Raw genomic sequence first — 252,872 nt, 5'->3', positions numbered from 1 at the left:
CAATTTACAAAAGAAGGAGGTCTCTTGGACTTACAGTTCCACGTGGCTGGGGAGGCCTCACAATCACGGCAGAAGGTTAAAGGCGAGTCTCACATGGTGGCAGACCAGAGAGGAGTGTTTGTGCAGGGAAACTCCCCTTTTTAAAACCATCAGATCTTGATAGTGGGATTTATCAACTATGAAGAGAATAGCACAGGAAAGACCTGCCCCCATTATTCAATTACCTCCTACAGGGTCCCTCCCACAACAGGTGGGAGCTCAAGGTGAGAATTGGGTGGGGACACAGCCAAACCATATCACATGTTCACCCTGCACAGCCGCCGTGGCTTAGCACTGTTGCCCCACATCTCTTTCATTCAGAGACCTGGCTGGCCAAGCCTCCCCCCTCTGGAACTTCCTTCATGCCCCCTGCAGGGGGAAGGGAACAGGGGACAGTGACGTGTCCCCAAAGGCACAAAGTGACCTGGGCTACTTTTTGCTCACGTTTCAGTTGTCAGAGTGGACACATGGCCGTACCTAACTTCAAGGGTGTGGGGAACTGTAGTCCCACCACGTACCTAGAAGAGGAACCAGACCCAGAGGTGACCAAGGCTCATGACTTCCACCTTGGTGAGGCAGCCACACGCAGTGAGTGCCCTGAAGGGCTTTGTTGGAAGGGGCAGCTGCGTATAGACTCTCCTGATGCATGAAGGAGCCGGGGTCAGTCTCCAGTGGTGGGGGGCGGTGTAGGAAAGGATTCACAGAGAAGCTAACACGGCTTGAGCCTGGAAAGAGCAGCGGCTGCTCACCCGCATGGTGGAGCTGGGGCGGGGGCGGGCACTGGGCAGAGGAGCCAGCCAGAGAAAAGGCATGGAGCCCTGCAGCTGCGCCAGGACCTGCGCCTGTGGGGAAGGGGTGTGTGTGGCTTTGAGTGACGCAATAGGTGGTGGCGAATCTGGAAAAATGGTCTGGGTGCAGGTCTTGGAGGGTCCCATGTGGACTTGATTCTTCATAGGTAACAGGGACAGTGTAGCTTGCAAAGTAGGGGAGGGATGTGCTCAGAATTGTGCTTCAGAAATGAGAATCTGGAGGCAGATGGGGTGATCGAGGGCAGGTGAAATCAAGGGCCTGTAGACGGTTGGGAAACTATCCACAGTCATCCAGGTGAGACATGAGGACTGACAGAGGCAGAAGCAGCAGGGATTTCACAAAGGAGTCGAAGACCACAGATGCTGGAGAAGGGCGGTGGGGAGGCCATGGCTGTTGGTTGGACAGGGGCTGGGGGAGGGGAATGAAGTATCCGCCGGGCTTGCTGAGCTGGGCATGGGTGAGTTGGGGGGCAGAGGACGCATCCAATGTGGATGTCCAGGTGGACGCTCAGGCCTGTGAGTACCCCAGGAGCGCAGCTGTGTGTGTCTCCTGTCCCACAGACAACCATGAAGGGGTGCTGGTGTACATGTCAGCCCAAGGTAGGAGGAAGGGCTGGGTGGGGCAGGGAGAGAAGGCCCCAGACCGTTCTACCAAAGCCTCTTTCCCCAGAGGAGCACAGGCTGGGCTCTCGTTCCTGTCCTCCCTGTCGTTCCTGACTCTGGGTAACCTTGGTGGACCCTGGTGACTGTCTGGCTTTAGGATTCCTCTCCTGCACAAGAGTGATGCTGCCTCGTGAGCTTGTGGGGACTCTCACATGCTGAGCTTTTTACCTAAAAAAATAGCACATGACTGCATGAGTAGATTCTCTTTTTTCTTTTTAGTTTTTTTTTTTAATTTTTTTTTTAATTTTTTGAGTTGGAGTGTCGCTCTGCCGCCCAGGCTCCAGTGCAGTGGCACAATCTCGGCTCACTGCAAGCTCTGCCTCCCGGCTTCAGGCCATTCTCCTGCCTCAGCTTCCCCAGTAGCTGGGATCACAGGCGCCCGCCACCACGCCCGGCTAACTGTTTTGTATTTTTAGTAGAGATGGACTTTCACCATGTTAGCCAGGACGATCTCAATCTCCTGACCTCCTGATTCGCCTGCCTCGGCCTCCCAAAGTGCTGGGATCACAGGCGTGAACCACCGCGCCCGGCAACTGCATGAGTTTATTCTCATTGCAAAAAATCAAAACACGGAAAAGGAAAAGTCCAAGTTTCTGTTCTCCAAACCTCCTTGCCTGCCCCGCCCCCCGCCTGCCCAATTCCTTCCCTTCCCTTTCTGCGTATCCATATAGACAGTTTCCTTCGCATTCACTTACAGACACAGACATATATGACAAATAGTTTTGTTTTTGGTGTTTCCCTCTTAACATTTTGTCCAGAAAAATGTACAGAAAAGTTGAAAGAATTACAGAATGAACACCCTTATAACCACCTAGGCTTTAGAGTAAACACTTTGCTATACCGCGTTATCAAGCCCCTCCTCACTTACCCGTGCTTCCTTTCCTCCATCCATCCTTTCACGCTTTCACTTTAGCATGCAGTGAGTTGCACCAATCTGGAGTCAACATTGCGTAAGGGTTTTTTTGTTTTGTTTTTGTTGTTGTTTTTTGAGATAGGGTCTTGCTCTGTCTCCCAGGATAGAGTGCACTGGCACGTATGATCTTGGCTCACTGCAACCCCTGCCTCCTGGGCTCAAGCGATCCTCCCGCCTCAGCCTTCTAAGTAGCTAGGACTACAGGTGCACACCACCACGCTTGGCTAATTGTTTTATTGTTTGTAGCGGTGGGGTTTTGCCATGTGGCCCAGGCTGGTCTTGAACTCCGGAGCTCAAGCTATCTGCCCACCCAGGCCTCCCACAGTGCTGGGATTACAGGTGTGAGCCACTGGACCTGGCCTATTTCTTTACTTCAAAACCTCAGAAGATAACTTATCTCAAATAAAAAATTACTAAAATTAAGGATTTCTCATTGGCTGATTCTTTTTGTTTTTAATTTGTGGTAAGAACATTTAACATGGGATCTACCCTCTTCACAAATTAATTGTACAATGCAGTATTATGAACTCCAGGCACAACGTTGTGCAGCAGATCTCTGGAACATGTTCATCTTGCATAGCTGAAACTTTCAACCCACTGAACAGCAACTCCCTACCTCCTCCTCCCCTCAGCCCCTGGAAGCCACCATTGTACTGTCTGCTTCTGTGAGTTTGACTGTTTTATTTTAATTAATTAATTAATTAATTTTTTTAGACAGAGTCTCGCTTCGTCGCCCAGGCTGGAGGGCAATGGCTTGATCTTGGCTCACTGCAACCTCCGCCTCCCAGGTTCAAGCGATTCTCCTGCCTCAGCCTCCAAGTAGGTGGGATTACAGGCACCTGCCGCCATGCCCAGCTAGTTTTCACAATATTTTTAGTAGAGACGGGGTTTCACTATGTTGGCCAGGCTGGTTTTGAACTTCTGACGTCAAGTGATCTGCCCACCTCGGCCTCCCAAAGTGCTGGGGTTACAGGCATGAGCCACCACACCCAGCTGGTTTCTTTTTTTCTTTTTTTTTTTTGAGAGAGTCTCACTCTGTCCCCCAGATTGGAGTGCAGTGGCATGATCTCAGCTCACTGCAACCTCTGCCTCCCAGGTTCAAGTGATTCTCCTGCCTCATCTCTTGAATAGCTGAGATTATAGGCATGCGGCACCACGCCCAGCTAATTTTTGTATTTTTAGTAGCAAGAGACTGGGTTTCACTATATTGGCCAGGCTGATCTCGAACTTCTGACCTCCGCCTCTGCCTCCCAAAGTGCTGGGATTAGAGTCATGAGCCACTGTACCCAGCCAGCGGTTTCTTTCTAGGTAGATGGTGATATCATCTTCAAATGATGGCAATTTATTCTCACCTTCCAATCCTTACATCTTTTCTTTCCTTTTCTTTCCCTAGAGCATTGACTAGGACAATGTATTTCTGTGTTAAACCATAGGAGATTACTGAGTATTTTTGTGCTAATTAATCATGACCTTAAAAGATTAGTTAATTAAGGATCTTTGCAATTTTCTTTACCAAGTAAAATTTTGATGTAAGGTTTTGGTATATGAAATTTACTAGTTGTGAAAGTTTCTTCCAGTCTTAATTGGCTAAGAGGGAAAAAATCATAAGTAGGTTTTGAATCCTATCAAATTTCTTTCTGAACAGACTGAGATAATTATATGATTTTTTTCTTTTTAATGTGGTAGCTCACGTTAATAGATTTTTTTGATGTTGAAAAATTCTTCCCAGGACTTTGAGAGTCTGAAGCAGGAGGATCACTTGAGTTCGGGAGTTGGAGACCAGCCTGGGTAACATAGTGAGATCTCATTCCTATTAAAATAAAATAAAATATACGTGTGTATATACATATATACGGGCGGGTCACGAGATCAGGAGATCGAGACCATCCTGGCTAACACGGTGAAACCCCATCTCTACTAAAAATACAAAAAATTAGCCGGGCGTGGTGGCGGCGCCTGTAGTCCCAGCTACTCGGGAGGCTGAGGCAGGAGAATGGCGTAAACCCGGGAGGCGGAGCTTGCAGTGAGCCGAGATCGCGCCACTGACTCCAGCCTGGGCCACAGAGCGAGACTCCGTCTCAAATAAATAAATAAATAAATATGTGAAATGAATTTTAATATATTTAATTCAGTATGTCCAAAGTAGTGTCATTTCAACATGTTATCAACATAAACACGAATGAAATATTTCACCTTCTATTTTTGCACTACTTTTTTTTTTTTTTTTTTTTTTTTTTTTTGAGACGGAGTCTCGCTCTGTCGCCCAGGCTGGAGTGCAGTGGCCGGATCTCAGCTCACTGCAAGCTCCGCCTCCCGGGTTTACACCATTCTCCTGCCTCAGCCTCCCGGGTAGCTGGGACTACAGGTGCCGCCACCTCGCCCGGCTAATTTTTTGTATTTTTTAGTAGAGACGGGGTTTCACCGTGTTAGCCAGGATGGTCTCGATCTCCCGACCTCGTGATCCGCCCGTCTCGGCCTCCCAAAGTGCTGGGATGACAGGCTTGAGCCACCGCGCCCGGCCTGCACTACGTTTTTGAAATCTGATATTTTGTATTGATAGCACTTCCTAATTCAGACAGGAAATTTTCATAATAAATACATGATTTGTATTTAGGTTTCATACAATTTACAATTCAAAAAGTAGATTCACATACGCGAATCGTTTCAAACATACCTCTGGGCCCAGCTCCTCGCCCGGCCTCGCCCGGTGAAGTCAGCCCGGACTGCAGCTGCGGAGCGCCCGCCCGTGGTCCCCGGAGAGGGCGCCTCGGACGCCAGCGCAGAGCCCCGGGGAGGGGCGGGAAGCCGGAGGAGGGCGAGGGGGCCGCGGACGGCGATGGGGGCGAGGAGGGGCGAGGAGGGGCGAGGCGGGGCGAGGCGGGGCGAGCGGGGACTCGGGGCCGAGGGGGGCGAGCGCCGGGCCGCCGCAGCCGGAGAGAGCCGCCCCTCCTGAAGGCCGCGGGCAGGTGGAATGAGACCAGCGCGGACAAAGGGTGGGACGCGGAAGACTCCTCAGGAGCGACTTGGGAGCCGAGACCACCCTGGGGAAGCTCCGCCTCGGATCCGCGTCCACAGACCCGGCGGCCTCAGACCGGGCGCCCGGGGAAGAGGCAGCGGCTGTGAGCACCGCGGTGAGGAAACCAGGCTCCTGCCATCCCCAGGCCTTAGGCCGCGACCCCAGGGCATTCGGGAGCGGGTCTGCGTCCGGGACCAGCACACTCTGGACGGGAGCGCTGCCTTTCTGGGGTCCTCCAGCTGAAGGATGCGATTTGCAAGAAACCGGCTCTGTGGACCTCGACAGCGGCGGGGGGCCCCAGGCACTTGGCGGGGTGCGGGGACTTTGATGTGGCTCCCGCGCACCCACCCGGCACCGCGTGGATTGCAGGGCGCGGGACGAGCTTGAGTGGACGCTGGGTTCGCTGAGCCCCCCAGAGGCTCCTCGCCGTGGGTCCCCTGTGCCGCCTTGGACCCCCCAGAGAAACCTTCCCCCTGTCAGGGGAGGCCAGGCCAGGCGCCAGGCCTGAGTGTGCCCTGGACGGGGATTTCTCTGTGAACAGCCCATCATCCCGTCATATCCATGTTATCTTAGCCTCGTGTTCTGAAGAAACACGAATGTCATGCACAAGCGTGGATTTTAGCGCGTTTTAAATTGTAATAGGACTAACTCCAAGGAAGCTGGAACTTGAAGCAGGCTCCAAGCAAACTTACTGCGTCACGCCCCACCATCCTCCAGGGTAAACTGAGGAGCATAGTTAATTGGTTTTCCACAGGTATTTGGCTGTTCCGGATGTAACCACGTAATTCCTGGAACCCAGTGAGAGTCAGCTTCCTTTATGGGCGTCTGGCAAGATGTGCTCAGAGTCAAACACCTTGAAGATCTTCATGGAAACAACTTTTGGTGCTTTATCAAGATGTCATTCAGGGCTCTGAACAGTCGAATACGTTGAAGTGGGCTGTTAGGTGGATGGGTTTGATGTAGTTATACAGTGTGCATTTGGTACTTGTCAATAGTGCAAGTAATGATATTGCGAAAATAAAGAAAACCTTCTTTGAAAAAGAAAAGCAGCCCGGCACGATGGCTCATGCCTGTAAACCCCGTCTCTACTACAAATACAAAAATTAGCCAGGCGTAGTGGCCCGCGCCCAGGCAGGCTGTTCTGGAAGGGGATGCTTGGCTCTCCAATGCAGTGTGGCCATTTGGCTATGATATCACACTGCACAGTTTAATGACTGAAATCAGACCTCTTGTTGTTAGAGATGACTGGAGGATTTTTTTTTCTTTTTTCTTTTTTTTTTCCTGAACGTAAGTAGGTAAGCCATGAAGATCCCAGATTTCATTCAGGGACTCGGAACCAGCAGCAAGGAGCAGGCTGCAGGGAGAAAACAGTTGGCTCTGAAGTACCCCAGACATCCAGCTTGTTCAAAGTAAGCGGCAATGGCTTTGAGATCACAAAAACAGCCCTTTAACATCCAAGTCAGTTAGTAGAAACCCCTAAATACCATGTGGCAAAAAAGATTTGAAATTTATTTTAATATTCAGTTTATTTTCTCAGATGGGACTTTTTTTTTTTTTTTTTTTTTTTTTAGACAGAGTGTCTGTTGCCCAGGCTGGAGTGCAGTGGCGCCATCTTGGCTCACTGCAACCTCTGCCTCCCAGTTCAAGCAATTTTCCTGCCTCAGCCTCCTGAGTAGCTGGGACTACAGGCACGAGCCACCACACCTGGCTATTGTTTGTATTTTTAGTAGAAACGGTTTCACCATGTTGGCCAGGCTGGTCTCAAACTCCTGATCTCAAGTGATCTGCCCGCCTCAGCCTCCCGAAGGGCTGGGATTATAGGCGTGAGCCACCGTGCCCCGCTGGAACTCAATTTTTAACACTAGCTTTTGTGCTAATAAATTAAATTGATTAATTCTTTAAGAAAACCCCAATTGTGTGTACTGTAACAAGTAAAACTAAGTTGGTTATAATGTGACAAAAATACAAGCAATAATAATAGCAAAATGATCCAATAGGAACCATGCAAAGAGTTTATATTATAACTCATGTCCCCTTTCCTGCAATGTTCTTAACTTCCATCCCCATTTTCCATATCAAGGAAATTAAGTTTGGAGACACTGAGTGAGTTACCTAAGTCACAGATCTGGTAGGTGGAGAGTTTCTCTCACTTCAGGGACCACAATCTACAGAATAAACTTGCACATTCTGCAAAATATTTGTTACCATTGGAAGTAGGTAGGCAAAGTGTTACTAGCATCAAATTATGGCAGGACTAAAAAGGAAGGGTGGTGGGCTGGTCTTGCTTCTACAGTTTAAGGGGGATCCGTGCACCGAGATGTCTGGCTAAGTGGTCATTGTAACAAATGGCAGAGATCGTGAAAACATCAGGGAGCAGGTGGTGGCCGTTCCAGTTTCTGATCTCAGGAGGAGGGAAGAACTGCCGATGTCTTTACTGTGAATGAGGGAGAGAAACGCTAAAGCGCAGAAATGCTCAGAACCAAAGAGCTGGATCACTCATACTTCTAGAAAAGACATTAGCATCTTCTCATTGCTCATCTACTGTGCCTGGCACAGCCTTATTTTCTAGCTTTCTGAATGTGAGTTCCATCCATATCCTTTGCATAAGGGTGGTACCGGGCTGTGGAGAGCTTGGAATGTGTGTCCATGGGCAGATGGACTGTTCTGGTTATTATAAAACGGCCAAGGGAGGGCGCCATGGCACACCTCTGAGTAACCCAGGACACTCCTGTTCGGAAAATGCAAACCATCCATATGGCAGGGTCACAATTATAAAGCTTGATCCTGTCACGGGAATGGTTTCAAATCTGACCAAGCTCATGGCACACATGGGGAAGCAATTTTGAAACCCCTTCGTTCTCTGGCTCTGGACACGCTGTACTGCGACAGTGGTTTGCAGGTGACAGAAAACGTAGCTGTGTCTACTGGGAAAGACGGGGGAGATTTCTTCCCATGGAGTTCTTTATAAAGCAAGAATGCGTGAAACTGTCAGTAATATTGTAGTCTATAAAAGGAAATTGCTCTTAGAGGCTAATATGGCACAATGACTACTTTTTTTGCTTATTTGGAAAAGATCTTTATCGCTTGTGAGTATTAAGAAGTCAACATATAATTGCCACCCTAAACATTGTGTTCTGGAATGCCTGATTTATTGAAATCAGTGTGAAACCTTTTTTTTTTTTTCCCAGATGAAGTCTCGCTCTGTCGCCCAGGCTGGAGTACGGTGCGGCCATCTTAGCTCACTGCAATCTCTGCCTCCCGGGTTCACGCCATTCTCCTGCCTCAGCCTCCTGAGTAGCTGGGACTACAGGTGCTTGCCACCATGCCCGACTAATTTTTTGTATTTTTAGTAGAGAAGGGGTTTCACCGTGTTAGCCAGGATGGTCTTGATCTCCTGACCTCGTGATCCTTCCGCCTCGGCCTCTCAAAGTGCTGGGATTATAGTCATGAGCCACTGCACCCGGCCAGTGTGAAACCTATTTTAAATAAAAATCTAGTTCAAAACCAAGGCCAGACATGGTGGCTCATGCCTGTAATCCCACACTCTGGGAGGCTGAGGTGGGAGGATCACTTGAGGCCGGGAGTTCAAGACCAGCCTTGGCAATACAATCTTCACCAAAAAAAAAAAAAAAAAAAAGGCAGCAATTAGCCAGGCCTGGCGGCACAGACCTGTCTGTCCCAGCTACTCCGGGGACTGAGGCGGGAGGATCGTTTGAGCCCGGGAGGTCAAGGCTACAATAAGCGGTGCTGCACCACTGCACTCCAGCCTTCGTGTGAGACTGTGTCTCCAAAAAAAAAGAAGTCTGGAAATATTGATAAAGGCATAAATTTACACCCTGGAAGTTGGACACATAAATCATCTGCAGCCATGTATGGTGGACACAGGTGCAGCAGATGATGGGAACGTTGCTTTAGTGCACACCGTGCACTGCAGTTTTGCACAACCTATTGAACTAAGAATTCCTAGTGAGGGACAGCGCATTAAACATGTCATAACAGCTGGCCGGGCGCGGTGGCTCAAGCCTGTAATCCCAGCACTTTGGGAGGCCGAGACGGGTGGATCACGAGGTCAGGAGATCGAGACCATCCTGGCTAACACGGTGAAACCCCGTCTCTACTAAAAGAATACAAAAAAAACTAGCGGGGCATGGTGGTAGGCGCCTGTAGTCCCAGCTACTCGGGAGGCTAAGGCAGGAGAATGGTGCAAACCCAGGAGGTGGAGCTTGCAGTGAGCTGAGATCCAGCCCCTGCACTCCAGCCTGGGTGACACAGCGAGACTCCGTCTCAAAAAAAAACAAAAACAAAACAAAACAAAACAAAAAAAACATGTCATAACAATAAGCTATTTATTATGGACAGTTGTCTGTTTTCAGACATTGTGGCTACCCCAAACCACATTAAGTGAAAAGACATGATCATTTAGTTTAACCCTGTTTAAAAGGGTACACTGCTCTGTAATGTATTTTCTGTGGAAATCTTTCCTAGTTGGTCCATTGTTCTGATGATTAAACATCTGTTGCACTAGAAACAGAATATAAGCCGACAGTGCACTAGAGGATACTCATGACCATATTTCATCATTTTGTGATTCAATGACATTAAAGGGAGTAAAGTAAAAAATATAATAGGTATAAATGTGTAATTATAAGGACGAGGAGGGAAGTTCTTGTTGGAATAAATTGGCTTCCAGGGCCTTCGTGTCGACTTCGCTCCTTGTGAGGAAAGTCGTGTGATGCTTTCACCCTGAGGGATGATCTGAGAGACTTCACCAGGGACACGTGCTTGACAGATGCTCTGAAAGCAGACTTTAACCAGCCAACGACAGCAGCGAGAAATACACAGTCTCAACAAAGTGCACCCTTTAGAAAGTGCTGGGCATATAAGTAGTGAGGGCTTTCGTTATTCTAATACACATGTTGACTAAATGGGCACTGTCTTCAATTCAGATGACAAGACACCTCTTTCCAGCAGTTTCAATGGGCCGTGTATCTATCTCAAGCATACATTCAGTGAGAAATTCTGTAAGATTCCAAGATATTTCAAGAATCACATCCTTTTTTAACCCTTTACTGAAGATAAAATGAAGCCTGACCTCCTGAGTCTTGGAAAACGTGCATTTCTTAGAACTATTTTAAAAATGAATCCTACGGCTGGGCATGGTGGCTCACACCTGCAATCCCAGAACTTTCGGAGGCCAAGCGGGGAGGATCACTTGAGGTCAGGAGTTCAAGATCAGCCTGGCCAACATGGTAAAACCCCGTCTCTACTAAAAATACAAAAATTAGCCAGGCATGGTGGTGGGCGCCTGTAGTCCCAGCTACTTGGGAGGCTGAGGCAGGAGAATTGCTTGAACCCAGGAGGCAGAGGTTGCAGTGAGCCGAGATCGCATCACTGCACTCCAGTTCGGGTGACAGAGCGAGGCTCAGTCTCACAAAAAAAAAAAAAAGGAATCCTTCTAAGTAATTCATCAGCTTAAGCCATGTTGGCTGAACATTAAGACTTTGTCAAATCCTAAGGAACAAAATAATATCAAAATTACGACGAATTATTTTGCCATAGAATAAAATAGAAATATTACCATACATTTGACTCATTTGTTTGAAAATCTTTATATGATTGTTGCTTCATTTTAAAAACCAGACCTCACAAACCTGACCCAAGTTATGTGCAAAATAACGTGTCAGTTGCACAGCCCCTGGAGGCGAGTGAGCCCACATGCCTCTGCTGGTGTAATTTCTAGAGTCTGTTTGCTGTGGGCCTTTATCGTGTTTCCAAAATAAGGAAGTCGCCCAATGACATTTTAAAATATAACATTGATACCGTTTGACTAGAAAATAACTAAAATTGGGCAAAGAGGATATTTCACTCTCATTGGAGGATGCAGCATTTTATTCAGGTTTAAAATGTGTGATTCATCCAGGTGTGGTGGCTCAAGCCTATGATCCCAGCACTTTGAGAGGCCGAGGTGGGCAGATATCTCAAGGTCAGGAGTTCAAGGCAAGCCTGGCCAACGTGGTGACACCCTCTCTAGGCTAAAATTACAAAAATTAGCTGGTGCATTGACACGCGCCTGTAATCCCAGCTACTCAGGAGGCTGAGGCAGGAGAATGGCTTGAGTCTGGGAGGCAGAGATTATGATGAGCCAAGATGGTGCCACCGCACTCCAGCCTGAGCAACAGAGTGAGATCCCATCTAAAAAAGAAAAAAGAATTGTGATTCTCTAAACTGTGGGTCAGGGAACTGCAGAGAACATGGAATCTGCAGTGCTGTTAGGAAAGAATGGCATTGCGAAAGAGCAACAATTCCTGAGCCTCTTCCCTGGCAGAGTCCATTTTAGCGACAATGTTGACAATGACCCAAAGTCTCTGGGTTTTCTGGCGGAGGGCACAGCTGATGTCATCCCTCCTGTGCTGGCAGTTTTCTAAGTGAGTTCAGATCCTCTAGGAAGGAAGAATGGACACTCTGAGATCTCTGCGGGAGGTCTTTGCTTTGCAGTGGCAGGTCTCTACGTGCAGCGCTGTGGAGAAGTCTCTGTGGGGGCCAAGCCTCCCAGGGAGATTTACTGGCTCCAGGGACTGGAGGTTTGGACCCTATCTCTGCCTCTCCCAATCCATTAAAACACGTGTTTCTAGCATCTGTGGAGTGCCTGAATGAGGGGACATGCCTCCAAGTTGTCCTCAGGAGATTCCGAATTGTTCGTGGATGTCGGATGTGCGGTGTCCATGGGAGTGTCTGGGATTTTGGTGTCTTGTGCGTCCAGCAGCGTTGGCACCTCCAAGCTGAGGGAAGTGGGGTCCCTGCCTCCACCTGCCCGCATGTGGGGTCTCCCTAGAAGGAAGCCTTTGGTAGGTGGGTGGGAAGATTAAGGTGCTCGAATGCGTACTGCGAGGAGGTGCAGAGGCACCAGGCTCTAGCAGCCTCCTGCCTCCAGGAGAGGCCCAGGTCGAGATCACTGCGGCGACCAACGCCTCGGATCACTCGAGGACTAGAAGGCACCCACCAGCTGTGTCGACAGGAGTGCGCAGGGGCCTTGCACATTGGGCATATTGTGGCGTCAGTTTCGGAATCAGCCTGCGTGGAGTCGGTCCAGGACACCCAGCCAGGATTCCGTCGTCGGGGAAAGGAACGCCCACGTGGCTTGGATGAAGGACACGCCAGGGGATGCAAAGGCTCTGGTTGCTGGGAGGAGCTGAGGGATGACAGATACCCCAAGGATTCTGCGGAGGTGGTCGTGTTTGGTGATAGGGTGCTCGCAGGTGGCTCCTGTGAAGGCTGCTTCAGGGGACACAAAGGCTCTGGTGACTTGGAGGAGCTCAGGGATGACAGAGACTCAAAGGACCCTACAGAGGTCTTCGGGACTGATGACGGTGCGGAGGCCAGAGGAGCCAGGGGAGCCCGTGGGGACACATGGAAGCTGGTGGGAGAAGCTTTCCCATGCCCCCCACGTGGCCGGTGGTTCCTCACAGATGTTCGTTTGTACACTGACCCCGAGCGGGCTTGGCGTGGAACGTGCTGGGAGCTGCCCTCAACAAGGAGCTTCCTCAGGCACCTGCAGCAGACGGGAGGCACAGGCTGCAGCTGGGAGCACTGGGCACCTGAGGCCCACGCCCCTCCAGGGCCCCCCATGCTGACTTCACAAAGCTCTGCCTACCCCTGCCCCAGGGCTTTAGTGACATCCTGGCTGTGATCTCCCCTTCCACATCAGCCCCAGGCCCTGGGCTGGCATCCTAGGTCCTGGTAGGAAGGAGGACACGGGAGAGAAGGGGAAAGAGACTCACTTTTTCGACAGGAAAGTGTAGAACTCAAGGTTCTCCAATTCTTTCAAGAGACTTCTGCAAGCTGGAAAGCAGGAGATGGGTTATGGTGGTGAGGGAGGAAACTGGGACTTACAGGAGGCTGAGTGCATGTGCCCTTAGGGGAGACCCCGGGATCGGGGATCAGACCCTGGAGCCCCAGCATCCCTGTCGAAGGCCACAGGGCCCCAAGAGTGAGAGCCAGGTGCCCGGGGGCCAGCACTTTGTCATTTACAAAGTGCTTCCCGACATGCCACCTCCTGGGGAGAGAGGACTCAGCCATGTTAAACAGCTGCCCACATAGACCTGCATCCCCTCCAGCATGTCCAGGTGGTCACTGGTCCCCTCCCCCACACAGTCCCCTCCTGGGCAACACCCGCTCCCTGGACCCCAAGGCTTCATCCCAGCAGGGAACGGGAGACATATCCCAGGTTCCAATCGCCTTACCAGGAGCTTCCCCACCAGGCCTCTGCAAATGACTTCCTAGGAGACTTGGTGCTTATTCCTAGGGACAGGTGAAGCTGTCATCTCGGGCTTCTGGGACCCTCAGAGCCTTACCTTTCCAGGTGATGTATTTATTTCCGATCCTGAGCCATTCCCCCACTTCAGCTTTATCCTGAGAGACAAGACAGAGTGAGGGCGCAGGCCGGGTCTCAGTCTCCTGTCCCCACAGCTGCAGACCCACAGTGCTCAGACCCAAGTGAATGACACACTTTCTCCGCCCAGCTCACGGAGCCCTGTGTGCTTCTCTTTCCTTTCACTCGATTCTAAAGTGCATAATAACCTGTTCTGGTTTCCTCCTTCGAAAAGCACGGAGGGGTTTTCTTTTCTTTTTTTTTTTTTTTTTTTTTTTTTTTTGAGACGGAGTCTCGCTCTGTCGCCCAGGCTGGAGTGCAGTGGCGCTATCTCGGCTCACTGCAAGCTCCGCCTCCCGGGTTTACGCCATTCTCCTGCCTCAGCCTCCCGAGTAGCTGGGACTACAGGCGCCGCCACCTCGCCTGGCTAATTTTTTTGTATTTTTAGTAGAGACGGGGTTTCATTGTGTTAGCCAGGATGGTCTCGATCTCCTGACCTCATGATCCGCCCGTCTCGGCCTCCCAAAGTGCTGGGATTACAGGCTTGAGCCACCGCGCCCGGCCATGCACGGAGGGGTTTTCTATGTGAGGCCCACCCTGGGCGTCCTCAGTGCCTGTTACCCTGCTTGGGAACCACACACACTTGCGTCCGCAGGAGCCTCTTAGCTGGCAGGGGAGGATTCGGCTTCCGAGGAGGCCAGAGGCGAGTCCAGGCTCAGGTGGGGGCTCTCAGGGGCTCAGCACAGCCGCCAGAGCACCCCACACAGAGGCTGGGCCCCGAGGCACCTGCCCGGGAAGGCGGCTGATGAGCCCGGGCTCAGGGCCTGTCCTCCCACAGAGACCTCACCCCTCTCAGGACCGGGTCCTCGCCGCTGAGTCCCGGGGTTTGTTTTTGCTCTGACGCCTCCCGTGCACCCCACAGATGGTCTGGGAGCTGGGGATGGAAATCCTATGCCCACTCCAACCCCTGCCTGCCCTGCTGTCCCTAGAGGGATGATGAGACTTCCCATCACAGGAGCGCCTCTGCTTGATTTGGAAAAGTGGAAAAGAGAGCAGGAAAAATAGAATTATTCTCTGCTAGGTGTGGGCTGAGGGATCCTTACATTCTCGCTGTTCTCGTCTCTGGGAGGCACTGAGGACGGCTCCCTGGGAAAGTAGGGGCTTAAGATGATGAGGAACACCAGGCTAAACCCAACGAAGAGGATGAGATGGATGATCTGGGGAACGGGGCTGGGGCACAGCTCTGTATCAATAACACTCAGAGGAAAGAGAATATCCATGTCAGCTGCACTGCTGTCCTCCGGCTACTGAGCCCTGGGCATCCCCTCTGGGAGTATTTATTGGGGCCCAGGCCCACATCACAGAGCTGGGGCCTCCCCCTCACAAAGGGCTCCTAAGGGTGGGTGGGCAGTGGCAGGAGGAGGCTAAATCCCAGCCCTGCCCACCACCACCCACCCCTGCAGTTCCCCTCACCCTCCTGGCCTTCCAGATCCCTCCTTCCCACTCCATCTGCTCAACCTGTCAGAGACAGACCTGGTCCGTTTTCTGTCCTCTCACCCTGGCATACAGATGGTATCTGGCTCCTTGGAGATCTCTGCTCAGGCTCCCTCAATTTCACAGTTTTTGAGGATCTGGATTTGTCCCTTAAATTTCCGTTTTTCCAGGAATTATTGTTCTAGGGTCTCCTCTGACTGCTCACTGCAACCTCCAACTCCCAGGGTGTTTTTGAGACGGAGTCTCACTCTGTCGCCCAGGCTGGAGTGCAGTGGCCGGATCTCAGCTCACTGCAAGCTTCATCTCCCAGGTTCACACCATTCTCCTGCCTCAGCCTCCAGAGTGGCTGGGACTACAGGTGCCTGCCACCACGCCCGGCTAATTTTTTTGTATTTTTAGTAGAGACGGGGTTTCACCGTGTTAGCCAGGATGGTCTCCATCCTCTGACGTCGTGATCTGCCCGACTTGGCCTCCCAAAGTGCCAGGATTACAGGCGTGAGCCACCGCGTCTGGCCTTAAAAAAGTTTTTCTAGGGCTGGCCGGGCGCGGTGGCTCAAGCCTGTAATCCCGGCACTTTGGGAGGCCGAGACGGGCGGATCACGAGGTCAGGAGATCGAGACCATCCTGGCTAACACGGGAAACCCCGTCTCTACTAAAAATACAAAAAACTAGCCGGGCGCGGTGGCGGGGGCCTGTAGTCCCAGCTACTCGGGAGGCTGAGGCAGGAGAATGGCGTAAACCCGGGAGGCGGAGCTTGCAGTGAGCTGAGATCCGGCCACTGCACTCCAGCCTGGGTGACAGAGCAAGACTCCGTCTCAAAAAAAAAAAAAAAAAAAAAAAAAAAAAAAAAAAAAAAAAAAACTAGCCGGGCGAGGTGGCGGGCGCCTGTAGTCCCAGCTACTTGGGAGGCTGAGGCCGGAGAATGGCGTGAACCCGGGAGGCGGAGCTTGCAGTGAGCTGAGATCCGGCCACTGCACTCCAGCCTGGGTGACAGAGCGAGACTCCGTCTCAAAAAAAAAAAAAAAAAAAAAAAAAAGTTTTTCTAGGGCTTTGGCTAAATATATGAACATAAGTGATGCCCAATTCAGGTTTTGCCAAATAACACAACTCTTTTCAGAAACTACAAATTCCAGTGGCTCCGGCAGAATGAGTATCCACCTAGGGAATTAATATCAACCTAGGGAGTGAGTGTCAACCTAGAGAATGAGGATCAACATCAACCTAGGGAATAAGGATCAACCTAGGGAATGAGGATCAACCTACGTCAGCTCTCCATAACAAGAACCCACAAATTTGAGAGTCCACTTCACATCTCAACTGTTAGATAACAGCAGGCAAGATGCATGTTCCTGACGGGCACAGGTTGTTTATATGGTGATTCTTTGAGTTGTTGGTGTTTTCTCCCTTTCTTCCCTCTCTCCCTCCCTCCTTTCCTCCCCTCCCCTCCACATAATAGAGGGCCCGAGTCTCCACAGGGTGCTCACCTCTAACTGCCTCCACCATTAGAAAAGGAAGTCAGGGCCAGGGGTGGTGGCTCACGCCTGTAATCCCAGCATTTTGGAAAGCCAAGGAGGGAGGATCACAAGGTCAGGAGATCGAGACCATCCTGGCTAACACGGTGAAACCCCGTCTCTACTAAAAATACAAAAAATCAGCCGGGTGTGGTGGTGGGTGCCTGTAGTCCTAGTAACTGAGGAGGCTGAGGCAGGAGAATGGCATGAACCCGGGAGGTGGAGCTTGCAGTGAGCCGAGATCGCGCCACTGCACTCCAGCCTGGGCGACGACTCCGTCTCAAAAATAAATAAATAAATAAGTCAGAAAGCTAAGCAAGGCCTGGATCAGGAGAGCTCCTTATTCTGATGATGAGAAACTACCACAGGTCTCTGGGAAGGGAAGTGGCATGGTCTGATTTACCTATTTTTAAAAATCCATGTAAAGATTATGGGGAGAGCTGCTGGGCACAGTGGCTCACGCCTGTAATCCCAGCACTTTGGAAGGCCGAGGCGGGCGGATCACGAGGTCAGGAGATCGAAAACCATCTTGGCGAACACGGTGAAACCCCGTCTCTACTAAAAATACAGAAAAATTAGCCAGGCGTGGTGGCGGACGCCTGTAGTCCCAGCTTCTTGGGAGGCTGAGGCAGGAGAATCACGTGAACCTGGGAGGCGATGGAGCTTGCAGTGAGCGGAGATCGTGCCACTGCACTCCAGCCTGGGCGACAAAGCAAGACTCAGTCTCAAAAATAAAAAAAAAAAAATTAAAAAAAGATTGGGGGGGGAGCAGGGGCAAGAGTGGAAGCAGAGATGCCAGGTAGGAAGCAGTTAGAAGAATCCAGATAGGAATGGTTGCGGGTTGCTTGGACTGGGGTGATAATACTGTAGACAGGTTCGGGATGTATTCTGAAGATGAAACCAGCTGGTCTTGCTCATGTGAACACTGAGAGAAACTGGGGCCGCAGAAACAGGTAAATTACGGGATAGGTGGGGAAGGGCGGGAAGGATGCTACTTTGAGATGGAAAACACGGGGGGAGGATCTGGATGTGAGTTGTGTGGTGGCTTCAGAAACCTTTTGACCTTAAATGTCAGATGGCATCAGACATACCAGTGGCACTAGAAGCTGCGGAAGCACGGGTACAATCTAGAAATCGGCCGAGAGTTTTGGCTAGAGATGTAATGTAGGAATCATCAATTTATAGGTGTCATTGGTGTATTTAAAACCATGGACCAAGGGCCAGGCACCGCGGCTCACGCCTGGAATCCCAGCACTGTGGGAGGCCAAGGTGGGCAGATCACTTGAAGCCAGGAGTTCAAGACCAGCCTGGCCAACATGGTGAAACCCCATCTCTTCTGAAGATACAAAAATTAGCTGAGTGTGGTGGTGAGTGCCTATAGTCCCAGCTACTCAGGAGGCTGAGGCAGGAGAATCACTTGAACCCGGGAGGCCGAGGTTGCAGGGCACTGAGATCATGCCACTACACTCCAGCCTGGGCAACAGAGACTCTGTCTCAAAAAAGAAAAAAAAAAAAATGTGACTGGGGACTCAAAAAGCGTGGAGAGCAGGAGCAGGGGAAGGGCTGGAAAACCACCTGTTGGGTACTGTGTTCACTATTTGAGTGACAGGTTCACTAGAAGCCCAAACCTCAGCACCACACAGTTTATCCACGTAACAAGCCTGCACATGTACCCACTGAATCTTACAATTTTTAAAAAGTGATGAGCCATGTTAATAGCAGATACCCTTGGTGTGATGTGATGAGAATGACATTTTCCCTCTGGGCTTCCTTCCCATGGCACAGGGGCCACCCCAGTCATGTTTACAGCCCCGGCCCCGGACAGTATTGAGTCCCTGAGCCCCCAGCACGTGTGTGTACAGCTCCCGTCCCCCTGCCCCACCTCACCCGGCCGGCTCTGCCTTATTTTGACGTCACAGCTGAGCACCGTGGTGGGAGGTGGCCACGGTACAGCCTGTAAGTAGGGCTGTAAGCAGTCACAGTGGGCTGTAAATAGCCCAGCCCCATTACCACATGCTCCAAGCCAGCTGGCTACAGGTCAGTTGTTTCTAGAACCAGAGTTTATACGATGAGAAAAATAGAAGGGACAGAACAGTGTGTTCCCAGAACACACCTGCAGCTCCCCCAGGCTGGGGCGGGGGTCTGGGGCCGGCTCTGCTGGCTCAGTCCCTTTGCGTCTCCTCAAGTTCCCTCTGTGGGACTGGGCGCTGTTTCCACCAAACCGTCTGCTCTCCAGTCCCACAGGGGGTTGCTGTCAGTCATCCTACGGCCTCTCCGCCTAGGCTTTGAAACTGATTCATTGCTCTTTTGCTGTATTTTTCTTTGTAGGTTTCAGAATTCTCTATTTATTTGTGATAATCTTTTGGAAGGATCCTGTGAGAGTGAAAATAAATGAAGTGCTCAATCAGCCAAGTTTCACCGGAGGCTCCACTGATCCTTCCACCATGCTCGAATGCCTGCAGGAAATCTGAGGAATCATCTTTCCCACCCTAAGATCTTGTGTGATACCCTACCTTGTTTTAACCTGATTAACTCTCTCTTAGCTGAGAGATCCAGACAGACTCCATTTTGGTTTCTTCACTTGCAGCCCCTTGTCCCCCTCCTTTAAGGACATAACTGGTGCAAGCTGACTCCAGGCACACCCAGGAGTGCGCTTACTGATAAGATACTGCGGCAAGCTGTGCCAGCGGCTCCTGGGAACGCGCTCGGTTAGTGGTACCCAAAGGCTCTGTGTTTATCACTTTGTGATAATTGAAGCCCCTGCACCTGGAACTGTTTATTTTCCTGTAACTGTTTCTGTAACCATTTATCTTTTAACTTTTTGCCTGTTCTGCTTCTGTAAGAAAAAAAAAAAAAAAATTGCTCCAGCTGGACTCCCCTTCCCCTATTTAAACCAAAGTTATAAAAAGAAATCTGCCCCTTCCTCGGGGCCAAGAGAATAAGGCTCCTGAATTAGTCTCAGAGTGTGGTGTTATCTCTACAACTCGCTGGGTTACGACACCTGGGACTCAGCACTGGCCCTGAGGCCCCTGACAGCAAACGTGCAGGAAAAATGCGGAGCTGCAAGATCAAAGTCAGATTCCCACTCTCCCTAAAGGCCGGGCTTCCCCTGGAAACCCACGTCGCCACTGCCTGGAAGGAGGGGTGAGGACCCAAGGGAGTGGCTCGGGGCATCAACTGGTCCAGGCAGGAGGCGGTTCCCCATCTCCCATCTTTCCAGCGCCCAAGGGAGCCTCTCAGAGGACTCTCATTGCCTCCCCCCACCATCACAAAGCAGCCTGCTCCTGGCCTGTATCCAAACACCCCTGGGGACGGCTGCCCTGGGCATGCTCCCCTTGCCCTGATGGCCCCTAGAACTCCATAAGGAAAGGCTCGCCAGGGCCACCCAGACAGTCTCTGACCCCACATTGTCCCAACACACAAGGCTTCACCCTGGAGGAAATAGGAAAAGGGAGTGAATCCCACGGGCTCCCCTCACAAAAGGAAAGCTACATGCTGTCACTTGGATGCTAGGTGGGCTCTGAGGCTGGAGAAAAGCTCCCAGGGACGATGCCTCCTGGAGTTTTTTGTTTTTTGTTTTTTGTTTTGAGATGGAGTCTTGCTCTGTTGCCCAGGCTGGAGTGCAGTGGTGCAATCTCAGCTCACTGCAACCTCCACCTCCCTGGTTCAAGCCATTCTCCAGCATCAGCCTCCGGAGTAGCTGGGATTATAAGCGCTCGCCACCACGTCCAGCTAATTTTTTTGTATTTTTAGTAGAGATGAGGTTTTACCATGTTGGCCAGGCTGCCCTTGAACTCCCAATCTCAGGTGATCTGCCTGCCCTGGCCTCCAAAGTGCTGGGATTACAGGCATGAGCCACCACATCTGGCCACCTCCTGAAGTCTTTGCTGCACAGGACTCCGTCCTTTTGTGGAGCCAGGAGGGTGGGATTCTGCCCTCGTCTGCTGGCCAGTGCTCCCACCTCATTTCAACAGGGACTGCCCGGCCAGGGAATGTTAGCCTGGGATGCACCCACCACTCGGGGGCCTGTGGGAGGTAGTCACCCCCTCCTGGCCAGACTGAGCGTCTTTGCTTTGCAGTCCACGGATTCAAGTGTTAATCCCTCCCTCACCACCATAACCCATCTCCTGCTTTCCAGCTTGGAGAAGTCTCTTGAAAGAATTGGAGAACACTAACGACCACACTCTCCTGCTAGAAAAGTGAGGCTCTTTCCTCTTCTTTCCCGTGTTCTCCCTCCTACCAGGACCTAGGATGCCAGCCCAGGGCCTGGGGCTGATGTGGGAGGGGAGATCACAGTCGTGATGTCACTAAAGCCCTGGGGCAGGAGTAGGCAGAGCTTTGTGAAGTCAGCATGGGGGGCCCTGGAGAGGCGTGGGCCGCAGGGGCCCAGTGCTCCTGGCTGCAGCCTGTGCCTCCTGTCTCCTGCAGGTGCCTGAGGAAGCTCCTTGTTGAGGGCAGCTCCCATCACCTTCCACGCCAAGACCGCCCAGGGCCAGTGTACGAACGAGCCCCTGCAAGGAACCACCGGCCACGTGGGGGGTGTGGGAAAGCTTCTCCCACCAGCTTCCATGTGTCCCCACAGGCTCCCCCGGCTCCTCTGGCCTCCATGCCGTCATCAGTCCCGAAGACTTCTGTAGAATCCTTGGGGTCTCTGTCATCGCTGAGCTCCTCCAAGCCACCAGAACCTTTGTGTCCCCCGAAGCACCTTTCACACCAGCCACCTGCGAGCACCCTATCACCAAACCCAGAATGAATCCTCTCCTACCCGGCTTTTGTGTTCTGTTCAGGTCTTTGATGGATTGTAGGGGCCACCCACACTGGGGAGGGCCATCTGCTTTGCATTCCACTGGTTCAAGTGTTAATCTCACCTAGAACTCCCTCACACACACCCAGAATAATGTTTGGCCAAATGCCTCCCCTCTGTGGGCCAGTCAGGCAGACCCATGAAATTAACTGACACAGGCTCTGAGACTCCAGGCCCAAGAGGCCCATGTCCTCCAGCTTCTGCTGATGTGGCCCGGGGGTCCCTGGGGACAGGCTGTGGCTGGGAGGCTGAAGCTGTGGCCTGGACAGGGATGGGGCCACTCAGCAGCATGTACCCTGGTCACGTCCTTCACACCTGAGCCTCCCTCCTCCTCCGTAAGTGGGCTGTACTGTTGTGCTGCCCGTAACTGATGACCCATATGGTGTGCTTTGACAACCTCCCCCAGTGATAGACGTGACACCAAGACCCCGCCTGGGCGTGTCCCTGTTGGCTGCTACCAGATGAGGGCACTGGGGCTGGAAGGGGTCAGCTGACTGCTTGGGGTTCCATGGCCGGTCAGAAGCATGGCTGGGATCTGAGCCCAGGCAGTCTGGCTACAGAGGCCACATTCCCACCCCTGACCACCCCTCTGCCTGCCCCTCATGGGGGTGGTGTGGCTTCCCCCACTCTCGCTGGCTCATGGCTGCTTCTGAAGGTGGTGAAGGAGCCCACCAGCCCAGGTCCTGGGGCCAGTCCAGGCTTTGTAGCAGGAAGCTGAGGCAGAGTGGGGGCCTCAGGGTGGGGAAGATGACCCTCTGCCGTCAGGAGAGGACCTCGTCCTTTGCTGGGACCCAACCCGGGCTGACCTCAGTTGGGCAATGCCCAGGGCATGAAGTTGGAGGGAGCTGAATGGCCTCAAAGGAGGAAGGCTCCCCACACTCGGGTGAGAGAAACCCCCACACGGAGACCCGAGACTTAGTGTAAGATCCCAGAGAGAATGGCCTTCACATACGGTCGATACAGGCTCTTAAAATACTGAAATAGTTCTAGTGAGTGCTGAGATGTGTTGGAAAGTGTTTAAAATCCTGGACTGTGTGCATGTGTGCGTGCACGCTCATCTGTGTGTGTGTGTGTGCGCGTGTGTGTGTGTGTGCGCGCGCGCGTGCATGCTCGTGTGTGTGTGTGTGTGTGCATGGTGAGAGTGCTGGTGAGCTTGGAGAGGCTCTAGTGTTAAAAAGGAGTCTGGCCTCGAGAAGCTCTCCAAGTGTAAACAAAGGACAGCCTGCATGGTCCTGGAGGGTGGGTCTTTAATTCCTGCTTCCTCAACAGGGTCCCTGAGGGCTCAGGATGGAGGGATGGAGGCTGCTAGGGGGTAAAAACAGCACGTCCCTGGCAGGGAAAGGCCCGGCCTGTGAAGGCTCAGACGAAACCTGGCTCCACACGCAGTTAATGCTGCCTGGGCCTCAGGGACCAGCCCATCCACCTCCTGTCCTCCAGTTGGGGCCACAGGGCTCCCAGAGAAAGAAGCAGGGTCCCCTCAAGCCCCCGACACCAAGGACCAGCCAGGCTCCAGTCTCCACCCCTCCTTGTGCATTTCTGCCCTCCCCAGGCTTCTCTGTGGCTTTGCTGCCATCTCCTGGAAACCAGCCTAGCGCTGACCCAGCCTTGTCCTCAGCAACCATGGCCTTCACATCGCATCCCATGTGCCTGAAATTCCCCTCTGGACACACAGGCTCCGTGAAGACGGTTTAGGCAGTTCCCAACTTCATGATCACAACAGGGCCCTCTGGCCGTCACTGCACGGTCCCTAGTCTGGGCCAGGGTCACCCCACCCATGGGAGGATGGGTCAGAGCTGTCCTCCCATAGCCAGGCTGGAATGGGCCCCACAGCCTTCAGGGAAGTGCCTTTTCCTCTACAAAGCTGGTCACCTGCTCTCACTCACCCTTATAGGCTCTGTACCTGGGAGTCTCCATTCCCAGGGACCCTGTGTATTTAAGTCTAGGTTGGGTATTGACCCGGTCACCCCGGCTTTCTTCCCATCCGCACTCACACTGCATACTATTCCACACCCTCTTGCCTTCTACCTTTCTACACTTCACTGTGACCTTTGTAAGCAACATCTGGCTAGATTTTGTTTTGTGTCCAATCGGAGAGGCTCTGTTCTATACATTTATGGATCTTATTTTTATTGATCTATGAGAATTATTTCCACCACTTAATTTTTTGTCCTGGCTTTTCTAAACTTCCATTTTCTCTCTTTTCCTAATTTCTAGTAGAGAGACTCAGTTTTCTGTATTCGCCTTCCTCTTTCGAATGACTTGGAGGTTATGGTAGGCAGATCATGGCTCCCGCAGATACACCCATGTCTAAGCCCTGCAGCCCCTGAGCATCACCTTGTGTGGTGATAGACGTGATTAGGGGAGGGACCCTGAGAAGAGGAGCATATCCTGAGTCTTCCAGGCCAGCCCTAAACGCCTTATAAGAAAGAAGCAAAGGGAGCTTCCACCCAGACCCGCCGCACAGGCAACAAGGCCCTGTGAAGGATGGAGTAGGTCTTGGGACACAGCCACAGCGCAGGAACGCCACGGCAGCCGCTGGAGGCCGGAAGAGGCCAGGAATGCTCCTTCCCGACAGCCTCAGGAGGGAGCCTGGCCCTGCCTTCTCCAGGCCTTGATTTCTGTCTTCTGGCCTCCAGGACTGTGAGGGGGTAAGTTTCTGTTGCTGTGAACCCCCAGGCCTGTAGGAGCTTGTTATAGCAGCCACAGGAAACACAGAGGACGTATTTTCTCTTTTACTGTAATAAACTGCCTTTAACACTTTATCGTGTGTACCCAGACACGCCTGCTCTCGGCCTAGACACAGCCAGCGTCTCTGCAGGTTCCTCTCCTAACCCATTAGAACACACATTTCCCCATCTGCGGGGTGCCCCGATCAGGGAGGGGACGCAGCTCCACGTTGCCCTCAGGATATTCCTAATTGTTGTGGATGTTGGATGTGCGGTGTCCATGGGAGTGTCTGAGATTTTCGTGTCTTCTGCATCCAGCAGCTTTGCCACATCCAGGCCAAGGGAAGTGGGGCTCCTGCCTCCACCTGCCTGCTTCTGGGATCTCCCTAGAGGGAAGCGTTTGGTAGGTGGGTGGTAAGACTAGGGTGCTCGAATGGGTGAGGAGGTGCAGAGGCACTGGGCTCTAGCAGCCTCCTGCCTCTAGGACAGGCGCAGGTTGGGATCACTGTAGCGACCAATGCCTTGGATCACTCGAGGGCTAAAAGGCACCCACTAGCTACACAGCTCAGGGGCGTCGCACATTAGGTATATTGTGGCGTCAGTTTCGGAATCAGCCTGGGTGGAGTCAGACCAGGACACCCAGCCAGGATTCCGTGGTGGGGAGAACGCCCACGTGGCTTGTGTGAAGGATGCTCCAGGGAATGCAAAATCTCTGGTCACTGGGAGGAGCTGAGGGATGACAGCGACCCCAAAGGTTTTATAGAGGTGCCCAGGTTTGCTGATACGGTGCTTGCAAACGGCTCATATAAAGGGTGCGTCACAGCGGGTCTGGAATTGGTGGGTTCTTGGCCTCGGTGACTTCAAGAATGAAGCCACCGACCCTTGCGGTGAGTGTTACACTTCTTAAAGATGGCGTGTCTAGAGTTTCTTCCTTCTGGCGGGCTCAAGCCGCAGACCTTCCCACTGAGCGTTACAGCTCTTAACCCCAGCACATCCGGAGTTGGTCCTTGTCTGGCCAGCTTCAGGAGTGAAGCTGCAGATTTCTGAGGTGACTGTTACAGCTCATAAAGGCAGCGCCAACCCAGAGGGCACATAAAACTAAACAACAAAGATTCCACGATGCAGAAAAGGACCCAAATGGATTGCAGCGGCTGGCTGGGGCCAGCTGCTTTTATTCCCTTATCTGGCTCCACACACATCCTGCTGATTGGTCCATTTTACAGAGCGCTGACTGGGCCGTTTTACAGAGAGCTGATTGGTCCGTTTTCACAGAGTGCTGATTGGTCCGTTTTGACAGAGTGCTGATTGGTCCATTTTGACAGAGTGCTGATTGGTGCATTTACAAACCTTTAGCTAGACACAGAGGGCTGATTGGTGCGTTTACAATCCTTTAGCTGGACAGAAAAGTTCTCCAAGTAACCACCGGTTCCGGAAGCCCAGCGGGCTTCACCGCTCGCTGGTGCTGGTGCGTGGGAGTTTGCGGCGTCTAGCCAGGGCGCTCCCGCAGCCCAGAGAGCGCTGCCCTTGCTGGAGTCCAGCAGGCACCCCTCCGGCTGCTCTGAGGAGGGCCCGCCGAGCCCGCGCTCACCCGGAACCGCTCCTGCCCGCCAGCGCCCCAGCTCCCGCCCACGCCTCCCCCCAACACCTCCGGGCCAGCAGAGGGAGCGGACTCCGGCCTCGGCCAGCCCCAGCGAAGGGCCCCCGCAGCGCAGAGGCGGGCTGAAGGGCTCCTTGAGCGCGGCCAGAGCGGACACCAAGACTGAGGAGGCGCCGAGAACCAGCAAGGGCTGCTAGTACGTTGTCACCCCTCAAGAGGACATGAAGACGCTGGTAGCTTGGAGGAACACAGGCATGACAGAGACCCAGAGGACCGTATGGAGGTCTTTGGGACTAATGATGGCGTGGAGGCCAGATGAGACAGGGGAGCCCAGAGACAATCTGGTGGGAGAAGCTTTCCCATACTGCCCCCAACCTGGCCAGTGAACCTTCCAAGGGCCTCGTTCAAACAACTTCCTCAAGCGGTGTCGGCTTAGAAGACAATGGAAGCTGACCTCACCAGGGAGCTTCCTCAGCAGCCTGCAGGGCACAGGAGGCACAGGCTGCAGCCAGGAGCACTGGGCACCTGCGGCCCACGCCCCTCCAGGGCCCCCCATGCTGACTTCACAAAGCTCTGCCTACCTCTGCTCCAGGGCTTTAGTGACATCACGGCTGTAATCTCCTCTCCCACATCAGCCCCAGGCCCTGGGCTGGCATCCTGGGTCCAGGTAGGAAGGACACGGGAGAGAAGGAGAAACAGCCTCACTTTTCTGGCAGGAGAGTGTGGTCCTTAACGTTCTCCAGTTTTTTCAAGAGACTTCTCCAAGCTGGAAAGCAGGAGATGGGTTATGGTGGTGAGGGAAGAAACTGGGACTTACAGGAGGCTAAGTGCATGTGCCCTTAGGGGAGACCCCGGGATCGGGGATCAGACCCTGGAGCCCCAGCATCCCTGTGGAAGGCCACAGGGCCCCAAGAGTGAGAGCCAGGTGCCCGGGGGCCAGCACTTTGTCATTTACAAAGTGCTTCCCGACATGCCACCTCCTGGGGAAAGAGGACGGGGCACTCTCAAAGAGGACTCAGCCATGTTAAACAGCTGCCCACATAGACCTGCATCCCCTCCAGCATGTCCAGGTGGTCACTGGTCCCCTCCCCCACACAGTCCCCTCCTGGGCAACACCCGCTCCCTGGACCCCAAGGCTTCATCCCAGCAGGGAACGGGAGACATATCCCAGGTTCCAATCGCCTTACCAGGAGCTTCCCCACCAGGCCTCTGCAAATGACTTCCTAGGAGACTTGGTGCTTATTCCTAGGGACAGGTGAAGCTGTCATCTCTGGGGCTTCTGGGACCCTCAGAGCCTTACCTTTCCAGGTGATGTATTTATTTCCGATCCTGAGCCATTCCCCCACTTCAGCTTTATCCTGAGAGACAAGACAGAGTGAGGGCGCAGGCCGGGTCTCAGTCTCCTGTCCCCACAGCTGCAGACCCACAGTGCTCGTGAATGACACACTTTCTCCGCCCAGCTCACGGAGCCCTGTGTGCTTCTCTTTCCTTTCACTCGATTCTAAAGTGCATAATAACCTGTTCTGGTTTCCTTCTTCGAAAAGCACGGAGGGGTTTTCTTTTTTTTTTTTTGAGACGGAGTCTCGCTCTGTCGCCCAGGCTGGAGTGCAGTGGCGCTATCTCGGCTCACTGCAAGCTCCGCCTCCCGGGTTTACGCCATTCTCCTGCCTCAGCCTCCCGAGTAGCTGGGACTACAGGCGCCGCCACCTCGCCCGGCTAATTTTTTTGTATTTTTAGTGGAGACGGGGTTTCATTGTGTTAGCCAGGATGGTCTCGATCTCCTGACCTCGTGATCCGCCCGTCTCGGTCTCCCAAAGTGCTGGGATTACAGGCTTGAGCCGCTGCGCCCGGCCATGCACGGAGGGGTTTTCTATGTGAGGCCCGCCCTGGGCGTCCTCAGTGCCTGTTCCCCTGCTTGGGAACCACGCACGCTTGCGTCCGCAGGAGCCTCTGAGCTGGCAGGGGAGGATTCGGCTTCCGAGGAGGCCAGAGGCGAGTCCAGGCTCAGGTGGGGGCTCTCAGGGGCTCAGCACAGCCGCCAGAGCACCCCACACAGAGGCTGGGCCCCGAGGCACCTGCCCGGGAAGGCGGCTGATGAGCCCGGGCTCAGGGCCTGTCCTCCCACAGAGACCTCACCCCTCTCAGGACCGGGTCCTCGCCGCTGAGTCCCGGGGTTTGTTTTTGCTCTGACGCCTCCCGTGCACCCCACAGATGGTCTGGGAGCTGGGGATGGAAATCCTATGCCCACTCCAACCCCTGCCTGCCCTGCCGTCCCTAGAGGGATGATGAGACTTCCCATCACAGGAGCGCCTCTGCTGGATTTGGAAAAGTGGAAAAGAGAGCAGGAAAATAGAATCATTCTCTGCTGGGTGTGGGCTGAGGGCTCCTTACATTCTCGCTGTTCTCGTCTCTGGGAGGCACTGAGGACGGCTCCCTGGGAAAGTAGGGGCTTAAGATGATGAGGAACACCAGGCTAAACCCAACGAAGAGGATGAGATGGATGATCTGGGGAACGGGGCTGGGGCACAGCTCTGTATCAATAACACTCAGAGGAAAGAGAATATCCACGTCAGCTGCACTGCTGTCCTCCGGCTACTGAGCCCTGGGCATTCCCTCTGAGAGTATTTATTGGGGCCCAGGCCCACATCACAGAGCTGGGGCCTCCCCCTCACAAAGGGCTCCTAAGGGTGGGTGGGCAGTGGGAGGAGGAGGCTAAATCCCAGCCCTGCCCACCACCACCCACCCCTGCAGTTCCCTTCACCCTCCTGGCCTTCTCAATGTTTCTCAGGGTTTCTCAATGTTGGTCAGGCTGGTCTTGAACTCCTGACCACAAGTGATCCGCCCGCCTCGGCCTCCCAAAGTGCTGGGATTACAGGCATGAGCCACCATGCCTGGCCATTTTTTTAGTTCTTTTAACATACAGTAACTGCTTTGAAGTCTTTGTTTGCTAAGTGTGACATCTAGGGACATGAAGACAGTTTCTATTGACTGGTTCCCTCCACACTTTCCTGTTTCTTTTTGTCTTGTAACTTATCATTGAACACTGGATGCTTTAGGTTATAGACTGTTCTACGCTGGATTCTGATTCTTTTCTCCTGAGAATTGTTGTTACTGTTTTGTTCATTTGTTTGTAACCTGCCTGTACTAAATTTGTAAATTCGGTCAGCAGTGTGTAGCCACAGCCGCCTCTGCTCATTTTTTGTTTGTTTCTGTTCTTATGCATGGCTTCCCAGGAACCGCTCCTTTATCTGCATGCATGGTATTCCGCCAACAGTTGTGTGAATTTGTGCACTAACACCTTGAGTCGGTGAGGCTTCCATTGCTGCTGATGGATCTCCCCGTGGACTGGGGCGTGCACACAGAGCTCAGGCCATCTGCTTTCCACAGGCATCTCCCCTCGCCATGTCTTCTCTTCACATGCGCTCAGGCACCGTCATCAGTCAGGGATGCTGGGTGGTTTGGGCAGGTTCTGGTCTCTGGGGAGACGAGCAGAGCTACTGGTCCTTCCTGTTTGTTTGCATCAATATCCCTGTTTGAAAATTCTCCAAATCATGTGAGGCCCTCTGGTGGTGACAGCAAAGCTGCTGGTTTCGTGGCGTTCAACAAATGTGTTTTACATTTAGGTCTATGAGCCCGGAGTGGTGGCTCAGGCCTGTGATCCCAGCACTTTGGGAGACTGAGGTGGGTGGATCACCTGAGGTCAGGAGTTCAAGACCAGCCTGGCCAGCATGGTGAAGCCCCATCTCTACTAAAAATACAAAAATTAGCTGGGTGTGGTGGCGCATGTCTGTAATCCTAGCTACTCGGGGGGCTGAGGCAGGTGAGTCACTTGAACCCGGGAGGTGGAAGTTGCAGTGAGCTGAGATTATACACAATAAATTAACAATTTAATGCCCATATAATGGAGTGCTGTGAAGCTCTTAAAAAGAATGCCATGAGGATGATCAACAAATACTGTTCTGGATGAGGTTTATTACCATCAGCTCCATTTTTCAGATGAGAAAACCGAAACTTAGAGAGGTTACATAATTTTCCGAAGGTCACTCCCTACCGAATGTAGGAGCGGGGATCTGACAGCCACCTGATCACACCCAAGAACAGCATTCTCTCCTCTGCTCTCCTCCATGGCCCCCTGTGACACCCAGGAGACCTCCCCAGCTCTGCAGTCCCCAGGGCCCTGGTGTCCATAACCCGAGGAAGGGGAAGGGCCATGAGATCTTGGGCTTTCTCACTCTCCGAAAATGAGCAAGTGAGAATGAGACTTTGCTTAGAAGTATAAATAAATGCGACATTTATTGCCTATCAGATATGAGAAGCAGTTTCTCTGTTTAACACATGTGTTAGTATCAGTGTCCCTTGTTATTCAAACTCTCCCTATTGAGCTCGAGAATCAAAGTCAGATAACTTTGTTGATAAATCCCTTCCTCTCTGCACCCTTGCTACTCACTGTCTCAAGACCCAAACTCACTGGGACAGGGCGCTGGCCTCCTGATTCTAGCCTGGTGTCTGCCTCTCACTACGCACATCGGGAGCCAGAGAGCAGAGGAGGGGCGGCTGTGAGTGCACAGAGCACACACGTGGGATTGCCCCCACCCCACCCCCATTATCTCTATGGGTGTGATGAGAAACTTTCACCTTTCCAGTGAGCTACTGTGCTGCTTGGACTTTCACAGGCGTGTTTACGTGATGGATTTTCGTACATACAGCTGTCAGTGGAGGCCTCTTGTCCCCATCTCGGGAACCCTAACCCAGATTCCCAAAGGGGAGCTTGCCCTCATGGATGGAAACTGAGGCCCTCAGAGATGCCATCGGCCTTGATCCCTTGCTGCTATTCAAAGATCTCGACGTTACCGGAGATTCCTTGGGGCAGCCGGACATGCCTGCGTTGAGGAAGCGTCCACTCACACGCCGTGGGAACGTTGTAGATTTTACTGTGATGCAAACACTCCCTGTGAGGCCCCCGGTGCCCAGGGCCCATTGTTGGGTGCTTTTGAGGGTGGGAGGTGGAGGCGTTTCCGTTTTGCTTGGGGGATCAGCATCACCCTTTCTTTCTCCTTTTCCTCTGGGCTGCTGCTCAGATGGTGAGAGCACAGTGCTGATGAGGTGGGCCCTGGGGTGGAACCCACGGCCCCCTCTGACTCCCAGGAGACCTGGCCAGCTGCAGCGGCCCCCGTGGACCAGCAGAGAGACAAGAGAGGAGCTGACGTGGAGGAGCCGAGGCCCACTGGGGGCTCCGGGAGAGTCCGTCCGCCTGTGGACAGCAGCTCAGGGCTTCAGCTGCTTCCGGAGAGGAAACACCGCTCCCTAGACTGAGGCATCGTTTTGGTTAAAAAAAAAAAAAAAAAAAAAAAAAAAGTTGTTTTCATCTTTGTGTAAATTTTTGTTTGTAACAATATGTTAGTTGTGACAGTTACCACTATTTGTTTTTTTTTTTTTTGAAATTATTTTTAGAGATGGGCTTTCGCTATGTTGCCCAGGCTGGTCTCAGACTCCTGGCCTCAGTGGTCCTCCCACCTTGGCCTCCCAAAGTGCTGGGACTACAGGTGTGAGCCTTGGCAGCTGGCCTGTTTTTGTTTATTACTACAGATATTATATGGAGCCTTAAAGCCTCCTGGAGTGAGAGCTAGTTCATAACCACACTGTTTGGAGAGAAGAGAACTAGCTGGAATTCTTGTTCTCCAAAGATGTGGAATTATCATCCCAACAACAGCCGTCCCTCACTCTATCCTGAGGACCCTCAGGTGTGGCCCATCCATCCTCTCAGTGTTTTCCTCTGTCCTGGGGACCCTCAGGTGTGGCCCATCCACCCCCTCAGTGTTTCCCTCTGTCCTTGGTACGCCCAGATGTGGCCCATCCACCCCCTCAGTGTTTCCCACTGTCCTGGGGCTGCTCAGGTGTGGTCCATCCCCTCAGTGTTTCCCTCTGTCCTGGGGCCGCTCAGGTGTGGCCCATCCATCCTCTCAGTGTTTTCCTCTGTCCTGGGGACCCTCAGGTGTGGCCCATCCACCCCTCAGTGTTTCCCTCTGTCCTGAGGACCCTCAGGTGTGGCCCATCCACCCCCTCAGTGTTTTCCTCTGTCCTGGGGACCCTCAGGTGTGGCACATCCACCCCCTCAGTGTTTTCCTCTGTCCCGGGAACTCTCAGGTGTGGTTCATCCATCCCTTTAGCGTTTCCCTCCAACCTTGGTAAGCTCAGGTGTGACCCGTCCACCCCCTCAGTGTTTCCCTCTGTCCTGGGGACCCTCAGGTGTGGCCCATCCACCCCCTCAGTGTTTCCCTCTGTCCTGAGGACCCTCAGGTGTGGCCCATCCACCCCCTCAGTGTTTTCCTCTGTCCCGGGAACTCTCAGGTGTGGTTCATCCATCCCTCTAGCGTTTCCCTCCAACCTTGGTAAGCTCAGGTGTGACCCTTCCACCCCCTCAGTGTTTTCCTCTGTCCTGGGGACCCTCAGGTGTGGCCCATCCACCCCCTCAGTGTTTTCCTCTGTCCTGGGGACCCTCAGGTGTGGCCCATCCACCCCCTCAGTGTTTCCCTCTGTCCTGGGGACCCTCAGGTGTGGCCCATCCACCCCCTCAGTGTTTCCCTCTATCCTGGGGACCCTCAGGTGTGGCCCATCCATCCCCTCAGTGTTTTTCCTCCCACGTTCTCTATGTTTTGTTTCCAATCTTCCCACACAGGTGGAGAGAGGAGGGGATCCCATTGCCTGTGAGGAGGACACGGCTCCTGGGTGGGCCCTGCAGATTGTGAAGTTCAAGTCACAGCTCCTGGGAAGGTCTCTGTGTGTCAAGATCGTGGGGGTGAGACAGATGCAGGGACCACACTGTGCCCTGCTCTGTACCTCTGAGTGTTGATCCAGCTGCTTTGTGACCAGGACACTTAGAAGAACCATAGATCCTGCAAGAGGGCAGGTTTGGAGAGCGAGATGAGCACGCCTGAGGGATTAAAGTGTAACTTGAACCACTGCCTTGCAAACTGCGTGAGGGTGTGCAGGTGTGTGTGTGCTGGGAGGATGTTTAGCAGCCTCATGGAGGGGTAACTGACATACAAGAGAACAAGGCTGGGCGAGGTGGCTCATGCCTGTAATTCCAGCACTTTGGGAGGCCGAGGTGGGTGGATCACCTAAGGTCAGGAGTTTGAGACCAGCCTGACCAACATGGTGAAACCCCGTCTCTATTAAAACTACAAAAAATTAGCCAGGCATTGTGGTGGGTGCCTGTAATCCCAGCTATTCTGGAAGGGTTCCAGATGCCAGGAGCCATGGAAATTATCCTCATCCCGATCATCTGGCTTGGCAAATGATGATGAAGGTAGTTTTCCCACAAGATAGGCATAGCCTTTGGGACAGTGCCTTGTTTATTTTCTAGCACAAAATAGGCATTAGAACAGTGGGACTTTGTAGGCATATGGAGATTTTTAAGGTTCCTTAGGAGTCAGGTAAAAATTTCTTCAATAAGACAGACAAAACACTATCCCCAAAGAAAATGATTGATACATTGGGTGATAGTAAAATTAAGAATTTTTCGTCAATAAGAGAGCAAAAAGATGGGACTGGGTGTAGTGGCTCATGCTGTAATGCCGGCACTTTGGGAAGCCAAGGTGAGAGGATCTCTTGAGGTCAGGAGTTAGAGAACGGCCCGAGCAACTTAGCAAGACCTTGTATCTAGCAAAAACGAAAAATTAGCTGGGCGTGGTGGTGCATGCCTGTGGTCCCAGATACCTGGGAGGCCGAGGCAGGAGGATCACTTGAGCCTGGGAGGTTGAGGCTGCAGTGAACCATGACTGTGCCACTGCACTCCAGCCGGGGTGACAGGGTGAGACTCTCTCTTAAAAAAAAGAGGCGGGAATGGAGGAGGGTGAATCACAGGTAGAGTATAAAGAGAATTCCTGTACATTAATAAGAAAAATGCATGCAGGGCTTAATACCTAGGTGACGGGTTGACAAGTGCAGCAAACCACCATGGCACGTGTTTACCTGTGCAACAAACCTGCACGTTCTGTACATGTGTCCCAGGGCACATGTTTACCTGTGCAACAAACCTGCACGTTCTGTACATGTGTCCCAGAACTTAAAAGTAAAATAAATTTTTTTTAAAAATTAAGAAAAAAGCTGGCAGGCCAATAGGTGAAAGAAATGAAGAGGGACAAAAAAGGGAAGGAGGAGGGAGGAAGGGAGAGGAAAGAACAAATGAACATCCCAGTGGCCAAAAAGCATATAAAACATGCTCAACCTCGTAAGCCATCAAATTTAAACCACAGTGAGAAGCCAATATTACACCTACTCGAATGGCTAAAATTAAAAACACTGTTGATACCAAGTTTGGGCAAGAATGTGGAGTAACTGAAACTTCATATACTACTTTTGGAAATGTAAAATAGCACAACTACTTTGGAAAACCCTTGGGTAATACCTACTAAAGGAGACCACATCTGTGATCCCCACATTCCACTCCTATGCATAGACCCAAAAGAACTGTGCACTGGGCCGGGCGCGGTGGCTCAAGCCTGTAATCCCAGCACTTTGGGAGGCCGAGACGGGCGGATCACGAGGTCAGGAGATCGAGACCATCCTGGCTAACACAGTGAAACCCTGTCTCTACTAAAAAACACAGAAAACTAGCCGGGCGAGGTGGCGGGCGCCTGTAGTCCCAGCTACTTGGGAGGCTGAGGCAGGAGAATGGCGTGAACCTGGGAGGTTCAGTAAGCTGAGATCCAGCCACTGCACTCCAGCCTGGGCAACAGAGCGAGTCTCCATCTCAAAAAAAAACAAACAAAAAACTGTGCACTGTACATGTGTTCACCAAATGATGTGCACTAGAGTGTTTTATCAGCACAATTCACAGTAGCCCCAGCTTCCAACAGGAGAATGGATAAGTACCTATCAGTATATTTATAGAGTAAAATTCTTTTTTTTTTTTTTTTTTTTTTTTTTTTTGAGACGGAGTCTCGCTCTGCCACCCAGGCTGGAGTGCAGTGGCCGGATCTCAGCTCTCTGCAAGCTCCGCCTCCCGGGTTCACGCCATTCTCCTGCCTCAGCCTCCCGAGTAGTTGGGACTACAGGCACCCGCCACTTCGCCCGGCTAGTTTTCTGTATTTTTTAGTAGAGACGGGGTTTCACCGTGTTAGCCAGGATGGTCTCGATCTCCTGACCTCGTGATCCGCCCGTCTCGGCCTCCCAAAGTGCTGGGATTACAGGCTTGAGCCACCGCGCCCGGCCTATAGAGTAAAATTCTTATAGCACTGAAAATGGATTAACAGCTACCATGCACAGTTGGTGAATCTCAGCAACATAATGCTGAGCAGAAGAAGCCAGACACAAATGAATGCGTACTGCACAATTCTGTTTCTGTGAAGCTCTAAAACAAGCAAAAGAAACATCTGGTGAGAAGTCAGGATAGCAATTATCTTAGTGCTCTGGGGGAGGTAATATTCTATTTCTTGATCTGAGGGCTGGTGTCCAGATATATTCACTCTACAATAATTTACCAAGCTGCCCACTGGGGATTGGTGGCTTCTCTGTATGTATATTATACTTCAATTAAAAAAAAAAGTCAACAACAAAAACCTAACAATCAAGAAATGAGCAAGGCCAGGTGCAGTGGCTCACACCTGTAATCCCAGCACTTTGGGAGGCTGAGGCGGGCAGATCACCTGAGGTCAGGAGTTTGAGACCAGCCTGGCTAGCATGGCAAAACCCTGTCTCTACTAAAAATACAAAAAAATTAGCTGGGCGTGGTGGTGGGAACCTGTAATCCAAGCTGCTTGGGAGGCTGAGGCAGGAAAATCATTTGAAAGAAAGTGGAGGTTGCAGTGAGCACAGATTGCACCATTGCACTCCAGCCTGGGCAACAAAAGTGATACTCTGTCTCAACAGAAAACAAACAACAAAAAAAATTAGCCAGGTGTGGGGGCACATGCCTGTAATCCTAGGTACTCAAGAGGCTGAGGCAGGAGAACCACTTGAAGCCAGGAGGCAGAGTTTGCAGTGAGCAGAGATCACGCAACTGCACTCCAACCTAGGTGACAGAGGGAGACTCCCGTCTCAAAAAAAAAAAAAAAATTCTAGTTTGTTGCTTAGTGTGTGTGTATACATATATGCACATGTGCGCGCACACACACATATAAAAGTGTGTTAAATTATTTCATATGAATGCAAGAAAATCATAATTTTCTTTCTTTTTTTTTTTTTGAGACACAGTTGTGCTCTGTCGCGCAGGCCAGAGTGCAGTGGTGCGATCTTGGCTCACTGCAAACTCCGCCTCCCAGGTTCACGCCATTCTCCTGCCGCAGTCTCCTGAGTAGCTGGGACTACAGGCGCCTGCCACCACGCCTGTCTAATTTTTTGTGTGTGTTTTTAGTAGAGACAGAGTTTCACTGTGTTAGCCAGGATGGTCTCGATCTCCTGACCTTGTGATCCACCTGCCTCGGCCTCCCAAAGTGCTGCGATTATAGGCGTGAGTCACTGCACCCGGCCAGGAAAATCATAATTGTTTTGGTAAATTGATCACTTTGCAAAGCATGTGAATTCAGACCATTACAGGAAGGTATTAACATAAATTAAGAGGGTAACGGTTAACTCTGTTTTTGTAAATGTGATTTTAGGCTTGCCACAGAATTCTGAAGGAATGCTACTCACTAAATTCATTTTTCCTCTACTTCAAATAGTGCTATTAATATCCATGTGGAAATTAGAGTGTGAAGGGGATAACCGAATCGAGAATGGTAATATTCTGTACTCCCGAGTAATTGATATCATCAGTCCTTTAGAGCTATATTCTTAGCCCAAGAAACTCGCAAATTACGCTTTGAAATGGCAGTGGGATAATTAAGGAATCAGAGAGACCGAGGGGTTGAGGAGGAATTATTTAATTATTTAGGTGCACCCACCCAGTCGGATTAACATCCAAAGGACTGAGCCCCGAACAAAGAGTCGAGTTATCTTTTAAGCATTTCGTGGGGCGGGGGGAGATCTGTGCAGGGGGAAGCACGTTACAGAAGCGAGAAACAAAGACAGTTATTCAGTTGAGACATGCATTACATCATTTTTTACTTTTCAAGGAACAACATGTTTTACGACTTATCGGTCTAGTGCCCTTGCAGCTGCACAGCTGGAGAAACGGTCTTCACAATGCCTGGGATAGGGAGAGATAAGGCTCAGTAGCCACAGACAGAAAAACAGGCAGTTAATTTTTAGAGGACTCCACCTCTCTCTCTTCCTCAGGGGGAATTGGGTTTTCTTACATAAACTGAGTTTTTGTTTACACGTTCTTTAATTTCTTTTCATTCCTGTTTCATTTCCCCCCTTTGGTGCTTTGTATAACAAAGGTGTTAATAGAAAGCACCAGTATTTGCCACCTCTTGGTGGAGCTGAGCTGCTGCTTTTACTGGCAGTGGCTGATATTTGGTTAATGCCATCCACGGCGTGGTAGTGTGTTGGGTTACTGCTGCCTCTGTAGTTGACTGAATACTCCTAATACACAGGGGTGAAAGGCAAGGGAGGATGAGGCAGATGCCAAGAATAAGCAAAAACCTACCAATGAGGGTTTTGAATCCTCCAAAGGTTGAGAACCATCCTCCAAACAAGGAATCCGGGGACCATCCGGACCAAGTCTAAACTGGAGCTTGGGCCAACTTGCGTATTCTAGCTGTGATTATGCTTCTAGTTTTTTTATTTTTATCATAAATTGGATACCCTAAGAGTTCCCCTTGGTTTAGAGGAAGTAAAAAGAAGGATGGCTTGATTGTTTCTAACACACATCCTTGTCCATTTAGCCGGCAGTTGCCGATATGCCCGTGCTCCACATGTCCAATATCGGCCAGAGGGTGCTTTCCAAGCATCTGGAGCCTCTAGCTGATGCCAAGAGTGGCTTAGAGTAGAGAATCGAGAGAAAGGGTTTGGAGCTGGTAAGTAGGAGTGGTTCTGGGCGTTTCTCCGTTGAGTTTTGTTTTCGGCTTGTTGTAATACGTTGCCCTGGGCAGGTGGTTTCTCCTACTGCCTCTGTGAAAGTCTTTCCTTAACGGGAGATACAGTATTTTCCAATTATGGAGGTTTTTAACAACCAAACACTGGCTGAGGCTGTAGGTTCACTGGCAGGGTTAGGCGAAGTGAAGTTATCTTGTGGCATTAATTTCTTTGCTTCTCCTGGCCACTGGTTCCCCATATCAGTTCCTCCACATACGAGGGATGAGGAAATTCCTAAGCTGCCAGCTATGTTTTCAGCTGGTTGAGTAAGTTTTTGGTTGATGGGAAAACTCAGGCACTGACTGATCAAAATGCTTATTGAATGACTTATGGACCTGAAATTGTGGGGTTGGACATACTTGAGTCTTTTTAGTCTATTTGACCATTAGTAGTGGAACTTTTTTTTTTTGTTTTTTTTTTTTTTTTGTTTTTGTTTTTGTTTTTGAGACAGAGTTTCGCTCTTTTTGCCCAGGCTGGAGTGCAATGGCGCGATCTCGGCTCACCGCAACCTCCGCCTCCCGGGTTCAAGCGATTCTCCTGCCTCAGCCTCCCGAGTAGCTGGGATTACAGGCATGTGCCACCACCCCAGCTAATTTTGTATTTTTAGTAGAGACGGGGTTTCTCCATGTTGGTCAGGCTGGTCTTGAACTCCCCACCTCAGGTGATCCACCTGCCTCAGCCTCCCAAAGTGCTGGGATTACAAGCGTGAGCCACCGCGCCCAGCATTAGTAGTGGAACTTTAAGGCCTGCTTCTTGTCTATTAACTCGTAATAGTGCCATCTGTCCTGTAGACCAAAAAGGTAGCTCTGGCTTTAAGATAGTAAATTTTTTTTTTTTTTTTTTTTTTTTTTGAGACGGAGTCTCGCTATGTCGCCCAGGCTGGAGTGCAGTGGCCGGATCTCAGTTCACTGCAAGCTCCGCCTCCCGGGTTCCCGCCATTCTCCTGCCTCAGCCTCCCGAGTAGCTGGGACTACAGGCGCCCGCCACCGCGCCCGGCTAAGTTTTTTTTGTATTTTTTAGTAGAGACGGGGTTTCACCGTGTCAGCCAGGATGGTCTCGATCTCCTGACCTCGTGATCCGCCCGTCTCGGCCTCCCAAAGTGCTGGGATTACAGGCTTGAGCCACCGCGCCCGGCCAAGATAGTAAATTTTAAAGGATTGCATGTTCTTGTCTTACAATTTGGTTTGATTGACATACTACTTAGCAGAGCAGTCCTTCCTGAATATAAGTGTTGGAGCTGTGGTAGCATAGACCACTGAATGTTACAGTCTAGGCATCCGATTTGTGGTTCTCTGTACAGATACTTAGGGCTGCTCCTGCTAAGCCTCCCTTGTGTTAAACCATTGCAGACTGTTTCTGGTTGTATGTGTAGGTTTGTAACTTGGTTCTTGTACATTTATAGTAGATATGATACAGTAGAGTTTTAACTGTCGTATGTTTTTACTCAGTTAGTGTGTACACAGTGTGGGCATCCTTCTAAAGGTTTCTCCTCTTCTAGTATAGGCGGAAATGGTAACAACATCAGTGTATGTAATAGAAACATGCTAACACTACACATGGGCATAGCAAACCTTCTTCTGGGCATAGACACTTGCAGCATTTGCAGTAATAACATGACAACAGAACAATCAGTACTGATAGAATTATAACTAGGCTTATAAATGGTATCCACATTCACTTATCTGGAGATGGTCCTCTTAGCTTCAGCTGTGCATAAACTAGTCAGCTTCCGGGATGTGACTAGAGCAGAGCTTGCAGGATTCTCAAGCTTCAGCCGTGCGTAGACTGACCAGCCTCCAGTGTGGTCAGAGCAGGGCAGTCGTCCTTCTTACCGGTAGGCGTAGGACTATTCGGGTGGGGAGATCTGGGTCTTGTTGGTTAATCCACTGGTCATCGTCAGGAGTCACTGCTGCCGCTGGTTTCAGCCCGCTAGGATGAATCCAAGGTGTGACACCTGCAACTTTCACAGCAGTGGAAGTAGACATGATTACAATATGAGGTCTATCCTATATGGGTCCTAGATTGGTTGGATTCCATTTTTTTTTAGCTTAAACAAAATCCTTAGGTTTAAAGGGTGTACTGGGTCTGTTAGACTTACAGTCATTTTTCTATACCTAGCCATGCATTTTTACATGGCCATACCTAAAGTCTGCATTTGCCTTCTTAAAGTTAGTTGTTCTCGTTTATAGAAATTACCTTTAATCTGACTTATGATGGGGGTGGGGGTGGCCGGCCGAACAAAATCTCACAGGGCGAATACCCAGTTTGTTTGGTGGAGGTGCACCCGACTCGGAGGAGGACCACGGGCAAGACCTGATCCTACCTCTGATGAGTTTCTTGACACAATTTCTTCAGTAGTTGTTTGAATGTCCGGTTCATGCGTTCCACCTTCCCTGAACTCTGTGGTCAGTAGGCTGTGTGCAGTTTCTATTTGATCTTTAAAAGTTGAGTCAGCTGTTGCACAACTTGTGCCACAAATGCAGGACCATTGTCTGATCCTAGGGTTAGAGGCGACCCAAACCTTGGTATGGTATCTTTCAGTAGCACCTTTGTCACCCCTCATGCCTTTTCAGTTCTGGTGGGGAAGGCCTCAACCCACCCCGAGTAGGTGCAAACAAACACTAGTATATACTGGTAACCTCTTGCTCAAGGCAACTCGGTAAAGTCTACAAGCAGGTTCTCACAGGGCACAGCTCCCACTTCCTGAATTCCTGGAGGTCGAGTAGGTCCTTGTTTTGGATTATTCCGGGCACAGGATAGACATTGTTCACAAACAGCACGGGTGATGGCAGAGAGCCGTGGCACACAGAAATGCCGACCTATTAAAGTCTCTAGGGCCGTCCTTCCAATGTGTGTTCCTTGATGGATCTTTTTCACAAACCTTGGGGTTACTGTTTCTGGGATGGCTAGCCTCCCATCAGAGAACAGCCACCATCCACCTTTAATATATTTTCCTGTTTCCTGACCAAACCAAGCTTTTTCACTTGAGAGTAATTGGGCACCTCCGGTAAAGGGGGCTCTGTAAGGAGAGGCATTGCTAGAGTTCTTTCTTCAGGTGAAGCCTTGCTCCTTGCTGCCTGCCGAGCCTCCTGATCTGCCTTTCTGTTGCCTTGTGCCTCATAGCTTTTCCTGATTTGGTGTCCTTTGCAATGAATGACAGCCACCTTCTTTGGAGCTTATATGGCTTCTAATAATTGCAACATTTCCTCTTTATTTTTTTTTAATTTCTTTTCCTTCAGTAGTCAAAAGTCCTCCCTCTTTGCATGTTGCCTCTTGGGCTTGCAGGGTTGCAAAAGCATATCGTGAATCAGTATATATGTTTACTTTCTTCCCCTTGGCCAGTAACAGTGCTCTGGTTAATGCTAATAATTCAGCCTTCTGAGCAGAAGTCCCAGAAGGTAAGGCTTGAGCCTCGACTACCTAGTGTGGGTCACTACTGCATGCCCTGCATATCGCACCCCATCTGTTAGGAAACTGCTACCATCAGTGAAGTATTTAGCATCTGGGCTTTCCAAGGGGGTATCTCTGAGATCTTCCCGGCTCGAGAACACTTGGTCCACCATATTTATGCAACAGTGGGGAAGCTCCTACCAGCAGTGAGGCAACCCATGGTCCTTCCAATTGGGTTCCTCCACAGGCAGCAGGGTAGCTGGGTTCAAGGTATTTACAGTCTCCAGTGTTACCTGGGGATTTTCACACAGAAGACTTTGATACTTTAGCATTCTACAGTTGGACAGCCAACGATGTCCTCCTTGCTCCATTAAGGTGACTACATCATGTGGCACCTGGACTGTTACCTTCTGACCTAGGGCCAGCTTGTTGGCATCTTCTATGAGGACTGCAGTAGCTGCCAACGCCTTGAGGCAGTGGGGCCAACCTAAAGCCACCAAGTCTAGTCTTTTGTATAAGTATGTTACTGGCCAGTGCCAAGAGCCTAACAACTGAGTTAAGACTTCGACTGCCACCACTTTCGTTTATCCACATACAAAAAGAAGGGCTTTTTTAAAATCTGGCAACCTTAGCGCGGGGGCTTGAATGAGAGCTTCCTTTATACCTTTGAAGGCCTTTTTTTGTTCCTTTTCCCATAGAAGGGGCTCTCTTTCTTTTCCTTTGGTAGCGCCATATAAGGGCCTTGCTATAAGGGAGAAGTTTGGAATCCAGGTTCGGCAGAATCCCACCACACTGATCTGCCGCCTTGTAACTGGGGTGGGCAACGCACATCCAGCCTCCTTGCGTGCACTTCCAAGCCTGCACTGGCCTTGGGATACTGTGAATCCTAGATATCCAACCTCCTGAAAACAGACTTTTGCCTTGTCCTTGGACACCTTGTAAACTGGCCGGTATTCACCATTTGGCTTGCACACAGGCAGCAGAGGAGTATTCCAGGAGGACTTGCATTTGACTATAATCCCATGTTTATAGGGCCGATTTAAATGGTTTGTTATGCCATCAGTTGCCTCTCTGGGTAGGGAGTATTGACGGACTCATACTGGGGCAGCATGAGGGTTAAGCTCTACTACCACCGGGGGGGCTGTTTGCAGCAAGTCCAGGGGGTTGTCCTCAGCACATACACCTGGTACCTTGAAAAGCATTCCCCACATACTGTGTAGGTCCGGCTGTGGTAGCCTGCTGGCACACAGTTCATAGAGCCGCCATTCCTCAGTTCTCCAGACAGAGTCAATACCATTGCCTTAGTCTTTTCAAACTCCAGCGTCATATTCCCTTTAGATGTAAAGGAAATTTGTGCCTGCAGTTTCTGGAGTAAGTCTCTTCCCAACAAGGGCACTGGACAGTTTGGCATGTGTAGAAACTCATGCTGCGCTGCTTGTCCCCCAATAACACATCTCCTGGATTTGCAAAAACGTCTCTTTTCTTTGGCCCCAGTAGCCCCTACAATAGTAGCACGGTTCTTTGTTGAGGGGCTAACTGGGTGAGTTACCACAGAGAAATCAGCACCAGTATCGACCAAAAAATCCATTAATCGGCCCTCTACTTCCATAGAGACCATAGGCTCCCCAGGGCCTAAAAGGAGGGAGCCCAGTCTGTCTCAGTCCTCTAAATTCTCGGCCCCTGCTAAGCCAATCAGATCAGGATCTGCCTTACAATTGCTGATCCACATGCGCTGATGAACCCTCACAAAGTCTTTCTTCAAACTCATTGGTGCTTTTATCTGCACCCCAGAGCACCTCTGAGATTTTTTATATTGGTTGCCTTTTTCTTTTACCATCCTTTAGACTTTGCAGAAGTGCTTCTCAGCACTTTTGTAGGTGCTGAAGCTGGACTGCATCATCTGGGTCCGAGTGGGGGTCCTTTTGTCCTCTTAAGAGGCATACGCATAATTTGGCATGGCCAGACCTGAGACAGCATGCCTGACTTTTCCAGCCTTTCACTTTTCCAGCCTTTCACGGGCTTTTCCAGCCTTTCACGGGCGCGGTGGCTCAAGCCTGTAATCCCAGCACTTTGGGAGGCCGAGACGGGCGGATCACGAGGTCAGGAGATCGAGACCATCCTGGCTAACACGGTGAAACCCCGTCTCTACTAAAAAATACAAAAAACTAGCCGGGCGAGGTGGCGGGCGCTTGTAGTCCCGGCTACTCGGGAGGCTGAGGCAGGAGAATGGCGTAAACCCGGGAGGCGGAGCTTGCAGTGAGATGAGGTCCGGCCACTGCACTCCAGCCTGGGTGACAGAGCGAGACTCCGTCTCAAAATAAATAAATAAATAAATAAATAAATAAATAAATAAACTTCCCGGAGCTCTGATTTCTGCTTCTTGGGTGATACTGGGAGCTTGTATCTCTTAACCCCTTAGGGGCAGTTAGCCTTGGTAACAGGGGGAAGATTGGAATGTAGGGAGGAGGGGTCTCCATTCCCTCCTCTGGTTCTTGCAAAACCGGTTTTCTCTTTCCTGAGACTTTTCTTTTGTTTCCATAGCTGCCTGGGCAGCTGATTTTTACTTCCACTCTTGGTTTTTACTTTTCGCTTTTTACTGTTGGAGTTACAAGCCTCTGTGACTTTCCCTTTAACTCTGTAGCTGCCAGCGCAGCTGGTTCATCTTGGCATGAGCTGCGAGCATTCTACAGTAAACTGCTAGGCAAGGCTGCATTTATTTAGCCATGAATCAATATAAAGACTAGGTCGTGTCCTCGACCCCAATCACCACCTTAAAACACATGGCCAATTTCTCTACATTGCCTTCGGCCAGCCATCCAACACTAAAAGAGGGCTGTTCTAATTCATAGTATGTCCTTAAGTTTTGAGCATCCAGTTTCATCCCACAATCACCTCTAAATCCTTTTTAAAAACTTTTTTTTAACATGCACTCCAAAGGAGTTGGTTGTGACGCTTTCCCTCCCATTTCCTTCCTTGTGGCACACTTTCAGTCTCGGGTCTACCAGACCAGGTCCTATTATGAGAGTTTCGGATGCTGCTTAGCCAGGAATGTGCCTTCCCATCTCACAGCCTGCTGCAGCCGTGGAGCTGGTCCTATCAGCCGTATGCAGTGCCCTAGGTCTGATTTCCCCTGCACTCACCTCGGAGCACACAGCCTACACTAAGGGATCTGTGCCTCCCCACGTCACTCCCTGCGTTGGCCTCTCCCATACCATCTCTTTCACACACTTTCACACACCTCCTCTGCCCCAGGACTCCTCATCAGATGAAACGGGCCTCTCCTGTGTCCCGGGTGAACCTAGTTAGGCTCCCACGTTCACACACATACATACATACACCACTGCTACCCCAGGGCTCCTCATTGGACGAAATGAGCCCCTGTCATGTCCCCAGTAGGTTCATACGCACCCACACACTCCCAGTTCACATGCACCCACACACTCCCATTTGGGGTGGCAAACCACTCTTGCCACCCTGCCAGCAAGCTCTTTCTTGCTGCACTTGCTACTCTGTTGGCCTGTTTTCTCCCTTCCACCTTATTAGTGGGGACATGAGGTTCATCCAAATTGGCAAATTGGCAGGCCACTCCTGCCACCCCCAGCCACTCTGGGTTGGATTAGTGGTCGGTCCCCGGGAGGTGATCAGGCTCCCCTTTGTCCCTATGGGACGTGTTTCCTGCCTTGGACCTTTCTCCTTACAGCAGTTCCTGAAGTGCTGCTATCGTCCCGCAGCCCTGTCTCTGGTTCCACTGCACTGTGGGGCAGGGCACCAGGACACAGGCAGAGCCGGTCTCCATCCGGTATTTTTAGTAGAGACGGGGTTCACTGTGTTAGCCAGGATGGTCTCGATCTCCTGATGTTGTGATCCGCCCACCTCAGTCTCCCAAAATGCTGGGATTACAGGTGTGAGCCACTGCGCCTGGCCTGGCCTCCTGCTTTTTAATTTAACATGGTGCGGATGACAATGTTCACTAAAAGCTGTGATCCGTCATGACTACTGACTCATGAATATATAACAACTACAAAAAGAACCCAAACAAATAAGAAAGAGGCTTGACTTACAGGGCTAGAGCCAAGGAGCCCTGTAGGAGGAATGAGGAGGCTGTTATCAGAGCCCTGTGGAATGACCCACAGCCCCAGAGTCCACTCTGACCTGCAGCCTCACAAGGCCATGATGTAGATGAGCACAACACGGAGCAAGGGCTGGTCCTGAGTAGCTGTGACCGTGGCCCTCCAGCTCAGAGTGGGAGCTCCCACACCTTCAGCTCAGTGTGAACGTGAGGTGTGCCAACCTTGATTTGAGCATACTTTCACTTGCCATCCAGCATCCAAGAAAGGAACTCTGGATTCTCAGGGCTCAGAGTTTCCAGGGAAATAATCTGCCTGCCTGTCTGTTTGCTAGTTCGCCTGTACTGTTTTGTTTCTGAAAGGATTTAGGATGTGTTAGTCAGGATGGGCCTGGTTTGCTGCAATAACAACCCCAAATCTCAGTGGCTTCACATGACAAGGTTTATTTCTCACAGCTCATACTACAGGAGGGGAATGACGCCTCCGCCATCTGGATTCATCACTATGGCTCTTAAAGGCTTTTGCCCAGAAGTGACACACATTCCTTCTGCCAACATTTCATTAGTCGTATAAGTCACATGGCCAAACCTTTCCTCAAGATGCCAGGAATGAAAAACCTTCCATAGGCCTAGAAGGAAAAGAACCAGAAATATCAGTGAACTATGGGAAAGACCAGCCTTGGCAGTGTGTCTGTGTTTATATTATATACACATTGAAAAAATATATATATTTATACACATTGAAGACGAAATGCCTCTTGCACTAAAACTAGAGCACCTTCTTGGTACCACAGCTAAATTTCATTTAGCCTTTGAACCGTTTACCTTGGTCAATCCTCACCTAATGAATCAGTCAGGAGGTGATGGCAGTATACCAGAGAGCTGGGCCTCCTCAGTGACACCCAAATACACCAAAGCCCTTGCCCTTCCACACCTTTCCTCCAGGGTTTCCCCCACTCACCGCTGTGTCTGTTGACTGACAAGACCTAGACTTTTGGTCCTGAAATTTGACAGATAACTATTTTATTTTAATTATTATTATTATTTTTTTTTTTTTTTGAGGTGGAGTTTTGCTCTTGTTGCCCAGGCTGGAGTGCAATGGCACGATCTCGGCTCACCGCAACCTCCGCCTCCCAGGTTCAAGCAATTCTCCTGCCTCAGCCTCCCTAGTAGCTGGGATTATAGGCATGTGCCACCAGGCCCAGCTAATTTTTGTATTTTTAGTAGAGACAGGGTTTCTCCATGTTGGTCAGGCTGGTCTCGAACTCCCGACCTCAGGCGATCCACCGGCCTCAGCCTCCCAAAGTGCTGGGATTACAGGCGTGAGCCACTGCGCCCGGCTTTTAATTATTTTTTAGAAATGGGATCTTGCTGTGTCACCCAGGCTGGAGTCCAGTGGCACAATCATAGTTCACTGGAGCCTCCAACTCCTGGGCCCAAGCTCTCCTCCCGTCTCAACTTCCCAACAGGCTGGGACCACAAGCAGGTGCCACCACACCCAAGTAATTATTTTTTAATTTTTTATGGAGATGAAGACTCGTTTTGTTTTCTGGGCTGGTTTTTTTTTTTTTTTTTTTTTTGAGATGGAGTCTTGCTCTGTCACCAGGCTGGAGTCAGTGGCATGATTTTGGCTCACTGCAATCTCCGCCTCCTGGGTTCAGGCAATTCTCCTACCTCAGCCTCTTGAGTAGTTGGGACTACAGGTGCACACCATCATGCCCAGCTAATTTTTGTATTTTTAGTAGAGACGGGGTTCCCCCCATATTGGCCAGGATGGTCTCTATCTCTTGACCTCGTGGTCCACCCGCCTAGGCCTCCCAAAGTGCTGTGATTACAGGTGTGAGCCACGGCACCCTGCCCCTGTTGGGATTACAGGCGTGAGCCACTGCACCGGTCTCAAATAATTATTTTAGAGTTGACTTTTTACTGAATCTGATGAGTTTGACTAATGCAAGACTTCCTTTTGGCCCTGGGCAAGTATAAAAGCCCGGGGGCTGTGGCTCAGGCCTGTAATCCCAGCACTTTGGGAGGCTGATGCAGGCGGATCCCAGGAGTTCGAGACCAGCCTGATCAACATGGAGAAACCCTGTCTCTACTAAAACTACAAAATTAGCCGGGCATAGTGGTACATGCCTGTAATCCCAGCTACTCAGGAGGCGGAGGCAGGAGAATCAATCGCTTGAACCCGGGAGGCAGAGGTTGCTGTCAGCCGAAAGTGCGCCATTGCATTCCAGCCTAGGCAACAAAAGAGAAACTCCGTCTCAAAAAAAAAAAAAAAAAAATTAAAGTTAAAATTAGAAAAATAAAAACGAAAGGTAAAGCGAAGCCCATGTGTCAGGAGCAAGCACAGGACAAAACCACACAGAGCGGTGAAAGAGGGAGACTGGGAGGGCAGCCACAGCTGTGTGGGGTGGTCTGGAGAGGACATAGGGCAGCCACAGGTGGGTGCGGGGGCAGGGGCTGGGGAGGAGAGGAGGAATGTGCAAGCTCAGCTATGCAAGTTGCGGTCAATGGCTACATCAGAAGTAGGCCCCATTGCTGGTAGCTTCACCGTCTTGCTCTCATGGGGCCTCCCAGCTATCCCAAGCCTCCAAGAAACAAGCTCGGAGACCTGCGCAGTCAGAGGTCCAGCGAGGGGGAGCGCGGAAGTGAGCTCCAGGCCACGTGCAAGTGCAGTCCCGGTCCCCCGCCATCAGCACAACCTGTGTGACAGTACAGGGTATCGGGGCAGAAGGAAAACTAGGGGAGCCTCATCCAGCGCTGGAGATGGAGAAGCTTTGGGCTCCTCGACGGCGAGGCACCCGGGGAACGGGGAGTCACTTGGAGCCTCAAAGCAGCCTCTGGCGGGAACCAGCAAAGCAATTCCAAGCTTAGCAGGGCACCGAGGGCGCGAAACCCGCCCCGCGCTCCGGCCGGCCGGCAGGGGGCGCGCGCTCCCCGAGCTCCCGCGCACCGCGGGGAAGGCGGCCCCGGCGCGGGGAAGCAGGGTGAGGACCTTCCATTTCCAACCCTGCGCTTAAGTACGAAACATACCGTCTGGCGCATGTGCAAACGTGTATTATTTTGATCCAGTGCACGTGCCGTAGGTGACTTGGCTTGGCTTCCCGTGAAAGCGGCGGCGGTGGGGAGTTGATCGGGAAGTGAAGGGCCCTGGGCGACCCGGCGAGTGGAGCCAACACCAGCGCTGCTCCTGAGCGAAGGGTCTCCCCGCGCGGTGGCTGTCCGGCCCCCAGGACAGGAGGGATGTGTGCACTGGCTCCTGGCGCCGTCCTCCGGCACTGCTCTGAAGGGAGCCTGTGCAGTGGCACCCGTGCGAAGCTGGCCAAAGCCTGCCCAGGCTGCCCTGTGCAGGATGCAATAAAAGGTGAGCCCAGGGGGTCTGATAAAATGACCTCAGTAGCCACCTGTGGGAAGGGGCCCGGAGGAAAGCACACACAGTGACTACCAAGCGCCTTATCTCAGGGCTGTTTGTGACGGGGGATGCGTGTTTGAGATCCATTCTGTGAAGTGGAACTGCCTGGTCAGAGGGTGAAGGCACACGCGGTTTTGCTCCCCGTTGTCAAATCTCCTTACGTAGGCATTTTTCCATTGTACATTCTCTTCAGCAGTTTTATGTGAGTGCCCGCCCACAGCCTTGCTGGCAGTGGATGTTGCAAACTCTTGGGTTTTTGCTAATCCCTCAGGTGAGCAGAGATTTTTATTTTTATTGAGGGGGAGTCTCCTCTCCCAGGCTGAAGTGCAGTGGCTCCATGTCGGCTCACTGCAACCTCTGCCTCCCGGGTTCAAGCAACTCTCCTATCTCAGCCTCCTGAGAAGCTGGGTATTACAGGCATGCGCATCACCTGGTCAATTTTTGTATTTTTAGTAGAGACGGGATTTCACCATGTTGACCAGGCTGGTCTCGAACTCCTGACATCAGGTGATCCACCCACCTCGGCCTCCCAAAGTACTGGGATTACAGGCATGAGCCATCGCCCCCGGCCTCTTTGTTTCTGAGACAGGGTCTTGCTCTGTCGTCCAGGCAGGAGTGCAGTGGCTCAATCTCGGCTCACTGCAACCTCCACCTCCTGGGTTCAAGTGATTCTCCTGCCTCAGCCTCCCGAGTAGTTGGGACTACAAGTGCCCACCACCATGCCTGGCTAATTTTTTGTGTTTTTAGTAGAGACAGGTTTCACCATTTTGGCCAGGATAGTCTCAATCTCTTGACCTCACGATCCACCCACCTTGGCCTCCCAAAGTGCTGGGATTACAGGCCTGAGCCACAGTGCATGGCCCTAATTTTTGTATTTTTAACAGAGATTTAGTAGTGATGGGGTTTCACCATGTTGGCCGGGATGGCTCTTAGTTTCTTTTTAATTTTTATTTTGCATTTCTGTGATTAGGAGGAAGACTGAGCACCCTGCCTTATACTCAAGACTTTTCATTACAGTTTTGTTTTGTTTTGTTTTTAGACGGGGTTTCCCTCTTGTTGCCCAGGCTGGAGTACAATGGCGCGATCTCAGCTCACCACAACCTCCACCTCCCTGGTTCAAGGGATTCTCATGCCTCAGGCTCCCGAGTAGCTGGGATTGCAGGCATGTGCTACCACGCCCGGCTAATTTTATATTTTTAGTAGAGATGGGGTTTCTTGATGTTGGTCAGGCTGGTCTCGAACTCCTGACCTCAGGTGATCTGACTTCAGGTGATTCGCCCGCCTCTGCCTCCGAAGTGAGCCACCACGCGAGCTACCTCATTGCAGTATTAATTGTATTGATGAAAGACGGGAAACACAAAACCACAGTGGGGTACCACCTCACACCCATCAGGATGGCTAGTATTAAAGCAACAGAAAATAACAAGTGTTGGCTAGGCGTGGTGGCTCACATCTGTAATCCCGGCACTTTGGATGGCCAAGGCGGGCGGATCACCTGAGGTCAGGAGTTCAAGACCAGCCTGGCCAACATGGTGAAACCCCCACTGTCTCTACTAAGAAAATACAGAAATCAGCTGGGCGTGGTGGCAGGCGCCTGTAGTCTCCGCTACTCAGGAGGCTGAGGCAGGAGAATCACTTAAACCCGGGAGACGGAGGTTGCAGTGAGCCAAGATCGTGCCACTCCACTCCAGCCTGGGCGACAAGAGCGAAATTCCATCTCAAAAAAAAAAAGAAAAAAAAGGAAAATAAGTGTTGTAAGGATGCGGAGAAATTGGAACCCTTGTGCACTGTTGGTGGAATGGAAAAAGATACAGCTGCTGTGGAAAATGGTATGGAGGTTCCTCAAAATATTTAACATAGAATTATATGACCTAGTAATCCTGCTTCTGTGTATATACCCAAAAGAACTCAAAGTAGTTTTTTTTGTTTTGTTTTTGTTTTTTTTTTGAGACAGTGTCTCACTCTGTCACCTAGACTGGAGTGCAATGGTACAATCATGGCTCACTGCAGCCTGGCTTGGGACTCCTGGGCTCAAGCTATCCTCCTGCCTCAGCTTCCCCAGTAGCTAGGACTATAGACATATACCACTGCATCTGGCTATTTTATTTATTTATTTATTTAGAGACGGAATCTCGCTCTGTTGCCCAGGCTGGAGTTCAGTGATGCAATCTTGGCTCACTGAAACCTCCACCTCCTGGGTTCCAGGGATTCTCCTGCCTCAGCTTCCCAAGTAGCTGGAACTACAGGCACCCACCACCATGCCTGCTCAGCTGATTTTTTGTGTTTTTAGTAGAGACGGAGTTTCACCGTGTTAGCCAGGATGGTCTTGGTCTCCTGACGTTGTGATCTGCCCTCCTTGGCTTCCCAAAGTGCTGGGATTACAGGTGTGAGTCACTGCGCCCAGCCATTTTTTTTTTTTTTTTTTTTTTCTTTTTGAGAAGTCTCATTCTGTAGCCCAGGCTGGAGTGCAGTGGTGCAATCTCGGCTCACTGCAGCCTCCGCTTTCCCGGGTTCAAGTGATTCTTCTGCCTCAGCCTCCTGAGTAGCTGGGATTACAGGTGCACAACACTGCACATGGCTGGTTTTTCACATTTTTAGTGGAGACGGGGTTTCACAATGTTGGCCAGGCTGGTCTTGAACTCCCAACCTCAGTAATCTGCCCGCATCAGCCTCCCAAAGTGCTAAGATTACAGGTGTGAACCACCGCGCCCATGCGTCTGGCTATTTTTTTTTTTTTTTTTTTTTTTTTTTTAGAGAGACAGGGTCTCAATTAGTTACCCAGGCTGGTCTCAAACTCCTGGGCTCAAATGATTCTGCTGCTTCAGGCTCTCAAAGTGCTGCAATTATAGGCATGAGACAGCTTTATTTATAATAGCCAAACCTGGGAACAACATAAATAATTTCCATCAATAGGTGAATGGATAAACAAATTGTAGTATTTATTTATTTGAGACAGAGGCTTCCTCTGTCGCTCAAGCTGGAGTGCAGTGGCACGATCTCGGCTCACTGCAACCTCCGCCTCCTGGGTTCAAGCAACTCGTGCCCCAGCCTCCCAAGTAGCGCATGCCATCACACCTTACTTTTGTGTTTTTACTAGAGGTGGGTTTTCACCAAGTTGCCCAGGCTGGTCTCGAACTCCTGGCCTCACATGATCCACCGGCCTTGGCCTCCCAAAATGCTGGGATTACAGGCGTGAGCCATTATGCCCAGCCTTTTGTTGTTATTGTTGTTTTTTGAGATAGGATCTCACTCTCTCACCCAGGTTGGAGTGTACTGGCAGGATCACAGCTCATTGCAGCCTCGACCTTCTGGACCCAAGGGATCCTCCCACCTCAGCCTCCCGAGTAGCTGGGAGTACAGTCGTGTGCCACCCTGCCTGGCTGATTTTTTGTTGTTAGTAGAATCAGGGTCTCATCATGTTGCCCAGGCTGGTCTCAAACTCCTGACTTCAAGTGATTCACCCGCCTTGGCCTCCCACAGTGCTGGGATTACAGGCATGAGCCACCGCACCTGGCCTCAAATGATTTTTCTGTATCTGTTGAGATCGTATGACTTTTCTCTTGTTTTTCTTTTCTTTCTTTTTTTTTTTTTTTTTTTTTTTTTTTGAGACGGAGTCTCACTCTGTCACCCAGGCTGGAGTGCAGTGGCGCAATCTCAGCTCACTGCAAGCTCCGCCTCCCGGGTTCACGCCATTCTCCCGCCTCAGCCTCCCAAGTAGCTGAGACTACAGGCGCCCGCCACCACGCCCGGCTAGTTTTTTGTATTTTTAGTAGAGACGGGGTTTCACCATGTTAGCCAGGATAGTCTCGATCTCCTGACCTCGTGATCCACCCGCCTCAGCCTCCCAAAGTGCTGGGATTACAGGCTTGAGCCACCGCGCCCGGCCTCCTTTTTTTTTTTTTTTGTTTTGTTTTGTTTGTTTGTTTTGAGACAGGGTCTTGATTTGTTTCCCAGGCTGAAGTGCAGTGGTTCAATCATAGCTCACTGCAGCCTCGACCTCCTGTGCCCAACTGATTCTTCCACATCAACCTCCCGGGTAGATGGGGCTACAGGTAGATGGGACTACAGGCACATGCCACCATGCCAGGCTAATTTTTTGTATTTTTTTGTAGAGATGGGATTTTGCCATGTTGCCCAGGCTGGTCTCAAACTCCTGGACCCAAGTGATCTGCCCACCTCAGCCTCTCAAAATGCTGGGATTACAGGTGTGAGCCTCTGTGCCCTGCCTGCTTTTTCTCTTTTAATCTGTTTATGTATATATTTATATTTATAGATTTTTTTCCTAACTTTAGTCACCATTGTATTCCTAGGATAAACTCAGCTTGCTTATGACAAATTGCCACTTCAATACATTGTTGAATTTGGTTTGCTAATGATTTGTAGAGTTTTCTGCATTTGGCTTTCTGGTTGCCGACTTCGAATTAAATTGCTTCTATCTTTCTAAGGGAACTGAGGGTAATTTTCTTTTTTTCTTTCTTTTTTGAGACAGAGTCTTGCTCTGTCACCCAGACTGGAGTGCAATGGCACAATCTCAGCTCACTGCAACCTCTGCCTCCCGGGTTCAAGTGATTCTCCTGCCTCAGCCTCCTGAGCAGCTGGGACTACAGGCACAGACCACCATGCCCAGTTAATTTTTGTATTTTTAGTAGAGATGGGGTTTCACCATGTTGGTCAGGCTAGTCTTGAACTTCTGACCTCAGGTGATCTGCCTGCCTCAGCCTCCCAAAGTGCTTGGATTATAGGCATGAGCAACCACGCCCAGCCAATGAAAAAAAATTTTTTTTTTTTGAGATGGAGTTTCGCTCTTGTTGCCCAGGCTGGAGTGCAATGGCACGTTCTCGGCTCACCACAACCTCCACCTCCCAGGTTTAAGTGATTCTTCTACCTCAGCCTCCCAAGTAGCTGGGATTACAGGTATGCGCCACCATGCCTGACTAATTTTGTAGTTTTAGTAGAGACAGGGTTTCTCTATGTTGGTCAGGCTGGTCTCAAACTCCCGACTTCAGGTGATCTGCCTGCCTCGGCCTCCCAAGGTTTTGGGATTACAGGCGTGAGCCACTGCCCCCGGCCTGAAAAAAATTTTATTATGGAAAATATCCAACCATAAACAAAATTAGTGAGAACAGTATTATAAACCCTCATGTACTCATCACCCAGTTCCTTTTTTAGTTTTTTTTGAGATGGAGTCTCGCTCTGTCACGAGAGTGCAGTGGTGCTATCTTGGCTCACTGCAACCATAGGCTTCCTTGTTTCCACTGTTCCTGGAGACCCAGCAGGCTGTCATGGGCCTTTGGTCCCTGCACAGTCCACTCCGGTGGCCACCAGGCTTCTGTGGCCATTATTTCCCATATGCACATGGGAAAGAACTCACCTGGCTTCTAAGTTATCTAGACCTTCTTTTCTTTTTTTTTGAAGACACAGTCTCACTCTGTCGCACAGGCTGGAGTGCAGGTGGTGTGGTCTCGGCTCACTGCAACCTCTGCCTCCTGGGTTTAAGTGATTCTCTGCCTCAGCCTTCCAAGAAGCTGGGATTACAGGTGCACACCAACATGCCCAGCTAATTTTTTTTTTTTTTTTTTTTTTTGAGATGGAGTCTCACTGTCACCCAGGCTGGAGTGCAGTGGTGCAATCTCGGCTCACTGCAACCTCTGCCTCCCAGGTTCACGCCATTCTCCTGCCTCAGCCTCCCGAGTAGCTGGGATTACAGGCATGAGCCACCGTGCCCAGCCTAATTTTTGTATTTTTAATAGAGACGGGCTTTCACCACGTTGGCCAGGCTGGTCTTGAACTCCTGACCTCAAGTGATCCGCCCACCTCAGCCTCCCAAGGTGTTCGGGTTACAGGTGTGAGCCACCATGCCTGGCCTGGACTCTCTTTTTGACATGTGTGAGCATAGGCAGCAAGCAAGGTCCTGTGCAGAGAAGGGGTGCTTCCAGACTGACCAGGCCAGGGGCATCATTAAGGATGGGAATGTGTCAGGAGTGTCATAGGAGAGTTGAGACCAACACGCAAGTGTCGGAATTGACGGCTGAGGCAGGAGCAAGGTTTTTTGGGGGTTTTTAAGATGGGGTCTTGCTTGTAGCTCATAGCATAGCTTACTGCAGCCTCGAACTGCTGGGCTCAAGTGGTCCTCCCAACTCAGCCTTCGGAGTGACTAAGACTACGAGGACTACAGGTGGGCCCCACTGCACTGGGCTAGGGTTAATTATTACCATAGGTTTTATGCTTTGTACTGGGTTTGCATAGGCCATTTCCCCTCTGTCTGCAGGGTACTGATGTCCCCATCTCTCTGCATAGCTGCAGATGGGACCAGGGAAGCATTACTGTGGCAACAGCCATGGCAGGGTCAAGGAGTTCCTTGTGTGACTTTCATACTTCTGACGGGCTGAGATCCAGGCCCCAGACCTGTGGTAATGCTGCCCATCTAGCCACCACCTGGGCTGAGGAGCAGAAACAAGTTCCCCAGGCCAGAGCAGAGACCTGCCAGAGCAACCTCCATCATCAGCCCTGATGTGGGGCCACCCTCTCATGTCCCTCATCCTCCTGCCCAGTGAAGCAGTGGCTGCTCCAGCTGGAACTCCAGGAGATAGGGCTACGCTATGCCTTGAACCAGAACCTGGGTGATGGAAGGGCCCCAAAGTGGGACCAGCCTGACTGTCCCCATCCACCAGGCAGAGAGGAAAAGCATGGCACTCCCCTGCTGGGAAATACCCGTGCAGTCACAAGTCACAAGATGAACTGGCTAGATGTGTGGACACTGCTAGGTCTTTTTTTTTTTTTTTTTTTTTTAATTAGAGATGGGGTCTCACTCAGTTGCCCAGGCTGGAGTGCAGGGGCACAATCATGACTCACTGCAGCCTCGAACTCCTGGGCTCAAACCATCCTCCCACCTGAGGCTCCCAAGTAGCTGGGACCACAGCTATGTGCCACCATGTCCGGCAGGAGCAAGATTAAAGTGCACAGTGGGAAGCCATTCGGAGCTGAGCAAGATGCAGGCAGGAAAAATAGAGAAGTGGGGACTGTGGGAGGGGCGTGGTGGCTCACGCCTGTAGTCCCAGCACTTTGGGAGGCCGAGGCGGGCGGATCACGAGGTCAGGAGATCGAGACCATCCTAGCTAACACGGTGAAACCCCGTTTCTACTAAAAATATTAAAAATTAGCCGGGCGTGGTGGCAGGCGCCTGTGGTCCCAGGTACTCGGGAAGCTGAGGCAGGAGAATGGCACGAACCCGGGAGGCGGAGCTTGCAGTGAGCCGAGATTGCGCCACTGCACTCCAGCCTGGGCGACAGAGCGAGACTCCGTCTCAAAAAAAAAAAAAAGAAGTGGGGACTGTGGTTGTGAACACCGTGCTCCTGGCCAGACATGGGGCAGGCAGGTGGTTTTTTTTTTTTTTTTTTTTTTTTTTTTTTTGAGACGGAGTCTCGCTCTGTCGCCCAGCCCAGGCTGGAGTGCAGTGGCGCGATCTCGGCTCACTGCAAGCTCCGCCTCCCGGGTTCACGCCATTCTCCTGCCTCAGCCTCCCGAGTAGCTGGGACTACAGGCGCCCACAACCGCGCCCGGCTAATTTTTTTGTAATTTTTAGTAGAGACGGGGTTTCACCGTGGTCTCGATCTCCTGACCTTGTGATCCGCCCGCCTCGGCCTCCCAAAGTGCTGGGATTACAGGCGTGAGCCACCGCGCCCGGCCAGGCAGGTGGTTTTCCGGAGAACACCTGCCAGCTGTAATCAGACACCCTGGGACCCCTACGGAAAGGAGGGCACAGCCCCATCCTGGCCAACACAAGGCCAATGCGTGGGTCTTCCATGGGACCTATGGCTGTGGCACAGTCGCATATGTTTTTCATCCTTTTTACCCTCCCCACGCTCTCTCAAGCACCTTTTATATTTACTTTTTATTTTTTTGAGACAGGGTCCTGCTCTTTTGCCCAGGCTGGAGTGCAGTAGTGTGATCATAGCTCACTGCAGCCTCAATCTCCCAGGTTCAAGCGATTTTCCTGCCTCAGCCTCCAGAGTAGCTGGGACCACAGGTGCATGCCACTATATCTGGCTAATTAAAAAAAAATTTTTTTGTAAAGATGGAGTCTGGCCATGTTGTTCAGGCTGTTTTTCTTTGTTGTTGTTGTTGTTTTTTGAGGTGGAGTCTCACACTGTCGCCCAGGCTGGAGTGCAGTGGCGCAATCTTGGCTTACTGAAACCTCCACCTCCCAGGTTCAAGCGATTCTCCTGCCTCAGCCTCCCAAGTAGCTGGGACTACAGGTGGACGCCACAACACCTGGCTAACATTTGTATTTTTAGTAGAGACAGGGTTTCATCATGTTGGCCACGCTGGTCTTGAACTCCTGACCTCAGGTGATCTGCCCGCCTCAGCCTCCCAAAGTGCTGGGATTACAGGCGTGAGCCACTGCACCCAGCCTCAAGGACTTCTGTCCTGGGCTTTGCAATGTCAGTTTTTCCTCTTAAGAGGTGTGCTTCTTGTGCTTTTCTGGCTAATATTCCATTCTGGACAACCATCCCTGCACAATCGCCACTGACAATTTTTTTTTTTTTTTTTTTTTTTTTTTGAGACCGAGTCTCATTCTGTTGCCCAGGCTGGGGTGCAGTGGTGTGATCTCGTCTTTTTTTTTTTTTTTTTTTTTTTTTTGAGACGGAGTCTCGCCTTGTCGCCCAGGCTGGAGTGCAGTGGCCGGATCTTAGCTCACTGCAAGCTCCGCCTCCCGGGTTTACGCCATTCTCCTGCCTCAGCCTCCCGAGTAGCTGGGACTACAGGCGCCCACCACCTTGCCCGGCTAGTTTTTTGTATTTTTAGTAGAGACGGGGTTTCACCATATTAGCCAGGATGGTCTCGATCTCCTGACCTCGTGATCCGCCCGTCTCGGCCTCCCAAAGTGCTGGGATTACAGGCTTGAGCCACCACGCCCGGCCAATCTCGTCTTACTGCAACCTCCGCTTCCCGGGTTCAAGCAATTCTCCTACCTCAGCCTAAAAGAGTTGCTGGGACTACAGGTGTGTGCCACCACGCCCGGCTAGTTTTTGTATTTTTAGTAGAGATGGGGCTTCACCAAGTTGCCCAGGCTGGTCTTGAACTCCTGACCTCAAGTGATCCGTCCGCCTCCGTCTCCCAAAGTGCTGGGATTACAGACTTGAGCTGCCACCCCAGCCGCCACTGACAGTTTTTACTGCCACTTGTTACAGTCCCAGATTGTATTAGGGGCTTCAGAGTGCTTAGCTGCAGGTTGCCACCTGCCACCTGCATTAGGGGCTTCAGAGTGCTTAGCTGCAGGTTGAGGTCCTGGTCTCATCCTGGGCTCGCTGAGCCTGCTTCCGACGCACACATCACATTTACTTCCCCGCAGGCCATTCCTTAGCATCTCCTACTGCCTGGCCTCCTCCTTAGTCCATGTGGCTGGCACAGCTCTCACTCCACATTCTCAAATGGTTTTAAAATGTTTTTCTTTTGGCTGGATGCGGTGGCTCACGCCTGTAATCGCAGCACTTTGGGAGGCTGAGGTGGGTGGATCATGAGATCAGGAGATCGAGATCATCCTGGCCAACACAGTGAAATGCTACTAAAAACACAAAAAATTAGCCGGGCGTGGTGGCGGGCACCTGTAATCCCAGCTACTTGGGAGGCTGAGGCAGGAGAATCACTTGAATCTGGGAGGCAGAGGTTGCAGTGAGCTGAGATCGCACCACTGCACTCCAGCCTGGGCGACAGAGCGAGACTCTCTCAAAAACAAAACAAAACAAATTTCTTTTTATCTGATTTTCTTTTAGAGATGGGGGTCTCATTATACTGCCCAAGCTGGTCTTGAACTTCTTGCTTCAAGCAATCTTCCTGCCTTAAGCTCCCAAAGGGTTGGGATTACAGGCGTGACCCACTGCACCTGGCCTAAAATATCTTTGTATAATTCAATCTGTAGGTCAAACCTGCCACTCCACTGTAGTGGTACAAACTGAATTTCAGTTAATTGAGAGGTTTTCCTGTCTTTCCCAAAGGGCTGTGGCACCGTCAGAGGAAGACGGTCAGATCTCTGCAGCATGACCCTCGTCCTTGTTCCCAAACTTTCCAGTCAGTCACCGTCTGCCTCCCTTTCTTTGGTTGGCTGCCCATCAATGACCTGTTATTGTCACTGCCATAGAGCCCTGAGCAGCACGTCCCTTCCCACAGTTGCCATTCCAATCTTGCTGCACAGTATGATAAGAATGCCCTCTTGGCTTCTGAGGGTTAAATGTTGCCATCCAGAACGGTTAAATGCCATTCCAGAATTGTGTCATCCCCAAGACACTGAGGAGCCAAGTTCCATGGCAGCATCTCCTAGCCACAAAGCACAGCCAACACCAGCTTTCTGACACCGGTGCCCCCTCACGTCCACATTCTGCATTGCCTTAGTGAAGGGCAGCTCCATGCAACACTTTCTGGTCTCATGTAATAAATCCATTCTGACATTCCCACTTCCCTGAGCCTTCATCTTTTTTTTTTTTTTTTTTTTTTTTTTTTTTTTTTTTGAGACAGAGTCTGGCTCTGTTGCCCAGGCTGGAATGCAATAGTGCAATCTCAGCTCACTGCAACCTCCGCCTCCCGGGTTCAGGTCATTCTCCTGCCTCAGCCTCCCGAGTAGCTGGGACTACAGGCGCCCATCACCATGCCAGGCTAATTTTTTGTATTTTTTAGTAGAGACGGGGTTTCACCGTGTTAGCCAGGATGGTCTCGATCTCCTGACCTCGTGATCCGCCCGCCTCAGCCTCCCAAAGTGCTGGGATTACAAGCATGAGCCGCCGCACCTGGCCTGTGGATGCCCCTTTCTAAACAGGGCGTGCACTGGGCTGTAAGGCTCCCTGCCTGCTGCAGGTTTGGTGGGGCAGATACCTTTCTCCACCCTAGGACTGTATTTGTTTTCAAGTACTCTGGCCAAAGCAATATTCCCTAAACTTTAGGCATTCTTGGATCCCTTTATGAGTTTTGCTATTTTTGGCATGCTACATATAAGTTTTGCTTCATGTTTTTATGTAAAGCATCTTCCTCCTTTTACTGCTTTTATTGTGATAAAATTCACATAAAATTCACCGTTTTGAAGTGTACCATTCAGTGACTTTTATTACAATGTTGCAAAACTATCACCACTATAGTGCTAATTTCTCACCACCCCAAAAGGAAGCCCCCTTGTGTTCACACACACACACACACACACACACACACACACACTCACACACTCTCTCTCTCTCTGTCCTCCTATCCCTTGGTAACCTAATCTGCCTGGTTTTTTTTTGAGACAGAGTCTCACTTTGTCATCCAGGCTGGAGTGAAGTGGCTCACTGCAACCTCCACCTCTCCGGTTCAAGTGAGTTTCCTGCTTCAGCCTCCCAAGTAGCTGGGATTACAGGTGTCTGCCATCATGCCTGGCTAATTTTTGTATTTTTAGTAGAAATAGTGTTTCACCATGTTGGCCAGGTTGGTGTCGAACTCCTGACCTCAGGTGACCCACCCACCTTGGCGTCCCAAAGTGCTGGGATTACAGGTGTGAGCCACCGTGCCCGGCTGGATTTTTAAATTTTATTTTTTTGAGACAGAGTCTGGATTTCGAGTGCAGTGGCATGATGGTGGCTCACTGCATCCTCTGCCTCCCCGATTCATGCGATTCTCCTGTCTCAGCCTCAGCAGTAACTGGGACTGTAGGCGCATGCCACCAAGCCCAGCTAATTTTGTTTTGTTTTGAGACAAGAGTCTCACTCTGTCTCCCAGATTGGAGTGCAGTGGCATGATCTCGGCTCACTGTAACCTCCACCTCCCAGGTTCAAGTGATTCTCCCGCCTTAGCCTCCAGGGTAGCTGAGACTACAGGCATGCGCCACCACACCCGGCTAATTTTTTTGTATTTTGGTAGAGATGGGGTTTCACCATGTTGTCCAGGTTGGTCTCAAACTCCTGAGCTCAGGCAATCAGCCCACCTCAGCCTCCCAAAGTGCTAGGCTTACAGGCACCCGACACCGCGCCCGGCCGATTTTTGGTATTTTTAGAACAGACGTGGTTTCGCCTTGTTGGTCAGGCTGGCCTTGAACTCCTGACCTCAAGTGATCAGCCCGCCTCGACCTCTCAAAGTGCTGGGATTACAAGCATGAGCCACCATGCCTGGCCCCAGGAAATCTGGATTTTTAGTGTGGTATCTCCAAATTCTGAAACTGGCAACTAATGCAATTTTTAAAAGATTGTGAGCCAGGCAGACTGCATTCTATGGAGGTAGAAAAGGAGGCCTGAGGACGGGCGCGGTGGCTCACGCCTGTAATCCCAGCACTTTGGGAGGCAGAGGCGGGCAGATCACGAGATTACGAGTTCGAGACCAGCCTGGCCAATATGGTGAAACCCCATCTCTACTGAAAATATAAAAATCAGCCGGGCGTGGTGGCGCGCGCCTGTAGTCCCAGCTACTCAGGAGGCTGAGGCAGGAGAATCGTTTGTACCCGCGAGGCGAGCTTGCAGTGAGCCGAGATCGCAGCACTGCACTCCAGCCTGGGTGGCAGAGTGAGACTCTCAAAAACAAACAAAAAAATTAGCCGGGCGTGGTGGCGCATGCCTGTAATCCAGCTACTTGGGAGGCTGAGGTAAGAGAATCGCTTGAACCCAGGAGGCGGAGGTTGAGCCGAGATCGCGCCATTGCACTCCAGCCTGGGCAACAAGAGCCAAAGTCCGTCTCAAAGAAAAGGTAAAAGAAAGAAAAGAAAGGAGGCTTGAGCCCGGCGCAGAGGCTCACGCCTGTAATCCCACGTTTAGGAGGCTAAGCTGGGAGGATTGCTTAAGCCCGGAAGCTGGAGGTTGCAGTGAGCCATGATCGTGCCACTGCGCTCCAGCCTGGGTGATAGACCGAGACCCCGTGTTTAAAAAAAAACGGGGGGCCTGTAACACAGACGCCACTCCCCAAAATGCCGCACAGGCAAGTGGGGGCCGCACAGCCCATGGTTTCCAGAAAGCTTCTCTTGGGAATGTAAAGTAACACTTACCCTGGGACTCCTAGTTTCTAGACCTCCTGAGCCTAGAGGCCCTGAGGACGGACTAAGTGCAAAGTCCCCGACCCCCCGCTCGCTCCGCACCGCACCCTTCATTCCCCGAGCACCGCGGTTCCTCCGTCTCCGGGACTTCGCCCTCCATTACCTGGATGGCCTACAAGGCCATTACTCGCCACTCCGCCCTAGCTGGGTTATGTCGGCGGCAAGCCTTGCTTCCACTCTGCACTCCCGGAGAGCCACGCGCAGACCCTCCTCCACGGCCCCATCGCACCCTCCCAAAACAGGCAGCTTAGGCTTGCGTCCCCCGCCGACAGCCAGCACCGAAGGGCAGTCCCGGAGGCCACGCAGACCTCCCCCACCCACGCGCAGAGCCCGGCCCAGGGATCCGCGGGGGCCAGTCTAGCGCGGAGGCAGTGGCAGACGCGAGGCGCGAGGCGCGCATGCGTAGCGCGGCCTTTATTTCGTCACTGCGAGTCCAGAACGCACGGCTGGATCATGAGCACGCCCCCGCTGGCGCCTGCGCGCTTGCGCATCTTCCTCTGCCAGGCGCGCGCCGCAGCCGTCGGGGTCACCTCGGGGTTGAGCTTCTTCTCCAGCAAGTGCATGCGCGCCATGGCCTCAGTCATCATGTCCATGAGCAGTTCCTGCTGCAGCTTCAGGTAGTTGTTCTCCTCCAGCAACACCTGGCTCTTGGTCTGCTGCACCTGCGCCTTCCAGCTCGAGGCGGTCCGCGAGAGCAGCGGCGACCGCGGCCGCGCCAGCGGGCCCTCAGTGGTCCACCGCCCGCCGCGGAACACGAAGGCCTGGTTGCTGAGGCGCATGCGCGGGGCGCCGTAGGCGAGGCCCAGCTCTGCCTGGCGCGTGTTGTGGTCCAGCAGGTAGAAGGTGGACAGGGAAGACATGCGGCGCAGCGGCGGCCGCCGTGGCGAGAAGGGCCGCGAGATGTGATCGGCCCAGAACTGCTGCAGCTGCTCCCACAGGCGGCTGGCATGGCTTGTAGCCAGGCACTCGAAGGTTGCCAGGGCGTGGACCTTGTAGGGCACGCAGGAGCTCGGAGGGGAGCCTCGGGAGCGCTGGCGACTCTTGCTGCGCGCTTGTCGCGGGAGCCCGGATGTCCAGAATGATGAAGGCGAGCCAGGGGGCGCTGCTAGGAGACAAGAGTCCGGGTGAGCAGCGTGCTTGGTACAGGCCGCCTCTCAAACCGCGAGGCCGGTGGACATGTCTTAGCCCTGCACCTAGTGCTGCGGCTGTGGCTAACCGGCTGCTGGCCACCGAGGAGCCCCTCCTTCCACGCTGCACAGGCAACAGTCTCACCTAAACCACCTTCCCCAAAGACCACTGAGGGTTCAGGCCCTGGGATAGATATGCAGATGGAGGACGGGAGGAGGGCCCTGTTCTCTGAGTTGCAGCTGGAAGGGTGAGGAGTAGGGAATGATAGCAAGACAAGTAAGTAGATATTTAAAGGAGGAGTAGGACTGTGCCAGGTGGGTTGAGGATGGAAAATGGAGAGCTAGGCAGAGGGAAGAGCCGAGCAGGGCTTTTTCTTTTTTTCTTTTTTTTTTTTTTTGAGACAGAGTCTCGCTCTGTCGCCCAGGCTGGAGTGCAGTGGCGCAATCTCGGCTCACTGCAAGCTCCGCCTCCCGGGTTCACGCCATTCTCCTGCCTCAGCCTCCTGAGTAGCTGGGACTACAGGCGCCCGCCACCGCCCCCGGCTAATTTTTTGTATTTTTAGTAGAAACGGGGTTTCACCGTGGTCTCGATCTCCTGACCTTGTGATCCGCCCGCCTCGGCCTCCCAAAGTGCTGGGATTACAGGCGTGAGCCACCGCGCCCGGCCTTTTTCTTTTTTTTGAGACGGAGTCTCGCTGTTGTTGCCCGAGCTGGAGTGCAGTGGCACAATCTTGGCTCACTGCAACCTCCGCCTCCAGGGTTTCAGCAATTCTCCTGTCTCAGCCTCTTGAGTAGCTGAGATTACAGGCGCCTGCCATCACCCCCAGCTAATTTTTGTATTTTTAGTGAAGACGGGGTTTCACCATGTTGGCCAGGCTGGTCTCGAACTCCTGACCTCAGGTGATCTGCCTGCCTCGGCCTCCCAAAGTGCTGGGATTACAGGCATGAGCCACTGTATCCGGCAGGGCAGGACTTTCGTATTTCAGATGTGAACACGAGCTTGGATAGGATTGGTGCTGGGAAGAGCAGAAGAGGAACCTGGGAAGGTGGACCAGTGCACTACGTGAAGGTGCTGTACAGGCAGGCTCAGAAGCTTAGACTTCCTTTTGTGGGTAAGAGGGAACTGCGGAAGGATTACAAAGCCAGGGTTAGATCTGGATTCTGAAAACAATCTGGGAGTATGTCTAGCATAGCCAACAGCATTATTGCCCTCATCATTCAGTCATTTGATGGACTTGAACTAGCATCCGCTCTGTGCCAGGCTCTTGTCTTGGGAAGGGGACCCGGAACAGCCTCTACCTGCCCTCAAGATGGTCCTAATCCAGCTTGGAAGACAGATGTGTATACAGACCACAGTCCAGTGTGTTCACTGACATCCTGGGGTATGTGCCATAGGCTAGACCTATGCATAGGGCTCAAAGTAACAGGGATTGTGCACACTAAACATGACATTTGTCCCAAACAAACTATGCCCTCAGGGAGTCCAAAGTCCAGAAAACAGACAAGTCCCATTTTGCTCACTTCTCCCTGCACCCACCCACCCCCCAGCCCAGTAAGTACTGATTCTGTTATGTGAAAAAGGGAGTTATGTGTTGTTTCTAATTCCTCTTCTGCCCATGGACAGTGAGAAGAGAAAGAACTGGAGCAGGGTTCCCCCTCTGTTATGTCTTCGTTAATTCATAAGACACTTATCCCTCACATATAGGTGGACAGAGGCTGGATGGTACATACCATCCCCAAGATCTGGTTCAGGGAGATGGTCTCTGGAAGCCCACATCCAGGCCCACCCTTGAGATTGTATCTTCTCAGAGGATCCTTCCCCGTTAATCCTCACTGTATGTTGTGCCTCACCTGGAAGATGTGGTGGAGTTGCGGAGCTGCTGTCCCAGGGCTAGTCCTATCTCTGACCCACTCAGCTCCTGTCCACCTGCTGTGACTCACAATGCCTCCAGGCCAGGCCACCCCCGGACAAGAAGGGGTGCTGACTACTGAGCTGTCAAATAGACTCTGGGCTCTCCCCTGCATGCATTCAGTGCATCATTGAGCACCTACTGTGTTCTAGGAACAGTTCTAGGGAAGTGAAGAAGATACTCCCTCATTAAGCTGTCATTCTTGGCAGGGGAATGAGGGGAGTGGTCATAAGCAGAGTCCAAGACAGGAATTTGTTCTAGGGGAACTAACAAGATAGTCTCTCAGGAAGCTAACAGAGGGTGTCATGAGTCAGGTTCCCCAGCAGAGCCTAAGATGCGCATTCTTGTTCAAGTGAATTATTGGGGAAGTGCTCTCAGGAGAAGGGGGTGAGGGAAGCAAGACAGGGCAGAGAAAACAGGCTAAGGCTGAGCCAGAGTGTGGTCTCACGTGGAGCCTAGCTTCTGCTTGTTCTCATGGGGAACTCGGAGCACAAATGGCACCACAGTTAGGCCTCCTTAAGGCAAGAGAGCCAGCCTTTTGTACCCTCCTTTTACATGTCAGTCAGTTATTGGCCGGGGCAGCTGAGAGTTATCAACCAGCACCTTTGGATGCACCCAGGGATCTGGCTTCTCAGTAGGGTGCCAACTGAGGAGGGAGGAAGATAATAGAATAGATGATAAAAATGAAAGGGTAGACTAGCCAACATGGCAAGACCCCATCTCTACAAAAACAAAGTAGCTGGGTGTGGTGGCATGCGACTGTAGTCCCAGCTACTCAAGAGGCTGAGGTGGGAGGATCACCTGAGCCCAGGAGGTGAAAGCTGCAGTGAGCAGTGATTGTGCCACTGCACTCCAGCATGGGCGATAGAGACCTTGTGTTAAAAAAAAAAAAAAAAAAGAGGGCCAGGCATGGTGTTTCACGCCTGTAAATCCCAGCACTTTGGGAGGGGAAGGTGGGTGGATCACCTGAAGTCAGAAGCTCGAGAACAGCCTGACCAACATGGTGAAACTCCATGTTTACTAAAAATAGAAAAAAATTAGCCAGGCGTGGTGGCAGGTGCCTGTAATCCCAGCTACTCAGGAGGCTGAGGCAGGATAATTGCTTGAACTCAGGAGGCAGAGGTTACAGTGAGCGAAGATTTTGCCACTGCACTCCAACCTGGGCAACAAGAGCGAAACTCCATCTCAAAAAAAAAAAAAAAGGAATGACTAAATCAATAAGAATATTCAGGCCAGGTGCGGTGGCTCACACCTGTAATCCCAGCACCTTGGGAGGCCGAGGCAGGTGGATCACCTGAGGTCAGGAGTTCGAGACCAGCCTGACCAACAAGGAGAAACCCCATCTCTTCTCAAAATACAAAACTAGCCAGGCATGGTGGTGCATGCCTGTAACCCCCACTGCTTGGGAGGCTGAGGCAGGAGAATCACTTGAACCCAGGAGGCAGTGGTTGCAGTTGGCCGAGATCGCACCACTGCACTCCAGCCTGGGCAACAGAGCGAGACTCCGTCTCAAAGAAAATCAAAGAAGAAATAAAAAGAATGTCTAATTCTGATACGTACAGTGAAGAAAACAAACCAGGGAAATACAGAAAGTGATTTTGGGACAGGGTGAGGAGTAGGAACTAATTTAGATGTGGTGCTCAGTGCAGGCCCTTGACATTCGTGCTAAAACCTGAACAATAAGGAGACTCTAATCCCTTGAAGACCTGGGGGTAGAGGAAGGAAGTGGCTGGGCATGTTTGAAGGACAAGTGCCATGTGTGCGGACAGTGGAAGGAAATGAAGTCAGTCCTAACTGCTAAGCCCACCCACCTGACTACAAGGGACAGACCCAGAATCTCAGGAGCTCACAAGCTGGAGCAGAGCCCGCTGGTAGTGCCACCTCCTAGAAAGCTTCTGTAATCATTTTATTGAGGTATAACTGACATAATCAACTACATTTATTTATTTATTTATTTTTATTTTTATTTTTTGAGGTGGAGTCTTGCTCTGTCGCCCAGGCTGGAGTGCAGTGGTGCGATCTCAGCTCACTGCAAGCTCCGCCTCCCGGGTTCGACATTCTCCTGCTTCAGCCTCCCAAGTAGCTGGGACTACAGGCGCCTGCCACTATGCCCGGCTAATTTTTTGTATTTCTTTTTTTTTAGTAGAGACATGGTTTCATGGTATTGGCCAGGATGGTCTCAATCTCCTGACCTTGTGATCCGCCCACCTCAGCCTCCCAAAGGGCCAGGATTATAGGCGTGAGCCACCACACCGGGCCAACTACATATATTTATAACGTATAATGTGAAGTATTTCAATAATTTGTTACGTGAAATCATTCCCAAAATCAAGATAATGAATGTATCCATCTGGTGGTATCCATTACCTTTTTTTCTTTTTTTTGAGAGGAGTCTCACTTTGTTGCCCAGGCTGGAGTGCAGTGGTGCGATCTCAGCTCACTGCAACCTCTGCCACCCAGGTTCAAGTGATTCTCCTGTCTCAGCCTTCCAAGTAGCTGGGATTACAGGCGCACACCACCACACCCAGCTAACTTTTATATTTTTAGTAGAGATGGGGTTTCACCATGTTCACCAGGCTGGTCTCAAACTCCTGGCCTTCAGTGATCCGCCCGCCTCGGCTGCCCAAACTGCTGGAATTACAGGCATGAGTCACCGTGCCTGGCCTCAGTATAGATTTTTTTGGCATTGGCTTCTCACCACATAATTATTTTAAGATTTATCCATGTTGTTGCATTTATTAACAATGCATTACTTTTTATTGCTGAGTAGTATTTCATTGTATGGAAACACCACACAATTTGTTTTTCCATTCAGCTGTTGATGCACATTTGGGTTGTTTCCAGTTTGGGGGCTACTGCAAATAAAACTGAACATTTTTGTTCATCTTTATATGGATATATGCTTTCATTTCTCTTAAGTAAATCCCCAGGAATGGAATGGCTGGGTCATATGGCAGGTGCATGTTTACCTTTTTATTTTTATTTTTATTTTTATTATTTTTTTTTGAGACGGAGTCTCGCTCTGTCACCCAGGCTGGAGTGCAGTGGCCGGATCTCAGCTCACTGCAAGCTCCTCCTCTCGGGTTCACGCCATTCTCCTGCCTCAGCCTCCCGAGTAGCTGGGACTACAGGCACCCGCCACTTCGCCCGGCTAGTTTTTTGTATTTTTTAGTAGAGACGGGGTTTCACCGTATTAGCCAGGATGGTCTCGATCTCCTGACCTCATGATCCGCCCGTCTCGGCCTCCCAGAGTGCTGGGATTACAGGCTTGAGCCACCGCGCCCGGCTACCTTTTTATTAAGCCACTAACAGTCAGTGAAAGTTTCTGTTTCTGTGTAGCCTGGCCGACACTTAGTTTGGTAAACCTTCATTTTTAAAAAATTTGCTTAATTAAAGGTGGTAATGGTGTTTTGTGAGACAGGGTGTCACCATGGTGCCTAGGCTGGTCTCAAACTCCTGGGCTCAAGGGATCCTTCCACCTGGGCTTCTGGGCCTCCCAAAGTGCTAGGATTACAGGCAGGAGCCACGGGACCCAGCTAGTAAGCCCTTTTTTTTGAGATGGAGTCTCGCTCTGTCGCCCAGGCTGCAGTGCAGTGGCGCGATCTCTGCTTACTGCAAGCTCCACCTCCTGGGTTCACACCATTCTCCTGCCTCAGCCTCCTAAGTAGGTGGGACTACAGGTGCCTGCCACCACACCTGGCTAATTTTTTTTGTATTTTTAGTAGAGACGGGGTTTCACCATGTTAGCCAGGATGGGCTCGATCTCCTGACCTCGTGATCCACCTGCCTCGGCCTCCCAAAGTGCTGGGATTACAGGCTTGAGCCACCCTGCCCGGCCAAGCCTTTTTAATTTTAGCCATAGTGATAGCGTATCTAAATTGTGGGGTTTTTGCTGTTTTGTTGTTGTTTTAAATTTTTAACAAGCTCATCCTTAATTAATTAATTTTATTTATTTGTCTATCTATTTATTTTTTGAGATGGAGTTTCGCTTTTGTTGCCGAGGCTGGAGTGCAGTGGTGTGATCTCAACTCACTGCAACCTGCACCTCCTGGGTTCAAGCGATTCTCCTGCCTCAGCCTCCCAAGTAAGTGGGATTACAGGCGTGTGCCACCACACCTGGTTAATTTTTTTTTTTTTTTTTTTTAACTAGAGACGGGGTTTCACCATGTTGGTCAGGCCAGTCTTTTTTTTTTTTTTTTTTTTTTTTTTTTTTTTTTTTTTTTTTTTTTGAGACGGAGTCTCACTCTGTAGCCCAGGCTGGAGTGCAGTGGCACGAACTCGGCTCACTGCAAGCTCTGCCTCCCGGGTTCATGCCATTCTCCTGCCTTAGCCTCCCAAGTAGCTGGGACTACAGGTACGCACCACCATGCCTGGCTAATTTTTGTATTTTTAGTGGAGACAGGGTTTCACCATGTTGGCCAGGCTGGTCTAGAACTCCTGACCTCAAGTGATCTGCCCGTCTCGGTCTCCCAAAGTGCTGGGATTACAGGCATGAGCCACTCTGTCCAGCCATCTCTGTTCCTTATAACCAAAAAGAGCCCCCAGTTTAAAAGCTCTTAAAGGTCTGTGCGCAGTGGCTTACATCTGTAATCCCAGCACTTTAAGAGGCCAATGTAGGAGGGTCACTTGAAGCAGCCCCTGGGCAACAAAGAGCCCCTGTCTCTACTTATTTGATTTTCTAGAGACAGGGTCTTGCTCTGTTGCCCAGGCTAGTGGAGTGCAGTGGCATGATCACGGCTCACTGCAGCCTCAACCTCCTGGGCTGGATCTGTCCACCTACCTCAGCCTCCTGAGTAGCTGGCACTCAGGCACATGCCACTGATTTTTTATTTTCTGTACAGATAGGGTTTTGCCATGTTGCCCAGGCTGGTCTCAAACTCCTGGGCTCAAGTGATCTGCCTGCCTCGGCCTCCCAAATTGCTGACATTACAGGCAAGAGCCACTGCACGTGCACATAGTACCTAATGATTCCTTACAAACCAGTATGAAAAAGACAAACCCTATAGTGGAAAAATGGACAAACGACATGAATAGAGAATTCACAAAGGAAGAAATATACGTATGGTTAATGAACATGAAAAATGTTGGCCAGGTGCTGTGGTTCATGCCTGTAATCCCAGCAATTTGGGAGGCCGAGGCAAGTGGATCACCTGAGGTCAGAAGTTTGAGACCAGCCTGGCCAACATGGCGAAACCCCATCTCTACTAAAAATACAGAAATTAGCCGGGTGAAATGGCACATGCCTGTAGTCCCAGCTACTCTGGAGGCTGAGGCATGAGAATCGCTTAAACTCAGGAGATAGAGGTTGCAGTGAGCCAAGATTGTGCACTGTACTCTAGCCTGGGCAACAGAGTGAGAATCTGTCTCAAAAAAATAAAATAAAAATAAAAATTAGCCACGCATGGTGGTGCATGCCTGTAGTCCTAGTGACTTGGGAGGCTAAGGCAAGAAGATTCCTTGAGCCCAGAAGTTTGAGGCTGCAGTGAGCCATGATTGTGCCACTGTACTCTAGCCTGGCCGGGAACTTGTCTTAAAAAAAAAAAAAAGGTTTAATTTCACTGTAATAAAATAAACTTCAATTAACGTAGTTACATATCTCTTTCTTTGTCCATCATTCTGACAATGCCAGATTAGCATGAGTATAGAGAAACTATAGAGAAATGACCATTACCAGCCTAACTATTAAGAAAGTAATGGACTGGGCGTGGTGGCTCACGCCTGTAATCCCAGCTACTCAGGAGGCTGAGGCAGGAGATTCGCTTGAACTCCGGAGGCCAAGGTTGCCGTGAGCCGAGCTCGTGCCATTGCACTCCAGCCTGGGCAACAAGAGAGAAACTCCGTCTCAAAAAAAAAAGTAATGAGAGTGAACAATATAGTCAGGATGGCTAAAGGTGACCCCGAGAAACCAAAGGGCAAGATGTCTGCTTATGTCTTCTTTGTGCAGACGTGCAGAGAAGAACGTAAAAAGAAACCATCAATTTTGCAGAATTTTCCAAGAAGTGCTCTGAGAGGTGGAAGACAATGTCTGGGAAAGAGAAGTCGAAGTCTGATGAAATGGCAAAGGCGGATAAAGTACGCTGTGATCAGGAAATGAAGGGTTATGGACCAGCTAAGGGAGGCAAGAAGAAGAAGGATTCTAATGCCCCCAAAAGGCCACCGTCTGGATTCTTCCTGTTTTCTTCGGAATTCTGCCCCAAGATGAAATCCACAAACCCCGGCATCTCTATTGGAGACATGGTCAAAAAGCTAGGTGAGATGTGGAAGAACTTAAATGACAGTGAAAAGCAGCCTTACATCACTAAGGCGGCAAAGCTGAAGGAGAAGTATGAGAAGGATGTTGCTGACTGTAAGTCGAAAGGAAAGTTTGATGGCGCAAAGGGTCCTGCTACAGTTGCCCGGAAAAAGGTGGAAGAGGAAGAGGAACAGGGAGATAAGGAGGAGCAGAGGAGGATGAATAAACAAACTGTTTATCTGTCAAAAAAAAAAAAAAAAAAAAGAAAGTAATGGATAAAAATGTGAGTGCGCCCTCTCTCTGTGTGCCCACTTTCTCCTTCAAGCAAAAGCTGGGCATGAGCAAGGATGAGGGTGGCTTTGCGGGAAGGGTGGAGAGACAAGTTAAGCTATGAGAAGAAGCTGGATACAAAGGACAAATGGATCAACAATTTTGCTTACTGTTTGAAATATACTGCCTATTTTGAAAAAAGCACAAAAGCTAAAGCTAAAATTTCTTTTTATTTTTTTAAAATTTTTATTTAGTTTATTCATTTTTTTTGAGACAGAATCTCCCTCTGTCTCCCAGGCTGGAGTGCAGTGGCGCGATCTCAGCTCACTGCAAGCTCCACCACCCAGGTTCACGCCATGCTCCTGCCTCATCCTCCCCAGCAGCTGGGACTCCAGGCGCCCGCCACCATGCCTGGCTAATTTTTTTTTTTTGTATTTTTTTTTTTTTAGTAGAGATGGGGTTTCACTGTGTTAGCCAGGATGGTCTCGATCTCTTGACCTCATGATCCACCCACCTCGGCCTCCCAAAGTGCTGAGATTACAGGCGTGAGCCACTGCGCCAGTCCTAATTTTTATTTATTTATTTATTTATTTTTTGAGACGGAGTTTCACTCTTGTTGCCCATTCTGGAGTGCAATGGCGCAATCTCGGCTCACTGCAACCTCCGCTTCCCAGGTTCAAGCGATTCTCCTGCCTCAGCCTCCCAAGTAGCTGGGATTACAGGCATGTACCACCATGCCTGGCTAATTTTGTATTTTTAGTAGAGACGGGGCTTCTCCGTGTTGGTCAGTCTGGTCTCCAACTCCCGACCTCAGGTGATCCACCCGCCTTGGCCTCCCAAAGTGCTGGGACTACAAGCGTGAGCCACCACACCCGACCTATTTTTATTTTTTTAGACAGGGTGTTACTCTGGTACAGTGGCCTGATCTTGGCTCACTGCAGCCTCGACCTCTTGGCCTTAGACAATCCTCTCACCTCAGCCTCCCGAGTAGCTGGGACTACAGGCTCAAGCCACTATGCCCAGCTAATTTTTGTATATTTTGTAGAGATGGGGTCTTGTCATGTTTCCCAGGCTGGTCTTGAATCCTGGGTTCAAGTGATCCACCCACCTTGGCCTCCCAAAAGTGCTGGATTACAGGCATGATCTACCTCACCTGGCCTGATTCTTTGTTGAAAAAATCATATGCATGTTTAAAGAAAGTGTCATTTTTTTTTTTTTTTTTTTGAGACAGTCTGGCTCTGTCACCCAAGCTGGAGTGCAGTGGCACAATCTTGGCTCACTGCAACCTTCGCCTCCCGGGTTCAAGCGATTCTCCTGCCTCAGCCTCCCAAGTAGCTGGGACTATAGGTGTACACCAGTATGCCCGGCTAATTTTTGTATTAGTAGAGACAGGGTTTCACCATGTTGGCCATACTGGTCTTGAACTCCTGACCTCAGGTGATCCGCCCGCCTCCCAAAGTGCTGGCATTACAGGCGTAAGCCACTGTGCCTGGCCAAGAAAGTATTTCTGCTTCTAGAGTTACAGGTCCCCTCTCCAGCATTAACCTCTCCTAGCAGTTTCTTGTATATCCTTCTAGTAAGCTTGTTTGGCCAAGCGTACATGTATGAGAATACATCTCCCTTTCCACTGTGAAAGGAAACACACCTTTCTCTGTGCTTTTTCACATAACACTAAATCTTGACTGTTGCTCCATGTCAGAATGTAAACAGGCTGTAAACCTCTTGTTACTGCACTCCCTTTATTGCTTTTCACGGATACTGTGTTTTTTTACAAATTGAATGTGGCAACCCTGCATCAAGCAAGTCTATAAGCACCATTTTTCCAACAGCACGTGCTCACTTCTGGTCTCTGTGTCACATTTTGGGAATTCGTACAATATGTTTTCATTATTATTATATCTGTTATGGTAATCCAGGTTGATGTTACTATTGTAATTGTTTTGGACCACACAAATGGTGCCCATGTAAAACATCTATTTGTTTTTATTATTTATTTATTTAGAGACGGGTTCTCAGTCTGTTGCCCAGGCTGGATGGAGTGCAGTGGCCCGATCTTGGCTCACTGCAGCCTCCTCAACCAAGAAGGAGTCAAGGATACTCCTGCTTCAGTCTTCCTAGTATCTGGGTCTACAGGTGTGCACCATGCCAGGCTAATTTTTTTTTTTTTTTAGATGGAGTCTCGCTCTGTCGCCCAGGCTGGAGTGCAGTGGCGTGATCTCGGCTCACTGCAACCTCTGCCTCCCGGGTTCACGCCATTCTCCTGCCTCAGCCTCCCGAGTAGCTGGGACTACCGGCGCCTGCCACCACACCCGGCTAATTTTTTGTATTTTTAGTAGAGATGGGGTTTCACCATGTTGGCCAGGATGGTCTCGATCTCCTGACCTCGTGATCTGCCCCCGCCTCGGCCTCCTAAAGTGCTGGGATTACAGGCGTGAGCCACGGCGCCCGGCCATGCCAGGCTAATTTTTTTATTTTTATTTTTGTAGAGACAGGGGTCTCACTATGTTGCCCAGGCTAGTCTTGAACTCCTGGGCTCAAATGATCCTCCTGCGTCAGCTTCCCAAAGTGCTCAGATTACAGGGAGAGCCACCGCACCCAGCCAGTTCTAACCTCTTTGCTGGTCCATTCTGGATGGAAGCAGTTCCTCCCCCTCGGAATCCCACTGAATTCTCCATAGTACCACAGTCTTTTGGCACTTACCTTTGCAGGAGTAGCTCTTTTGCTCACAAATGTGGTTCCTGTAACCACATTTTTTTTTTTTTTTTTGAGACGGAGTCTTGCTCTGTCGCCTAGGCTGGAGTGCAGTGGCCGGATCTCAGCTCACTGCAAGCTCCGCCTCCCGGGTTTACGCCATTCTCCTGCCTCAGCCTCCCGAGTAGCTGGGACTACAGGCGCCCGCCACTCGCCCGGCTAGTTTTTTGTATTTTTTAGTAGAGACGGGGTTTCACCATGTTCGCCAGGATGGTCTCGATCTCCTGACCTCGTGATCCTCCCGTCTCAGCCTCCCAAAGTGCTGGGATTACAGGCTTGAGCCACCGTGCCTGGCCCCTGTAACTACATTTTAAGCTCATTATTTGGATCATGTACCATCCAGAATTTTATTCTGCTTTGAATAGCTGCTTCCCCAGGTAGACAGGAAACCAAAATTCTCCTACACAAGTTTTGGGGCTGAGGGCAGGGCGCCTGGCTCATACCTGTAATCCCAGCACTTTGGGAGGGGCGAAACAGGTTAATCACCTGAGGCCAGCCTGGCCAACATGGTGAAACCCATCTCTACTAAAAATACAAAAATTAGCCGGGCGTGGTGGCAGGCGTGTGTAATCCAAGCGACTCGGAAGGCTGAGGGATAATCGCTTGAACCCGGGAGGCGGAGGTTGTAGTGAGCTAAGATCGCACCACTGCACTCCAGCCTGAGCGACAGAGCAAGACTTCGTCTCAAAAAAATAAAAATAAAAATAAAAATAAAAAATTGGGGAGCTGAGGGTTGGATGATACTAACTCATGCAAACACCAAACCCTGCCTTTCTTCCCCTTCCAGGTGGCAAGAGGGCTTTGAGATCAGTGATACATCCGCTGATTCTAGTGTTTTCCACCCAAGTTTTCAAGCCTTTGGGTGTCCAAACAGAGGACAAGAAATCAAGATCTCTAAAGGTCTAGAAAAACCCAGGGCCACTTCCATTTTGTGAGGTTCTCAGCATACTGAAAACTGAAGACGTGCTAAGAGTGGGTTACTAAAATGGTGGCGTATCTGAAATCTTTCCACGGCACCATGCCTTCTCTCATCCTGTCATCCCTGTATCTCAGGGCTCATCCTCTGCCCTGACCCCTAATCTCACTTCAGGAAACATAAATTGAAAGTTCAGATAACCTCGGATTGTGTTACTCTGGACTGTGTGTTATGCTGGGCGACGAGGCTGCGCAGGCTCCTGCGCCGAGCCATGACTCTGCAGGAACTGCGGCGCCGGCTCACACGGCGCGGAGCGGGGCACGGCTGGCCGGCCAGGCGCCCGCGCTGCGTTCTGCTCACGCCCATAGGGGCCCGCGTTCGCTGCAACCGGCCCTCCTTGATGGCTGATCGTCGCACTCCCACCCCTCCCGCCTGCTGCCGTTTGCCCCGTCAGCTAAGGGCGCGCGATGCGTCGCAAGTCTCGGCTCCAGCAACCAGACGGGTGAGGGCCGCTGGGGGTTGGGTTGGAACGCCCCCGAAGGCACCACGGCAACCGAGCGCGGGAACGCCTGTTAAGCCAGCCCCGCCCCGGGACGCGCGCGCCCGGCGCTCTCGATCCAGCGTGACCCGCCCCTCACCTCCCGCCCAACCAACAGCCACTTCCTGCCTCACTCCCGACCAATCGTCACACTCCACGAAGAATAGCCGTAGGGGGCGTATGGGACGGTGCGTAGAGCGATGCCCACGCCGGCCAACCGGATGTCGGGGCTTGCGCGGGTGGGCGGGACTTGGCGCCGGCTGTGGCTACTGAGGGGCCAGGGGCGGGCGCAGGGCCGGGCTTAGTGCGGTGGGGCTCGCTCGCGCGGCAGCGGTGTCCGAGGCCTGTTGGTTCTGCGGCACGTGACGGTCGGGCCGCCTCCGCCTCTGTCTTTACTGCGGCGCGGGGCCAGGTGTGCGGGCGGGAAGGGGCACGGGCAGCCCCGCGGTCCCCGGGAGGCTAGAGGTGAGACGGGAGACCTGAGTGCGTCCTCGGGCCTGTGAGGACCCCGGGGGCTGGGAGCGCCTCTGCGGCTGAGGGGTCGGGCGTGGCCGGGGACTGAGGGGTCGGGCTGGCTCTTGAGGGCCCAGGCCCTGTCCGACGCGCCCGCCGTGAGCGGGGAGGCCCGAATTCGGGCCTCTTTGGTTGGGGAGCGGGCCCAGGCCGCGCGGCCGGGGTCGGGAGGCGTGGCAGGTGGCCCTACAGCCTTCCTTGACCTCTGGGAAAGCTGACTTATTCCTATGGCTTTGCTTCTAGGGCTTTCTTAGGCCTCTTTGCCTGCTGCCTGGCAGCCGCGAGGTGGGCTGGAGTAACTGGGTAAAAGTGTGGAGTGGAATCGGGCCTGCTGGGTACCCCCAGCAGTAGGGAAGGATGGTGTTAGACCGAGGGGGAATGTTTAGGATTAGCGTTACAGTTTAGTATTTGAAAATCCAAAGAGTAGACTGGACCCTAGCTCCCTGAAGAGAAAGGGGAATGTACTAGAAGGAGAACACGCAGTGGTTGAGAAACTTGACAGTTACAGCACCTATTCTGGAGGAGAGTCATCCAGTTGGAGATGGACAGGGCGTTAAAAGCAGGAAAGCACCCGAAAACTCATCTAATGCATCTGTTTTTACAGGGGAGGCCTAGAGGTATGAAATGACTGGCCCAAGGTCATGCGATTAGTTTAATGATGGTGCTGGGATTATAGTTCAGGGATAGGCAGTGCAGTGGTTAACGTTAAGGCCCTGGCTCAAGTCTTTCATTGGTCATTTGTTGCTCTGTGAACTTCGGCAGTTTTCTTACCCTTTGTGCCCCCGTTCTTGTCAAGTGATGGATATAATAATACCTGATGGATCTGTGAGGATTACATTCAGATATGTATACAATAAGGGAAGTCTGACATTTAGTAACTGCCCTATAATTACTGCAATACATTATTATAATCTGAATGCCTTTGGACCAATACACTGCCATCCTAGTGAACTGGTTCAGTCCTGTTTCCCAGGACCTGAAGTCACAGTTATGGTGATGGAAGAAACTGGGCATTGTGTATTAACTGTTAGGTATGACACAAGTGATTGCTGGTTGAGGGAAGTTAAACTGAGCTTAATATTAAAAGATTGAGAGGACAAGATGAACTATAGTTAAGTCTTTTTACCTCTGATTTAGGAAATGGAATATTTTGCTTAATTTTTTAATTAGATTTTTTTAAGGGGGAAGAATTTTATTGATCTTTAAAATCATTCTGTATCTCAGTCTTTTCCCAATATTGTTTGAGGGTCATGAATAGAATCAACTGCCATGTTAATCAACTGTTGTACATTTGGTGTAATTATACTTAGAGCAGAGGTAAAGGACTATGTGGGAGTTCTTTGTATCAACCAGGGTGCACAAACAAGCCAGGTAACTGGGTCATGAGAATGCCCGAGTGAACTGTGTGTGGGGTCAGTGTTGCACAACAGAAATTTTCTGACTTGGCTGCAAGTGGGTGTCAGCATTCCCCCACACCTTACTATCTTGACTCCACAGTTCATTTAGCGCATTATCTTCTCAGGGCCACAAGGGGTAAATGTTTTGACAAAAGTCGTTGCTGCCGTTTTGGCAATCACACTATTGCATCCTTGTAGTTAGAGTTCTCTTTGCCCTGGAAGACAGCTTAAGGGGATGAAGTGGCAGTTGGTGAGCATGAATTGCAGGCTCATGAAACTTGAATTGTGGGCCCAGTATGGTAGCTTTTTTTTTCTTTTTGAGGCGGAGTCTCGCTCTGTCACCCAGGCTGGAGTGCAGTGGCACGATCTTGGCTCACCGCAAGCTCTGCCTCCTGGGTTCACGCCATTCTCCTGCCTCACCCTACCGAGTAGCTGAGACTACAGGCACCCACCACCACACCCGGCTAATTTTTTTGTATTTTTCAGTAGAGACGGAGTTTCACCGTGTTAGCCATGATGGTCACGATCTCCTGACCTCGTGAACCACCCGCCTCAGCCTCCCAGAGTGCTGGGATTACAGGCGTGAGCCACCACCGGTAGCTTTTGTCCTACTTTTGTTTCCGTAACTTTAGGAATACGAAGTCTGCTGGGTTCTTCACCTTTAGGGGGCAATTGGGAGGGGCAGATAAAACGGTGAACATGGAACTACTTTAAAAAGTGTAATGAATTGGCTGGGCACGGTGGCTCTCACGCCTGTAGTTCGAGCACTTTGGGAGGCTAAGGTGGGCAGATTACTTGAGGCCAGGAGTTGGTGACCAGCCTCGCCAACATGGTGAAACCCTGTCTCTACTAAAAATACAGAAAAAAATTAACCTCTAGCTACTCTGGAGGCTGAGGCAGGAGAATCACTGAACCTGAAAGGCGGAGGTTGCAGTGAGTGGAGATGGTGCCATTGCACTCCAGCCTGGGTGACAGAGTGAGACTCCATCTCAGAAAAAAAAAAAAAAAGTGTAATGAACTGTGGAAATAGAATACATAGTTCATAATAACTCCTAGGAAATAATGAAAGTACCTAAACACAGTTATAGCCTATATAGCTTATGGTGAAACTTGTCAGGAAAGTCCTGGTTGAATTCTTTGTTACTGCAACAGATGTACTTTTTTTTTTTTTTTTTTTTTTTTTTTGAGACTGAGTCTCCCTCTGTCACCCATGCTGGAGTGCAGTGGTGTGATCTTGGCTCACTGCAACCGCCCCTTCCCGGGTTCAAGCAATTCTCCTGCTTCAGCCTCCCAAGTAGCTGGTACTACAGGCACATGCCGCCACGCCCGGCCCATTTTTTTGTATTTTAGTAGAGATGGGGTTTCACTGGGTTGTCCAGGCCGGTTGCGAACTCCTGAGCTCAGGCAGTCCGCCTACGTCGGCCCCCCAAAGTGCTGGGATTACAGGTGTGAGCCACTGCGCCCGGCCCTACTTTTTTTTTTTAGAGACAGGGTCTTGCTCTGTCATCAGGCTGGAGTGCAGTGGTGTGATTATTGCTCACTGCAGTCTTAAACTCCTGCGCTTATTGATTCAAGTGATCTTCCTGCCTCAGCCTCCTGAGTAGCTGGAACTACAGGCGGATGACACTACTCTTAGCTAATTTTTTTTTTTTTTTTAATTTTTCATAGATACTTCACTTTGTTGCCCAGGCTGGTCAAGCGATCATCCTGCTTCCTCCGACTCCCAGAGTTCTGGGATTACAGGTGCGAGCCCCCATGCCAACCAGGAGACCAGAAATTAAGCTCAGCTTTCTCTCCCTTCTTCTCTCCCTCCCTCCCTTTCTTTCTTCCTTCTTTTTTAAAACTTTGTGGTATCTGTTTGTGAATTGCTTATTTTACTTAGCATATTGTCTTCAAGGGTTCATCCATGTTATAGCCGGTGATGGGATTTCCTTCCTTTTTGAGGTTGAATAGTATTCCGTTGTATACCTGTACCACATTTGGTTTACTCATTCATCCATTGATGGACATTTGGGTTGCTTCTGACTCTTGGCTGTTGTGAGTAGTACTGCTATAAACACGGGTCTGCAAATATCTCTAAAACTCTGCTTTCTTTTTCTGTTTATTTGTTTGTTTGAGACAGTCTTACTCTGTTGCCCCGGCTTGAATGCAGTGGTGCCATCACAGCTGACTTTTTTATTTTTTTGAGACAGTCTCACTCTGTCGCCCAGGCCCAGTGCAGTGGCATGATCTCAACTCACACTGCAAACTCCACTTCGTGGGTTAAAGCAATTCTCCTGCCTCAGCCTCCTGAGTAGCTGGCCACCACGTCCGCCTAATTTTGTATTTTTAGTAGAGTCAGGGTTTCTCCATGTTGGTCAGGCTGGTCTTGAACTCCCGACCTCAGGTGATCCACCTGCCTCGGCCTCCCAAAGTGCTGTGATTACAGGTGTGAGCCACCACGCCCAGCCTGCCCAGCTAATTTTTGTATTTTAGTAGAGATAGGGTTTTGCCATGTTGGCCAGGCTGGTCTTGAATTCCTGACCTCAGGTGATCAGCCTGCCTTCGTCTCCCAAAGTGCTGGGATTATTGGCGTGAGCCACTGCGCCTGGCGTATTTCTTATTTTTATTTTTATTTTTTGAGGAGGTGGAGTCTCTCTCTGTGGCCCAGGCTGGAGTGCAGTGGCGCCATCTCGGGTCACTGCAACCTCCGCCTCCCAGGTTCAAGCGATTCTCCTCTCTCAGCCTCCTGAGCAGCTGCGGCTACAGATGTGCACCACCACGCTTGGCTAATTTTTTGTATTTTAGTAGAAAGGGACTTTCACCATGTTTCCCTAGCTGGTCTCAAACTCCTGAGCTCAGGCAGTCTACCAGCCTCCCAAAGTGCTAGGATTACAAGCATGAGCCACCCCACCCTGCCCAACTGCTCACTTTAGCTTCAACCTCTCAGGCTCAAGCTTCTCCTACTTTAGCCTCCTGAGTAGCTGAGACAACAGGTGTGTGTGCTACCATGTCTGGGTGAAGTTTTCTTTTTTTGATTTTTTGTAGAGACAGGATCGTGGTTTTTGTTTTGTTTTGTTTTGTTTTGGTAGAGACGGGGTCAGGCTGTGTTTATGTTGGCCAGGCTGGGAAATAAGGTCTTAATCGAGGGAGTTGAAGATTCTTGGGGGAATGGCACGTAGAGCAGCTGTGGAGGGAGAGGGTGCTGATTGCTAGCTAAAGACTTAGACATTTTTGCAGACATGGACTCATGATAGTTTTTGGGTGATGAGTCTGTCTTGTTGTAGGATAGCTTGAAAGAGGAGGAAGAAACTAGAGGCCATAGTAATATAAGGTAACATTTAAGTATCCTGATGTCAGTAATGGAGAAGAATGAAAGAGTAGGATTGATCGGGTGACTGTGTGGGCAGAGGATGTGAGGAGAAAAGGACATCTTGTGTGTGTGTGTGTGCACATTTCTAGTTGTATATCTTCTACTTGTTTTCTCCCCCACCTTTTAGCTGTGCTTTCTCAGGGCCAAAAATGAAAATTTCCCTGTTACCAACCACATCATCTTGTGCATCTGTGTAGCTCAGTTTTTATTTCTTTAGATCTGTGGTCCTTGGAAAGAGAGCCCACTACCACCCAAGACACGTCTAATATAATACACAGGTCACTTACGTGGTTAGAAAATAAGAGATAAAAGTAGCTTGTTGGCCAGGCACAGTGGCTCACTCCTGTAATCCTAGCACTTTGGGAGGCCGAAGCGGGCAGATCACGAGGTCAAGAGATTGAGACCATCCTGGCCAACATGGTGAAAACCCGTCTATACTAAAAATACAAAAATTAGCTGAGTGTGGTGGCACACACCTGTACACCTGTAATCCCAGCTACTTGGGAGGCTGAGGTAGGAGAATCACTTGAACCCAGGAGATGGAGGTTGCAGTGAGCCGAGATAGCGCCAATGTACTCTAGCCTGGTGATAGAGTAAGACTCCATCTCAAAAAAAAAAAAAAGTAGCTTGTTTTGTCTAGGTGCAGTGGCTCACGCCTGTAATCCTAGCCATTTGGGAGGCTGAGGCAGGCAGATCACCTGAGGTCAGGAGTTTGAGACCAGCCTGGCCAACATGGCGAAACCCCGTCTCTACTAAAAGGACAAAAATTAGCCAGGCGTGGTGGCGGGTGCCTGTAATCCCAGCTACTCAGGAGGCTGAGGTGGGAGAATTGCTTGAACCTGGGAGGCGGAGGTTGCAGTGAGCTGAGATGGTGCCACTGCACTCCAGCCTGGGCGACGGAGGGAGAATCCATCACAAAATAAATAAATAAAGTAAATATATGAATTTTAAAAGTAGCTTGTTCTTAGTTTAATATTCTTGTTGAGTTCTAAAACACTAATTTGAAAACATGTCTATTGATGGTATTTGAGCAACAGTATCCATATTAAACCTTTAATGTGAGAGGAATTATTTTCTGTGTTATTTATTTATTTTTTTTGAGACGGAGTCTTGTTCTGTCACCCAGGCTAGAGTATAGTGGCGCGATCTTGGCTCACTGCAGGCTCTGCCTCCTGGGTTCAAGCAATTCTCCTGCCTTAACCTCCCAAGTAGCTGAGACTACAGGCACCCACCATCGCGCCCAGCTAATTTTTGTATTTTTAGTAGAGACAGAGTTTCGCCATGTTGGCCAGGCTGGTCTTGAACTCCTGACCTAGTGATCCACCTGCCTTGGCCTCCCAAAGTGCTGGGATTACAGGTGTGGGCCACGGCGCCCAGCCATCTCTGTTATTTCATTGTAATGTTTTAACAGGTACCCATTGTAAATTAGTGTAGGAAAGGGCTTTTGTCTGTTGTAAAACACTTTACAAATGCAAAAGTTTGTTGGAAATTGTATTTGAATGCCTCACATCTGTGTAACCAATCCTCTCTATATGAGGATGGTTGTGTATGTTTCAGTTTTATTTTGAAATTTTCTAGAAATGGAATCTTCTGCCGGGCGCGGTGGCTCACGCCTGTAATCCCAGCACTTTGGGAGGCCGAGGCGGGCGGATCACAAGGTCAGGAGATCGAGACCACGGTGAAACCCCGTCTCTACTAAAAATACAAAAAATTAGCCGGGCGCGGTTGTGGGCGCCTGTAGTCCCAGCTACTCGGGAGGCTGAGGCAGGAGAATGGCGTGAACCCGGGAGGCGGAGCTTGCAGTGAGCCGAGATCGCGCCACTGCACTCCAGCCTGGGCGACAGAGCGAGACTCCGTCTCAAAAAAAAAAAAAGAAATGGAATCTTCTAACTGATTTTAGGGAAACCCTTTATCCTCTCTAGGCTGTCTTTCCTTATCTATAGATAAGGAAATAATAAGTTCTTTTTAGCTCTGTGATTTGAAAGCTTTAATTTTATTTTATTTTTTTTATTTATTTATTTTTTTTTTTTGAGACGGAGTCTCGCTCTGTAGCCCAGGCTGGAGTGCAGTGGCCGGATCTCAGCTCACTGCAAGCTCCGCCTCCCGGGTTCACGCCATTCTCCGGCCTCAGCCTCCCGAGTAGCTGGGACTACAGGCGCTGCCACCTCGCCCGGCTATTTTTTGTATTTCTTAGTAGAGACGGGGTTTCACCGTGTTAGCCAGGATGGTCTCGATCTCCTGACCTCGTGATCCGCCCATCTTGGCCTCCCAAAGTGCTGGGATTACAGGCTTGAGCCACCGCGCCCGGCCGAAAGCTTTAATTTTAAATGAGAGAGAGGTAGTGGTCTTTATGAAGTTTGATAAGTGGCAATACATTTAACTGATTTTGCTCTTTTTATGTGTAGATCATGGAAGGGAAGTGGTTGCTGTGTATGTTACTGGTACTTGGAACTGTTATTGTTGAGGCTCATGATGGACATGATGATGATGTGATTGATATTGAGGATGACCTTGACGATGTCATTGAAGAGGTAGAAGACTCAAAACCAGATACCACTGCTCCTCCTTCATCTCCCAAGGTTTGAAATGGTGTTTGAATCTATTCCTTTTACCTCTTGAGATGATAAAATTTTGAAGATAGCCAGGTGCAGAGACATGTAGTCTCAACTACTCAGGAGGCCTAGGACAGGAGTGTGAGTCCAGCCAGAGCAACACAGGGAGATACCATATCTAATAAAATATAAAAGAAAAACATCGTGAAGATAAATTTGGAACATTTTCAAAGGCAAAGCAAAATTTGCTAAAATACTTACTGATCTCTCTGGCAGCCTTTGTTATATCTTGCTAGAGGCCAATTATATGGGTTGAATTTGAAGGCTAGCTATGAAATTTTTATGACAGTTGAAAGCAGACCAGGATAAATGATTCTAGGTAAAAAGGCATGTTGCTGAAAATTTAAATTTTTAGTTCATTTATATATTTAACACAGGTCACCTACAAAGCTCCAGTTCCAACAGGGGAAGTATATTTTGCTGATTCTTTTGACAGAGGAACTCTGTCAGGGTAAGTGTTTTCCAGAGAAATATATCTTAGAGGCAAACATTATGTAAATAAGATGGGATAGTGGATTCCTTTTTGGATAGCATCTTATATAGTGAAATGTCTAACTTTATTTTATTTTATTTATTTATTTTTTGAGATGGAATTTCGCTCTTTTGCCCGGGCTGGGGTGCAATGGCGTGATCTCAGCTCACCACAACCTCCACCTCCTGGGTTCAAGTGATTCTCCTGCCTCAGCCTCCGAGGTAGCTGGGAGTATAGGCATGTGCCACCATGCTAGCTAATTTTTGTGTTTTTTTTTTTTTTTTTTTTTTTTTTTTTTTTTTTTAGTAGAGATGGGGTTTTAACATGTTGGCCAGGCTGGTCTTGAACTCCTGATCGCAGGTGATCCACCTGCCTCAGCCTCCCAAATTGTTGGGATTACAGGCGGGAGCCACCGCACCTGGCTTGAAATTTCTAACTTTAATATCTTCAGTGTTAACATCCATGTAGGAAAATAGTCCTTTGGAATTTGTGGTTTTTACTTCCACTCCTTTTCCTCCCCCACTCTACCCTATATTTTGTTCTTTGATTGAGGAAAAAAAAATCTTCTCTTGATCTTGAAACATCAGTGGAATTATCTCTTAGGTTTGGTACTTTTTCATATAGGTTTGTGAGTTGAAGATAATATATTATCATTAGTTGTGTGACAGATTTAAAGGTTGGAAGTAGAGTGGTTAAATAGGCTAAGAGCAGAATAAGTCTTATTTTTATGAGTATTTACATAATTTTCCCTCGCAAGACAACTGTCATTTTTAAGACTGATTTTGGGATTTGTGTTACTTACAGGTGGATTTTATCCAAAGCCAAGAAAGATGATACCGATGATGAAATTGCCAAATATGATGGTGAGAATTCCATTTGGTTTAGATATAATAGCAGATAGAGGTTTGACATGTTGTCTCCATGGCATTTCCTAAGACTAGTTTAAAAGGAAATCGTAAGCTTTAAGATTTTTCCGGCCGGGCGCAGTGGCTCACGTCTGTAATCCCAGCACTTTGGGAAGCCAAGGCAGGTGGATCACGAGATCAGGAGATCGAGACCATCCTGGCTGACACAGTGAAACCCCGTCTCTACTAAAAATACAAAAAATAAGCCGGGTGTGGTGGCGTGTGCCTGTAGTGCTAGCTGCTGGGGAGGCTGAGGCAGGAGAATGGTGTGAACCTGGGCGGCAGAGCTTGCAGTGAGCCAAGATCACACCACTGCACTCCAACCTGGGCGACAGAGAGACTCCATCTCAAAAAAAAAAAAAAAAGAGGCTGGGCATGGTGGTTCATGCCTGTAATCCCAGCACTTTGGGAGGCCGAGGCGGGCGGATCAGGAGGTCAGGAAATCGAGACCATCCTGGCTAACATGGTGAAACCCCGTCTTTACTAAAAATGCAAAAATATTAGCCAGGCGTGTTGGCGGGCGCCTGTAGTCCCACCAACTTGGGAGGCTGAGGCAGGAGAATGGTGTGAACCCAGGAGGCAGAGCTTGCAGTGAGCAGAGATCGAGCCATTGCACTCCAGCCTGGACAACAGAGCGAGATTCCGTCTCAAAAAAAAAAAAAAAAAAAAAAAAAGATTTTTCCATGAAAGTTTTGCCACCTTTGTGCGTTGCCTAATGTTTCTTTTCTTTTATTTTATTTAAGGTTCAGGGGTGCATGTGTAGCCTTATATTTAATAGGATTAGATCTGTTTAATCACCCGTGCTGCTGAATGTTGGAAATAAGTTATTTCAAGACAGTATAATATACTACAGTTTTATAAAACCATATCCTAATAATATTTGCCAAATAAAGTATGTTTATTTATTTATTTACTTTCTTGAGACGGAGTCTCACTCTTGCTGCCCAGGCTGCTGGAATAGAGTGGCGCGATCTTGGCTCACTGCAACCTCTGTTTCTTGGATTCAAGCGATTCTCCTGCCTCAGCCTACTGAGTAGCTGGGATTACAGGTGCCCATCACCAAGCCCGGCTAATTTTTGTGTTTTTATTAGCAATGGGGTTTCACCATGTTGGCCAGGCTGGTCTTGAAGTCCTGACCTCGAGTGATCCGCCTGCCCTCAGCCTCCCTAAGTGCTGGGATTACAGGTGTGAGCCACCATGGCTGCCCCAGTATAATATATTTATGCAAATAGGAGTTTTGTTTTGTTTTTTTTTTTTTGGTGTTTGTAGGACCTTCAGAGGTAGAGTTAAGGAATAGAACTTTTTTGTTTTGTCTTGTAGGAAAGTGGGAGGTAGATGAAATGAAGGAATCAAAGCTTCCAGGTGATAAAGGACTTGTATTGATGTCTCGGGCCAAGCATCATGCCATCTCCGCTAAACTGAACAAGCCCTTCCTATTTGACACCAAGCCTCTCATTGTTCAGTAAGTGAAATGCTTGTTGGATAAAAGCTTTCTACAAAGGGTAATCTTAGAAGACATTATACAACTTTTATTCTATGTTAAAAAATTATGAGATTATATAACTTGTGGTAGGGATTTTTGGGTGAATTTAAACACCTTGTAATAGTTTTTCTTGCCTCATAAATTACTTTGAAATAAACTGGTTACTCATTTTCCTGACTGTAAATAACTTGTAGATTTTGCAGAACAAACTTACTGGAAATCTGCATTAATGTTCAATTTAATTTTATTTATTTTTGTGGGATTTGATAGCTATTCAAAAACAATAGAAGATGGAATCCTTTGTAAAGGGAAACATTTGACCTGTGATAAAACATGACCAACATGAGGGAGAGAGGAAATACATTAAGAGAGTTTTGATCTTTCAAAATGCCATACGGTTTTCTGCCTTTCTCTCTGATATTAGGTACGAGGTTAATTTCCAAAATGGAATAGAATGTGGTGGTGCTTATGTGAAACTGCTTTCTAAAACACCAGAGCTCAACCTGGTATGTAATTCCCATTTCTGGAATGTAGCTGGACACCCACTATTACCTTGTAAGAATTTTGTAATTTGCGCCAGGTGCAGTGGCTCACACCTGTAATCCCAGCACTTTGGGAAGCCGAGGCAGGCGGGTCACGAGGTCAGGAGATTGAGACCATCCTGGCTAACATAGTGAAACCCCGTCTCTACTAAAAATACAAAAAATTAGCCAGGCGTGGTGGCGGCACCTGTAGTCCCAGCCACTCGGGAGGCTGAGGCAGGAGAATGCCGTGAACCCAGGAGGTGGAGCTTGCAGTGAGCCTAGATTGCACCACTGCACTCTAGCCTGGGCAACAGAGTGAGACTCCATCTCAAAAGAAAAGAATTTTGTAATACTTGTGAAAATAAAGGCTTCCTCCTGCTGTTTAACTCTTTGATAAGTTGGGAATATTGACTTTGACACTAACGTGCTTTTTATTAGAAGTGTAAATTACAAAGTTGTTACCAACTGTTTTTATCTGAATTTCTGGTTTTGCTTCTGTGTAAGTTTTAGTTTTAGCAAGCTTATTTCTTTGTTTTACGAGGAAGCAGTAACTGTCTAGATGCGTGCATTACTTTTCTTAGGCACTTAAATGTTATTTTAAATTTACTGATGATTGCTTGTTATTCCTTTTCACTAAACAAACTTGTAGTTAGCTTTTCCTGTAACTGTCATTAATGTATTTGGAATTTTATAAGAGGAATTACCATACACTTTTGAAATGTTGCTTTTGAACACTTTGACTACAGTGACTTCAAATACTCCTTTTTTGTTTCTGAAGGATCAGTTCCACGACAAGACCCCGTATACGATTATGTTTGGTCCAGATAAATGTGGAGAGGACTATAAACTGCACTTCATCTTCCGACACAAAAACCCCAAAACGGGTATTTATGAAGAAAAACATGCTAAGAGGCCAGATGCAGATCTGAAGACTTATTTTACTGATAAGAAAACACATCTTTACACACTAAGTAAGAAAAACCATTAGTTTGGGGGCTTAAGGTATTACATATTTATCATCCATTTACTTTAAAGATTGTATATCTGGCTGGGCACTGTGGCTCACACCTGTAATCCCAGCACTTCGGCAGGCTGAGACAGGCAGATCACCTGAGATCAGGAATTTGAGAACAGTCTGGCCAAACTGTTGAAACTCCATCTCTGCTAAAAATACAAATATTAGCCAGGCGTGGTGGCACACGCCTGTAACTCCAGCTACTTGGGAGGCTGAGGCAAGAGAATTGCTTGAACCTGGGAGGGAGCCAAGATCATTGTGCCACAGCACTCCAGCCTAGGCAACAGTGAGACACCATCTCAAAAAAAAAAAAGATTGTAAATCTTACCCCAGCCTCCAAATAAGAACAATCTCAGCCTGGTATGGTTGCTCATGCCTGTAATACTAGCACTTTGGGAGGCTGAGGCGGGCGGATCACTTGAGGTCAGGCATTCGAGACCAGCGTAGCCAACATGGTAAAACCCCGTTTCTACTAAAACTACCAAAATTAGCTGGGCGTGGTGTCAAGTATCTGTTGTAATCCTAGCTACTCAGGAGGCTGAGGCAGCAGAATTACATTAACCCAGGAGGCAGAGGTTGCAGTGAGTCGAGATCGTATCACTGCCCTCCAGCCTGGGAGGCAGAGGAAGATTCTGTCACCCTTCACTAAAGAAAATAATCTCTTTAATATCTTAGTTGGGAAATGACCTTAATTTGTCAGCATTAAAAGAAGCTTCTTGGCCAGGTATGGTGGCCCACACCTGTAATCCTAACACTTCGGGGGCTGAGTCGGATGGATTGCTTGAGTCCAGGAGTTTCAAACCAGCCTGGCAACATAGAGAGACCTTGTCTCTACAAAATATTAAGAAATTAAATGAGTACAGTAGCATGTGCCTGTAGTTTCAGCTACTCAGGAGGCTGAGGTAGGAGGATTGCTTGAGTCCAGGAAGTCAAGACCGTAGTGAGCCATAATCTTGCCACAGCACCGTAGCCTGGGTGAGAGATGCTGTCTCAAACAAAAAAACACACACAAAAAAACTTCTTTTCCGCAAGAATTGAGGTTCGAGATAATTTTAAGAATAGGTATTTTTGGCCGGGCACGGTGGCTCATGGCTATAATCCCAGCACTGTGGGCATCCAAGGTAGGCAGATCACCTGAGGTCAGGAGTTTGAGACCAGCCTGGCCGACATGGTGAAGCCCTTTCTCTATGAAAAATACAAAAATTAGCCGGGCGTGGTGGAGGGTGCCTATAATCCAGCTACTCAGGTGGCTGAGGCAGGAGAATGGCTTGAACCCTGGAAATGGAGGTTTCAGTGAGCCGAGATTGCGACAGCGCACTCCAGCCTGGGCGACAGTAAGACTCTGTCTCAAAAAAAAAAAAAATTGGTGTTTTTTGCTGGACATGGTGGCTCACGCCTGTAATCCCAGCACGTTGGGAGACGGAAGCGAGCAGAGTATTCAAGACCAGCCTGGCCAATATGGTGAAACCTTGTTTCTACTGAAAATACAAAAACTAGCCAGGTGGAGTGGAGGGTGCCTATAATCCCAGCTACTCGGGAGGCTGAGGCAGGAGAATCACTTGAACCCGGGAGGCAGAGGTGGTGGTGAGCCAAGGTCATGCCGTTGCACTCCAGCCTGGGCGACACAGTGAGACTCCGTCCCCCACCCACCCCCCAAAAACAAGGTATTTTTTTTTTGTATCCTATAAAGAGCTTTTCTGATCTACCTAATTTCTTCCTTTTTTGTTGGTGGTGGTGTTGAGAGATGTTGAATAATAGAATAAGTTATACATATAATTATACATAAATCCAATGAAAACAGGTTTTCAGAAGTAACTTATAGTTGAACTTCTTTGGATGCTCTAATACCTGGACAATTGACAATTGAGTTGAATCATTTTGATACAGGTTTATTTTGGTTTGGTTATTGAAGCTTTTCCTGCTAGTTTGAGATCATAAATAGGCATGCCTCTTTCTGAAGAATATAATAACCTTTTTTCCTTTCTTTTTTTTTTTTTTTTTTGAGATAGAGTTTCACTCTTGTTGCCCAGGCTGGAGTGCAATTGCGTGATCTCGGCTCACCACAACCTCTGCCTCTTGTGTTCAAGCGATTCTCTTGACTCAGTCTCCCAAGTGGCTGGGATTACAGGCATGTGCCACCACGCCTGGCTAATTATTTATTTTTTTTTAGTAGAGATGGGTTTTCTCCATGTTAGTCAGGCTGGTCTCAAACTCCTGACCTCAGGTGATCGCCCGCCTCAGCCTCCCAAAGTGCTGGGTTACAGGCATGAGCCACTGCACCCAGACTACCTTTTTAATTTTTTTGAGGCGGAGTGTTGCTCTGTCACCCAGGCTGGAGCGCGGTGGCGTGATCTTGGCCTACTGCAACCTCTGCCTCCCAGGTTCCAGTGATTCTCATGCCTCAGCCTCCTGAGTAGCTGGGATTACAAGCTTGTGCCACTATGCCCAGCTAATTTTTCTATTTTTAGTAGAGACCGGGTTTCACCATGTTGGCCAGGCTGGTCTTGGACTCCTGACCTCAAGTGATCTGCCCGCCTCAGCCCCCGAAAGTGCTGGGATTACAGGTGTGAGTGACTGTACCCAGCCTAGAATATAATAACCTTTTTTCTTTTTTTTTTTTTTGTGACAGAGTCTTGCTTTGTTGCCCAGGCTGTAGTGCAGTGACGCCATCTTGGCTCACTGCAGCCTCTGCCTCCTGGGTTCCAGCGATTCTCTCATCTCAGCCTCCCTGGTAGCTGCGATTACAGGCACACACCATCATGCCCAACTCATTTTTGTATTTTTAGTAGACAGGGTTTCAGGGTTTCACGTCGTTGGCCAGGCTGGTCTTGAACTCTTGATCTCAGTTGATCCGCCCACCTCGACCTCCCAAAGTGCTAGGATTACAGGTGTGAGCCACTGTGCCCGGCCTAACCTTTTTTTGTTATTTCCAAAAGTAATACATATTTAAGGTATAGAAATTGAGAAGCCATAAATAAGCAAGAAGAAAACACTTCAAGCAAGGGAGAGGGTTGAAGACAAGTTGGTTAATTGGTACAGAAATACAATGAGGTAGAAGGAATAAATTCTAATATTTGATAGTACATTAGGGAAATTATAGTTAGAACAATTTATGGTATATTTCAGAATAGCTGGAAGAGAATTGTAATGTTCCCAATACAAAGAAAAAGTAAATGGAGTCAGGTGCAGTGGTTCAAGCCTATAATCCCTGCGCTTTTGGGAGGCTGAGGTGGGAGGATCACTTGAGGCCAGGCGTTCTAGACTAGCCTGGGCAGCATAGTAAGACCCTGTTCCTACAAAAAAACAATTATTCAGGCTTGGTGGCATGTACCTGTAGTCCCAGATGTTTGGGAGGCTGTGGTGTGGAAGGATCCCTTGAGTTCAGGATTTCGAGATTGCAGTGAGCTGTGATTGGGCCACTGCACTCCAGCTTCAGTGACAGAGTGAGACTCTGTCTCTATAAAATAAAAAGAAAGAAAAGGTAAATGTTTAAGGTTACAGATATTTCAATTACTGTGATTTGGTTTTTTGTTTGTTTGTTTGTTTTTTGAGATGGGAGTCTTGCTCTGTTGCCCAGGCTGGAGTGCAGTGGCCTGATCTCAGCTCACTGCAACTTCCGCCTCCTGGGTTCAAGCGATTCTCCTGCCTCTGCCTCCCGAGTAGTTGGGACTACAGGCGTGCGCCACCATGCCTGGCTAATTTTTTTGTATGTTTAGTAGAGTTGAGGTTTCACCGTTTTGGTAAGCCTGGTCTCAGACTCCCAACCTCAAATGATCCGTCTGCCTCAGCCTCCCAGAGTGCTGGTATTATAGGCATGAGCCACCAGGCCCATCCAATTACTGTGATTTGGTCATTACACGTTATATGCACCTGCCAAAATATCACACGTACCCCAAAAATATGTACAAGTATGATATGTCAGTAAAAACATAACACAATGGGCTGGGTGCAGTGGCACATGCCTGTAATGCCAGCACTTTGGGAGGCCGAGGCGGGCGGATCATGAGGTCAGGAGATTGAGACCACCGTGAAACCCCATCTCTCCTAAAAATACAAAAAATTAGCTGGGTGCATTGGCGGGTGCCTGTAGTCCCAGCTACTCGGGAGGCTGAGGCAGAAGAATGGCGTGAACTCAGGAGGCGAAGCTTGTGAGCCGAGATCGCACCACTGCACTCCAGCCTGGGCGACAGAGCGAGACTCCGTCTCAAAAAAACAAAAAACATACACGAAGAGGTCACTTAAAATTATCTTAAACATCAACATTGTGATATATATTTGTCCATATGTGTATGTACATATATACAACTTTACGTGCTGTATCTAACTTTTTTTTTTTTTTTGAGACAGAGTCTCACTCTGTCTCCCAGGCTGGAGTGCAGTGGTATGATCTTCGCTCACTGCAAGCTCCGCCTCCCGGGTTCACGCCATTCTCCTGCCTCAGCCTCCCGAGTAGCTGGGATTACTGGTGCCCGCCACCGCGCCCAGCTAATTTTTTGTATTTTTAGTGGAGACGGGGTTTCACCATGTTAGCCAGGATGGTCTTGATCTCCTGACCTCATGATCTGTCCGCCTCAGCCTCCCAAAGTGCTGAGATAACAGGCATGAACCACCACGCCTGACCCTAATTTTTTTTTTTTTTGAGACAGAAACACTGCAATCTCCACCTCCCAGGTTCAAGCGATACTCGTGCCTTAGCCTCCCAAGTAGCTGGGTTTACAGGTGTGCACCAACGTGCCCACCTAGTTTTTGTATTTTCAGTGGAGACAGGGTTTCACTATGTTGGCCAGGCTGGTCTCGAACTCATGGCCTCAAGTGATCCACCTGCCTTAGCCTCCCAAAGTGCTGGGATTACAGGCATGAGCCACCACACCCAGCCCTGACTTTCTTAACAACAAAAGAGTGTGAAGTTCTTCCTCACAAAAATATTCGTTTTCATTATCACTGATACAGCAGCATAGGATTTCTTGTCAAGATGTGCTATAACTCAATCACCCACGTGTTAGATATCTAGGTGTGGAATCTGGCCTTTAATATACGTCACACTTAAGATGCTTTTATGGGGCCCATGTGGCTGGGCATGGTGGCTCACCCCTATAATCTTAACAGTTTGGGAGGCTGAGGTTAGGCGGATTGACCAGCCTGGGCAACATGGCAAAACTCCATCTCTACTTAAAATACAAAAAATTAGCTGGGCATGGTGGCATGGGGCCATCTGTAGTTCCAGCTACTCCGGAGGCTGAGGCAGGAGAATCACTTGAACCTGGGAGGCAGGAGTTGCAGTGAGCCAAGATCACACCACTGCACTCCAGCCTGGGAGACAGAGCGAGACTCTTTGTCTCAAAAAAAATAAAATTAAATTATAAAAAAAGCTTTTATGGATTTAAACTTGTTTTTTCATTCTCCATGGGAGTTAAAAAGGAGAACCATGAGTGGACATGCGTTTTAATAAATTAGAGGTTTGTGTAATTTCAGTGACGTGGTAATAATACCAGCTCTATTAGAAATAAAGAAATGGACCTTTTGTACTGGGAAGTAGTTATAAGTCCACTAATTTGTCTGCTCACTGTTATATATGTGTAAGCCCAATAATCGTGTTAGTTTATTAAGGTTTCTTGATTTATTATTATTTTTTTTAGTGTCTATAAGTAAAATCTTTAGTGTTAAAGATTTTAACTATCATTTGCTGTAATTCTTAGAAACCTGAGGAACTAAGCATTCATGTTTTCTGCATAAGGAAATGGGCACTAACTTGCCCAAGACCCCAAGAACCAGGCATTGTTCTTACTCCAAAGCCTCAGGTCATACTTCTGTTCTGCTGCTTCATGTTAGAAGTCATGATCTTTTGTATTATGGTAAAGGGAGCTTGGGAAATTAAGTACTTTTAATTCCATTTAATGTTTTTTTCAGTCTTGAATCCAGACAATAGTTTTGAAATACTAGTTGACCAATCTGTGGTGAATAGTGGAAATCTGCTCAATGACATGACTCCTCCTGTAAATCCTTCACGTGAAATTGAGGACCCAGAAGACCGGAAGCCCGAGGATTGGGATGAAAGACCAAAAATCCCAGATCCAGAAGCTGTCAAGCCAGATGACTGGTGAGTCTTGGGGACCTGTCTTCAAGTATAAGGAAGCATTTCACATATTCCGTGTGGCTGGAACAGCCAAATGTTGGTTGAGTGAGCTCTGATAATTTCAGTAATCCATGATGCAGTCCAATCTGTAGGGAAACTATTAGAGTAGCTGGAAAGGGGTGAGAGTCAAGGAGTTGGTGAATACGGGAAGGGGTGTTTCTGATTGAAGAATGTCATATGCAGAGGTAGAGGAGCAGCAATAAGCTTGACATGCAAGGGAGAAATTACTTGGCCTTTTATGTAGGGTGCACATTGAAGAGTGAGGAGAAATTAAGATAGCTGGGGCTGGATTCTTGTATATGGCTATCTTTGAGCTTCCAGCTTCTATACAGTGACTCCAGAAATGTCAGAAACTGAAGAAATTCTTACCCTTTGTAAAAGTATCTTCCTATGCCCAGCAATTAAATTCTAGATGATCTTTTTCCTCCTTGAAAGGTAAGATACATATAACTGAACTTTTATAATGTACTAGTATAAATGCCAAGTTTATTTGTATATTTGGTGCATATGAGATTTGGACTTAGCCTTGTTCAGTATTATATACCTTAACTAGCTTTATCACCTAAGAAGACCCCTGTACCCATTAAGCAGTCACTCCCTGTTTCCTCCCCGCAGCTCCCGGCAACCACTAACCTACTTTCTGCCTCTCTGCAGTTGTCCACTTTGTACATTTCATATAAATGGAATCATACAGTATGTGGCTTTCTCTGTCCAGTTGCTTTCATTTAGCACAGTGTTTTCCAGGTGTATCTGTGTTGAAGCATGTATCAGTACTGCATTCCTTTTTATGATTGAATAAATTCTACTGGTTTGATAATGCTACATTTTATTTATCCTGCCTTGGTGGACATTTAGGTTGTTTGCTCCTTTTTGTCTGTGATTATGAATGATGCTGCTATGAATGTTCATGTACTGGTTTTTATATAAATATGTTTTTTCTTTTCTTGCTTTTTTTTTTTTTTTTGAGATGGAGTCTCACTCTGTCGCCCAGGCTGGAGTGCAGTGGCCGGATCTCAGCTCACTGCAAGCTCCGCCTCCCGGGTTTACGCCATTCTCCTGCCTCAGCCTCCCAAGTAGCTGGGACTACAGGCGCCCGCCACCTCGCCCGACTACTTTTTTGTATTTTTTTTAGTAGAGACGGGGTTTCACCGTGTTAGCCAGGATGGTCTCGATCTCCTGACCTCGTGATCTGCCCGTCTCGGCCTCCCAAAGTGCTGGGATTACAGGCTTGAGCCACCGCGCCTGGCCCTTTTTTTTTTTTTTTTTTTTTGAGATGGAGTCTGGCTCTGTTGCCCAGGCTGGAGTACAGTGGCGTGATCATGGCTCACTGCAACCTCTGTCTCCCAAGTTCAAGTGATTCTCCCGCCTCAGCTTCCCAAATGGCTGGGATCACAAGTGCGTGCCACCACGCCCAGCTAATTTTTGTATTTTTAGTAGAGACGGGGTTTTACCATGTTGGCCAGGCTGGTCTCGAACTCCAGACCTCAGGTGATCCTCCCGCCTCAGCCTCCCAAAGTGCTGGGTTACAGGCGTGAGCCACCACGCCTGACCTCTTTTCTTTAGACATGGTCTCTTTGTGTTGCCCAGGTGGGAGTGCAGTGGTAAGGTCACGGCTCACTGCAACCTCCACCTCATCGGGTCAAGCGATCATCTCCCGCCTTAGCTTCCCAAGTAGCTGGGACTGTCGGTATGCACACCTGGCTAATTTTTGTGGGTTTTTTGTTTGTTTGTTGAGACAGAGTCTCGTTTTGTCGCCCAAACAGGCTGTAGTGGAGTGGCACGATCTCGGCTCACTGCAACCTCTGCCTCCCGGGTTCAAACGATTCTCGTGCCTCAGCCTCCCAAGTAGCTGGGACTAAAAGCGTGCACCACTGTGCTCATGCCTCAGCCTCCAAGTAACTGGGACGACAAGCGGGCACCACTACAAAAAATACTTGTATTTTTAGTAAAGATGGGATTTCACCATGTTGGCCAGACTGGTCTCAAAATTCTGATTTCAAGTGATCTACCAGCCTCAGCCTCCCAGAGGGCTGGGATTACAGGCATGTGCCACCGTGCCTGGCTATGTATGTTTTTTCTTTTTTGTTTTGAGATGGAGTTTCGCTCTTGTTGCCCAGGCTGGAGTGCAATGGTGCGATCTCAGCTCACCGCAACCTCTGCCTCCCAGTTTCCAGTGATTCTCCTGCCTCAGCCTCCTGAGTAGCTGGGATTACAGGCATGTGCCACCACACCTGGCTAGTTTTGTATTTTTAGTAGAGATGGGGTTTCTCCATGTTGGTCAGGCTGGTCTCAAACTCTGGACCTCAGGTGATCTGCCCACCTTGGCCTCCCAAAGTGCTGGGATTACAGGCATGAGCCACTGCACCTGACCTAATTTTTGTGTTTTTTAGTAGAGACAGGGTTTCATCATATTGTTCAGGCTGGTCTCGAACTCCTGTCCTCAGGTGATCCGCCCGCCTTGGCCTCCCAAAGTGCTGGGATTACGGGTGTGAGCCACCACACCTGGCCTTGTGTATTTTTTTACTAGAGACTGTGTTTCACCTTGTTGCCCAGGTTGGTGTGGCCTCAAGTGATCCTCCTGCCTTGGCCTCCCAAAGTGCTGAGATTACAGGCATGAGCTACTCTGCCTTGCTATAGATATATATTTTCATTTCTCTTGGGTAGATGTACCTAAAAGTGGAATTGCTGGGTCATGTGGTAACTATTTAACTTTTTGAGAAACTGCCAAACTGTTTTCCAAGTCAGCGGTACCATTTTACTTTCCCAACAGCAGTGTATGAGGGTTTCAGTTTCTCTACATTCTCTCCAACATTTGTTTTCATGAGTCTTTTTTATTATAGCCATCTTGGTACTAAGTGGTATCGTGGTTTTGATTTGCATTTCCCTGATGGCTAATGATGTTAAGCATCTTTTCATATGCTTATTATATGTTTGTATTGTATATTTATACATTCGTATGTCTTCTTTGGAGAAATGTCTATTAAAATCATTTGCCTATTTTTAAATTGGGTTGTCTTCATATTATTGAGTTGTAAAGAGTTATTTTACAGACCCTTAGCAGACATGATTTACAAGAATTTTCTAAGAAGAAGAATTTAAAATTTTGCGATTAAAACCAAAATATTTTTAGAATACTCTGTTCTGATCCACAAAGTGGTACTGTACTGTGACCAGCATTGGCATAATTTTTCTTTTATGTTTAAGGGATGAAGATGCCCCTGCTAAGGTTCCAGATGAAGAGGCCACAAAACCTGAAGGCTGGTTAGATGATGAGCCCGAGTATGTACCTGATCCAGACGCAGAGAAACCTGAGGATTGGTAAGAACTTCAGTTAACTTTTTTAATTACGTAGGTTGTTTTGTTTGTTTTTTTGAGATGGAGTCTCACTCTATCTCCCAGGCTGGAGTTCAGTGGCAGTTTCAGCTCATTGCAACCTTCATCTCCTGGGTTCAAGCGATTCTCCTGTATCAGCCTTGCGAGTAGCTGGGATTACAGGTGTGTGTCACCACACCTGGCAAATTTTTGTATTTTTTGTATTTTTAGTAGAGGCGGGCTTTAACCATGTTGGCCAGGCTGATCTTAAAAAGTCCTGACCTCAAGTGATCTGCCTGCCTTGGCCTCCCAAAGTGCTGGGATTACAGGCGTGAGCCACCACACCCAGCATAAGTTACCTGTTTTTATGGAAGTCAAACTTAATACTTAAATATAGCCAAGTTCCCCAATTTCAGGGTAGAATTTGACAATTTTAATTATATTTTCTTCTTTTTTAAAAAATATATTTTTCCTGAAAAAACTGTTATTACTGGAAAAACAGAAACAGGAGAAGCTGGTCTGATACTGTGAAAACATTTCAGCAGGATCTTGACAGCCCTGGGCCAGCCAGCTGTTCACAGTCCTGCATCACAGAACCTGTTTATAATTTGTTGTTTGTACCTCCATAGGGATGAAGACATGGATGGAGAATGGGAGGCTCCTCAGATTGCCAACCCTAAATGCGAGTCAGCCCCTGGATGTGGTGTCTGGCAGCGACCTATGATTGACAACCCCAATTATAAAGGCAAATGGAAGCCTCCTATGATCGACAATCCCAGTTACCAGGTTTGTGCCTCTTGATGGTTGAGTTGCTTTCATTGATCTGTTTGTATTCAGATAGAAGTTTTATCTAGAGTCAGGCTGCCAGGTTGGTCATTATGGTTGTTCATTATATTCAAGCTATTGAATTAAAAGCAGAAGGTAGACATCCTAAGTTGAAAGAGAGCTTATTGGGTGAGGTGTTGCAAAGATAAACCTAGAAACTGGAGTGAATAACTTTATGTAACTTTTTTTTTTTCTTTTTTTTTGAGACGGAATTTCGCTCTTCTACCCAGGCTGGAGGGCAGTGGCGTGATCTCGGCTCACTGTAACCTCTGCTTTCCAGTTTCAAGCAGTTCTCTTGCCTCAGACTCCCTAGTAGCTGAGATTCCAGGCGCCTGCCACCACGCCTAGCTAATTTTTGTATTTTTAGTAGAGACGGGGTTTCACCATGTTGGCCAGGCTGGTCTCAAACTCCTGACCTCGCGATCCCCCACCTCAGCCTCCTAAAATGCTGAGATTACAGGCATGAGCCACCGTACCCGGTCAACTTCCTTTTCTTTGAGACTGAGTCTCACTCTAGCGCCCAGGCTAGAGTGCAATGGTGCAATCTCGGCACACTGCCACCTCCACCTTGGGTTCAAGCGATTCTCCTGCCTCAGCCTCCTGAGTAGCTGGGAGCACAGGCGTGCACCACCTCACCTGGCTAATTTTTTGTATTTTCAGTCAAGACAGGGTTTCGCCATGCTGGCCAGGCTGGTCTTGAACTCCCGACCTCAGGTGATCCACCTGCCTCGGCCCTTCAAAGTCCTGGGATTACAGGCGGGAGCCACCGTGCCCAGCCAAGTATAACTTTCATAATTCCTCTGTAACTATATTTAAAAACAGAAGGAAAAGAAAAATGGAAAACAGTTGATTTGGGTACCCTGCTCTTGGGTGCCAGGGTTGCTTCAGCCATAAGATCCACAGCTGAGTCTGGACGGTCTGTGACGTGGTGGGTAGAGGACTGTGGTATGAGTCGGCATCTTGACTACAAGTCAGCTCACTGCTTGGCCTCAATGCTTGCAACTATAAAGAGATTGAGGCCCAAAGGGGAGATGGTAAGGATACAAGTAGTAAGGTTGTGAAGCTTTGGGCCTCATGCAGAAATGTACACCCTCAGACCTTTGTTCCTTTTATCTTTCTAGCCAAGTAAAATTATTTATAATCTCTACAAAGAGTGGCAATTAAAATTATTTATAATCATTAATTTCTACTTTGTCTATATACATATGCTAATATACGTACATAGATATACAGAAACGGGGAAGCTGCTCTGATACTGTGAAAACGTTGCAGCAGGATCTTTGCATAGTTATGTACATATACATATAGTAATACATGTTTTTCTGTTTGTAAATTTTTTTTTCCTCATAGTCTTTAAAGATGTTATGTGAATGTATTTTTTTTTTTTTTTTTTTTTTTGAGGCGGAGTCTCGCTCTGTCGCCCAGGCTGGAGTGCAGTGGCGCGATCTCGGCTCACTGCAAGCTCCGCCTCCCGGGTTCCCACCATTCTCCTGCCTCAGCCTCCCGAGTAGCTGGGACTACAGGCGCCGCCACCACGCCCGGCTAATTTTTTTGTATTTTTAGTGGAGACGGGGTTTCATTGTGTTAGCCAGGATGGTCTCGATCTCCTGACCTCGTGATCCACCCGTCTCGGCCTCCCAAAGTGCTGGGATTACAGGCTTGAGCCACCGCGCCCGGCCTGTGAATGTATTTTTAATTGTGTAGTCAAGCAATAAGATAAAATAAAAATTTTACTTTAAAAAAGTTGCCCTTTAGGCCGGGCGTAGTGGCTCAATGCCAGTAATCCCAGCACTTGAGAGTCCGAGGTGGGTGGATCACCTGAGGTCAGGAGTTCGACACCAGCCTGGCCAACACCATCTCTACTAAAAGCACAAACATTGGCTGGGTATGGTGGCACACACCTGTAGTCCCAGCTGCTCAGTCACGAGGCTGAGGCACAAGGATCACTTGAACACAGGAGGCAGAGGTTGCAGTGAAAAAGAAGTTGCCCTTTAGTTGTTCTCCTGTTGGTGGCCATTTAGGTGGATTGTCACTTTTGCTTTCAGAGTCACTGCTGCTGTAATAATCCTTGTACATATGTGGGTGTATGTTGTAAGTATTTCTCTAGGTAGTTATCTAGAAGTGAATAGCTGGTTGATGATCATGTATGTTTTATTTTAAATCACCACTGAAGAAGTATGTACTGACTTACACTCCCATTCTCATTAGCAGCTGATAAGAGTGGAGGCTGTTGAATGGGCCAGGAACTTGAGGGACTGGTTTGGACCAAGGTCATGGGTGATAGTAGAAATTGGAAGTAGTTGGAGTCCTGCAATCTTAGAGGCAGAGTGTGTAAAATAATCGGTAGCATTTATTATTTATTTTCCTGTTGCTTATTTCAAGTTTCATGAAGTTGGCATTTCTCTCCATTGTTCATGCAAAATTTCTCTTACAGTAGATTCACCACAAACTTTTGTTGATCATTATCTGAAATCATTTTCTAAAACATTTTTTTCTAGGGAATCTGGAAACCCAGGAAAATACCAAATCCAGATTTCTTTGAAGACCTGGAGCCTTTCAGAATGACTCCCTTTAGTGCTGTTGGTTTGGAGCTGTGGTCCATGACCTCTGACATTTTTTTTGACAACTTTATCATTTGTGCTGATCGAAGAGTAGTCGATGATTGGGCCAATGATGGATGGGGCCTGAAGAAAGCTGCTGATGGGGCTGCTGAGGTTCGTGTTTGCTGCTGGTGCATTTGTATGTTATTGTAAGGAGCTGTTATTTTGTGAAAGTCTGTGTTAAGGTTTATCTTTTTCTTCATTTGGCAATATTGGCATAAAAAGTACAACCATATATATGCCGGTAGAAGACACAACATTGGGTTTGGGGCATGATTTCATTAGTCTAATGTAGTGGCTTTAGAGTCTATTTGTGTTTTGTTCAGGGTTTTTTTTTTTTTTTTTAATCTGGGTATATCAAAATTTGTCATTTAGGCTATATTTTAATGCACTCTTATATGTTGAATCTCGGTTTACACTACATACAGAATTTTCAAACAACTGGTCATGTGGCCAACCTAAGAATTGGAGAGCCAGGGATACTGAGATAAGAAATAAACTGGACCCTGAGGTTGGGGAGCCTTTTGCAGGTGATGTAGAAGCCAGCTTTTGCACCTGTGAGAGTGAAATCACCTTGATTATAAGGAGAGCAAGAGGATGGAGGCTTTCTCTAATTTCTTTTTTACATTTAATGAACATTTTCTCTGAAAAAGAAGGTCCTGTGTAGTGCCGTGCCATAACTAAGCTGTGGAAAAACAACGCGGTCTATGTTTGGTGTCAAAAGCCGGAACTTTCAGCCAGTCCTGTCTTGTTTTCCAGCCAGGCGTTGTGGGGCAGATGATCGAGGCAGCTGAAGAGCGCCCGTGGCTGTGGGTGGTCTATATTCTAACTGTAGCCCTGCCCGTGTTCCTGGTTATCCTCTTCTGCTGTTCTGGAAAGGTAGGAAGTTTGGTTTTTTTAGAATCACTTTTAGAGACATCACTCTGGTGATTATTAAAAATAACTAAGAAATGTTGCCTGAGGTTTTCTTTGTAGTGGCTCAGTAATGACTGAGCCGTGTTTGGTGATGACTTCAGAAACCTTACTTACTGTTCCTCAGTGGCCATTTATTCTGCCCAGATGGGAACAGGATTTATAGCCCCTTGGTTGCTTTTATTATTTATCCTAATCTATTACTCTCCATAATGTTCGGCAGCAGCTTTCTAAAAAAAAAACAATAAAGTTCAATATAAAACTAGTCACTTGGCCAATAATCAGCTTTTCCTGCTGGCATACCTATTTCTATTATTTGAAATTCAGTCTTTGATTCCTCATTATCCATTTTGCCTTCACCTTCCCCACTCTGAAAACAGTATGTTGGGGTACCACAGCCTTATTGTTAGTTTTTCTTGTCTAGCCTTTTTTGCATGTGCTATCATAAAAAAAGGAAGTCTTATTTTGGCCCTCTACTTCTACTAAATGAGGATTATGCTTCATCTGGCATTCATAGCACTTTGTAACTGGATCCCAAGTTCCTTTTCCAGCCTTATCCTCTGACACTATTCTTTGTATCTGTGCCGCAGTCACCTTTTTTGACCCGTATTTTCCTGTCTGGCCCTTTTGTTTTTATTCTACCTTGAAACACGCATGCGCACACATGCTCTTCAGGGTAGGAATTACATCTTATTCGTTTCTATATATCTATCCCTGTATACAGCCTGGAACAGAACTTTGCCTGTAGGCATTCAGGAATTATATAACATAATACCTGAACATGTAAACAAAATTGTACTTTGGGGAACATTTCAGAAACAGACCAGTGCTATGGAGTATAAGAAAACTGATGCACCTCAGCCGGATGTGAAGGAAGAGGAAGAAGAGAAGGAAGAGGAAAAGGACAAGGGAGATGAGGAGGAGGAAGGAGAAGAGAAACTTGGTAAGAAATAGAGTCCAGAAAATCTGCTTTAAGCCAAGACCCTACGATGTCGTTAAACCTTTACAGTCAAGTTAAAGATTGTTTTTAGCCAGGCATGGTGGCTCAAGCCTGTAATCCTAGCACTTTGGGAGGTTGCAGCAGGAAAATCGCTTGAGCCCAGGAGTTTAAGGCTGTAGTCAGCCAGGATAGTGCCACTGTACTCCAGCTGAGCAACAGAGTGAGGTCCTCTCTCTCTCTTTTTTATGTTTATTTTGTATGTATGTATGTATTTATTTATTTTGAGATGAAGTCTCGCTCTGTTGCCCAGGCTGGAGTGCAGTGGTGCGATCTCGGCTCACTGCACGCTCCGCCTCCTGGGTTGACACCATTCTCCTGCCTCAGCCTCCCGAGTAGCTGGGACTACAGGCGCCCGCCACTATGCCTGGCTAACTTTTTTGTATTTTTAGTAAAGACAGTGTTTCGCCGCATTATCCAGGATGGTCTCGATCTCCTGACCTCATGATCCACCCACCTCGGCCTCCCAAAGTGCCAGGATTACAGACGTGAGCCACTGCGGCCAGCCTCTGTTTTTATTTTTTAAGACATGGTCCCACTCTGTCACTCAGGTTGGAATGCAATGGCACAATCACAGTTCACCACAGCCTCGAACTTATAGGCTCAAGTGATCCTCCTACCTCAGCCTCCCCCGTCCCCAAGTAGCTGGGACCACATGCCCAGCTGATTTATTATTTATTTATTTATTTGATGTGGTCTGGCCCTGTTGCCTAGGCTGGAGTGCAGTGGTGTGATCTTGGTTCACTGCAGCCTTTGCCTCCCGGATTCAAGCGATTCTCCCACCTGGGCCTCCCAAAGTGTTGGGATTACAGACGTGAGCCACCACACCCGTCGAGATCCTGTCTCTTAAAAAAAAAATTGTTGACCAGGCACGGTGGTTCACACCTGTAATTCCAGTACTTTGGGAGGCTGAGGCGAGTGGATCATGAGGTCAGGAGATCAAAACCATCCTGGCTAACACGGTAAAACCCCGACTCTTCTAAAAATACAAAAATTTAGCCGGGCGTGGTGGCGGGTGCCTGTAGCCCCAGCTCCTTGGGAGGCTGAGGCAGGAGAACCGCTTGAACCTGGAGGCAGAGGTTGCAGTGAGCTGAGATCGCGCCACTGCACTCCAGCCTGGGTTGACAGAGCGAAACTCCGTCTCAAGAAAAAAAAAAGTGTTGTAGATCTAGAGATTTGTTCTAATGCTAATGTGTAATCACCAAAAATAGTCAGGTTTTGCTCAGTTGTTTAACTTTTGTCTCAGAAGAGAAACAGAAAAGTGATGCTGAAGAAGATGGTGGCACTGTCAGTCAAGAGGAGGAAGACAGAAAACCTAAAGCAGAGGTAAAGGAAAGGGGTCACACATTCTGTTTTTCCAAGTTTAAGGTACATTTATTTAAAGGGAATATTTTAATAGGGTAGTTTACAGTGGCTTATGGCAGTAAAAATTCTGTTAAAACCAATTTTGTTGAAGTGGAATTCTTTGTGATACCGGTCAGTGTTTTGTTTGATAATCTGAAGCTACATCTGCCTCTCCAAAGTATCTTTTTAGCTGAAAATGATTTTCTGGAATAAGCAGAAGGTTGTAGGGGGATAATAAAATGCTTGCTAAGAAGGAAACTTCGGGTCATTAACAGTCTATTTGCCTCTCCTCACAGTGCCCTGAAAAGTATTTCTTATACAAATCACTGTGTTCTAAACTTTTTGTCCCCGTTATCCATAGATTGGTTCATTCATTCATTTACCTGATGTGTGTTGAGTGCCCATTTTGTTGCAGGCATTGTCAGTGAATAAGACAGACAAAGATACCCTGCCTTTAGGGAGCTGATATTCTACTTGGGGGAAACAGGCAGTGAGCAGTAAACATTGTAAGGAAGTAAACAACACAGCATATTAGGAAGTGAGAAACTATGAAAAATTAAAACAAGAAAAAGTATTAAAAGTGCTAGAGGTAGGGCGGGTCACCATGTTAAAAACCTTACTCGAAAGATGACACTGGACCAAAGACTTGAAAGAGATAGAGAACTTTTCCATGGGGATGTAAGTGGGAAGAGCATTCCAGGCAGAGAGAACAGCCAGTATTGAGAGCCTAAAGTGGTCTACAAAGCCAGTATGGTGAGTGGACAGACAGAGTGGAGAAGAGAAGGGTGGAGAAAAGAAGGGTGGAGAAGGCTCCGGGTTAGACAGGCTGTTGTGTGGACTTGGCTTTCCCTCCTAGTGAAGCAGGCAACCATCACAGGCTACTGGACACAGTTGTCACAGGATGATGACTATCTGCTGTGTTTCCTATATGCCAGTGAGAATCAGGGAGACCAGTTAGGAGGTTCCTGTAATCATCTAGGAAAGATATGGTGGCCCCAAAAAGGGTGACAGGAGAGGAACAGAGGGTATGAGAACTAGTTGGGGTTCTGGATCTTGGTTTTGTGGTGGATTGGATAGATATATAGAGTATGAGAGAAAGGGAACAGTCATTGTACCATTGCCCACTAAAGTCCTTCCCCCAGCACCTCTGTGTCTCAGTCTGGTCTCTCCTGGAAAGCTCTTCTCAGGTTTTACTTCCAGCTACAATTCTGCCTTCCTATTAATAAAGGTCATTGCTATCTGTATCTTTTGTATATTTTCAATGGATATGTTCTGTCTTAACTAGAATGCAGTTCTTAAAAGTAGAGACCATGTTTCCCCCAAACTCCCTCACATGTTAAAAAGTTGCTGGCGCATTTAAAAAAAAAAAGGAATATTTTCATAGGGTAATTTACAATCTTAGCAACTTGTGATAGAGTACAAAGAGCAGCAGCCTTGGAGTCAGTCTACTTGGATAGTCTTCCATCTTCATGAATCCTTGGTTTCTTACCCTCAGACTGGGGCGAGTGTGCCATAGGCCAGTAGATTGTTTGGGATTAAGCAAGATTAAGAAATCACTTAAGCAAGATGAAGAAACCACAGTGTCTGATCCCTTTTTAAGAATATGTTTATGGGTTAGATTGAGAAAAGTGTATGCTTGTAAAAAACAATGAAGACTAAACTGAAGTAGGAATAATTCCACCACCTCTGAGACAACCATTCTTCTTGGTGCATTTTCTTCTAATCATTTTTCTCATTTTTTCCTCAAATAAGTTACCCTCAGCCTGGCTGATCTTGAAAATATGGTGAACTTTTATTATGTTTTAAATGTGCTAATTATAGTGAATTTCTTTTCTTTTCAATCAATAGGAGGATGAAATTTTGAACAGATCACCAAGAAACAGAAAGCCACGAAGAGAGTGAAACAATCTTAAGAGCTTGATCTGTGATTTCCTCTCCCTACCCCCTGCAAGAGTGGTCCTAGGAGAGGACCTGGCACACCTTAGATTGAAATTCAGAAAACTTCAAGACATCACCATCAGCAGGCTCCAGTTGAACACTAGTCTGTGTAACTTTAAACATCTAGCAGTAAATACTTGCAGTTGTGATATAAAGGACCCTGTTTCTGTAGAAAAGAAAACATTTAACATAATGGTTGTGAAATGTAACATGAAGCAAACTAACTTCTTTTTTTTTTTTTTTTTTTTAACATCTTTGTTTTTTAAAATAGAATGATAGAACTTTGCCAGTCTTTAAGATCTTGGCTTAATTTAATGTATTAATCTGTTTGTGCAAACATAATACCACCATTTAAAAATGTTAGGGAGATGAGTTGCAGTTTTTATAATAGATTTTTTTTAAAGTTTGGTATTGTAAAACATTCACATCTCTGTCCCTCAAAATTGATAATCACGTTTAAAGTGCAGTCATTTGTGGTTATAATCTTGTTTTGTTTGCTTCCATTACTCAGTTCCTCCTAAGGAAATTGAGGAGAGGAACTGAATAGAAGCCCAAATTTATATAAAAGTTGCGTTTAAGTTGTATTGAAAATAGATACATAAGAAAAAAAATCTTTCACTTGATGTTGGTTAGACCAGAAAGCGCGTGTGTTCTGTAGCTCAGTTCCCAGACAGCTTTGCAGGTAGTGGAGGAGGTGGCTTCATGTGGCACTTGGGCATTCATACTCCACTTGGGAGGGTCAGGCTGTGGCCTTCTGGAGCAGGTGGCTTGGTAAGGAACGCTAGCAGGGCGTGGCACGTGAGCTCCGGAGTAGATGTCTTCATCACTTCTTCCACTGTGTTGACACTGTTTTCCTTACCCATTTCCTCAAATCCCCAGCTTTCTCCTCTGCTATGCATTTTCTTCACAGTGCAGCTTGCAGTCCGTTGCTGAAAATGATTATAAGCCCTGCATAATGTTAAGCTTTATTGTGATTACGTGTATGTTTCTTCTTTCTTTTAAGCAGACCCATACCTTTCCAGGGTCAAAGTACAGAATAGAATACAATCTTTGATTTTTATCCATTTCTTTTACTCTGTGTAAAGACTTTAGAAGTCTAATTCACAGGCGAGCCAATACAGAATTGACTGCAGTTGAACAGACTAGAAGTATTTGTGGGAGGAGTGACATGAAGCATGAGTTATCTGATTTTTTTTTGTAGCTGCTAAATATTTTAAGCCTTCATTTGCAATTCATGTAACAGTTGTGTCATAAATTACACAATAAAGCAGTCCTGTTCAAATTTTTTTTTAAATGTGGCTTGTAGAATTTTTTAAAAAGTGATCTTAGGTTTTTTCATGCGGAATGCAGATGGGTGCTATCAGAGCCTCTCCCACACCACTATAGTGTAATAATGTTATTATTACTCTACACTGAAACGTATTCAGAGTTAGATGTTATTTTAGCTTTAGTTGTTCTTTAGAGGCTTTCAAATGTACCGATGATACTGTTTCTTGCACTGATTATATAAACACTCCACAGTGTTTATATTGGGAAGATATTGGGAAGGAAATATATTTGTAAAAGATGAAGGCTGTATGTATTTTTTTTTTCTTTTTAAACTGGTTCACTTAAATTCTTTAGAGGATGGGATGTATTTTTCTTGCTGAATGTTCAGTGCTTTTTCCTTTTCTTTTGTTGTTCTGTGGTCACACTATGACCTTAGCTACATAGCAGACTTTCCCAGATGTATTGATTACAAATAAACAGTTGTTACTTAGCAAGACCTGAAAATATGTCTGCAGGTTTCTCCTTGAAGCAAATGTGTGGGATCATTGCATTTCCAGAAATCTGTCTCCTTCACCCTCCGTTGACAGTATATGTCATGCCTCACTTTCTTCTAGCTGAGCTTTAAATCATTAGAGCTTAAATTGTCAGATCGTTCATTGCCTTTCCAGGGTTATTTAGTAAAGTTTGTTCAAAACAAAAATGCCTTTTCTGGGTTCTTTTTTCAGTTTTATTTTGAAGGTCCAGCTTCCTGATTAAATGTCTGACCTATTAATGAATGACCAGCAGCAGCTTTCAGCTCTTAAAAAGACACTTATATTATGATTTTACATGCTGGTTACCTGTTCCATTGTTGTCAGATGCCCACTCTCCATCAGATGTGTTCCTCTATTTTCTTGTCCACAAAGTACTCCTCACTTTTCAATTTGTCACGTTACTAAATGGTGTTACATTAAAGCCCTGTGTTAAGTGTCTGCTTTTGACTGAATTTCTTGATAGTAACCTTCAATGTGTGTGTGTTACTATGTTCAAGTGGGTTGATCTTCCTTTAATTGGCCACTATGTGAAAGTTCACTAATATGCAGAAACTATTATGGACAGTGAAATAATGATTTTGTCTCACCACATGAGTTTGATGCAGTCTTTTATGTTTAGCCCTTTCCTCTTCCTGCCCACATGATTGCAGTGCAGTAGTTTCTGTTGCATAATAGTGTGGACAGCAGCTCAGAAAAGGAAGGAATGCTACTGGTAATTTGTAGATAATATTCTTTAAGACTTAGGGGAACCATTGAACTTTGAAATGTTTATTAGAAAATTCTTTGTTCAGAATCAGACTCCATATTTTACGTATACTTAAATACTTCAGGGATATTGTTGAAAGCCCAGTTTTTTTATGTGCTATTAAATTTTTAGGTTACATACTGAAGAAAAGTATGTACACAGAATGTAGTGCTCCTAGTTACTATTTTTTCTATTAATGAAATAGTTTAGTTCTGGTGTAAAAGTTCTATGTTTGAATGCTAAAAAAAAAAAAAAGCTGGACTGCATTATGGCACTTTTGCCTTGGTGGCCCACCTTCTCCATTTGAAACATTAGTATTTGTATTTTTCTGCTGCGTTTGTATGAAGACATACTTGACTGTTCTCTTGATTTTAAAATAAAACCTCATGGGCTAAAAAGCTAGAGTAACAAATGTTTGAGCTACTGATGGTGTGTCTCAGTGTGCAGCCTCCTGCCACCTCCTGCTTAACCTTTTAGCAATTAGAGTGCCAATATCTAGAGTTCCTGATATCCTTTGGCATCACACTACCTAGTTTTAGTACTAACACTGTTTCATTGCTCCAGTCCCTCTATTCCCCTTTGCCTATTAGTTTTAATTATGGGGCATAATTTGTCTTGGTTTGGTTTTGTTGAGTAACTCAGTTTTATCTAAAGGACCGTATTTGGCCGGGCGCGGTGGCTCATACCTGTAATCGCAGGACTTTGGGAGGGCGAGGTAGGCAGATCACCTGAGGTTGGGAGTTGGAGACCAGCCTGACCAACATGGAGAAACCCCGTCTCTACTGAAAATACAAAAATTGCCGGGCGTGGTGGCTCATGCCTGTAATCCCAGCTACTCGGGAGGCTGAGGCAGGAGAATCGCTTGAACCGGAAGGCGGAGGTTGCAGTGAAACGTCATCCTTTGCATTTCCAGTTCCCTCTAATGGAGCTGGACTCCTGCATGCTTTTGCTCACATCTTCTGGACTTTTTTAAAAAGTAGTGAGTAATACTGCACTTTTGAAACTTGCTCGGGCTTTTATAAATAGGTGGAAACTGACTACCAGTGATTCGGGATGGTGCAAGAGGAAACTACCAGCTCACTAGACGATTCTGACCAATTATGGGGCTGGATACAAGGAATAAGGTCAAAGTAAAACGGCTGAAGTTAAAATAGCATGGTTACTTAGAGTTCATCAAAGTCGAAATTTGAAAGATAAAAAGAAAGCTCTCTGTACCGCCAGGTGGGCGACGGGGACCGGCCAGCTGCGCCGCACCCGCCTGCCGGATTCCCGTTTCCTCGGGGGAGCCGGAAGGACCTGCCTTCAGCGGGCTACGTGCAGGAAACCAATAGCCGCCTCTTGGACGGACTCCTGTCAGTCACGCTTAGCTCCGCCCCCAGCACTAAGGCCCGCCCAGGGGCTTCCCTCCGCCCTTCGCTTGAGAGTTCCTTTTAAATACAGCTCTGGAGCCCGAGCGCGCCTCTTGCGTGCTCGTCCCCACGCCCTCGGGCGGCCGGTCCTTCCTTCTCTGATTGGCCGGGGCCCCTGCTCATCAGCCGTGACGCACTAGGTCTCTTACCGAGCCCCGCCTTCTTCCGAGAGGCCCGAAAACAATTTTAAGATGGCGGCCGCGGAGGTACCGCGGAAAACAATGGGGCCGGGGCGGTGGGGACAGGCCGAGGCTTGAGGTGGGCAGCAAGCGCCGGCTGGGGGTCGGGCCGAGCGGGGCAGGAGGAAAACCCGCCGCCGCGCGCGAGCCCGCTCCGCTACCCTCGGGGGCATGGCGCGGCCGTGAGGCGTACAGAGGTAGCCGCGGGGAGCGAAGCCCGCAGTGCCAGCCGGCCCCGAGAGGCCCGGCCCCGGGCCCGGCCCGTGCAGCCCGCGGCCCATGGTGCTGCCCACCTGCCCCATGGCGGAGTTCGCGCTGCCGCGGCACAGCGCGGTCATGGAGCGCCTTCGCCGGCGCATCGAGCTGTGCCGGCGCCACCACAGCACCTGCGAGGCCCGCTACGAGGCCGTGTCGCCCGAGCGCCTGGAGCTGGAGCGCCAGCACACCTTCGCCCTGCATCAGCGCTGCATCCAGGCCAAGGCCAAGCGCGCCGGCAAGCACAGGCAGCCGCCCGCAGCCCCGGCCCCGCCGCCCGCCGCCCCGGCCCCGGCGCCCGCCGCCGCCGCCGCCGCCCCGCGCCTGGACGCCGCTGACGGCCCCGAGCACGGCCGCCCGGCCACGGTGAGTAGGGCGCGGGAAGGCGCTTGTCGGGGCGGCAGCCCCCTCTCCCGAAAACGCTTCCTCTGACGAGGATCGGGCCGCTGGGAGACTTCCCCAGGCATCCGCGACTCCTGGATCTGGCTGGAGGGAGGGGAACATGGCAGGGAGCTGAGAGGTTGTCATCTTCGGGAAGTAGCACGGTGGCGTTACTTTGGGAAAACAGCATCGTGAGGGCCTTGCAGGAGGCCCGACCTGGGAAGGCTGGCGAACGCTAACCGGAGGGTTTTTCTTCCAGACTTGATTTCAGGATGTTGAGATCTTTATTCGAAATAGACTAGCATTCGAGTTGCCTGTGATAGAGGGAGTTCCTGCACCGTAGGCCTGGCCTCATTTATTCTGCAAATGTTTATTGGGTCCTTGCCCTTTACAAGATCCTGTGCTGTAAGCAGGGTCAGGGCTTTCTTATGGAAATAAGTCGGCCTTCGGTTGACCAACTCAAACTTCTCTGAATGGAAAATCAAGAAATCTGTGGAAAACTTAGTAAAACGTTCAGTGAGTTGCATATAAGTATTCCTTGTTTAGGTAGCCTGAACTTTGTGAACTTGAGATTCCTGCAATATTATTGACAATTCTAGTTTTAATTTATCAGGCCTGTTTAAAATCTCTAATGATGTTAGATTGTTGGTCAATTCTTACTCCCTTTGGGCTCTCAGTAAATGTTCCTGAAATTTGTTGGTTAGAGGTTTTTCTCCCTGAAACAGATTCACAAAAGAGACAAGATTTTTCAACGGTTGTCTTGGGGATTTTAGTTTAAAACAAATGTTAAAATCTAATTTGTTCTGTGTATTTTTAAATTCATACCTTTATTATCTCTCACTTGGGCTATTGCAGTGCCCGTCCCTAGCTAACTAACGAGTCTTTAGGCATCTAGTTTCTTTCTCTCTTCCTCTCGAAATGCTAGAAATCCTTCTATTGCTTGAAGGGATGAAGTTCAGAGTCTTTGGTTTGGCAATTGGGACCAGTCCTAACCTATCTTTTAATGTCTCTCACAGGTCCTCTGCTCTGGTTGAATTATATTTCTCATTCTCTTCCCCACTAGCCTTGATTGCTGGGCTAGAAGGGAAAAAACCACTCAGATTTCCTTGCTTATTGTATCAACTGGTCAAGGCTTCTCATCTTCGCTTTTGTCATCTATAAACTAGGGGCGTGTTGGGCTTATTATCTCCCAGTGTTCTTTCCCCGCCCTCCTCTCACTCTGTTGCCCGGGCTGGAGTGCAGAGGCACAGTCATGTCTCACTGCAGCCTCAACCTCCCTGGCTCAGGACTCCTCAGTCCTTCCGCCTCAGCCTCCTGAGTAACTGGGACCACAGTTGCACACCACCACGCCTGGCTAAATAAAAAAAGTTTTCTTTCTGTTAGATATGGGGGTCTCATTATATTGCCTAGGCTGGTCTTGAACTCCTGGGCTCAAGTGATCCTTTCTTCCAGCTTGGCCTCTCAAAGTACTGAGGTTATAGGCATGAGCCACCTCACCCTGCCACCCCCAGGGTTCTTTTAAAAATAAAAAGAAAGGAGTGTGGACTTGAAAATACAGTATTTCGTAGATTTAAAGACTGCCTGTGGGACCCTCCTTCATGCCTTTCAGAATCCTGCCACCCTGCCAGTCCCAGCTTATCTCTTTCTTCTGCCTTAAAGCTAGTTCCTGAGCACCCTAACTCACAGCAGTAAGAATCTCCTTTGTCAAAACATTTAGGAAACGTATTGTCTATGCTATTTATTTTATTTATGTGTTTGTTTATTTTGAGATGGCGTCTTGCCCTGTCGCCCAGGCTGGAGTGCAATGGCGCGATCTTGGCTCACTGCAACCTCCGCCTCCCGGGTTCAAGCGATTCTCCTGCCTCAGCCTCCCTACTAGCTGGGACTACAGGTGCTGGCCACCACGCCCAGCTAATAATTTGTATATTTTTAGTAGAGATGGGGTTTCACCATGTTGGCCAGGCTGGTCTCAAACCCCTGACCTCAGATAATCCACCCGCCTCAGCCTCCCAAAGTGCTGGGATTACAGGCGTGAGCCACCGCGCCTGACCTATTTATGTTTTTTGAGACAGAGTCTTGCCTTGTCGCCCAGGCTGGAGTGCAGTGGTGATCTCTGCTCACTGCAACCTCTGCCTCAGCAATTCTCCTGCCTCAGCTTCCTGAGTAGCTGGGATTACAGGCACACACCACCACACTCGGATAATTTTTGTATTTTTAGTAGAGACGTGGTTTCTCTGTGTTGGCCAGGCTGGTCTCGAACTCCTGACCTTGTGATCCACCCACCTTGGCCTCCGAAAGTGCTGGGATTACAGGTGTGAGCCACTGTGCCCAGCCTGTGCTATTTATTTTTAGCACATGGTCACTTATTACTTTAGGTCGAATCTTTCCAACTAGACTGTCAGCTCTTGGAGGCAGGGAGGGCTTGGGCTTATAGTTGGGTAGTGCACATCTTAGGTGTATCTTAAGTGCCTGTTTGTTGAGTTATTGATATAAACTTGGTAGTGCTTTACTCAGTAATCTCTCCTCCTATACACTGACCTCAAGCAAGATGATGTAACTTCATGAGCCTCCTTTCATGGCTCAAGAGTAACAACTCTTGTAAGGCCTTTTTTTTTTTTTAAAGGAGTCTTGCTTTGTCACTAGACTGGAGTGCAGTGGCGCCATCTCAGCTCACTGCAACCTCCACCTCCCAGGTTCAAGCAGTTCCCCTGCCTCAGCCCCCCAAGTAGCTGGGATTACAGACATGAGCCACCACGCTCGGCCTGTGTTAGGAAGGACTTTTAAGAGTAGTTTGTGGCCATTGCAATTGAAGGAAATAATGAAAGCTCATAAAAATCATAGTTTTATACACAAATAGTTGCCTTGAACCCTCCTTAGAAAGTATATTAGTGGGGGCTGGGCGCAGTGGTTCACTCCTGTAAATCCCAGCACTTTGGGAGGCAGAGGCGGGCGGATCACCTGAGGTCAGGAGTTCCAGACCAGCCTGGCCAACATGGTGAAACCCCGTCTCTACTAAAAATACAAAAATTAGCCGGGCGTGTGATGTGCGCCTGTGGTCCCAGCCACACAGGAGGCTGAGGCAGGAGAATCACTTGAACCTGGGAGGTGGAGGTTACAGTGAGCCGAGATCGTGCCACTGCACTCCAGCCTGGGCAACGGAGGGAGACTCTGTCTCAAATAAAAATAAAAAATAAAAATTAAAATTAAAAAAAAAACGTATATTAGTAATGGTTCAATTTTGGTTTAAAGTTATTCTAAGAATTTAGACCCTGTTTGATTTTTTTTTTAGTCCTGAGTCAGTGGAGGAAACTGGGCATGCTGTTTGAAGAGAAATTAATTCTGAGTGTGTTAGAATTTGAATCTAATTTGTCAGTCATTCCTTTTAATGTCAGAGCTTAATCAGATGTGCCATGTTAAGGTGATGTCTTTTTATCACATTAAACCTTGATCTATGGATTTCTTGAGTTTAAACTCTACAGTTGGATGTGCTTTTCTGTGTCTCTGCTAGGAAGAGGGACCCTTTCCACTTGGACTCCGAGTTACTCTAGCTGATCTCTTTGGTCTTGGAATGGGGTCGTAGGAGTAGAAGATGAGTGTCATTAAGAAAACAGTGGCTCCTTCAGTTCGGGGGGAAGAGAGCCCTTGAGTGTGTAGGATTTTGGCTTGGAGAAAACAGCTTTGCGCACACAGATGGAAAGAAGGCACCTCTTAGTCATTGTTATTTTTGACAACTCCATGTATTTGGTCTCATTAATATTTCTTACATAAGGAATATTATAAGTTCTTAATTTTTTTCCAAGTGAACTGTATACTTTTTGGCAGTCATTTCAAAGTTACTTCACCAGCAGCCCATTTGTACAACTGAGAAGAGATCAGATTTACTGCTAGAGTTTACTTCACTTCAGGTTATTGTTTTCTCAGGATATCCCACCACAGCAAATTCTTAGCTACTATCAGCTTAGTCTGTTAGAGATGAATCAGAAACACTGTTTCAGGCTTTTTCTCTATTCTAATTTTCTTTTTTTCTTTTTCTTTTTCTTTTTTTTTGAGATGGAGTCTCGCTCTGTCACCCAGGCTGGAGTGCAGTGGCGTGATCTCAGCTCACTGCAAGCTCCGCCTCCCGGGTTCACGCCATTCTCCTGCCTCAGCCTCCTGAGTAGCTGGGACTACAGGTGCTTGCCACCACACCCGGCTAATTTTTTGTATGTTTTTAGTAAAGACGGGGTTTCACCATGTTAGCCAGGATGGTCTCCATCTCCTGACCTGGTGATCTGCCCGCCTCGGCCTCCCAAAGTGCTGGGATTACAGGCGTGAGCCACCATGCCTGGCTTCTAATTTTCAAGGAATGAGTCTATTAGGTTTTCATTTTTTTTCCCTTTTTCTTGAAACAGGGTCTGGCTCTGTCACCCAGTGGCGCCATAGTGGGGCACTGCAGCCTTGAACTCCTGGGCTCCAGGGGTCCTCCCACCTCAGCCTCCTGAGTAGCTGGGACTACAGGTGTGCATCACCATGCCCGGCTAGGTTTTAAAGTTTTGTGTAGAGATGGGTGTGAGCCACCTTGCCTGGCCGGAAGTTGCTTTTCTTACTTAGTTTTAGGTGTGTGAAGTTTGTCTCTTTTTTAACCTTTTATTTGTAAATAATGTCAAACTTAGAGAAAAGCTCTAAGCTTGGTACAAAGAACATCTGGATACGCACTACCTAGATTTACCTGTTGTCACTGTTGTGCCCCATTTGCCTTATCATTTGCACGTTCTCTCTCTCCCACTCTCTGCCTCTTTCTCTCTCTCTCAAACTTTTATTCTCTGAACCATCTGAGAGTGTGCTGCACACCTCATAGCTCTCTGCTCCCAAACACCCCATGTGTACCTTTTAAGAGTTAAGAAAGCTGTTAATTTTGTAGACCAAAAGCATGCAAGAATTACAAAATAACAAATTATTTCCAGGAAGTAGATATTTCTGAATATAAAACAGATACTGTACTGTAATCATATGGGGTAGGTTTTTTTTGTTTTTTTTTTTTGAGACGGAGTCTCGTGCTGTCGCCCAGGCTGGAGTGCAGTGGCGTGATCTCGGCTCACTGCAACCTCCGCCTCCAGGGTTCACGCCATTCTCCTGCCTCAGCCTCCCAAGTAGCTGGGACTACAGGCGCCCGCCACCGCGCCCGGCTAATTTTTTGCATTTTTAGTAGAGATGGGGTTTCACCGGGTTAACCAGGATGGTCTCAATCTCCTGACCTCGTGATCCGCCCGCCTCGGCCTCCCAAAGTGCTGGGATGACAGGCGTGAGCCACCGTGCCCGGCCCGGGTAGTTTTTGTTAAAAAGTTCATCAGTGTGGCTTTAGGATCTCATTTCTTCCTGTAATGCCTGAGACCTTGTCTAGAACGCTCTTTCCTTTTTTGTCTTCCGTATCTCCCTTCCCAACTGAGTCTTTCCCTTCAGCTTGAAATTATGAACAAATATTCTCCACACTGACAAGTCCTGTGTTTTCTCACTGTCGAAATAGTTCCATATTCTTCCTTCCCTTTGCCCTTCCCACTTGAACTTCTCATTTACTCATTGGCCTATGGTAATATGCCTTCCACCTCTTCTATTCCTCTGAAGTTGCCTCCATGAAGGACACCAAGGATGGATTTGCCAAATTCATTGGCATCTTTTTTTTTTTTTTTTGAGACAGGGTCTCACTCTGTTGCCTAGGCTGGAGTGCAATGGCACCATTATGGCTTATTACAGACTCAACCTCCCAGGCTCAAGTGATCCTCCCACCACAGCCTACAGGCATGAGCCACCACACCCAGCCTCATTGGTATCTTAGTCATCATTCTTCATGACTTCTTCCTTTTCTTAGCTTCTCTCTTCTGATTTCCTTTTCAGCTTTCTGACTTTTTTTCTCTGTCTCCTTCCTATTTTCGCTTATTAATTCATACAGCAAATATGTGAGTGCCTGCTGTAGGCCAGAGTGCAATCAGCCCTCCATATCTGTGCATTCTGCATCTGCGGATTCAACCAATTGTAGATAGAAAATATTTTTTAGGAAAAAACAGTTAAAAAATAACAATACAGCAATTAACACAAATTTTAAAATGCAGCTGGGCATGTTGGCTTATGCCTGTAATCTCAGAACTTTTGGGAGGCTGCAGTGGAAGGGTAGCTTGAACTCAGGAGTTTTAGGCCAGCCTGAGCAATATAACAAGACTTCATCTCTAGAAGAGAAGAGAAGAGAATGGATAAAAATAAAAATATAGCTGGGTATGGTGGCTCACACCTGTAATTCCAGCACTTGGGGAGGCCAAAGCTGGTGGATTTCTTGAGCCCAGGAATTCGAGACCAGCCTGAGCAGCCTAGTGAGATGTCATCTCTATAAAGGTGCAGTGGCATGCACCTATGTTCTCAGCTCCTTGGGAGACCGAGATAGTAGGATCGTGTGGGACTGGGAGGTAAAGGCTGCAGCGAGCTATGATTGTACCACTGCACTTTAGCCCCTGGGTGACATCAAGACCCTGCCTCAAAAATAAATTAAGAAATAAAAATATGACAACATTTACATAGCATTTCTGTCATACGAAGTATTATAAGTAATCTAGAGGTGATTTAAAGTATACAGGAGGATGTGTATATATTATTTGCAAATACTAGGCCATTTTATATAAGGGACTTGAGCATCCTTGGATTTTGGTATCCTGGTGGAGCTGGGCAAGGGTCTTAGAACCAATTCCCCATGGATACCAAGGGAACTACTGTATACAGTAGTGAATAGAACAAATTAAAATTCTTCTCTCATGGGGAAAGAGGAGATCAATAATTTTAAGTTAATTTTGTTATAATAAGTGCTAAGCAAAAATTAAAGGCAGAGTAATGTGATACTAAATGACAGTAGTAGCTTAAGATGTCTTGATTTGAGCTTGATAATTGAGAGGCTGTCAGTCAGCTGAAAGTCTTAGAACATTCCAGTTAGAGAGAACCACCAGTACAAAGTGTCTGGGGCTGGACCCTTCTGCGCTGGCATGAAGAACAGAAAGGAGGCCAGTGTGTCTGGAGTAGCGTGGCACGGAGGGCCAGATCAAGTGTGGTGGGAAGCAGTAGCAGGATGGGGAGCAGAAACATGATGTGATCCAACTTAGGTTTTTTTTTTCCTTTTTTGAGGCAGAGTCTCGCTCTGCTGCCCAGGCTGGAGTGCAGTGGCGCCATCTCAGCTCACTGCAAGCTCTGCCTCCCGGGTTCACGCCATTCTCCTGCCTCAGCCTCCCAAGTAGCTGGGACTACAGGTGCCCGCCACCACGCCCAGCTAATTTTTTTGTATTTTTTTTTTTTTTTAGTAGAGACAGGTTTCATGTGTTAGCCAGGATGGTCTCCATCTCCTGACCTCGTGACCCGCCCACCTTAGCCTCCCAAAGTGCTGGGATTACAGGCGTGAGCCACTGTTCCCGGCCGATCCAACTTAGGTTTTTAAAGATTGTTCTGGTGCTAGGTGAAGGATGCCTGGGATTGGATGGACAGGAGTGGATGCATATAAAGCTTTTGCAGCTCTCTAGATGCCAGGGCTGGGGCGGGTAGTAGGCAGCAGTGGAGCTGGAGAAGAGGAGATGGGTTTTGGACAGTTTCTGAGGGCAGAGGTGGCAGGACTGGGTTGCTGGACTAGATGGCTTTGTTTTGGGGGCAAGAGTGGGGAGTATTCAAGAGAAATTCCTAGTTTTATGGCTTGAGAAACTTTCTTTGTGCTTTAAAAATATTGGTGTTCCCTAGGCAACTATATCCCTGACCATTTTCACTCTTTTTTCCCTGAGTAATGTTATTGATTTTTTCATAGCTTCATTTGTCACCTGTAATAAGATTCTCCAAATCCCCAGTCCAGATCTGTCTTCCAGATTTCAAATCCACATTTCCAGCTGTCTACTGGACATTTTCATCTTTCCAGGATATATTGCCCACATATCCAAAATGGACTTTCCCTTTTTCCTACCAAATCATATGCTCCTTCTAAGTATTTTCCCTAACCCAGTCATCCAAAGTAAAAACCTGAGAATTTTCCACTCTTTTTCCACAATTCCCAGCGTTTAGTTGGTGGTTCTTTCAACCAGCGTTGAAGTCCTGCTGGAGCCAGGAATCGTGGTAGATGCTGAACCTGTACTGCGGAGCCTAAGTAGGAGCAGATGATACATAGGTCATTGCAAAGCCAAGTTCAGGGCTAAAGCCTGTGAGAATATTGAGGAAGGGGGATGCCTTTTTGTTGAAGTTTGGAAGGCTTTAAAGAACTGACTCTGGGCCGGTTGTGGTGGCTCACGCCGGTATTCCCAGCACTTTGAGAGGCTGAGGTGGGCGGATCACTTGAGGTCAGGAGTTCAAGACCAGCCTGGCCAAAATGGTGAAACCCGTCTCTACTAAAACATACAAAAATTAGCTCGGCGCGGTAGCATACACCTGTAATCCCAGTTACTTGGGAGGCAGAGTTAGGAGAATAACTTGAACCCAGGAGGTGGAGGTTGTAGTGAGCTGAGATTGTGACATTGTACTACAGCCTGGGTGGCAGAGCGAGACTGTGTCTCAAAAAAAGAAAAAGAGACAGAACTTACTTTTAAGATGGATCTTAAGCTTTAGCCAGATGCTTTCCCCAAAGGTGTTCCATGGAACACTAATTTCATGGGCTATTGAAAGTTACAGTGGAATACATTTGAGGAACACTGGCCTAAACAGTTCTTTTTTCCCCCTGAGCATTTGTACATGTTGGCTAAACAAATTTATTTTATTTTATTTATTTATTTTATTGATTTATTCTTTGAGACGGAGTCTCCCTCTGTCACCAGACTGGAGTGCAGTGGAGTGATCTCGGCTCACTGCAGCCTCCACCTCCTGGGTTCAAGCAATTCTCCCACCTCAGCCTCCCAAGTATCTGGGACTACAGGCATGCACCACCACGTCTGGCTAAGTTTTTGGCCAACAAATTTAATTTGCTTTATTAAGAACATTTTTGGGCCGGGCGCGGTGGCTCACGCCTGTAATCCCAGCACTTTGGGAGGCCGAGGCGGGCGGATCACAAGGTCAGGAGATCGAGACCACGGTGAAACCCCGTCTCTACTAAAAATACAAAAAATTAGCCGGGCGCGGTTGTGGGCGCCTGTAGTCCCAGCTACTCGGGAGGCTGAGGCAGGAGAATGGCGTGAACCCGGGAGGCAGAGCTTGCAGTGAGCCGAGATCGCGCCACTGCACTCCAGCCTGGGCGACAGAGCGAGACTCCGTCTCAAAAAAAAAAAAAAAAAAAAAAAAAAAAAAAAGAACATTTTTGGCCAGGCGTGGTGGCTCAAGCCTGTAATCCTAACACTTTGGGAGGCCGAGGCGGGTGGATCACCTGAAGTCAGGAGTTCAAGACCAGTCTGGCCAACATGGCGAAACCTCGTCTCTACTAAAAATACAAAAATTAGCTGGGTGTGGTGGTGCGTGCCTGTAATCCCAGCTACTCGGGAGGCTGAGGCAGGGGAATCCCTAGAACCTAGGCACCGGAGGTTGCAGTGAGCCGAGATCCTGTGTCCAGCCCAGGCGACAGTGAGATTTCATCTCAAAAAAAAAAATTTTTTTTGCCACATTCAGTGTCTCACACCTTGTAATTCCAGCATTTTGGGAGGCTGAGGTGGGTGGATCATTTGAGATCAAGAGTTCGAGACCGGTCTGGCCAACATGGTGAAACCCTGTCGCTACTAAAAAAATTAAAAATTAGCTGGGTGTTATGGCACACACCTCTAATCCCAGCTACTTGGGAGGCTGAGGTAGGAGAATCACTTGAACCCAGAAGGCAGAGGTTGCAGTGAGCTGAACTCGTGTCCCTGCACTCCAGCCCAGGTGATAGAGAAAGATTCCATCTGTAAAAGAAAGAACATTTCAAATCTTTAATATGTGGCTATGCATGAAGACATGAGCTCTTATCAAGAAGCATTCAGTAGGACTTTGATTTCCTTTAGGGCACTAAGCAAAAGCACTAAATTATGATAGTGAGTAGTTCTTTGAATTTGGGACTTAAAGGCTGAAAGGTGAGTTAGGTCATGAAAAGCCTTATAGTTGAGACGGGGTGTTTGGACAAAATAATTTTGAAATACTGTGAACTCCTTGACGCTTTTTTTTTTTTTTTTTTTTTTTTTTGAGACGGGGTTTCGCTCTTGTTGCCCAGGCTGGAGTGCAATGGCGCCATCTTGGCTCACAGCAACCTCTGCCTCCCGGGTTCAAGTGATTGTCCTGCCTCAGCCTCCCGAGTAGCTGGGATTACAGGCATGAGCCACCACGCCCAGCTAATTTTGTATTTTTAGTAGAGACGGGGTTTTTCCATGTTGGTCAGCCTGGTCTTGAACTCCCGACCTCAGGTGATCCGCCCGCCTGGCTTCCCAAAGTGCTGGGATTACAGGCATGAGCCACCACGCCCAACCCCCCTCACACTTTTGTTGTTGTTGTTGTTGTTGTTGTTGTTGTTGTTGTTGTTTTTAAGACAGAGTCTTGCTCTGTCACCCAGGCTGGAGGGCAGTGGTGTGATCTCAGCTCACTGCAAGTTCCACCTCCCGGGTTCATGCCATTCTCCTGCCTCAGCCTCCCGAGTAGCTGGGACTACAGGTGCCCGCCACCACGCCTGGCTAATTTTTTTTTTTTTTTTTTTGTATTTTTGGTAGAGACGGGGTTTCACCTTGTTAGCCAGGATGGCCTCAATCTCCTGACCTTGTGATCTGCCTGCCTCAGCCTCCCAAAGTGCTGGGATTACAGGCGTGAGCCACCACGCCCAGCCTCCGCTCACACATTTTTAAGTTGACACCTAGCACTTTTCATCTTAAGTTTTTAAGCTTATGAAAAGTTATAATGCATTTTTTTGTTTATCAATTATAAACTAAGTTACCATAATTCAGTTTTATTAAATGAAATGTATGAAATAATACATTTAGGTAACACAGCCTTATAAATGCTACATATACTTAATTTGAATCAACTATTTTAAAAGAAGAAAGGGTCAAAAAAGTGCTGCTTGTAGTTACAGGGCATATAACTTCCAGAGAATTATAAATATTAACATTTAAAAATAAAATGGTTACATCAGTTTTTAAAATGTAGCCAGTGGAATCTGAATATCTTAGCGATATGCTATCTTTCATCAACTGTTTAAAGAATGCTTTAACAGAAATTTTAAATTCCTTTTTCTCCTGGAACTTGCATTCTTTTTACACTTAGCCCACATAATATGTTTTATTTTAACATAATATATGTTTGGAAGCCTTTTATTTATCATTCTAGCACATTTCTTTGTAACAAAAATAGGTATAAAAAATTAAAATAAAAATTTTTTTTTTCTTCACAATGGAGTCTTGCTCTGTTGCCCAGGCTGGAGTGCAGTGGCATGATCTTGGCTCACCGCAACCTCCACTCCCCCGGGTTTAAGCAGTTCTCCTGCCTCAGCCTCCGGAGTAATGGGATTACAGGCACCTGCCACCACACCTGGCTAATTTTTGTATTTTTAGTAGAGATGGGGTTTCACAATGTTGGCCAGGCTGGTCTTGAACTCGACCTCACGATCCATCTTCCTGGGCCTCCTAAAGTGCTGAGATCATAGGTGTGAGCTGCCACACCCAGCCAAAATAAAAATTGTAAATTAATTTACTTTCACCATTAAGCTGGATCCTTTGCAGGTTTTTTTTTTTTTTTTTTTGGAGACGGAGTCTCACTCTGTCTCCCAGACTGGAGTGTGGTGGCACGATCTTGGCTCACTGCAACCTCCGCCTCCCGGGTTCAAGCAGTTCTGCTGCAGCCTCCCAAGTAGCTACCATGCCCAGCTAATTTTTGTATTTTTAGTCGAGATGGGATTTCACCATATTGCCTAAGCTGGTCTCGAACTCTTGACCTCAGGTAAACCACCGCACCCAGCTGCTTTTGCTCTTTTTAAAGTTGATTCATGCAAAATAATATATGTAGCATTTATAAGATTCTGGTACATCTATTTCTTATTTCAACCAGTTGAGTTATAGTAGTTTAGTACAAAACAATGCATGAATTATAAATTTTTATAAGTAATTATTATGCAAAAAAGTACAAGTTTATTAGAAACGCCCTCCTTAATGAGATAGACAGGGCTCCCTTACCTGCCTTGATTTATTCATGTCATTATGGAGGAATATTACTTGTAGCCAAAGTAAGAGTTCTCAGTTCAGTTCTTGTTTTTGTTTTTGTAAATTTAAGTCCCAAAAATTCTTGCTCACATAAATAAACTATAAAGGAAAGTAATAATGGCTGGGCGTGGTGGCTTGCACCTGTAATCCCAGCACTTTGGGAGGCTGAGGCGGGCGGATCACCTGAGGTCGGTAGTTTAAGACCAGCCTAGCCAACATGGCAAAACCCCCCATCTCTACTAAAAATATAAAAAGTAGCCGGGCGTGGTGGCATGTGCCTTTAATCCCAGTACTCAGGAGGCTGAGGCAGGAGAATCACTTGAACTGGGGAGGCAGAGGTTACGATGAGCTGAGATAGCGCCATTCCATTCCAGCCTGGGCAACAGAGCAAAACTCTGCCTCAACAAAAAAAACGGTTAGGCACGGTGGCTCACACCTGTAATCCCAGCACTCTGGGAGGCTGAGGCGGGTGCAGATCACCTGAGGTCAGGAGTTGGAGACCAGTCTGGCCAACATGGCAAAACCCCGTCACTGCTAAAAATGCAAAAATTAGCCGGGCATGGTGGCTGTCACCTGTAATCCCAGCAACTTGGGAGGCTGAGGCAGGAGAATCACTTGAACCCAGGAGGCAGAGGTTGCAGTGAGCGGAGATCATGCCACTGCACTCCAGCCTAGGGACAGAGCGAGGCTCAGTCTCAAAAAAAAAAAAAGGGTGGAGGGGGATGAATAAGGTTAGTCAAAGGAATGTTTTGTTTTTTTGAGACGGAGTTTCGCTCTTGTTGCCCAGGCTGGAGTACAATGGCGCGATCTTGGCTCACCGCAACCTCTGCCTCCCGGGGTTCAAGCAATTCTCCTGCCTCGGCCTCCCGAGTAGCTGGGATTACAGGCGTACGCCACCACGCCCGGCTAATTTTGTGTTTTTAGTAGAGACAGGGTTTCTCCATATTGGTCATGCTGGTCTCAAACTCCCGACCTCAGGTGATTCGTCCACCTCAGCCTCCCAAAGTGCTGGGATTATAGGTGTGAGCCAGCACGCCTGGCCAGCAATGTTACGCAATATTTTGAAGCCTGAATTGTGTGCCAAAGAATCAGTTACATATCATCAAAAATTAACTTATCAGTTGACAGCTTGGTTAGTCTTTTAATTTCGTTGAAAACTAAGAATTAGAAACCATGCGACTTGCAAAAGGATTTATCTAGTCATTAGTCTTCACTGTCAGTGAGAAATATAACAAAAAGGCTTTAGCAAGTCTTGTAAATTGGTTATTGATTATGCATGTTGTTCTTTCGGTTAGAGGTACCTTGTTTCTTTCTTTCTTTGTCATTTCCCAGTCCCCGACCCCTGAAACAGAGTCTCAGGCTGGGTTTATTTTTTATTTTTTGTAGAGAGTAAGTCTTGCTCTGTCTCCCCTCCTGGAGTGCAGTGGCTATTAGGTGCTATCATGGTGCACTACAGCCTTCAACTCCTGGGCTTAGCTCCCTAGTAACTGGGACTACAGATGTGTGCCAATGCACCTGACTTTCACACTTTTAATTAGTGTGTTTTTGCTGTTCTATATTAGACTATGAGCAACTTAAGAGCAAGACCAAGAGTTTGGCATTATACCTGCTGTATTTGGCAGTCATCAAGCATCTGTTGAACGTGTGTTAGTGGTATTATAGAAGGACCTCTGAAGTGAGAGTCAGAAGCTGTATGATTTTGGGCTAGAACCAGTTTGGAAGTGGAGTTGGTAGAGATAAGGCAGTAGGCCCTGATTTGCACACCCATGTTTAGGGCATCATTGATCACACTAGGAGGGAGCAACCTAAATGTCCATCACAGATGAATGGATAAAGAAAACGTGGCATATCCATACAACAGAATATTATTCAGCCTTAAGAATGAAGGAAATATTGTCATATGCCAAAACATGATCTTTGAAGACATTATGCTAAGTGAAATAAGACAGTCACAAAAAATAAATATTGCATGATTCTACTTTATTTGAGATGTCTAAAATAATCAAACTCATAGAAACAAAGTAGAATGGTAGTTGTCATGGGCTGGGGGAAGAGAGAGGGGAGATTTTCATGGGTATAACTAGATGAGTAAGTTCTAGTTACGCAACAATGTGCATTTGGTTAACACTATCATATACTTTAGTTATTTTTTTTTTTTGAGGTGGAGCCTCACTCTGTCGCCCAGGCTGGAGTGCAGTGGTGAGATCTCAGCTCACTGTAGCCTCCACCTCTCGGGTTCAAGCGATCCTTCTACCTCAGCCTCCTGAGTAGCTGGGACTACAGGTGCCCGCCACCAAGCCTGGCTAACTTTTGTATTTTTAGTAGAGACGGGATTTTGCCATGTTGGCCAGGCTGGTCTCGAACTCCTGACCTCAAGTGATCCACCCACCTCGGCCTCTCAAAGTGCTGGGATTACAGCCACGAGCCACTGTACCCAGCCGACTACTGTATAGTTTAAAAAGTTAAGATGGTAAATTTTATGTTCTGTGCCTTTGACCACAGTTTTTGAAAAATGAGACAGAAACTGATTTTATAGACCACATGCCCTAAAAATGTTCAAAGAGTTGTTTAATAAAGGCATATCAATAAAATTTAAGGACCAGTGTAAGTGGTCCAACATCTGAATAATAAGAATTACAGGAAGAGAGAAAACAAGGTGGGAAGTGACTTGTAAAATAGTTGATAACTGAAGCACATGAGCCAACAGATTAAAACTGTATACTTGTGCCTAGCACTAGGGAAGAAAATAGACCTGCACCAGGCATGAAATTTCCGAACACTGAGTTTATAGAAAAGATTTACAGGCTTCTGGATAGTATCAAGAATCAGAATGTCTTTAGACTTCATGGCAGCAGCATAGGAAGCAAAAAGAGAATTAGAACAATGTCTTCAAAATTCTGAAGGAAAGTGATTACTAACCTAGACTCCTATACCCAGCCAAATGATACAACAAGAATAAGTGTAGAAAAGGGTGTTTTTTTGTTTTTTTGAGATGGAGTCTCACTGTCGCCCGGGCTGGAGTGCAGTGGCATAATCTTGACTAACTGCGACCTCCACCTCTTGGGTTTGAGCAATTCCCCTGCCTATGACTCCTGAGTAGCTGGGATTACAGGTGCCTGCCACCACGCCTGGCTGATTGTTGTTGTTGTTGTTGTTGTTGTTTGAGATGGATTTTCGCTCTTGTTGCCCAGGCTGGAGTGCAGTGGCGTGATCTCGGTTCACTGCACCCTCCGCCTCCAGGTTCAAGCGATTCTCCTGCCTCAGCCTCCCGAGTAGCTGGGATTACAGGCATGCGCCACCACGCCCGGCTAATTTTGTGTTTTTAATAGAGACGGGATTTCTCCGTGTTGGTCAGGCTGGTCTTGAACTCCCGACCTAAAGTGATCCGCCCGCCTCGGCCTCCCAAAGTACTGGGATTACAGACGTGAGCCACCACACCCGGCCAATTTTTGTATTTTTAGTAGAGAAGGGGTTTCACCGTGTTGACCAGGCTGGTCTTGAACTCCTGACATCAAGTGATCGACCCACCTCGGCTTCCCAAAGTGCTGGGATTACGGGCGTGAGCCACTGTGCCTGGCCGAAAAAGGTTTAAAAAATTTAAACGTCACATACTCCTCAAGATGCTACTGGAAGATGTGCTCCACCAAATTGAAAGACTAAATCAAGAAAGAGTAAGACACAGGTACAGCAAACAGGAGCCTAACACAGAAGACATGGCCTGGGAGGCCCATGAGGATGGCGAGAAGGATCCTGGGGTGGCAGCTCTGCGCCAGACGTGGAGGGTGACAGAGCCATGCTGCAGCAGTGCGACCCACTGAGAGCTGAAGGCAGGCCAGGGTGAGCTCAGAAGCAGGAAGTACAGGGCAGCCCCCTCCCTCTGACTGTATTTCCACTGTAGGTCCAGTGCCTGGTCCCCACCTTCGCCCTCGCAGGTGCCTGACTGTGCTGAGCCCTGTGTTTCCCAAAACTCCAAGACCTTGCTCACGACTTCCTCAAGAGGGGCCTTGTCAGCTCCCGGAGAAGCGGAAGTCAGATCACAACCTGGAAACTGATCTGCTTGCTCCTGGAGCCTCCGTCCCGCAGGGGCAGTGCTGCTCTCTCCTTGCACTGCCAGTGTGCGCCTGCTGTCCGCTTTAATACTAATCATCTTTGATATTCATTTATATGTAGTTATAATAGTTGCGGAAATAGTGAAATAGTAAATAAAATTACCAAATGATCTTCTGTGCTTGTGGCCATGTGCTCTTATCTCCTGCGGATTCTTGCTCAGACTTCACGTGCTTACTCCGTGAGCCCTTTCCTGAGCACCTTATTTGGAATCATAAGTCCCACCAACTCTCTTTCAGTGGTTTATTTTCTCGGGAGTACGTCTCAGCTAGAATATAGGCTCTAGGAGAGCCTGTGGTTTTGTTTGTTTGTTTTCTCTGCTGTATCCCCAGGGCCCAGAGAATGGCTGGCTCAGTCAGCTCTCAATAGAATTTTTTTTTTTTTTTAAGGCAGGGTCTCTCTGACTCCCAGGCAGGAGTGCAGTGGCCCGATCTAGGCTCACTGCAACCTCCACTTCCCAGGCTCAAGCTATTCTCCTGCTTCAGTGTCCTGAGTAGCTGGGATTACAGGCATGAGCCACCATGTCCGGCTAGTTGTGTTTTTTGTAGAGATGGGGTCTTGCCATGTTGCCCAGGCTGGTCTCGAACTCTTGAGTGCAAAGCAATCCACTTGCCTGGGCCTCCCAGAGTGCTGGGATTACAGGCCTGACGGCTCTCAATAGATTCTTATTGGATAAGTTGAATGAGATGAGGAGGAGGAGTTTGCTAGAAAGAGAAAGGTGGGCAAGGATGACGATTTCCAGCAAGGAGGCAGCTGGCATGGAGGCACAAAGTGCCTGCTGTATTGAGCCCTGTGTGCAGTAAGGAGCCTGCTGCTAGACCCAGGCGGCAGGTCCTGGGGGCTTCCATTATCTTCAGTGCCATCCTGAAAACTTAGTTTTTCAAGGCTACTTTCCTTTTTTTTTTTTTTGAGTCAGAATCTCGCTCTGTTGCCCAGGCTGGAGTGCAGTGGCATGATTTTGGCTCACTGCAACCTCTGCCTCCTGGGTTCAAGCAGTTCTCCTGTCTCAGCTTCCCTAGTAGCTGGGACTATAGGCACACACCACAATGCCTAGCTAATTTTTTATTTTTAGTAGAGTTGGAGTTTCACCACATTGGTCAGGCTGGTCTCAAACTCCTGACCTCAGGTGATCCACCCACCTCAGCTTCCCAGAGTGCTGGGATTACAGGTGTGAGCCACTGTGCCTGGCTGGCTACTTTCTATAGTTACACTGTTCATGAAGGTAGCCACCAGCCAGACCAGGTTCTTAAGCACGTGGAATGTACCTTATTCAGATTGACTTGTGCTAAAAGTGTAAAATACACACTGGATTTTGAAAATTAGTACCAAAAATATTTTTGGTACACTCACTTCGGTGGCTGTCACCTGTAATCCCAACACTTTGTGGGGCCAAGGCGGGCGGATTATGAGGTCGAGTTCGAGACCACCCTGGCCAGCATGGTGAAAGCCTGTCTCTACTAAAAATACAAAAATTAGCTGGGTGTGGTGGCACATGGTGCACACCTGTAATCCCAGCTACTTGGGAGGCTGAGGCAGGAGAATCACTTGAACCCAGGAGGCAGAGGGTGCAGTGAGCCAAGATTGTGCCACTGCACTCCAACCTGGGCGACAGAGTGAGACTATGTCTCAAAAAAAGAAAAAATACTGATTATGGCCAGGCACAGTAGGTCATGCCTGTAATCCCAGCACTTTGGGAGATTGAACTGGGCAGATCACTTGAGCCCAGGAGTTCAAGGCCAGCCTGGGCAGCATGGCAAAACCCCACCTCTACAAAAAATTAGCAAGGCTTGGTAGTGTACACCTGTAGTCCCAGCTACTAGGGAGGCTGAGGTGAGAGAGTCTCTTGAGCCTGGGAGGTCAAGGCTTGCCAAGAACTGTGATTGCACCGTGCACTCCATCCTGGGTGATAGAGTGAGACCTTGTCTCAAAGAAAAAAACATACTGATTACATGTTAAAAAGATAATATAGGCCCGGCGTGGTGGCTCACACCTGTAATCCCAGCACTTTGGGAGGCCGGGGTGGGCGGATCACGAGGTCAAGAGATCAAGACCATCCTGGCCAACATAGTGAAACCCCGTCTCTACTAAAAATACAGAAGTCAGCTGGGTGTGGTGGCATGTGCCTGTAGCACCAGCTACTCAGGAGGCTGAAGCAGAAGAATCGCTTGAACCTGGGAGGCAGAGGTTGCAGTGAGCCAAGATCGTACCACTGCACTCTATCCTGGTGACAGAGCTAGACTCTGTCTCAAAAGAAAAAAAAAAGAGAATATATATGGGGTTAATAACATATTATTAAAGATATTATTAAAATTGTTTTCTTAAAGAATACTGATACATGTTAAAAAGGTCATATATATTGGCTTAAATATATTAAAATTAGCACCATCTGTTTCTTTTTATGTGCTACTAGCAAATTTAAAGTTGCATATTTTGCCCACGCTTGTGGCTGGCATATTTCTATTAAAGTTGTTGAGTAATGAGTACATTTGTACTGTGTTGAGTTTAACACTTTATTAGAGACTCTTTTTTTTTTTTTTTTTTTGAAACGGAGTCTTGCTCTGTTACCGAGGCTAGAGTACAGTCGTGATCTCGGCTCACTGCAAGCTCCGCCTCCCGGGTTCACGCCATTCTCCTGCCTCAGCCTCCCGATATTAGATACTCTTTATGTTCTCTTTCATCTGTGGAACTCGTTTATTTTATTTTATTTTATTTTATTTTGAGACAGAGTCTCAGTCAGCCACCCAGGCTGGAGTGCAGTGGCGCAATCTCAGCTCACCGCAACCACCATCTCCCCAGTTCAAGTGATTCTCCCATCTCAGCCTCCCGAGTAGCTGGGATTACAGGCACCCGCCATCATGCCCAGCTAATTTTTGTATTTTAGTAGAGACAGGGTTTCACCATGTTGGCCAGGCTGGTCTTGAACTCCTGACCTTAGGTGATCCACCCGTCTTGGCCTCCCAAAGTGCTAGGATTATAGGCGTGAACCACTGCGCCCAGCCCATCTGTGGAACTCTTATCTCACTGTCACTTCATAATCACTGGAACAGGAAAGACTGTATTTATAATTATTGATTTCAGTTTGCTCACCCAAATCCTAGATGCTATTTGTGTGTGTGTGTGGTGGAGTGAAGGAGTCCTGAATTCACATTGTCTTTGGCCTCTGGCAATCTGCCTTCTGATTTCACTACTCAATTAAACTAGTCTATCTCGACATCTTTAATGCGTTTTTACTTTTATTACCCTCCGTGCTGCGTTTGATAATATTTCAAATTTTTCTCCTTAAGATGAAATTGCTGCACTTAACTCCAGATCCATTTGGACAAGTAGTTTAAACTCTTAGAGTTTCAGCTGTTTTATTTGTAGAGGGAATAAGGGTGCCTAGCTTGGTCAGAGGAGTTTGAGTAATGCATGTTCTGGACTTAAGCACCAAGTGATTGATGCCTCGAAGAAAGCAAATGGCAAAAGGTGAAGACAGGAGTGGATGAGATGAATCATGGGAGGAGAAGTGTTTCTGTTTGGGTTGTTTTATCTCTCTCTCTCTCTTTTTTTTCTTCTTTTTTTTTTCTTTTTTTTTTGAGACAGGGTTTCGCCCTTGTTGCCTAGGCTAGAGTGCAATGGTGCACGATCTTGGCTTACTGCAACCTCCGCCTCCCGGGTTCAAGTGATTCTCCTGCTTCAGCCTCCCAAGTAGCTAGCTGGGACTACAGGTGTACACCATGGCGTCTGGCCAATTTTTTATTTTTAGTAGAGATGGGGGTTTCACCATGTTGGTCAAGCTGGTCTCAAACTCCTGACCTCAAGTAATCCACCCACCTCGGCCTCCCAGAGTGCTGGGATTACAGGCGTGAGCCACTGTGCCTGGCCCTTTTTTGTTTGTTTTGTTTTAATTGAGACGGAGTCTCACTCTGCCGCCCAGGCTGGATGGCACGACCTCGGCTCACTGCAATCTCCATTTCCTGGGTTCAAGCAATTCTCCTGTGTCAGCCTCCCAAGTAGCTGGGATTACAGGCATGCACCACCACATCCGGCTAATTTTTTTGTATCTTTAGTAGAGACAGGGTTTCACCATGTTGGCCAGGCTGGTCTCGAACTCCAGACCTCAAGTGATCCACCTGCCTCGGCCTCCCAAAGTGCTGGGGATTACAGGTGTGAGCCACCGTGCCTGGCCTTGTTTGGGTTGTTTTAGAATGTAAAATTGGGCTGGGCACAGTGGCTCACGCCTGTAATCTCAGCACTTTGGGAGGTCAAAGTGGGTGGATCCCTTGAGCCCAGGGGTTTGAGACCAGCCCCATCTCTAAAAAATTGCGAAAATTAACTGGGTGTGGTGGCTGCATCTGTAGTCTCAGATACTCAAGAGGCTAAGATGGGAGGATCGCTTGAGCCTAGGAGGTGGAGACTGCAGTTAGCTGAGATTGTGCCACTGCACTACAACCCAGGTGACAGAGAAAGACTCTGTCTCAAGAAAAAGAAATAAATGAATATAAAATTGAAGGCAGCCATGGTGGTTCACGCCTGCAATCCTAGCTGTTTGGTAGGACGAGTCAGGAGGATTGCTTGAGGCCAGTAGTTCCAGATCAGCTTGGGAAATATAATGAGACCCCATCTATTTGAACAATAAAAAATTAGCTGAGTATGGTGGCGCATGCCTGTAGTCCTAGCTACTGGGGAGACTGAAGTGGGAAGATTGAGCTCAGGAGCTGGAGGCTGCAGTAAGCTAGGATCACCCCACTGCACTCCAGCCTGAGTGACAGAGCAAGACCCTGTCTCAAAAAGAAAAAAATAAATAAATGTGAAATTGAGCATATATTTGAAAGAAGCCACTACCACAGTGGTTCTCAAACTTGGCATGTGTCAAAATCACCTGAAGGGCTGACTAAAACCACTTTCTGTGCCGCACCCTTAGAGTTTCTGCCTCAGTGAGTATGGGGCAGTGCCTGGGAATTTGCACTTCTAATAGATTCCCAGGTGATGCTGATGCTACTGGCCTGGGATCACACTTTGAGAACCACTGCTCTAGAACAAAACAAATTCAAGTTATTTTTGAAGGGCAGAAAGTCTCAGATGAGGCAGGTCCAGAGGGATAAGAAGGTGCAGCTGAAGGGAGTTAATCTTTGCAAGGAGAAGTGTTTCCCTTTATAGAAGAGAGAAAGAAAAGAGTTGATAAGACACTAAAATGTTTTGAGGTGAAAGAGAGGCATGTTTAAGGGAGTCACCTAAGTTGGACTTTGAGACACAGCTTTAAATCAAATACATCTGTGTCCAAATCCTGGTTCAGCACTCACACTCACATTCCGAGTTGTGTAACTTCTCTAAGCCTTAGTGCCTTTATCTTGAAATCCAGGATAACCAAACAGTACTTAACCTTGTAGGTTGTTGTGGAGATTGAGTGATGAGCTAGTACTGCTTCCTGTTAGTGAGCAGAGAGCGAGCCTGTGAAACAGAGTGCCCTTGACGGTAGCAGTGGGGGAGGTGGGAAAGTTAATTCTGTGAACCTTCACTGGATCCCTGTAACTTGCTGAGCATTAGACTTGGCCCTGGGGATGAAAAGGGCAAGGCTTTGGTCTTCAGGGGTGGAAAGAGATGCAGAGAAAGTGAACATGTACAGTACGACACAAGTGTTTTACCACAAACATGAAATGTAGTATGGTACAAAATACAGTTAGAGCTTTAGGGACAGAATAAAGAACTTGACCAGCAGTAGGGTAAGTGGTTGGAGAGAAGACACTACAGAGTTGATGTTTGAGCTAAATGAAGCTTGTCCAGCCTGCGGCCGAGATGGCTTTGAATGCAGCCCAACACAGATTCATAAACTTTCTTAAAACACTATGAGATTTATGCATGGACCTTTTTTTTAGCTCATCAGCTACTATTACTGTTAGCTTATTTTATTTGTGGCCCAAGACAGTTTTTCTTCTTCTTTTTTTTCTTTTAGACAGAGTCTTATTCTGTCACCCAGGCTCAAATGCAATGGCACGATCTTGGCTCACTGCAATCTCCATCTCCCAGGTTGAAGCAGTTCTCCTGCTTCAGCCTCCCGAGTAGCTGAGATTACAGGTGCCCGCCACCGCGCCCAGCTAATTTTTTGTATTTTTAGTAGAGACAGGGTTTCACCATGTTGGCCAGGCTAGTCTTGAACTCCTGACCTCGTGATCCACCTGCCTTAGCTTCCCAAAGTGCTGGGATTACAGGCGTGGCCACCGTGCCCAGCAGTTTTTCTTCTCTCAGTGTGGCCCAGGGAAGCCAAAAGATTGGACACCCTGAGCTAAATCTTAAAAGATTAGTAGGAGGTGGCCGGTCGCAGTGGCTCATGCCTGTAATCCCAGCACTTTGGGAAGCTGAGACAGGCAGATTACGAGGTCAGGAGATCGAGACCATCCTGGCTAACACGGTGAAACCCCGTCTCTACTAAAAATACTAAAATAAAATTGGCTGGGTGTGGTGGCGGGCTCCTGTGGTCCCAGCTGCTCGGGAGGCTGAGGTGGAGGAGTGGTGTGAACCTGGGAGGCGGAGCTTGCAGTGAGCAGAGATCTTGCTACTGCACTCTGACCTGGGCGACAGACAGAGCGAGACTCTGTCTCAAAAATAAAAATAAATAAATAAATAAATAAATAAAAAGATTAGTAGGCCATCACCAGGCTGGAGGCATATTCTCAGTCCTGAAAGACATTCAGTTTAAGTTGGGGCCCCAAGGGAATGCCAGGGGATTCAACAGAGAAGTTAATTGGGATCAGATCAAACAGGCCTTTATGTGCCAGGTTAAGGAGTTTGAACTTTATCTGTAAGTAATGGGGAAATAAGACACTTAAAATGGTGCAGATATGTGTTCTATAGTGGTCACACTGATAACATCATAAAGGGTGTGTTAGATCAGAGAGAGAATAGAAAGAGAAGTCAGCATGAAGTTATTTTTGTCATCTAGGATAAAAAATGAGGACTTGAACTAACATGGGGGTGGTATGGAGGTATCTCACTGGAGAGAGATTTAGAAGGGAGAATCAGAACTCAATGCCTGGTCATCAGAGAGGACAAGGATTGACCCATGTACTGAGACAGGGTGCATGAGAGCAAAGTGTGGGTTTGGGGAGGAAGGCAAAGAACCCAGCTCAGACTAGCAGGTATATCCTACCTGCCATTCACATGGAGAGTTCCAGTCTACAGCTGAATATGTGGGTCTAGAGCCCAGGAGAGAAGGCTGGGCAGGAAAGGTAAGGATCCCAGAAATGTTCCCTTGATAAATATTTGAGTGCCTGCTCTGTGCCAGGTTGTCAGGCTGTAGCTGAGACCCTGAGTGTGATGGAGTTGCCTGGGGAGGTGACTTCACTGAAAAGGAATGAAGGCCCTGGAGGCATCATCAGTTAGGTAGCAGCCTGTAGAGTGGCCTCAGAGGCAGGAGCAGGTCCAGAGTGGTCGTGTGGGGCTTAAGGGAGGAAGGTGTCTGGAGAAGGGAGGAGTGCTCATCAGTGCCCAGTGCCTCGGGGAGGTCAAGCCGGGGTACACACTGAAGGAGGGCCCTTGGATTTAAGGATGAGGAGGTTGCCTTGGTGAGTATGACAAAGTGGAGACCACTCTTCTTTGAAGAAGCTCTGAAGGGAAGGAAGAGGACTAGCTGGACAGCGAGAGTGCTACCAGGTGCTCGGTAAGTGGCAGTGAAGTGCCTCACAGCCACCCAGTAAGTGGCTGTGACTCACCCCTCACCCGCCCGCTTTTTTAGATGAGGAACCAAAGCTGCTTAAGATGTTCAGTAATTTACTTGTGAGCACACAGCAGCTAAGTCCAGAGGGGGGATTCTAACCTGGTCTAGCTGCTCTTGATGCTGCTAAATGATACATGGAGTAGGACAAGGGTAAAAAGATGGGAGGTATTGTGAACCCTGGCCGGTGCACAGGGGAGGGAAGAACCAGGAACAAGGGAGATGAGTGGAAAACAGAAAAGTGTGGGGATTGAATGAGGGCCTTGAGAAGCCTGGCAGGGGATGGCAGAGAGAGCCCAGGCAGAGAGTGGCTGTGGACAGGAAGGGCGCCACTCCCACATGCACAGAGCCCCTCACTCAAATCAGAATTTCCCCATAAGTGGGAAGATTGTGGTATGTACACTTTCAGGAGTTGTCATGATACATCTTTTCAGATAGAAGAGCCTGATTGTGTTCATAGGAAAACAGAGTTCTAGAGGATTTTAGAGAAGTCTAGTCTAATCAACAAATAATCATCTGCTATTCTCTAAGCTAGCTCAAGTCTGTTACTCCAGAGTAACCCTCTGATCCTCTCTGGTTACTAACCAGTCTCTCTCCTCTACTTTTCTTAAATAACAGCTTTCTTTCTTTCTTTCGTTTTTTATTTCAATAGTTTTTGGGGTGTAGGTGGTTTTTGGTTACATGGATACATTCTTTAGTGGTGATTTCTGGGATTTTGGTGCACCTGTCACCCAGGCAGTGTACACTGTACCCTATATGTAGTCTTTTATTCTTTTATCCCTCACTCCCCTACGGCCATCCCAAAGTTCATTATGTAGTTCTTATGCTGTTGCATCCTCATGCCCTACCTCCCACTTATAAGTCATACTATACTTAAATAACATCTTTATTGAGATATAATTTACTTGCCATACAATTTATGCTTTTTTTTTTTTTTTTTTGGTAGAGACAGGGTTTGTCATGTTCCCTAGGCTGGTCTTGAACTCCTGGCCTCAAGTGATCCACCCACCTCAGTCTCTCAAAGTGCTGGGATTACAGGCATGACCCATTGCGTCCGGCCACAATTTATGCATTTAAGGTGCATACTTCAGTGTTTTTTAGTATATTTACAGAGTCGTGCAACCATCAGCACAATCAGTTATAGGACATTTTTATCACCCCAGAAGAAACCATCACCATCAGTTCCCCCACTGCCCTCCAGCCCTAGGCAACCACTAATATATTTTATCTCTTTATCTCCCTTTTAAAACTAAACTTGGGGAAGAACAGCCCATACTGTTTCTACTACTCAACTTGCAGTTACTTCTCAAGTCAAGTGTTTTTACTCCCCTTCTCCTCTGAAACTGCTCAGGCAGTGTCATCCGTGACCCTCTAACTACCAGTCCCAGTGGACATGTTGAGCGTTGACCTTTGACGCATTTAGCCTGTCAGTTCTGCCTTGTGCTCTGTCTTCGGCATGGGATCTTCATCTGCCCCTTGGCTGGATTCTCACTCTTCCCGAATGATTGAATCTGTTCGTATGTTCAGCTGCATGCCATGCTGATGACTGTCTTTTCACAGAACTCATAGTCAGTATAATTCATTGCCTTTTGGCTGTTACCTGGATGTCTTATAATCATGGCTAAAACTGAACTCAGCCTTCTACACCAAGGAAAACTCTGCTTTGCTTTTTTTTCTACTTACCCATGTGCTCAAATTAGAAACATCTTTCTCCCTCCTAATATAAATTGGTCTCCAGTACCTGCTGTATTTTCTTCCACCCTAACTCTAAAATCATCTCTTTCTCATACCCACAATCAGGTCCTCATCTCCTTCTCATGGATTATTTCGGCAGTTTCCTGCTTGGTCACTGGCTGTATAGCCTCTCCTCCTGAGATCAATTCCTCACATAATCATTATAGAGCACTTGTAAATATGCAATTGTGACCTCATCTGCTAAGCCTATTAAAATGATACTCAGCACTACCACACCAATAAGCATTTATGCCCCCCCACCCTCCCTCTGAACCTCCAGCCCTGTCCAGCCCAGCCCCAAATCTGAATCTGATCTAGCTTCTGACTGCCAGTTCACAGGAAATACAAGGGATAAAAGAACTTGTAAAGGAACCATGGGGATACAAACAGCTAACTATGGAAGTGGGAAATTCTACAGAAGCATTGAAACTTTGTAGACAAATAATTGTCAAAGGAAAAAAAAGAGGGAGAGAGAATTGTTGAGTCTTAAGAGTTTGTTACCCAAATGCATTGTGTTGGATGCTGGATCTTGATTTGAATAAACCCACTGTTAAAACAGTTTTTGTTTGTTTGTTTGTTTTGAGACAGAGTCTCGCTCTGGGATTACAGGCGTGAGCCACCACACCCAGCTAAAATCAAAGTTTTTAAAATTAACTTTTACCATTAAGCTGGATCCTTTTGCCCTTTTTTTTTTTTTTTGAAATGGAGTCTCCCAGACTGGAATGTGGTGGCACGATCTCGCTCACTGCAACCTCTGCCTCCCGGGTTCAAGAGATTCTTGTGCCTCAGCCTCCCAAGTAGCTGGGATTACAGGCGCACTCCACCTGGCTAATTTTTGTATTTTTAGTAGAGACAGGGTTTCACTATGTTGGCCAGGCTGATCTCGAACTCCTGACCTCAAGTAATCTACCCGCCTTGGCCTCCCAAAGTGCTGGGATTACAGGCATGACACACCGCTCCTGGCCCAGTTTGATTTTTTTAACATCCAATAATGATGTGGTTACTTTTCAAAGAGCTTTTGTATTTCAGAGATAAAAGTTGAAGTATGGGTATGGTGGCTCACGCCTGCAATTCCAGCACTGTGGGAGCTAGAGACAGGCAGATCACTTGATGTCAGGAGTTTGAGACCAGCCTAGCCAACATGGTGAAACTCCATCTCTACTAAAAATACAAAAATTAGCTGGGTGTGGTGGCACACAGCTGTAATCCCAGCTACTCGGGAGGCTGAGGCTTAAGAATTACTCGAGCCTGGGAGCTGGAGGGTGCAGTGAGCCAAGATCGCACCACTGTACTCCAGCCTGGGCGACAGAGTGAGAAACTGTCTCCAAAAAAAAAAAAAAAAAAAAAAAAAAAGTTGAAGTATTTAAGGAGAAATGTGATTCCCAGGTTAGCACAAGGAGTGGGTGGGTATAAATGAGACAAGATTGGCCATGTGTTTCAACTGGGCAGTGGGTTTGTGGGGAGGCTCATTATACTTTTCTGTCTACTTTTGGTGTGTTTGAAATCTCCCATAATAAAGAAGAAAGGAGTTAGTTTGTCTTAAAAAGATACTGATGAGATAGGAAAATTTGAGCGCTGATGGGATGTGAGATAATAATTATTTTTAAAAACTGTGTTTTGGCTGGCCACAGTGGCTCACGCCTGTAATCCCAGCACTTTGGGAGGCTGAGGCGAGTGGATCACCTGAGGTCAGGAGTTTGAGACCAGCCTGGCCAACGTGGTGGAACCCTGTCTCCACTAAAAATACAAAAATTAACCGGGTGTGGTGGTGGGTGCCTGTAATCCCAGCTACTTGGAAGGCTGAGACAGGAGAATCACTTGAACCTGGTAGACAGAGGTTTCAGTGAGCCATGATGGCGCCACTGCACCCCAGCCTGGGTGACAAGAGTGAGACTCAGTCTGAAAAAAAAAATTTTTTTTTATTACAGTAAAATACATATAACAAAATTTACCATCTTAACCGTATATAGATGTATACAGTACAGTGGCATTGAGTACATTCACGTTGTTTTTTTATTCGTTTGTTTTTGAGACAGTCTTGCTCTGTCACTCAGGCTGGAGTGCAGTGGTGCAATCTTGGCTCACTGCAACCTCTCGAACCTGCAACCAGGTTCAAGTGTTTACCCTGCCTCAGCCTCCCAAGTACCTGGGATTACAGTCATATGCCACCTTGCCGGGCTAATTTTTGTATTTTTAGTAGAGACAAGTTTCACCATGTTGCCCAGGCTGGTCTCAAACTCTTGATCTCAGGTGATCCACCCGCCTCAGCCTCCCAAAGTGCTGGGATTACAGGCACGAGCCACTGCGCCTGGCCTTTTACTTTCTATTTCTATGAATTGACTATTTATACCAGGTGCCTCGTATAAGTGGAATCAATATAGTATTTATTTTTTTGTAACCAGTTTGTCTTACTTGATGTGATGCCCGTAAGTTTCATCCATGTAAATATGTGTGACAATGTTGTCCTTCCTTTCAAAGGCTAAATACTATTCCACTGTATGTACATATCACTTTTTTTTGTTGGGGGGGGGACAGGGTCTCACTCTTGTCACCCAGGTTGGAGTGCAGTGACTCCATCTCAACACACTGCAACCTCCACCTCACCTGGCTAATTTTTTGTGTGTGTTTGTTTTTTTTTTTTCTAGAGACAGTTTTGCCATATTGGCCATGCTGGTCTTGAACTCCTGAGCTCAGGTGATCCACCCATCTTGGCCTCCCAGGGTGCTGGGATTATAGGCTTGAGACACCACGCCTGGCCTATATCACATGTTTTAATCCAGTCAAGTATTTATGGGCACTTGGATTGCTTCTCTTTTTTGGCTGTTATGAGTAGTGCCGCTGCACACAAAGGGTTACAGATCCCTCTCTGCATTCTTGCTGTCAGTTCTTTTGGGGGGATACTCAGAGGTAGAATTCCTGGCTAGTATATGATAATTCTGTTTTTCAGTTTTTGAGGAACAGCCACGCTTTTCCACAGCAGCTGCCCCATTTTACATTCCCACTAACTGCACCAAAGTTCAGTTTCTCCACATCTTCGCCAGTACTTGTTATTTTCAGGTTCTTGTTGTTGTTGTTTTATTGTAGCCATCCTAATGGGTGTGAGGTAGTGATGAAAAAGAATTGTTAATGTTTTAGGTATAATAATGGTATCATGATGTCGTATACACTTTTTTTTTTTTTTTTTTGGAGACGGAGTCTCGCTCTGTGGCCCAGGCTGGAGAGCAGTGGCGCCATCTGGGCTCACTGCAAGCTCTGCCTCCCGGGTTCACGCCATTCTCCTGCCTCAGCCTCCCGAGTAGCTGGGACCACAGGCGCCCGCCACCACCCCTGGCTAATTTTTTGTATTTTTTAGTAGAGACGGGGTTTCACCGTGTTAGCCAGGATGGTCTCGATCTCCTGACCTCGTGATCCGCCTGCTTCAGCCTCCCAAAGTGGTGGGATCACAGGCGTGAGCCACCGCACCCGGCCAAAAAGAACTCTTAAATGTGGCCGGGCGCAATGGCTCAAGCCTGTAATCCCAGCACTTTGGGAGGCCGAGACGGGCGGATCACGAGGTCAGGAGATCGAGACCATGGTGAAACCCCGTCTGTAATAAAAAATACAAAAAATTAGCCAGGTGAGGTGGCGGGCACCTGTGGTCCCAGCTACGCGGGAGGCTGAGGCAGGAGAATGGCGTGAACTCGGGAGGCGGAGCTTGCAGTGAGCCGAGATCGCGCCACTGCACTGCAGCCTGAGCGATGGAAGGAGACTCTGCCTCAAAAAAAAAAACAAAACACGAAACAGTTCTTTTTGTTTATTTATTTATTTATTTTGAGACAGAGCCTCTGTTGGCAAGGCTGGAGTACAGTGGCATGGTCTTAGCTCACTGCAACCTCCACCTCCCAGGTTCAAGCAATTCTCCTGCCTCAGCCTCCTCGGTAGCTGGGACTACAGGCATACATCACCACGCCCAGCTAATTTTTTGTATTTTTAGTGGAGACGGGGTTTCACCATGTTGGCCAGGCTGGTCTCGAACTCTTGACCTTGTGATCTGCCGGCCTTGGCCTCCCAAAGCGCTGGGATTACAGGCAGGAGTCAATGCGCCCAGCCAAGAGTTTTTTGGTTTTTTTCCAGACGAAGTCTCTCTGTCGCCCAGACTGGAGTGGCTGATCTCAGCTCACCGCAACCTCTGCCTCCCGGGTTCAAGCAGTTCTCTGCTTCAGCCTCCCAAGTAGCTGGGATTACAGGCGCCTGCCACCACGCCCGGCTAACTTTGTATTTTTAGTAGAGACAGGGTTTCACCATCTTGGCCAGGCTGGTCTTGAACTCCTGACCTTGTGATCCACCCCCCTCGGCCTCCCAAAGTGCTGGGATTACAGGCTTGAACCATCACACCCAGCTAAGGGTTCTTTTTAGAGATACATAGTGAGAAATATGTATTTCTAAATGGTATCATCTCTGGGATTTGTTTTTTATTTTATTTATTTATTTATTTTTGAGACGGAGTCTTGCTCTGTTGCCAAGGCTGGAGTGCTGGAGTGCAGGGGCACGATCTCGGCTCACTGCAAGCTCCGCCTCCCGGGTTCACGCCATTTTCCTGCCTCAGCCTCCCTAGTAGCTGGGACTACAGGCGCCCACCACTATGCCCGGCTAATTTTTTGTATTTTTTTAGTAGAGACAGGGTTTCACCGTGTTAGCCAGGATGGTCTCGATCTCCTGACCTCGTGATCCGCCTGCCTCCGCCTCCCAGACTGCTAGGATTACAGGCACGAGCCACCGCGCCCGGCCGTATTTGTTTTTTAAATAATCCAGTTGTCCAGTGGAGGGAGGTAGGAATGAAACCAAATTGGCCAAATCCTAATATTGTTTCAGTTGCATGATGTTTGCATGGGGGTTCATCATACTGTTCACTCTAGATTGCATATTTTGAAATCTTCCTTTAAATGACATTTTGGGGCCATAGTGATCATTCCCAGCCTCTCTCGCAGCACACTCCCGGTTGTGCTCTACATGTCAGCAACGGAAACTACTGCTGCTTTTCTGCTTGCCGCCTCCGCCCGTTCCCACACAGTGCTCATTTGTGCATCTTTGCCTTTGCCTCTTAGCCTGGAATGCCTTCCTCCCCTCCGGAGGACTCTTCTGTTTCCCTGAAGAAGAACCCTAACTCAGGGAAGTCTTCCTGCCATCCCTCCACTGTCCTGCCCTCCCTTCTACTTCCTTCCCTGAGACTCCACCTCTGTCGCTCCTCTATCACATCCCAGAGGAGGAGGCAGATCAGCATGTCTTCATCTTCTTATCCCTGGGCTTAGTTACCCTGCCTAGAATATAGTAAAAGCCTAGTGAATTTGGGGGGCTTTTTGTTTGTTTTTTGTTTTGTTTCATTTTGTTTTGTTTGAGACAGGGCCAGGCCGGAGTGCAGTGGCATGATCTTGGCTCACTGCAGCCTCTGCTTCTTGGACTGAAGCCATTCTCCTACCTCAGCCTCCTGAGTGGTTGGGACTACCGGTGCGTGCCACCACGCCTGGCTAATTTTTGTATTTTTTCTTTTTTTTTTTTTTTTTTTTTTTTTTTTTAGACAGAGTCTCACACTCTTACCCAGGCTGGAGTGCGGTGGCGCAATCTGCACTCCCTGCCACCTGTACCTCCCAGATTGAAGCAATTCTCCTGTCTCAGCCTCCCAAGTAGCTGGTATTACAGGCACACGCCACCACGCTCAGCTAATTTTTGTATTTTTAGTAGAGACGGAGTTTCACCATATTGGCCAGGCTGGTCTTGAATTCCTGATCTTGTGATGCGCCTGCCTTGGCCTCCCAAGGTGCTGGGATTACGTGCATGAGCCACCGCGCCCGGCCATTTTTGTATTTGTTTCTAGAGACCGGGTTTTGCCATGTTGCCCAAGCTGGTCTTGAACTCCTGGGCTCAAGCAAACCACCCACCCACAGCCTCTTAAAGTGCTGGGATTACAGGCGTGAGCCACTGTGCCCGGCTGTGAAGTTTGAATAATAACTTGCACTCTATTTACTGTTAATTTATACACAGCCTGCACTGAGCAGTATCTGCTGTATAGGAGGACTTTGGTGAGTAAGTGCTCTATGGGCCCCAGAGAGCATCTCCTTGTTCAGAGTAAAAATTGATATTAGAAGGATAGCAATGTGGGCCAGGTGTGGTGGCTCACACCTGTAATCCCAGCACTTTTGGAGGCCGAGACAGGCAGATTGCTTGAGGTGAGGAGTTGAAGACCAGCCTGGCCAACATGGTGAAACCCCGTCTTTACTAAAAATGCAAAAATTAGCCAGGCATGGTGGCGTGTGCCTGTAGTCCTAGCTACTTGGAAGGCTGAGGCAGGAGAATCACTTGAACCTTGGAGGCAGAGGTTGCAGTGAGCCGGAATGGTGCCACTGGACTCCAGCCTGGGTGACAGAGCAAGACTCCTCTCAAAAAAAAAAAAAAAAAAAAAAAAGTGTAGCAATGTGGACTTTTAAAGCCAGTGGAACTCTAGATCATCTAACCCAGCCATCTTCAGATTCTAAATGGATTGTGTCTTAACATCACACATCTAGTTGGCAATTGCCTGCATTGTTTTCATGTCCACCAAGCAACCTTCTGAGCCTCATTGGTTTCCCAAATTAGTTTTTCTGTAGTGAAGAGAATGTACTGACTGACTGCCAAGCAGGAGAATCAATCTATTTAACAATTTTGTTTCTCAGTGATTCTAACTTTGATTATTCTGCAGAAAGAGATTGTATTGTTAAATGCTTACATAGCTTTGCTTTTTTAAAAAACTCTTTAAAAACTTTCTATTAAAAAAGGGTGATGGTTATATGCACATAGAACTATACCCGTGCATTATACCATATCAAATTCCTGGGTTTGATATTGTGCTGTAATTACATAAAATACAATCATTGGGGGAAACTGGGTGAAGGGTGCACAGGACCTCGCTGTACTATCTTTGCCACTTCCTGTGAATGTATAATTATTTCGAAAATGTTTAAATTTAAAAAGATGATGTGAAAATGTTTAGGCACCAAACTATAGAGTTTTCTGGAAAATGCCAGAACTGGAACTTACCTTCTCTGTGTCCTCGACAAGTGGATTCAGTGACAGAAATGGAGCTTATAGAGATTTTTAGTTCTCATCATGGTGAGTTGTTTGTATTCTAAATCAGTGACTATTCCAAACTGGTAAGACAAATAATGTCTTTAAAAGTGGGAATTTTACTAGCAGGAATTTTAGAACTTATAGACAGTTCTTTGATTTTCTTTCTTTTTTTTTTTTTTTTTTTTTTTTTTTAATGAACAGGGTCTTCCTCTGTCCCCCAAGCTGGAGTGCAGTGGCACAATCATGGCTCACTGCAACCTCCCTCCTGGGCTCAAGTGTTCCTCTTACCTCAGCCTCCCGAATAGCTGGGACTACAGATATACACCACTGTGCCTGGCTAATTATTTTTCTTTTTAGAGATGGGGTCTCACTATGTTGCCCAGGCTGGTCTTGAACTCCTGGGTTCAAGTGATCCTCCTGCCTTATCCTCCCAAAGTGTTGGGATTATAGGCGTGAGCCACCACACCCGACCATTTCTTTTTTTTCTTTTTAAAAAATATTTTACTGGCCCAGCGCGGTGGCTCACACCTATAATCCCAGCACTTTGGGAGACCAAGGTGGGCGGATCACTTGAGGTCAGGAATTAAAGACCAGCCTGGCCAACATGGTGAAACCCCGTCTCTACTCAAAATACAAAAATCAGCCAGGCATGGTGGCGCATGCCTGTAGTCCCAGCTACCTGGGAGGCTGAGGCAGAAGAATAGCTTGAACCTGCAGAGGTTGCAGCGAGCCAAGATCGTGCCACTGCACTCCAACCAGGGTGACAGAGCAAGACTCCATCTCAAAAAAAAAAAAAAATTACAAAGATGGTTTGTGGCACTAGTGTGTGGTATTTCATCATAGCACAGTTCATTTTTCTGGTAATGACACCTTGCTGGGTATCTGTGCTTCACTTAGGGGAAGGTGCTCCTTTTTGTACAGTTTGAAACTGACTCACTCCGTCCTGCTGCTGGTGTTTGATGTGCAAGCTTCTCTTTTGGCATCACTCTCGGAAGTGTAATTCACCAGTTCTCTTCTGACAAATGGGGTCTGTCGACAGCAGACCCCCAACATTCAGAAGGGATCCTTCTTGAGACATCAAACCTTGGGAAATCTTGTGTAATTTTCTCAGTTACACTGGCAATAAAACAGGAACAATGATGCTCATCCTCTAGGGTAGTTTTTAAGGTTGAGTGAGATCCTGAATTAACTGGGAATAATAGGTTAATAATAATTAACTGGGAATACATCATAAGTAACTGGAAATGAGAGGTCAGCAAGCACATGACTTAAGTCAGGACTTGTTCCTACAGCAGTTGGTTCAGATGTGTGCTTTATCAAAGTAACAAGTTGCTACCTGACATGTATTTCCCTTCCTCAAGTCATTGAAAACTTGAGTGTTGCATGAAATGGACCTACTTTACCTGAAGAGAGGGTCAGGGCTCCTGACTGTCCTGTGGACATACAGGGTGCTGGGAGAGAAATGTTGACCATGGGATTGGGTTGGAATTGCCAATAGTTAACAATTATTGCCTTAAAAACTTCTGATGTTTTAAGTCCTGCCCTCTGGTGGAGTCCCAGTGGCCATGCTGGTGGAGTCCCTCTGACTCTGATGAGGAACACAGGTTGGGAGGGCGGGGTCTCAACACATGGTTCAAATAATTCAAGTGAGAGAAATGGGTGTTAACGAATGGAGAGAAGTGGGTAGGTTCAAGAAATGTTAAGGAGGTAGACTCCATAGGACTTGCGTACCAACTGTATGCAGGGTCTGAGGAGGAACGGAAAGGAGGCTGTCTGGTTTCTGGTTTATGTGACAGGGCGGCTGGTAGTGAAAGTCTTATGTAGGAACAGAGGAAAGGGGAGAAAACAGGGCTGGAGAGAGGCTGGCCTCAGCTTTGGACAGATGTCATCTGAGTCATCACTCAAGTAGAGAGGGGCTCAGTAGGTCTTTGGATAGACAGGAGTAAGAGCTCTGCAGAGGTGGGGTATGAGATGGCACATTTTTTCACAGACACCTTTCAAGTGCTGGACACTGTCTAAGGCACCGGGGTCTCTGCTTGGCATTCTAGTGTCGGGCTAGGCCCTGACACTAGATGAGTGCACCCTGGTGAGGGGATCAACAAGAAAGTACTGTGGTGTGGGTGGTAGGTGATGTGGTTGATGGAGGAGATAAGCCACCTGAATTAGAAGCTGAGTCATCCCCAGAAAGGTTAGAGGGAAGAGGTGCTCTGGGCAAAGAGAAGAGCAGGTGCAGAGGCCCCGATCAACACTGAGGAGGCACGTTTGAGAAGCTCTAAGCTGAAAGCCAGCCGCATGACCCCAGCATGGTGCACAGCAGGGAGGGCTGTGAGTTTATTGGAGTGTGATGTTCAGTCATGGGAATTTGAAGGCATGGGAATGTGTGAAGTCTCTCAGAGTATGTAGAGTAAAAGGGGGAGAGGACTGGACTATTTGATAGAAGGGCAGAAGGGGAGACTTCTTAAAGGATACTAGAAACAACCAACCATGGAAGCAGAAGAGAATGCAAGAAAAGTGGTAAAGAAAAAGGGAACTTTAAAGATGGAAGCAGGCCGGGCGCGGTGGCTCATGCCTGTGATCCCAGCACTGTGGGAGGCCGAGGCGGGCAGATCATGAGGTCAGGAGATCAAGACCATCCTGGCTAACACGGTGAAACCTCGTCTCTACTAAAAATACAAAAAGTCAGCCGGGCGTGTTGGGGGGCACCTGTAGTCCCAGCTACTCGGGAGGCTGAGGCAGGAGAATGGCGTAAACCCGGAAGAAGGAACTTGCAGTGAGCCGAGATCATGCCACTGCACTCCAGCCTGGGAGACAGAGCGGGTCTCCGTCTCAAAAAAAAAAAAAAAGATGGAAGGAGGCCAGGTGCAGTGACTCACACCTGTAATCCCAGCACTTTAGGAGGCTGAGGCAGGAGGGTCGCTTCAGCCCAGGAATTTGAGACTAGCCTGGACAACATAGTGAGACTCCTGTCTCCACAAAAGCAAAAATATTAGCCGGGCATGGTGGTTCATGCCTGTGGTCCCAGCTACTCAGGATGCTGAGGCAGGAGGATCACTTGAGCCCTTAAAAAAAATTGATAAAGGGCCAGGTGAGGTGCCTCACACCTGTAATCCCAGCACTTTGAGAGGCCAAGGCGGGCGGATCACCTGAGGTCAGGAGTTTGAGACCAGCCTGGTCAACATGGTGAAACCCCATCTCTACTAAAAATACAAAATTAGCTGGACGTGGTGGCACATGCCTGTAATCCCAGCTGCTTGTGAGGCTGAGGCAGGAGAATCACTTGAACCCGGGAGGCAGAGGTTGCAGTGAGCTGGGATTGCACTCCAACCTGGGCGACAAGAGCGAAACTCCATCTCAGTAATAATAATAAAGATGGAATTAATAAGAGATGATAAGAGGGAGAGGAAGGGAGTGCAGGGAGAGAGGGAAAGGAAGGACTGAAAATATGGCCTGTGTATAGCAGTAGGAAGATCATTGCTGGCCTTGGAGAAAGCAGTTCTCAACTCCTCCCTTCCTTTTCCCCACATCCCATCGATTTCCACATTAGCCAGGAAAGTAATCCATATTGCCATAGATCAAGGTGCTGGCTCTAAGGGGTGGGAACTGGTGGAGTTTTGCTGACAGGAGGATGACGAGGTAAAAGAGGAGGCAGGAGGAAAAGCAAGTTTCCTGATGAGTAGGGCTAGACAGTGGCATTGGCTGCCAGTGCGTAAGGACCACTGATGAGAGAACCACGCGTGTCTTCAGCAGCTGTGTCTGTCAGCTCAGAGTGGAAGCATGTAGGTGTTGTCGTTTTTTGGTGAGTTTGGCCACAAAGCATTCTGGGATTGTAGTGGTGGGTGGTTGAAGAAGGAGGAAGTGGAGACTAGACGAAGGATTATGCTTCCTATAAGGCCAGTGCATGGTGGGTGAGAGACTGACAGGTTGCTGCTTAGGAGTCCAAAAGGTGTGGCCAGCTCCAGCTTGATTCAGAGCAGTGGTGGTATCCTGGAGCTCCTCTCCCAGAGCAGAGGATGGCAGGTGGCCCCTGGAGAGTGTGGCCTCCCAGGGAGGGAGCTGGCACAGGCTAGGATGGGAGTTAGCAGGGTGTCTTGGTGGAAGGCTGAGCACACGTGGTTCTCCAGCTGACCACCAGCATCTGGTCATATTATCTCCCAGGACTGGGTCCTCCTGGAACCCTGTACACTACAGAAACTCTTCAGTAGTTACAACAGGAACCTTTGAGCTGAGCACCCAGAAGTATCAGATGCGCTGGAGCAGGCTGCTGTATTTATACATGGCAGCCAGTTAGTATTGCTTTACAGCACCTTCTGTGTTTGTTCTTACATAACTTTTAATCTGTTCAGGCTGTTTTCCTATCTCTATTGTAATTCTTGGAGTTCAGGCTCCAAGGCTTACTCATCTTTGCCCTGCATATCAGACACTCCTGCAAATGCTCAGGGCTTAAAAATCTGCGGGGGCCACCACATTACACACTCCTATCCCCGCCTACATTATTCCAGTTGAATTTTGTGAGTAGTTGAGAAAATGGCCTACTGTTTCCTTTGGTTAAAAGCAATAGGTATTACAGAATTGAGTTGTTACATTGGAACTTGTCTGCAGCTGTTTGCATGTGGGTATTGAATGAGGGAGTGGTAGCTTTTGTAATTGCTAGGGCAAAAAAGATTCTGTTTCTAATCTGAGACAACCAGCTGACTCATCAAGTGCCTTGACCCTTTAGATTTCTTTCTTTTTTCCTCCTTGGAAAATGGAAAACTGAGCTCCCAGATTTACAGATAGCCCAGACCTGGCACTGTGGAACAAAAGAAAACGGTAGAAAAGGAGGCCGGGCGCGTGGCTCATGCCTATAATCCCAGCACTTTGGGAAGCCAAGGGAGGCGGATCACGAGGTCAGGAGATTGAGACCATCCTGGCTAACATGGTGAAACCCCGTCTCTATAAAAATACAAAAAATTGGCCGGGCACGGTGGCTCACGCCTGTAATCCCAGCACTTTGGGAGGCCGAGGGAGGCGGATCACGAGGTCAGGAGATCGAGACCATCCTGGCTAACACGGTGAAACCCCGTCTCTACTAAACATATAAAAAAAAAATTAGCCGGGCGTGGTGGCGGGCGCCTGTGGTCCCAGCTACTCGGGAGACTGAGGCAGGAGAATGGCGTGAACCCGGGAGGCGGAGCTTGCAGTGAGCCGAGATCGCGCCACTGTACTCCAGCCTGGGCGACAGAGCGAGACTCCATCTCAAAAAAAAAAAAGAAAAAAAAATACAAAATATTAGCCGGGCGTGGTGGCGGCATCTGTAGTCCCAGCTACTCGGGAGGCTGAGGCAGGAGAATGGCACGAACCCGAGAGGCGGAATTTGCAGCGAGCCCAGGTAGCGCCACTGCACTCCAGCCTGGGGGACAAAGCAAGACCCTGTCTCAAAAAAAAAAAAAAAAAGAAAAAAAGAAAATGGTAGAAAAGATGAAAATCAAGGAAATTTTAGCAACTAATTTTTATTTCCTCTGACCATTTAAATGGGTATGAATTTACCTTCCACAAGGAAAACTTTTCAAATAATGGCTTTTAAAAAGGGTCTATTTTATGTGCATGGTTCCCTTCCACCCCTAGGTGGCAGCAGAAAGCAGAAGAACCTGCGTGAAAGTAAAGCAAACGTCCTGCAGCTGTGGGGCGGTGTTCCTGAATTCTAGGATTGTTGCTTACCTCTGCCCTGCAGTTCCATTTGTCAGGCATTCCTGCGATTTTTTTTTTTTTTTTCAGACCGACTTAGTTACCCATATATGGATTTTTTAAAATACTGACTTGGCTAGGATTTATAGAGCACTGTGTAGTCAGCTTTAACAGTTAAGAAAAAAGCAAATGTTGATGTGGGGAAAAGAAGAAACACGAACATTAGAATTGGGGATTAGAGGTTGAGAAAATGGTCCTCCTTGGTGTCCAGTGGGTAGTCTGCTGTTGAGAACTGATGCCCGTGGAGTTGCCCCAGGTGGAACACCCAGGCCAGGGCACTTCACCTGGGCTCCTGGGGTTGGTGTGGAGAGTCACGTGGCCCTTCTCTGCAGCCGGAGAAGCTAGCACAGGGGCTCCCTGTCTCCTCTGAATCCTGTCTAAACATAATAATGAGTGCTATTACTTGGAACATTTTCTAATAACGTGTTCTAGATGCTTAGAGTTTATGGGAAGAGGGGATGGTACCGGGGGTGGGGGATAAAGGACAAAAACGTAATAAAGTAAACACAGGAAAGGAGCAGCGTGTGTTCAGAGGCTGAGCATAGGCTCCTCCTCTGGGCAGTGGAGTTGAGTCCTGACTGCAGCACATGCAGCTGAGGAAGTAGTAGAACGATTCCATCTTCTTTTCCCTTCCCATCCCTTCTGACATGTTCTCATCGTAAAGTCGCTGCCCCTGAACTCCCGGAGTACTTACTGTGTGCTGCTCTCAGTCTGTGGCCATGTCTGTGTATGTCCTGTGTCCTGAAAGCCCACGAGAGGAGGAGCTGCCTAGTTTGTCTTTATGTTCCCCACAGCACTTGTCTCTGGCACAAGGCAGAATCTTAACTTTAGTGGCATGAATCCATCGAGGAGGAAATGGGAAGCAGAGTCACAGTGTCAGACTAGACATGATTGTGTTCAAGCAAATAGTCCCACTAAGAAGTAGTGAGGGGCCGGCCGGGCACGGTGGCTCAGACCTGTAATCCCAGCACTTTGGGAGGCTGAGGCAGGTGAATCACTTGAGGCCAGGAGTTCGTGACCAGCCTGGCCAACATGGTGAAACCCTGTCCCTACCAAAAAATAACAAAAGTTAGCTGGGCATGGTGGCACACATCTGTAATCCCAGCTACTTTGGAGGTTGAGGCACGAGAATTGATTGAACCCAGGAGGTGGAGGTTTCTGTGAGCCAAGATTGTACCACCACACTCCAGCCAGCATGGCGGCAGAGCAAGGCTCTATCTAAAAAAAAAAAAAAAAAAAGTATATATATATATATATATATATGTGTGTGTAATCTCTGGCCTTTTTTCGTTGGCTCCATTCTTGGGCATACCTCCAGATGAGATGGCTGTGGGCACCCTCATGCCTGTCTCCCGTAGAAAGAGGACTGCAGAAGCACTTTAGCTAGACCTCAGTTCTGACTGGCCAGGTACAGGACCGTCAGGGAAAATGGAGGTGTGTCCCCAGAAGTGGGAGTGTAAACTATGCAAGCAGAACCCACTGGAGAGCATTGCAGGGACGTCAGCCCTTGGCTTGTTACTGTCACAGCAGAGCAAATTCATATGTATCTAAGTCATTCTTTTCAATGTTTTTCAGCATCTTCATGATACAGTTAAGAGGAATCTTGACAGCACCACTTCCCCTCAGAATGGTGATCAACAGAATGGTTATGGGGACCTCTTTCCTGGGCATAAGAAGACTCGCCGGGAGGCCCCTCTGGGAGTTGCCGTCTCTTCCAATGGATTGCCTCCAGCCTCCCCCCTCGGTCAGCCTGACAAGCCTTCTGGAGCAGATGCCCTGCAGTCCAGTGGGAAGCACTCTCTGGGGCTAGACTCTCTCAACAAAAAGTGTCTGGCTGAGTCGAGCCTCCACTTGAACGGAGGCAGTAACCCCAGTGAGTCATTTCCTCTGAGCCTGAATAAAGAACTGAAGCAGGAGCCTGTCGAAGACCTGCCTTGCATGATCACTGGGACTGTCGGCTCCATATCGCAAAGCAACCTCATGCCAGACCTCAACCTTAACGAGCAGGAGTGGAAGGAGCTCATTGAGGAGCTGAACAGGTCGGTGCCCGATGAAGACATGAAGGACCTGTTTAATGAGGACTTTGAGGAGAAGAAGGACCCAGAGTCTTCTGGCTCTGCCACACAAACCCCCTTGGCACAGGACATTAATATTAAGACGGAATTCTCTCCAGCAGCCTTTGAGCAAGAACAGTTAGGCTCTCCACAAGTGAGGGCCGGGTCTGCAGGGCAGACCTTTCTGGGGCCTTCCTCTGCCCCTGTGAGTACAGATTCCCCCAGCCTAGGGGGCTCCCAAACCTTATTCCACACCTCTGGTCAGCCCGGGGCGGACAATCCCAGTCCAAACCTGATGCCGGCATCAGCCCAGGCCCAGAACGCACAAAGAGCCCTTGCAAGTGTGGTATTGCCCGGTCAGGGCCCAGGAGGGGCCTCAGAGCTGTCCTCTGCCCACCAGCTCCAGCAGATCGCTGCCAAGCAGAAGCGCGAGCAGATGCTCCAGAACCCACAGCAGGCCACCGCGGCACCAGCCCCGGGCCAGATGTCCACGTGGCAGCAGACGGGGCCCTCCCACAGCTCCTTAGATGTCCCTTACCCCATGGAGAAGCCTGCCAGCCCTTCCAGCTACAAGCAAGAGTTCACTAACTCCAAACTGCTCATGATGCCTAGTGTGAATAAGAGTTCCCCTCGGCCCGGAGGCCCCTACCTCCAGCCCAGCCATGTGAACCTGCTGAGTCACCAGCCACCGAGTAACTTGAATCAGAACTCTGTGAATAACCCAGGGTCTGTGCTGGACTACGGCAATACAAAACCCCTTTCTCATTACAAAGCGGACTGCGGGCAAGGCAGCCCGGGGTCTGGCCAGAGCAAGCCAGCCCTGATGGCTTATCTTCCCCAGCAGCTGTCCCATCTGAGTCACGAGCAAAACTCACTGTTTCTGATGAAGCCAAAGCCAGGAAATATGCCTTTCCGATCACTCGTTCCACCTGGCCAGGTAAGTGTGAGCCTTGGCTTTCTGTTCCTCTGCTGCAGGTGCTTCAGTGAGGTTACTCGCTACTTTGGATGTTAATTGGGTCCGAGGTAGTTGTGGGAAGAGGGAGGAGGGAATAGCTGCTGTCATCCTTTGCTTCTCTTGGGAGTGGAAATTTATAAAATAAACCAGGGTTGGTTCTTAATAAAAAATAGGGTAAAGTTCCCTAGCATAGCTGGATTTTTAACTACACAAAGGTTTGAGGAATCACCTGCATTTAGTCCAGTGTCTGTTTCATGCCATAGGATTTAAATTAAGTAATTTGTGGCTGTGCTTTGCAGATAAAGATTACATTTAACGTGCTTCTTAGAGGCCTGGCTTTTTTTTTTTTTTTTTTTAAACTACCTTTCAGATCTCCATGTACAAAATTCCCTAATTTTTGGTAAGCTTATAACATTTTAGGCACGTGCTGCTTCCCAGCACAGCTCAGCTCTGTGGTTACTTCATCATGGTTCTAAAGCCTGGTAGCATCAAATGGAAAATGGCCCTTTGGGTTGTTTCCTGTTTTCTACTACTGCAGATAAGCCTGCAGTGAACACCTTTGTGAATTTGTAATACATGCTGAAATTTTGCGAATTAAAAAGCCCAGTGCTGGTAATATCATGAGGACATAGACACAATCCTGTACTGATGAGAGTGTGTAAATGAGCTCACTGCTTTTGGGAAGTCATTTGACGTTACATATTTTTCACATGCTGTAAAATGTTCATATGCATTGACACTATATACCTTACAAGTTGATCTAAAGAAATCCAAAATAAAAGAAAAAGTTATATCCAAGATATTCATTGTGTGGTTATTTCCAATAGCCAAAAACTGTAAGCAGTTTAAGCATCTCCCAATGCTGATAATTCCACTTATTTCAGCCAGTAAGATGTCTCACGCCATTAAACGCCTGAAGAAAGACTCGGCTGCGCAGTGAGGGTGCTTGTCATTTGGGTACCGGCACTTTGCTCCTTACGAAGCCCTCTCAGTAGTTCTTAAGTTTCTGGTGACTAGAGTGAAGAAATTATACCACAGAATCTTAGAATGAATAACTAGAAAGGAGCACAACAAGTTGAACTGGTTTAAATAATGATTGCTTTTTGCCTATCTTCTGCTAAGTTTTCCCCTTTTCTTCTAAATGTCAGTAATGATGGGATAGTATTGTGGTAGCCTTTGACATGACTCTCACCTTTGGTCTGTGTACTGACAGAATATCTGTTAAAGTTCTCATTGATACTCAGTATTTTTTGAGGATGGGTATTTGACAAAAGCTAAGCAGTCTCTTCCAGTAAAATGCTGGTACAGATGGACAGTTTCAGGTCGTTCAGAGATAGCTCCAAATCTAAGGTTTATGCACATGGGGCAGAGTGGTCTCCATTGACCAAAGCCCCCTTCAAAGTATTCTTCCCCTAGGCCAGGCGTGGTGGCTCACACCTGTAATCATAGCACTTTGAGAGGCCGAGGTGGGCAGATCACCTGAGGTCAGAAGTTCAAGACCAGCCTGACCAACATGGAGAAACCCCATCTCTACTAAGCATACGAAATTAGCCGGGCATGGTGGTGGGCGCCTGTAATCCCAGCTACTCAGGAGGCTGAGGCAGGGGAATCACTTGAATTTGGGAGGTAGAGGTTGCGGGGAGGCAGAGGTTTCGGTGAGCCGAGATCGCGCCATTGCAGTCCAGCCTGGGCAATAAGAGTGAAACTCCGTCTCAAAGGAAAAAAAAAGTATTCTTCCCCTCTTGGCCCCCTCTGCACTCAGATGTCCTGATGAGGGAGCATTTATAAGCCTTGATTGCTTACTGGAACTATCGTGTGCAAATATGAAAGCTTACATATGCTTAATGTAAAACCATACCTTTGTCACTGGTGAGTCACTGGGAGCAAAATTTACACGTGTGGAGTAATTGTTGGTTGCTGGGTTCCTGTATGCTCAGATGTCATCACTTTTGGTCTGTGCTCCAGCCCTATGGGATGGTTGTTGGAGGTCAGAAGGGAAGCAGAGACTTGGCTTCAAGAGAGTAAACCTTGAATGAGACTCTCACTGGATGGAGCTTATTTGGTCTGATCAGAGCTTAGAGACTTCACAGTCCTCTATCTGTGTTGACAGGAGCAGAACCCTTCCAGTGTCCCGGTGCCAGCTCAGGCTGCCAGTGTTGGGACCCAGCCGCCTGCCGTGTCCGTGGCCAGCTCCCACAACAGCTCCCCCTATCTCAGCAGCCAGCAACAGGCCGCTGTAATGAAGCAGCATCAGTTGCTTTTGGACCAGCAGAAACAAAGGGAGCAGCAGCAAAAGCATTTACAGCAACAGCAGTTCCTTCAGAGGCAACAGCACCTTCTGGCAGAACAGGTAAAAAGAAAGGTGGAAGGAAACCACCACTTCCCACCTTTGCCTGCACCCTGAGTCACTGCTGCAGTCACACCTTCTGCTCGTGTGTGTGGATTTGCACTGACTTTCTTGCCTGTCGTTAGAGTGCTTTGCCTTTTAAAAACCCCTTTCCAGGAATGTGGCATTTCTCAGACGGGGGTAGTCTTATGTCAGAAGCTGCTGTGTGTCACTTAGTGGAGAGTACTCAAGGCAGACTCTGGGGCTAAAACTGTTTGTGGGCCGGGCGCGGTGGCTCAAGCCTGTAATCCCAGCACTTTGGGAGGCCGAGACGGGTGGATCACGAGGTCAGGAGATCGAGACCATCCTGGCTGACACAGTGAAACCCCGTCTCTACTAAAAAATACAAAAAAACTAGCCGGGCGATGTGGCGGGCGCCTGTAGTCCCAGCTACTCGGGAGGCTGAGGCAGGAGAATGGCGTGAACCCGGGAGGCGGAGCTTGCAGTGAGCCAAGATCACGCCACTGCACTCCAGCCTGGGCGGCAGAGCGAGACTCTGTCTCAAAAATAAATAAATAAATAAATAAATAAAACTGTTTGTGGAAGGGACATTTTCCCATGTTTCTGGTCAGCAGCTTCCAAGCCACTGAGCTCACGTGTCTGTCAGTCCACTATGGGGTCAGCTTTGCTGCCCTTACAGAGCCTGTCATAATCCAGAACGAGAAAAGGGAAGTGAAGTTATCCCTGAAGGGCACACAGTTCACTCGCTTGGTCACCAAGTGTAGTGTGCAGGCACTAAGGGTTGCGAGTGCGAGTGCGAGTTTTTTGTTTTTTTGGTTTTTTTTTGAGACAGAGTTTTGCTCTGTCATCCAGGCTGCACTGCGGTGGCGCGATCTCAGCTCACTGCAGCCTCCACCTTGGGGTTCATGCAATTCTCCTGCCGCAGCCTCCCAAGTAGCTGGGACTACAGGTGAGAACCACCCTGCCTGGCTAATTTTTGTGTTTTTAGTAGAGATGGGGTTTCACCATGTTGGCCAGGCTGGTCTTAAACTCCTGACCTCAAGTGATTCACCCATCTTGGCCTCCCAAAGTGCTGAGATTGCAGGCGTGAGCCACCGCGCCCGGCCTTAAATTACATCTTTAAGACATAAGAACTGGCTCCAGATAGTGAAGTTCATTGAGGACAATCATTGCCTCAGTTCTGCCTTTAAAAAAAGCAGCTTTATTGCAATGTAATTCACACAACATATACTTCACCCACTTAAGTGAACAATTTAGTCATTTTTAGTATATCACAGAGCTGTGCAGCCATTACCACAATCCATTTTAGAAAACATTTTCGTTACCCTAAAACAAATCCCATACCCATGAGCAGCCATTCTCCCAGCCACCCAGCCCCTCCAGCTCCTGAGCCACTTTCTGTCTCTGTAACTGTCTGCTCTGGGCCGGGCGCGGGGGCTCACGCCTGGAATCCCAGCACTTTGGGAGGCCGAGGCAGGCAGATCACGAGGTCAGGAGATGGAGACCATCCTGGCTAACACGGTGAAACCCCGTCTCTACTAAAAATACAAAAAAATTAGCCGGGCGTGGCCGCGGGTACCTGTAGTCCCAGCTACTCGGGAGGCTGAGGCAGGAGAATGGCGTGAACCCGGGAGGCGGAGCTTGCAGTGAGCCGAGATCGCGCCACTGTACTCCAGCCTGGGCGACAGAGCGAGACTCCGCCTCAGAAAAAAAAAAAAAAAAATTTGTTCTGGACATTTTATATTTATGTTATGTCATTTTCAATCATGTACTATGTAACAGCAATTCATTCCTCTTGATAATTAAATATTCCATTGTATGGATTTTTTGTTTGTTAGTTTGCCCTTTGTTTGTTTTTGAGACGGAGTCTCACTGTCGCCCAGGCTGAAGTGCAGTGATGTGAACTCGGCTCACTGCAAGCTCCGCCTCCTGGGTTCACACCATTTTCCAGCCTCAGCCTCCCAAGTTGCTGGGACTACAGGCACCCACCACCATGCCCGGCTAATTTTTTGTGTTTTTTTAGTAGAGACGGGGTTTTACTGTGTTAGCCAGGATGGTCTCAATCTCCTGACCTCATGCTCTGCCTGCTTCGGCCTGCCAAAGTGCTGGGATTACAGGTGTGAGTCACCGCACCCAGCCGGATGTGTTACATTTTATTCATTCATCTGTTGATGAACATTTGGGTTTCTTGTTTGGGCTGTTAATGAGTATTGCTTCTGTGAACATTCATGTACAAGTTTTCATGTAGACATCTGTTTTCATTTTTCTTGGGTAGATACCTGGGAGTGGAATTGCTGGATCACATGGTAATTTTTATGTTTAACCTTTGGAGGAACTGTCAGACTGTTTCCCACAGGCTGTCTCATTTTACATTCTCACCAGCAGTGTATGAGGGTGCTGGTTTCTCTACATCCTCACCAGCCGCTTGTTATCAACTGACTTTGATTCTGGCCATCCTAGTGGGATCTCATGGTAGCTGTGATTTGCATTTTCCTAATTGGCTGTCCATTTTTTAAAAACAGATATACCTACCTTTAAAAAAAGTCATTGCTTCCTAGATCTGTTTCATACTATTTAAAAACCCCAAAATGAAATCAGCACTATTTCCACAGGAGCCCCTTTGTGAGTAACAAACTTGGGTAAGTTACTCTTCTCTGACCTCCCTCACTCCATGTGTTTTGGATTCTGTTATATGTTGGTTTTATTTTGTGGTTCTTGGCATTTTCTAGGAGAAGCAACAGTTTCAGCGCCATCTGACCCGCCCACCACCCCAGTACCAAGACCCGACACAAGGCAGCTTCCCACAGCAGGTTGGACAGTTCACAGGTAGGGGGTGTCTGCGTGAGGAGCAGGGACGGGGAGGCCGCTGCTTGGTGCTGGTTGAATCCCTGCTGTCTGGCCAGCTCTATGCCTTGACTTCATCAAACGCATGCATTGTCATCATATACACCTCAGTTTGCCTAAGGGGCTTGGTTTTCTAGTTACTGCACGGCATCAGGAGAAGAGGGCATAGAGGCAAACCACTAGAACTACCTTTGCTAGGTCCCTGGCTGTACAGTTTCCTGAAGCAAAATCATTTCTAGCTGGAGGACATCTTATCAACAGGAAATAGCTTCTGTAATTCTTAAGAAAGTTCTTTGCTTCTGCTTTTATGTGTTCAAAAAATTGACTCTCCTATCTTCCAGATGAGGACTTAATGCACTTGCGTGGCCTTTGGCTTCTTTCTTTCCTCTTATCTGCTCACTGAGTATCACAGATGGCAGCATCACTAGTGGACAGTCAGCCAGAAAAGGGCAGGAAGCACACTTGAGTCTAGCTGTCGCCTCTGAGATATGCCAGGGAACTTCATAGGCCATCCCTCCAGAAATGCCCAGAGATTTCAGGGAATGGATACAGTAAGTTCTGGTCTGCCCGCCCTCCTAGCTCCTCTCGGAATGTCCTAGAAACCTCTGGTTTTCCTTATTTGGGATCTTGCTACAAAGGGTCCCAGAGAGACTGACCACAGCTGTGTGTCCTGGAGGAGACCGGGTGCGCTTTCATGTTTGTGCTACCTGGGGTCAACATGGGGTTGAAATCTGCAGGCATCTCAGAAGCATGGGCCTGACCTGTGTTTTCTGCCTTCAAACCCATCTGACATTTTGTGGATTATTGATGGGAATGAAATAGCCTGTTTCAGCTCTCCTCTTTTCCTCAATCCAATTTTGTTGTTGTTGTTTTGAGACAGAGTCTTGGTCTGTCACCCAGGCTGTAGTGCGTGGCAAGATCTTGGCTCACTGCAACCTCCACTTCCTAGGTTCAAGCAATTCTCCTGCCTCAGCCTCTCAAGTAGCTGGGATTACAGGTGCCTGCCACCACACCCGGCTAATTTTTGTGTTTTTAGTAGAGACGGGGTTTCACCATGTTGGCCAGGCTGGCCTTGTACACCTGACCTCGTGATCCGCTGGCCTCAGCCTCCCACAGTGTTGGGATTACAGGCGTGAGCCGCCGTGCCCGGCCCCAATTTTTATTATATAGTTGCTAGTAGAGAGGAAGAAGAAAAAAGCACTGAGTTACGGCCAATCTCTGAACAATGACTCTCCTACCCACAAAACCTATTTCAGTTAATGGTGTTGCCATGTGTCTATTGCTTAAGCCAGGAGGCCTAGACAGCAGTTCCCTGAGCACAGGGGTGCTTTCTGTTCCATCCTCTGCTCTCTCTCTCCAGCACAGCACCTGCCACAGAGTGGGTACTCAGTGAAGATCTGGTAATTTCCTGCGACTTCTCCCTCCCTTGGCCATCTTGTCATTTCATAGTATAAATCGTGTGACATAAGATGGTATATTGTCTGGTGAGATGTTGTCACACAGTCCTGCGCCTCCACCCCCCATTCCCACATAGTCTGCCCCCCCTCATCTGCATGACTGAACAGCCTCTTCCCAGCATGGTCTCAGCCGCACTCTCAGTCCAGCCACTCTTGGGCTTTACAGCGCCATTCTTTTTTTGTCTGTTTGTTTGGAGACAGAGTCTTGCTTTCGCCCAGGCTGGAGTGCAGAGGCGTGATCTCGGCTCATTGCAGCCTCCGCCTCCGAGGTTCAAGCAGTTCTCCTGCCTCAGCCTCCCGAGTAGCTGGGGGCGTGCGCCGCCACACCCAGCTAATTTTTGTATTTTTAGTGGAGGCAGGGTTTCACCATGTTTGGGGCAGTATGGTCTTGATCTCCTGACCTCGTGATTCTCCTGTCTCGGCCTCCCAAAGTACTGGGATTACAGGCATGAGCCACCGTGCCCAGCCACAACCCCGTTATTCATACGCCATCCACAGCTCTTCCCTATCTGGCCGGAACTAGCTCTTCCGTTTTATATGTAATCAGCTGGCCACTATCTCCATACCCTGGCCACGGCCAGCTTCTGAAAGTTTCCCACCCAGATGCCTTTTTCTGATTCTGCGTTTGTACACACTTGCCTGGAATGCTCTTTTTCCCCAAACTGTTAAATTGCTAAATTTATGTGATTGTAAACCCAGTGGATTCATCACCGTCTCTCTGAAGCTTTCCCCAAGGCTTCCCAGATGCCAGGGCTTCTGGCCTGCACCCTGCAGCCTGCTGGCCAGGTGTGCCCCATCACACCCCATCATGCCATGTGCTAACTTTGCCTCCCAGAGGTGGATCTTGCGTTGGGCCCACCTCAGAGTCCCCAGTGCCCACCACAGGGTCCCCACAGAGCAGAAATTTGGTGGGTGCTTGAAAGTTAAATGAAGCAGGTTACTGGTTTTCTCTCCCCTGGGGCTTTGCCCTTCCTCTGTGCCTTTCTGAACCCCATCATTGTTTCAGAGACCAGTCCTCCATTCCACCTGTGGGAGGCTTTCTGCCCCGTGGTCCCCAGGGCCCTCTTCCCAGTGTGCTGTGAACATGAGACTTCTGGTGCTGCGGCTCAGGTCTCAGAGGGGCCCCGTGGTGGTCCACTCCTGACTGCCAGACTCTTCTCTGTCTTGTAGGGTCCTCTGCTGCCGTGCCCGGCATGAACACCTTGGGTCCATCCAACTCCAGCTGTCCTCGAGTGTTCCCTCAGGCTGGGAATCTGATGCAGATGGGCCCTGGACATGCTTCAGTTTCCTCTCTCCCTGCAAACTCAGGCCAACAGGACCGGGGTGTGGCTCAGTTCCCTGGCTCCCAAAACATGCCTCAGAGCAGCCTCTATGGCATGGCTTCTGGCATAACCCAGATAGTTGCCCAGCCCCCGCCACAGGCCACCAATGGACATGCCCACATTCCACGGCAGACCGGCGTGGGCCAGAACGCCTCCGTCTCAGCTGCCTATGGGCAGAACTCTCTGGGAAGCTCTGGCCTCTCCCAGCAGCACAATAAGGGGACCCTGAACCCTGGCTTAACAAAGCCGCCGGTCCCAAGGGTGTCACCAGCCATGGGAGGCCAGAATTCCTCCTGGCAGCATCAGGGAATGCCGACCCTGAGTGGCCAGACCCCGGGGAACAGCAACGTGAGTCCCTTCACTGCAGCCTCCAGTTTCCACATGCAGCAGCAGGCCCACCTGAAAATGTCTAGCCCGCAGTTCTCCCAGGCAGTGCCCAACAGGCCCATGGCTCCCATGAGCTCAGCAGCTGCAGTGGGGTCCTTGCTACCCCCAGTGAGTGCACAGCAGAGGACCAGCGCCCCTGCCCCAGCACCACCCCCAACGGCCCCTCAGCAGGGCTTGCCTGGCCTGAGTCCAGCAGGGCCTGAGCTGGGGGCCTTCAGCCAGAGCCCTGCCTCACAGATGGGCAGTCGGGCAGGGCTGCACTGTACCCAGGCCTACCCTGTGCGGACCGCGGGCCAGGAGCTGCCTTTTGCCTACAGCGGGCAGCCAGGTGGCAGTGGGCTCTCTAGTGTGGCTGGACACACCGACCTGATCGACTCCCTGCTGAAGAACAGGACTTCAGAGGAGTGGATGAATGATTTGGATGACCTGTTAGGGTCTCAGTAATGGAAGGATTTGTAGTGTTTTTAGTGTTCATTCATCCTATATTTTTCTTCTCAGATTCAAAGAAAGAGCAACTACTTTGGACCAAAAGCCCATGGCCTGGGGAGCTGGGCAGTAGAGCCCAAGCTCCAGGTGAGGCCTGGCCCTGGGCAGGGTCCGTGGCTGCGCCCCTCAGGCCAGCACTTGCGGTCCATCGGGCTGGCCCCAGCCCATCTGCTGGCATCAGTACCTGGTGTTGGGACAGCAGGATAGGGTTCTAAAGGTGGTTTTCTATCCAAATGACCAAAAAACCAACAGTAACAACAGTGAAACCCCACGATATCAGGCTTATAAAAATCTGTGCCATCATGGTGATTTTATCCAAGATTTCTCCACTTACCCCAGTGTTAGGGACAAGTTTTTGTTGAAACTTTATATAGCAGAATTATTTGCAATTTGTAGCATAGAAAAGATTTTTAAATTTTTTTACAAAAGGTTTTTAAACAGATTAGGATAGGTGATGGTTTAAATCAATTAAGTGGCATTGGAAACCTAGGGTTTCCTTTTGATTAAGAGCCTTTTTTGTTTCTGCTCTTTGTCAGCTTTCAGGGGAGAAGAAGGCCACTGGAAGATTATTTCCCTAAGTGCAGGCTGTTGACTGCGTATGCCAAAAAGGGACAGGAGGCATGGAATAGCAGGTCGGGTGACACAGCTAGGGTCTTCCTAGCAGCTCCTCCTCCCTCCCAAGGCCCCCTGGAATGCCTTCCTCCCACGTCCTGGCAGCAGGACCCAGGCTACATATGCAAGGGAGAGATGTGGGGGTCCTGTGTCCTGGAGTATTACGTCTCCCCACCTTTTGCAGTTTCTCTGAACGTGTATGTTGCCCATGGTGGGAGCGTGGTCACTGTGCAGTTGTGCACAGATGTCTTTCCTTTACCCGTGGCCTTTCTGTCTGCCTCTCCTTCCTCTCTGCAGCCCAAATGGAAAACAATTATTTACTCCATTGGAGGGGGAAAGCAAGAGTCTTAGAATTCCTAAGGGAACCCTGGCTTAAAGGTTTTGGGGAAGGAGGCCGCAGGCCGGCCCAGAGGAAGCAATTCCACTTTGTTTGACAACAACTGCCACTCCCATGTCAGATGACTTGCACTTTTTAAAGAGATTGCTTTATAACACTAAGACATCCTTTCTAAAGATTCAAGTGGACTTGACTAAGCTGAGGGTTCACAAAATAGAATATGACATGTGAGCTGTTTTTGGAAAACGAAGATGGAGAGAGCACTTCCCCGTAACGAAAGTGGTAAGCACAGGGTGAGACCCTTTTACACAGAATGGTGGAGAGAAAAGAGAATGCTGAGAAGTGGCTTAGATACAGAGTGTTCTATGGAGAAACTGCAACCCCGTTTTTATTTCCCTGGAGTCTCCAAATGGATCATTCAGGAGTGCTATGTGAAGAATTGAGCCAAGGAAAATATTCATGCAACCAGCCTGAGTCGCGGTGAGGGAACGAGAGGTTGTACACACATTGGTAGTTATTTTGCACCAGCAGTGCCTTTCTCACTGGGGGTACTTGGACCCTCAGATCTTTTTTTCTAATAGCCATTTGCCACCCCAGGTGGTATGTCGGCCATTTCTCCTTAAAACACCTTCCCTACCTTTTCCATGTACTCAGTTTAGCTCTCAAAGAAGGGGTAAATCATAAAGCCAGCGGAAATTCCACCCTCTGAGCGAGTTCCCCAATCTGAAGGGGAAGAGGGTGACCTCAGCGGCTTTTCTCCCAAAAATCGGCTGAAGGCTGGTTGTGGATCCTTGTTCCTCTCTTGACCCCATCTGGCTGCTGCCCCGTCTCCCACCCCTGTCCCCAGGGCTTACTGGCCCTGCACTCTGCCTTAGTCCTGGGGCCGGCGACACAGTGGGCTCCTCACTTGCTGCAGTGTCATAGCAATAAAATGTGATTCTTGGGGTCCCCCCAGGGAGCTGCCCATGGCTTTATTTATGAATCTGGTTTTCGGGAGTCAGGGGAGGAGATGACTTTGCTTCTGTGCACAGCCCCGTCTTCCAGGAGCCACGACTCAGAAGAAAAGGGTGCTCAGACTTTTGTTATACACATTTGCTTTGTGTAAATAAATGTTTACAATTTTATATGAAAGATGGAATAAGCGCTAGAGCTTCCAACTGTATATTTTTTACTTTTATAGATTTTAAAACTATGGTCCTTTATATGTGTGTGTTGGGGGCTACGATGAGTTTCATGGCAAACGGTTGGCATTGTTAACTTTTTATTGTCATCAAAAGTGCATAAAAGTCCTATTAATCCCCATATTGTTCTACTGCCCTTAACTCTGGTATACACCAAAAAGAAATCTTTACTTTCCTTGTTTTATCATTATAAAAATAAAGTATTTTGCTAGTATGGAAACCACCTTTGTATTTGGCGTCACCTGGGGTCTGCTGGCAGAAGTTTGGGGATTGGTTTTCTTTTGTAATTTAGCCGCTTGCTTTTCTTGTTTTTTTATTATTATTTTTATTTTTAAAGAACTGCCCATTGAGTCATAGATTTAGCTGCTTTCTTATTGCACATTGTTGGGTGGGAGTTGGTTTGATTGAAGCCTCAGAGGAGCTTCTGTTATCTGCTGATAGATACTAAATTGGAGCTAGCATCACCCTGAGAAAGCAGCCTGTGCCCTGGGACTCAACGGGCGTCCATGCAGCTGACGGAGGGGAGCTGGACCGGATGGCTCTGCTGTCTTAGCTGCTGGGTGCTTCTCGTGCTTCATGTAGAACCGTTAGGTTTGCCCCTGAGTCTGTTTGCTGCATGCCCTATTTGGTTTCTCTTCAGCATAGGGCTTGGTTTTCGCCTTTTTTAATTGTAAGAATGGTGCGCTGTGGCATGGCACACTGTGAAAGGGGACCAGATGATGCAGCCTGGACTGAAAGGGTGAATGAGGCCCCTCACCTCAGAACTCTCCCTGCTCTGCTTTGCTGGGAGCAGGGAGCAGGGCAGCCTGGGAGAAGCTGGAGTTCCTCAAAGGGCAGAGAAGAACGGCCTTCAGGAGACCATAGCGAGGAGACATGCCACAATAGACTCAGAAAGCTAGATTACGCTAATAAAAAGGGGAAAGACATCTGTGACACACAGGAAACAGTGTTCGTGGCCTTGCCATAAAAGGCACAGTAAAGGAGGAAAACTCTGGAGATTCCCTGTGAATTCTTGGCTAAGAATGCACTTTATGTGCGGTGATCCAGAAACGCAAATGAGAACAGAAGTGAGTGGCTCTGCCTGTGAGATGCACAGTGCTGAGCGGCACCTGGTGCTGGCTACAGTATGGGAGGCTGGCTGCTGTATGATTTTTTGTGGGAAGAAATTTTGTAGACGTTATCAAGCTCCCTAAAATGTTCGTGCTGTGTCTGCCTGGGCAGTTGTAATTCTGAGAAGCCATCCTTGAAAATGACTCTGGGTACAGAAAAAGGTACAGCACAGTGGTGTTCTTAGTATTGCTGTTTACAATCGCAGAAACTTACGAGACGCTGAACTGCTGCCCTAGGGGGTTGGTTAAGCAAACTGGTGCTTCCACTCCATGAGATAGGATGCAGTCATTTAAAATATTTATGAAGGTGTTGGACGTAGTCATTTGGAATAATGGTTTTGTTGGGGCTCTTAACTTGTAAGCCAGTAGAAAAGAAATCTGGCTAAGATAATCCTTTAAGTTATTTCCCTACAGCCCATTTTTAAGGTTCCCAGTAACTTTCAGAATCAAAGGAGACGTCGGACGGCCAGGCCTCAGTAGTGGCAAGGCCCAGGCAGTTCCAGATCCCTGCAGCCTGCCACCACCCGAGTCTCCAGGTCACCAGCCAGGCTTGCGGGTGATGGAGGAGGACTCGGTAAGGGACAGTTCGACTCGGCAAATGTTTAGGGAGAACTTGCTGCGGCCAGGCATTGCCCTAGAGGCGGGGAATATGGCAGAAATTGCAGCAGTACAGGAAGGCAAGGTTCCTGCACCGCAGAGCTCACGGTCTCATGGGAAGGAGTTATCACACAGGTCAGGTAAGTGTGAGGGAGAACTAAAGCCAGGTAATGAGATAGAGGGCAGTGGGGCTGCAGAGGCTGGGATGGGCCACAGACTACTGTAGATATGGTAGCAATGTAAGTCTGTTAAGAAAGTGACACACAACATAGGCCTAATCACAGCACTTTGGGAGGCCAAGGTGGGAGGATCACTGAGACCAGCCTGGGCAACATAGAGAGACCCTGTCTCTGAAAAAAGAAAAAAAGGCATGGTAGCACACACCTGTGGTCCCAGCTACTCAGGAGGCTGAGGCGGGAAGATCACTTCAACCCCGGAGGTTGAGGCTTCAGTGAGCCAAGATCATACCACTGCACTGCAGCCTGGGCAGCAGAAACCCTGTCTCAAAAAAAAAAAAAGTGCAGTTAACAGGAAGAGGGAGGAGTGCTGAGGAGCAAGTTAACAGATGCCTGCACATGTGTTAAATTTAAAAGCAGGCCGGGCGTGGTGGCTCACGCTTGTAATCCCAGCACTTTGGGAGGCCCAGGCAGACAGATCACCGGAGGTCAAGAGTTCAAGACCAGCCTGACCAATATGGTGAAACCCCATCTCTACTAAAAATACAAAAATTGGCCGGGCACGGTGGCTCAAGCCTGTAATCCCAGCACTTTGGGAGGCCGAGGCGGGCGGATCACGAGGCCAGGAGATCGAGACCATCCTGGCTAACACGGTGAAACCCCGTCTCTACTAAAAAATACAAAAAAACTAGCCGGGCGAGGTGGCGGGCGCCTGTAGTCCCAGCTACTCGGGAGGCTGAAGCAGGAGAATGGCGTGAACCCGGGGGGGTCGGAGCTTGCAGTGAGCGGAGATCGCGCCACTGCACTCCAGCCTGGGTGACAGAGCAAGACTCCGTCTCAAAAAAAAAAAAAAAATTAGCTGGGTGTGTTGGCATGCGCCTGTAGTCCCAGCTACTTGGGAGAATGAGGCAGGAGAACCTCATTGGGAGTCCCAGCTACTTGGGAGAATGAGGCAGGCTTGAACCTGAGAGGCAGAGATTGCATGCAGTGAGCCAAGATCGTGCCACTGCATTCCAGCTTGGGCAACAAAGCTAGACTCTATTTCAAAACAAAAAACAAAAAAAACCCACATATTTAAAAGCAAGCAATATGCCACTGCATTTAGTAGGATGGTGGCTCTTGCCATCCTCCAGGTGCCTGTGAGCTGCAGCAAGCCTGCATTGCAGGCCTGTGCTGTTCTGAAACCTCTGCCAGCCTGGGCAAAGCCTGCCCACCTCCCCAGTCCAGCCTCAGAAGATGCCCGAGGTAAGTCAAGGACAAGCTCCAGGGTCTCCTGTTTGCCCCTGGAGTTGGATGGCACACCATGGTTGGTGGCATGATCAATAATGCTCCCTGCAGGCCAGCCAGCTGATGCCTGGAGCTGGCAATGTGGCTCTGAAGATGTTGAAAGATGCAAGATGTTAGCTACCTGCGAACTTGGTCCAAAGCTAGTGGCTGAACTTAAGTGTTCCAGGCACTGCCCTGGCCAGCACAAGAAATGGTGAGTAGTGACAAATTTTCTTTACTGGACTTTTCTTCCCCCTTTTGCCTTCAAGCAGTTAATGTCCTGGCCACTCTTCAGATTGGCTTTACTTACACTTCATGGATAATACCCTCTTTGCATGGTTGCGTAAGCTGAGCCGCAGTTTAGCTAGTGCATGAAAAACATTTCATGGAAGTTAGGAAAGATAACTTCAGACTCCCACCCAAAGCAGAAACCAGCGTCACAAGGGCAGAATTCAAGGATCCACCACCCTGTCAATCTTCTGGGAAGGGTAACGTACATTAGGAAGAACTAGATGCCATTGGCTGCGAAAACACATAAATGCAGCAGCTGCCTGCTGGGGACAGGGCTGCAGCACGGACTGACTCTGAGGATTTCCACACTGCAGGCGACCTTAAGCACGCCCTGACCACGTGGGCTGTGGTGAGAAGCAGCAGGCCGTGTTAGATTGCTATGTGGGATCAATGGGGCGGCCTCCACTTTTCTTTGTGCCTGGAAAGCAGAACTTTTCAAGACTGAGGACGAAAAACTGAAATTTTGCGTCCTTACTAAGTTAAGATCTAACTACATTTTATGTAGCAGAGACAAATGCTTGCTGACTACTTTTGGATTTATTACTACTGATATCATTTCTCATCATGAATTTTAAAGTTTTAGGCTGGTTCTATACTTGTAATAACAGATTATTTTATGTAACACGAGACAGAGTCCAACCACATGTAGAATCTTCAAGAGCTATAGATAGTGCCATCCAACCTATCTAGAGCTAGAGGCCTAAGGAGGTCCTAGTCCCCAAGTAGTAAAAAATTTAAATCTTGGCAGGGTGCAGTGGCTCATGCCTATAATCCCAGCACTTTGGAAGGCCAAGGCAGGAGTATTGCTTGAGTCCAGTAGTTTGGGACCATTCTGGGCAACATGGTGAGACCCCATGCCTACAAAAAATCAGCCGAGCGTGGTGACACACTCCTGTAGTCGCAGCTACTAGGGAGGCTGAGGTGGGAGGCTTGCTTGAGACTGGGAGGGCGAGGCCACAGTGAGCATGATGGTACCACTACGTTCCAGCCTGGGTGACAGAGTGAGACATTGCCTGAAAAATGAAAAAAATTAAATCTTGCTGAGCATGGTGGCATTTGCTTGTAGCCTCAGCTACACAGGAGACTAAAGAGAGACGATTGCTTGAGGCCAGGAGTTTGGGGCTGCAGTGAGCTATGATTTCACCTGTGAATAGCCACTGCACTCCAGCCTAGGCAACATAGCAAGACTGTCTTTTTTTTTTTTTTTTTTTTTTTTTTTTTTGAGATGGTCTCAGTATGAATTGCTCAGGCTAGAATGCGGTGGTATGATCATAGCTCACTGCAGCCTACACCTCCTGAGCTCAAGCATTCCTCCTACCTCAGCCTCCCGAGTAGCTGGGGCTACAGGCCTGTACCACCATGCCAAGCTAATTAAATTTTTTTTTTTTTTTTTTTTAAAGACAGAGTCTTGCACTGTCTCCCAGGCTGGAGTGCAGTGGTGTGATCTCGGCTCACTGCAAGCTCTGCCTCCCGGGTTCATGCCATTCTCCTGCCTCAGTAAAAAGAAAATTTTTTTGTGGCCGGGCGCAGTGGCTCACGCCTGTAATCCCAGCACTTTGGGAGGCCCAGGTGTGCGGATCATGAGGTCAGGAGATTGAGACCATCCTGGCTAACACGGTGAAACCCCGTCTCTACTAAAAATATAAAAAAATTAGCCTGGCATGGTGGCGGGCGCCTGTTGTCCCAGCTGCTAGGGAGTCTGAGGCAGGAGAATGGTGTGAACCCAGGAGGCGGGGCTTGCAGTGAGCCAAGATCATGCCACTGCACTCCAGCCTGGGTGACAGAGTGAGACTCCGTCTCAAAAAAACAAACAAACAAAAAATTTGTAGAGAGAGGGTTTTACTATGTTGCCCAGGCTGGTCTCAAACTCCTGGGCTCACAAGAGCCTCCTGCCTCAGCCTCCCAAAGTGTTAGGATTACAGGCGTGAGGCACCACACCCAGCCAACCCTGTCCCTTAAAACATAAAAAGATAAATCTGTGACTTCTTTTTGATTCTTGCTTGTGCATTAACAGGCACTTTCCTTAAACTTTGCAGCTGTCTGTCATTCCTTGCATTTAACCTACTCTATCCAATTGATCCTGGATTCCCCTCCCCTGGGTCCACTTCTTAGTAAACCTGTGGCATTATAGGAACACTACAGCAGGAGACCAGGGCGAGTCTAAGCCTGAGTGTGCCACTGCCAACCGTACGTGGAGCCTCTCTGTGGCTGTCCCAAACCTGGGAGACTGGACCAGCCTGAGTGGACGGTCACGGAGACTGCTACACTCCAGATACCTTTCAGGACTGAGACTCATTTCCAGGAGTGTTGGACACTCACTGTTAGGAGCTGCGGCCAGCTCACAGCTGACTCTTTCTGGGAGTTGTATTCAGTGGAAGGGAGCTGCCCAAAGTTACGCCTTCTTCCAGGGGCAGCCCATGTCTGGAGACTTGTCAATATGGGAGTATGGAGACCCCAACCCCCTTGCCTCAATTTGGGACATCTCCAAAGAGCTGTCCTGGCTCCACTGCACCAGTGCTGTCGGCTGAGGCCTCTGCTGCATCCGCTTCTCAGTTCCACCTCTCACTTGCCCAGTCCAGCAGCCCTTGCTCCCTTATGAGTGGTGCTGATGCCCTTTGAAATCTGCCTTTGGGGCACCTGGCTCGAGAGAGTTGGTGTGGGGAGTGGTCCCAGGAAGCCGACTGTAAGCTGGCTCGCTGCTGGCCACGATGACCCCATCACCAATGGCAAGTGGGATAGCTCTAAAGGGGAACTGTGAAACGTTCGCCATGGTGACACCGGGCAGGACACTGGGGAAGGGAATAGAGTACCCTGGGCCTTTGGGAAGTGTAAGTGGAGGAGTGACTGACCTTGAGAGAGATTTTGCTGGGGTTATAGGTGATGCCTCGGAGAAAGATAAAGAAAAGCTGACCATGATTAATCACTAGAAAAAGCACAATGTGAGATCCATTAGAGGCTTCCTTGGCTGCCAGGCAGGAGGGTGGACAAAGCTGAAGGGATCAGGCATGGGGTTGTTATTAAGGCATCAGAGCTCCAAGAAGGTAGAACTTTCAACCTTACCAAGTATGCCATACCAAGGTCATTGTCCTAGTTAATGTGAGACACTTACACTGGGATGGGGACATCTGGATCAATACTCTAGAACTCTAGAAAACCTGTATACCCCAGCCCTGCCCCCCCACCCCCCACCAAAATCTCTAAGCCCACTCCTCCCTTTTAAGGGCCGGTGCTTTGCTCTCGTTTGAAGGTCATGCACAGGCCTCTACCACCTCTCCTTAGGATCTGTGCTCACCTCCCCTCCTGGCCCCTGGACCAAGAAGGTCAGTAGGAGGGTGCTGGGCCTGCCAGAGAAAAAAGAGGATGAGCTGGTGGTGGGGAGCAGGAGTGTACCTGAGATTTGAGGGCATGGCCATAGGGGGCTCTGCTATGACCTAGGACTCAGCACTCTGGCAGAACCCCCAGGAAGCAGTGCCTGTAAGCTGCCAGCTCAGCTCTCTGAAGCTTCCCAGGAAGCCATGGCCCACAAGGAAGAGAACAGCAACTCGGGCAACTGTGGCAGCTCTGCAGGAAGGGACTGAATGCCCAGCGAAGCGGGTGTGGGAGAGGAAATGCAACTGACCCCTGAACAACACAGGTCTCCACTGCCTGGGGCCACTTACACGTGGGGTTTTTTCAATAAATATATTGGAAAATTTTTTTGAAATTTGTGACAATTTGAAAAAACTCACAACTGAACCATGTTGCCTTAGAGATACTGAACAAATTAAGAAAAAGCTAGGTATGTCATGGACGCATAAAATGTATGTAGGTACTGGTCTATTTTATCATTTACTACCATAAAATATACACAAATCTATTACAGAAAGTTAGAATTTAGGTGCAGTGGCTTACGTGTGTAATCTCAACACGTTGGGAGGCTGAGGTGGGAGAATCACTTGAAGTTCCAGACCAGCCTGGGAAACATAGTGAGACCTTCATCTCTACAATTAGCTTGATATGGTGGCACATGCCTATTGTCCTAGCTACTTGGGAGGCTGAGATAGGAGGATCACTTGAGCCCAGGAGTTTGAGGCTACCAAGGTCACACCACTGTACTCCTGCCTGGGCACATAGCAAGACCCTGTCTCAGAAAAAAAGTTTCTTTGCCGGGCACGGTGGCTCATGCCTGTAATCCCAGTACTTTGAGAGGCCGAGGCAGGTGGGTCACCTGAGGTCAGGAGTTTGAGACCAGCCTGGCCAACCTGGTGAAACCCGGTCTCTACTAAAAATATGAAAATTAGCTGGGCGTGGTGGTGGGCGCCTGTAATCTCAGCTATTTGGGAGGCTGAGGCAGGGGAATCACTTGAACCTGGAAGGCGGAGATTGCACGCCATTGCACTCCAATCTGGGGGACAGAGCAAGACTCCCATCTCAAAAAAAAAAAGTCTTTTTGGTCAAAACTTACACATGCAAACACTATGTGGCACATTTGTAGTTAAGAGAAATGTAAAGGTGCAGTATAAATGTAGCTGCAGTGTTGCGGGAAGTCAGGGACCCCGAGCGGAGGGACTGGCTGAAGCCATGGCAGAAGAACATAAATTGTGAAGATTTCATGGACACTTACTAGTTCCCCAAATTAATACTTTTATACTTTCTTACGCCTGTCTTTACTGCAGTCTCTGAACATAACTCGTGAAGATTTCATGGACACTTACCACTTCCCCAATCAATACCCTTGTGATTTCCTATGCCTGTCTTTAATCTCTTAATCCCATCATCTTCATAAGCTGAGGAGGTTATATGTTGCCTCAGGCCCCTGTGATGATTGCGTTAACTGCACAGATTGTTTGTAGAGCATGTGTGTTTGAACAATATGAAAGCTGGGCACCTTGAAAAAAGAACAGGATAACAGCAATGCTCAGGGAACACGGGGGATAACCTTAAACTCTGACTGCCGCTGAGCCGGGCGGAACAGAGCCATAGTTCTCTTCTTTCAAAAGCAAATAGGAGAAATACCACTGAATTATTTTTCTCAGCAAGGAACATCCCTGAGAAAGAGAATGGCCCCTGAGGGTAGGCCTCTGAAATGGCCACTTTAGGGATGGCTGTCTTTTATGGTCGAAGGCGAAGGGATGAAATAAGCCCTGGTCTCCTGTAGCACTCCCAGGCTTATTAGGACCAGGAAATTCCCACCTAATAAATTTTGGTCAGACCGGTTGTCTGCTCTCAAACCCTGTCTCCTGATAAGATGTTATCAATGGCAATGCGTGCCCAAAATTTCATTAGCAATTTTAATTTTGCCCTGTCCTATGGTCCTGTGATCTCACCCTGCCTCCATTTGCTTTGTGATATTTTATTGCCTTTGAAGCATGGGATCTCTGTGACCCACACCCTATTCGTCCACTCCCTCCCCTTTTGAAAATCGCTAATAAAAACTTGCTGGTTTTGCAGCTCAGGGGGCATCATGGAACCTGCTGACATGTGATGTCTCCCCCGGACACCCAGCTTTAAAATTTCTCTCTTTTGTACTCTTTCTCTTTATTTCTCAGACCAGCCAACGCTTAGGGAAATAGAAAAGAACCCACGTTAACTATCGGGGGTGGGTTCCCCCAGTACCACAGCCTGAAGGATGAGGCCAAATGACTGCAGGTCTGAAGCACAGCCTGCAGCAGGTCAGCAGCTACAGCTACCTCCCTGGCTAGTTACGAAGTTTTTTCAGGGCAAATGATGGGCGGGTTGGCACATTAGTGGGGAAAAAAAAATATGGAAACAAATATTACGAAGACAACAAGCAATTTTGCTATCACTGATGGAGCAAGAATAAAACTCCATCTCAAAAAAAAAGAAGAAGAAGAAAGGGAATCCTGGCCTAGGCCCAGGGCCCAGTGGGACCTCTGGGTCCACAGGTCCACCCAGCCATTTCCTTGGCCTTCATATGTAATCAAAAAGGACTCACTTGATAGTTGACAGAAGCCTCACACTGGGTATTGGCCTGGGAAGCAAGAGCTGCCACAGTGGGGAAGACCCAGAGAATAAATGACAGGGAGCCTTGCTTCCCAGTGGGTCGGATGCAGGGTGGTGGTCTGCCTCATAGATACTTTTTTTTTTGAGATGGAATTTCGCTCTTGTTGCCCAGGCTGGAGTAGAGTGGCACGATCTCGGCTCACTGCAACCTCCGCCCCCTGGGTTCAAGCAATTCTCCTGCCCCACCCTCCCAAGTAGCTGGGATTACAGGTGCCTACCACCACGCCCAGCTAATTTCTGTATTTTTAGTAGAAATGGGGTGTCACCATGTTGACCAGGCTGGTCTCGAACTCCTGACCTCAGGGGATCCGCCCACCTCGGCCTCCCAAAGTGCTATGATTACAGGAGTGAGCCACCGTGCCCGGCCATAGATGCTCATTTGATTTTCCAGTCTGGGCCCAACAAGACACAAATGGTCCCTAGCAGCTGACAGCAGTCTGCTGCAAACACAGCAAAGTTGAGTCCCAGTTTCAGCTGCAGTGACCACCAGCCAGCCTCTGTCATGGCCCCCAAGTGCTGGGCCCAGCAAGGTGGGCTCATGAGCAGTAAGCAACAGTGACGGGTGGGGCTGAGCAGGATCCCAGCATCATGGCTCTGGCTCCCCAAGACGAATCCAGATCTGCCACCCAAGTTCCCAAGTATCCAGCCTGCCAGTGACAGAGACCAGTGTTGGTCTCCTCAAGGGACTGAGTAAGGAGACTAACCAACCACCTGGTGCAAACTGAGTCCCTTCCATGAGGGAAGGGGCCACAAGCAATTCATGGGTTTTTTTTTTTTTTTTTTTTTTGAGACAGAGTCTCACTCGGTTGCCCAGACTGGAGTGCGGTGGCGCGATCCTGGCTCACTGCAACCTCCGCCTCTGGATTTTGTGAACCAAGCAGGAGGTTGCTTGCCCTGCATCCTGGCAGGAGCCAGCGATTCTCCTGCCTCAGCCTCCCGAGTAGCTGCTGGGATTACAGGTGCCCATCACCATGCCTGGCTAATTTTTGTAGTTTTTCGTAGAGACAGGGTTTCACCATGTTGGCCAGGCTGGTCTCCAACTCCTGACCTCAGGTGATCCACCCACCTCGGCCTCCCAGAGTGCTGGGATTACGGACGTGAGCCTCCGTGCCTGGCCATGTTTTCTTTTTTTAGCTTTTCATTTTGAAATATTTTCAACCTTACAAAAAAGTTGTGAAAATACTACAAAGACCTCAAAAACATTTTGCTAAGTTGTGCCAGACACGAAAGACCACATATTGTATAGTTCCATTTATATGAAATACCCAGAAAGAGCAAATGAGCTAAATGCATGCCCCAGACGCTCATGTGCTGGATTTAATCCCCAATGCAACATTTTGGGAGGTGGGGCCTACTAAGAGGTGACTGGGTCCTGAGGGCAGAACCCTCATGAATGAATTTTTTTTTTTTTTTTAATTTGAGACAGAGTCTCACCCTGTCGCCCAGGCTGGAGTGCAGTGGCACAATCTCTGCTCACTGCAACCTCTGCCTCCCGGATTCAAGCGATTCTCCTGCCTCAGCCTCCTGAGTAGCTGGGACTACAGTAGATTGCAGACCTGAATATGGGAGACTATCTTGATTACCTCAGAGTTGGGAAGAATTTCTTAGATAAGACACAAAAAGAGCTAACCATAAGGTAAAACACTGATTCATTTGTTACAGTCAATTTAAGAGCTTCTGTGCATCAAGAGACACCATCAGGAACCTGGAAACACAAGCCGTTGGTGAAAGAGAGCCTCTCCCTGGGGGCAGGTTTTGGCTACTGTCAGGAAGCATGCTGGAGTCACAGCAGTGAGTGACATAGGAGCTTGCTTGTGCTTACCTGTGCACTGGGACGCCGTGGGTGCTGGAGCACCACTTCCATTGCAGTGGAAGGATGGCCTTGGGCCCGCCCCACTGTTGGACTTCTTGGGCCCAACAGAACCAGCTCCTGTGGCAGACTGCTCTGGCCACACAGTCACTTCGTGCCCCAATGTCCCAACGTCCAGTTTTGTTTGTTTTGTTTTTGGAACAATGTCCATCCTCTGCTGGGGAACACACAGCCTGGATCTGGGATCATAAGGTTATGCACTGTGACTCTCTTACGAGGCTTCTGCTAGAAACGCCACCTGGCTCTGTCTGTACCACAGTTATTTCTAGCACCAGGGGTGTGCTCGATTTTGTGAACCCAGCAGGAGGTCGCTGGCCCTGCATCCTGGCAGGAGTCAAAGCAGCAGTCCCAAGTGTGAACTGTGTTGCATCCAAAACCTCCAAAGACCCACCAAGGCCTATGTGCCTTTCTTAGTGGCAAGAGATCAAAAGTGCAGTAACTTGAATTTTTGCCCAGGCTGGAGTACAATGGCGCAGTCTCAGCTCACTGCAACCTCTGCCTTCTGGGTTCAAGTGATTCTGTCTCAGCCGCCTGAGTAGCTGGGATTACAGGTGCATGCCACCATGCCCAGCTAATTTCTGTATTTTTAGTAGAGACGGGGTTTTGCCATGTTGGGCAGGCCGGTCTCGAACTCCTGACCTCAAGTGAGGACAGGCCCAGCCTGGGAAACTCCTGTTTTTAAAACCATCAAATTGGCCAGGCTTGGTGGCTCACGCCTGTAATCCCAACACTTTGGGAGGCCAAGGTGGGTGGATCACAGCCCCCAACATGGGCAGGCTGTATTTTTTTGTACTTTTTATAAAAATACAAAAAATTAGCTGGGTGTGGTGGCGGGCACCTGTAATCCCAGCTACTCAGGAGGGTGAGGCAGGAGAATCGCTTGAACCTGGGAGGCAGAGGTTGCAGTGAGCTGAGATCACACCACTGCTCTCCAGAAAAAAAAAAAAAAAACAAAACGGGAGTGTCCCTGCACAAGCTCCTCTCTCTTTGCCTGCTGCCATCCACATAAGATGTGACTTGCTCCTCTTTGCCTTCTGCCATGATTGTAAGGCCCCCCCCGACTTGGGTATATCTTTATGAGCAGCGTGAAAATGGACTAATACACTGGGCATGTTGGTGCATGCCTGTAATTCCAGCTACTCAGGAGGCTGAGGCAGGAGAATTGCTTGAACCCAGGAGGCGGAGGTTGCAGTGAGCTGAGATCACGCCATTGCATTCCAGCCTGGGCAACAGAGTAAGACTCTGTCTCAAAAAAATAAAATAAATAGGCCGGGCACGGTGGCTCATGCCTGTAATTCCAGCACTTTGGGAGGCTGAGGTGGGTGGATCACAAGGTCAGGAGATCAAGACCATCCTGGCTAACATGGTGAGACCCCCATCTCTACTAAAAAATACCAAAAAAATTAGGTGGGTGTGGTGGCGGGCATCTGTAGTCTCAGCTACTTGGGAGGCTGAGGCAGGAGAATGGTGTGAACCTGGGAGGTGGAGCTTGCAGTGAGCCGAGTTCGTGCCACTGCACTCCAGTGTGGGCGACAGAGCAAGACTCTATCTCAAAAAAAAAGAAAAGAAAAGAACAGAGAAGCAGAGAGAAGCCAGGCTAGCTGCCCCAGTAAAGACCCAGGCTCTCATGATCCCAGGCCACTTCCAGACTGAATCAGTTCTCAGCTGTGCCGCAAGTGATCCCTGCCCTACAGGGATCCGCACACATTACTCAGGAAACTGTCTTCTCACTATCCAGAGTTTTTGAGAGTTTTTATATATTCTGAATACAAAGTGGTTTTTAAAAATCATATGTATGATTCACAAATGTTTTATCTAAGTCTATGTTTCTGTTTTTGTTTTTTTTGAGACAGAGTCTCCCTCTGTCTCCCAGGCTGGAGTGCAGTAGCGCGATCTCGGCTCACTGCAAGTTCCGCCTGCCTGGTTCACGCCATTCTCCTGCCTCAGCCTCCTGAGTAGCTGGGACTACAGGCGCCCGCCACCTCGCCCGGCTAGTTTTTTTTTGTATTTTTTAGTAGAGACGGGGTTTCACTGTGTTAGCCAGGATAGTCTCGATCTCCTGACCTCGTGATCCACCCGTCTCGGCCTCCCAAAGTGCTGGGATTACAGGCTTGAGCCACCGCGCCCGGCCTGTTTTTGTTTTTTTTTTTGAGACAGAGTCTCCCTCTGTCTCCCAGGCTGGAGTGCAGTAGCGCGATCTCGGCTCACTGCAAGTTCCGCCTGCCTGGTTCACGCCATTCTCCTGCCTCAGCCTCCCGAGTAGCTGGGACTGTAGCAGGACGAGCCGCAGACAAAACTCCTCAGACACCAGATTAAAGAAGGAAGAGGTTTTTTATTCGGCCGGGAGCGTCGGCATCTATTGCATCTTAAGAGCCGAGCTCCCTGAAGAAGAAATACTCGGCCTTTTTAAAGGCTTACAACTTTAAGGGATCCATGTAAAAGGGTCATGATAAATCAAGCAAGTGTGGGGAACGTGACTGGGGGCTACATGCATCAGCTAACAGAACAGAAAGTTTTACAATGCTTTTTATCTTACAGTGTCTGGAATTTACAGATAACACAAGTAGTTTAGGTCAGGGTTTGATGTTATTATTATTATTTTGTTTAACTCCTAGGGCCGGGTGGTGGTGCCAAGGTTGTCTGGCTATTTATCTTACTTTTGTTTCTTTCTGTCTTTCCTCCTGTTTTGTGAACTAGGCAAGGTGGCGGGGGGGAGGAGGTCAGCAGGAGTAGTAGTGGTCTCCTTCCTTAGGACTACAGGCGCCTGCCATCACACCTGGCTAATGTTTTGTATTTTTTGTAGAGACGGGGTTTCACCGTGTCAAGCCAAGATGGTCTCGATCTCTTGACCTCGTATTGGGATTACAGGCGTGAGCCACCGCGCCTCACCGAGACTGTAGATTTTTGCAACTTTTTTGTAAGTCTAAAATAAGCCTGTAATCCCAGCACTTTGGGAGGCTGAGGCAGAGGATCACTTGAGCCCAGGAGTTTGAGACCAGCCTGACCAACATAGCAAGACTCCATCTCTGGGGGGAAAAAAAAAAATTAGAGCCTGTGGTCCCAGCTACTTGGGAGGCTGAGGTGGGAGGATTGCTTGAGCCCAGGAGTTCCAGGATGCAGTGAGGCATGTTGAGGCACTGCACTCCAGTCTGGGCAACAGAGCACGATCCTGTCTCAAATATAAAATGATTTATAAATAAACTGTGTTGTTCAAGCTCAGGGTCTGAGTTATGCACCGCTTATGATCTACTCCACAGAAGTTCTGATTTCTTTTCTGTGCAATGGTTCTGCCAGCCTTTCTGCCTCCCAGAGGTCCTGGAGGGTGGGCATCACAGGCTCCTTAGGGCTCTGTGGAGGCTCAGGGAGGAGCTTTCGCTTCCCTCCTGATACTGGTGCCTCCAGAGCTAGATAGGAAGATGGAAGCTGGGTGGCCTGAGCAGGGGTGGGGGCTTGGCTGGCCCTTCTGTCAGCTTGAGCTGGCTTGAGCCCAGGCAGGGCCCTGATAGCCTGGATAGGCTCAGAGGGAGGGAGGTGGGGACCAAGAGACCCGGGGAGGGCTCCTGGAGCCAAGACCCAGGTCCCTGCCCTGCATATCCGCCAGGGGACTTCCTCAGAAGCTGCTGATGTCAGGCTTTGGCTTCCTGCTGCAGAATGAGGGGATGAACTCCAAAGGGAGGACACTCAGGCCTTGGAGGAAATGAGAGCTTGGCCGACAGGAGGGCCTGGACTCATGAAGACACATGGACACCCACAAGCACAAAGACATGGGTGTGTGACAACGGACCAAGGGGCATGCAGATATGCATGCATGGTGCACACAGGCACTCTGGGCACAGCCCACTGGCACCGTCAACCGCTGTGTGGTGGCCTGCATCCCACCCTTCAGGCAGGCCCCGTGGGGCAGGTTTCAGGGAGGAAGGAGGCTGAGTGGGCAGTCTGAGGACACGGCCACCACTGCTCCCTGGCACTGCATCTGTGTCCCAGGATCTAGGAGGCACTCTTCCATCACTGAGCCCCAAGATGACTGTCACACCTTGGTCTAAAGCAGGGGCTGGGCCTGAGCCCTGGCCCCTGCCCTGGAGGAGCACACAGAGCCCCCAGCTGGGGCATATCTGGTTTCTGGGGGCGGGGGCGGGGGCAATACCCAGAGCAGGAGGAAGAAGGGATTCTGAGAGAGCCCGGCAGGCTCCAAGCCTCAGGCTGGAGCTGGGCTTGGGGCAGCAAGGAAGGACCAGGTGCGAGGGCAGAGCCATGCGGCCCGACCCCTGCAGCACGGACTGTACCTGCGTGTGGTCTCCCCAGCTCCTGCCCATGCTTCTGGGTCAGTCTGGACTTTGCCACGTCTGACCAAAAGACACCGCAAACCCACTCAAGCCAAAAGAGGAAGTGGCCATTAGGCACAACTGCTTAGACTGGGAGGCCAGGGGCGCTCCAGGCGGGGCGAGGGAGGTGGCCGGGGGCGCTCCAGGCAGGGCAAGGGGGACACCCAGGGCTCCAGACAGGAGTCCTCAGGTGCCGCCTTTCCTCTGCCTGGCGGTGTGGGGTCTGTCCTCCTCAGAGTGGCCCGCCACAGTCCCCCTCCCCACTCCGAGTTTCCTGTCCCAAAGTTCTAAGGAAGTTTCCAGAACTATGTCTTACCATCTTGAGTCAGCCTCGGCTCAGTGTCCATCTCACAGGCCTGGAAGGGGCAGGAGTCAGCGCCGTCCAGACCACAGGGCCTGAGTGTGGGGAGGGCTGCTGTCTTAGGTAGGCTGTGGAGGGTTGTTACCTTGAGGCAAGAGGGCTGCAGGGCAGAAAGTCACGGCAGGTGGCTGTTGTGGAAGGCCCAGGAGAGGCCCGAGAGAGGGATGGCCCACAAGGGTTGACCCTCCCGCCACCCAGGGGGCCCTTGTGCAGGGAACCCCTGCAACCGACTGAGGCTGGCAGGCATGAGGTTTCCTGAAGGAAAAAGAGCTTGGGCCGGGCGCCGTGGCTCAAGCCTGTAATCCCAGCACTTTGGGAGGCCGAGACGGGCGGATCACGAGGTCAGGAGATCGAGACCATGCTGGTTAACACGGTGAAACCCCGTCTCTACTAAAAATACAAAAAAATTAGCCGGGCGAGGTGGCGGGCGCCTGTAGTCCCAGCTACTCGGGAGGCTGAGGCAGGAGAACGGCGTGAACCCGGGAGGCGGAGCTTGCAGTGAGCTGAGATCCGGCCACTGCACTCCAGCCTGGGTGACAGAGCGAGACTCCGTCTCAAAAAAAAAAAAAAAAAAAGAGCTTGGTGGGGCCCGGTGTGGCTGGGGGGCGCTGGGACTCCATTCGGAAGCCAAAGGCACTGGGAAGGGCTTCCGCAGAGGAGGGTGCAGCAGGGGTTGCCAAGAACAGTCTGGATGGGGGCAGGGAACAGATAAGGTGGGTGGGGGAGTCAGCCGGGAGCCTGGAGCTGGCTCCAGCATAACGTGGGGGTCTCCAAGGCCCTGGAGAAAGTGGGGTGATGCAGCAGGGGGCACACCCACACCTGGAGCTGACCCAGATGGACAGCTTGGGCTCTGCCACATGGGACTAGGCAAGGAAGCAGCACGAACAAGCAGGAAGTGGCGAGGCAGTTTCCAGCTGGCTTCTCTCCCCTGTCCAGACTTTGGTTTCCTCCCTGCAGGCCTGGCCTGGCTCCCTGGCTCTGTGTGGTATGGTCACACCCCCACGCACCCCCTCCACTGAGTTGGGGCGGGGAGAGCACTGAGGCTGCTCTTCCTTTCCTGGGCTGACCTCTGAGCAGCAGACGGGGCTGAGTGTTCCCCAGCTCGCCTCTACACACAGCCCGTGCCACCGCAGCCGACGGCACCATGAAGGACGAGGTAGCTCTACTGGCCACCGTCACCCTCCTGGGAGTCCTGCTGCAAGGTGGGCTGGCTCCTATCTAGGAAGAGGGTGGGCCTCAGATCCCTACAGCCTGCCCTTTGCCCCCTAGGTCCAGGTGGAGGGCAGAGGCAGGGACTCCAGCCCAGGTCCAAGCTGGAGGAGGGTGGGGACTTCCAGGGACCTGGGGGGGCACCTGGCTGTGAGAGCTGTAGGACTTGGGGGTGGCAAGGGTGCCAGAACAAATGGTGGGATAGCCATGGGCTTGGGGAAGCTGAGCCCTGCTCTTTCCAGCTGTCCCCTCTCTGGGCGTCCCAGCAAGCGGCCCCCAGTCCCTGGCCCTGCTTCAAAGGAGGCACCTCCATACTGGGACCATGTGGAGCAGGGCAGAGGTGGGACTCCTTCCTCCAGCCCCCTAAAAGGAGCCTGCTTAATGCCTTTCTCAGACTGGCCCTAAAGGACACATTCCGGGGCCAGATATCCTAGCCACTTAGAGACACCACTGCCCCACAGTGTGTGGGCTAGGATAAGGCACAGCCTGGGGAGGGGGCTCTGAAGAGGCTGAACAGACAGGCCAGCCTGACCTCCAGCTGCACCCACACTGAGCTGGATGGCCACCCTGTGACACCCGTCTGCAGGGTGCCCAGCACCAAAGGTGCCAGGGCTGCAGGACTCAAGGGGAGATGGTCAGACGGGAGGTCTCGGGAGGGACTGCACAGCCAGCACTGGCCTGTGTGTGGTCTCGCCTGGCCTCCCCTGACCGAGGGAAGGGCTCCTGCTCACAAAGAAACTTTGGGGCCAGCCCACCCTCTGCAACTACCCCAGCCCTGGGGTCCTGGGGTTAGGCTAGGAGAGTCCCAGCTGCAACCTCCTGGGAGCAGAAGAGAAGGTGTCTGTCAGATTTAGGCCTGGGACCAGAATGCAGGAACAGAGAAACAGGTTTGGAGCCACAGGGACCCAGGCTTTAGTGATCCTGGCCTGAGGCAGGGTCAGAGGGCCCTGCTGGTGGGCTCTGGTAGGTGGGTGACCAGGGACTGTTAGCTACAGGGAGTGTGCTTCCTTGCACCTGGCAGGATGCGGCCAGCTCTGCCCTCAGGCTCCCGAGGCACTTGCTGGCCAGGGACCTGAAAGCTGCATTTGCCTGTGTTTTGCGAGTGAAATGATTCAGAAACAAGGACTCAGGTGATCTCTCTCTGAGCAGGTGTCCCTGTGCCTCAATCACCCACCCTCCCCCATACACTCACAGGTTGGGACAGGGCCTCTCTGTGCCCCAGGCTTCAGTCCTGCCCTCCCCGCTGAATGTCAGGGACACAGGGCAGGCCAGGGATGGGTCAGAAGGGAGGTCTCCTCACTCAGGAGAGAGCGGGGAATTGTTCCGCCTTAGGGAAGAGAGGACACGGCCAAGTGAAGGATCCTTCCCACTCCCATCTCCGGGGCTTCGGGTGTCCAGACCTGACTCCTGCTCCCCCTCCTCCCCCAGCCTACTTCTCCCTGCAGGTGATCTCGGCGCGCAGGGCCTTCCGCGTATCGCCGCCGCTCACCACCGGCCCACCCGAGTTCGAGCGCGTCTACCGAGCCCAGTGAGGCGCGGCGGGAGGGCGCGGGACGGGAGCGAGCCCCGGGCGGGTCCAGGTCGCAGGACCAGCCCGGCCGGCGTGCTCATCCCACCCGCCCACCGCAGGGTGAACTGCAGCGAGTACTTCCCGCTATTCCTCGCCACGCTCTGGGTCGCCGGCATCTTCTTTCATGAAGGTCGGGGTGTGGGGCTGGGGCGCACGCGCTGGACCCCCTGGCGGCCGCGCAGCACGCTCACGAGGTCCGCGCGCACCTCTCGCAGGGGCGGCGGCGCTGTGCGGCCTGGTCTACCTGTTCGCGCGCCTCCGCTACTTCCAGGGCTACGCCAGCTCCGCGCAGCTCAGGTGAGGGCCGGGCGGGCAGCGGGGCGGGGCCGGGGAAAGGTCGCGGGTGGGCGGGGTCCTGGGGAGCGGGACCCAAGCTGGGGGCGGACGACGGGCCGGAGCCCAGCGCCTTTGGGAATTCGGTGGGCGAGCCCTAGCGGCGGCCGGAGGAAGTCCCCGCGGGGCCGGGGCTGGGGCGGGGAAGAAGCGGGGCCTTCTCGCGCCACCGCCCCGCTGACCGCCGCCCGCAGGCTGGCACCCCTGTACGCGAGCGCGCGCGCCCTCTGGCTGCTGGTGGCGCTGGCTGCGCTCGGCCTGCTCGCCCACTTCCTCCCGGCCGCGCTGCGCGCCGCGCTCCTCGGACGGCTGCGGACGGTGCTGCCGTGGGCCTGAGACCAAGGCCGCTGGGCCGGCGGAGCCGGGAACGAAGAGCCGGAGCCTCCAGCTGCCCCGGGAAGCGGCGCTCGCCTCCGCATCCTAGTCTCTATCATTAAAGTTCTCGTGACCGAGACCCGGGCTGCGTTTTCTGGGTCCGCGGGGGTGGCGCACCGCGGGCTACGGACCCTGGAGGGGCCCAGCCCAAGCCCGGGCAGCCCGGCGGGCTTCCTAGAGGCGGCGTGGGAGGGGCTGCGAAGGAATGGGACCTCCCCCTGGGGCGGGACTGGATCCGGTCTTCACCTCCCACCCCACTCCCTACTCAGCCTCTGGGTTACAAGGCCGCCCAGTCCTGCCGGGGTTCACCCAGCTAGCGCTCAGCGGTCTCCTCACCGGTCCCCCTCCTCAGGGGCCTCCCCTCTCCTGACTCTCAGCCACCCAGTCCCTCGTTCCCTGGCCTTCGCAGCTGACACTAGCCTGCAGGCGCGGGGCCCAGCAACTAGCTGTGCAGCTGCAGTGCCACCCACAGCCTGTGGATCTCTCCCCGGGTGAGGGCAGGGGCCTTTTGGTCAGCACTGGGTCCCCCTTGTTAACTGTAGGTGTTCAGGGCAGCCCTCCCAGGTCCGCAGAGCTGCGGGCACCATGGGAACATAGTGAGTCAGTGACAGGTGGTCTCAAGGAAATGTCCAGAAGGCTTGGGGATCCAGGGGAGGCCCACAAAACAAACAAGTGACTTTTAGCCGAGTATGCAGGAGAAACGGAGAAAGGAGAGCTTGCCAAGCAGGGGCAACGGTGTGTGCAAAGGCCCTGAGGTGAGCGGGAGACCCTAACGTGCCAGAGGAGGGTGTCGGGGACCCAGGATGAGGACCAAGCTGAGACACACGGAGGGGAACAAGGAGGCTGGGAAATGCCTTCAGCTTGAGGAGCTAAGGGAAGGCCTCATGGCAGGCCTTGGACATGGGGGAGGCATCGGGGGACTTGCTGTGGGTATTGTGGTCCCGGATTCTGAGCTCCTTTCACCAGTGAATTACTGCCTTTGCGGCCTGATCTTAGGAACGGGGGTGAGGTGGCGCCGAGGTGGCACTGCGCCTGCAGGCCAGGCTGGGTCCTTGACTTAGCAAGGCAAGGTCGCTGCTGATGCTGGGTGGGGAGGCCCAGTGCTGGGCTTAGTTGGCACATTGGGGCACAGACCAGACAAATGAAGCCAGGCGCAGGGGCAGAGGGAGATGTCCAGGGCGTTCACATTGGAGGCACACACTTCATTAACCCTTTATTACAAGTCACGCTCTTATAGAAGTATATGTGGACTTACGTGAAAAAATCAAATGTATCCAAGAATAAAAAACACAGCACATAAAGTAGTATATGCATTCCAGTGTTCGCGCCAGAGACAGCGGGCGCCCAAGAAAAAGCTCTTCTAAAACGGCCTGACTGGGGCAGGCCGGGTGCGAACGGTTCCGGGCCTCAGGCACAGTGTGGGGGCCGCCTGCCTCCTCCGCGGCCCGGCGGGCGGGGGCAGCACCAGCTCCTAGGGCCTCCGGGCCAGCGGCGGACCCCAGGCTGGCCCAAGCCCGGCGCCAGGCAGAACCCTTCGGGCGGGGCCGTATTTGGCCCTCCGGGGACGGCAGTGACGACATCCCCAGAAACGTGGGCTTCAGGGCTGGCCACAGGGAGAAGCCCGCAGCTTAGTCGGCCTTTTTCAGGAAGATCTGGAAGAGCCGGACCCAGGGTCAGCAGGGCCTCTGAGCTCCGCCAGGGTCTCTCTGGCTACTCCCCGCGCCTGGCCTGGCCCTGCCCGGCCTCACCTCGCTCAGAATCACCCACACAGGGGAGTCCGTCTGGATCGAGAGGCGCAGCGCTTCCAGAGGGCCGAAGGCTGGGTCCACCTCTCCCTCTGCCACTCCCTTGTAGAAGGAGCCTGGGGGAGGGCAGCGCTGAGAGGGTGTCCCCGAACCCCAGCCCACGCTCTCCCCCAGCCCCCTACCCACCAATCTGGAGGTAGCCGTCGGGGCTCCGAGGGTACCGGAGGGTGGCGGTGCGGCCCTCCTGCAGGGCCTCCTTGTCCGACTGAGGGTTCTAGGGGCAGAACCAAGGGCTGAAGCAGGTGGCTGCGGGAGGCCCGACCTCAATGCACACCACACCCTACCGCACTTACGTCGAAGGGCAGCACCTCCACAGACGTGTTGAAGAGCTTGTCCTCCGGGTGCTCGATGTTCCCACTGCGGAAGAAAAACCTGCGGCCAGGCAGGCCTGTGAGCTATGCAGGGGCAGCGCTCCAGTACAGCAGCCAGCGCCCAGCAGAGAAAGGCCAGGCCTGCACCGGGGGCCCCCAGGCAGCTGTCAGGCTGTGCAAGGAGATCAGGGCCTTCCTCTGGGAGGATGGTGAGGTGAAACATGGCTGAGCTCCTAAGGGCTGCCTGACTTAGTCCTCACAAGGTAGCTACCGTTAGGAGGCCCACTTCAGATGAGGACACTGAGGAATGTGAGGTTGGTTTGCTGGTGGAGCCTACCCCTAGGGGCCACCCAGCCCCGCCCCCCATCGCAGACCCAGGCGCTGGCACTGACCGCTCCAGTCTTAGGGGCTGGAAGAAGCGGAAGCGGATGAAGTCCCCCGCGGCAGGGGTGAAGGCCCAGAAGAAGTCCTCGCGCAGGTAGGCCTTCTCCAGGGTGAAGTGCTGGTATGTCTTCAGGCTCGTGCTCACCTCTGCTGGCGGGTTCACATGCTCCTTCCGCAGCGCCTGCTTTCCAAAGTCCTTGTCCTGCAGCAGAGGAGGGACAGCAGTGATGGCATGGGCCCCGACCTGGACCCCGGCGTAGGGAGAGCGTGCAGGGCAGCCCACCTTCAGTTTCTGGATCTTGCCAGCCAGCGAGGAGTGAGTGCCCACATGCTGGAAGAGGGACGGCTTGAAGCGGATCCGCAGGTTGGCCTTCTGCCGGTCACAGTGCTTCTGTGGAGGGCGGGCGACACCCCAGGACTCGGCTGAGCCCTCCTTCCTCCACACGGCCTCTCCTGGAGGCTACCAGGGCCCTCCCACAGTTGACAGTGCCCTCTCTTATGTGATCAGATATAAGGACAGGGACAGTTTGTGCTGGAGGCTGCCTGCCCCTTGGCCCTGCCCCTGCCAATCCCTCCAGCTCTTGCTCACCGCATCCTTCTCGGGGTTGCAGACTTTCACCCACAGAATATGGTCCAAGAGCCAGTCAATGGGCTTGTCCCGGTAGAACATGAGGATGAACTCTACAATCAGGCTCAGGTCCAGCGACTTGAACATCTTGCCTGGTAGGAAGGGGGCCTGAGTGGGCAGTGCTGCTCTGCCGTACTTCCTTTCTCCCTGCAGGGTGCCCCCGAGAGTCCCACAGCAAACCCAGGGCAGGCTTCAGGCAGGTGTGAGCACAAGGGGGCAGACAGGTGGTGAGGCCAGATATGGCTGATGCACAGGCAATGGGAACAGGCCAGGCGGGGCTGCAGCACGCACACCAGGCAGGGCCCAACCTGGGCAAAGGCTCATAGCGGACTCAGCGTGGGACTGGGAGAGGATGGCAGAGGTGGGTGGGACTCAAAGGCACGGTCAGGTTAGGGGAGGGGCACACCAATGAAGCCCAGCTGGGAGAACTCCAGGATCATCCAGTCCTCTGAAGGCTGCTGCAGCGCAAAGTTCTTCATGGTGCTCAGGTAGTTGGGCTTGGCCACGATGTCATCCTCCAGCTGCAGGTTGAGCAGAGAGGGGCTGGGGCTCAGGAAGGGCACCCAGATGGACGAGACCCATAGCAGGGCAGGGCAGCGCAGGGCTTGGGGCTGACCTGCACGTAGTAGATGCCTTTGGACTGCGCGTACATCATGAGGAAGCAGTAATCGAGGTTCTGTTTGGTCCTCCACCTGCGGGCCAGGGCGGGGCCTCAGGAGCTCAGACCCCTCCCCCTCCAGTGTGGCTCCACGGAGAAGCCGCTGGGTGGGCAGCCTCTGTCCCCCCACCCCCATGCGCAGGTCCTCCCGTGGAGAATTCAGGGCACTGCAGGGAAACGCCCTGGAATCAGATACCAGTAGATGGGTTCCCAGCACAGGCGGGCAGGCTGCTGGGGCTATGGGGGAGTGCTAGTACCTGACTCTCTCCTTGGGGTCCCCAAAGGACTCTCGGAGGCGGGAGAAGTCAGGGTAGAAGTGGGGGGAGGGTGAGATGACCTCCAGGAGCCCAGAATGGATCTCCGTGGGGAACCTGGGGGACGGGAAGGCCCAGTCCGTACGCAGCCTCCAGGGGCTCCACAGGGGCTGGGCCACTCTGCACACCCACCCCTCCCCCACCAGGTCCCTGCCTCCCCACAAGATAGGAAAGGCGCTACCTACGGGGAGGCAGGAACCTGCCAGCACAACACCCCGCAGAGAGCCCTCCTGCCACCAGCTCTCTGGGGTCACCAGTACTCACAAGGCCTTGATGTTCTCTGTCACTGCCGAAGTGTACTGTGAGTCGGTCTGTGGGGAGACCAGGCACCCTCCCTTAGTGCTGCCGCTGCCCCAAAAGGCCTGGAAGGGCTTGGAGAAGGGGCATGGCTTCAGATGCCCCCCACGTGGAGGTAGCGAGCCTGCTGTGCCGAGAGCAGAGCAAGGGCACCCCCAGAGACAGCCCTTTCCCTTTGGGACTGGCATGGCCAAGGGTGGCGCGAGGGGTGTGCCTAGGGGTAGAGGGCGCCAGGAAGCCCCTTCTTTTCAACTTTCTATCTCGGAACATTTGCGAACGAAACTAGCAACTGAACTTCCCACAGCTTTCTCCTCCTGAATGGCTCCTGCTGTCAGTTCTATACCACGGGGGCTCCTCTGAATGTCCCCCAACCACGCGTCCTGGCTCACTTGCCTCAGCGATCAGCACCACGATGACCGAGTCCTCCTTCTCCTGCGGACTCAGCTCGGAGATGAGCGAGTGCAGAGTGTCAGTCAGGTACGAGTGCACCTCGCGCCGCACGCTCGGGATGCCCATCACCACCGACACTATGGGGGACGGAGGCGCGACGCTGGGAAGGGCGTGGGGGGAACCCGCCACCCCTACCCCATGCTCCTCCCTGCCCACGCCCCTACCTCCCGTGCGGCCCTGGCCCACGCGCACCGCGGGCTGCAGACTGCTCTCCTTGGCCAGCAGGTGTGGCAGGTGGTGGAAAACGGTGGGCAGGTGCAGCACGTGCCGGTGTGAGCCGTTCCACGGCTTCAATCGGGGGTCCTCTGGGTGGGTCGTGAAGGATCGGGACTGAGACCAGGGAGCCTACAACCAGCCCACCCCCGCCTTTTCCCCCTCCCGCCCCAGACCTCACCTGTTAGGCGGCCCCAGGTGCGATTGCCGTCTCCGTCTCGCAGCGCCTGCCTTTCCGACACGGCCCTCTTGATCTCGTCCAGCACCAAGTTGAGCTCCTTGGAGCGCTTGAGGCTCTCCTGCTCAGCTGCGTGCAACCGATCGCGCAGCGCCAGGAACTCCCGCTGGTAAACGTCCACAACGTCGCCTGCAGGTGGTACGCAAGCCGTCACGAGGGGGCAGTCTAGAGCCGCCCTAGGGCCCCTTTAGTGCCAGCGCACACATCTGGGTGCCCATCTGTGCAACAGCTCATTTACATCTGTTCTCGTGCCTGCCACACGTGAGACAGCTGGGGTCACTCTGAAATTACACTGACACGAATGCTTGTGGGGAGAAAACCAGGGGAATTTGCCCTCTTCCCGGGGTTATTTTATTCTCTGAGGAGGCGTCTGAAGTGGGAATACAATTTCCAGACCTAGGTAGGTGGATCCTAAGCAAGGGCTGGAACAGCCTCAGACCGAAGCCGCTCTGTCCGTTGGCCTCCAAAGCCCACTCTTGCTTTTTGCAGCACATGCTCCTTCCAGGGCATGGGATACCCAAGGTCCTGGTGCTAGTTCTTCACTGTCCTCGTGGCAGTCGCTGGTTGCCCACCTTGCCCTGGATTGTTAGCCTCACAATGGCCCGGGGGGTGGCTGCTGCAGTTCCAGGAGCCCACCTCACTTCATTGCTCAAGGACAGTCAACAGCAGCGAGGGGACTAGCTCTGAATGCTCTGGTGCCTGTGTCTCTGGAGACCTGTGCTGTGCCTGGGGCACCCTGAAGGGTCCGCATGCCCCCCCAGGGGACCCATGTCAGAAGCTCCAGCTGGGCCCAGGCATGAGGGCTGTAGGCAGATGGGCAGCACACAGGTAGGGCTGCCCGACAGTAGAGAGGCACCACCAGTCTGGCAAGGACCAGTGAGCAAGACTGAGATCAACAACCTCCCGGTGGCTGGGTGCCCACAGTCCCTGCGGAAGTACGCTCAAGGCCTCTGCCCGGCGAGCCTCTGAAAACCTATGTGGCCTGCAAGGCCTTATGTTTCCAAGTCTCCAAGTTTAAGACGCCTGACAGAACTCCCTCTACCCACAGATAGCTCTTCCATTCCTTGATCCTTGGTGGGTTCACAGACCCCAGAGTTCCGTGGGATGGCCTCACCCCGCCAGCGGCCCTGTGCGTGATCAAGGTCATGATCAGGCAAAGTCCAGTCACCTCAGGACACACCCCTTTCCAAAGCAGAGGCAGGAGGTCGAAGTGCCAAGCGACCAGGGAATAGGAAGGGGTGGACCTGGGCAGGAGGGAAAGGTGTAAGGAGCAGGGAGCCAAGTGGATCTTCCCTGAGGCATCTCTTACCCAAGAAGCTAGCCCCCGCCCTCCCACGCCCTGCCTCTCTGGGGCTAAGGCTGAGGCCAAGTGGAGCCTCTGGACAGGCCCTGGCGGGAGGGAAGGGGGAGTCAGATTACCGGATCTGCCAGGCTCCACGCTGGGCTCAGGGGCTAGGTTACCCTGGAAACCTGACCCTTTGAATGCAGAGCTGGCTACCCCCGACACTCACCCATTGCTGGGCGACACCGAGGTGTAGGCAGCGGTTGCCCACAGGGATGGGACTGGAGGTGCAGAGGCCTACAGAGCCATCAGGAGTGGGTTCAGAGCCACCTGCACCTGCAGGTGTGCCTCCCTCCTGCCTAGATGCCAGTCCCCGCTTGCCTACTTACAGCCACTGCCCATCCCCGAGCCCCACCCTGGCTTTCTCTGTCCCACATGACTGCCTCAGATGGACAGGCTGGGTGGGCAGTGGTGGGTGACGCTGCCTGAATCACCCTGGAAACAGCCTGCTCCTTACCCTGGCTTCCTTCCTAGGGGCCTCCCCTCTCCCCCAGGTCCTGTTTACCAGGAGGTAAAGGGACCCACGGGCTCCCACTTACACCAACCCTTCTGTCATTTCCCTTCACACTGCAGGCCCTGGCCCTGGGCAGCCTCCCCCGCCTGCCAGCTCCCCCACCCGCCTGGCCCTCAACTGTGGGTCGAACTCTGTGACTGCCTCCCCATGGGCCAGGCCCCATGCCAGGGCTCTGCCAAGCCATGCTGACACCCTCTAACCTTCAGGAGCTGGGGAGGCAGCTCAGGTGAGGAGAGGGGCCAGCCTGGGAGCCCCTGCCATACCTTCCTGCCTCAGGGCCACATTGTTAAGAACAGCAGCAATGAGGCCTGGAGGCTGTGTAACCCTCCCTGGAGGCGAGTCATTAGGACACCCTGAGGCCCGCAAACCACAGTTCCCCCTGCTTCCCTCTTGGTTGGGAAAAGATTAAAGAGCCAAGCTGGGGCACAACCTTTGTGCCCTGTATTCAGGGAAAAGGAACAGGATCAGAGGGGCATGGGCAGGTATCAGGCCCGTTAACAGTCTGCTGTCACCATGCATGTGTGCGGCAGATGTCTGTCTCCTCTCCAGACCCTGCACCCTCCTAGGAGTCAAGGAGGGTGTCCATCATGGCTGAGGTCCAGGCCTGGGGAGGGGGACAGCCTGGAGGCTGGGAGAGCTGTGTGGCTGAGACCCTGGGCTGCCCGCAAGGGTCTGCCTCCCTGGGCAGATCCTCAGCAGGTGCTTGGCTGAAGGCCACAGTTTGAGTGCTGGCAGAGCTGCTCCACAGGCCAGATATGAAACTGGGCCCCAAACCCTTCTCCAGGGTCCATTTTGCATTAGTCTAAAGAGGCCGTCCTGGGCTTGACCTTGGGCTTCCAGGATGACGCCCGCACCTGCTGTCCTTCCTCTCTGGTTCCCTGCCCACCTCCTTCCTTCTCTGCAGATTCCACTTCCTGGGTTCTTCCCTCAAGTTCCTGGACCCCCGCTGGCTGCAAAGTGGAGGCCAGGTTCCAATTTGGCCTCAGACTGGCTAAGCCTGGTTTCACCAGGGGCTTAAGACAGACTTTCTACATGTGACAATGAGATGGGTTCACATAATAGCCTGGATTCCTAGCTTCACTGAGTCACCACAGAAACAGTGACAGCCCCTCAACAAGGCAGGCCTAGGTCACCCCCTACTCATGCCTCACAGGATCCTTAGGCTTCCCTCCCCTAGGGGCTGGGTCCTTGAATCTAAGTGCTCCCCTTCTTAGCTCTCCTGTTCCCCAGGCCCTCAAAGAGCCAGCCTCCCGGATGCCCCCAGGCACAGCGGGTCCCACGGAGCCAGCGCCTCTCCCTCACTCTGCTGTCCCGGAGACTGGCTCCCTGTGGTAAGCCAGGCTTGCAGAGGTGGCTCCTGACATCAATCTGGCGGCATGTGGCTGCTGTGGGAGACACACACTGGCTGAGGACAAAGGGCAAGGGCTCATGGCTCTACCCACGACTGGAAGAGTGTGCCCTAGCCCTTCAGATAAGGCCCCACCTAGGCCTTCATGCCAGTCTGCTAGTCACCCTGCCAAGGACCCAGAATGTCCTTCCCCAGGTGACACACCCTACCTACAGATAATTCTGCCCCAGTCATGCCTGCCCTTGATAATATACGCCACCACCGGGGCCTCTGCCCCAGCTCTCCCTCCCCTGTCCTGCAGTCTCCCGGCAGAGTCCCTGGGTGATGGGGCTCTGGCCCTGGAGCCCCAAGGCCAGCCCAGGCCTCTGCTCTGACAGAACAAGTGCGGCAGGCGGGCGCGCTGGCAGAGCTCGGTGAGGGTAGCTGAGGCTCGGAGGGTCCGGAAGGGTCCAGGTCCTCCCAGCCTCCTCAGCCTCTCTGGGGTGGCGCTCCGGGACAGGGAAACAGGGAAGCAGGTGGCAGGGAGGCCAAGGGGGCAGGTGGCCTCAGCCCGCTTAGGCCTCCAGCAGGCAGGCAGGCAGGAGGCCACTCTCCCGGTACCTCCAGGCTAGGGGAAGAGCGCCTCGGAGGGCTCAGGCCCTACTCGGCCCCACCATCGCCAAGACCGGTCAGGGGGGCGGGGAGCGGGGAGCGGGGGGTCGGTCTGCACCCTCCGCCTGCAAGAGCGCTGGGCGGACGCGGAGGGCGGGGGCCAGCCCGGGAAGCTCGGGGTGCGGGGGAGGGGCTGGGGCCGCACAGGAGCGCAGGGCAGCAGTGGCCGGGCTGGCTCAGGACGCCTCTCCCTCCCTCCCCCGCTCCCATAGGCCGGATGCTGCCGAGGCGTTCCGGGCGCCCGGGGGTCGGCGAGGGAGACCCAGGACCGGGTGTCACGCCGGGGTCGCCCAGGCCGGCGCGGGGCTGCGGGAGGCAGGGTCGGGGGAGGGCGGGTGGGGGGATGCCTGACCGCCTAGCGGTGCCCTCGCGCCTGTGTCCCTCACGCCGGCCCAGGTCCTGCCCAAGTGGCTGTGGCTGGCGTTCCGGGACCTCTGTGACCTTGGGTCTGTGCCGAGACCCCCATGGGTCCCCAGCTCAGCTGCGCCCGCGGAGTCCGGTCCGGGGCACCCACGGGCGCGGCCAGCGCTGGGCGGGCAGGCGCAGCCCGGGCCCGAGGAGGACGCCGCGGCTCCAGCAGCAAACAAGTGGGGGAGGGTGGGAGGGGCGTCCTCCGCGCCGCCCGGGCGGGGAAGGGGCGCCTGCGTCGGCTTCCGGCCGCCTCCCGCGGCCACCGCCGGGCCCGCTCCCGCCGCCGACGCCCAGGTGCGCCAGGTGCGGGCCGGGCCGGCCGGGCGGGGGTCGCGCTTACCTTTCTGGCCGCTGAGTGCCGCGTACCAGGACAGCGAGAGGAAGGCGCACAGGCAGAAGAGCAGCAGCGTCAGGAAGGTGCCATTGCGGAGCCTCATCTCCTCCGATGCGCGGCGGGCGCCCGCGGGGCCGAGGCTGCATGGCCCGGGGAACCGGGGCCGGGGCGCAGGGGTCGAAAGGCGGCGGCTGCAGGGGCCCCGGCCCCGGGGCGGGGAGGGGCGGGGGGGCCGGGGCCGGGCAGGGACCGGGCCGGGGAGCGCGCCTGCCGCTTCTCAGGGCGCAAGCTTTGTGCCCTGTACTCAGGGAAAAGGAACAGGCTCAGAGGAGCAGAGGCAGATATCAGGCTCACTGCAGGTATCAGGGGCGCGGGACACTGGCGGCCTCGCCTCCGCGGCAGGGCCGGGCCAGGCCGGGCTGGGCTGGGCTGGGCGGCGAGAGCCGCGGCCCGGCCTGGATCTGGGGCCTGGATCTGGGGCCGCCGCGGAGTCGACGGCGCAGGGCGGGGCGGCCCGGATTTAAAGGGGCCGCAGCACCGCCGCCGCCAGCGCCGCGAGGGGCGGGGTGGGGGCCGGCGCACGCGATCCCGACCGGCTCCCGCAGCCCCGCTTGGGCTCGTGCGAGTCGGCCTCAGGTAAGGCCGGAGTGGGAGTGCGGGTCGACCGCAGCCGGCGCGGGCGGCGGGGGCGGCGCTCTCGGGCCCAGGTACTCTTCTCGGCAACATCTCCTCCGCGCGCGGACCCCGACCCCACTCGCACGTTCTCTGGGCTGTTTCCCGAGCGTGAGGGGCTCTGGGTGGCGCGGGGGACTGGGGGCTTGGAGGGGACTGGGCGCTTGGAGCCGGGAGCCACCGTTGCCTTCGGCGCCGCCCAGGGCGCTTTCCCGCTCAGGAGCTTCCTCTGGGGCGCAGGACTGAGACGCGCAGGGGCCCGGGAGGCGGGAACAATGGGCTGTTCTAGGGGGAATCAGGGCCAATGCTCGTGGGTGCAGAGGAATGACCAGCCCAGAACCGGACCGGCTTCCCGGGACAGTGGCGGCCCAAGCGCGCCGCTTACGGGAGCAACGGGCCCTGCTCCCGGTGGTGCAGCGGCCACCTCGCCCCGCGCAGCCCAGCCGGCTCTTGATAGGGGCCCACGCCTTCGGATTTTTGTGGGTTTTTTTTTTTGAGACAGAGTCTCGCTCTGTCGCCCAGGCTGGAGTGCAATGGCGCGATCTCGGCTCACTGCGATCTCAGCCTACGGAGTAGCCGGGATTACAGGCGCCCGGCTAATTTTTTTTCTTTTCTTTTTTTTTTTTTTTAAGACTTTGGGCAGCGCCTGGCCCGCTCCCAGCTTGGACCTCCCAGTCCTAGGGGCCCGGTTCCGGGTGGAGGCTGCAGGGACCTCTGCCCCGCCCGCTCGGGGGAGGCCTGAGGGGCTGGACTCAGACTGGGAGTGAATGCAGCTTTGTCTTCCTAGTCCAGCCCCGGCCCACACCTGGGGCTGGGTGGAATCGGGAGCTTCTACGGGTCTGGACAATTCTCCCACAGAGAGATTGATGCCAAGAAGTGGGTGGCCGAGCCAGAGGCCGAGGTGGGCTGGATCCTGAGGCCCAGTGTTAAAGGACAGGGCTCCCCATTCAGTGCTCCTGGAACATTCCGAACTAGAGACTGGGACTTGTAGGCGCCTTCTAGAGGAAACTCGTGTTTTCACAGGTGTCTTCTATGTGTGGCAAAGGATAATAGCTTTTCACTTAGGCTGTGGCATAAAGGGCCTTAGAAATTGTTAATGAGTTACTTAACGTTAAAACTTAGTCACCCAGGCCCGGTGTGGTGGCTCATGCCTGTAATCCCAGCACTTTGAGAAGCTAAGGCGGGAGGATCATTTGAGCTCACCAGTTCGAGACCAACCTGGGCAACATAGTGACACCTCATCTCTATAAAATTAAAATTTTTTAAACAATTGTTTTTGGATTTTTTTTGGTAATTTTTAAAATATTTATTTATTTATTTATTTTTGAGACAGAGTCTTGCCTTGTCGCCCAGGCTGGAGTGCAGTGGCCTGATCTAGGCTGACTGCAAGCTCCGCCTCCTGGGTTCACGCCATTCTCCTGCCTCAGGCTCCCGAGTAGCTGGGACTACAGGCCAACGGCACCACACCCAGCTAATGTTTTGTATTTTTTAGTAGAGACGGGGTTTCACCATGTTAGCCAGGATGGTCTCGATCTCCTGACCTCGTGATCCACCTGCTTCAGCCTCCCAAAGTGGTGGGATTACAGGTGTGAGCCACCACGCCCGGCCTTTTTTGTTTTGTTTTTAAAGATGGAGTCTCGCTCTGTTGCCCAGGCTGGAGTGCAGTGGCATAATCTCGACTCACTGCAACTTCTGCCTCCCAGGTTCAAGGAATTCTCCTGCCTCATCCTCCTAAGTAGCTGGGATTACAGGCGCGCCCCACCACACCCAGCTAATTTTTTTGTAGTTTTAGTAGAGGTGGGGTTTCACCATGTTGGTCAGTCTGGTCTCAAACTCTTGACCTCGTGATCCACCCACATTGGCCTCCCAAAGTACTGGGATTACAGGCATGAGCCACCGTGCCTGGCCTTTTTTTTTTTTTTTTGAAACGGAATCTTGCTCCGTGGCCCAGGCTGGAGTGCAGTCAGGCAATCTTGGCTCACTGCAACCTCCGCCTCCTGAGTTCAAGCGATTCTCCTGCCTCACCTGCCTGAGTAGCTGGGATTACAGGCATATGCCACCATGCCCAGCTAATTTTTGTATTTTTAGCAGAGACAGGCTTTCACCATGTTGGTCAGACTGGTCTCGAACTCCTGACCTCAGGTGATCCGCCTGCCTCAGCCTCCCAAAGTGCTGGGATTACAGGTGTGAGCCACCAGGGGCGCCCAACCTAATTTTTGTATTTTTAGTAGAGATGGGGTTTCACCATGTTGGCCAGGTTGGTCTCCAACTCCTGACCTCAGGTGATCCGCCTGCCTCGGCCTCCCAGAGTGCTGGGATTACAGGCGTGAGCGTGCCGGGCCAACAATTTTTTTTTTATTTTAATTTTAATTTATTTTTATTTTTTATTATACTTTAAGTTCTAGGGTACATGTGCACAACATGCAGGTTTGTTATGTATGTATACATGTGCCATGTTGGTGTGCTGTACCCATTAACTCATCATTTACATTAGGTGTATCTCCTAATGCTATCCCTCCCCCCTCCCCCCACCCCACGACAGGCCCTGGTGTGTGATGTTCCCCTTCCTGTGTCCAAGTGTTCTCATTGTTCAACTCCCACCTAAGAGTGAGAACATGCGGTGTTTGGTTTTCTGTCCTTATGATAGTTTGCTCAGAATGACGTTTTCCAGCTTCATCTATGTCCCTACAAAGGACACGAACTCATCCTTTTTTATGGCTGCATAGGATTCCATGGTGTATATGTGCCACATTTTCTTAATCCAGTCTGTCACTGATGGACATCTGGGTTGGTTCCAAGTCTTTGCTATTGTGAATAGTGCCGCAATAAACATATGTGGGCATGTGTCTTTATACCTGCATTATTTATAATCCCTTGGGTATATACCCAGTAATGGGATGGCTGGGTCAAATGGTATTTCTAGTTCTAGATCATTGAGGAATCACCACACCGTCTTCCACAATGGTCGAACTAGTTTACAGTCCCACCGACAGTGTAAAAGTGTTCCTATTTCTCCTTATCCTCTCCAGCACCTGTTGTTTCCTGACTTTTTAATGATAGCCATTCGAACTGGTGTGAGATGGTATCTCATTGTAGTTTTGATTTGCATTTCTCTGATGGCCAGTGATGATGAACATTTTTTCATGTGTCTGCGGGCCAACAATTTTTTTTTTTTTTTTTTTTTTTTTTTTTTTTTTGAGATGGAGTCTCGCTCTGTCACCCAGGCTGGAGCCCAGTGGCGCTATCTCGCCTCCTGCAAGCTCCGCCTCCCGGGTTCACGCCATTCTCCTGCCTCAGCCTCCTGAGTAGTTGTGACTACAGGCCCCGCCACCATGCCCGGCTAATTTTTTATATTTTTAGTAGAGAGGGGGTTTCACCGTGGTCTCTATCTCCTGACCTCGTGATCGCCCCGCCTCAGCGTCCCAAAGTGCTGGGATTACAAGCGTGAGCCACTGCACTTGGCCAGGCCAACAATTTTTTTAAGGAAAAAAAAAAAAAGTGAGTCAGCTGGGCACTGTGGCCTACACCTGTAATCCAAGTGAGACAGCCAAGTATAAAGGGGTCCCGGAGAAACTCCCACCTGCTGAAGCACTGAAAGAACTGGGTGGAGCCACAGAAGCTCCCACTCTGCTGGGGAGGAGCTTGGCCTCTTCTGTTCTGGGTGGAATCTGGGATTCTGTCTGTGAGGTGAGAGACCAGCTAGCGGCACTCTCTCAGAGTCCCTGTTTCCCCTTTTTTCCCCGCTTGCCCAATAAATTACATTTTTCTCACCCTTCAAAGCGTCTGCGAGATTAATCTCTGATGGCTGCGGGACAAGAACCTGGCTTTTAGCTGAACTAAGGAGAAAGTCCTACAACAGTTTGGCGTGCAACATGGGCCTTGAGAAAGGGTGAGTGAGATGCAAACCAAGAAATTTCTTTCCTCTCTCTTTTTATTTTTTATTTTTTTTTGAGATGGAGTCTGACTCTTTCGCCCAAGCTGGAGTACAGTAGCGCGATGTCGGCTCACTGCAAGCTCCACCTTCCAGGTTCACGCCATTCTCCTGCCTCAGCCTCCTGAGTAGCTGGGACTACAGATACCCGCGGCAACGCCCGGCTAATTTTTTTGCAGTTTTAGTAGAGACAGGGTTTTTACTGTGTTAGCCAGGATGGTCTCGATCTCCTGACCTCATGATCCACCTGCCTCAGCCTCCCAAAGTGCTGGGATTACAGGTGTGAGCCACCACGCCCGGCCTTTTTCCTCTCTTTCTAAGCCTATTTATCTTCGGGCTTCTGAGGGGGAGGATATGGGAAACTGTGACCCCACCCCCGTTGTTCCCAGGGGTCGGGAAGGTTGGCCTTGGTCTCCACGGCGTTTTCCTTCCTTCTGGACAGATGGGCGAAGGGCGGTTCTCTGTCACCCAGGCTGGAGTGCAGTGGCTCCACTTCCGCTCACTGCAACCTCTGTCTCCCAGGTTCAAAGGAACCTCCTGTCTCAGCCTCCTCCCAAGTAGCTGGGATAACAGGTGTGGACCACCATGCCTTGCTAATTTTTGTATTTTTAGTAGAGATGGGGTTTCACCATGTTGGCCAGGCTGGTCTCTAACTCCTGAACTCAGGTGATCCACCCTTCTCGGCCTCCCAAAGTGCTGGGATTACAGTAGTGATCCAGCCCCCAGGCATTTTTGAACTTTTTTCTTTTCTTTTCCCCACCAGGTCAGAAGTTGATTTTTTTTTTTTTTTTTTGAGATGGAGTCTTCCTGTGTTGCCCAGGCTGGAGACGCTATCTCGGCTCACTGCAAGCTCCACCTCCTGGGTTCACGCCATTCTCCTGCCTCAGCCTCCCGAGTAGCTAGGACTACAGGCGCCCGCCACCACGCCCAGTTCATTTTTTTGTATTTTTAGTGGAGACAAGGTTTCACCGTGTTAGCCAGGATGGTCTGGATCTCCTGACCTTGTGATCCGCTGGCCTCGGCCTCCCAAAGTGCTGGGATTACAGGCGTGAGCCACCGCACCCGCCCGCCCCCCCCCCCCCGCTCCCCCCGCTTTTTTTTTTTTTTTTTTTTTTTTTTTTTGAGACAGAGTCTCGCTGTGTCACCCAGGCTGGAGTGCAGTGGCCCGATCTTGGCTCACTGCAAGCTCCACCTCCCGAGTTCAAGCGATTCTCCTGCCTCAGCCTCCCGAGTAGCTGGGACTACAGGTGCCTGTGGCCACGCCCGGCTAAATTTTTGTATTTTAGTGGAGACGGGGTTTCACCATGTTGGCCAGGATGGTGTCAAGTTCCTAATGTCGTGGTCCGCCCACCTCGGCCTCCCAAAGTGCTGGGATTACAGGTGTGAGCCACCGCACCCCCCTGCCAAAAGTTGACTTTTAAGCAAGTTTTTTTTTTTTCCATTTGGAAGGTGTTTTGCTGGGCTGGAAAATGGGGATCACCGTTTATATTTCCTGTGGAGTTTTAATTGTGAAAAAGGATTTATGAGTTTGGTCTTAAGCTGTAGCCAATCTGGTGTGCTTTGTGTGTCTTTCTGTGTGGTCCCTAGTAAACTTTGCTGCAGGCCTCCATCTTGTTTTATGTCCTTGGGGACATGGCCTGTAACCCTGTGGCAAGGCATGGCTTAGCCTCCCGGGTCTCAGAGTTCATTCTGGCTTCCCAGCTGAGTTTTTTCTGGTTTGGTATCTGCATGACCTTTTGCTATTTGTTGATTCCCCTCCCCTCCATGAACCACGTTGGAGTTTCCTTTTTCCGAGCCTTTAGTAAAGTTTGAAAGCCAGGAATATTGGCCATTTGGCCTGGGTAAAGTCGGGTAATAAATTTTAAAAGGACCGTATTAAAGAGTGCTATTGTTAAAAGTCAACTTAATTAAAAGCAGATATTCAAGCTCTAATAACCTCGGACTCCTTGGGAAAAACAGGAGGTGCCAGAGACCCTGTTTTGCGACAAACCTGTTTTCTTCATAGAACCCCAGGGATTAAAAGCACCCAGAGGCCAATGATCCAAATAAAAGATTGGCAAACAAAGGATCTTGTGCGGACTGGGTTTTATTCTGCCTGTGTAATTGTGTATGTGTTGTGTGTGTAATGTCTATAAAAAGAGCTCTAATTAGTTGGCCTAAAGGAAGTCAAGAACTTGGATCAAATTTTTTTTTTTTCTTTTTTTTTTTGAGATATAGTCTCACTCTGTTGCCCAGGCTGGAGTGCAGTGGCACGAACTCAGCTCACTGCAACCTCCACCTCCCGGGTTCAAGTGATTCTCCTGCCTCTGCCTCCCAAGTAGCTGGGACTGCAGGCGCCGCCACCACGCCCGGCTAATTTGTTTTCATTTTTTATTTTTATGTATTTATTTTTGAGAGGGAGTCTTGCACTGTTGCCCAGGCTGGAGTACAATGGCATGATCTCAGCTCACTGCAACCTCCGCCTCCTGTGTTCAAGTGATTCTCCTGCCTCTGCCTCCCCAGGAGCTGATATTACAGGCGCCCGCCACTACACCCAGCTGATTTTTGTATTTTTAGTAGAGACGGGGGTTTCACCATGATGGCCAGGCTGGTCTCGAACCCCTGACCTCATGATCCGCCCACCTCGGCCTCCCAAAGTGCTGCGATTACAGGCATGAGCAACCATGCCTGGCCTAATTTTTGCATTTTTAGTAGAGACAGGGCTTCACCATGTTGGCCAGGCTGGCCTCGAACTCCTGACCTCAGGTAATCCACCCACCTTGGCCTCCCAAAGTGCTGGGATTACAGGCATGAGCCACCGTGCCCAGCCAGATCAAATATTTTTTAAAGGGAAGACTTTTCAATTCACATGACTCTAATCTTTAAGAAATAAAAATAGCCTTAAAGATTATTGGCAAAAAGTGGATGTCATCAAAATATAAATAGGTGGACTAATAAATTATGCAGGTTAGACTGGACACCGTGGCTCACACATGTAATCCCAGCACTTTGGGAGGCTGAGGCGGGCAGATCACAAGGTTAGGAGTTCGAGACCAGCCTGGCCAACATGGTGAAACTGTGTCTCTACTAAAAATACAAAAATTAGCTGGGCGTGATGGCAGGTGCCTGTAGTCCCAGCTTCTCAGGAGGCTGAGACAGGAAAATCTCTTGAACCCGGGAGGCAGAGGTTGCAGTGAGCCGAGATCGCCACACTGCACTCTAGCCTGGGCGACAGAGCAAGACTCAGTCTCAAAAAAAATAAAACATAAAAATAATAAAATAATTATTCAGGTTAGGTACTAGCTTGCTAAATGTTTGAAGGTTATGAACTGCCTTTTGGGTTTTGAGAACTATTTGACTTGCTGCTTCCCAGTTGGTGGCCTGGGGACACATGGAACTAACCACACCCTTAATTATGCTGGAAGGAGTCAAACCTTGGCTGCACCTAGCATTTAATAAAACAATTTACCAGGTTTTGGCCAGGCTTGGTGGCTCGTGCCTGTAATCCCAGCACTTTGGGAGGCTGAGGCGGGCAGATCACTTGAGGCCAGGAGTTCAAGACCAGCCTGGCCAACATGGAGAAGTCCCCATCTCTACTGAAAACACAAAAATTAGCCAGACATGGTGGTGCACACTTGTAATCATAGCTACTTGGGAGGCTGCGGCAGGATAATTGCTTGAACCTAGGAGGCAGAAGTTGTAGTGAACCAAGATCGTGCCACTTCACTCCAGCCTGGAGGACAGAGTGAAACTCTGACTCAAAAAAAAAAAAAAAAACTTACCAGTTTTTTGTTTGTTTGTTTATTTTTATTTTTTGTTTTTGAGAGGACATCTCACTCTGTCGCCAAGGCTGGAGTGCAGTGGCACAATCTCGGCTCCCTGTAACCTCTGCCTCCCAGGTTCAAGCAATTCTCCTGTCTCAGCCTCCTAAGTAGCTGGGATTATAGGCAAGTGCCACCACACCTGACTAATTTTGTGTTTTTAGTAGAGATGGGGTTTCACCATGTTGGCCTGGCTGGTCTTGAACTCCTGACCTTGTGATCCACCCACCTCAGCCTCCCAGTCTGCTGGGATTACAGGCATGAGCCACTGCTCCTGGCCCAGGTTTTACATTAAAGTTAAAATTACTAAGAGTGGCTGGATGCAGTCACTCATGCCTGTAATCCCAGCACTTTGGGAGACTGAGGCGGGCGGGTCACTTGAGGTCAGCAGTTTGAGACCAGCCTGGCCAAAATGATGAAACCCATCTCTACTAAAAATACGAAAATTAGCCGGGCTTTGTGGTGCATACCTGTAGTCCCAGCCACTTGGGAGGCAGAGGCAAGACAATCACTTGAATCCGGGAGGTGGAGGTTGCAGTGAGCCAAGACTGCACCATTGCACTCCAGCCTAGGCAACAGAACAAGATTTAAAAAAAAAATTGCTAGGAGTTATCATTTTAATATGTAATTGAAACTACTGAAAATAGATATACATGTGAGACGTGTAAGACCAATAATATGTATTTTTTTAGTAAATGATTATAAAAAAGCATAATGGCCGGGCACGGTGGCTCACGCCTGTAATCCCAGCACTTTGGGAGGCCGAGACGGGCGGATCATGAGGTCAGGAGATCAAGACCATCCTGGCTAACACGGTGAAACCCCGTCTCTACTAAAAAAATACAAAAAAAAAATTAGCCAGGCGCGGTGGCGGGCCCCTGTAGTCCCAGCTATACGGGAGGCTGAGGCAGGAGAATGGCTTGAACCTGGGAGGCGGAGCTTGCAGTGAGTGGAGATCGCGCCACTGCACTCCAGCCTGGGCAACAAGGCAAGACTCCGTCTCAAAAAAAAAAAAAAAAAGCATAAAAATATAGAATTTTGTGTGGGGGAAAGGAAAGATCAGATTGTGACTGTGTCTGTGTAGAAAAAGGAAGACATAAAGAAACTCCATTTTGATCTGTACTAAGAAAAATTGTTCTGCTTTGAGATGCTGTTAATCTGTAACTTTTGTCCCAACCCTGTGCTGACAAAAACATGTGCTGTATTGACTCAAGGTTTAATGGATCTGGGGCTGTGCAGGATGTGCTTTGTTAAAAATGTTCCTGCAGGCAGTATGCTTGGTGGAAGTCATCGCCATTCTCCATTCTCTATTAACCAGAGACACAATGCACTGCGGAAGGCCGCAGGGACCCCTGCCCAAGAAATTCTTGCCTGGGTATCGTCCAGATTTCTCCCCACTGAGACAGCCTGAGATATGGCCTTGTGGGAAGGGAAAGACCTTACAGCCCCGCAGCCCGACACCCGTAAAGGGTCTGTGCTGAAGAGGGTTAGTGAAAGAGGAAGGCCTCTGTGCTGTTGAGATAAAAGGAAGGCATCTGCCACCTGCATGTCTCTGGGAATGGAATGACTCGGTGTAAAACTGACCATACTTACTCTATTCTGAGATAGGAAAAAACTGCCTTATGGCCAGAGGCGAGACATCATGGTGGCAATACTGCTCTGTTACTCTTTACTGCACTGAGATGTTTATGTAAAGTTAAACATAAATCTAGCCTACGTACACATCCAGGCACAGCACCTTTCCTTAAACTTATTTATGACACAGAGTCTTTTGCTTACATGTTTTTCTGCTGACCCTCTCCCCACCTTCACCGTATAGTTATGCCACATTTTCCCCGCCGAGATAGTAAAGATAGTGATCAGTAAATACTGAGGGAATTCAGAGACCAGCGCTGGTGCAGGTCCTCACTTGCTGAGTGCCGGTCCCCTGGGCCCACTTTTCTTCCTCTATACTTTGTCTCCGTGTCTTATTTCTTTTCTCAGTCTCTCGTCTCCACCTTGCGAGAAATACCCATGGGTGTGGAGCGGCAGGCCCCCTTCAGTTTTGCCTAGGGTTAAAGGATTATTTTAAATTAGATAAGATAAAGCTAAAAGTTCAAACAAGTGGTATAAGGATTGTAAAAATTAATCTTGCAAAATTCCATGTGTGAACATATTGCCTAAGTATTATATGGTTTTTCTGTAAATTGAGCAATAAAAGAAAAGTACAAAAGGTATTCTTTGGGCACTGATCTGCTCTGTGGCAAAATTTGTTAAGTGTTATAAAAGGTTTTTGCTTCCTGGCCGGCTGCAGTGGCTCACGCCTGTTGTAATCCCAGCACTTTGGGAGGATGAGGTGGGTGGCTCACCTGAGGTCAGGAGTTCGAGACCAGCCTGACCAACATGGAGAAATCCTGTCTCTACTAAAAATACAAAACATTAGCCAGGCATGGTGGCACACGCCTGTAGTCCCAGCTACTCGGGAGGCTGAGGCAGGAGAATTGCTTGAACCCAGCAGGCGGAGGTTGTAGTGAGCACAGATCATGTCACTGAACTCCAGCCGGGGCAACAGAGCGAGACTCCATCTCAAAATAAATAAATAAAAATACAAAATTAGGCAGGTGTGGTGGCACATGCCTGTAATCCCAGCTACTCGGGAGGCTGAGGCGGGTGAATCACTTGAACTTGGCAGGCAGAATTTGCAGTGAGCAGAGATCATGCCACTGCACTCCAGCCTGGGCAACAAGAGCGAAATTCCATCTCAAAAAAAAAAAAAAAATAGGTTTTTCCTTCCTTAAGATTTGAGTCATTTTTGGCAAAATTAATTATTTATGGTAACCTGGAATTCTGTTTTATAAGGTCAAGTGTTTTAAACCTCTAACATTTAACAGGCTTCCCCAAATCAAACTTGAGTTTCAAAATTTTCTTTAATAATTGAGTAAGGTGACCAGGCACGGTGGCTCACACATGTAATCCCAGCACTTTGGGAGGCTGAGGCAGGTGGATCACTTGAACCTGGGAGGTCAGGACCAGCCTGGCCAAGATGGTGAAACCCCATCTCTACTAAAAATACAAAAAAATTAGCCGGGCATGGTAGCAGGCACCTGTAATCCCAGCTACTCAGGAGGCTGAGGCAGAGAATTGCTTGAACCCAGGAGGCAGAGATTGTAGTGAGCTGAAATCGCGCCACTGTACTCCAGCCTGGGTGACAGAACGAGACTCTGTCTCAAAAATAAAATAATAATAATTGAATAAGGTATACTCCTGTGAACTAAATTTGGAGCATGTTTGTTTCTTTCTGCCCAGCTCCTCTAGAATTTGGAAACCATCTGTGAATATTCTTAACTTATGGCAATATAGTTGTTTGCATTAGTGCAATAAGAATCCATTTTTCTTTTGCAACAGGACACAATTGGAGAAACTGGCTGTTTTACCAAGGCTTTGACTGGAAGGATATACTTCCTTTTGTGTCAAGCTCAACTTGTAGATCCAATAAAAGCCCCTTGGGGGTAAAAAACTGGCCTCATACCCTCATCTACACAGTCCCTGTACATGGTTCCTGACCTGTGGTCAGTAAAGAATGTCACTTTCTAACAGGCCCAGGAGCCCCAAGTTTATATTGGGTCTTTAAGAGGAGAGGATCACCCAACTCACAGGTATTTAAGGATACAAACCCATGGCTGGACTCAGTTTTAAAAGGTCTTATCTGAGATTCCTTGTGGAACAGAGTTCCATCAAAGCCAACCTAAAAGGCCTCTGTAGAAATAGTTATTCTTGTTCATGTGAATCAACCAGCAATCTCTGGCTGTAGCTCAGAAAGAACAAAAGGGATAGTTCATGTGAAAATCTGGATCAGTATTCTAGTTCTAAGCAATTATCCTGCAATTCCTGCCAGGTGATGGGAGTAAATAAGATGCCCATCACCTGGAGGTTTCCTTTTTGGGAAAATAAGACCAGGGGAGCTAACCAAAGCCAAGCACCAGGCACCCAAATCTTAACAAGCATAACTATAGCCACCAGTTTTCTGGGCATGACATCCTTTTCTCTCCCTTGTTGGAGGAGGACTCAATTCCACAGCTTCACCTTAACATTCCGCTTATGATAAGGAGTCCACGCAACCGCCCCCTGCCCCCTAGACACATTTCTGTCCCAAACTCAATTCCAAGCTTTGGGTCAAAGCCCTGGGAAAGAAATCTTGATCAAAGGGATCCAGAGGCACACAATAACAGAGGCTAAAGGACACAGAGCACACGGGCATGGTTAATTCCTGACTATTAAGCCAAGCCCCCCATTTCATGGGTAAGGGTCATGCTGATGGTATTCATGGCTTAAATGAGGTCTAGGGAACTCCAAGGTGGGATAGAGACACAGGTGAGACTGAATAATTCCTATTCTCAAGGCCCTCCCTGCTTCATGGGTGCAAGCCTCTGGCACCCATGGGTGGCACCTGCCAAGGTCGCCAGGACTCGGGGATGCAAGGACGGAAGAGAGAGGACGCTCTTCTCTCCCTCATGTACCCTGGGTATTTGCTAGGAAGAGAAGGGAACCAGGGATGCCTGTTCCCCTCTTTTTTTTTTTTTTTTTTTGAGACAGAGTCTCGCTCTCACCCAGGCTGGAGTGCAGTGGCGCGATCTCAGCTCACTGCCAGCTCCGCCTCCCGGGTTCACACCATTCTCCTGCCTCAGCCTCCCGAGTAGCTGGGACCACAGGCGCCTGTCACCACGCCTGGCTAATTTTTTGTATTTTTAGTAGAGACGGGGTTTCACCATGTTAGCCAGAATGGTCTCGATCTCCTGACCTCGTGATCCGCCTGCCTCGGCCTCCCAAAGTGCTGGGATTGCAGGCGTGAGCCACCGCGCCCGGCTGCTCCCCTCTTTCTAGATGGGTAGCCATTCATCTTCAGTCTGTACCCCTTTTGAATGCATCCTGAATCCCTGGGACTCCTTTGAAAAAACGCCATCATTTTTCCTTTCTCCTCCTCTATCCTCTCTTCACTGATAGGTAATTGTAATCTCTGTACTGTGGGACACTCCCCACAGATGCATCCTCCAAACTGGGAAAAGTTAATTTCCCAAACCTTAAATTGGTTGGCTTAGGATTGGGTTCGGGAAGGGAACCCAGAACCCCAACATGCTGGCAAAAGGGGAAAGTTTTTACCAGCCGGGCTTTGGCCTCCCTCCTCCCATGCAAACTGGTAAAAGGCTGAGGCAAAAGGATCCCTTGAGCCCAGGAGTTCGAGACCAGCCTGAGCAACATAGTGAGACCCTGTCTCTACAAAAAACAGAATAAAACCCCAAAATACAAAAAAAAAAATTAGCCAGGCATAGTGGTATATGCCTGTGTAGTCCCAACTACTTGGGCGGCTGAGGTGGGAGGATCGCTTGATCCCAGGAGGTTGAGGCTCCAGTGAGCCAAGATCATGCCATTGCACTCCAGCCTGGGCAACAGAGTGAGACCCTGTCTCAAAATACACACACACACATAGAAGTGCGTTGATTTAAGGAAAAATATTAAAAGTATTAAACCAGTAAAAATGAAGGAAATGGCCTATTGGTGACCAAGTTTGGGAAGCTCTTTTGAGTCCCCTCCCCCGCTACACTCAGTGGCTTCAGGGTAGGAAGATCTGGGATGAGGTGGGGTGAACCTGGTGTCCCAGCACCATGACCCTTGATCCTGACCCTGGCTGTAACCTCTCCACCCCACCTTTCTCCCTTTGAAACAGGGACCCGCATTGTCTGGCTCTCTTCCCATTTGCTGCTGCTCTCTGGGCCTGCCTGCAGCCCAGACTCCCTCAGGCACTTCCAGACAGGTGAGTTCTGCCTGTCACCCTATGCTAGGAGTGTGCCTGAGGGCTGCCACTGCCTGCAGCCAAACGGAGCACAAAAGTCCAGTTGCTGTCCAAACCCTAGCCCGGGGGCCTTGCCTTTGTTCTTACCACATGATGTAAGTGCCTATTTGTTTTGGGATTACTTGCCAACCCTCAGCCCACTTTGTCTTCCTGAATATTTTCTGGGACAGCCCTTGGAGGTGTCCACTCCTTCCGTTCTTAGCCTGTGGTCCAGGGACCCAGAATTGGGGAGGTCCAGGAGCTAATACTTGGTATGTCCTTCAGTTATGAATGGAAGTAGCAAAATCCACCAGAATTAACAGTAGCTCTGGCCGGGCGCGGTGGCTCAAGCCTGTAATCCCAGCACTTTGGGAGGCCGAGACAGGCGGATCACGAGGTCAGGAGATCGAGACCATCCTGGCTAACACAATGAAACCCCGTCTCTACTAAAAATACAAAAAAATTAGCCGGGCGAGGTGGCGGGCGCCTGTAGTCCCAGCTACTCGGGAGGCTGAGGCAGGAGAATGGCGTAAACCCGGGAGGCGGAGCTTGCAGTGAGCCGAGATAGCGCCACTGCACTCCAGCCCGGGAGACAGAGCAAGACTCCGTCTCAAAAAAAAAAAAAAAAAAAAAAAAAAAAACAAAAACAAACAAACAAAAAAAAAAACAGTAGCTCTGACTGTCAAGACAGAAATCAGTAGGTGTTGCAGACACCTCAAAATAGCGGTTCCACTCACAGCAGTAACTTCAGATTTCTGGTACTTATTTGTCCTGCCTCTAGATCTCATAATTTAATGAGTTTATTAATAAAGAGTCATGGCTGGGTACAGTGGCTCAGGCCTATAATCCCAGCACTCTGGGAGGCCTAGGCAGGAGGATCACTTGAGTCCAGGAGTTCGAGACCAGCCTGGGCAACATGGCAAAACCCTGGCTCTACAAAAACTAGCCTGTAGTCCTGCTACTCTGGAGGCTTGAGGCTGGGAAGCAGAGGTTGCAGTGAGCCATGTTTGTGTCACTGCACTCCAGCCTGGGCGACAGAGTGAGACCCTGTCTCAGAAAAAAAAAAAGGCCGGGCGCGGTGGCTCAAGCCTGTAATCCCAGCACTTTGGGAGGCCGAGGCGGGCGGATCACGAGGTCAGGAGATCAAGACCATCCTGGGTAACACGGTGAAACCCCGTCTCTACTAAAAAAATACAAAAAACTAGCTGGGCGAGGTGGCGGGCGCCTGTAGTCCCAGCTACTCGGGAGGCTGAGGCAGGAGAATGGCGTAAACCCGGGAGGCGGAGCTTGCAGTGAGCTGAGATCCGGCCACTGCACTCCAGCCTGGGTGGCAGAGCCAGACTCCGTCTCAAAAAAAAAAAAAAGAAAAAAAAAAAAGGCTGGGCACAGTGGCTCACACCTGTAATCCCAGCACTTTGGGAGGCCAAGGCAGGTGGATCACCAGGTCAGGAGTTCGAGACCAGCCTAGCCAAGATGGTGAAACCCCATCTCTACTAAAAATAGAAAAATTAGCCAGGCATGGTGGTGGGCACCTGCAATCCCAGCTACTTGGGAGACTGAGGGAGGAGAGTCGATTGAATCCGGGAGGCAGAGCTTGCAGTGAGCCGAGATCAGGCCACTGCACTCTAGGCTGGGCGACAGAGCAAGACTCCATCTCAATAATAATAATAATCAGGTGTTTCTATATCACAAATGTGTGTGTGTTTTTATTTTTTCAACCTAAATGTTCTTTAATGGTAGACTGGATAAAGAAAACGTGGTACATATATACCACGGTATACTATGCAGCCATAAAAAAGAACAAGATCATGTCTTTTGCAGGAACATAGATGGAGCTGGGCGCCATTATTCTTAGCAAACTAATGCAGGAATAGAAAAGCAAATACTACATGTTCTCACTTATAAGCTGGAGCTGAATGGTGAGAACACATGGACACAAAGAGGGGAGCAACAGACATTGGGGCCCATTGAAGGTGGAGGACGGAAGCAGGGAGAGGAGCAGGAAAAATAATAATGGGCACCAGGCTTCATACCTGGGTGATAAAATAGTGTGTACAACAAACTCCCACGACACAAGTTTACCAGAATAACAACCTGCTTATGTACCCCAAATTTAAAATAAACATTAAGAAGAATAATTTCTTTTTAAAAAATTGTTAGGCCGGGCGCGGTGGCTCAAGCCTGTAATCCCAGCACTTTGGGAGGCCGAGACCATCCTGGCTAACACGGTGAAACCCCGTCTCTACTAAAAAATACAAAAAACTAGCCGGGCGAGGTGGCGGGCGCCTGTAGTCCCGGCTACTCGGGAGGCTGAGGCAGGAGAATGGCGTAAAAACCCGGGAGGCAGAGCTTGCAGTGAGCTGAGATCCGGCCACTGCACTCCAGCCTGGGCGACACAGCGAGACTCCGTCTCAAAAAAAAAAAAAAAAAAAAATTGTTAAATTTATCATAAATACTGGAATCTCCAATATTAGACAGTCATTTCAAACAACACTAATTTCAGATGATCCCTTTTATTTAGATGCCGTGCATCTCTTTGTTTTGATCTAAAGTCACTGTCTTATATTAGCCTACTTTTTTTTTTTTCCGAGACGGAGTCTTGCTCTTGTCGCCCAGGCTGGAGTGCAGTGGCGCGATCTCAGCTCACTGCAAGCTCCACCTCCTGGGTTCACGCCATTCTCCTGCCTCGACCTCCTGAGTAGCTAGGACTACAGGCGTCTGCCACCACGCCCGGCTAATTTTTTGTATTTTTTGTATTTTTTTTTTTTTTGAGACAGAGTCTTGCTCTGCCACCCAGGCTGGAGTGCAGTGGTGTGATCTTGGCTCACTGCAAGCTCCGCCTCCCGTGTTCATGCCATTCTCCTGCCTCAGCCTCCCAAGTAGCTGGGACCACAGGCACCCACCACCACGCCCGGCTAATTTTTTTTTGGTATTTTTTAGTAGAGATGGGGTTTCACCATGTTAGCCAGGATGGTCTTGATCTCCTGACCTCATGATCCACCCGTCTCGGCCTCCCAAAGTGCTGGGATTACAGGCGTGAGCCACCGTGCCCAGCCAATTTTTTGTATTTTTAGTAGAGACGGGGTTTCACCATGTTAGCCAGGATGGTCTCGATCTCCTGACCTTGTGATCTGCCCGCCTTGGCCTCCCAAAGTGATCACAGGTGTGAGCTGCCGCACCCAGCCAATATCAGCCCACTTTTTAAAAATTCCACTTAAAACATGTTTATAGTTTTAAAATAAATATATTGCCAGCTTGGAGAGACGTGGGGTACTTGTCTACACACATTCATTATCAATTCACTGCAAAGGCTGCTGCAGCCGCCAGCGGAGTTCGTATGCCTCCCCTTGTGGGAGCCACTGATGCTTCATTTTTAACATCTCATCTATGTGTGCCCCATTCCAGGGCTTGGCCTTTGTTAGCATTTGAAGATACCGTTCTTGCCATCAGTCCTTCAGGGTAACTGCTGAAACTGCCTCCTTTCAGTGATTATGGCTTCTTTAGTCAAAGTAATTTTTTTTCTGGGTCCTGAGGATGTGGTTTGTGTATAAGTCTCTCATCTACTGAAACCATATTTTAAGTGAAATATTAGTAGATTTAAGTTCGGTTGTTTTCTCTATAGGATAAACTACAGAATATTCTAGCTCATGTGTTTTGGTTCTTGCTGTACCAATAAGTGACTTGCAGTTCCCACTCTGTGCAGAGAAGCCCATGCCCGTGCAACAATTCACTGGGATCTGTATGGCCAACACCAGGCCACACCATGCTCTGGTTCATAGAGCTTTTGGGTATTTGTGCAACTGTTGTAACAGTTTCTCACCGGTGGTCACAGACGTGCTCTGAAGTCCAGAGCTTGATGGTGTGGGCAGTCCAGGAGATGTCTGGGTGTGCAGGGGAAAATGAGGCAAAGAGACTATACCTGCCCCACTGCACCCCCAGCTTCGCAGCAGGCAGGCGCCATCGGCCTCACGTGAAGGACATCCCAACCCCCTCTTCCGCCTCTTACTACAATGTAAACTTGCAACTGTTTAAAGGAGGGGTCCCAACTCCCCAGACAGCATGCCTGTACTGGACCCTGGCCTGTTAGTGACCATTTCTGGCTTGCATTGTGACCATGACTGCCATCAGGAACCCTAGAGCAGGCCGGGTATGGCAGCTCACAATCCCAGTACTTTGGGAGGCTGAGGTGGGTGGATAACTTGAGGCCAAGAGTTCAAGACCAGCCTGGCCAAATGGTGAAACCCCATCTCTACTAAAAATATAAAAATTAGCGGGATGTGGTGATGGGCACCTGTAATCCCAGCTACTTGGGAGGCTGAGGCACCATAATTGCTTGAACTCAGGAGGTGGAGGTTGCAGTGAGCAGAGATCAAGCCACTGTACTCCAGCCTGGGCAACAGAGCAAGACTCTGTCTTGAAAAAACAAAAAAGAAAGAAAGGAAAACCTGGTGCAGGTGTGGGGTGTACGGCATGGGTCACTACTCCTGGACACAACTGACCAAAACCACAGTCAACTGGCTTAAGCCATTTGATAATCCAGCATTAGGCCAGCCTGGATCCAGGAGTCAGATACTGAGATCAAGCTTTGATCTGCTCAGGATTCCCCCCTCCCCAAGGCTCCTGCTTGCAGATGGCCCCAGTGTGCATTTCATCCACCAGCATGGGTCACATGTCAACGCTGACCCAGGGTGCTACAATGCTCTAGGTGGCCAAGCTTGGGTCGTAGGTTTACCTCACCCTACCTGTACGCAAAAGTACGTGGTGGCCTAACACAGGTGGGGACCCTGCTTGAATACCACCCTTTATCCACAGATGACCCCACGCCTTTATCCACAGATGACCCCACGCCTTTATCCACAGATGACCCTACGCCTTCTGCTCCAGACCATCAGGGTTATAACACATGGGACACATGGGGCACACCCCACAAAGCTACCTGAGCCCACACAGGGCAGGGACAGGCACAGAACACAGTGGGTGCACAGGGACTCCAGGGAGGTTGAAGAGCTGAGTCTGGTCGGGAGGCTGAGGGGGAAGAGCGGGCACTGGGCTGTGGGTATGCAGAGCTGGAGGTGAGGGACTGCAGTAAGTACCCGCCCTGGGGTGCAGGCCCTGCTAGGAAGCATTGGGAGCAAGAAGGGTTAGATCCTCAAAGTTAGATAATTCTTCCAGAAGGTTTTCTTTTCTTTGTTTTGTTTTTTTGAGACACCCAGGCTGGAGTGCAGTGGCACCATTCCAGCTCACTGCAACCTCCGCCTCTGAGGCTCAAGCGATTCTCTTGCCTCAGCCTCCCGACTAGCTGGGACTACAGGCACCTGCCACCATGCCCAGCTAATTTTTTGCATTTTTTAGTAGAGACAGGGTTTCACTCTGTTGGCCAGGCTGGTCTCGAACTCCTGACCTCATGATCTGCCCACCTTGGCCTGCCAGTGCTGGGATTACAGGTGTGAGCCACTGCGCCCAGCCTCTTCCAGAAGGTTTTCGAGGGGAGCAAGTGGAGGGGAGGGAGAGGGCCATTGCTCCTGCTCTGGGGACAGCCCCTCCACGGGATCCCACACTCCTGGCCAATTCAGGATAGATGGGGTACCCCTGATGTAGCCTGTCACCGCTCTGTCTGGGGCTGGCGCTCCTAGAGAAGGCCATGCTGACCTCTCCCCCACCTCGCTCCAGATTCCCCTTGAGCTTCTTTTCCCACAGTCCCCCCAGGCCTCACTGAGGGCCTCCAGTCTTCGATGGGCTTGGGGCGCCTGGACCCTTCCGGGGTCACTTTGCCGTCTTCCCCCAGCCACCCTCCCTACTCCTTGTCGCCCCCTCCTGTCTTTTCAGGACCTTCCACACTCAGGCTAACCCTATGCTTTGGGGTACCCCAGCAATGCCCCTGGGTCTCCGGCCACCGGGTGACCGAGGAAGGGAGAGGCTGGCGAGGGGGCGGGGCCTTAGGTCCCAGCACAACCCTCCTCTCAGCCCCTCCCGCCGGCCACAGTGCGCGGGACAACGAGGCAGGGACCTCGAGAACACGGGGACTTGCAGGCCGGTGGCCCCGGGCAGGCCACTTCCGACGCGGGTGGGAGGCTTCCTGCCCGGGGCAGGGGAAGCGCCCGCGGGCGTGCTCGGTTCGGCCGGAGCCGCGCCGGGGGCCGGGACACGCCTGGGGGCAGCGCTGGCGTCGCCACTCGGGTGGGGCGGGCCGGGGTCGGGTCCAGTCTCCTCCCCACCGGCGGCCCATTTCCCGTCTTCCAGTGACCCCACGTCCCTTGCGCCGGAGCTGGAACCCCAGCAGGTTCTGCCCCGGGCCGCGCACGCTTTCTGGGGACCAGGGCTGTGGTTCCCGCTCCGCGTTGTGCGTTCAGACGCGGCCAGGCTTCGTCCTCCATCCCTCCCGGTTTTCCCCACTCCGGCCGGGCTTCCTCCTCCATCCCTCCCCCTTTTCCCCACTCCGCGGTTGGCGAGGGCCGCCCCCATGTGGCAATGTCCCCCCACATGGGCGACCCCTCGGTGCCCCTGAGGGCCCAGGGACTCGCCCCGTCCCCAGGCAGGCTATATTTGAAATTATTTGGAGAAATTCCGACAGTCAGGGGGATGTCTTTCTGTAGCTCTGGCCTTCCAGTAGGAGAGGGTCCCTGGGGTTCTCACGGCTGACAACTTGGCATCACCGAATTCTCTAACCATGTCAGTCCATGACTTGAACTCCTTTTCTTTCAGAAAGATCTTTGCGAACCCCTTTGGGCGTGCCCCCTCCCATGGCCCCAACACCTCTTGCCTGGGCTTTGGGCTTGTCTGAAAGGGCTAAAAGGGGGTGATGTCTGGCCTGGCGGGTGGCTCAGCCTGCAGTGCCAGCACTTTGGGAGGCCGAGGTGGACGGACCACTTGAGGTCAGGAGTTCAAGACCATCCTGGCCAACACAGTGAAACCTGTCTCTACTAAAAATACAAAAATTAGCAAGGCTTGGTTGCGGGCACCTGTAATCCTAGCTATTTGGGAGGCTGAGGCAGGAGCAGAAGAATTGCTTGAACCTGGGAGGCAAAGGTTGCAGTGAGCCAGGATCATGCCACTGCACTTCAGCCTGGGTGACAGAGTGAGACTGTCTCAAAAAAAAAAAAAAAAAAAAAAGAAAAAGAAAAAAAAAGTGATGTCCAGTGCCTGGGGATTTTTCCTAGGGAGTGGTCAAGGAAGGCCCCACTGAGGAGCAGACATTTAGGGTGGGAAGTTGCCTTGCAGGGCAGGAGGGGAAAGGGTTTCGGACCAGAGGGAGAGCCAGGGAAAGTCACCAGGTAGAATGAGCTGGCATGATTTGGAAGATGGTAGGGAGGGCTGAGTGGAAGCGAGTGGCTGCAGTGCACAAGGCCTGGAGGTCCCCTCACAGACCAGGACCTCCGTAGAGGACTCATCCCCTGGGCCTAGGGCTGGGCCTGGAGGCACTGTGTCTTCTGTGATTGTCAATCTCCCTAAAGATGGCCCAGAGCAGTGCAGCCTGAATCCCTCAGTGGCCCTGTCTCTGGCTGCCCCAGCACCCACGCGGACACTTGACTCCACACCCCAAAGAAAAGAAGGGAACCTGGGAACGCCACTGCCAAGGTATGGGATTATTTGGGAAGGGGGAAGGGGGAACTGAGGAGATGGTTACAACACGTGGGGCAGCAACAGACAGAACCAGACCACCCCTGTGGCCAACCGCCTGGTCTCCTGGGACCACTGGGCGCTTGGCTTAGGCCTCTCCTGCCCTCCCCACTCTTTCACCTCAGGCCGCCTGCAGTCTCTGCCCTGCCCTGACCCCCCAGCGTACAGCCCCAAAAGCAGCTAAACAACTCGCACACTCATGGGCCATCCCCTGGTAAGGCAGCGCAAGTCCTCCCACTTCAGCCCCATTTGAAAGATGAGGAAATGAGAGGCTGGTCCATAGTGGGTCTCCAACTCAGCTGCCGAGCTTTCCCTGGGCATACACGCCGGGCCCTGGAGGGCGGGAAGGGGGCCAATGGACGCGGGGAGCTTGCGGGGTGGGACTGCATCGGGAAAGGGGAAGGAGTCAGACGGGAGAAGGGGGACAGGGTCTGGTTGGCTCCGGGCCGCTGCACGCTCTTCCTGCTCAGGGGACTCACAGTGACCCCGGAGCCACTGCCCAGCCCAGCCTCCAGGTAAGAGGTCACTGAGATGGGTGGCAGCAGGGGCCGGGGATCCCCCTATTACGACAGCAGTCATGGGACGCTGACTCACTGCCGGCCAGACCACCTGACCTCCGCGGCGGGAGGGAGGGCCCTGCCAGGGGGTTCCCGCCGCGGCTTGTTTACCTCCGGGAGGCCTCGGCCTCGCATGGGGGCAGGGCTGCCGCTGGGGCTGCAAGGCGTGCGGGGAAGGGCCTGAGCCGGGGTCTCCACCCCAGCTTCCCAAGGACACCCCTTCTGTGCTTCCTTCTCCCCCACCCCCGAGTCTCTTCACCTGCCCCCAGCCCCCGCGGAAACTTCCCACGATCCCGAACGGGGCCAAATGGCGAGAAGGCAAAGGAGCTCCTTCTTGGGGGAGCTCAAAGCTATGTTCCCAGAGCCAGAGGGCTTTCCTTGTGTTCCTCACCCTGCTCAGACTGAGCCATAGCCAGGGGCTGGGGCAGGAAGGCCGGCCCTCGGCGGGGGCCACGTGGCTCTCAGGCGCCTGGGCTGCTGACTCACGCTTGGCCAGCACCTGTCTGTAGGCCGCAGCCTCTGCCAGCACGCCCCTCTGTGTCCCCTGCCCCTGTCTGCAAGGCTGGCTCCAGCAGGCCCTGGGGCACTTTCCACTGTCCCTCTCTGGATGCAGGGAGAGGCCTGAGCCCTCCCCACAGAGGGTGCTGCTCTGGGCAGGGTGGAAGACTTGCCCGCGGCGGAGCTCTCCCGGAAGGATCGTTCACACCTGTGGGCCAGCCCCTGCTGTGCACACACCCACACATCACCTGCGCACCTGACCGGCCCCAACCAGCCTCCCTTCCCTAGGTTTGGGTTTCCCCCGCTGGGACGTTTCTCCAACTCCTGCAAGCCCTAGCCTGAAATGGCATGAGTTGGACCCAGCAGGTCCTGACCTCCCACTCACAGGACCTTGCCTGGGAGGCTCCGGAGGGTGACCACCCGTCCTGCCCCTCTCCTTGCCCCAGTTCTGGCGGACAGTTACTTTGGTGGCATAAAGTAGAGTTTCTTCATTCCTAGCTGAGGAGGCTGTTGCCTGACCCCCTTGGCTGCCCACAAGGCCGACGGACCTGAGCCCCCACAGGGCCATGGGCACTGCCTGCTGAATTGAGGCACCCGTAAGGAGTCGCTTGGGCCACAGTGCACATTTGGCGACCACTGACACTCAGGAGACCTTAGGTGGTCCTCAGCACCTCTCCGCTCCACTCCTATTACACTGGGAACTTCTCTGCTGCTCAGGCCAGAGTCGGGGTCCGTCCCTCAACCCAGTTAGGGGCCATCAGCAAGGGTGCCATGTGCTGTAAGAGGGCTGCCCCCGCTGGAGGCTGACTATGGCAGGGTCGGAACAGCACCCTGAGAGCCAGCTTGTTCTGGCCAGCAGTGCCCACTGGGCGACCTAGCAGCCTCCTGATATGGGGGCTGTGTCAGCTCTCCCTGCACTGGGTACCCCCAACGGAGGATATTGCTGAGTCATGACCAGGCCCAAGCCTGGGAGGGGCGAGGGGCTGGACAGTCCCCTGATCCCAGGTGCAGAGGCTTTAGCCCAGGCCTATGTGAGTGCCAGGGCCGGTTTCTTGGGGTCCTTGTTGCACTGGGGTAGTGAAGAGAGGGGTCAGCAATGAGGGGCCGGGAGACCTGGAGCGAGGGGTAGCGGGGAAGGGGTGAGTAGTGAAGGGGCCTCTGCAGGGCGGCTCTCGCGCCGCGACGGCCGTGGCTGAGGCTGGGAGGGCGCGACAGACTCCGCCCCCTCTCGAGGCGGGGCGGGGCCTCCGCGCTCGCTACAAAAGCCGAGCGTCGGCCGCGACCCGGACGGCCAGTTTTCCGCAGCTCGCCCTCGCTATGGCGTCGCTCACCGTGAAGGCCTACCTGCTGGGCAAGGAGGACGCGGCGCGCGAGATCCGCCGCTTCAGCTTCTGCTTCAGCCCCGAGCCGGAGGCGGAAGCCGAGGACGCGGCAGGTCCGGGGCCCTGCGAGCGGCTGCTGAGCCGGGTGGCCGCCCTGTTCCCCGCGCTGCGGCCCGGCGGCTTCCAGGCGCACTACCGCGGTGAGCGGGCCGGGCAGGGCGGGGGCGGTGACGCAGGCCGGGTTCGGCCTCCTGCCGCGGGTGGCTGCTCTCCCGCTTCTCGGCGACGCCTGGTGGGCCGTGAGGGGTCTGCTCTGGCTGCTCCCTGGATGGCGGTGGCCTGCATGGGTCCCAGTTCGGCCTTGGGTGCCAGCCTGGTGACGGGAGTGGTGACCAAGGCCGGGACCCGCTGTTCAGCGGTGGCCCCTTGGGGCGGTGGAGCCCTGCGGGCCGGGGGCTCGAGCCTGCGAGCGTCAGACCCCCCACCCCCCGCGCCGTTGGGGGTTTTGGCCAGGACGCGCCGGGGCGAACTCTGGCTCTCCGCGGGAAGTGGGTGGTCAGGCGGGCACTCGGGTTACACTGACATCTTGCTGCGCCAGGTGGTGGGTTCAGATAATGGCCCGGAGGAGCCCGGGGAGCGCCGGCGGAGGGGAGGGAGTGACGCGGATAAACAAGCGCGGGGGTGCGGGGGACTCGCGAGCGCCGCGACAGCGCCTGGGAGGAGGGCACTGATTCCGGGAGGAACGCTCCAGGCCAGGTCGAGCACAGAGGTTATCCCACTGGCAAGTGGAGAGAGGGACAAGACGAGAACGTTCTTCAGAAGTGTTGGTGTGGGCACAGAAGCCCAGGAACTGTTTCCTGCTGCGCTGGTGTGACCAGTGGCTGCTGGGGGTGGGGTTAGGGAGGTGGCCAAGGCCGGCCCCTGGGAGCGGGTAGTGCTAGGACCGCCCTCTGGAGTGCTGCCAGCCTGCCAGGCCCTCTCCTGTTCTTAAAAAAAAAATTGTGATATTGAGCTGTAACTGACATAAGGGTTCACCCATTTAGTGTACAAGTCAGTGGTTTTCACCATTTTCATAGGTTTGTGGACCATATTGAACCTGAGAGCTTTTCATCACCTTATAAACGCCATACGTACCTTTTATCACCCCCCATCCACATGCCCCCAGCAACCACTCACCTCCTTTCTGTATCTATTCCTCTTGCAATCCTGGGCATTTCATGTAAATAGAATCATACAATGGAGTCTTCTTTCACTTAGTGTAGTGTGTTCAATGTTGTGGCACACATCAGTACTTCGGTTTTTTTGGAGGAATAATATTCTGTTGTATGGATGGGCTGTGTTTTACCTGTTCATTAGTTGACAGACATTTGGGCTGTTTGCATCTTTGGGTGCCACACCTGTTCACACAGTGGATGGTGTGGTTTAGTCTGCACGGTTGTGCTTTAAAGCCCTTTGAGCTCACATGTATCTGTCACAGCTGGAGACTACATACAAATACATGATTTTTAGCTTTGTTAGGGAAGGAAGTAGACAGATGCCCTCGTCTCCTTTACTCCCAAGCCACTAGAAGTCTAAGGCCTTTGTGGGGCTGGGCCCCTCAGAAGCAGGTCACAGGCAGGGATCTCCCACAGTTGAAGATGGACATGGGCCTGGTCGGATGTGGAAGGAGGTGGCACGTTTCTGAAGAGGAAGCTGGCCCGAGTCTAAATAAGTGCAGCAGCCGAAGCTGCTGTTGCCCCTGTGGTCCAGGGCCCTCCACCCGCTGCGTGTGGCTGTGGTCCAGGGCCAGGTTGGAGCACTCACCTTCCAGGAGGTGCCAGAGCAAGGGGGCAGTCTTGCCTCTCACTCCTGCCCTCCGTTGCTCAAGTGGGTGTGCTCCAGTTTATAGCCCTGTGAGTGTCCCTTTCATACTGGTCTCAGCCCATTCCAGCAGCTTATGTCCAGCTGAGAACCTCTGGGTGCTCATGTGCTGTCTTTTAAACAATCTAGATGAGGACGGGGACTTGGTTGCCTTTTCCAGTGACGAGGAATTGACAATGGCCATGTCCTACGTGAAGGATGACATCTTCCGAATCTACATTAAAGGTAAGGGGCTGCCTGAAGCCAGCTCAGCGTGTACTCAGTTCCCTGCTGAGTGAAAAACAGGGCTTGATGTTCCACCAATGAAGGGGTCAGTAATTTGAGGGCTGTTTAAGACAGGGACGTAGGCCAGGTGTGGTGGCTCACGCCTGTAATCCCAGCACTTTGGGAGGCCGAGGCGGGCAGATCACCTGAGGTCAGGAGTTTAAGACCAGCCTGGCCAACATGGTGAAACCTTGTCTTTACTAAAAATACAAAAATTAGCTGGCTGTGGTGGCATGTGCTTCTAGTCCCAGCTACTCAAGAGGCTGAGACCAGAATCGCTTAAACCTGGAGAGCAGAGGTTGCCGCGAGCCGAAATCACTCTGCACTCCACGACTGCAGATCACGACTGCACTCCAGCCTAGGTGACAGCGTGAGACTCTGTGTCAAAAAAAAAAAGACATACTAAGTGCTGTGCCTGACCTGACCTGAGAAAGAAGAGTCCGTGTTCACCCTAGGTATGGGGTCTGCTGCCGCGGTGCTTGGGTGAAGAGCAAGGCCCAAGTCATGCAGCCCGGGCTCCTTGCTGCTGCTCTGCTGCCTGGGCCACGGTTCCCAGGTAACAGACACAGGGACTGGGAACCTCCTAGCAGGTTCTTGGTTGCTCTGCGGCCCTCACCTAAGCAGCTGAATTCTGTGTGGACTCCATGCTGGGGAGCAGTTCCAGGGGCCTTGCTGGCAGTGACAGCCCCACAGTGATGATAGAGGGGGAGCACTTTAGGGGGCCGCACCCTAGCAGCTCTCTCTGCCCTTCTTGCAGAGAAAAAAGAGTGCCGGCGGGACCACCGCCCACCGTGTGCTCAGGAGGCGCCCCGCAACATGGTGCACCCCAATGTGATCTGTGATGGCTGCAATGGGCCCGTGGTAGGAACCCGCTACAAGTGCAGCGTCTGTCCAGACTACGACTTGTGTAGCGTCTGTGAGGGAAAGGGCTTGCACCAGGGACACACCAAGCTCGCGTTCCCCAGCCCCTTCGGGCACCTGTCTGAGGTGAGCAGGCCCTCTGGGCAGGCCTGGGGTGGGCTCAGGGTGGCAGGAACCTTGACCCGCTCACTGCCTGCCCCTCTGCTAATTCCTCCCCCAGGGCTTCTCGCACAGCCGCTGGCTCCGGAAGCTGAAACACGGGCACTTCGGGTGGCCAGGATGGGAAATGGGCCCACCAGGAAACTGGAGCCCACGTCCACCTCGTGCAGGGGATGCCCGCCCTGGTCCCACGGCGGAATCAGGTGAGGCTTGCATTGGAACCGGCTTCTGAATGGTGACAGTAGTCAGGCAGTCTGTGCGCAGAGCCCTTGTGCAAAGCCTGTGTGCAAGGCAAGAATTCAGGATACCTCCCCACCTTCCTGGTGTCCTACAATCGCACAAGAACCTGCAAAGTGGGGAGTATTCTCTGCATTTCCCAAACAGGGAAACTGAGGTGTGAGTGCCTGAAGCCACAAATTCACCTGCATAGCCCTTCCCCCTCAGGAGGCTGCCCTGTCCAGGTGCCGTGAGGTGCAGGCAGGGAGGCCCTTCCAGCCCAGAGTTTCTGATGCACTTTGTTCTCTTTTGTGATGGTTGTCGAAGATCAGAGCCCAAGTTTCTCAAGTCCTTTTTTTTTTTTTTTTTTTTTGAGACGGAGTCTCGCTGTGTCTCCCAGGCTGGAGTGCAGTGGCACGATCTCGGCTCACTGCAAGCTCCGCCTCCTGGGTTCACACCATTCTCCCGCCTCAGCCTCCCAAGTAGCTGGGACTACAGGCGCCCGCCACCACGCCCAGCTAGTTTTTGTATTTTTAGTAGAGACGGGGTTTCACCATGTTAGCCAGGATAGTCTCGATCTCCTGACCTCGTGATCCACCCGCCTCGGCCTCCCAAAGTGCTGGGATTACAGGCTTGAGCCACCGTGCCCGGCCTCAAGTCCTTTTAAACATAGTTGTAAGTTAAAGACTTACCCTTAGCTTTGTAGTCTAGATTTTTGGATTCTGATTTTATTAATGTTACTGTGTCCTGTGAATCACCCCACCCTCTGGGACAAAGATGGGGATGTTTGCTTGACTTTGAGTAAATATTTACTCAAGGATGTGATCAATATTCACAGTGTACCGAGCCTGAGCCTGTGTGGGGTTGCTGAGCACCAGGGTCGCAGATGAGGGGGAACGGCGTGCGAGAGAGGAGAGGCTCTCGGTGCAGGGCCAGGGGGTGCAGAGTGGGAGGGAGGAGAAGGGGGATGCTGAGTGGGCCCCTGGACAAGGCGTCTGGGTTAAAGGTCACCCAGGAACACAGGGACCTTGGCAAGAAGGTGACAGGTATCCAAGGCATTAAAGATATCTTTATCTTATCTTTGTAAAAATCAAAGCTGCTGGTCCATCGGAGGATCCCAGTGTGAATTTCCTGAAGAACGTGGGGGAGAGCGTGGCAGCCGCCCTTAGCCCTCTGGGTGAGTGCGCCTCCTTGCCCAGCGCTTCCCTAACTCAGCCTGCACTTTGTCACTTTCACCGGGAATACCGCAGAGAAATGGGTAATTGACATGCCCTTGACACTGGTGAGGGTTTGTTGCCTCAAGTCAACCTTTACTAAATCCTGGACCACAGGCAACTCACTCACGGTTGAATTCCCTGACAGAATTCTCAAGCTTTCTACATGGAGTGAAGTAGAATCAGCATTTGGTTGGGACAGTCCCAGTGAGGCAGGGTCACCAGGGTCTGGCTGTAGGGCTTGCCTGTCACCTCTGACTGGCCTCCTTTGGGTGAACAATAGTCTGCATTTTCCCCTAAGCCAGGCCTTGGGATTTGGACTTTTGAGGACCTGGGTAGTAGTAGAGATGCTATTTATCTTTTCCTTCTTTTAGTTTACAACCCCCAAACCTTTCCAGTGCTTCTGGGCGCTGGGCCTGCATCAGAGCGGGGAGAAGGTGGAGGCAGGTACTCTGGGTGACAGCCAGTTCTGGTGCCTCAGGTTGCACAGTGGGTCTGCTGGGGTGGGCAAACCCCAATGTGTACCCCCAGAGTGGTGCCACCTGACCCCAGGCATGAGCTCAGGCTCTGAGACCCCTCCCCGCTGGGCTTTAGAAAGTGCTTGTGTCTGGCTAAGGGTCTGGGGTGGGTGCTGCAGGGTTAGGCACGCGGCAGTGAGAATCAGTGAATGAAGCCAACTTCTAGTTCAAGATGACGGTGGATCCGTGATGGCAGATGGATCGCTGGGACACTTGCATCTCTCTAGAAGAGTGAGCTTGTTTTTGCGACTGCAGTGGCAGGCTGTGTCAGCCTGTCCAAAGGTTGTGTTCAATGTCTGAGAGAATGCTGCCAGGAGGGGCATCCAAACCCTGCCCGCTGCCTCCTGTGGCTACAGGGCATGACTGCCATCTGCTCCAACTCTGCTCATTCCAGGTTTTTTTTTTTGTTTTTTTTTTGAGATGGAGTCTTGCTCTGTCGCGGAGGCTGGAGTGCAGTGGCGCCATCTCTGCTCACTGCAACCTCCACCTCCTGGGTTCAAGCGATTCCCCTGCTTCAGCCTCCTGGGTAACTGGGATTACAGGTACCCACCACCACGCCCAGCTAATTTTTGTATTTTTTTTGGTAGAGACGGGGTTTTGCCACATTGGCCAGGCTGGTCTTGACTCCTGACCTCGTGATCCACCCGCCTTGGGCTCCCAAAGTGCTGGGATTACAGGCGTGAGCCACTGCGCCCGGCCTTGCTCATTCCACTTTGAGGCAGCAGTGACATCTTGGCATTGCTGCTGTACTAAACAGCCCAAACGCATATGGCTTCTGTACTAGAGTTTAGAGGCGAAGTCAGAGAATAGGAAAGAAGAATCGCTATTCTGGTTTTTTGTTTGTTTGTTTTTTGAGATGGAGTTTTGCCCTTGTAGCCCAGGCTGGAGTGCAATGATGTGATCTCGGCTCGCTGCAACCTCCACCTCCTGGGTTCAAGCGATTCTCCTGCCTCAGCCTCCAGAGTAGCTGGGATTACAGATGCCCGCCACCACGCCAGGCTAATTTTTGTATTTTTAGTAGAGACGGGGTGTCACTATGTTGGCCAGGCTGGTCTCGAACTCCTGACCTTGTGATCCACCCGCCTCGGCCTCCCAAAGTGCTGGGATTACCGGTGTGAGCCACCATGCCCAGCCTAGAATCAGTATTCTTAATGCCTTCGAAGGAGGGTAGAACAGTGGAGCACTGAGATCATGACTGAGAGATAGGCTGTGCCTCAATCCTGCAACTCACTCTGGGCATAGTAAAGGTCTGAAAAATTGCAGGTGAATTTGGAGGTACGAACAAGAGTCCTTCACTCAAAGAACAAAGGAGACATCCTGGGAAGTCACAGAAGCAAGTGTAGGTTCAGGTGGAGACTTTAAGAGAGTGCAGATCCCCAGACCTTACCTGTTTTGATTGTGGTAAGTGGGTGTTGGTGGGGCCTGGGATCTGTCTGGGAGGCTGCCCAGGTGCTTGGGGTCACACTGTCTCAAGACCCGCCTGTGCTGGTGCAGCATCTCGGCGTCAGAACTGAACTGGACGCCCCACTTGGCACAGACAGGAATCATCTTGCAAGTGCTCAGATGTCTTTGAGCACTAAAAGCTAAAGGCTTAAAGTGGGTAGAATTGCTTTCTCCTAACCAGGGAGGAGCCTGCGGCTCTACAAACAAGGAAGATTTTAGTAAAATAGACAGAGAGGTTTCAGCTGAGGAGAGCCAGTCGCAGAGTGGCTTAGACTGTTACAGAAGTTAGGGCTAGTTTCTTTCCTTTCTTTATGAAGAACTATAAGCCGCATGACTCAGGTTAACTGCCTAGAAGGGACTGTTCCCAGAGCAGGGCCCAAAGGGGAACGAGTCAACAGCCGCCTCCCAGTGGCAGTGTGTTGTGGGGTAAGCGGCGGCTTTCATGTGAAGTGCCAAGGCCTTTTGGTGGGGCGGTGAGAACCCGCTGAGGGAGCCACCACTGAGACCCAGGCTACTCCTGGCTGGGAGGCTGCAGGCCCCGAGATGCATTGACATGAAGCCACAGGGCCCCTCCTGGCCACGATATCTTTGATAAACACACCCACACGCAGAGGCTTTATGGGGCAGCAGGGCACGAAGCATCATCCACTTTTTTTTTTTTTTTTTAAAGTGAAAGCAAGTTTCTTAAGAAAGTAAAGGAATACAAGAATGGCTACTCCATAGGCAGTCTTCTTATAAGCCCTGAAATTTCAGGCTTTCATCATCAAGTTGGAGAAATCCTAATTCTGTAATTTCTCTGATCTGTTTACAGACAAGTCTCATTACTCACCCATTTAAAAAGCATGTGGGTGTTGATTGTACTGTTCTTTCAACTTTTCTGTTTGTTTCAACCTTTTTTCTTTTTCTTTTTTTTTTTTTGAGACAGACTTTTGCTCTTGTTGCCTAGGCTGGAGTGCAATGGTGCAATCTTGGCTCATTGCAACCTCCGCCTCTGGGTTCAAGCGATTCTCATGCCTCAGCCTCCTGAGTAGCTGGGATTACGGGCATGCGCCACCACACTCAGCTAATTTTGTATTTCTACTAGAGACGGGGTTTCTCCATGTTGGTCAGGCTGGTCTCGAACTCCTGACCTCAGGTGATCCGCCCGCCTTGGCCTCCCAAAGTGCTGGGATTACAGGCATGAGCCACTGTGCCCGGCAGCTTCAACCTTTTCATAATCACACGTTGGGAAGAATAAAGGAGAAAAACAATTTATAGATGGAGGTACTTGTAGTTAAGCCTGCTTTTACCTCTGCTTCCCACTTACACTCTACTGAAATAACAGGAAAGGGCTTACACAAAAAAGAAAACACCATAGACAAAGAAAGACCAAGATGTGATTAGATTTTGGAAGATGGAAATGGAGGGAGGATGGCAACCTGCTGAGGGAAGCTTCAGAAATCTGTGTGCCAGAACAGGGCATCCTGGTGAGAAGCAAGACCATCTGTTCAGGTACCAGGAAAGGCAAGAGGTGGGAGTGATGGGGGACAGGAACAAGGGGGGAGGGTTGAAAACCTCTAGTAAGTGTCAGAGACTTCAGGGCCCACTTGACCAGATGACAGCTCTTGCCAACAACTGAAGGAGACCTCATGTTTAATTCCAAGAGCACCTGACCCAGGGAAGCTTCAGCATGGGATAGCAGAGACACAGGGCAGGGTGCGGCACCAGCCTGAAACTGGACATCCTGAATGAGCAATGGGCCCAGCAGTCAGTTCCCTGGCCAGGCAGGAGATGGGGAGTCCCTGCTGAGGGAGGCTGAATGCCCCCAGAGAAGCGTCCTACAGCTCCTGCCTGCCAGGCCCCCAGTCACCCTGCAGAGGAGAAGTTGGTGATGGCGCTGGCCTCACAGAAGGCTTCTTATCAACCTTTTCTTAGTGTTTCAGTGGGATCAGACAGCCTTGGGTCACCAGCCATCTGAGGAAAGGCCCCACACATGGGAGAAAAGGGCTTAAAGGGAAAAGAATGTTAATGCCCTCAGTGAGATACAAAAGAGTATTGTCTGTGTGAAAAAGGAACAGGATACTATAAAAAGGATAACAAAGGGAATAGAATAAGAAAGTTCTTGAAATTAAAAAATGTAAATAGAAAAAAAACTTCAAAAGAAGGCTTAGATTCTAATATTATCTCAAGGAGATATTCCAAAAGCAGAACAGAGATAGAAGGAGAGAAAAGAAAACTAGTGTAGGAACAAGTCTAGAAGCCCCATATAGGATGAGTAGGAATTCCAGAAAGAATAGAAAACTGAAAGGAGGAAATGACCATGGAATGCAAGGTAGTTTCTTGGCGCCAGGCACGGTGGCTCACGCCTGTAATCCCAACACTTTGGGAGACCAAGGCGGGCAGATAACGAGCTCACGAGTTTGAGACCAGCCTTGGCAACATAGGGAGACACCGTTCCCCTCTCCCTGTGTCTACAAACACTACAAACATTAGCTGGGCCTGGAGTTGTGTACTTATGGCCCCAGCTACTTGGGAGGCTGAGGTTGGGGATGGCTTGAGCCTGGGAGGCAGAGGGTGCAACAAGCCTAGATTGTACCACTGCACTCCATCCTGGGCAACAGAACAGACCTTGTCTCAAAACAAAAAAACAACAGAAAACAACAAAAAAAATGCAAGATAGTTTCTTGGCAATGAGGACCTTATCTTCTAGATTGAAAGCGGCCCTGACAATGACTGAGAAAGACCCCACAGCAAAGCTTATCGCTGTCCAGCGTCAGAACCCTGAGGATAAAGAGGGGCTTCTAAAATTTTAGGTTATTGTAAATACTTGGGAATACAAAGAGCAAACAATCATGAAAAGCTAGGAGACAATGGAACAACTGATGACTCAAAAAAATCAGTTAAAGCTGGGCGTGGTGGCTCAAGCCTGTAATCCCAGCACTTTGGGAGGCCGAGACGGGCGGATCACGAGGTCAGGAGATCGAGACCATCCTGGCTAACACGGTGAAACCCCGTCTCTACTAAAAAATACAAAAAAACTAGCCAGGCCTAGTGGCGGGCGTCTGTAGTCCCAGCTACTCGGGAGGCTGAGGCAGGAGAATGGCGGGAACCCGGGAGGCGGAGCTTGCAGTGAGCTGAGATCCGGCCACTGCACTCCAGCCTGGGCGACAGAGTGAGACTCCGTGTCAAAAAAAAAAAAAAAAATCAGTTAAAAAGGCTTTTCAGCCTAGAATTCTCTTGTTTGTGAAACGGTCTGTCAACTGGGTTGGAGTGCAGTGGTACAGCTGTCTTGATCTCGTGGGCTCAAGTGATCCTTCTGCTTCAGCCTCCCAAGTAGCTGGAACTACAGGCATGTGCCACTGTACCTAGATTTTTTTTTTCTTTTTTCTTTTTTTTTTTTTTTTTTTTACCCCCCCAAGTCGGAGTCTTGCTGTCGCCCAGGCTGGAGTGCAGTGACGTGATTTCAGCTCACTGCAATTTCCACCTCCTGGGTTCAAGCAGTTTTCTGCCTCAGCCTCCCGAGTAGCTGGGATGACAGGCATCCGCCGCCACGCCTGGCTAATTTTTATATTTTCAGTAAAGACGGGGTTTCACCATCTTGGCCAGGCTGGTCTTGAACTCCTGACCTCATGATCCACCTGCCTTGGCCTCCCAAAGTGCTGGGATTACAGGCGTGAGCCACCACGCCCAGCCCTGTGCCCAGCTGTTTTAAAAACATTTTGTAGAGATGGGGTCTTGCCATGCTGCCCAGGCCGACTTTGAACTCCTGGGCTCAAGAGATCTCCCACGTTGTTCTCCCAAAGTGTTAGGATTACGTGCGTGAGCCACTGTGCCTGGTCCAGCCTAGAGTTCTATAACCATCTAAAACAATCAAGTATCAGGGCAGAACAAAGTTACTTTCTGGTATACAGTCTTAATTATTTTAACCTTGGTTTGAACCACATGAAGAGATAAACCCGAAATGAAGCACAGAGCTATTAGGAAACAGAGGACCTAATAGGACAGAGGGTGAAAGTAAAGGTGGTCACAGCAGTGCAGCAGAGCCTCTGCCCAGAGAGCTGCCAGTCCTGGCTGGAACAGGAGGCTGCACAGCCGGGGACACTCTATGGAAAACACCAGAACCAGTGGGGCCTCGGATCCACTTCACCCTCTGAGCAATAGTCTGTAGTTTGTAGAAAACTATGGAGATGCTGTGGGGAGAACATGGTTTTGGAAAGTCAGCAAATGAAAAGAGAAGGCAGGTTGGGTGCGGTGGCTCATGTCGGTAATCCCAGCATGTTGGGGGGCGGATCACCTGAGGTCAGGAGTTCAAGACCAGCCTGGCCAACATGGTGAAACCCCGTCTCTACAGTAAAAATATAAAAATTAGCTGGGCATGGTAGCACGTGCCTGTAGTCCCAGCTACTCTGGAGGCTGAGGCAGGAGAATCACTTATACCCGGTGGGTGGAGGTTGCAGTGAGCCGAGAGATTGCGCCACTGCACTCCAGCCTGGGCGTCAGAGCGAGACTCCGTCTAAAAAAAAAGAGAAGCCGTCATCAGTGGTAGGAAAACAAAAAGCTATGCAAAGAAATAGTCTGCCCCTTGACCCAGCAAAGAACATTTAGATAGAGGTACTAGCTGAAACACTGAATGTTCTTTTAACAAAAAACTGAGTCTTGGAAAGGGTAGTGGAAGGAGAGGCAGATACTGGTCTAGAGTAGGAAATGCACAGATGTGAACTCGATCATCAGGTGAGAGCAGCATGAGCTGAAATGGTGCAGGGAGGCTTTGGGGAGTGGGATGGGAGCAGTGTGTGCACCACAGCCTTTGACAACTGGTGACTCTAAGCTGTGGGCATGGAGACTTTTGACACTATTTAATTTCAAAAATAGTGCAGGTGATTCTTTCCTCTGTCCTTGGTGAGTTACGTGAGCCTGGAGGTGTGCAGGCTCCCTGCGCTGCCATGTCGGGCCCCATGCCTCGCCTGCATGGCCTGTCCACTCCGAGCGGAGCCCAGCGTTTAGGTGCATGTTATGTCATCACACAAAGCCTCTGTGTGCAAGTGTCATGACGTACACAGCCTTCCATCACTGTGGCTGGAGGTGCCTGCCACATGCAGTGTTGGCTCCCCCGTACTTACGGCTTGGCCCTACCTGCTGTGTAGCCCATACCCTGCATGGTTAGAAAAAACAAGGTCTCTCTTGACTTTCTGGCTTAGAAGCTGACCTTAGATGCTAGCTGAGGTTAATGTTTTACTGAATTGGAGAAAGAGAAAGCTCCAGTATCGCGGGCACACCGAGAATGTTTCCAGAAGCCACAGAGATTTGTAGCTGGGATATTGGGAGAAGCCTCGGACTCACACGTTTGCATCGTCTAGTCCCATACTAACTGTGTGATTCCGGGGTCAAGCTGGGTAGGAGAACCTAGCCCCTGCATCCACACACTGAGTGCCGCCATCCAGACCCTCACCTGCTTGTGTGGACTGAACGTGAGATCTTCGTGAGTCTGTAGTCCCCACAGGCCACACTCCTGCTCGCAGCTGCCTCGTTGGGGGAGCGTCACAGCTTTCTCTCTCCTCCTTGGCCTCTAGGCATTGAAGTGGATATTGACGTGGAGCACGGCGGGAAAAGAAGCCGCCTGACCCCTGCCTCTCCAGAGAGTTCCAGCACAGAGAAGAACAGCTCACAGCCAAGCAGCTGCTGCTCTGACCCCAGCAAGCCGGGTGGGAATGTTGAGGGCGCCACGCAGTCTCTGGCAGAGCAGATGAGAAAGATCGCCTTGGAGTCCGAGGGGCGGCCTGAGGCAAGCCTGTGCCCCTCCCACCACCTGGGACCTCGGGCAGCCTAGCGATTTGTAGCTGCACCTCCGCCTCATCCTCAGCACCTATGCAGCCACTTATGAAACCTGAGGGAGCTGCTGCTGCTGCAGTGATGTCTGTGCCATTAAAGTCACTCTGGGAACCTGCTAGAACTTTGTAGTTACTTGGTCTTTGTGAGTGGCTCACTGATCCCCGTAGCCCCCTGCAGCCTTAAACACATGTGTGCGTGCATGCTCCCCGACTGTTTGCCAGGAGTCAGTGCCATGGTCAGGCTTGGCCTGTTGCGCGTGTCTCTTGTGTGCTCATGGTGAGTTCTGTTCCAGGAACAGATGGAGTCTGATAACTGCTCAGGAGGAGACGATGACTGGACCCATTTGTCTTCAAAAGAAGTGGACCCGTCCACAGGTGAACTCCAGTCCCTACAGATGCCAGAATCCGAAGGGCCAAGCTCTCTGGACCCCTCCCAGGAGGGACCCACAGGGCTGAAGGAAGCTGCCTTGTACCCGCATCTCCCACCAGGCAAGTGAACCAAGAGTTCTGTGTTCAGTCCTACCTTTCCCTTCAGAGCATCCTGCCCCCCGATTCCAGCGACACAAACAGGATGGGACGTTCTCCACTGCAGGGCTTGTCTGTAGGTGTGGGAGGTTAGGAGTTGGTTTTGTCCTCTTACGTCTACCCTGAGCAGCAGTGAGTAAGCTCTGCTAATGCAGGAGTTCTAAAAATGTTTTTCTTTAAGCAAACTCCAGAGCCAGGAATATTAATTGTAGGAGTTTCTAAAACTTAACATGCAGACCAGGAATTAAGGTAGGTGTGACACAGAGAGGGGGCAGCACTGGGTGTGTCCCTACTACTCACACTGGGCTCAGACCTCTTCAGTGTCTCCTCAGGGAGTGCTGGTCTGAGTGGGGGTCATAGCCAAGATCCCTGGAAGAGCCAGGCAGAAGCCACCGTTGAAGTGGATGGTGTGGAAGGCAGCGGTGGGGGGTGGGGACAGCTGACAGAGACTCCTCATTGTCACTGCAGCCGTGTGTAAACCAAGGTCTGTGCACAACCTGCTGTGCGCTGCCAGTGTGTCTTCTCTGCCTTAGGGCAGGGGATGGCGAGCTATGGCCTATGGGCCAAGAGTAGTTCTTGTATTTTTCAATCAAAAGATGTGACAGTTAGAGGAAATGCGTATTTCAGTGTCCAGCGATAGTTTTGTTTACATACCACCTGGCTGCCTTGTGTCACAGTGGCAGAGTTGAACAGTGTGAAAAAGACTGGTTGGCCCTTTACAGGGAAAGCAGGTCCACTGTGGCCTGTGAGGGCCAGAGCTCTGGGCACTCGGACACTGGCAGGCCCTGGTCCCGCTGGCCAAGGCAGGAGGGTGTGTGTTTCGGGTCACTCACAGGGCTCAGCATCACTCCTCATGGCTTCCTTACTGTTTTGGCAGAGGCTGACCCGCGGCTGATTGAGTCCCTCTCCCAGATGCTGTCCATGGGCTTCTCTGACGAAGGCGGCTGGCTCACCAGGCTCCTGCAGACCAAGAATTACGACATCGGGGCGGCTCTGGACACCATCCAGTATTCAAAGCACTCCCCGCCATTGTGACCGCTTTTACCCACCTCTTCTGTGTCCCCCTCTTCTGTCTCGTAGCTGTTAAGCTAGTGTAGAATTGCAGGTCTCTGTACGGGCCAGTTTCTCTGCCGCCTTCCAGGATCAGGGAATCAGGGGTTAGGGTGGAAGAAGCCATTTAGGGCAGCAAAACAAGTGACATGAGGGGAGGGTCCCCGTGTGTGTGATGTCTGAGAAGCAAGACCGGTCTCCTGGGTGCTCTGGTTCCCTGCAGCAGGGCTGGGCCTGCGAGACCTGAGGCTCACCGCAGCGCTCCTGGCCCCTCCCTGCAGGGGCCACATTAGCAGCCCAGACATAGCTTGCCTAATGGCCTTCCACTTTCTCTTTTTAAATGACTCGGAGGTCCCTGACATTTAGTTGATTTTCTGCTAGAGACCTGGTACGCTCTGATTTTAGATAAAGGAAGCCTAGGTGTTGTTGGCGGGTAAGCAGGGGAGGCGGCTGTCCTGGCACAGGCAGTGGGGAGGCCGGGGCAGCCAGTGTGGTGGGCTTCCTGCTGGGACTGAGAAGGCTCATGCAGGGCATCCGTAATGTTGGTTTTGCTGAGAGCTGCCTCCTGGTCTCTCCACCACTGTAGTTCTCTCATTGCCAAACCATCAGCTGCTTTTAAAATAAGATCTCTTTGTAGCCATCCTGTTACGTTTGTAAACGATCTAATTAAATGGCATCAGCACTTTAACCAATGACATTTGCATAGAGAGAAATGATCTGTTTGACAGTAAGTTTATTGGTGGTTCTTACACAGTATCTTTAAAAGTGCCTTAGGGAACCCTGTCCCTCCTAACAAGTGTATCTCGATTAATAATAACCTGCCAGTCACAGATCATCATCAAAGTCTTCACCAGTTGTAAAGAGGTCACACAGTCGTGGGAGTTGGGGATTCTGTGGCTCCTGGACCAGGGGCCCACCCTCTGCCCAGGGAGTCCTTGCGTCCCATGAGGTCTTCCCGCAGGGCCTCTCAGGCCCGGATGTGGTGGGGTGTGTGGCCCGAGGAAGCTGGACAGCGTCAGTGGGCCTGCTGAGGCCTTCCCTTGAGGCCTGTGCTCTGGGGGTCCCGGGGGTCCCCTGCTTAGCCTGTGCTGGAGCAGCTGGCCCAGGATCCCTCTGAAGAGGCGTTGGCTGCTCTCTGTCCACATGTGAACTGTTTCTAGGTGACAGGACAAATCGTGCCCATTTAGAGGAGGTGGCGGTGACCTGCTGGGTAGGACTCCATAGCTCCTTCCCAGGACCCCTCGGCTCCCTGGCGCCGCAGTCGGCAGCGTTCTCCCGGAGGCAGGGGCTGCTGCCTTGCTTCACCTTCCATGTCAAGCCAGCCTGTCCCTGAAAGAGAAGATGGCCATGCCCTCCATTTGTAAGAACAATGCCAGGGCCCAGCAGGACCACGAGCCCTGCCTGGGCCCTGCCTGGGCCTCTGGTTCTGACACTTTCTGCTGGAAGCCGTCAGGCTGGGACAGGCTTTGACTTTGAGAGTTAGCAAGACAAAGCAAATAAATGCCTTCCACCTCACCCCAAACCATCTGCTAAATTGCATGACCAGGCTTTCCAAAAACAAGACACGTCATCTGGTGATCCATCTCCTGGGGACCTTAGAATCGGGTCACCAGTGCCTACAAAGGAGGTTTGAGCAGGGAGGGCCTAGAGACGTCTGGAAAGGGGTGGGCTGGCTCCATCCTGCCATCTCCCACCTGGGAGCAGCTCTCCAGAGCCTGCCGGGTTCTGCAGCTGCACAGGTGGCAGCACCGAGCTCCCAGTGGGATAGAAAAGCTGGGGTCTGGCTTCTCTCACCCCAGGAACCAAAGATGCTCTGAAAGTTGGGTGTAGGCCGGGTGCAGTGGCTCACGCCTGTAATCCCAGCACTTTAGGAGGCTGAGGCAGGCAGATCACCTGAGGCCAGGGGTTCGAGACCAACCTGGTCAACAAAATGAAACCCTATCACTACTAAAAATACAAAAATTAACCAGGCATGGTGGCACATGCCTGTAATCTCAGCTACTCGGGAGGCTGAGGCAGGAGAATCACTTGAACCTGGGAGGCAGAGGTTGCAGTGAGCCGAGATCGTGCCATTCCACTCCAGCCTGGGCAACTGAGTGAGACTCTGTCCCCCCCAAAAAAAAAAAAAAAAAAAAAAAGAAACTTGGGTTGTAGACTGGGAGCAGTGGCTCATGCCTGAATCCCAGCACTTTGGAAAGCCGAGGCAGACTGGAATGCTCAAGCAGATATGCTTGAGTCCAGGAGTTTGAGACCAGCTTGGGAAACATGATGAAACCCCACCTCTACAAAAAATTAGCCAAGCGTGGTGGTGAGTGCCTGTGATCCCAGCTACTCGGGAAGATCACTTCAGCCCGGGAGGTGGAGGCTGCTATGAGCTGAGATGGCACCACTGCACTCCAGCCTGGGTGACAGAGTGACACCCTGTCTCAAAAACAGAAGGTTGGGGGTGGTGGTTCATGCCTGTAATCCCAGTACTTTGGGAGGCCGAGGCGGGTGGATCACTTGAGGTCAGGAGTTCAAGACCACCCTGGCCAACATGGTGAAACCCCCCATCTCCACTAAAAATACAAAAATTGGCTGGTAGATTACAGGTACATGCAACCACGCCCAACTCATTATTTTTAGTAGAGACGGGGTTTCACCATGTTGGCCAGGCTGGTCTCAAACTCCTGACCTCAGGTGATCCACCCGCCTCACCCTCCCAAAGTGCTGAGATTACAGGTGTGAGCCACCGCGCCTGACCTCTACAAAATATTTTTTTTAAATTAGCCAGTGTGGTGGTGCACATCTGTAGTCCCAGCTACTTGAGGGGCTGAGGCAGGAGGATCACTTGAGCCTGGGTGGTTGAGGCTTCAGTAGGCTCTGACTGTGCCACTGCACTCCAGCCTGGGTAGACAGAGTGAGACCCTGTCTCAGAAAACAAAAATGAACAAGGCAACACCCTAAGTGAAGAGCGTCTCACATACAAGAGTCCACACCTGGGCAAATGCGAGTGTGGAGGGAAGCATCTCCCAGGATTCAGGGCGGGCCCACAGACTGCTCCTGCCTGGACAAAGGTCCCCGTGCTCCCTGCAGAATGAGACGACGGCCCTGACCCAGAAAATCCAACCTTAGTTGCTCCCAGGTGTCACGATGCTCTTTGGTCCTGAGCTACCCTCACGGGAGACGAGAGGCATGGGAGAGAAAAGGGGGTAGAGACCCAAGGAAGGAGTTGGCTTCACACAGAAAAGACAAGAAACCCAGGTGGTGAGATGGGCTTTCTGCGGTTAGGAATCTTATACTTTGTCACCTGTGACAAAAGACAAAATTATCCCACACATACTCAGTGGTCACTGGGACCACAGAGAAACTATTCTCTGTCACTGACCTTCTGGGGTTCCCAGGCGACCTCAGAGCCACCCGAGTCCTGGATGCCAAGGCTGCACGGAGGCTGGACGGTGCTCTGGCTCCACTTCCTGTCAGGACAGTACTGTCAGTGGTCCCGTGCTACTCTCCAGTGGCACCCTAAGCCTGACTCCACGATCACATGGCCCACAAACTCGGGTGGCCGCCTGCTCATCCCAACAGCTTCCCAGGCAGCTGCTCAGGCTGCCCAGCCACCGCGCAGGCCCCACTCCCCGTTTCACAGCTTCTAGTTGCTAGAAAGTTGTGTTTTTCTTTTACGCAGGGTCTCACTGGCACCCAGGCTGGAGTGCAATGGCTCACTGCAGCCTTGACCTCCTGGGCTCCGGTGATCCTCCTGCCTCAGCCTCCCAAGTAGCTGAGACCACAGGCATGCACCACCATGCCCCATGAATTTGTTTAAAAACTTTGTTGTACAGATAGGGTCTCCCTATGTTGCCCGGACTGGTGTCAAATGATCCTCCTGCCTCAGCCTCCCAAAGTGCTGGGATTAGAGGTGTGAGCCATTGTGCCCAGAGGAATGTTCTGGTTTGAAAGCAGAATCTACCTCCTGAAAGCACCTGCCCTCTAAGAGCCACCCTAGATCCTTAGCCTAAAGCAGTCTCTCCAAAAAACTCACTGAAACGCCTGAAGCAGAAGAAACCTTCCTTCAAGTCGGAGGTCTCTGCTTCTCTGTTGAAAGCTCTCAGGCCTGTCAGCTACTCTGGCCACTTCCCCGAGGCCAGTCTAGTCTGAGATGTTCAGAATTAAGTGGGCATCATAAAGGGTACGCATACTGGTGTCCTGCCCAGCCTTTGCCTCTGCACCAGCAGTGCCCAATGCCCAGGTGGGCCGAGGGGCCAGCAGTGGCAGCAGCTGCCCATTGCCACTTGCCACCTAGGCTTCCCCCGCTTGGCTGATGCTCACAGTGGCTCACTGGTACCCCCACTGCTGGAGGCAGCATAGGCTCTGGGCCAGGGCTGGACCGGAGTCGCACTTGGCACCTTTTTCTAGGCAGGTCTTGGCTGAGGCGGGGGCCTGGCTCCTCCGTTTTGGATGAAGGCTGTTTGCTGAAACACACTCCTCTTCCTTCCAGCTCCAGTTCTTGGGAGTCCCTTTCGAGATACTTCAGCCAGCGACTCTCCAAGGGCTGCGATTTTTCCTATCAGATTGGGAAAAAAGTTGATTCTCAGTACTGGAAAGCAGGCAGTTTTATCGAAAACCCCTAGCCCAACTCTTGTGCCTGAGGGTCTCGGGTCACGTCCAGCTCCACGCTAGGGAAGGCAGTGGCTGGAAGGTGATGGACACCAATACCCTGTGATGCTGGCAGGACAGTGCTCACTGGTACAGGCCTTGGGAAGGCGGCAGGACACGGCCCACCAAGAATCTCATGAATATCTATGCTCCCTGGCCCAGTGATTCCACACAAAGAGAGAAGGCAGAGGTGCCAGTCCCAGTGTTACAAAAAGTAGCAAATTTTATTTATAAGAACAGAACTGGGCCGGGCGCGGTGGCTCAAGCCTGTAATCCCAGCACTTTGGGAGGCCGAGACGGGCGGATCACAAGGTCAGGAGATCGAGACCATCCTGGCTAACATGGTGAAACCCCGTCTCTACTAAAAATACAAAAAACTAGCCGGGCGAGGTGGCGGGCGCCTGTAGTCCCAGCTACTCCGGAGGCTGAGGCAGGAGAATGGCGTGAACCCAGGAGGCGGAGCTTGCAGTGAGCTGAGATCCGGCCACTGCACTCCAGCCTGGGCGACAGAGCGAGACTCCGTCTCAAAAAAAAAAAAAAAAACAAAAAAAAAAAAAAAAACAGAAGTGGCCAGGTGCAGTGGCTCACGCCTGTAATCCCAGCACTTTGGGAGGCCGAGGCGGGTGGATCACGAGGTCAGGAGATCAAGACCATCCTGGCTAACACAGTGAAAACCCATCTCTACTAAAAAAAAAAATACAAAAAACTAACCGGGCGTGGTGGCGGGCGCCTGGAGTCCCAGCTACTCGGGAGGCTGAAGCAGGAGAATGGCGTGAACCCGGGAGGCGGAGCTTGCAGTAAGCCGAGATTGTGTCATTATACTCCAGCCTGGGACTCCGTCTCAAAAGAAAAAAAAAAAGAACAGAAGTGTGGAAACATGGCCAGGCGCCGTGGCTCACACCTGTAATCCTAGCACTTCAGGAGGCTGAGGCGGGCGGGTCACCTGAGCTCAGGAGTTAAAGACTAGCCTGGGCAACATGGTAAAACCCCATCTCTACTAAAAATACAAACATTAGCTGGGTGTGGTGGTGTGGGTCTGTAATCCCAGCTGCTTGGGAGGCTGAGGAAGGAGAGTTGCTTGAACCCAGGAGGCAGAGGTTGCAGTAAGCCGAGATCACACCACTGCACTTCAGCTGGGGGATAGGCCGAGACTCTGTCGAAAGAAGGAAAGGAGAGGAAAGAAGGGAGGAAGGGAGGGAGGGAGGAAGGGAGGCAAGCAGAAGTGTGGAAACAACCTACATAACATATAATAAAGGAACCAATACTAGTACATCTACTACATTCTGTAAATACTTTGTTTTTTTGAGATGTTGGGACTCCAGTGAGCAGTGATCATGCCTCTGCACTCCAGCCTGGGCGACAGAGGGAGACCCTGTCTCAAAAATAAGTAAGAAATGAAAATCATTGAAAACTATACCGCAACACAGAAGAATGATACAACTGAAAACTAGGATGCAAAAAAGTATTTCTGATGAGAATGATATAAAATTAAGTCTGTAAATGGACCAAATTGGAAGCACAGACACAGGTACCAGAAGAGCATCTTCCTCTGCTTATAACAAAGTATGAATCTGGCCAGGTGCATTGGTTCATGCCTGTACTCCCAGTACTTTGGGAGCCGAGGCGGGAAGATGGCTTGAGCCCAGGAGTTCGAGACCAGCCTAGGCAACACAGGGAGACCCTGCCTCTACAAAACAGACACAAAATTAGCTGGGTGTGGCAGGGCACACTTGTAGTCCCAGTTACTAAGGAGCCTGAGGTGGGAGGATTACTTAAGTCCAGGAAGTCAAGGCTGCAGGGAGCCATGATCGCTCCCTGCATTCCAGCCTGGGCGACACAGTGAGACCTTGTTTCAAACAAAACAAAACAACAAAACAGCTTGCAGTCTGGAACAAGGAAAGAAGGAAACCCAGGTGTTTTATCCCATTATTCTCTCCCTCTCAGAGGTATGCCCAGAGTGCTGTGGGAGCAAAGTGGAAGCAGTAAGGTGATATTTGAGCTACATTCAGAAGGAGTTCTCCAAGCAGACACGAGAGAGTCCTTTGCAGGGTACTGTAATGATTGGTACACGTGGCTATCTCCATCCTTAGAAAAGGTACAGGTTTACTTATTTTTGTGTTCCCTGCAGCGTTAAGTCAACTGCCTGTAGGGTGGCATCAACACACACTTGCTCTACGAATGACTACTGGATACATCTGTGCATTCATCCCTTCCCTGACACAGAGCCAGCCTGGGGCAGGTGGGCCTGAGGCTTACCTGCTGCTTCACATTCCCAGCCTGCTGGTGGCCCATGTTTTCTTCTTCACCAGCACTGACAGTTTCTTCTAGAGACCTTCAGGGAAGACCATACATATGCCCTTTGAAAAATGACCAGGGGCTGGGCACAGCGGCTCACTCCTGTAATCCCAGCACTTTGGGAGGCTGAGGCAGGTGGATCACCTGAGGTCAGGAGTTCGAGACAAGTCTGGCCAACATGGTGGTGCATATCTATAATCCCAGCTACTTGGGAGGCTGAGGCAGGATAATCGTTTGAACCCGGGAGGCGGAGGTTGCAGTGAGCCAAGATTGCTAGAACATGGAATCACATGACAATGGAGATAAGTTGCAGCTTCAACCTCCCTGGGCTCAGGTGGTCCTCCCACCTCAGCCTCCTGAGTATCTGGTACCACAGGCACCCACTACCATGCCTGGCTAAATTTTTTTTCCTTTTTTTTGTAGAGAGGGTTTTGCCATCTTGTCCAGGCTAGTCTCAAACTCCTGGGCTCAAGTGATCTACCCACCTCAGCCTCCCCAAGTGCTGGGATTACAAGTGTGAAGTATGCATCCAGCTGTTATTTGATTTTAAAAATCATTTTTCCAATTGCCCACTGCATATATATAGAAATACAATTTAATTTTGTATGTTGACCTTGTATCCTTGTGCTCTTGCTAAATTATTAGTTCTAGTAGCTTTTTTGTAGATTCATTAGGATTTCCTACATACACAATCATGCTATTTGCAAATAAAATAATGGATTTATCCAGTTTGGTATTTACTGCGTTTCCTTAATCTAAAAATGTTGTCTTTGATTCTGGAAAATGCTGCTCTCATCTCTTCAGTTATTGCTTTTGCTCCATTCTCTTAATTATCTTTTGCTAGAACTCTCCTCTGTAACCTCCATGTCCCTCAACTTTCCCTTATATTTTCTACTTTTCCACTTTTCTGTGTTGCACTGTGAATAATTTTTTAGGTTTATCTTCCATTTCACTAATTCTCTCTTAGCTGCATTTAATCTGCTTAATGTGTCCACTGAATTTTTAATTTCTTTTTTTTTTTTTTTGAGATGGAGTCTTACTTTGTCACCCAGGCTGGTGTGCAATGGCGCAATCTTGGCTCACCACAACCTCTGCCTCCTGGGTTCAAGTGATTTCCAGCTAATTTTTGTATTTTTAGTAGAGATGGGGTTTCACTATGTTGGCCAGGCTGGTCATGAACTCCTGACCTCAAGTGATCTGCCTGCCTTGGCCTCCCAAAGTACCAGGATTACAGGCATGAGCCACTATGCCCGGCCTAAACTGGATTTTTAATTTTAGTGATTATACTTTTAAGTTCTGCAAACTCTTTTTTTTTTTTTTAAGACAGAGTCTTACTCTGTTGCAGGCCTCACTTAAGCCTGGGAGGTGGAGGCTGGCTCATTGTAACCTCCACCTCCCAGGCTCAAGCGATTCTTATGCCTCAGCCTCCAGAGCAGCTGAGATTACAGGCACGTGCCACCACACCCAATTAACTTTTGTATTTTTAGTAGAGGTGGAGTTTCACCATGTTGGCCAGGCTGGGTCTTGAACTCCTGACCTCAAATAATCCGCCTGCTTTGGCCTCTCAAAGTGCTGGGATTACAGGTGTGAGCCACTGCACCTGGCCTCTTTTCGGTTCTTTTTCAAATACACCTATTTTTTTGGATGAGGGTGATCTGGCTGTAATATCTGTCACCCCATCAGTCACCAAGGTTGGTTAGCTCATCTGGCTGGTGTCCCCGTCCTCCCTCACCCCTCCACGTGCGTCCCTCCTGAAGCTGTGCGCTTGGCTGAAGAGGACCACCACCTCCAATAGAGGAGGAGCGGTCTTCGGTCCAGGGTATATGAGTAGCTGCACCCCCCTGCTAGAACCTCCAAACAAGCTCTCAAATACACCCATTTTTTGAAGTCCCTCATCTTATCACCCACTTATTTTATTAAGTATATTAAACATGCAATATCATGTATTCTGAAGTCTTTATGGGTCTGACTCTTCGGACTGTTGTTCTGCTGTCTTTTGCTCCTGGTGACATATTTCCTTGAATGTTAAATGATTTTATTTTATTTATTTGTTTATTTTTTTTATTTATTTATTTATTTTTTTTGAGACGGAGTCTCGCTCTGTCGCCCAGACTGGAGTGCAGTGGCGCGATCTCGGCTCACTGCAAGCTCCGCCTCCCGGGTTCCCGCCATTCTCCTGCCTCAGCCTCCGGAGTAGCTGGGACTACAGGCGCCGCCACCACGCCCGGCTAATTTCTTTTTGTATTTTTAGTAGAGACGGGGTTTCACCATGTTAGCCAGGATGGTCTCGATCTCCTGACCTCGTGATCCGCCCGCCTCGGCCTCCCAAAGTGCTGGGATTACAGGCTTGAGCCACCGCGCCCGGCCTTGTTAAATGATTTTAAACTCCTGAGTACATGCTACTTGGAGCTTTTTCTGTGGGAATTCTTGAAGGCCCGGCAATTGAAGATATATTGCTGCACAGAGGAGCTGCATTCACCTCTGCTCGCTGGGACAATTAGAAGATAAATTTTCCGCTTGAGGCTTTTCACACAGGGTATGTAGAAGGATGAAAAACCGTGCAACAACTTCCTTTTATTTCCAAAATCTTAGAGCTATTTCCCCCTCTTCAGCCATTGCCAAGGTCAATACAGGCAGGCTGCCCGCTGCAGAGGGGATCTAGTTCATTCATACACGGAGGGTGCAGTCCTCCAGGGGCTTGGTTTTGTTAGGAGGTGTCCCACTGGTCTTCCCACACTGACCGGGCCATAGGTTTTGTCTTCTGAGGGTCTCCTGCACCCCTCCCAGCCATCTAACTGGAGGCTCCAGAGCACCCGGCTCCAACCACCCCAGCAGCTCAGGTGCTTCCTCTCTGGATTCCGGCTTCTGCTTTTTTTTTTTAAAAAGCCAGTTAAATTTAGCAGTGCAAGTTGTACATCAACTTTAGTGACACTAACGTTAATAAGTTCTGATAACCCACTACCGTCGGACCAGCTTCTCCTTCATTTTTGACCTCTTGAGAGTTACTTACTTACCTTTTTTCTCTTTTTTTTTTTTTTTTTTGAGATAGTCTCATTCTGTCATCCAGGCTGGAGTGCAGTGGCACGATCTCGGCTCACTGCAACCTCCGCCACCTGGGGACAAGTGATTCTCCTACCTCAGCCTCCTGAGTAGCTGGGATTACAGGCGCATGCCACCATGCCCGGCTACTTTTTCTGTATTTTTAGTAGAGTCGGGGTTTCACCATGCTGGCCAGGCTGGTCTCGCACTCCTGACCTCGTGATCGGCCCGCCTTGGCCTCCCAAAGTGCTGGGACTACAAGCATGAGCCACCGCTCCCGGCCGAGAGTTACTTTCTTTCTAGTCAGCGCATCCGTGCATGTAAAACAGCTGGCGTTTTAAGTTATTTTCAGTGAGAGAACTGCTCGGCGTGTTCCGCTGCCATATTGTGAGACATGGGAGTCTAAGGGACTTCTCCACTGTGTACTTCTATTACCCAGTCAAGACGAAAACAGGGCAACACAACCACACTCTTCTCACACAACTGTACCTGAGTGGCAGCTCTGAAACCTGTCCCTGTAGTAGATTTAATTTTTGGACATGGCGTCTACAGTCAGCACCAGAGCCTTCACCATAAGCCTGAGAAACCAAAAGATATATTACATTTAAAAAGTGTTGGCAGAATGTTGAGAAACAGATCCATTTGAGATGCACCTCGGGGAGGACAAAGCTGTATTCTGCAAGGCCCAAAGACCCCTAAAGCAGCATGGAGGAATCCTAATGACTGACTGCTGTCTCTAGAATCATCTACAAACCAACCGTCTCTGGAACTAGTACTTCAGATCTATGTGGCTATCCCGCAAGCACCCTGAACTCTACCTATTGAAGCCAAACGCAACCCAAAGCCCTACACAAAATGGTTAGTGAACATGAATAAAAAGGTCATAAGAGAAGTAACACATATTGCCACATTGTATAACATACTGCCAAAAAATATATGAAATGCTACTTACCTTCACTGATAATCAAGGGAATACAAAATAAATTTTTTCCACTTAGCAGTCACAAATTCATCCAACAAGTATTTACTGAGTACCAACTAATGTGCCAGGCCTCATCTAGGGGCAGACGACACAGGAACAGACTAGACTCCCTGTCATCATGGAACTCACATTCAAGTGAGAAGAGACAGGAAAGAAACAGTGAGGCATGTAACGTATCAGACGCTAATACGTGCTCCTGAGAAAGACAAGGCCAGGAAGGAGGCCTTACGTAAGAGCATACTGTTTTACATAAGGTGTTCGAAGTGGTCAAGGAATGGATCTCTAAGAAGGTAAGGTCTGAGCACAAACAGGAAGATACGAAGGAGCAAGCCACATGGCTGTCTAGGGGAAGAACATTCCAGCAGAAGCAATGATATGAAAATGAGTGTGAAGACCCTGAGCCTGGAATTTTGGAGGAACAGTGAAGAGGCCAGCATGGCTGGAGCTGAGTGGTCTAAGGAGAAGATGGTAAGAAATGAAACTTGAGAGTATGGGTCCTACTACAGGCAGAATCAGCTTTACAGGTATGAGATCTGCTCTGCTGTCGCCGTCTTGAAATTCTTAACAATCTGGTCTTTGAACTTGTGTTTTGTAAGTGAAGTCTGCTGGGACAATGGCGCACATCTGCGATCAGACGCACACACTGTATGTGTCCACTCTTCCTCAACACCCCGCTGGCAGGAGCATTCTTGATGTCCCGTGAGCAAAGAACTCTGGTGGACACCCAGTGCCTGGCAGCAGTGTGTCAATTGAGAACTGAGAACCAACCATTGTTTTTAGCAGCATGGAGACCACTGCCGACTCCGACACAAGCAATTGTAATGGACAGGTGGGGAGTGCAGCCCTGTTTGGAGCACATTCAAGTGAGAACGGAGGAGAGCAGCTGGAGGGGGAAATGGCAAAGTTGAAAAAGACCAGGCTGGCATAACCAGAAGTGGTGTGCTCTTCCATGGGGCAGGGACTGCTGGCTGGATACTGAAGCGCATTCTTCCCAATGTGGGCACAAAACTAGACTTCATTTCCCAGTGTGCATGTAGTCGGGGTGGCCACGAAACCAGCCTCTTGCCATGGCAGTGTCACTTGTTTCCCGGCCTGGCCCTCAAAGCCTCCAGCAGCTCCTCCACGCACTTGCCTTTCTCAGTGGCTAGAAGCAGCTACAGATGAGCCTCAGGGAATAAAAGAAGCCCAAGATGGCAGGAACTTGGATCCCCGAGCAACCACATCAAGGGCAGCGCCCTGCTGACCTTATCGTCTTCCCAGGACTGTTACGAGAGCAAGAGAAACGTCTATTGCATTAAGCCACCACAATTTTGGTGTGTTTGTTACTGTGGCCTAGTCAGCCATACACCATATACCACACACAGCACAGAAGCACCGAGGGGATAAGAAGCCTTCCTCAAGGAGAATGCAGAAATACATCTCAAACAAGCCATGCTCACCATGTGGGGTGTCTGCCTACCTGGTAAGCCAGCCCCTCTCTACTGAGACCCAATCCCAGTTGACTGGACCAGAGGTGGACATCCGAATCAGCCTGGGCCAACCAGATTGCTTCTCCTAGGAATTTATAACTGGGACTCAGCTCTTCCAGTTGGCTTGGAATGAGATTCTGTGGACTTGGAGCAGAGAATGTGACTGAACAGTCTGGGGAGAAACAGAAAGGGAAGGAGAGGAGAAAATAGAACAAAGATACAGGGAGAAGCTGGGTGATGGGGAGGAAAAGCTGAGGCCTGGCTTGTTGGGTGATGGGGAGGAAAAGCTGAGGCCTGGCTTGTTGGGTGATGGGGAGGAAAAGCTGAGGCCTGGCTTGTTGGGTGATGGGAGGAAAAGCTGAGGCCTGGCTTGTTGGCAGCTTTTCAGTTCTTGGGGCTAGTTTTTCAAGGCATCAGGGATGAAGTTCTGCCCCTTGGATTCCCTAAGAGATCTCATTACCTTGCCAGCACTTTTTCTTGTTTTTAACTTTGCTGAACCCATTCTGAAGTGGTTTTTTTTTTCCCTTTTAAAAAAAAAAAAATCAGCTGGGCACCGGTGGTTCACGCCTGTAATCCCGGCACTTTGGGAGGCCAAGGCAGGTGGATCATGGGGTCAGGAGATCGAGACCATCCTGGCTAACACAGTGAAACCCCGTCTCTACTAAAAATACAAAAAACTAGCCGGGCGAGGTGGCGGCACCTGTAGTCCCAGCTACTCAGGAGGCTGAGGCAGGAGAATGGCGTGAACCCGGGAGGTGGAGCTTGCAGTGAGCCAAGTTTGCGCCACTGCCCTCCAGCCTAGGTGACAGAGGGAGACTCTGTCTCAAAAAAAATAAAAAAATATATCAGGTGAAGGCGCTCATCAATGGCAGGTGGATCATTTGAGGTCCGGAGTTTGAGACCAGCCTGGCCAACATGGTGAGACCCCATCTCTACTAAACATTCAAAAAACAAATTAGCTGGGCGAGGTGGCACGACCTGTAGTCCCAGATACTCAGGAGGCTGAGGCAGGAGAATCGCTTGAACCCGGGAGGCGAAGGTTGCGGTGAGCCAAGATCGTACCATTACACTCTAGCCTGGGTGAGACTCCATCTCAAAAAAAAAAAAAACCCCCCAAAAACAGCAATTTAACTTCTAGGACTATGTCCTAAATAAACAGTAAACAGCCGGTCACGTGGATAAAGAGGTTTTTGTAAAAAGCTTCACTGCAGAGTTGTGCGTAACAGTCAAAAGGGAAATCAACCTAAATACCCAACAAGGTTGGACCCGTTACTCACTCACTCACTCAACAAACACCGAGCACTATGCTAGGTGCTGAGGATACACCAGTAAAGAAAAAGCCTCTGTTCTCATGGAACTAAAGTCTTAGATGGACAATCTGCACATAAACACGACCATATAATTTCCATAGGATTCTGAGAAGAGGGAGGCGAACTCCACAGTGGGCACAAAGACCCAAGAGGGAGCAAATTTAGGTTTCAGGTCAGAAAGAAAGCACACGGCTGTAGGTGAAGAGGAAAGATGAGAGATGAAGGGAGAGGCGGCACTGGGGCTGGAGCAGGAAAAGAGCAAGTTCAGTAAGGCAAAGGACGCAGGACAGTTTGAGGTCTTCAGAGTTCAGGAGGGGGAATGTGGATGGACTGAAAAGATGTGCTCAATGCCAGATGCAAACAGCTGGATAAGAGCATTTACAGCCTGCCCCTGCCTGCACTTCCTGAGCCCACTCTCCCACACCCCCACCTCCACCAAAAGCCTCTGCCCTTCCCCAGCTGCCCTGATTCCTCCGTCATCTTCTCACAGTCCCTGGTGCTTTCCTTTCCTTGTGCTCAGCCGAGTTTTAAATTATGTAGATGCGTGTGTGCATTAGTTTCTCTTCCCCTTCCACACAAGTGCATCTGTGAGGGCAAGAATGACAATGGGCTTACTTTCCACTGTTTCCCTCATGCTTGGCACACAGAAGGTACTCAAGAAATACTTGCTGAATGAAGAATCAAATGGCAGTACCTTTCCAGACACCATTCCATCCATTTCACTTCCTGAAGGAACAGGAAGCTCGGAAGCAGGAGCTCCGTGTCTGGGAACTTTGTGTGAGAGAGGATGATCCCAGCTGTGGCATTCTGGGACTCCCTGGAAGGGCTCACTGCAGGCCTGCGCCCTACCTGCTTTCTGTTTTGTAGACTCACCCGCAAAAAGGACTGCTTCTCTCCACAGGCTTTGCATGTCCACTTGACACTCTTTTTTACCTGCAATGAAATTTCAGAAATACAACTCAGATAATTATTTAAAACAAAATGGAATTGGGCTGGGCCTGGTGGCTCACACCTGTAATCTCCCTTTGGGAGGCCAAGACGGGCGGATCACTAGGTCAGGCGGTCGAGACCAGCTTGACCAACATGGTGAACCCCGTCTCTACTAAAAATACGAAAATTAGCCAGGCGCGGTGGCGTGCACCTGTAATCCCAGCTACTCAGGAGGCTGAGGCAGGAGAATCGCTTGAACGCAGGAGGTGGAGGCTGCAATGAGACGAGACTGTGCCACTGCACTCCAGCCTATGTGACAGAGTGAGACTCCATCTCAAATAAACAAACAAACAAACAGCAAAATGGAATCGGATCTGAAATTTCTTTTTTTCAATCCCAAGTAGCTGGGATTACAGGTGCGTACCACCAGGTCCAGCTAATTTTTGCATTTTAGTAGAGATGGGGTTTCACCATGTTGACCAGGCTGGTCTCAAACTCTTGACCTCAAGTGATCCACCTGCCTTGGCCTCCCACAGTGCTGGGATTACAGGCGTGAGCCACCATGCCTGGCCCGAAATAATTTTTTTTGTTTTTTGAGACGGAGTCTCACTCTGTCGCCCAGGCTGGAGTGTAGTGGCGCGATCTCGGCTCACTACAAGCTCCACCTCCTGGGTTCACGCCATTCTCCTGCCTCAGCCTCCCATGTAGCTGGGACTACAGGTGCCCACCACCATGCCCGGCTAATTTTTTGTATTTTTAGTAGAGACAGGGTTTCACCGTGTTAGCCAGGATGGTCTCCATCTCCTGACCTCGTGATCCACCTGCCTTGGCCTCCCAAAGTGCTGGGATTACAGGCGAGAGCCACCGTGCCTGGCCCTGGCCTGAAATAATTTTAAAAATGGATGGAAAGAGTCCAGAAATAAACCAACACATGTGTAAAAAACAGCATATCATAATCATAAAGGTGGTACTTTAAGAGTGAGAAAAGAACAGACTGTTTAACAAGTCTGGGTTGGTACTGGGAAAACTGGCTATGTATATGAAACACAATCAAGTTGGGCTGGGTGCAGTGGCTTGAGCCTGTCGTCTCAGCGACCAGGCAGGCCAGGACTACTTGAGCCCAGGAGTTTGAGGCCAGTCTGGGTAGCAGAGCAAGAGCCTGTCTCTCAAAACCAAACCCAAACAAACAAAGAAACTCTGAAAAGCCCAAGTGGAAACTCTAAAAAAAAATTCTGTATTTATTTATTTATTTATTTTTTTTATTTTTTTTTTTTTTTTGAGGCGGAGTCTCGCTCTGTCGCCCAGGCTGGAGTGCAGTGGCCGGATCTCAGCTCACTGCAAGCTCCGCCTCCCGGGTTCCCGCCATTCTCCTGCCTCAGCCTCCCGAGTAGCTGGGACTACAGGCGCCGCCACCTCACCCGGCTAATTTTTTTGTATTTTTAGTGGAGACGGGGTTTCATTGTGTTAGCCAGGATGGTCTCGATCTCCTGACCTCGTGATCCGCCCGTCTCAGCCTCCCAAAGTGCTGGGATTACAGGCTTGAGCCACCGCGCCCGGCCAAAATTCTGTATTTATTTTCAATTCTTGTTAAACCTGGGTCTAAAAAAAATTCCATAACATTTTCAGTTCTTGTTAAACCTGACTAGATGTGTTCTCTCTTAACGTGATAAAATGCCTTAAACCCAGCTCTGATGCTGCAGAGTCTCTACCAGCACTCCCCCTGGAAGGGTTACCGACTATCATTTACCATTTTTTTCTGGATGTACTAGCCAATGGAATTAGAAGAAAGTTGTAAGAGGTATAAAAATTGGAAAGGAGGGCAAAACCCTATCATTATTTCTCGATATAATTATAAAACCCGATATAATTTTTTTTTTTGGAGACAGAGTCTCACTCTGTTGCCCAGGCTGGATTACAGTGGTGAGATCTTGGCTCACTGCAACCTCCGCCTTCCAGGTTCAAGCGATTCTCCTGCCTCAGTCTCCCAAATAGCTGGGATTACAGGTATGTGCCACTACACCCGGCTAATTTTGTAGTTTTAGCAGAGACAGGGTTTCATCATGTTGGTCAGGCTGGTCTCAAACTCCTGACCTCAAGTGACCCACCCACCTCGGCCTCACAAAGCGCTGGGATTAAAGGTGTGAGCCACCATGCCCAGGTGCTACCTGATATAATTTTTTATCCGAAAACCAACAAAATGAAATGAAAAGCCACTAAAACCAGACAATCTAATATGGTGGTTAGGTACAAAATTAAGGTACCTTCAAAAGTTAATATAGGTTTTATATGAGCAGACATCTAGTTAGAACACATAATGGATAAAGAGTCCATTTATAACAGCAACAAATAAAATGTTACCAAGGGATACCAAGGTTACTTGAAGAAACGTAATAGATCATGCTTAACATCACAAAGATGTCTATGTTGATTCGTTAACATTAATACGATTAATATGATCCTAATACAAAATCATGAGGTTTTGGGGGGAAGTATCCAAAAGGATTCTAAGGAGGACAATGAGCACCTACCAAAAATGGAAGTAGGGAATGACTTAGCAATTTTACTTCTCAGCTTCTACCTTAAAACACCAATAAAACCGTGAATTTTCTATGAGTATGTAAGCTAGCTTTTTTTTTTTTTTTTTTTTTTTTTGAGACAGAGTGTTGCTCTGTCACCCAGGCTGGAGTGTTGTTGCATCATCTCGGCTCTCTGTAACCTCTGCCTCCTGGATGCAAGTGATTCTCCTGTCTCAGCCTCACAAGTAGCTGGGATTACGGGTGCGCACCACCATGCCCTATATTTTTTGTCTTTTTAGTAGAGACGAGGTTTCACCATGTTGCCCAGGTTGGTCTCTTAACTCCTGACCTCGTGATCTGCCCACCTTGGCCTCCCAAAGTGCTGGGATTACAGGTGTGACCCACCGCGCCCGGCCAAGAAAAACATTTTTAAAAGTTTAGGACTCACAGTACCTGGTGAAGGGATGAACTCTGCGAACTGCTGAGATAGTATGGTTCTGACACTTACTAGATGGAGAAACCACTTGATTTCTGTAGATTCTGGAATTCTCGTGTAAGATGGGAATGATGCCTAAGTCAAAGGTTGTTGAAGTTAAACGTGTTAAAGTAGCACCCAGCTAACTTGCAATTAAAATGGTCAACATCCTCTTCGGTTTCAAGTAATTTTTGTTTTTGAGACAGGGTCTGGCTCTGTTGCCCAGGCTGGAGTCTAGGGGTGTGAAGGCGGCTCACTGCAACCTCTGCCTCCTGGTCTGAAGCGATTCTCCCGCCTCAGCGCCCCTGAGTAGCTAGGACTAGAGATGCACACCACCACATCTGGCTATTTTATTTTAAATTTTAGTAGAGACAAGGTCTTGCTACGTTGCCTAGGCTGGTCTGGAACTTCTGAGCTCAAGTGATCTGCCCTAGTGGGCTTCCCAAAGTGCTGGGATTAGGGGCATGAGCCACGGGGGCCTGGCAACTCACATTTCATAGGGTTGAAAATGACCATAAGGGTCAGGGGCGCTGGCTCACACCTGTAATCCCGGCACTTTGGGAGCCAAGGCGGGCAGAACACTTGCCCCAGCCTGGGCAACACGGCCGAAAACCCCATTTCTACAAAAAATATAAAAATTAGCTGGGGATGGTGGCCGCACCTCTAGTACCAGCTACGTAGGAGGCTGAGGTGGATCAGCTGAGCCTGGGAGGTGCAGATTGCAGCGAGTTGTGATTGTTACCACTGCACTCCAATCTGGGCGATAAAGCGAGACCTTGTCTCAAAATAAATAAGTAAATAAAAAAATAACACTGGTGAATATGGAAGAGTGAAACAGGGAAACAAACAAGTAAATAGAGGCCGGGCGTGGTGGCTCACGTCTGCAATGCCAGCACTCTGGGAGGCTGAGGCGGGTGGATCACGAGGTCAAGAGACGGAGACCTTCCTGGCCAACATGGTGAAACCCCGTCTCTACTAAAAACACAAAAATTAACTGGGCTTGGTGGCGGCCGCCTGTAGTCCAAGCTATTCAGGAGGCTCAGGCAGAAGAATCGTTTGAACCTGGGAGGCGGAGGTTGCAGTGAACCGAGATCGCGCCACTGCACTCCAGCGTGGTGACAGAGTGAGACATGAGACTCCGTCTCAAAAACAAAAAAAGGAAATAAAAATAAATGGAAAATTTGTTTTTAAAAAAAGCACGAAACATTAGACGTGTAATAATTAAAAAAAAACAAATGATCTCCATTTGCAACTCTTAGGACCCAGCTCCTGAAAGAAAACAAGTAAAAACTTTCTGAGCCCTTAAAATGGCCCTTACAAACGCTTAGCATTAAATGCAAGGTTACAGACACATCCTCAGCATCTTGCTGACTTTTTAACATACGTCTTAAAGAAGTCTGATGCTATTCTTTCTCAGGGCAGAGCAGATTAGCAATTAATAAGGAGGGAGGGACTATCAGAAGCGGATACGCTGACTGCAGTGTTAAGTGATATCAAGCAGGGAGACAGGTGCGATCCGGCAAAGGTTAAGTGGCATCCTCTATCTCGCACGCTGAAAGTCAGGGAGGCAAATATGTTCTAGAAACACAGATTAACTGTCTTTAAGACTCGGGGGCCCGTGGTTCACGCGTCGGCGAACAGGCGTATCAAGTCCCTAGCCCCGCGGAAAAGGACGGCGGCAGAGGCGCGGGGCGACGGAGAGGGCGCCCGGGAGTGGAGCAGGGACGCCGCCGCGGCGCGCCCGGGCTCCAAGAACCGTCCTCCCCTCTCACTGAAACGGAGACAGGGCCACCGCGTGGGGCAGGCTCTGCGTAAAGGACGCTATCCTCAACCGGCTTCTCCCACGACCTGCTACAATTCACGAGAGGCCACCTCTGCAGAAACCACTACCTCTGGTTTGTACACGAACCAAACAGAAAGCCCAGAACGACGTTATGCGGGGGCGACCCCAATGAGACCCGCCCTCAGCGGTCCCTGCACTCCTTCGGGCCCAGGTGCATCCCGGAGCCATTCGAGACAGCACCCACGGCCCCGCCATTTCCCGTCCACTGTCCCCGCGCCGGAGGAGAAGGAGGGGGCCGGCACCCGCCAGACCTGGTGCGCCTGGAAGAGGCGGCAGCTGCAGCAGCGCAGGACCCGACAAGGCTGAGGCGGCGCCATCCCTGCCTGTGCAGTAGCCAGCAAGCCAAGCGCGCGCGCTCTGCATTTGTCCCGCCGCGCTCCGCCCCGCCCCGCGTACGCGCTCGCGACGCTCTAGTCCCCTACGCCGCCTCGCATGCGCGTATACTCTTCGCTCCGCCGCCGCGGCCCGCCCCTGCGCACTGGGGTCCCTCTAGCCTACCGCCCCTCTCGCTGGTCGTCTGGGCCCCGGCGACGTCGAAGGAGTCCTGGGTACGGGTGGGTGCGGGATACCCGGTCGCAGACTTGCCGTCTGACCAGGGCAGCGCCCGCATCTTCCTAAGGCAGCGGCTTCCGGCCCTGGGGAGACTGGAGTTGATACGGCAGGGCCTCGGCGGACGAGTTCTTTGGGCTGTTGCACCACGCGGGGCGGAGCGAGGGGCAGCCCTGCCCGGCCTGCGCTGCCGTGCTTTGGGGCAGCAGCGCAGTTAGCCTTTGAACCGGAGCCCGGGGAGGAGTCCGGGGAGACGGAGGGGCTCAGCCGACCCAAGCTTCCCGGAGAGCGCGAAGCCGGCCCCCTGCCGCCCCGGGAGCGTCCCAGGCCCGTCCTCCGGAGGGCGGAGGCGCCCCCGCAGCCCGACGCTCTCGCGGCAACCCTGCGTGGCTTAGGGTTGTAGCCTTGTTGGAAAATAAAATACAAAAAAAAAATTAAAATTACCTCCAACCCTACAACCCTGTGTCTAGGGTTATAATTTTAATTTATGTTTTTTTTCCAACTTTTGCACAGTGAAAAATTAAAAAGCGAGCTTTTTTTTTTTTTGGAGACAAGAGTCTTACTGTGTCGCCCGGGCTGGAGTGCAGTGGCGTGATTCTCCTGCCTCAGCCTCCCGAGTAGCTGGGATCACGGGTGCCCGCCACCAAGCCCAGCTAAATTTTGTAGTTTTAGTAGAGCCGGTGTTTCTCCATGTTGGCCAGGCTGGTCTCGAACTCCTGACGTGTGGTGATCCGCCCGCCTCGGCTTCCCAAAGTACTGGGATTACAGACTCACGTGAGCCACTGCACCCGGCCGACACTCGCTTTTAACAGCAGAAACCATCCCGGTGAAGAAAACACCCAAGCCTGACAAGGGTGCGGGGAGAGCTACCCCTCTTACAGGAAGCTGGGAGAACGGTCAAATGCAAAACCGTGGAAAGCAACCTGACAATACTGCTACCCCAAGGAAGGAATCCCTTCAGATTCACCCAGGTGATTTACTATTCGTTCCCTAGTGTTCCCTGAAGTATACCAGGAAGAAATGGAGATCAGTGTTCTAAAGGACGGCACGGACCCTTACGCAGTTCTATCAGCAAGAACTTGAGTTTGAAGTGACACCCTGCTGTGGAGAGGCAAGGTTACAAAATTACAGTACGTCGTTTGAATTCTGTGACACCGGCATTATTTTCTGGGGGGTGTGTGTGTGTGTGTGTGTGTGTGGCTAAGGTTGTAGGTAATGCTAATTTTTAAATTTTCTCCAACTCTTGTACAGTAAGTAGTTATCAGAAAAAAAAAATTGAGACAATATGCCAATAGAATGGTTGGATAACGAATGACATGAAACTGCAGCCTCTGCAGTAACCGGGCAGTCGGCTGTGTGGGAAGGATGTAGTCAGGACTGCTTGCTCCTCTATTTTCTGTACCACCCTCCCCATGTCAGAGCCAACCCACGAAAGAGGAATACGCTCCCCAAGCCAGTCACAGAAAACATCCTGCTTGTTAGCTCACCTCCAGTTTCCAACAGCCTGCAGTCAGAACCACCTGGAGCCTTCCCTGTTTTCCATCCCCTGGCCCTTGCGCCTGCCCACACCTGTGATGCCTCTGGCTCCCTTGCTGGAGCAAGCCGTGAATACTGTTTCTCATTTGGGTGGTCTTCCTTCATTTCTACGTTTGAGTTATTGTAGCTGAGAACAGAAGGAAGGCATCTGCAAAAAATGTTTTATGCTTAATGAAGAGAGTAGAATAAACATTTCATATATGACATCAGTTAAACTCTGAAAAAAATACAGAATGAATACCAAAACACTGAGGAGTAATCTGTAGCACTAGAAAAAATTGTTTTTCTACTTTTCTGTATATTTTTCTCCTTTTGGCAATAAACCTGTAATCCTTATTTTTATTTTTATTTTTTTATTTTTTTGAGACGGAGTCTCGCTGTGTCACCCAGGCTGGAGTGCAGTGGCGTGATCTCGGCTCACTGCAAGCTCCGCCTCCCGGGTTCACGCCATTCTCCCGCCTCAGCCTCCCAAGTAGCTGAGACTACAGGCGCCCGCCACCACGCCCGGCTAGTTTTTTGTATTTTTAGTAGAGACGGGGTTTCACCGTGTTAGCCAGGATGGTCTCGATCTCCTGACCTCGTGATCCGCCCGTCTTGGCCTCCCAATGTGCTGGGATTACAGGCTTGAGCCACCGCGCCCGGCCTAAACCTGTAATCCTTTAAGAATTCATGTGTTGTGGCCGGGCACGGTGGCTCAAGCCTGTAATCCCAGCACATTGGGAGGCCAAGACGGGCGGATCACGAGGTCAGGAGATCG

General features: G+C 50.2%; 9 protein-coding genes, 1 long non-coding RNA gene and 2 pseudogenes across 15 annotated transcripts; 7 read left to right on the top strand and 5 right to left on the bottom strand.

Annotated features, from left to right (window-relative positions):
* Positions 1 to 11,130: 11,130 nt before the first annotated feature.
* LOC126956921 (uncharacterized protein C5orf60-like) lies at positions 11,131 to 15,156 on the bottom strand. Its single transcript, XM_050794249.1, has 4 exons — positions 14,912 to 15,156; positions 13,792 to 13,849; positions 13,219 to 13,279; positions 11,131 to 12,989 (listed from the first exon to the last, which is right to left on the bottom strand). Exons 1-4 carry the CDS (start codon positions 15,086 to 15,088, stop codon positions 12,269 to 12,271), a joined length of 1,017 nt encoding a protein of 338 aa, XP_050650206.1. The 5' UTR covers positions 15,089 to 15,156; the 3' UTR covers positions 11,131 to 12,268.
* Positions 15,157 to 25,944: 10,788 nt separating this feature from the next.
* LOC126956945 (uncharacterized) lies at positions 25,945 to 28,307 on the bottom strand. Its single transcript, XR_007726610.1, has 4 exons — positions 28,272 to 28,307; positions 27,181 to 27,238; positions 26,462 to 26,646; positions 25,945 to 26,359 (listed from the first exon to the last, which is right to left on the bottom strand). It is a non-coding gene; the product is annotated as an uncharacterized LOC126956945 (long non-coding RNA).
* Positions 28,308 to 30,660: 2,353 nt separating this feature from the next.
* LOC126957056 (uncharacterized) lies at positions 30,661 to 32,978 on the top strand. Its single transcript, XM_050794431.1, is given in 4 exon segments — positions 30,661 to 30,831; positions 31,026 to 31,125; positions 31,645 to 31,774; positions 32,076 to 32,978. Coding segments are annotated over 4 exon segments (1,131 nt in total). The 3' UTR covers positions 32,806 to 32,978.
* Positions 32,979 to 48,304: 15,326 nt separating this feature from the next.
* CBY3 (chibby family member 3) lies at positions 48,305 to 64,797 on the bottom strand. Its single transcript, XM_050794252.1, has 3 exons — positions 64,604 to 64,797; positions 61,849 to 62,847; positions 48,305 to 48,637 (listed from the first exon to the last, which is right to left on the bottom strand). The coding sequence occupies exons 1-2, from the start codon at positions 64,647 to 64,649 to the stop codon at positions 62,168 to 62,170; spliced, it is 726 nt and encodes a 241-aa protein (XP_050650209.1). The 5' UTR covers positions 64,650 to 64,797; the 3' UTR covers positions 48,305 to 48,637; positions 61,849 to 62,167.
* Positions 64,798 to 69,032: 4,235 nt separating this feature from the next.
* On the top strand, positions 69,033 to 71,313 carry LOC126956929 (high mobility group protein B3-like; annotated as a pseudogene).
* A 4,444-nt stretch (positions 71,314 to 75,757) lies between these two features.
* Positions 75,758 to 108,063, top strand: CANX (calnexin). Of its 2 annotated transcripts, XM_050794183.1 has the most exons (16): positions 75,769 to 75,954; positions 79,068 to 79,142; positions 83,157 to 83,330; positions 83,741 to 83,814; positions 84,640 to 84,698; positions 86,061 to 86,202; positions 86,648 to 86,729; positions 87,526 to 87,718; positions 93,670 to 93,859; positions 97,100 to 97,213; positions 97,837 to 97,993; positions 100,531 to 100,746; positions 101,392 to 101,511; positions 102,361 to 102,487; positions 103,788 to 103,867; positions 105,734 to 108,063. In XM_050794183.1, exons 3-16 carry the CDS (start codon positions 83,160 to 83,162, stop codon positions 105,785 to 105,787), a joined length of 1,779 nt encoding a protein of 592 aa, XP_050650140.1. In that variant the 5' UTR covers positions 75,769 to 75,954; positions 79,068 to 79,142; positions 83,157 to 83,159; the 3' UTR covers positions 105,788 to 108,063. The 2 variants fall into 2 exon arrangements, with proteins under 2 accessions (XP_050650139.1, XP_050650140.1); XM_050794182.1 differs by lacking the exon at positions 79,068 to 79,142 and having other exon boundaries at positions 75,758 to 75,954.
* Positions 108,064 to 110,237: 2,174 nt separating this feature from the next.
* On the top strand, positions 110,238 to 163,256 carry MAML1 (mastermind like transcriptional coactivator 1). Its single transcript, XM_050794174.1, has 5 exons — positions 110,238 to 110,579; positions 150,630 to 152,045; positions 154,174 to 154,413; positions 157,140 to 157,236; positions 159,882 to 163,256. The coding sequence occupies exons 1-5, from the start codon at positions 110,238 to 110,240 to the stop codon at positions 160,862 to 160,864; spliced, it is 3,078 nt and encodes a 1,025-aa protein (XP_050650131.1). The 3' UTR covers positions 160,865 to 163,256.
* Positions 163,257 to 176,299: 13,043 nt separating this feature from the next.
* On the top strand, positions 176,300 to 179,534 carry LOC126956928 (uncharacterized; annotated as a pseudogene).
* A 247-nt stretch (positions 179,535 to 179,781) lies between these two features.
* Positions 179,782 to 182,597, top strand: LTC4S (leukotriene C4 synthase). Its single transcript, XM_050794267.1, has 5 exons — positions 179,782 to 180,233; positions 181,669 to 181,768; positions 181,870 to 181,940; positions 182,026 to 182,107; positions 182,338 to 182,597. The coding sequence occupies exons 1-5, from the start codon at positions 180,176 to 180,178 to the stop codon at positions 182,477 to 182,479; spliced, it is 453 nt and encodes a 150-aa protein (XP_050650224.1). The 5' UTR covers positions 179,782 to 180,175; the 3' UTR covers positions 182,480 to 182,597.
* A 1,121-nt stretch (positions 182,598 to 183,718) lies between these two features.
* Positions 183,719 to 192,534, bottom strand: MGAT4B (alpha-1,3-mannosyl-glycoprotein 4-beta-N-acetylglucosaminyltransferase B). Its single transcript, XM_050794189.1, has 15 exons — positions 192,423 to 192,534; positions 187,760 to 187,945; positions 187,530 to 187,670; positions 187,309 to 187,442; positions 186,883 to 186,929; positions 186,562 to 186,675; positions 186,263 to 186,338; positions 186,053 to 186,167; positions 185,608 to 185,738; positions 185,302 to 185,409; positions 185,027 to 185,220; positions 184,617 to 184,695; positions 184,450 to 184,537; positions 184,267 to 184,379; positions 183,719 to 184,170 (listed from the first exon to the last, which is right to left on the bottom strand). The coding sequence occupies exons 1-15, from the start codon at positions 192,517 to 192,519 to the stop codon at positions 184,147 to 184,149; spliced, it is 1,647 nt and encodes a 548-aa protein (XP_050650146.1). The 5' UTR covers positions 192,520 to 192,534; the 3' UTR covers positions 183,719 to 184,146.
* On the top strand, positions 192,368 to 231,228 carry SQSTM1 (sequestosome 1). 5 transcript variants are annotated; one of them, XM_050794236.1, is made up of 9 exons: positions 192,448 to 192,499; positions 196,869 to 196,977; positions 218,609 to 218,704; positions 219,501 to 219,730; positions 219,825 to 219,966; positions 221,076 to 221,156; positions 228,704 to 228,915; positions 229,255 to 229,450; positions 230,364 to 231,228. In XM_050794236.1, exons 3-9 carry the CDS (start codon positions 218,656 to 218,658, stop codon positions 230,519 to 230,521), a joined length of 1,068 nt encoding a protein of 355 aa, XP_050650193.1. In that variant the 5' UTR covers positions 192,448 to 192,499; positions 196,869 to 196,977; positions 218,609 to 218,655; the 3' UTR covers positions 230,522 to 231,228. The 5 variants fall into 5 exon arrangements, with proteins under 5 accessions (XP_050650195.1, XP_050650193.1, XP_050650194.1 ...); XM_050794237.1 differs by lacking the exon at positions 192,448 to 192,499 and adding an exon at positions 193,031 to 193,052; XM_050794238.1 differs by lacking the exon at positions 196,869 to 196,977 and having other exon boundaries at positions 192,368 to 192,499.
* A 29-nt stretch (positions 231,229 to 231,257) lies between these two features.
* Positions 231,258 to 250,436, bottom strand: MRNIP (MRN complex interacting protein). The gene is made up of 7 exons (XM_050794248.1): positions 250,282 to 250,436; positions 245,140 to 245,199; positions 240,995 to 241,083; positions 237,428 to 237,503; positions 234,922 to 235,079; positions 233,904 to 233,991; positions 231,258 to 231,865 (listed from the first exon to the last, which is right to left on the bottom strand). The coding sequence occupies exons 1-7, from the start codon at positions 250,345 to 250,347 to the stop codon at positions 231,362 to 231,364; spliced, it is 1,041 nt and encodes a 346-aa protein (XP_050650205.1). The 5' UTR covers positions 250,348 to 250,436; the 3' UTR covers positions 231,258 to 231,361.
* Between the last annotated feature and the right edge of the window lie 2,436 nt (positions 250,437 to 252,872).

This window comes from Macaca thibetana, chromosome 6 (assembly GCF_024542745.1).
Source record: "Macaca thibetana thibetana isolate TM-01 chromosome 6, ASM2454274v1, whole genome shotgun sequence".
NCBI lineage: Eukaryota > Metazoa > Chordata > Mammalia > Primates > Cercopithecidae > Macaca > Macaca thibetana.
The sequence above is the reverse complement of the archived record's forward strand: the minus strand, read 5'-3'. Positions and strand labels throughout refer to the sequence as shown.

Bases quoted from the DNA above. Each gene is read 5' to 3' on its own strand.
- LOC126956921 (XM_050794249.1), bottom strand. From the start codon at position 15,088: ATGGATATTCTCTTTCCTCTGAGTGTTATTGATACAGAGCTGTGCCCC. The intron at 13,280-13,791 runs GTAAGGCTCTGA...CCTGCTTTCCAG, and splicing joins TAAATACATCACCTGGAAAG to CTTGCAGAAGTCTCTTGAAA. The intron at 12,990-13,218 runs GTGAGTCTCTTT...CGTCTGCTGCAG, and splicing joins TACACTTTCCTGTCGAAAAA to GTGCCTGAGGAAGCTCCTTG.
- CBY3 (XM_050794252.1), bottom strand. From the start codon at position 64,649: ATGTGGGCTTCCAGAGACCATCTCCCTGAACCAGATCTTGGGGATG. The intron at 62,848-64,603 runs GTATGTACCATC...GTCTCCTAGCAG, and splicing joins TGAACCAGATCTTGGGGATG to CGCCCCCTGGCTCGCCTTCA.
- CANX (XM_050794182.1), top strand. From the start codon at position 83,160: ATGGAAGGGAAGTGGTTGCTGTGTATGTTACTGGTACTTGGAACTGTT. The intron at 86,730-87,525 runs GTATGTAATTCC...TTGTTTCTGAAG, and splicing joins AAACACCAGAGCTCAACCTG to GATCAGTTCCACGACAAGAC. The intron at 101,512-102,360 runs GTAGGAAGTTTG...GGAACATTTCAG, and splicing joins TCTTCTGCTGTTCTGGAAAG to AAACAGACCAGTGCTATGGA.
- MAML1 (XM_050794174.1), top strand. From the start codon at position 110,238: ATGGTGCTGCCCACCTGCCCCATGGCGGAGTTCGCGCTGCCGCGGCAC. The intron at 110,580-150,629 runs GTGAGTAGGGCG...AATGTTTTTCAG, and splicing joins AGCACGGCCGCCCGGCCACG to CATCTTCATGATACAGTTAA. The intron at 152,046-154,173 runs GTAAGTGTGAGC...CTGTGTTGACAG, and splicing joins CACTCGTTCCACCTGGCCAG to GAGCAGAACCCTTCCAGTGT.
- LTC4S (XM_050794267.1), top strand. From the start codon at position 180,176: ATGAAGGACGAGGTAGCTCTACTGGCCACCGTCACCCTCCTGGGAGTC. The intron at 181,769-181,869 runs GTGAGGCGCGGC...CGCCCACCGCAG, and splicing joins GAGCGCGTCTACCGAGCCCA to GGTGAACTGCAGCGAGTACT. The intron at 181,941-182,025 runs GTCGGGGTGTGG...CACCTCTCGCAG, and splicing joins CGGCATCTTCTTTCATGAAG to GGGCGGCGGCGCTGTGCGGC.
- MGAT4B (XM_050794189.1), bottom strand. From the start codon at position 192,519: ATGAGGCTCCGCAATGGCACCTTCCTGACGCTGCTGCTCTTCTGCCTG. The intron at 187,671-187,759 runs GTGAGGTCTGGG...CGACCCACCCAG, and splicing joins CACCTGGGGCCGCCTAACAG to AGGACCCCCGATTGAAGCCG. The intron at 186,168-186,262 runs GTCAGCCCCAAG...CTCAACCTGCAG, and splicing joins AAGGCATCTACTACGTGCAG to CTGGAGGATGACATCGTGGC.
- SQSTM1 (XM_050794234.1), top strand. From the start codon at position 216,615: ATGGCGTCGCTCACCGTGAAGGCCTACCTGCTGGGCAAGGAGGACGCG. The intron at 228,916-229,254 runs GCAAGCCTGTGC...GTTCTGTTCCAG, and splicing joins AGTCCGAGGGGCGGCCTGAG to GAACAGATGGAGTCTGATAA. The intron at 229,451-230,363 runs GCAAGTGAACCA...CTGTTTTGGCAG, and splicing joins GTACCCGCATCTCCCACCAG to AGGCTGACCCGCGGCTGATT.
- MRNIP (XM_050794248.1), bottom strand. From the start codon at position 250,347: ATGGCGCCGCCTCAGCCTTGTCGGGTCCTGCGCTGCTGCAGCTGCCGC. The intron at 245,200-250,281 runs GTCTGGCGGGTG...ATTTCATTGCAG, and splicing joins GCCTCTTCCAGGCGCACCAG to GTAAAAAAGAGTGTCAAGTG. The intron at 231,866-233,903 runs GTCAGTGACAGA...CTTCTCTTTCAG, and splicing joins TCGCCTGGGAACCCCAGAAG to GGACAGGCTGGCTTGACATG.